This window comes from Scyliorhinus canicula, chromosome 14 (genome assembly GCF_902713615.1).
Source record: "Scyliorhinus canicula chromosome 14, sScyCan1.1, whole genome shotgun sequence".
Taxonomy (NCBI): domain Eukaryota; kingdom Metazoa; phylum Chordata; class Chondrichthyes; order Carcharhiniformes; family Scyliorhinidae; genus Scyliorhinus; species Scyliorhinus canicula.
Genome location: NC_052159.1, coordinates 65,340,810 through 65,629,167, shown reverse-complemented (window position 1 = coordinate 65,629,167; position 288,358 = coordinate 65,340,810). Strand labels below are relative to the sequence as shown.

General features: G+C 47.8%; 3 protein-coding genes across 11 annotated transcripts; all 3 read right to left on the bottom strand.

Annotated features, from left to right (window-relative positions):
• Window positions 1-20,950: 20,950 nt before the first annotated feature.
• Window positions 20,951-36,538, bottom strand: LOC119977724 (zinc finger protein 729-like). Of its 3 annotated transcripts, none has more exons than XM_038818910.1 (2): window positions 36,132-36,538; window positions 20,951-24,534 (listed from the first exon to the last, which is right to left on the bottom strand). In XM_038818910.1, exon 2 carries the CDS (start codon window positions 24,406-24,408, stop codon window positions 22,213-22,215), a length of 2,196 nt encoding a protein of 731 aa, XP_038674838.1. In that variant the 5' UTR covers window positions 24,409-24,534; window positions 36,132-36,538; the 3' UTR covers window positions 20,951-22,212. The 3 variants fall into 3 exon arrangements, with proteins under 3 accessions (XP_038674838.1, XP_038674837.1, XP_038674839.1); XM_038818909.1 differs by having other exon boundaries at window positions 36,167-36,536; XM_038818911.1 differs by lacking the exon at window positions 36,132-36,538 and adding an exon at window positions 35,758-35,779.
• A 48,375-nt stretch (window positions 36,539-84,913) lies between these two features.
• Window positions 84,914-238,315, bottom strand: upf3a (UPF3A regulator of nonsense mediated mRNA decay). Of its 7 annotated transcripts, none has more exons than XM_038818912.1 (12): window positions 238,104-238,315; window positions 190,211-190,317; window positions 183,533-183,639; window positions 179,208-179,306; window positions 146,489-146,599; window positions 130,459-130,557; window positions 130,005-130,060; window positions 129,741-129,911; window positions 123,076-123,227; window positions 121,492-121,795; window positions 101,127-101,234; window positions 84,914-86,799 (listed from the first exon to the last, which is right to left on the bottom strand). In XM_038818912.1, exons 1-12 carry the CDS (start codon window positions 238,218-238,220, stop codon window positions 86,629-86,631), a joined length of 1,602 nt encoding a protein of 533 aa, XP_038674840.1. In that variant the 5' UTR covers window positions 238,221-238,315; the 3' UTR covers window positions 84,914-86,628. The 7 variants fall into 7 exon arrangements, with proteins under 7 accessions (XP_038674840.1, XP_038674841.1, XP_038674844.1 ...); XM_038818913.1 differs by having other exon boundaries at window positions 101,127-101,225; XM_038818916.1 differs by lacking the exon at window positions 238,104-238,315 and adding an exon at window positions 190,406-191,363.
• A 36,429-nt stretch (window positions 238,316-274,744) lies between these two features.
• Window positions 274,745-284,861, bottom strand: LOC119977623 (collagenase 3-like). The gene is made up of 10 exons (XM_038818766.1): window positions 284,640-284,861; window positions 284,285-284,529; window positions 284,051-284,199; window positions 283,833-283,958; window positions 283,226-283,387; window positions 282,753-282,870; window positions 281,687-281,820; window positions 280,274-280,433; window positions 280,078-280,181; window positions 274,745-275,108 (listed from the first exon to the last, which is right to left on the bottom strand). Exons 1-10 carry the CDS (start codon window positions 284,799-284,801, stop codon window positions 275,008-275,010), a joined length of 1,461 nt encoding a protein of 486 aa, XP_038674694.1. The 5' UTR covers window positions 284,802-284,861; the 3' UTR covers window positions 274,745-275,007.
• Between the last annotated feature and the right edge of the window lie 3,497 nt (window positions 284,862-288,358).

Here is a 288,358-nt window from a genome sequence, read left to right as displayed (position 1 = left end):
AGTCGCAGAGCCAGGGATTACATGAGGGGTTGTCGGCGAGCAGATGGTACCTGTAGGTGCATTTGGAGGAGTTCAACCACGTGCAGGAGCAGGAGGTGGTGCCGACCATGCATGCCACCCAGGTCAACACCGCACGGGTGGCATCCGTGGTGGTGGCACATGGTGGAGATGACAGTTTTGGTTATGGTCAGCGTGTCCTAAGCCTGGGGCATTCTGTGCAGGCTCTGGCCGAGGCCCAGGACAGGGTTTCTGCCTCATAGGCACCCATGTGCCAGAGCCACCTGGACATCGCAGTGGCACTCCTGAGCGTGGCCCATTCACAGCAGGCCATGGCTGGGAATGTCGGCGGCATTGCCCAGGCGCTGGCCAACTTGGCGTAGACACAGAGGGAGGTGGCCCAGTTCAAGGGGAAGATGGCGCAGTCACTGGCTGATGCAACATAAACCCAGAAGGTAGTGACACAGTCAATGGGTGATGTGGCGCAGTGCCAGATGGAGATGATCCATTCCCTGTGCTCCTTGGCTGAGGCCAGAGCGTACCTCCAGGACTGGCAGTGATAGGTGGCGGAGGACCCTCAGTGGATAGCTCCGCTCGCACCCCTGTCCCATGGAGGAGTCCAGGATCCATCGGGCACCCTGAGGGAGGAGGAGGTGATGGGGTCCGTGCTGGTGCCTCCCACAGGGGAAGTGCCGGAACACCGCAGCACCTCGGACACCCCCCTCCTGTCTCTGGTGCATCTGAAAGGCAGCGGGCGGAACAGGGAGGCACCATGCCACCTGGGACACGTGAGCAGACGCCAGCCCCATCCAGGCCCAGTCGCCCCAGATGACTCATGCCAACAGGGACCTAGGTCACAGGGTGGGAATCACAGCAGGACGTATCCACTCCTGCCATACCGTCTGGGGACCCACCTGGATGTTAGGGTCCCTAAGGCCAAAAGGCCTTAGTTAAGACACCAGTTAAGTTGGCACATTGCAGGGCACAATTTAGTAATAGAGGCTAGGCCACGTATATGAATATATTTGTGCATATTAAACACCTGTTCCCACTGTTACAACCTGTCTCGGTGTTCTGTCAGATGGGTGTTAGGGGTGAGCTATTCTGGGTTGGCCAGAGAGGGAGTGCGGTGAGGGGAGTGGAGGGCGGAATGATCGGAAGCTGTGAGTGTCCTGTGTTCCCCACCCTCCCCTACCAACCTTCCGCACCACCATCACCGAGGGATCTGATGGGACTGTATGATGGAATGGCCAGCTTGCATGCAGGATCATCCAGGTGAATGGTGGAAAGTGCTACAGTGGGTAGGAGTCAGACATTGGCATATGATATGGAGCACCATCACTCATTGCAGAGCGGGTTGTCATCCTCCTCCATCCGATAGACCAGACCCAGTGTTACTGCCAACCTAGGGCCCCCACCCCGTAGTGCGGCATGTATGTATCTCGGAGGGAGTTGCAGGTGGGGGGGGGGGGGTGGGACGCGGTGGTCATGCCCCTGCTAACCCCCCCCCCCCCCCATCCCTTGGAAGGTGATCAGAGTATCTCATGCACGTTGGCACCCTGGCGCACATGTTGTGTGGCCTCCCTTGCCGGCCTGGGCCCCATGTCCTGCCCAACCCGGCTGGTTTAGCACAGGGCTAAATCGCTGGCTTTTAAAGCAGACCAAGGCAGACCAGCAGCACGGTTCAATTCCCGTACCAGCCTCCCCGAACAGGCGCCGGAATGTGGCGACTAGGGGCTTTTCACAGTAACTTCCTTTGAAGCCTACTTGTGACAATAAGCGATTTTCATTTTCATTTCATTGTCCTACCCCGCATCCTCCTCATCGGATGAGTCTTGGTGTCCATCCTCGTCCTCCAGCACCTTGCCCCTCTGCGGTGATGTTGTGGAGGACGCAACAGGGAGCCACGATGGGGGAGACCCTCTCGGCATCAGACTGAAGGGCCCCTCCAGAGCGGTCCAGGCACCTGAACCGCATCTTCAGGATGCCGAAGCACTGCTTGATCACGCTCCTGGTTGCTGCATGGGCATCGTTGTAGCGGTCTCTGTGTCAGGCTGTGACATTCGGATAGGTGTCATCAGCCACAACTGCAGTGGAAAACCCCTGTCACCCAGGAGCCAATGCCTTTCAGTTTGTGTAGAGCAGTCGTTCAACTGCAGGTACTCGTAGGGCGACATGCATCCCATCGATTACGACCTGTACCTGGGGCATCCCATCAATGGTTGCAAACCCCGCTGCCCGGGCATCCTGGTGGGCTTGGTCCTCATTGAAGTGGATGTATTGAGCCACCTAGGTATGTAGGGCCTCCAAGCCGGCGCAGATGCACCTGTGCACCGATGTCTGTGCGACCCCGGACAGGTCTCTACTCAGCGCCTGGAAGGACCCCGTGGCATAAAGGTTCAGGGCGACAGTTGCCTTGACAGCTACGGGGAGCAGGGGTCCTACCCCATTCCTCCCGCGGTGCCAGGTGTGCCATCATGTGACAGATATGAAGCACTGTCTCCCTACTCAGCCAGTGTCCTCGACGGCATGCCCGGCCTTGCAGGTCCCCGATTGACAAGGGCTGCAGGTACACACGAGGCCTCATGCGGTGCCTCATTGGCACCTCCTCTTCCTTGGCTCTCCTGCATGGCTGCTGCCTGTTCCTCCGCTGCTGCGCACTCCACTGCTGAAGCTTCCTCCTCCTCGAGCAGCTCCAGATCATACAGCCGCAGGGCATCCCCCAGGGCTTCAGCGACCAGCAGGAAGGACTCCATTGCTGGTTGAATTCCAATATCGATTGTATGCAGGGTGTGAAAGGCTGACATGTTAGCATGGTACATACCTCTGCACCTAAACAGGTCCGCCGGGCTACACGATGGACCCGCTTGGCACTGCGGACTCTGCCGCCCATATGTTCCTCCTCCCATCCCTGCAACCCTGGTGCCCAGCACCATGGGGGTCTCTGGCCCTGGCACCCATCCCTGATGCAGGGGGAACCGTCAGCTGGCACTGCCCTTGCCAGCACTACTCTCCGTGGACCCCATCCATCACTCTCGTAGCGGTTACTGTGAGTGATGCCCTGGGTTGGGCCTCCGGCAGGTGGCAGCTGGGTGGGGGTGGATATGCCGGGGGCTGGGGTGAGAGCTGGGGCCACCCATTCAGCCAGTGTCACTCTGCAGAACCAGGGGCCAAGGTGGGTGGTCAGTGGGGTGCGCAGGAAGATGGCTGCCTTGCAGGCATGGGGGTCTGTGACTGGACACTACCCCAGTCCTGTGGGGTGTTACCCCGACCACTTGGCCCATTCCTCCATAACCACCCCCTCTCCCCTGGCCCTGGGAAGACCCCCTGACCCCAGCCAGCCCGGCCAGTGTCCAGCATGGCAGCCCACGGGCACACCGTGTCCTGCCTCCTCTCTCTCAGTCATCAGCCACGATGCTGGTTTCACGATTTTTAAAAGCACAAGTGAACCGGGCCATCGGGAACTCGGCTCATCGGAGGAGGAGAATCGCGGAGAACCCAGAGAATACCGGATCGGACCCACTACTGACATGCTAATGGTGTTTACTGTACATGCGTTCCGGAACATATTGATGACGCTGTGATTTTGGCATCAGAACCGATTCTACGCCCAATCAGGTTTCAGTCAACGGAGAATCCCGCCCTATGTATTCAAAAAGACGAAAGCTCGGCGAAAGAGGCCGGTGTCCTGGCCTTTGCGTCCCTAGTAGCCCGTCGAAGGATTCTGTTACAATGGAAGGATGCAAGGCCCCCAAGTGTGGAGACCTGGATCAGTGACATGGCGGGATTTATAAAATTGGAAAAGGTCAAATTTGCCCTGAGAGGATCAATACAAGGGTTCTATAAACGATGGCAGCCTTTTTTGGACTTCCTGGCTCAGAGATAGGTAACTGGGTCAATAGCAGTAGCAACCCGGGGGGGGGGGGGGGGGGGGGGGGGGCATTATTGTAGTGTTTATTCTGTAACTTTATAGTGTGTTAATATGCGTTGTTGTTAAAATGCTGGGTTGTTCATGGGGATGTGGCGAATGTATAGGATTGTTAATATTATTGTTATTTTCGGTATTTTACTAAGGTGCGTCAATGTTGTATAAAATCAAAATTTCTCAATAAAAATGATTTAAAAAAAAAAAAGACGAAAGCTCACTTATTGCTTCAGTAGGATATTACCAGTGGGTTGTGAGCAGCAATCAGGCTTGCAGAGGTAGTTTCCTGATTGTATAGCCTGCCTCACTGGCAACAACACGCAAGTAAAGAAAGGCTTGCTTTTCTAGAATGCATTCAATATCTCTGAACATCTCAAAGTGCTTTCCAGTCAATTAAGTACTTTTGAAATGTCAGCTATGAAATACACCAATTTGAGATATCATGATCTCGCAAGGAGCAATATACGATTCAGATAATCTGATTTATGTGATGCAGTTTAAGGGTATTAGTGTGCAATACTCACCTCGGTGCGCAAACTTAGACAGGTTCCTGGGTCACCATCTTGGGCACCACACTGCTTTTTTTTAAATTTAGGAACCCAATACCTTTTTCCAATGAAAGGGCAATTTAGCGTGGTCAATTCACCTGCCCTGAACGTCTTTTTGGGATGTGGGGGTGAGACACATGCAAACACGGGGAGAATATGCAACCTCCACACGGAAAGTGTCCTGGGGTCGGGATCGAACCTGGTCCTCGGCGGCGTGAGGCAGCAGTACTAAACCACACTATTTCTGATGCATATCAGGTGGAGATAGATATGTTACAGGGATTGGACAGTCGGAGGTCTGCTGGATCCCAGGACTCAGCTGTGCTCCAGCCAGGTGCCGTGCCTCTGGACACGTTCGTCCCTCAGCTGCTGGAAATGTAAAGGCAAAGCCGGGAATACCAGGAGGGGCTGCCAATGGCATTCCAGTGACTGAAAGGCAGAATGGAGGAGTCCCAAAGTCTTCTGTCACAGGAGATGTTGCTGGCAATGCGTGGCACTTAGGTCAAAACGGCAAGGGTGCAAGATGGTGTCCACAGTGGAAAGCCTGTAGGAGGATGTCAGATCCATAATAGGAAAACTCTGAACCATTTCTCAGTCCCTGAGGATGATAGCTGCAGGGTTCAACTGCATGGTATAGACCCAGGAGGGCTGCAGGTGGCAATGCCAGATGATGGTGAGGCTTCTGGAACTCACTCCAGCTGAACTTCCATCCAATGGAGCAGCCCGGGGCCCACGAACACCAGGAGGGAGGAGGATCTGATGGAGCACATCCCAGGACCTTCCATCCAGGAGATATGGAAAAGTCCAGCCACTCTGAATTCCCCCTTCCTGAGGCACAACTCAGGTTCAGCAGGCAGAACAGGGTGACGCAGCAATACCAGTGCCACCTGAAAGTAGGATGGGGCCCTCCAGAGGATGTCCACTGAGGCAACAGGGTGCGGAAGGCAGCAGACCACCTCTATCTCTGATGTGCATCCTGAGAATACACCTAGATGTAATGGGAGGGTTTACAAGGGTAAGGAGTTGTAGGGGCACAGAGTGGGCACGGATGAAGTTAGGCACAAGTAGTTGGAGGTCATTATCACTTGTTGCATCTGTTGTCCCTGGAGATGTCCTCCATGGCCCCCATCTGCAGTAACCACAATTTCCTGCCAGACATGCTTGACGTCACCTTGAAGGAGTGGAGACAGGACGGGGTGGGGGGGGGGCTAGCAGTCAGGGGCTTACATGTGGGACAGGCGCGCAACCTTAGATGAACCAGCGGAAGAACTGGAGCTACCGAAAGGACAGGAGCTCCGAATCAAACACTTTCTCCGCAAGGAGACAACGAGAGCCCTGAGAGACACTTTACCGGAGGAACAACTGGGCACGGACAGTAGGGAGAAGGGGAACTGAGGGGCAATTTCCGGAAAGGGCAAGAACACCATTAGACGGGGCAAGACAGAAATGGGAAGATGAACTCGGGACGGAAGTAGCCTGGAGATTCTGGAGTAGGACAACTCCACCTCCTGCACAACGCTATGCCTCATGCAATTTAAAGTGTTGCACAGAGCTCACCTAACCAGAATCTGAATGAACAGGTTCTTCCTGGAGGTGGAAAACAAATGTGAATGGTGCCAGGGAGGCCCGGCCAACCACACCTACATGTTCTGGGCCTGCCCCAGACTTGTTTGGTTCTGGACAACCCTCTTTGAGGTGATGTCGAAGTTTGTGGGTGTGAGGGTGGTGCCTGAGAGTGACAGTGTTTGGGGTTTCGGTCCAGCTGGAACTACACATGGGGAAGAGGGCCAACATCCTGGCTTTTGCTTCCTAAATCACACGCCGGAGAATCCTGCTTGGCTGGCAATTGGCAGCACCACCCACAGCTGCAGACTGGCTGGCTGACTTGGTGGAATTTCTCCACTTGGAGAAGATCAAGTACACCATCCGAGGGTCGGATGAGGGCTTACACAAAGCGTGAGGGCTATTCACCAGCCTGTTCCAAGAGCTGTTCAAGGCCAATAATAATTAGGGAAAAAGGGGGGACGGGGGGACCAATGAGGGCAGACAACAATGCATAGAGCGGAGAAAAACAGAGGGGGTGGAGGGAGGCAATGGAGGAACCCAGCAAAGTATCAGGGAGAGACATGGAAAAGGAATGAGGAGGGGGAAGGGACAGAGAGCCCAACCCCCCCTCCCCTGCGAACCCACAAGGCTCTGGGTGCTCCAGTTTCCTCCTGCAAGTCCCGAAAGACGTGCTGTTAGGTAGTTTGGATATTCTGAATTCTCCCTCTGTGTACCTGAACAGGTGCCGGAATGTGACGACTAGGGGCTTTTCACAGTGGGCGGCATTGTCCCAGTGGTTAGCACCGTTGCTTCATAGCTCAAGGGTCCTAGGTTAGATTCCTGGCTTGAGACACTGTCTGTGCGGAGTCTACATGTTCTCCCCGTGTTTGCGTGGGTTTCCTCCGGGTGCTCCGGTTTCCTCCTACAAGTCCCAAAAGACATGCTGTTAGGTAATTTGGACATTCTGATTCTCCCTCTGTGTACCCGAACAGGCGCCGGAGTGTGGAGGGGGAGCCCGATTATTAATAGGAGAGGAGGAGGGGGAGCAAGGAAAGAGGGAGGGCTGATAAAAGGGCATATGTAAAATCGTACAAGAAACATCAAACTCTAAAAATATTAAGGGCAGGATTCTCCGTTTCTGAGACTAAGTGTTGACAGCAGGACAGAATCCATGGACTTTTATGACAGAAAATCCAGCGCTGCACTTGGTCCGATTCCGTTACTGTTCAGGGGCTAGCACCGGTGCCACGTGGAACACAAACGATTCCAATGAAAATGGTGCGGGATTCCTTGCTAATAGTTCTAGGGATGTAGAGGAAAGGATGGCGAAGATGATTCTGGAAAAGAGCGAAAGTAACAGGGTAGTTGTTATGGGAGACTTTAACTTTCCAAATATTGACTGGAAAAGATATAGTTCGAGTACATTAGATGGGTCGTTCTTTGTACAATGTGTGCAGGAGGGTTTCCTGACACAATATGTTGACAGGCCAACAAGAGGCGAGGCCACATTGGATTTGGTTTTGGGTAATGAACCAGGCCAGGTGTTAGATCTGGAGGTAGGTGAGCACTTTGGAAACAGTGACCACAATTCGGTGACCTTTACGTTAGTGATGGAAAGGGATAAGTATACCCCGCAGGGCAAGAGTTATAGCTGGGGGAAGGGCAATTATGATGCCATTAGACATGACTTAGGATGTGTTGGTTGGAGAAGTAGGCTGCAAGGGTTGGGCACACTGGATATGTGGAGCTTGTTCAAGGAACAGCTATTGCATGTTCTTGATAAGTACGTACCAGTCAGGCAGGGAGGAAGGGGTCGAGCGAGGGAACCGTGGTTTACCAAAGAAGTGGAATCTCTTGTTAAGAGGAAGAAGGAGGCCTATGTGAAGATGAGGCATGAAGTTTCAGTTGGGGCGCTTGATAGTTACAAGGAAGCGAGGAAGGATCTAAAGAGAGAGCTGAGACGAGCAAGGAGGGGACATGAGAAGTCTTTGGCAGGTAGGATCAAGGAAAACCCAAAAGCTTTCTATACGTATGTCAGGAATAAAAGAATGACTAGGGTAAGAGTAGGGCCAGTCAAGGACAGTGGTGGGAAGTTGTGTGTGGAGGCTGAGGAGATAAGCGAGATACTAAATGAATACTTTTCGTCAGTATTCACTCAAGAAAAAGATAATATTGTGGAGGAGAATGCTGAGACCCAGGCTATTAGAATAGATGGCATTGAGGTGCGTAGGGAAGAAGTGTTGGCAATTCTGGACAAGGTGAAAATAGATAAGTCCCCGGGGCCGGATGGGATTTATCCTATGATTCTCTGGGAAGCCAGGGAAGAGATTGCTGAGCCTTTGGCTTTGATTTTTAGGTCATCATTGGCTACAGGAATAGTGCCAGAGGACTGGAGGATAGCAAATGTGGTCCCTTTGTTCAAGAAGGGGAGTAGAGATAACCCCGGTAACTATAGGCCGGTGAGCCTAACGTCTGTGGTGGGTAAGGTCTTGGAGAGGATTATAAAAGATACGATTTATAATCATCTAGATAGGAATAATATGATTAGGGATAGTCAGCATGGTTTTGTGAAGGGTAGGTCATGCCTCACAAACCTTATCGAGTTCTTTGAGAAGGTGACTGAACAGGTAGACGAGGGTAGAGCAGTTGATGTGGTGTATATGGATTTCAGTAAAGCGTTTGATAAGGTTCCCCACGGTCGGCTATTGCAGAAAATACGGAGGCTGGGGATTGAGGGTGATTTAGAGATGTGGATCAGAAATTGGCTAGTTGAAAGAAGACAGAGAGTGGTAGTTGATGGGAAATGTTCAGAATGGAGTTCAGTTACGAGTGGCGTACCACAAGGATCTGTTCTGGGGCCGTTGCTGTTTGTCATTTTTATAAATGACCTAGAGGAGGGCGCAGAAGGATGGGTGAGTAAATTTGCAGACGACACTAAAGTCGGTGGAGTTGTAGACAGTGCGGAAGGATGTTGCAGGTTACAGAGGGACATAGATAAGCTGCAGAGCTGGGCTGAGAGGTGGCAAATGGAGTTTAATGTGGAGAAGTGTGAGGTGATTCACTTTGGAAAGAGTAACAGGAATGCGGAATATTTGGCTAATGGTAAAATTCTTGGTAGTGTGGATGAGCAGAGGGATCTCGGTGTCCATGTACATAGATCCCTGAAAGTTGCCACCCAGGTTGATAGGGTTGTGAAGAAGGCCTATGGTGTGTTGGCCTTTATTGGTAGAGGGATTGAGTTCCGGAGCCATGAGGTCATGTTGCAGTTGTACAAAACTCTAGTACGGCCGCATTTGGAGTATTGCGTACAGTTCTGGTCGCCTCATTATAGGAAGGACGTGGAAGCTTTGGAACGGGTGCAGAGGAGATTTACCAGGATGTTGCCTGGTATGGAGGGAAAATCTTATGAGGAAAGGCTGATGGACTTGAGGTTGTTTTCATTAGAGAGAAGAAGGTTAAGAGGTGACTTAATAGAGGCATACAAAATGATCAGAGGGTTAGATAGGGTGGACAGCGAGAGCCTTCTCCCGCGGATGGGGGTGGCTAGCACGAGGGGACATAGCCTTAAATTGAGGGGTAATAGATATAGGACAGAGGTCAGAGGTGGGTTTTTTATGCAAAGAGTGGTGAGGCCGTGGAATGCCCTACCTGCAACAGTAGTGAACTCGCCAACACTGAGGGCATTTAAAAGTTTATTGGATAAGCATATGGATGATAAGGGCATAGTGTAGGTTAGATGGCCTTTAGTTTTTTTTTCCATGTCGGTGCAACATCGAGAGCCGAAGGGCCTGTACTGCGCTGTATCGTTCTATGTTCTATGATTCGCCTGGTCCTTGATTGATACTCGGAAGGCTGACAAGCTGCAGTCGCACATACACATTACACTCTCCACCCACACTCATCTCTGCCAAAAAGATGACACTGGAGCACACCCATACAGCTGATGGGTTGCTGGGGCTAGAGGGCACCTAGGGGAGTGCTCTGGGGCTACACCTATCTGAACCGTGCTACTAGGTTCAAAGTGGGCTGTTCGCTGTGTGTGCAGCTGCATGGATACCTTGACGGCTGCAGCAATGGTATTCCGTGCCCGCCCACCCCGAGCCCACAGCTCACCTCATGGCCATCCCCCAGTACTCCCCCAGCCCCGGCAGAAGCTCCCTGGCCAGCGGCACAACTGTCAACAAACTATGCCGATGTTAGATGATGCAGACCCAATGGGCCAAATGGCCTCCTTCTGCACTGTAGGGATTCTACAACCATAGACTGCTTTTCCTCTGAGGGGGAGACCTGACTGGTGAAGATTTAAGCACACCTCAGGCGAGGAGCAAGGTCGAGAGAATAACCTCAACGAGTATGTGAATTGAACCCGTGCTGCTGGTCCTTGCTCTGCATCACAAACCAGCCGGCTAGTCAAGGGAGCTAAACTGCATGCCCCCACCCCCCTCCAGCACAAGGTACAAGCACAAAATGATAGTTAAAGTAATTCTGCCCTCTGGTGGACAGTTCCTGTATGAACGTCCAGGTTGCTTGTAAATTTTCAGTTATCATTTGAGCACATCTTTTTCAGTGCTAAAACTGTCAAATCTTTTATTAAGAACGTATGAACACGAGAAGTAAAAGTCAAAAATGACCCAAAATTATGGATTTTCTAAATACTGTTACTGCGCAACAGAAATTTCTTTAAAGTGAATAAAACAGAAATTATGACTAGGTTTTCCTTCTGGGCTGCTTGCAGCAGTGTTCTGGAGATCAATACAATGGGCGGGATTCTCCATTTCAGAGGCAACGTGCTGATGCTGGGACAGAATTGAAGGTGTCCCACCAACCGATAGCAACGCCAGTCCCAGAGAAATTTAGGACATGCTAATGAGCCAGCAATCTGCACCACGTGGAACTAGTGCGATTCCAACTGACACCAACATTGGATTCGCTGGTGACAATAATGCTGATATCGCTTTGCTAACATTGCAGATTTTAACTACTTCTAAATTCAAATCAATTGTACAATAGCCTTAACCCGACCACAGTGACGCTTTCTCGTAAAACAGAAGTAAACTTAATTTGCATCTCACCTCCCTGAATTATTTTCTGCATTTTTGTTTAAAGGAATGTTTCAGAATATCTTTCCAAATTTCTTCAACGTGTACATTAATGGAAAATATGAGTTTGTAAATGTGCTTCTTTTTTATCAATGGAAGTAACTTTGTAAGAAAACTACTGACTACATTGTCCATAGTTGCTTCACCATTTATTTTGCTCCACCCCAGCCGTCTTCCTCAAAATGGTACTTGTACAATGTGATAGTAACTTGAGATGCTTTTCCTTAGCTCCTGGTGGTGAATCAGTCCTGGTACATAGTCAGACATTTTGAAATACGGAGTTAGATCTGTCATATTTTCAACAGCAATATGAAGTACTAAGTTGGATCATTAATGACAATTGTTGGTTATTTGTGATTATTTAAAATCAATTTCCCAAGGCACCTTTCTACAGCATAGTGTTATTGGAATTCATGTGAACAACATAATTTAACAGTGTTTATTATTTTATTCACTTGGTGTGGATTCCCTTAACAGCCTCTGTGGCCTGGATTCTCTGCAGCCCCATGCTGAAATCATGTTTGGTGCGGGGGCAGAGAATCCACATTTACGCCCGAATCGGGCCCGGCGCCGCTTCCGCAATTCTCCGGTCCCCAGACAATCGCTCATGCGCGATTTACGCGGCACGGCTGTGGGGTCATTGCTAGAGGCCCTCGCAGTGATGCTCCAGGACTCAGTCCGTGGCCGCCCTGGTGGGGGGGGGGTCCAAGTACGTTGGGGGGGATCTTATGAGCCGGGGCTGCGATCGGGCGGGTTAGATGGAGCGTCGAGTGGCAGATCGTTGGGACCTTTGTTGGTCCAGGTTCGCTGGCTGAGTCCGCCATCGCATTCGGTGCAGCCACGGGAGGCTGTCGCCATGCGCATACATGAACTCGGAACCGGAAGTGCGAGGGCCAGTATCCGCAGCTAAACCTGCGAGAAGCACTAGATGAATAGGTCTTAATTTTTTTAAGGAAAGTCTGGTGTGAAACACCAGCGTTTTTCCACCGGCGTAGTGACATAGCCCCATTTTTGGAGAATCCAGCCCCACATATGCACATATTTGACAAGTTGACTTTGATATTTTATCTTCCAATGACAAACAATACTCTGCATCAGCTCTCGCTTTTAATTAGTCTTTAAATCTAGTAAATAAGAACCAATTTAACCAGGTGACATTCCTATTTTTTAATATTCCTGCCACAATTTTTTCACTCTACACAAAAGAACATGCTGTGTTTTGTAGACACTGAATTAAGAATTACTTAAGTAATAATAAATAATAATAATCTTTACTGTCACAAGTTGGCTTACATTAGCACTGCAATGAAGTTACTGTGAAAGTCCCCCAGTCGTCATATTCCGGCGCCTGTTAGGGTACACTGAGGGAGAATTCAGAATATCCAATTCACCTAACAAGCACGTCTTTAGGGACTTGTAGGAGGAAACCGGAGCACCCGGGAGGAAATCCACGCAGGCACGGGGAGAATGTGGAGACTCTGAACAGACAGTGGCCCAAGCCGGGAATTTAACCTGGGACCCTGGCGCTGTGAAACAACAGTGCAAACCACTTTGCTACCGTGCCACCCAATATGCATTGACTCACTCATAAGACAATTCTACTGGTTCACCTTGATATCGACTATTTTCAAGTTATTTAATGAAGAGCATCACAGCTGTGTACACCTTCATGAGCAAATCAGCAATTGTATTTACCTTACCAACAAAATCTTATTTTTAAATCTGGAATTATAAGAAAAGCTGCAATAGATCATTAGTATTTGATTCAAGTGTTGGTTGGCAGCAGTGAAATAGACCTTTCTTTCAAAACTAGGGGGATTGGATATTACCCTCTGAGAGGCATGCTCTACTGCAATACTCCTTTTACAGTGATTCTCACAACTGCACTAGCCCACAATTTTTGGCTCATTCGGGATTAAAAAATGTATGCTGACTGGAACAGAAGCAGTATTCCTTGTAAAACATAGTCATTGCGAGCAATGCCTCAGAAGAATCACAAACAAATTTAATAACTGGCGCTATGCATGGCAAATGCTTTTAAAACAAAGATTTGGTTAGTGTAAACAAGCTGCTCATTGTGAAATGTCTGATGGAATAAGTATCATGTGTCTACCAATTAATTTCAGTTCAGTGTTTTGTGTTAGTATGTGCAATTTATCACTATTTTACTTGAAACTAGCATTGCTTTATGTGTGAAAATGTGACTACCCAAGCTCAGCACAGGCAAGGCTGCAACATTTGCCATCTATCCTTTCATTTTCCTTGTAGACTTGCAGATCTAATAAACATCAGAAACTTTAAGCATTTGTTGAATGGGGAATTGAGATACTTAGGGCGCGGGTCAGTGCACTCACATTAAAGTCCACTGACCTGCGCTTTTAGTGGGCTGTTTCTCCGCACCTGCAGCACAATGCCATTTCTTTTGGCCTCGGCGAAGAACTTTAAAAAGAACATTTTTATTGGTATTTTTAGCAATTTTTACAGAAAAACAATTTAACAAATAGTGTACCTGATATTTCCTCCCCAAACAGGCGCCGGAATGTGGCGACTAGGGGCTTTTCACAGTAACTTCATTGAAGCCTACTTGTGACAATAAGCGATTATTATTACATGTTGTACAGTTTCTTATTCACTATCCCCATCCATCCTTCCTTCCCCCTCCCCACTCTCCCGTTGGTTGCCCCCTCTTCCGCCCTGGGTTCACTACTACGGAGCTCTGCCCCTCTTTTCTGAGTCTTGTAATGCTCTAGGTGTAGCATAAGCGGCTTCCTTGTGGTGCACTTGACAAAGGAAGGATCAGACATGGAGATAACTTCAACACGTTTATTAAACTATACAGTAGTCCCCCTTTATAACGCGGGTGTTGGGGTCCAAGACAGCCACCCGCGTTGCAACCGAGCCGCGGATATCCACGATGGGGGTTTTAAATTTATTTAAAAATCTATGCTAGCGCTTCCCATTGAGAGTCTATGGGGGGCGGGGGGAGAGGTCAGACCCCCGTAGACTCACAATGGGAAGCGCTAGCATAGATTTTAAAATAAATTTAAAACCCCCATCGTGGATCTAATTAAAACAGTGTCAATTTCAGCGGCCGGCTCACTTTGATCCGGAGAGGGAAGCTGCTCTCTCTCTGAAACAATCAGCCGGCCGCTGAAATTGACACTGCCCGCTGCTCTCTCCCTCCAATCCAACTTTTAAGTTTTAATGTTTCTGATTGGAGGGAGAGAGCAGCCGGCAGTGTCAATTTCAGCGGCCGGCTGCTTGCTTCAGTGAGAGAGCAGCTTCCCTCTCCGGATCAAAGTGAGCCGGCCGCTGAAATTGACACTGCCGGCTGATTGGAGGGAGAGAGCAGAGAACACAGGAGGAGGTCATACGGGCCTCTGCAAGACCAGCATGGTCTCACATCGCCCCTCCCCTCTAGCTGGGGTTCAGGCTGTGGCTGCTGGGGTACATGCTGTGGCTCCTGGGGTACAGGCCGTGGCTGCTGGGCTTCAGGCTGTGGCTGCTGGGGTACTGTGGCTGCTGGGCTTCAGGCTGTGGCTGCTGGGGTACTGATTGGAGGGAGAGAGCAGCGGGCAGTGTCAATTTCAGCGGCCGGCTGATTGCTTCAGTGAGAGAGCAGCTTCCCTCTCCGGATCAAAGTGAGCTGGCCGCTGAAATTGACACTGCCCGCTGCTCTCTCCCTCCAATCAGAAACATTAAAACTTAAAAGTTGGATTGGAGGGAGAGAGCAGCGGGCAGTGTCAATTTCAGCGGCCGGCTCACTTTGATCCGGAGAGGGAAGCTGCTCTCTCACTGAAACAATCAGCCGGCCGCTGAAATTGACACTGCCGGCTGCTCTCTCCCTCCAATCCAACTTTTAAGTTTTAATGTTTCTGATTGGAGGGAGAGAGCAGCCGGCAGTGTCAATTTCAGCGGCCGGCTGATTGTTTCAGTGAGAGAGCAGCTTCCCTCTCCGGATCAAAGTGAGCCGGCCGCTGAAATTGACACAACTGACAGTTGGGGTCCATAAGCCCCCCCGCGGTATAACGGGGGACTACTGTATACACTTCTATAGCTTGGGTTCGACCCTACTGTTAATCCTACTATAGCTACTCAGACTGATTAACCAGACTGCTACAATCCACGTGGTGGGAGTGATATCAAATCAACCCTGTGTCTGTACTCACTGACTGTCACCATTGGAAAGAGGCAGATCATGTGTGTGGTGTCCTTTATATACGAGTTGGTGTAATGCCCTCCTGTGGTCGTGTCATCTCTGTGTGTATCGTGAATGCCCATTGGTCGCGTCCTATCTAACTGATCTATTGGTTGAGTTTGTGATGTCTCTGGTGCTCCCTTTAGTGTCTAACTAGTCTACATGTATTTACATCAACCCCCTGTGTATTTACAGTGATGCACATCACCACATTGTTTGTTGTTGCCTCACACCGTCGTCGCCCCCCCCCCCCCCCCCCCCCCACATTTCTCTCTGTGGCTCCCTTGGGTTCGCCCCTCATCTCCAAGAACCCCTCATCTACAAGAACCCCTCATCTCCACCCCATCCCCCTTTGCTGCAGTGTCGATTTCGGGATACTTAGGTTCTTAAACCCCCCCCCAGACAAACGCCATGACCATTTGTCTATATTAGGCACTGTATGTTCTATGTTCTATGAACCTCGGCAGTATGTTCATCTTGATTATCTGCACCCTCCCCGCCAGGGAAAGCGGGAGTGCATCCCATCTCTTTAGGTCCTTTTTAACTTCCTCCGCCAGACTGGTCAGATTCCATTTGTAGATCTGTGTTCATGGATCCACAGGTAGCGGAATTTGTTTTGAGCTAGTTTGAATGGTAGTCCCTCCAGCTCTGCCCCTCCCACACGGGTTCACCGGGAATGCCTTGCTCTTGCCCAGGTTGAGTTTATAGCCAGAGAAGGCTCCAAACTCCTCCAGGTGTTTCATGATTGCCTGCAGGCCATTCTGTGGGTCTAAGGCGTAGAGTGGCAGGTCATCCGCATCCCTGCCTGGTGCCTCTGTGCAGCTGGACATTTTCAGACCTGTTGGTGTTGGCCCGAACACTCACCTTGGTGGCATTGTACAGGGGTTTTACTCACGAGGTGAACTCCACTCCTAACCCAAACCACTCCAGTACCTCAAAAGAGGTACTTCCACTCAACCCTGTTGAAGACCTTTTCTGGTGTCTTTCCCCAGATTAGATCATTATTACATTCAGCAGCTGCCTGATGTTCGCCACTAGAGCTGTCTACCCTTAACAAAGCCCAAGGGGTCTTCTGCGACCACTTCCGGTATGCAGTTCTCCAGTCTCTTGGCCAGGACCTTCGTGTCCACATTGAACAGAGAAATTTGTCTGTATTATGGTGATATGCATGTGTGCAGTAATGTTCGTCTGTATTGTGGTGATAAGCATGTGCACAATAAATGTACATAGTTATCTGTTAATGTATATAGTTATTGATATGACCTCCAACCAGCAGGTGGTGATAGATATCCACCATATGACTCGAGCTATCTGGCAGGTGATAGTAAGTCGTACTGGAAGATAGTCACACTAAAAGTAACTCCAGGAGACTTCACAAAATTCTCCTGGCGTTACTTTCATTTTGTTAATAAACTATCTTTACTAGTCAAAGAACTAGTTCTGTGTGCATCTGTACTACGTTCACAACACAGAACATAACTTGGTACCAGGCATGCAGAACAATTGAAGATAACAATGGAGAAGACAGGACGAAACAGGCCAGCGAAAGAAAAAAGATTCTTCCACCTACCTGGTAAACTACAGCAATGGGAACACAACACATGGAAAGAATGTGAAGTTAGAGATGGAAGGTCTGAAGTCACCTCCCCAGCCTCAGGCCACCGGTAATGGAGACGAGAATTGGCGTATTTTTAAGCAGCAATTTGGACTCTTACGTTGCAGCCCTTGGCTTGCAGGCATAGCCTGCCAAGAGGTGCATTACGTTGCTGCTCACGGTAACAGGTCTTCAATCAATAGAAATTTATAATACCTTCACGTTCGATAGTGAAGAGGAAAGCAAGAGCTTCAATTACGTAATCAAGTACATTGATTGGCATTGCCCTCGGAAGAAAAATGGTAATAGATGTGCAGGTTAGGTGGATTGGCTATGCCAAATTGCCCTTAGAATGGATGGGGTAGCTGAGTTATGGTGATAGGGTAGAGGCATGGACTTAAGTTGGGTGCTGTTTCCAAGAGCCGGTGCAGACTCGATGGGCCGAATGACCCCCTTCTGCAAAGTAAATTCTCTAATTGTATGAAGTCAGTCCTTGAATATGCTTTCCGCACCAGCGAAAAGAACGAGAATTCCCTCTCACCGGATGTAGAAACAGCCATGGGTCCACTGCCACCATCTGCTCCATGAATGCTTCTAGTTCCCCAACCATGCCTGTCTTTTTCCCCATTCTGAGATTTGATCGGTCATCCGAGGGTCCCGTACAGTTGAAGGCGAACCCCATGATCTGTGTCGTCCCAGTTGGGGCATGTACAGATTTACCAGGACTACCAGTGACCCGTCCAGGACACCGTGACCTACAGTCCCCCTTGGTCCATAAACAACTTTTGTCGCTATAAACCTTGTCCTCTTACTTATCAGGATTGCTACTCCCAGAGCCCTTGCCCCACAGCATGAATGGTGCGTCTGTCCTACACAGCCCTCTTACCCACAGTCGGTCCTTCTCCCCAAGGTACATCGCCTGCAGGAAGATTATGGCGGCTTTCAAACTTCTTAGTGGGTGATGACTCTGGATCTTTTCACTGGGCCGTTAAGCTCCCTGACATTCCAGGTGATAAGACTGATGGGGGGTGGGTGGTTCTGTCCTCCCATTCCTGCAGGATCAACCATACTTACCTGGTGGACAGGGCCCTGCACTTCGGGGTTTCCCTTTGTCAGAGGGCCATCCAAAAATGGCCGTAGTCACAGTTCTCACCATGAGGTCAGTCCCTGTGCCTTGGAACCCTTCAAAGTCGCTGTTTGCAGCACCATCGTTTTCTCCACCCAGTACCAACCTGCCGAAGGCAATCTGAAAACCACTCTTTTGTAATGTCCCTTGCGTCTTGCTTTCCCCCTATCCATGCATCACCCTCTCCCTCTTTCCCCCCCCCCCCCCCCCAGCCAGGAGCTCCCTCCCTGTCGGGAGGTTTATCACGGCCTCCCTTGCCGTCGGTCTTCCCCTACTAGTGGTGGCTCCCCTCCTGGGGCTCGTCTAGCCCTAGCTTAGGCCCGCTGACCGTCCACTTCCCGGTCTGTATCCTCACCTGCATTTCCCTGTCCTTGTTCTCTCCTGTGACCCAATCTTTTTGATCAGAACAAAGCAGTACAGTCCTGTGCAAACATGATGAACTGTCCTACGAGCCTGTTTCTTTAACGATTCGCCTTTGATCAGCCTTCATGTCCCTGGTCCAGTTCCGTAGGTCTGCACAAAATTTGTTTGCCCCCGCCAGGGTATTGAAATAGTACTCTTTGTTCTGGTGTGTGACCCAGAGCCTGGCTGGGAACAGCATACCAAATGGCACCCAGTTTTTGTTTTGGACCAACTTTGTCTGGTTAAATTCAGCCCTGCGACGTGGTAAACCCATGTGCTCACTCTAGTCTGTCTTGCCCACTGCAGGAACGTTTCACAATCCCAATATCAATGCAACGCCATGATAATCGCTCTCAGCTGCTCTCCTGCCTTGGGTTTCAGCCTGAGCGTCCCGTCAGTTCTGGGGCTTGGGGAAGCTGTCTCACCCAACTAAGTTGCCTAGTATCTGGGCAATATAGCCCATTGGATCTCCACCTTCGATGCCTTCTTGCAGGCCCATAATCTGAATATTCTGTCATTGGGACCTGTTCACATGGTCTTCGACTTAAGCTCCCTTGGGCTGTCACCAACCTTTTAAATTTCTACTTCCAGGATGACGGTCCTGTTGCTCTGGTCCATCGAGACTTTCTCCAGGTTGTTCCCCAATCCGTTGATTTTTGCATGGTGACCGTCCCCCCCACCTTGATTTTCATCCTGTTTTTACCCCTTTCATGGCAATCAGCTCCTTCATGAGGAAGGTCTTCCATCTGCCTCCAGGTGGTGGGGTGGGAGGTGATGCTCAGGTCACTGGTCTCCATTTCTCCTGGGTAACCAGGGCCCCAATCACCTCATGGGTCCACCGGCCTGAGTCCATGAAGGCCACTCGCGGTTTGGGTGGCATGGTAGCTCAGTGGTTAATACTGTTGCTTCACAGCACCAAGGACATGGGTTCGATTCCTGGAATGGGTCAGTGTGTGGAGTCTGCATGGGTTTCTTCATGGTGCTCCGGTTTCCTCCCACAAGTCCTGAAAGACGTGCTTGTTAGGCGCATTGGACATTCTGAATTCTCCCTCGGTGTACCCGAACAGGCGCCAGAGTGTGGTGACTAGATTTTCACAGGAAATTCATTGCAGTGTTAGCGTAAGCCTTCTTGTGACAATAATTATTATAATCCCTCCACCTCAAGATGAATGGTGACAGCTGTGTGCACGATCTACAAGATAACACTGCACTCACCAAGGTTCCTTAGGCAGCATCTCCAAACCCACGACCACTACCATCTAGAAGGTCAAGAACAGCAGATACTTGGGATCCCTACTACCTGGAGATACCCATCCAAGTCACTCACAACCTGACTTGGAAATCACCATTCCTTCACTGTCGCTGGGTCAAAATCCTGGAACTACCTCTTTTAGCAGCACTGAGGGTGTACCTACACCTCAGGGATTGGAGTGGCTCAGGAAGGCAATTCACCACCACCTTCTGATGGTTAACTAGGGATGGCTAATAAATGCTGGCCTAACCAGTGACGTCCGCATCCAAAAAATGAGTTTCTAAAAACTCGGCCCGTCTCAGATCATTAGCTGCTAAAATCCTCATCCATGCCTTTACACTCAATTCCAACACTCTCCTGCATAGCAATTAACTGACCATATGCAAACCTCAGCTCATTCAAATCACAGCCGCCCATGTGCTAACACACACCAAACTGCATTCACCCATCTACCCGGTATTCACTAATCACTGGTTCCCAGTCAAACCATGTTTTAAAATTCTTATCCTGCTTTTCTAATATTCCCATGGCTTTGTTCCTCTCCTTATTGATAATCTCCTTCAGACCTACAACATTCCAAGATCTCTGCAATCTGCCAATTCAGCACCCCTGATTTTAAAATCACCGAGTCATTGATAACTGTGCCCTTCGCTGCCCAGGCTCCCAAGCGTTGTATTTCCATCCCTACCTACATTAACCAAAGTTTTACTAATTGGGCTCGAGTATTCTTGAATGGCTCCTGTAAAGTGCCTTGGAACATTATTTAAATGCAAGTTGTCATGTCACTAGAAAGTGTCCCTTTCCTGTGCCCACCCAACTTCTTGTCACAGGGACACCAATTTTGTCATATTATTCATTGGAGATGATCTCGGTTGAGTAAATTCAGGATTAATTTATTCCCTCAAGTGTACAGCCAAAATAAAATCCACAATGCTTTAAAAAACAAAAAAAAAAAATCAATAAATTTGCTTTATTTTGCAAAAAGCTATTTACTTTGCATGAACATTTAAAGCATCAAAAACTGTTCTGATCCTACCAGAGTTTCCGCCCGCCCAAGACTTTGGCAAGTCATCAGCTTCTACTCCTGTCCATATGGAAGCACTAGAAAGATGTATCTCACCCTTTCCAGTAGGTACCCTTTTCTGACATTCAATAATATTGGAAATTTGCCACTGAGGAACACAGCTTAGAGTGTGCATTATGCTGGGATATCCAAACAACAAATTTACCATTACAAATTAAACACCATAAATTTAAAGAAAAATAATGGCACAGTATGTTTAATTTTTTATTTGTTTAAGAAAAAAAACATTTATGTTTTTGCTTTTAAAGATTACCTACGTACAGAACTGTATTGCAAAACATATTTATAGTTGAAAGACAAATCACAGCTACAAAATAACATTGAAATCATCTCTGCAAGATGCAGCACCAAATCTTCCTAATAAAGCGGCTAATACTGCTAGTGTACACAAAATAAAATTAAGCTAATTGTTTCAAAAATAGAAAGTAAACCTGGAACGATCAATAAAAAGACGCTGAACTAGCCGAGGGCTTAAAACACAAAATTAACAGTCTGCACAATATGCAAACACACCTGCACTGTTACTGGAAACAAAATCCCTGGCAACCTCAATTAGAAGTCCCATGGTTTACAAATAACTTGTTAAACACATTGTGAATTATTGAGCTTTTCCATTGAATTTCACAAGTGCAATATATATTTCTATATAGCAATACCTGGAATTTGTGTTCACACAGATTGTGCAACAGGTTAGACAATTCAGCATATTTTCCTAGTAACCGTTTCTTAATATGAAAACAGGTAATTAAAAAAAGTTTGCCAAATACAGCTGTTTCTATATAAAAAAAACCCTTGGTTTGGAAGATCAAATATCTAACACAGTAAAGCAGGGTATGCTAATCAACTGCATACAGAACACTAAAATACAGGAAATTCACTAATTTTCTACTAAGCATAAACAGGCACTGAAATGTGTTGCCAATTAATTGAAAAATCCTCCATTTTTAACTGCTTAGGAATTGAGAGGAGGAAAAAAAAGGTGGACAATTAAATAGGTAGGATGCACTGAGCCAAATGCCTCATCATTTCAGTAATGCATGCAGAAATTTAAAAACAACCAACAATGGAGTGCATGTTCCTCCAGCTGCTAATATGCATGACAGTCAATGGTCAGAGTTGAAGAATGCCATTTCATATTTGCGCAGCAAACTACTTGCTCAAATTAGCAATCAAGGGAAAAATCTCCCCATGCTTTCAACTACTTCAGGTCCTGCAAAGGAAACAAAAAGAGCATATTTTTAAACATTTCTAAGTTTATTTGCATTGCGGCGTGGTGATTCTGTAAGACTTGTATTCCAGATTTGGACATTGCTCTCTACACCATTTGTTCCTTGCACAGATTGCAATTTTAAGCAAAAGAATTTTAGCAGAGACTGTTTATGCATTTGAAGAGGGATTTAATGCTGGGAACTGGAACACATTTCCATTTTAAAATCGTTATTCTACTCATCACCTTGATTAGATATGACTTTGCCACCTTGACTCTGTTGACATGTATGTTTTTTTAACTCAGCTGGAAGCTGAAATCCATCTCCACAAAATGAGCAATGAATAGGAAAGTTTTTTGTGTGAGCTATTCGGACATGGCCTATGTAATTTACAAACAGGTATGTGCTGTAAGAGCAGTAATTACATTTGTAAAGCATTCTATTATCAGTCATATTAGATTGATTAGTCTTTGAAATATTTTGTTTGTGAACTTTCAGGTGATCACGCAGATCAATTTGTCTCTCAAACTTTTTGCTGCAGATTTCACAATTAAACATTTTGCCTTCAATATTTGGTTTATGAATATTCAGATGATGCTGTAAATCCTCTTTGCTCTGATACTTTACATTACAGCTATCACAGTCAAAGGTTTTTTGTTCTGCATGATTTTTTTCTATGTCATCACTCAGGTTTGCTACATTTTCATGGGTAGGCTCACAGGTTAGTGGCTTTTGTACAGAATGGAGAAGTCTGTGCTTCTGGTACAGGTCTTGCTCTTCAAACGTCTTTCCACATTCATGACAAGATAAAATGTTATCCTTTGAAGATGTAGAATCTTGTTGATGAGCCTCCACACACTCTGTCGGTTCCAGAAGCTGAAATTTTGTAACCTGAATCTTACCAACATTTAGCTTCAAGTATTTTTTCCCTGCTTCTGCCGATGCAATTTTTGGGAAAGAATTCTCGTGCAGCTGTTCCTTTTCCTTATGTGAACTGTGGGGCTGGACTGAAGGCAATTCTGAATCAACTAACTTTCTCTCTTGATCAGCATTCTGCTGCTTATCAGCAATGATATTTTCAGAACAATTATCTTCTCTCTGTTGTGCAGTACACTGCTTGTCATGATTCTTAAAAGCCCTGGCATAATCAGATTCAAAGTCACATTTGGAACATTTGTAATAAGCCTCTCCAGTATGAACAGACATGTGCCTTTGAAGCTCCTTGTCCATAACAAAACATCTTCCGCATTCACTACACTGGTAAGGATAAGGTTTGTCATGTACCCTTACAATGTGATACAGAGCACTACTTTTACTTTTACAATGGAATCTACAGAAACTACAGTAAAAGGTTCCTCTGACATATTTAACATTTTCTTGTAAACTTTTTGCATAATCCTTTTCCTGAGAAGACTCTTCAGGATCATTTGAAACCGTCTCCTTTTTGTGATTATTATCTGCAGGATTATTTGGAGCAGTCAGTTTTTCAAGACTAATTGATGCTGCTGCTTCTTTGGGATTACTTGAAGCTGTTGATTTACGAGTAGATTCATGTTGAACTGGGTAATGGTCACTATAATTAAAAGGTGCAGTATTGGCATCCTTCTGCTTTTTCTTCGGACAATTGTGGATATTTAGCTCATCAACGGTATTGAACCGAGTACCACATTTTTGACATTTGAAATCAACACTTTTGGTTTCTTCTACTTTACGCTTTGGTCTTCCAGGTCGCCTTTTAACAGGTTGTACATCAGTTGCGCTTGAATTTGTTTCTGCAGGTTTTACAGGCTGTATTTCAATTGTACCTGAAGCTATTTCTGTACGTTTTTTACGCCCCCTTCGCTTTTTAATAGGTTTTTCTTCCTTAATTACTTTGGGTTCTTTTAATTTTCTCTTTGTAGCTCGTGGCGGTTTACTAGTTTTATTGGTGACTACTGCAAGGGGCTCCTTTATTTGGAAAGGATCTTCATTCTTGTCCAACTTTGGATGCTGCGCTGTAACATGATTGTAAACATTACTGTATACCTTGTTTGTGAAGAAACACAATTGACAGTGAAATAATTTGGCACTTTTCTGATAAATCACAATACTTGTTAAATCAGAGAATTCGGGATGAATGGAACCAAGATGTGTTTCCAAAGTTTCATGGTCAGTATACTTGAAGTCACAATGAACACAAATTAAACATCCAGAAGTGTTATTTAGTTGGCTGTTTGTTTCCAATTTTTCCTTGGTATTAAAACCTGCAACACATTCTTCATTCTGTTCTGTAAATTCCTTTTGATGTATCACTGTTATTTGTAGAGCCATGGTGTTTTTATTTCTGAAATGGTTTAACCACAACTGATAGGACTTGGAATTCTTCCGTGAGAGCACTTGAGTGTTCTTCCTGTTCCTTAAATTTTTTAAAATTCTTCCTACGTAGTTCATAGGCCTAGGTCCTCTTTTCAAATGGTTCTCAGTTTTCACCAAGTTCTTTCAACTCCCCAGATCACGAGCTACACACGAGAAGCAATATTATGGAAGATGGCCTATTTTCAGTGGAGCTGTACTCGCCTATAAGAAAAGAGCAAAAAAATAATTATAGCAAGACACCATATTGAACCATTACCATCTTTCTATGTTCAATAGCTGTACATTTTTTAAATCCAAAAATCATGGGGGAAATGAATCATGTTTTCAAAACTTTGTATTGTAAATTAAAACTGTTAATTTATTTGTAAAAACATGCTGCATGATCCACTACTTAACTGTTAATTATACATGCATTAACTGCATCATAACTGCTATCAAAAGGATGTTATGAATACTAAAAATTGAAAGATGGGGAAGAGGCATGGAAACATTTTCATCATCTGCAAAAAAGAACTGAAGTCAATCTTCCTTTCTTAAACTTTAATGGACCTTTTCCAACATTTTTTTAACAAGTTTTATTATTCAGGGCAGTAGCAAAGTTCAGGGTCTAGGCTATTTAAAAAAACATTTTTTTTTTTTATTGAGTACCCAATTATTTCCCCCCCCCAATTTTAGGGGCAATTTAGCATGGCCAATCCACCTAACCTGCACATCTTTGGGTTGTGGGGGTGAATCCTACGTAGACATGGGGAGAATGTGCAAATTCCACACGGTCAGTGACCTAGAACCCGGGTCCTCAGCGCCGCAGTCCCAGTGCTAACCACTGTGTCACGTACTGCCCCTAGGTCTAGGCTATTTTTGAAATCATAATTCTGACCATTTCCCAAGTCTTCTGGGACCTATCACTAATGTCATCAGAGTTGCCCAGTGGGAAAGAAAATGGAGGCTATCCACATCCGGAAAACAAATATGTTTCATGTACTGTATCTAAATACAGGACTACTTTAAAGGAAGTGCAACTTTAGAAATAACCTAAAAATTGTTGGACGTGTCATTTTATATGCACACAATGATTCATCAGTCAAAATTCATAGCTTTAATTTGGCAAAACTGCCCAAAATGTAACCAATATTTTAATCCGAGGGCTGTGATGAAAATTCTGGCAAGAAACACAGAGATACAAAGAAACAAGTACTTGCAACAATTTTCTATATTCAACAATCTGCAATTTTTTGGCAGCATGCAATGCACCACTAGGACATTTCATATATTAGTCCAACATATGCCCCATCAACTTTGTGCTGCTCATGCCAAATTTCAGGATTACTAAGCTTCCCAAATGTTCAGTTGTGATTTGTTGCTCATTTAATATCTGAATGAATACCTATGGCTGTTTCAGTCATGATCAACACTAAATGAAAGCTGAATTTTATTCATTGGCAAATCTGCTGTGATGGTGCTTACAAATAGAACATTGTAATACTTTGTTTTAAATACTTGTAAAGGTTGGGATGGGCATTGCGGGCAAGATTGCACTTATTGCCTATTCCAGTTACCAAGAAGGTGGCTGTGGACTGTCTCCTTGAACCGCTGCTGTCTTTGTGATAATGAGAAAAACAGATTGCTTAGATTTGAAATAAATTAACTTTTTAATCTGACACGTCTGAAATGGGTCTGTTCGCTGTTACTCTGCCTCTCACTCACACACACATTAAAACTTTTTCAAAAGAAAAATGTGTCCTCCAGCTTTGAAATTACTCTGAAGAACAATCAAATAAAACTACTGCGAGTTGAAGATAAATAGTCGAGCAGTTGTCGGAATGTTACATATGCATCTAGAGAAACTTTAAACACTGCACATGTTCTGACTAACAGGATCTACTTTAAGTTCAACACAATAAAGGCTCTATGAAAAAGAAATGCCAGAAACAGTTCTTTGCTATGTATATTTGTCTAGCAAAGCAGAAGAAAAGGGGTTGCCCTGGTGCACCACACATTTAGCACCTCAAGAGTATTTTCAGAGCTGATATCTGAAAGCAAATTAAATTATGCTAGAATAACAGAACACACAGCTCTCTCACCTTTTTTTTCGTTACACTCAAGACTGTTTTGGTGCCATTACTTCCTCTCTATCCGAACTGGAACATGTAATTAACTTGTTTCCAATTTCTAACCCCCTCTCCCCGGACTGATGGTCTATCTGATTCTTCCTTACATTGACTTTGCTCCCTTATTTCTAGGTTGTTGGCAATATCTACAGTAAGCCCACTAGTTCCACTTACTCCCACCCAGTTTCCTGAAAGGACTGTATTCTACTTGCAGGTCCTCCATTTCATCTGTTCTGACAATGCCACTTCCATAATTGTGCTTCTCTTACATCCTTCTTTTCATCAACCAAGGATTTTTCTCCACTGAGATTGGCAGGGTGCTTAACTTCGTTCATTCCTTTCCTAACGCTTCTGCACTCACCCTCTTCCCACATCTTAATCAAGACAGATTTTCATTGTCCACACCATCTACCCGATCAAACTCTACATTCAACAGATCTGCTATTTCCACACTTTCCACTCCTCAATCACTCCCTTCCCATAGCATCTCCCAATGCAAGCAAAGGAGATGCAATAACGGCTCTTTTACCTCTTCCCTTCCCATTATCCAATGTGCAAAATATTCCTTTCAGGTGAAACAGTGATTTGCACACATTTCTTTGAATTTAGTGTACTGCAAACAATCTACATTAATGACTTCAGGTGAGGGGATCGAGTGTAATATATTCAAGTTTGCTGACAATATAAAAGTTAGGTGGAATGTAAGCAGTGAGAAGGATGCAAAAGCAAAAGGCTAGGATATGGGCAAATTAGGTGAGTGAACAACAGCATGGCAGATTGACACAATTTAGTGGCCTCATCGCACCCATTTGGTGCCAGGACAATGCCGCCAAATCTTGAAAGAGGCCTCTTGTGAGATTTGCAACACTCGCAAGATTCAACTGAACCTGGTGTCCTGGATTTCACCAACAGCATATTTAAGCGAGTGATAAGGTTAACTTAAGTACTTAAGCACAGAATTCTCCCAGCGCCTGGGACCCAGAAAGGGGGGGGGGGGGGGGGGGGGGGGGAAAGAGACGAGGAGTTGGATCTGAAGGGGACCCTCAGTTACCCCATAGCGGGAGGCGGTGGCAGAGTGGTAATTGTCACTGGACTAGTAATCGAGAGACCCAAGATAACGATCTAGGCTGGAATCCCACCACAGCAGATGTTGAAATTTAAACTCAATAAAATATCTGGAATTAAAAGTCTAATGATAACCACGGACCATTATTGATTATTGTAAAAACCCATCTGGTTGACTAATGTCCTTCAGGGAAGGAAATTTGACATCCTTACCTGGTCTGGCCGACAGCAATGTGGTTGACTCTTAAAATTCCCTCCGAAATGGCCTAGCAAGCCACTCAGTTGTATTCAATTGCCACAAAAACACAAAAAAGGAATGAAACTGGACGGATTACCCGGCATCGAACCAGGCATCGGAAACGACAACGGCAAACCCAGCCCTGCCGACCCAGCAAAGTCCTCCTTACTGATATCTGGGGGCTTGTGCCAAAGTTGAGAGTTGACTCACAGACTAGTTAAGCAACAGCCCGACATAGTCATACTCACAGAATACCTTACAGACAATGGATAAATCCCAGCAGAGATGGCAGCACAGTGGTATCTGGTCGAGAGGGGGCACAGTGGTATATGGTCGGGATGGAGTTGCCCTGGGAGTCCTCAACATTGACTCTGGGCCCCCATGAAGTCTCATGGCTTCAGGTTAAACATGGACAAGGAAACCTCCTGCTGATTACCATGTACCGGCCACCATCAGCTGATGAATCAGTACTCCCCCATGTTGAACACCACTTGGAGGAAGCACGGAGGGTGGCAAGGGTGCTGATTATGCTCTGCGTGGGATATTTCAATGTCCATCTCAAAGAGTGGCTCGGTAGTACCACCACAGAGCGAGCTGGCCGAGTCCTAAAGGACATAGTTGCTAGACTGGGACCACCACAGAGCGAGCTGGCCGGGTCCTAAAGGACATAGTTGCTAGACTGGGACCACCACAGAGCGAGCTGGCCGAGTCCTAAAGGACATAGTTGCTAGACTGGGACCACCACAGAGCGAGCTGGCCGAGTCCTAAAGGACATAGTTGCTAGACTGGGACCACCACAGAGCGAGCTGGCCGGGTCCTAAAGGACATAGTTGCTAGACTGGGAATGCAGTAGGTGGTGAGGGAACCAAGGGGGAAAAACATACTTGATCTCATCCCCACCAATCTGCCAGCTGCAGATGCATCTGTGAGGGACAATATCAGTAGAAGTGACCACTGCACAATCCTTGTGGACGCAAAGTCCCATCTTCACATTGAGGATACCCTCCATCATGTTGTGTGGCACTGCCTCCGTGCTAAATGGGATAGACTTTGAATAGACCTAGCAACTCAAGACTGGGCATCCACGAATGGGCGTTGTGGGCCTCCAGCAGCAGAATTATATTGCCAAACAGCAAGTAATAGGCACAGCTAAGCAATTCCACAACCAACACATCAGACCTAAACTCTGTAGTGTTGCCACAGCCAGCTGTAAATGGTGGTGCACAATTAAACAATCACTGGAGACTCCACAAATATCTCCATCCTCAATGTTGGTAGAGCCCAGCACACAAGGCATTCGCAACAATCTTCAGTCAGAAGAGCCGAGTGGATGATCCATCTCAGTCTCCTCTGGAGGTCTCCTGCATCACAGATGTCAGTCTTCAGTCAATACTATTTACTCCACGTGATAGCAGGAAACAGCTGGACGTAATGGATACTGCAAAAGCTAGGGGCCCAAACGATATCCCGCAATACACGCCCAAAATGACAAATATTTTGGTTGATTTTCATCCAATGCAGCAAAGTGCAAAGTTATCCACTTTGGTTAGAGAAATTTAAAAATGGGATATTTTTTGTACGGCGAGGGACTTGGAAATGCTTGCATTCAGAGGGTGTCTTACATTCCACCGTTGTATGGTCAATAAACTTGAAGGTACACTTGGTCCCCATATTAGGTCTAGGGAATTTTCTCACCTCAAATTCTCCAGTGACAACGTTTGTTTGAAGTTCCTTTCTTCCGTTTACCCCCAAGAATGTTCCACTATTCATGGGATCTGTTTTGTGTTTCTGCTATTTGTTTATTTCAGAGACGATCACAGAATCACTACTGTGCAGAAGGGGTCATTGGGTCCATTGAGTCTGCACCAGCCCTTAGAAAGAGCACCCTACTTAAGCCCACGCCTCCAACACCCCATAACCTCACCTAGTCTTTTGGACACTATGGGGCAATTTAGCATGGTCAATCCAACTAACCTGCACATCTTTGGACTGCAGGAGGAAACTGGAGAGCCCAGAGGACACCCACGCATACACAGGGAGAAAGTGCAAACTCCACACTGTACACCAGAGGCCGGAATTGAACCTGGGTCCTTGGAGCTGTGAAGCAGCAATGCTAACCACTGTGCCACCTATTTTGTATGATTAATTCCACAGTCACAACCACCAAGGGACTAACATTTACTTTAGCTACTCTTTCCCGTTTTATATTCTTGTAGAAACTGTGTTTTAATATTTTTTACTAGTTTACTTTTATATTCTAATGTCTTCTTCTATTATTTTTTAGTCACCCTCTCCTGCTTTATGAAATTTTCCCACTTTTCTGGACTAGTACTATTATTCTCAGCACTGTACACCTTTTCTACCATCCTTAAATTCTTTATTTAGCCAGATACTACATCCTTCTTGTAGAGTCTTTCTAATTTGTATACAACTTTGTTGAAAGTTATGAAATACTTCCTTAATGTCTACCACTATTTATCTACCACATAACTGTTTTAACCTATTTTCCCAGTCCACGGTTGCCAACTCTTGTCTTCATACCCTTGTAATTGCCTTTATAAAGTTTAAGACACAATTTTGGGGCAAAGTTTCTCAATCTCAAACGGAATGTGAAATACCATGTTGTGATCACTCTTGCCTGGAGGATCCTTTACTACAGGTCACTAATTCATCCCATCTCATTTTGTAAATCTAAAATAGCCTGTTACCTGATTGGCTGCAGAATGTATTGTTCCAAGAAACTGTCTGGAAACACTGAGGATTCACCCAGTCTGCATGAAGATTAAAATTCCCCAAGATTATTATGGAGGCAAAAATAGGAAGAATAGAGTACAATGGCATGTAGGAGTGGAGGTGGTTACTGTTAGGGTGAGGAAGCCAAGAAAATTCGTAAACAAAGACAATGATTTTAAACTCACGGTGTTGTGGGATAAGGGGTCAATAGGTTATTCAGCTCAGGGCTTTACAAGCTAGGGTGAAGTTCAGGCAGTTTTTCTTCAAGCTATAGTTTGAAAGATGAAAATTTGAAGATAAGCAAGAGAATGTGCATCTGAAGGTGACAATATGTGATATGGTTTCTAATATTGGTGGGATTCAGGGCAGACTAGGTGACTTGCAAAAGTTAAAATTGGTGAACAAAGTGTTACTTGACTCAAAATGCTAACACTCTCCTTCCACCAATAGTCAGACTTGCTGAGTTTTTCCAAAACTTGTTTTTCTATGAAATTGGTGATCTTGGTTGTGGGAATTGAAGTTCAGCTCGGGTTCAATAATATTAGGCTCCGCCTGAAAGTACAGCCAGGGAAGAGATGAGCGAGCCGAACTGGATGACAATCCTAACAATCGTAGATAGATTGATCACCTGAGCAAACTGCAGTCATAGTCACAAGTGGTGAAGAGTTAAGGATACAATTAGCAGACACAAAAGCTAACCCATGCTTATAAATTTCAATGTTGGCGTATATTCTCCACACAAGTAAATAAACTAGATAAATTACCCACCATTCCGAAATACATTTCCCCCCCCCAATCAATAAGAATCTTCATTATTGTCACAAGTAGGCTTACATTAACACTGCAATGAAGTTGCTGTGAATCTATTGTTAATTCTCCATAAAGACCCTCAACATTTGGAAACTCGAACAACCAATAAAGTACACAAGATTTTATTTTTTAAAAACAGACCTGACTGCATATATAAAAATATAAAAAACAAAGCAAACACTACTAACTTAACACTATAGCTTAACACTTAACATAATTCAGTTCCCGTTAACATCCCAATTCCACATATATGTATGTTCCTTTATACATTACTTGATGGATAATTTCCTTCTCCTTTGTAATTAAACCAAGGTACGCCACAGCTCTCCAGAATTCATTTAATTTATCCTCAATGTTCCAGCTATTCTCAGAGGTATGTGATTTCATGAGGATCCTACCATTAGTTTTTGGCTAAGCAACTCTCCAATTTTTCTTTATACCCTCACAACTGTCAACTTCTCAGTTCAAGATTAGGTTGGCTTCATTGCATTTGGTGATTTTTAAAAAAGGAACACCCTTGGCTCCTAATGGCCTCGACTTTCCTTGACTTGGTATTGGACAGACAGACTGCTTTACAGCTCCCAGCAAATTTCTGTCTCTTTGCCTGTTTCCAAGAAGAACTGCTAGTTTTCTCTGTGGAAACACAAACAACATAGCGGCACCTCCCCTGTACAGCCTATTTCCATGTGACACTTGGGAATATTCCCAAGCAGAAATGTAAATCAATCATATTTTACCTTCAAAACAGCCCTTTGATGCTGTGATCTACATGAATAATTTATATCTACAATGGAGTTAATGGCCATCCCTCCACACTTGCTGGTTTAAGAAACTCCCTTGTTTACAAAATGTGCTTTTAGCTTCTTTGATCTGGCAACTACATGAACAATCATAATCCTGTATTAAAATAATTGCAGACCTCCTGTCCCTACCAAAAACTTCAAGGTGCATCATCCATTGTTTTTGTAATTTCTAACTCACTTTATTAAATAAACACAAGCTCCCTTTGAACTGCAATCATCTCAGGCCTGCAATCATCCCAGGCCGGTTTACCAGTTAATCAGGAGTTTCAATTCACAATATTTAAATTCAATTCTAAATTAAAAATTATTTTGTAGCACATACAAATGATTAAATCAGGTATCATTACATCCCAAATACACTTGACAAAATATGCAATACATTTTTGATTGCCACATTTCTTAAGATTCTGTCCCACTGGCCTCACCTGTAATCCAAATCGATTCTGCAATCTGGAGTTTACCTTGATTTCCAATATCTAGTCATAACATAGTAAGAAATCTTACAACACCAGGTTAAAGTCCAACAGGTTTGTTTGAAATCACTAGCTTTCAGAGCATAGCTCCTTCATCAGGTGAGTGAAGAGGTAGGTTACACAAACACAAAAATAGACAAAGCCAATGATGCAAGATGATACTTTGAATGCGAGTCATTGCAGGTAATTATGTCTTTACAGGTCCAGATGGTGAGACAGGTTAAAGAGGTGCAAATTAACTTTGGGTTGGGGGCAGGGTAAAGCTGATTCAGGGGAACCACAGATTTGAGCCAGGGAAGTGGGATGGAAATTTTCGAAGATGGGGATTAAGGCACTAAAAGATTTGTTTCTTGGGAGTAGGTTTGCAGGATTGAAGGAGCTGGGAGCGAAATATGGGCTGCAGCAGGGGCAAATGCAATCACGTTCATATGGAGGATTACTGGAAGGAGGGTTTTAGCGTAATCTCTAAAGTGGTGCACATGAACTGGACCAGGCCCTCGGGAGGCCATATTCAGAATGTCGGACCAGTTCAGGGTTGGAAACGGGAGCGGAGGCAGATGTAGCCTTCGCCTCTCAACCTCTCCACCCTGTGTCCTGGCGTGGCGGGGAGACCTGCTGGAATTCTTAACACTTGAGCAGGTTACATTTGAACTGAGGGGAAGGTTGGAGGATTTCTAAAATTCACAGGCATTATTCATTATGCACTTTCAAGAATTGGATAACATCAAACATGGGGGGTGGGGCCCTGTATGTTTTAACGGTAATTATGGGCGATTCCGGATTCCTTTTTGTTATTTATGTTAACATGCAGGCTGCTGTTCGGAGGAGAATGAGATTGTTGTTGATATGGGGATTGAAATTGTATTCGTTACTGCTTAGTGTTTATTGTTGGTGGGTGTAAATTTGGGGGGAAATATGAAAAAAGGAGAACAATTTTTTAAATATACTAAAATAGTGCAAATTGTCTCAAGCCAGGACTATTCACAGCTCTTTAACCTGCGATTACCCCTCTCTCCAGTCGCATCGTCTGAACCTGTAAAGACTTAATTACCTGCAATGACTCGCACTCAAAGTATCATCTTGCATCATTGGCTTTGTCTATTTTTGTGTTGTGCACCTGACCTCTTCACTCACCTGATGAAGGAGCTATGCTCCGAAAGCTAGTGATAAACCAACCTGTTGGATTTTAACCTGACTGTGCCCATCCCAGTCCAACACAGGCATCTCCACATCATAGTCATAACATAGCAACGATCAGGGAATGTAACAAAAAAATACTTAGTGCCTTGAATTTTATTATTTTCTTACACACCGTGCCACATGGTTGCTCCGATCCCCTATATTGCAATCTGTAAACCATTTACAAAAATAAATAAACCAACCAATCAGTGAATAAATCACAGAAACAGTATTAAGCCACTTAGGCAATCAAGTCAGTTTCACAGAGCCTGGTTGTCCACAAACTGGCCACCTTAGTACAGTAATTACACTTCAAAACGCTTAACTGGCTTAAAAGTAATTGATTGAATCATAAGTGATTGAAGCACAGAGGTCCATGTAGCCCATCTGATCGGTGCCAGCTCTCTGCAAGAGTAACTCAGCTATAGCCACTCATTTGCCTTTCCCTTGAAGCCCTGGAGATCTTTCCGATTCAGATAATAATCAAATTATCTTTTGAAAACCACAATTGCACCTGCCTCCACCACACTTTAGATCTTTGTTGCTTTTTAAAAAAAAATTATTTGATTTGCCATTTGTCCTCCGGCTTGCGGGTTTGCCATGTGCTTTAAAATAGTGTTGTTTGGTTCTCGGCCTTTCTGCCAATAGAACAAGTGTCTCTCTCTCTCTTCTTCATACATCTTCTCTACTGAGTAGTACTACACTCCTGTATGTTTCAACCGCTGCATGTTTCTATGTATTTACATTGTGTATTTTATGTTTGCCCTATTATGTATTTCCTTTTCAGTACAGAATGATCTGTTTGAGCTGCACGCAGAACAATCCTTTTCACTGTAACTCGGTACACGCGACAATAAACCAATTCAATCCCTTCTTGCTATGTCCAGAGCCCTCTATCAAATCTCCTCAAACTGAATGATACCAGATGCTTCAATCTATCCATGTAACCAAAATCTTTCCTTCATAGAGCCATTGTCCGAAGTCTCAAAAACTTAAACATCTTAAGTTCATGAATAGCACTATGGCAGTGCAAGTTCTTTCCTCCTCATAATATCCTACTTCCATACCAGATTTCTACAGACTGGAAGCCTGTTTAGTTCAGTTTGCTAGACACCCGGTTCGTGATACAGAGAGGCCAGCAGCGCAGACCAGTACAGACTGAGGTCATTCATGAAGGCACTCCTTCTCAAATCGCATGCTCGTCTGAGGTGTGGTGATCCTCAGGTTAAATCATCACCAGACATACATCTGGGACTAAGGCAACTTTACCTCTATAGACTAATGTGTCCCATTTCAGTTGGGCAAAACTTCAAAAGCTCAAACTCTCTGACCCAACCCAGCTCTCAATCTGAGAATTGGCCAGTTGAAATGCCAAATTGGAGTTATAAACAGTCAACCCCCACCAAGCTTACATAAACAAAATATTTCCGGAGTAGGATTGTGAAAGTTCACCAGAATGTCTATATCTAAAGCTGATGCCACACCTGGAAGCAACATTCTGGGTAGTATTTTCTCCCAATTCGCATTTTCGGAAATGGTATACTGTAGATTTAGATTCGAGCACCAAGATCAAATTAATAGCAACCTTTTAATACAAGTCACCTGTTTTTACTACCAGCTTACTTACACAAAACTTAATATAGGACGAGTTAACACTTTAGGTGCAGATGCACAGGACATTCCCCCAAAAACTGTCCCAATAGGCAAGAATGTTGCTCCCACTTCTTTATCACATATGCCAGTTCTTCCTCGGTTACAAATACACTTCCACCAACTCAATGCTGAATATTGGAATTAAAAAATATTACTCCGTGATCTCCTACACAATCACGTTTCGCCAGGGCCTCAAATACGAGAGAATTAAATTCCTAGTCCTCCATCTTACAATTTACAGACTTCTGAAATTCCAGTTAAGAATTCTGCCCGCACAACAGCCGCTACAGTCAAACTAATTAATGACACCGGATGGACTCAGACACGTGTCCAGACGGGCGTTATACTAGTACAGATCTTACAAAATTGTCTCTGGGGGAATTGCACGCTTTCAGCCGAATCGGTTCCTCGCCTGCAATTGGGACGACCATTTTGTGCGGGCTACAGGTAGAGCTGGGCGGATGGTATTTCTACCCGAACCTGGCAGTACTCCGCCTGGATCCCCCTCATCAACTGAACCTTTACCGTTTGTCCGGGGGGGGGGGGGGGGGGGGGGGGGGGGGTTATTCTCTGTTTAAAACATAAATATAATCGAGCCGACCACAACATTTAAAAATAACGTGTGACGACCATTAGAAAAGCCGCGCTCCCCGCCTTGTAAATCGCGCTGGAAGCGCACAAGGCAAGAGAGATAAGAGGCCGCCATGTTGCTGCCGGAGGGAATCAGCGGGCTCACCTAACACCGCGTCCGGCCCTGCAGACCACACTCACCGTCAACCTCTCGTTCACGTTGTCGCCGGCCCGCGATCACGGGTGGCCGACACAAGAGAAACCGACGGAAAGCCGATCGGCGCAGGCCGGCCTCTGAGCCGCGCACGGCGGTGGTAGTACTGATGAGGCCGGGCCGGGAGCCGTGATGTAGCGGCCCCCTCAGTGCGACCGCCCTCTCCCCCGCCAAGACCACCGACTGAATCCGAAAGCAACGAACACCGAGCGAGCCGTTAGGCGCCAAAACCTCACAGCTTCACCAACGACGTAGAAACGTTTTCCGCCGGCTACGAAAACAAGCAGCAGGGCTGGCCAAATATTAACATCTGATTAGCAATGTAAATCGCAACCATCCAATGAAATGCCCTCCACCGGCCTGCTGGTTGGCTGTCTGAAGAAAGGATTTCGATTCTAAATTGCCCAGTCAGTCGGCTGGCGGAGGCCACATCAATACACGATCTTGGTACGTGGCTGAGAAAGTGTTGGACGGGGTGGATAGGAATGGAACTCTGCAGCTATCGAAGTTTGGGGCACATTTTCTGTCCACTTCTGATTCCTGGAGTGTTTGATTAAAGTTAACGGGTTCTTTGATGGCGCTACTTCGCTTTGGGATAAGTGTGCAAAGGGATAGCTCAGGTTAATTATATGTCACCTGAACAAAGCAGTTCGTGCTCCTTTGCACAAGAGATTGACGGAACTGGCAGAGATACCTGTCTGTGTTTGATTCTCTTGGATAGACAGCTTGAACTACAAAACTTCTATTTGTCAATATGTAGGCAGAACCAGGGAGAAAAACCATGGCCCCTTACCTCCTTAAACTGCCTCGTTCGATCATGCATGATATTTTTCTCCTAGAAAGGTCCTCGTAAAATGATACTATCTAATATCTATGTGTTGCTATCCCAGTTGATGTTATAACTCAGGGGTGGGCAAACTTTTCCGTGCAAGGGCCACATTCAGAAATTCACAATTTTAAAGGGCCGCATAGTATATTAATTAATAGTCCCGATTGTAACCAATTAGCGTGCGGCATATACCTCAGCGCTTCCCCCGGCGGCATCCTGCCTTTAGCCCTCTTTTTCTCTACTTTTCAAAAATGGCGCTTCACCGGATATGATTCTGGGCGCCTCATATAGAACATAGAACAGTACAGCACAGAACAGGCCCTTCAGCCCTCGATGTTGTGCCGAGCAATGATCACCCTACTCAAGTCAACGTATCCACCCTATACCAGTAACCCAACAGCCCCCCCCCCCCCCCCATTAACCTTATTAAAAAAATATAAAAACATTTAAAAAATTTTTTTTTTTTTTTTCATGATTTGATCTTGGTGGGCCGCATAAAGACCTTTGGCGGGCCGCAGTTTGCCCACCCCTGTTTTAACTGGACAGGAAGAACCCAGTATGGAACTCTGGCTAAAAAGACTGGGCGGGATTCTCCGTCCCACCACCCCCATTTTCTGGTGCAGCAGCCCATGCCAGCAGCGGGTTTGTCCGATCCAGCAGCCGGATAATGGGGTTTCCCATTGTGAACACCCCCACGCCATCAGGAAATCCATGGGCTTGAGGCGCTGCCGGAAGAGCGGAGGATCCCACCAACAGAGAATCCAGCAGTGTGACTTTTATAAAACGTAAAGGAACAGAGTCACAGCACCGCAAATTAGTTTTAACAACAACTAACCACCAAATATTTTCTAATTCTACTTAGAAAGGGTAGCACTGTGGCTTCACAGCGCCAGGGTCCCAGGTTCAATTCCCCGCTGGGTTACTGTCTGTGCGGAGTCTGCAGAGACTGTACATTCTCCCTGTGTCTGCGTGGGTTTCCTCCGGGTGCTCTGGTTTCCTCCCACAGTCCAAAGACATGCAGGTTAGATGGATTGGCCATGATAAATTGCCCTTAGTGACCCAAAAAAGGTTAGGAGAGGTTATTGGGTTACGGGGATAGGGTGGAAGTGAGAGCTTAAGTGGGTCGGTGCAGACTCGGTGGGCCGAATGGCTTCCTTCTGCACTGTCTGTTCTATGTTTAACAAGAAAAAACATTTATTGAACATGAAAAATTGGATTATAATACAAATCTCCTTTACTCCCCTATTACCTTAACAAATACATACAGATTTATAGATTAACATGGAATACAAAGTACATCGTAAGGGTCTCATTAACATAAAAGCACACAAGGTGACTGGTCAAATACACAATCCGCTCTGAACCCAAGTTAGTGTCTGTGTTTTTCTCCTCCAAATCCAACCCCCCCCCCCCCCCCCCCCCCCAAAGAGAGTTTCCAAACGCCATTCCCAAAAACACGCTTTAAAATCATCTCTAAAGCCTTGCCTTAGTGGGTTGCATTCCAAAATCCAGTTCAGGTTATAAAAATGACACTTTCAAACAAAGCTTCCACTCAACTTTTAACAGTGAATCCAGTCCAAGATTTCCTGCCAATCTCTTTCGGATGTCTTGGTCTTGACTAATGTGCAAACTGACATCAAGGGCGCGATTCTCCGCACTTACGACGGGGCCGAGAAGAGCGGGCGGCGCAAATTTTTACGGCGACGCTGGTCCGACGCCCTCCCGCTATTCTCCCCCCCACGCCCGCCCCCCGACACAAATCGATGCTCGCCGATTTTTTACGGCGAGCAGCGATTCTCCCCTGGACGATGGGCCGATTTCCAAGGCCTTTACGGCCGTTTTCACGAATTTGAATACACCTGCTATACAAGTTCGTGAAAACGGCGCCAAAGTGCCGTTCTGCACAACCATGCCACCGATTGGCATGGCCGCACCACGGCCGTGCCAAGGGTGGCATGGGTCCGCGATCGGTGCCCACGGGTACTTACCCCGCGCACTCTTTGTTACTCAGCCGCCCCGCTGGATCAGTCGCGGGGCGGCTGAGGGGAATTACGCACCGCGCATGCGCGGGTCTGACGCATATGCGTGGATGACGTCATCCGCGCATGCGTGGGTTGGAGTCGTCCAATCCGCGCATGCGCGGCTGACATCATATGCATCAGCCGTCGCTAACTTTGGCGCGCAGGCTTAGCGAAATTCGTTAAGCCCGCGATGCCATAGTTCACGGGGCCACGATGCTAGCCCCGACCGAGGAGCTGAATCGGGTCCCGGGCGGGGGCGCGGAGGCTGCCGTGAAACACGGCCGTTTTCATGGCAGCCTTCACGACTCTCCGCATTTGCGGAGAATCGTGCCCCAAATGTTTCATCTATTGCTGTGACAATTATTTCAAATGTTTCATCTACCCCTGAAGTCAGCTGTCCCATTTCAAATTAATTAATGTCTGATTAGCTGCGATTATCTCTAACTCAGAGCACATTGTTTACGCTTTCTTGAATTCTTCTGAACAATACCTTGGTCTCTGTTCACTTAACTCCAGACTTTTTTGACAGTCTGTCTCAATTCCCTGGTTATCTGGACTGTAACTTGTACTTTCGGAAGCCTGCCTCTTTGCAGCTCCTTCCCTGTCCAGCAATTCTTCTGGGAGAGTTGAGGGACGTTCACTCCCTGAAATCTTGTCTCCAACTGCTCTGAAATTACTTAAACTAATCTTTAAAAGCTTTTGACTTCACAAGGACCTCCAGTTGCTAAACAATGCCTACATGCTTGTGCCCCTTTTATTTATTTTTCAAAATATAGCCCTCTCTAAGCACAATAGAAACACCGTGGGAATTTAACAAACCCCCAAATATACAAACACCTTTGTAAACCTGGGCACAGAAACGTCAAACACACCTAAAACTATACTTTATTTTTATTGTTTACTAATACAAATATAAATTGCTTAAAACTACTTTTGGTTTCCTAACAATGCAACATGGGTCATTAATATTAAAAGCAGAAAAATACAATGCATTGTGTTCACCTTACAGGTGATCACACAATGATTATTAAACAAGCAGATAGTACACATTTTATTTTAGCAGCATCATGCAATCTTATTAATTTGACAGGAAAATATTCAATTGGGACATTTATAACACTGCCATGATAACACAGATTTTGGTGACTGCCTCAGCTCTCATTCATATGTTCTGCACATTATCATAGATTATCATAGAAATTACAGTGCAGAAGGAGGCCATTCGGCCCAACGAGTCTGCACCGGCTCTTGGAAAGAGCACCCTTCCAAGCCCACACCTCCACCCTATCCCCATAAGCCAGTAACCCCACCCAACACTAAGGGCAATTTAGTATGGTCAATCCACCTAACCTGCACATATTTGGACTGTGTCTAAATCCTGCCCATATAGATGGTAGTGATTGTGGGGTTGAAAGGTGATGTCTCAGGACTCCTGGTGAATTCCTGCAGCGCATCTCATAGATGGTGCACACTGCTGCCATTATGCATTGGTAGTGGAGAAAGCGAATGTTTGTGGATGGGTGCCAATCAAGCTGGATGCTTTGTCCTGGATGGTGTCAAGTTTCTGGAGTGTTGTAGGAACTGCACACATCCAGCCAAGTAGAGAGTATTCCATCTCACTCCTGATTTGTGCCTTGTAGATGGTGAACAGACTCTGGGGAGTCAGGACTTGAATTAATCGCTGCAGGATTCATGGCCTCCGACTGGCTACAAGAGTTCTTGTAGCCACAGTATTTATATAGCTCTGGGTTGTAAAGAGCAAGACTTCAACAAGGAGATAGGGGTATAAAAAGAGGTATAAATAATGAGACTTCAGCTAGAAGAGTGGGGTATAACGAGTGAGATTTAAACGAGGAGCGAGGTGTTTAAAGAGTGAAACTTCAGTAAGGAAAGCAGTGAGTGAAAAACAAGAGCAGTGAAATAAGAGCGAGACTTCAGCGAGGAGAGCGGTGTATAAATAGTTAGACTTCAGCCTTTGGCACCCTCCCTGGCACTCAGCCCCTCTCAGAATAGGAGCTTTATTAATGACACTATTAGCAAGCCCACTCCTCAGTATTACGAGCTAGCTGCAAGCCCTGCCTGCCTGTCCACCGAGCCATTCTGACCCCGGCCAGGAAACCTGACCAGCTCACTGTTACAGCTTGTGTCTTACACTGCAGCTAAGGTCCCAGAAAATGCACACTTCCCTTGCTAAACCCCCATTGTCGGACTTACCTGCACACAAGCCTCTAAACATGGAGGTGACTGGCTGCACAGATTCACCATCGCTATCCACCTGGTCGCTGCTGCTAACACACGGAGGTTAGAGCGCCAGAGCCAGTGAAGGGAAGAACCTGCTCAAGTGGACTCGGCCCCAGAAGAGCAGCCGGTGAGTCTCAGGTGTTGGCCATTCAACAGGCCGAAGAAGTCGCGCGAAGGAGACGCCGCATCATGGTACATGTATACCATCATCGCTTCTCCTTCAAGGAGTTGCCGGACCGCCTGTACCAACGCCAGTCACCAGGGAGCCCATGCGCCACCTGTGCCAGATAGTAGCGCACCTGGCACCATGAGGGTTTGGAGACCCACTCCCAGTGGCTGTCAAAGTGACGGTTGCCCTGAACTTTTATGCCTGTGGCGCATTCCAGGACTCGTGCAGGAACCTGTGTGTGATCTCGTAAATGTCTGCACACAGGTGCATCCGTGCTGTGACAAATTCCCTATGCACCAGGGCATCAGACTACATCACCTTCAATCTGCACCAGGATACCCGGCCTTGGGAGATTATTCATCTTCTTCCAGCTTTGTGGTATTCCTAGCAATGCTGGCAGCACTGACTGCTTCCACCACCTCCTCCCAGGCGTTGTTCAGGAGTCTGTGGCCCTCCCTGAGGAAGAGGGTGTCCCTCATCTCAATGCCAATGAGCCGTCGGTCGGGGGGGGAGGGAGGGCGTTGGGTGGGTGTTCTCTGAGTCATCTTCTTGGCTGGAATGAGTGTATGTCGTGAGTGGTGAATCTGACAAGCTTTCCAGCTTCCAGTAGGGCTGGGAATTGCTTGCAATTCACGTCGGCTGAGTGCTGGTTCTTCTGCACGTCCTGAATTTTGATCAAACAGCACTCCCAGCGAGAATATGACTTGCACGCGATTTAATTCCAGTGGGAACACTTAGGGCTGGATTCTCTGTCAGCGGGATCCTCTGTTTCGACAGCAACGCCCACGGATTTTCACGACGGCGTGGGGGTGCCCACAATGGGAAACCCTATTGGCCGGCTGCCGGGACGGAGGATCCAGCTGCCAGTGAGGGTGCACCATGCTAGAAAACAGGTGTGGGGAAACCAGAAAAAAATGAAACTAGCTTTGTCACATAGGTGGATTTGTACTAGAAAAGCACTCTAAATGGAACTTGAGACTTATTGCTGAGGGTCTTGAAAAGCAACTGGGTGATACAGATATTAAAGTAGATTTCCCCACAGCTTTTTCAACATATAAAATAGGAGTAGGCCATACAATATGGTCACGGCTGATCCTCTATCTCAACACCATACTCTCGGACTCTCCCCATATCCTATGACACCTTTAGAGTCTAGAAATCTATCTATTTCCTTCTTAAATATATTCGGTACTGTGGCATAGCACCAGGGACCTGGTATCAATTCCAGCCTTGGTTAGATTGTCTGTGTGGAGTTTGCACGTTTCCCCGTTTCTGCGTGGGTTTCCTCTGGATGCTCCAATTTCCTCCCAGTCCAAAGATGTGCAGGTTAGGTGGATTGGCTATGCTAGAATTGACAAAGAGTGTCCAAAGAGATGCAAGTTAGGTGGGGTTATAGGGATAGGGTGGAGAGTGGGCTTACGTAGGGTGTTCTTTTGGAGGGTCAGTGCATACTTGATGGTCCAAATGGCTTCCTTCTGCACTGTAGGGATTCTAATGTTCTAGCTTGGCCTCACAGCCTTCTGTTTTAGAGAATTCCACAGGCTCATCATCCTCTGAGTAAAGAGGTTTCTCATCATCTCGGTGTTAAATGGCCTACCTCCAATTTTGAGACTGTGACCCCCTTGTTCCAGACCCTCCAGCCTGAGGGAGCAACATCCCTAAATCCAGTCAGTCCAGGTCTGTCAGATTTTATACAATTAATTAGATCCTCTTCCTTTCCCCCAAATTTCAATGAATACAGGCTCAGTTGGTACAACCTCTCCTCATACGACAATTGTGGTAGGATGGCCCCTTTAAGAGGTAATTCTTCATGGGCCATATAACCCGTGGAGGCAATGGGAACGCTACCCACGAGCATGAGCTTATCCGGTGCAAGGGCGTGGACCTGGGTAGCTGGGTATCATCTGTAAATGTAAGCCTGTAAATCGAGGGAACTAGACCTATGCTGGAATTGTGTTAATCTATACCATAATGTTCTTCTTTTGTTAATAAAAGATTGTGATTTAACACTACCTCGTCACAGGAAACTCCGGTGGAGGAGCTTAAGGGCAAGTGGGAGGACGGGCTAGGTGGAGAGATAGAGGCAGGGCTATGGGCGGATGCCCTAACCAGGGTTAATACCTCCTCATCATGTGCCAGGCTCAGTCTGATACAATTTAAGGTAGTCCACCGGGCACACATGACAGCAGCTCGGATGAGCAGGTTTTTTGAGGTAGAAGATAGGTGTGCAAGGTGCGCGGGAAGCCCAGCAAATCATATCCACATGTTTTGGGCATGCCCGAAGCTTGGAGGGTTTTGGCAGGGTTTTGCTCAGGCAATGTCCATGGTGCTAAAAACACGGGTGGTGCCGAGTCCGGAAGTAGCGACCTTTGGCGTGTTGGAAGAGCCGGGAGTTCAGGGGGCGAAAGAGGCTGACGTTTTGGCCTTTGCCTCCCTGGTAGTTCGGAGATGGAACTTGTTAATGTGGAGGGACTCGAAGCCCCCGAGTGTAGAGACCTGGGTTAGTGACATGGCTGGGTTTCTCAGTCTCGAGAAAATAAAGTTTGCCTTAAGAGGGTCAATGGTCGGGTTCACCCGGAGGTGGCATCCATTCGTCGACTTTCTCGGGGAAAATTAAAATGTCAGCAGATGCAGTATTCCAACGGGGGGGGGGGGGGGGGGGGGGGGAAGGAGGGCCGGATTTTTGTTGTATGGTTGAGGTGTGTGAAGATTGAGATGGGGGAAAATGTTTATTATACCATGTTGATGTCATTGTCTTTGTTATTTTTATAAAAATTTTCAAATACCTTAATACAAATATTTTTTAAAAACACTGCCTCGTCACTTTACCTTGCACGATAACAATAGCAACGAGAATAAATCAATCTAGTCGAAGGAAAGAGGTTGACTTTTGTAAGTGGAGAAAGAGTGGCCTCACGGTGTTCTGAAAAAAAGTTAAAGAACCATCAGCAGTCGAGTAGCTAGGCCATTGTTCTGGAAAATTGACCAATTTGTTCCGAAAGTTGAAATTTGGGGCCGATATGTCAAAAGGCTTCGATACCTTTTCACTGCAACAAAATCACGACAGAAGACAAGCAAAAAGTTATATTCCTTACAATTTGTGGCCCATAAACATATAACGTCATGCAAAGCCTAATGTCTCTGGAGGCACCAGACTCCAAGTCCTTTGATCAGTTGGTGCATTAGTATGCTTCCATTAGTATGCAGCAATATAAATTCCATACAGTGCATTAGAGGTCTTGGGGAAACGCTTTTGTAGCCAGACTTCGACAAATGTCAGAACATTGTAAATTTGGTCCATCTCTTAGATGATATGTTACTTGACTGGTTGGTCTGCGGGATCAATAACTTCAATATTCAGAAGAAGTTGCTGGCAGAAACCAAGATATCCTTCGTCAAAGTGGATAATTTTGCTCAAGTGATTGAAAGTGCTGAACAAAGCACTTTTGAGCTACAAGGCGTGAAAAGGAAGCTAAATCAGTTAAGGCGGGATGTGGCAGCCACTCGAAGTACCTGGAGTGAGGATGCAGCGGAGTTTGAAAAGAGTGACTGGCAATCACAAAGTTTAGAGGCTTGTTATCATTGTGAAGGAGACCATTCCCAAGACATGCATGTCTAGGAAATTCAGCTGTGTACAGGACATATAATAATAATAATCTTTATTGTCAAGTAGGCTTACATTAACACTGCAATGAAGTTACTGTGAAAATCCCCATACAAGCCAACGGCAGAGACAGTCAGACTACTCTGAGGACCCCCCAAAAAAACATCAGCGATTCTAGTGAATAAGCTTGAGGAAGGCCCTGAAGAGATGCCCAAAGTCTATAAACTGAACATAGTTAAGCAAAGCAACCCCATTGCAATTGTCCTTATGGTTAATGGCCGTCCACTAAAGATGGAGATTGATACAGCTGCGGCTGTTACTGTAGTAGGAGAGAAAATGTTTAGGTATCTACAGGGAGGCTGTAGCCTGTGAATCTCAAGCAGTACATCGGCCACTTTAGCCATCTATACTGGGGAGGCACTGTAAATATTGGAAACGACATCCGTACTAATAACGTATCAACAGCAGTCTGCCCAACTACCCTCAGTCATAATCAAAGGACAAAGGCCAAGCCTCATGGGGCAAGACTGGCTTAAAAAAATCAAGTTAAATTGGCTCGAGATATTCAGTATCATGGCCGGGGTTTTCCAGGAACTTTTCCATAGAATTCCTACAGTGCAGAAGGAGACCATTTGGTCTATCGTGTCTGCACCCACCCTCTGAAAGAGCACCCTACCTAGGCCGACTCCCCGGCCCTAACCCCAGTATTCCCATTACCCTATCTAACCTGTACTTTTTTGGACACTAAGGGCAATTATTTTGTGTAAATATCACAAGGTTTTCCAGAGAGAGTTGGGGTGTATAAAAGATTTACATAGAACCAGAAACAACGGCAAAATCTTTTAGTGCCAGGCTTTATGCTCTGCACCAAAATGTTGAAGCAGCACTATCTGGAAGACCAGGGGTGATTACTCCAGTATAATTTTCAGAATGGGCAGCACCAATAGTTCCAGTGTTAAAGCTGGACTCCACGGTAAGGATTTGTGGCAATTACAAGATAACTGTGAACAGGGCTGCTAAAATAGATGGATATCTTATTCCTCGGATAGAGGACTCATACACCAAATTGTCAGGAGGCCTCAAGTACACTATATGGGATCAATGCCATGTGGACCAGCAGCTCGAGTTGAGGAAGAATCAAGAAGGTTTGCCACCATAAATACCCACAGCTTCACAGCTCCAGGGTCCCAGGTTCAATTCCCGGCTGGGTCACTGTCTGCGGAGTCTGCACGTCCTCCCCGTGTGTGCATGGGTTTCCTCCGGGAGCTCCGGTTTCCTCCCACAGTCCAAAGATGTGCGGGTTAGGTGGATTGGCCATGCTAAATTGCCCTTAGTGTCCAAAAAGGCTAAGTGGGGGTTGTTGGATTGCGGGGATAGGGTAGATACGTGGGCTTGAGTGGGTTGCTCTTTGTAAGGGCCGGTGCAGACTCGATGGGCCGAATGGCCTCCTTCTGCACTGTAAATTCTATGAAAGACTTATTCCAATATATGAGGTTACCCTTCGATATTTCATTTGCCTGTGTTATATTTTAGCACACAATGGAAAGCCTTTTAAAGGCGATCCCGAAGGTCATTGTGTATCTGGATGATGTCCGAGTGAAGGGGCAACACCAGCGGAGCACAGAGCCAATTTAGAAGAAGTCCTCAGGAGGTTTAAAGATGGGGTACATCCATTCGAGGACAAAATAAAGGCAATTAAAGGGGTACCAGAGTCAAGGAATGCAACTGAATTGAAGTCCTTTTTAGGGATGGTCAGTTAGCAGCACGGTAGCGCAGTGGTTAGCACAGTTGCTTCACAGCTCCAGGGTCCCAGGTTTGATTCCCAGCTTGGGTCACTGTCTGCGTGCAGTCTGCACATTCTCCCTGTTTCTGCGTGGGTTTCCTCCGGGTGCACCGGTTTCCTCCCACAGTCCAAAAATGTGCAAGTTAGGTGGATTGGCCATGCTAAATTGCCCTTAGCTAAGGTGGGGTTACTGGTTTACGGGGATAGGGAGGTGTGGGCTTAGGTAGGGTGCTCTTTCCAAGAGCCAATGCAGACTCGATGGGCCGAATGGCCTCCTTCTGCACTGTAAATTCTATGATCTATTATGGCCGCCTTTTACCCAACCTGGCTACATGTTTTGGTGTCCCTACACCAGCTGCTGAAGAATCACCAACGTTGGAAGTGAGAAGATTCCCAGAGGAAATCTTTCGACCGGGTCAAGCAGACCCTACAATTGTCAGCCTTACTTGTCCACTTTAACCCAGACATGCCGATAATAGTCACGTGCGATGCTTCACCTTATGGCATAGGTGCGATACTATCGCACAAGGTGGAAGATGGCATGCAGAGACATTGTCGGATGCTGACAGGAAATATTCCCAGATAGATAAGTTTGGAAGTCATTTACGCCGTAAGAAATTCCATCATGGCTGACACACGTTACTTGCCATTTTTTGTGAAGATAAACTAGTCAGCAAATCATAACAATAATAATCTTTAGTAGTGTCAAAAGTAGGCTTACATTAAGACTGCAATGAAGTGACTGTGAAAATCCCCTAGTCGCCACACTCTGGCGCCTATTCGGGTCCACTGAGGGAGAATTCAGAATGTCCAATTCACCTAACAAGCGCGTCTTTCAGGACTTGTGGGAGGAAACCGGAGCACCCGGAGGAAACCCACACAGACATGGGGAGAACGTGCAGACTCCACACAGACAGTGGCCCAAGCCGGGAATCGAACCGGGACCCTGGCGCTATGAAACAACAGTGCTAACCACTGTGCTACCGTGCGCATCAGCCAGAGAGTAAAGTTGGCCATTACTGTTGGCCATGTATTCTTATACCTTTCGACACAGACTGGGTACATAGATCTCAAATGCCAATGTTTTGAGCCGGCTTCCAATTCCACAAATGATGGGGGCGATTCTCCGAGCCCCACGCTGGGCCAGAGAATCGCCATAACTGCGCCATGACGCCCCAACGCCAGCGCGCGATTCTCTGAGGTACGGAGAATCGGTGCCATTTGCACCAGCGCGTTTGATAGTTTGGTTGAAGCTGAGGATTTAGTTTACATGTAAAACTTTGGAGGGGGACCAGCTTGGAAACGCATGAGGGTTATCGCAAGGCTTGGCCCAGTATCCTATGTTGTCGACCTACTGGGCTGCTGATGTACCATCAATGACCACGAGACAAAAATGGTGAACCTATTGAAGCTTTATTGCACAAGATGTTGAGCCTCCTGCAGCTGGAACCAGAATGGAAGCAGCACAGGAGAGCATACACTTTTATACAGTGCCTGCTGGGAGGAGCCAGCAGGCTGGGATTTACTGTGTTACCTGTAGTACAGTGGCAGTACCGTAATACACGTATTATCAGTGGTGTTTATCACATTCACCCCCAGTTTAAAAAAATGTCCAGCGGGTAGAAAAACGTTACAGATTGAGTCTGTTAGGGGCTTTGACCCTCCGCCGTGATCGCCTCAGTCCTGGTGGTGGTGTGGCCGCCGATGTGGTCACCTGCGACTCTGGGAGCATGCTGTCCTCTCAGTCACCCAATAGTGTATCTGGTGAGGGGACGGATGCTGCTGGGGTGGGGGCTGCGTGAGGTTCACTATTGGGAGGGCGGGCGGTGCAGGGGCGATGGAGGCAAGTGGAGGGGGAGAGGACGATACCAGGTTGGGGGTGGTGACAGTTGTGGGTGGGGACCCAGCGGGTGCCAGGCCCTGGAGGGAGACTGTGTCTTGTCGCCTGTCGGGGTGTGTCACGTAGGTGTACTGTGGGTTCACATGGAGCAGGTGGACTTTCCCAACAAGGGGGTCCGATTTATGACTCCTCGCATACTTCCGGAGGACGGGTCCAGGAACTGTAAGCCAGGTTGGGAGCGAGACCCCGGAGGTCGACTTCCTGGGGAAGGCAAACACACGTTCATGAGGGGTCTCATTAGTAGCAGTGCACAGGAGCCACCGGATGGAATGGGGCGCATCGGGGAGGACCATCTGTCAGCTGGAGACCGGGAGATTCCTAGACCGAAGGGCCAGCAAGACAACCTTCCAGACCGTCCTATTCTCCCTCTCCATCTGTCCGTTTCCCCGGGGGTTGTAGCTGGTCTTCCGGCCCGAGGCGATGCCCTTGCCGAGCAGGAACTGATGCAGCTCATCGCTCATGAAGGAGGATCCCTGATCGCTATAGATGTCGTCGTTGGGGAAACCGAACAGGGTGAAGATGCTGTGCAGGGCCTTGATGACTGTGGCAGAAGTCATGTTGGGGCATGGGATGGCGAATGGAAAACGGGAGTACTCGTCAATGTCATTGAGGAAGTACACGTTACGGTCGATGGAGGGAAGGGGCCCTTTGAAGTCCATGTTGAGGCGCTCAAAAGGATGGGAGGCCTTCACCAGGTGCGCTCTATCTAGCCGGTAGAAGTGCGGCTTGCACTCTGCCCAGACTGGGAAGTCCCTGGTCACGGTCCTGACCTCCTCAATGGAGTAGGGCAGGTTGCAGATCTTGATAAAATGGAAGAACTGGGTGACCCCCCCAGGTGACAGAGGTCAAAACAGGTTTACGCAGCTGGACGCGTATCCTCTCCCCCGTATCTCCGACCTGGTTAACAGGATCGCGCAGTACAAAGTCTTTTCCATGCTGGACCTTAAGTCTGCCTATCACCAGCTACCCATCGGCACGAGTGACCGAAAGTACACTGCGTTTGAAGCGGATGGGCGCCTCTACCACTTTCTAAGGGTTCCATTCGGCGTCACAAATGGGGTCTCAGTCTTCCAAAGGAAGATGGACCGAATGGTTGACCAATACAGTTTACGGGCAACCTTCCCATATCTTGACAATGTCACCATCTGCAGCCATGACCAGCAGGACCACGACATCAACCTCCGCAAATTCCTCCGTACCGCAAAACTCCTTAACCTCACTTATAATAAGGATAACTGCATGTTCAGCACCGACCATCTGGCCATCCTCGGCTACGTAGTGCATAACGGAGTGATAGGCCCCGACCCCGAATGCATGCGCCCCCTAATGGAACTTCCCCTCCCCAACTCTTTCAAACGCTGTCTGGGCTTCTTTTCCTTTTATGCCCAGTGGGTCCCTAACTACGCTGACAAAGCCCGCCCCCTCATCCAGTCCAACACGTTCCCCCTGTCGATGGAGGCCCGCGATGCCTTTAGCCGCATCAAAGCGGATATCGCAAAGGCCACGATGCGCGCTATCGACGAGTCCCTCCAGGACATTCCAGGTCGAGAGCGACGCGTCTGATGTAGCTCTGGGGGCCACCCTCAACCAAGCAGGCAGACCCGTGGCCTTCTTCTCCCGGACCCTCCACGCTTCCGAAATCCGCCATTCCTCGGTGGAAAAGGAGGCACAGGCCATAGTAGAAGCTGTGCGACATTGGAGGCACTATCTGGCCGGCAGGAGGTTCACCCTCCTCACAGACCAACGGTCAGTGGCCTTTATGTTTGACAATGCACAGAGGGGCAAGATCAAGAACAACAAGATCTTGCGGTGGCGGATCGAGTTGTCCACGTACAACTACGATATCTTGTATTGTCCTGGGAAGCTCAACAAGCCTCCTGATGCCCTGCCCGCGGTACCTGCGCCAACGCACAGGTGGACCGCCTCCGAACCCTCCACGCGGAACCCTCCACAGGACTGTGACCAGGGACTGCCACATTTGCGCAGAGTGCAAGCAGCACTTTTACCGCCCCGAGCAGTCGCATCTGATAAAGGCTTCCCGCCCCTTTGAACATCTCAGCATGGACTTCAAAGGTCCCCTCCCCTCCAACAACCGCAACTCGTATTTCTTAAATGTGATTGACGAGTGATCCCGCTTCCCGTTCGCCATCCCATGCCCCGACATGACGACGACAACCATCATCAAAGCCCTCCACTCCATTTTCTCCCTGTTCGGTTACCCCGCGTACATCCACAGCGGCCGGGGGTCCTCCTTTATGAGTGATGAGCTGCGTCAATTCCTGCTCAGCAGGGGCATCGCCTCTAGCAGGATGACCAGTTACAACCTCCGGGGTAACGGTCAGGTCGAGAGGGAGAACAGTATGGTCTGGAAGACCGTCCTGCTGGCCCTGCGGTCCAGGTGTCTCCCACTGGCAAGAGGTCCTCCCAGACGCCCTCCACTCTATTCGGTCTCTCCTCTGTACTACCACAAATCAAATACCTTACGAATGTCTTCTTGTTTTCCCCAGGAAGTCAGGATCCCCGCTCCCAACCTGGCTGGCTACCCCCGGGCCCATCCTGCTCCGGAAGCACATGCGGGTGCACAAGTCCGACCCGTTGGTTGAACGAGTCCAGTTACTCCACGCGAACCCGCAGTATGCGTACGTGGAGTATCCCGACGGGCGACAGGACACTGTCTCCCTTTGGCACCTGGCACCCACCGGAGTGCAGCCGCAACCCCCAGCACCAGCACCCCCCCTCCAGTCCCAACCGCCCCAGCGCCCCCGAGACCCAGCGCACAGAAACCCCCTCCCCTGGTCCGGCCACCACTAGCACCGACCAGGGGTACGGACACAGGACCACGACCGCTGCTCCCGGAGTAACGGACGACCACCGCTCCAACGTCACCGGCACCGCTGCGCAGTTCCAGCAGGACATCGAAGGCACCCACCTGGCTGATCGAGTCAATTTGATGTTCTGATGGACTTTATGGACTCTTTGTGTTCGTGCACATGTTTGTTTTTGCATATTTCTTTTTTTCATTGTTTTAGATTGTTGTTCAATTATACACTGTGTGCGGTGATATTGTTTTTGTACGTTAGTCGCAGGCCAGTGGGCAGCCATAAGATACCTTGGTACAACTTGAATTATCTCTAGTCATACTACCAGTCTTACGGGGCACACGCACCCCCCTTCTCTTCCGCCTCTCTCCCCCTCCCCCCGCTTCTTTTTCCACAAGGGGTGAATGTGGTAGTATGACTAGGGATATTACGGTACCTTAGAACCACGCTGCCATTGGTGCAGAAGACTCACTGCCCACTGGCTCAGGCAAGTCATGTGCCTCTCTGCCAATTGGCTGAGGTTAGCCATGTGACTACCCGCCGATTGGCTGAGAGGTTGGTAGCTCCGCCTACGAGGTGGGGTATAAGAACCCGTACCGGCTGGCAGTTGGCCTTTCTCTGTACGTCTACTGCCGGGCACACATCTAGTGTATTAAAGCCTGTTGTTTGGAACTACTTCACGACTCGAGTCCAATTGATGGTGCATCATACACCCTTCTCCAGACTCAACATCCACCAATTCCTTCTCTTTGGTGAATACTGATGCAAAGTAATCATTTCGTACCTCGCCCATTTCCTCTGGCTCCACACATAGATGCCCTTGCCTATCCTTTAGTGGCCAACCCTTTCCCTGGCTACCCTCTTGCTATTTATCTACGTGTAAAAAGCCTTGGGATTTTCCTTAACCCTATTTGCCAATGACTTTTCATGACCCCTTCTAGCCCTCCTGACTCCTTGCTTAAGTTCCATCCTTCTTTCCTTATATTCCACACAGGCTTCGTCTGTTCCCAGCCTTCTAGCCCTGACAAATGCCTCCTTTTTCTTTTTGACAAGGCCTACAATATCTCTTGCTATCCAAGATGCCTGAAATTTGCCGTATTTATCCTTCTTCCTCACAGGAACATGCTGGTCCTGAATTCCTTTCAACTGACACTTGAAAGCCTCCCACATGTCAGATGTTGATTTACCCTCAAACATCCGCCCCCAATCTAGGTTCTTCAGTTACCGCCTAATATTGTTATAATTAGCCTTCCCCCAATTTAGCATATGCACCCTAGGACCACTCTTATCCTTGTCCACCAGCACTTTAAAACTTACTGAATTTTGGTCACTGTTCCCGAAATGCTCCCCTACTGAAACTTCTACCACCTGGCCGGGCTCATTCCCCAATACCAGGTCCAGTGCAGCCCCTTCCCTCGCTGGACTGTCTACATATTGTTTTAAGAAGCCCTCCTGGATGCTCCTTACAAACTCTGCCCTGTCCAGGCCCCTAGCACTAGGTGAGTCCCAGTCAATATTGGGGAAGTTGAAGTCTCCCAGCACAATGTGGTGAATGTAACGTAGTAATTCACCGTGTATTTACCAATACAATTGTAAGCGCAGTAGCGTTAACCGACCACTAGGGGGAGTAGCTCTGGGAATGCTCAGGAGTTTGTACAGGGCTCCACCCTTGGCTCCGCCCACGACTCCTCCCCCTTGACTGCTGTATAAATAACCGTATCCAGGGCCAGCCTGCAGTTCATCGAGAGTTCAACGGGTAACAGGCTGGCTCTGAAGTAAGTAGATTAAAACCACTGTTCATATCTAAAGCACGCGTCTCGTGAATTGATGGTTCCATGAATTTAATCTACTTAAGAACAGTCAGGATTGATCATGGAATCAGCCCTCAAGCCTGGACGCCTAGAACTCGACCCACAGGATGCAGAGGCAAAAGAAATCTTCTCCCACTGGCTGCGGTGCTTTAAGGCCTACCTGGCAGAAGCGAGCACAGCCGAAACAACAGAGGAACAGAAGTTAAGTCTACTGCACGTGAGGGTGAGCCACAGAATCTCTACGCAACTAAACTCGGCCGGTTCATATACTGCAGCGCTAGCGATACTCAATAAGATGTATGTAAGGCCCATTAACGAAGTTTACGCACGCCATGTGTTCACGACTCGTCGCCAGCGGCCTACAGAATCACTCGCCGAATTTTTAAGAGAACTCAATAATTTATCAAATGACTGTAACTATCAAGCGGTTACCGCGACTGAACATAGAGAACTTGCTGTACGCGATGTTTTTGTAGCGGGCCTCAGGTCTAATTATGTGCGCCAACGACTGCTGGAAAAAGGGGCCCAAGACTTAGAAACAACTGCGGAAATTGCTACCACGATGGAGGTCTCCTTCCGCAGCCTCACCTCGTTCCCCGCGGATCCCGCGACCCAATCATGGGCCCCCGACCAGCGACTCCCTCAGGCCTGTGCCACGCGGCCGCCCAGCCACCATGCTGCCCCAGCCAGCCACTATGCTGCTCCAGCCAGCCACTATGCTGCTCCAGCATGCCATTTCTGCGGCCACAATCAGCACCCGCGGCAGCACTGCCCGGCCCGCAACACGACCTGCAGCAGCTGAAGGCGGAAAGGCCACTACGCGAGAGTGTGCCTCGCAAAAAGGGCACCAGCTTCCAACTCCCCAGCAGCGCAAAGTAATCGCTCCCCACACCCGCAGGCCCACGGGGCCCGAAATGCTGCGGCCTATGTCCCGACCCCGCCCCCTCCCGCCATGTGTGATCCATGGGGGCCGCCATCTTGGCAAACCTCCACCACGCGGCCGGCCACGTGCGACTCATGGGGGGCGCCATCTTGGACGCCATCTTCCTCGCCGCCCGCCATGTGTGATCCACGGGCCCGACCTGCATCTCCATGCTCGGACAACTCATCGGAAGAGTACGACCTTCCCGGGCGCTCGTCACGCGGCCCGCAACTCGGCGCAGTCACCCTGGATCAATCACGCCTGAAGCATCTGCGAAATTCGATGGCATTGGTCCAAATCAACGGGTACAACACGCCATGCTTTTTTGACTCCGGGAGCACTGAGAGCTTCATACACCCAGACCTGATAAGATGCTGTTCGCTCCCCATTTTTCCCGTGCGGCAAACTATCTCGCTCGCTTCAGGCTCCCATTCTGTCCAGATCCAGGGGCGCACCACCGCGACACTCACAATCCGAGGCGCTAGCTACTCAAAATTTCAACTCCACGTTTTGCCCGACCTCTGCGCGCCACTCTTATTAGGCCTAGATTTTCAGTGCAACCTTAAGAGCCTCACCCTCAGCTTCGGCGGGCCTCTGCCCCCACTCACTATCTGCAGCCTCGCTACGCTGCGAATCTCCCCCCCTCCTCTCTTCGCCAATCTCACAAAGGACTGTAAACCCGTAGCCACTCGTAGCAGGCGATACAGCCTGCAGGATAGGGTATTTATCAGATCAGAGGTCCGAAGGCTTCTCAGTGAGGGGATTATCGAGACCAGCAATAGTCCCTGGAGAGCTCAGGTGGTGATCGTTAAGACTGGGGAAAAATTCCGCATGGTTGTCGACTATAGTCAGACCATAAATAGATTTATGCTCCTCGACGCGTATCCCCACCCCAGGATTGCAGACATCGTAAATCAGATTGCCCAGTATCGGCTCTTTTCCACGGTGGATCTGAAGTCTGCATACCACCAGTTCCCAATCCACCCGGAGGACCGCCACTACACGGCATTCGAGGCCGATGGCCGCCTCTTCCATTTCCTCCGGGTCCCCTTCGGCGTCACTAATGGGGTCTCGGTGTTCCAACGAGCAATGGACCGAATGGTGGACCAGTACGGGCTGCGGGCCACGTTTCCGTACTTGGACAATGTCATCATCTGCGGCTATGACCAGCAGGACCACGACGCCAACCTCCACCGTTTTCTCCAGATGGCACAGAAATTAAACACCACCTACAACAAAGAGAAATGCATTTTCCGCACAAACAGACTGGCCATCCTCGGCTACGTCATGGAAAACGGAGTCCTGGGCCCAGACCCGGACCGTATGCGCCCCCTCTTAGAACTCCCCCTCCCCCATTGCCCCAAGGCCCTCAAATGATGCTTGGGTTTCTTCTCCTACTACGCCCAGTGGGTCCCTCAATATGCGGACAAAGCCCGCCCACTCTTTAAGGCCACACGATTTCCTCTGTCAGCTGAGGCACGCCAGGCCTTCAACTGCATCAAGGAGGACATCGCCAAAGCGGTCATGCGGGCGATGGATGAATCCACTCCATTCCAGGTTGAGAGCGACGCCTCAGAGGTAGCTCTAGCAGCCACACTAAATCAGGCAGGGAGACCAGTCGCATTTTTCTCCCGTACCCTCTCCGCTTCAGAACTCCGACACTCCTTAGTCGAGAAAGAAGCACAAGCCATTGTGGAGGCTATTCGTTACTGGAGGCACTACCTCGCAGGTAGGAGGTTCACCCTCATCACCGACCAAAGATCGGTTGCCTTTATGTTTGATAACTCGCAAAGGGGCAAAATAAAAAATGATAAAATTCTTCGGTGGAGGATCGAACTCTCCACCTATAATTATGATATTAAGTATCGACCCGGGAAGCTCAACGAGCCTCCGGATGCCCTATCCCGCGGGACATGCGCCAGCGCGCAGATTGACCGACTGAAAGTCATCCACAATGACCTCTGCCACCCGGGGGTCACCCGGCTCGCCCACTACAACAGAGCCCGAAATCTGCCTTTCTCCAACGAGGAGGTAAAAGCGGTCACCAGGGACTGCCCGATCTGTGCGGAGTGCAAACCGCACTTCTATAGACCAGACAGGGCCCACCTGGTTAAGGCTTCTAGGCCCTTTGAACGCCTCGCGATTGATTTCAAAGGGCCACTCCCCTCAACTAACAAGAACGTTTACTTTCTAAACGTCGTAGATGAGTTCTCCCGTTTCCCATTTGCTATCCCGTGCCCCGACATGACCTCCCACACAATCATTAGGGCCCTGCATAGCATCTTCATCCTGTTTGGTTTCCCCAGCTACGTGCACAGCGACCGGGGTTCGTCCTTCATGAGCGACGAGCTGCGTCAGTACCTGCTCGACAAGGGCATTGCCTCGAGCAGGACTACCAGCTACAACCCCAGGGGGAACGGGCAGGTGGAGAGGGAGAACGCGATGGTCTGGAAGACCATCCTACTGACCCTCCGGTCTAGAAAGCTCCAAGTCTCCCAGTGGCAGGAAGTCCTCCCAGACGCGCTCCACGCTATTAGGTCCCTCTTATGCACAGCGACCAATCAGTCCGCCACGAGAGGCTCTTCATTTTTTCCAGGGGCACTACCACGGGGGTCTCACTTCCGGCATGGCTGAGGACACCGAGCCTGGTACTCCTGAGGAAACACGTCAGGGCACACAAAACCGACCCCCTTGTTGAGAAGGTGCGCCTGCTCCACTCCAACCCCCAGTCAGGACACAGTATCCCTCTGGGACCTGGCACCCGCCGGATCCAGCGCCCCCTCTACCCCCACAGAAGGACCCCTTACCCTACACCCCATGCTGCCGACCCCTCGTGCTCCCGAGCCCACGAGCTCGCTCCACCAGTTCCGTGCACCCGCGCCGGCCAGCCCCCAGCGCCCCCAGTCGAACCAGAAGAGTATGAAGCTCAGACACAACCCTCCCTGGAGTCCGCCATTGTATCCCAGCACACAACACCCATCCAGCCACTGCAAGAGGCTGCAACCCCGGTTCTCCGCAGATCACAGAGGACAGTTCGACCACCGGACAGACTTACTTTGTAGACCACCACCCCCCGCCGGACTTGATTTTTTTGCAGGGGGTGAATGTAACGTAGTAATTCACACTGTATTTACCAATACTATTGTAAGCGCAGTAGCGTTATCCGACCACTAGGGGGAGTAGCTCTGGGAATGCTCAGGAGTTTGTACAGGGCTCCACCCTTGGCTCCACCCATGACTCCTCCCCCTTGACTGCTGTATAAATAACCGTGTACTGGGCCAGACTGCAGTTCATCGAGAGTTCATAGAATATATAGAATTTTGGACAATTTTTCATGGCCAGTAACAGCCTCTGGAGAGCTCAAGTGGTGGTAGTTAAGACTGGGGAGAAACACAGGATGGTGATGTTCAGCGGGATGGTGATGGTCACAGGATGTTCAACGGGTAACAGGCTGGCTCTGAAGTAAGTAGATTAAAACCACTGATCATATCTAAAGCACGTGTCTCGTGAATTGATGGTTCCATCACACAACAATCCTGTTGTTTTTACTCTTTTCCAAAATCTGTCTATCTGCTCCTCTATCTCCCGCTGGCTGTTGGGAGGCCTGTAGTAAACCCCCAACATTGTGACTGCACCCTTCTTATTCCTGATCTCTACCCATATAGCCTCGCTGCCCTCTGAGGTATCCGCCCGTAGTACAGCTGTGATATTCTCCCTAACCAGTGGCGCAACTCCGCCACCCCTTTTACATCCCCCTCTATCCCGCCTGAAATATCTAAATCCTGGAACGTTTAGCTGCCAATCCTGTCCTCCCCTCAACCAGGTCTCTGTAATGGCAACAACATCATAGTTCCAAGTACTAATCCAAGCTCTAAGTTCATCTGCCTTACCCGTAATACTTCTTGCATTAAAACATATGCACTTCAGGCCACCAGACCCGCTGTGTTCAGCAACATCTCCCTGTTGCTCTGCCTCAGAGCCATACTGGCCCTATTCCCTAGTTCTCCCTCAATGCTTTCACCTTCTGACCTATTGCTCTGGTGCCCACCCCCCTGCCATACTAGTTTAAACCCTCCCAGGAGGGGGTATGCGTCGAGCTGTGTGTACCGGTTGATGGTCTGACTGTAGTCGATCACCATCCTGTGTTTCTCCCCAGTCTTAACTACCACCACTTGAGCTCTCCAGAGGCTGTTACTGGCCTCAATGACCCCCTCCCGCAGGAGCCGTTGGACTTCCGACCTGATAAAGGTCCTGTCCTGTGCACTGTACCATCTGCTCCTCATGGCGACGGGCTTACAGTCCATGGTGAGGTTTGCAAAAAGTGAAGGCGGAGAGGGGGGCAGGGGTCCGCCGAATTTCAAAGTAAGGCTTTGGAGGTGGCACTAAAAATTGAGACCTAGTAACAGAGATGGGGGAGGACGTAGAGTCTGAGGTTGCCGTACTCTACACCCTAAACAGAGAGGGTCGCGACGCAGTACCCCCGGATTTGCACGGAATGGGATCCGGAGGCCAGGGAGATTTTCTGGGTGACGGGGAGGACTGGGAGGGAGCAGCGCCTTATCATAGCAGGGTGGATGAAACTCTCTGTGCTCCTGGAGTCAAAGAGGAAGGTCGTCTCGTGCCCGTTGATCTTTACAGTCGTCGTAGCGGTCGCGAGGTTGCGGGGCCGAGACTGATCGAGAGTGATGGAGGGGAGCTGCGGAAGATGTTGGGAGTTGCTGGGCTGATCAGCGGTGGTGGAGGTATCGGCGGGCCGTGAATGGCCGGGTGAGCAGGGGTCCTGAGGCGCAGTCCAAGGTGGCGCCGAAGATGGCGGCGCCCACATGGCGGGCGACATCCATGATGGCGGCACCCATGGGCCGCACGTGGCGGGTTGCGGAGAAGATGGCGGCGCCCCTGGATCACAAGTGGGAGGTGTAGCGATGCTCGGCCTGGAAACGGCAGCGACCGATCGAACCTGGCAAACGGAGACGAAGTGGCCCTTCTTTCCACACAAGTTGCAGGTCACGCTCCGCGCCAGGCAGCGCTGCCTGGTATGTTTGCTCTGGCCACAAAAATAACATTTGGGCCCTCCGGAGTGGGCTGGCTGCCGCACGGCGCAGGCTTGCGATGTACCCGAGTCAGCAGATGGTAGGGCCCACGATGCCCACGAGAGTGCCGCGCAGTCGGAGGAGTAGGCCTCCAGATTGCGGGAGGCCACTTCTAGGGAGTTAGCAAGCTGCACAGTCTCTGTAAGGTCGAGCGTACCCTCTTCCAATAACGGCTGGCGAATGTAATTAGACTTAATGTCCATGACATAAGCATCTCTGATTAGTAGTTCGGTGTGTTGGACTGCCGACATTGCCTGGCAATTACAGTTGCTACTGAGTATCCATAGAGCCCGCAAAAAATCACCTGGGAGTTGCCATCTCGTGGCTAGGAGGTGCCTGGCAAACACCTGATTCAGTCTTGATGTACTGTCCTTTTAGTAGCGCCATTGCTTCTGTGTAGGTGGGCACGTCACGGATGAGGGGAAAAACTTGTGAGCTCACCAGTGAGCAGAGGAAATGGAGCTTCTGTGCGTCTGAGAGTGCTTCAGTGGCTGCTCCGAGGTATCCTTCAAAGCAGGCTAGCCAGTGCTTGAAGGTGGCTGTGGCGACGGCTGCATAAGGGTTCAGCTCCAGGCGATCAGGCTTGATTAAGATGTTCATCTCTAAAATTTTGTGCAATAAATTGATGTACCATCAATGACCACGAGACAAAATGGTGAAACTATTGAGGCTTTATTGCACAAGATGTTGAGCCTCCTGCAGCTGAAACCAGAATGGAAGCAGCACAGGAGAGCATACACTTTTATACAGCGCCTGCTGGGAGGAGCCAGCAGGCTGGGATTTACTGTGTTACCTGTAGTACAGTGGCAGTACCGTAATACGCTGGGGCTGTTTAGCACACAGCTAAATCGCTGGCTTTGAAAGCAGACCAAGCAGGCCAGCAGCACGGTTCAATTCCTGTAACAGCCTCCCCGAACAGGCGCCGGAATGTGGCGACTAGGGGCTTTTCACAGTAACTTCATTTGAAGCCTACTCGTGACAATAAGTGATTTTCATTTCATTTCATTTCATAGTGTGTTACCAGTGGTGTTTACCACAGCTGCGAAGTGAGAAAACCTGTAGCCCATTTGAGAAGGCAAGAAACTGCGGTCCCCACAACTAGGTATGCAAACTCAGTCCTGGTCACCAGTGTTCCAACAACAGAGTTGGTAGTGTCAGAACTAAGTTCTTCCTGAAGGGGAATCACATGTGTCAATGAAGGAGCTGGGGAAGTTGTCAGTACTGCCCTTCTTCGAGATCTACAAATCTGCCTGCTTCTGATGTGGACTCAGATGCTTCAATCATGGGGAAGCTGTTTGCAGAGTTGGCAATAATCCGAAAATCCCGATAGACTGACCTTTTGAATTTTGCTGTGGGATCCAATACTGTTAATTCTCTTTGACAGTATGTAGTTGTAAATAAGAGTTTTCCTGTTTTCTATTTAGGAGAATTGTAAGTGAACTTAAGGGAGGGGGGGGAGGAATGCGGTAGAATGGCCCTTTTAAGGGGCGGTCTTTCATGAGCCACATGACCCACCCGGAGCCAATGGGAGCAGAGCACGTGAACCTGAGTCTATCGAGCGCCAGGCTGTGAACCTAGGTAGCTGGGTACCATCAGAGTAAGCCTGGGAGACAAGGAACTTAGCTAGACCTGTGTTGATCTATGGTATTAAGTTCTTCTTTTGTCAATAAATCAGTATTGTGATTTAACACTGCCTTGTCGCTTTAACAATGTAAAAATCCACAGGAGGCAGGAGTCCCTTCACCACATCAATATTTATTTCCAATCACTAGATACAAGAGCAGCTCCAAACAGTGCTGCTAGCATTCCAGTCAACTTAAGACTGGGGCACAAAGCCTGCACAGGTGCTTATATGGGACCCCCCAATGAGCTATCATTGAGGGAGCTCATACTCCATTTGGACAACCAATAATGCTAATTGGAGGTCATTACACCCCCCCCCCCCCCCCCAAGGTCCGAGGAATTCCTGCCAGCTGGCATTCCTCTGAGCTTCTTCCTGCTCCTCATGTCCGGGTCTGTCACCTCTGTGTCGTCTGCCGGGTCGTTCTCCGACGTGGGCGGGGTGTACCTTATAGGTGCCCGTCTTTTTCTTGACGACCTCCTTGGAAGTTGTTCTTTCTCCTCCTTGGGGAGAGGTGTCGCAGCGGCCTCGTCGAACGTGTCCATCTCCGACTCTGACGACTGGATGACGGGGTCTGGAGAAATTGCTCGGGGCTGGGGTGTGGGTATCTTTTCCGTCTGGGCTATCCCAGCTTGAGGCGGTCCTGCTTCGCCTGCTTTCAGGTGTGGTTCCGCTGCCCTTATTTGGTCTAGGTGTTTCTTCAGCACCTTACCTCCTACCGAAACTTCATAGGAAGTGGGCCCTGTTTGGGACTCTACCGTGCCTTTGGCCCACGTTGGTCCATTCCCATAATTCTTGACCCAAACCGGTGCCCCCACCTGGAAATGTCTCTGCTGCCGACTATTATCATGCCCCCTGCGTTGGGCCTCCTGTTGTTTTTCCACTTTCCCCGTTAAATTTGGGAAAAAGAGACTCAGCCTCGTTTGCAGTCGCCTTCCCATTAAGAGTTCAGCTGGCGGTATGTCCGTTGTGGAATGCGGTGTGGTCCTGTAATCAAACATCCAGCGGGAGATCTTTGTGTCCATTGACGCTGCCAGCTGCTTCTTGAGTCCCGCTTTTAGTGTCTGGACCGCTCTCTCTGCCAGACCGTTGGACGCTGGATGGTAAGGGGCCGTCCTGATGTGGCGGACTCTGTTTTATTTTAGGAATTTTCCAAATTCCCCACTTGTGAATGCCGTTCCATTGTCCGACACCAATACCTCCAGAAGTCCATGTGTTGCAAACGAGGCCCTGAGCGTTTCGATTGTCGATGCTGTGCTTGCAGTGTTTACCCGTTGGACGTCCAACCATTTGGAGTGGACGTCCACTATCACCAAAAACATTGAGCCCATGAAAGGGCTGGCATGGTCAATATGCAGGCGGGTCCACGGTCTGCCTGGCCATTCCCACGGGTGCAATGGTGCAGCTGGTTGCACTCTTTGCCCCTGTTGGCACTCCTGGCACCGACGTACCAAGGCTGCTATGTCTGTGTCCAATCCTGGCCACCAAACGTAGCTTCGAGCTAGAATCTTCATTTTAGACACCCCTGGGTGTCCGTGATGTAACTCGGTTAAGATTGCCCGACGGCCCTGAGCTGGGACTATTACCCGGGCTCCCCATAATAGGATACCGTCTTCTACGGTTATTTAGTCCCTTCTGCTCCAGTATGGGTGCATCTGGGGCTCCACTGGTCTTTCCAGTTCCCCTGTTAGCAGTAAATGCTTCATCTTGGCTAAAACTGGGTCTTTTTGCGTCCACAACCGAATATGTTGTGCGTCCACTGGTAGGGTGTCCAAAAAATTTAGAGTCATTACTGTCTCCTCTACTTTTGGTATTAGCGGCAGGGTGTCCGGGAGGGGAAGTCTGCTCAAAGCATCTGCATTTGCTACTCGCGTTCCCGGTCTGTGCTCCAGAACGTATCTATATGCCGCCAGTAGCAACGCCCAGCGTTGGATTCTAGCTGATGCGATCGGGGGTATTGACTTGTCTTCTTTTAATAACCCTAATAATGGCTTATGGTCCGTCACTATGGTGAATTTCTGCCCGTACAGATACTGGTGAAATTTTTTTAACTGCATATATCACCGCCAGTCCTTCCTTCTCGATTTGGGCGTACTTCCTCTCAGCCATCGCCAAGGTCCTCGAAGCATAGGCTATTGGCCGTTCTTCCCCATTCCTTCCTCTATGGGCTAAGACGGCTCCTACCCCGTAAGGGGATGCGTCATAAGTGACCACCAACTCCTTCCTTGGGTCATAATGCTCTAGGACATTTTCGGATGACAGCTGTTCCTTAATATCCCTAAATGCTCGGTTTTGGCGGGCGGACCATTTCCATTCTTGCCCCTTTTTTAGTAGCTGGTGGAGGGGTTCTAGGATGGACGCCCTATTTTCAATAAATTTGCCATAATAGGTTACCAACCCTAGAAATGATCGTAGCTCCTGGACCGTGGTGGGAGCTGGGGCTTCTTTTATTGCCCTTACTCTGTCTTCCAATGGGTGTAAGCCCGACTCGTCTATTTTATATCCGAGGTACGTCACTTGTGGGGCCAGAAAAACACATTTTTCTCTTTTAAGCCGTACGCCTGCCTTTGCGAAACGCCGGAGCACTTCCTCCAGGTTCCTGAAGTGTTCCCTGTTTGTCCTACCCGTGATTAAAACATCGTCCAAATAAATCGCCACCTGCGGAGGTCCCTGCAGAATATTTTCCATCGTACGCTGGAATATAGCACAAGCTGATGGCACTCCTAAAGGTAGCCTAGTATAACGAAAAAGGCCCTTCAGGGTGTTGATCGTAGCCAACATCTGGGAGTCCTTGTCCAGTTTTAACTGCAGGTAAGCGTGGCTCATGTCCAGTTTCGTGAACAAAAGCCCACCCGCCAATTTGGCATATAGGTCGTCTATTTTCGGGATCGGGTATTTGTCCAGCAGTGCGTATTTGTTTACAGTCTGTTTGAAATTTCCACAGAGACGTATCGAGCCGTCTGGCTTCAAAATTGGTACCACTGGCGCTGCCCATTCCGAGAACTGTACTGGTCTGATAATGCCGTTGCGCTGTAACCTTTCTATTTCGTCATCTACTTTCATCCTTAATGCAAAAGGTACCGGTCTGGCCGTACAAAATTTCGGAAGGGCTTCTGGGTCCACGTGCAAAGTTGCTTTGGCGCCTATGATTTCCCCCAAACCTTCTTGGAAGACTTCTGGGTATTTTTGGAGTACTCCACTCAACTGCCCGCTTCCACTCTGGAAAATTTTCATCCAATCTAATTTTAGGTCTTTCAGCCAGTACCGTCCAATTAAGCTCGGTCCGGAGCCCTCTACTATCGTCAACGGTAATCTGAGCAATTGTTTCTCATATTCCACGGGTACATGAGTCGTGCCTAGAACTTCCAGGGGTTCCCCCGTGTAGGTTTTAAGTTTCGTCGATGTTTTTGTTAGGGTTAGTGGCTGGGGTCCATCTTTGATTTTTAAAAATGCTGCCACTCCCATTACTGATACGGCCGCCCCCGTGTCTATTTCTATTATTGTCGGCCGACCGTTCACCCGTGGGGTAATCTTAATAGGTTCTGCTTTCTTCATCGCAATATTATATAATTGTTCCCCTTCGGAGGAGGATGGGGCGTCTAGGTTGTATACTTCCCTGCATCCCCACCTGCTATTCCTCTTTTGCCACCTCCTTCTAGGGTTTCTGTCGCTGTTAGCCCACTCTGTCTGGTGCCAAAAACGGTTCTTCTCTGTTGGGGGAGCCTCAGCCGGTACATCCCTCTGTCTCCAGTTAGTCCCAGCAGACTTGGGGCCAGTGCGAGCTGCAACGCCTGCCTGCAGTCTAGCTGCGTTTCCGCCAACAGGCACTTCTGTTTTGTGAGATCGTTTATGCCGAAGCATTTCATTTAGCGTCGGGCCAAACTCACATTTTTCCGCCAGCCTTCTCAGGCGGGTCAAGAAATTCGTGACTGACTCCCTGTCTTCCCGCTTTGCTGTGTAGAATCTGTACCTACGCAAAATGAGGGGTGGTTTTGGGTCATAGTGCTCTTTCACCAATTCCGTTAATTCTTGGAAAGAATTCGTGTCCGGCGCATCGGGATAAGTTAGACTACGTATAATGGCGAAAGCTGAGGGTCCGCACGCCGCCAGCAGGATAACCCGTCTCCTTTCGTCCGTAATTATATCATTGGCCCGGAAGAAGTAACACATTCTCTCCACATACTGGGACCAGTCCTCAATAGTCGGGTCGAATGCATCCAACCTCCCAAATAACGGCATTTTTGAAATAGCAAGGCTTACCCTCCGAGTGCGGCAGCTGGTCTCCGCAAAGTTCTTTGTTTACCTCGTCGCCACTGTAATAATCCACAGGAGGCAGGAGTCCCGTCACCACACCAATATTTATTTCCAATCACTAGATACAAGAGCAGCTCCAAACAGTGCTGCTAGCATTCCAGTCAACTTAAGACTGGGGCACAAAGCCTACACAGGTGCTTATATGGGCCCCCTCAATGAGCTATCATTGAGGGAGCTCATACTCCAATTGGCCAACCAATAATGCTAATTGGAGGTCATTACAAACAAGTTCGACAACAACAATCCTGCTACCTCAGGAATCAGTCTGGTGAACCTTCATTGTACTCCCTCTCTGCCAAATATATCATTTTACTCGGCAAGGGGACCAACATTGAACACAATACTTTAGGTGTGGTCTCACCAAAGCCCTGTACATTGCAGTAAGACATCCTTGCTGCTGTACTCAAGTCCTCTTGCAATGAAGGCCAACATACCATTTGCCTTCCTATCACCTTACTAGCTCCTTACTGTAACTGTAAGCTCGCTTTCATTGACTGGTCCCAGGTTGCTTTGTATATCAACATTTCCTAATCTATCATCATATAAATAATACTCTGCCATTCTGTATCTCCATCTGAAGTGGATAATTTCATATTTATCCACATTATATTGCATCTAGTGTATTTACCCACTCAACCAACTGGTCTAAATCACCTTGAAAGCTCTTAACATCCTCCTCATCACTCACATTCCCACTACGTTTCATGTCATCAGCAAAACTTGTAAATATGACATTCCTGAGAGTGTAGATCACAAAAGTTGTATTTTTGCTAGCTGCTAATTATCAGAGGCCTTTCAGACATTACCAAAGTGGCAGCAGATGAAGAAGGAAACAATAGAAACTAAAGAGATAGGTGTGATCCAATGGAAACCCTGCGCCTAAAAACCAGCTCGCCGTGGCACAGCATGGCCAATAGATGCTGGGAGACCCTGCTCTCAGGATCTACCCAGCTCGCAACGTCTCGCGAGATCCAACTCAATCTCATGAGACGTTGCAATGTAAATCCCTCCCATTCTGAGCGGGATTACTTTTCAGCAAATCTGCATATTTGAGCGAGACAGCTAATCTTACTTTAATGTGCAGATTCCTGAGCTCCCTGAGGCATGGGATGTGTCAGAGACCTCGGGCGGAATTCTCCGCCAGGCCCGACGGAGTCGTGAAACCCGGAGAGGTTCACGACGGCGTCGGAGGCCGCTCCTGGCCCCCTATTCTCCCCCCGCCGGGGGGCTAGGAGGGCCCTGCCGTGAATCTTGGCCGCCGGGCCTTGTCGCTGGCGTTAAGGCCCGGCGCGCCGAGAATGACGCGGCCGATGCGCCTAATGACGTCAGCCGCGCATGCGCGGGTTGGCCGGCTCCAAGCCGCGCATGCGCGGTTGCCGTCTTCCCCTCCGCTGCCCCGCAAGACGTGGTCGACAGAGGGGAAAGAGTGCATCCCATTGAGACGCCGGCCCGACGATCGGTGGGCACCGATCGCGGGCCAGTTCCCTCCCGAGCAGGGTCATGGTGCTCACTCGCCTCTCCGCCCTGCAGAAGCCCGAAATGAGCATCTGGCGCCATGTTCATGACGGCAGCGACCAAGGTATTTGTGGGGAAGGAGGTAGGTTGGCAGCAAGGGCAGGGGAGTGGATCTCAGTGGGATCCCCCTTCCTGATGCACTAAGTGCTGTTGAACGAGGGACCCCCGCCTCCCAGAAGACCACATGCAACCCCGGCAGAGCTCATCTTTCTGGCTTCTTGCAGTCCCCTGCCTGTCACTGGGTGAATACCGGCCGCCAGAATGAGGCCCTCAAGTGGGCATCAATTGGCAGTGGGGCAGGAAAACTGTGCACAGGGCTTCCTGCCATGGACGCAATCAGGGAAGAAGCAACAGGATCCGCACCCACAACACGAACTCTCTCACCCAAGTAACCCCACCCCCACAGTCAAACTTATCATGGGGAATGAAATAAAATTCTGCCAAAAGAGTATACATTTTTAATCAAAGTGCCAATTAAACAACTTTGACGAGCCTAATACTAAGTTACTAAAATTCACTTTGAAAAAATACAGAAAACTATTTCCTATTATAATATTGGGGTATCTTAGTTGTGAGCAAACTGAAATGATTTCATATGAATACATTCATTAATGGCTTTAGATTAGAACCATTAGATTAGATTAACAGCTATACAATAGATGTAGAGAGCTTTTTCTGTTTTAAAATTTTTTTTTAGATTACCCAATAATTTTTTCAAATTAAGGGGCAATTTAGTGTGGCCAATCCACCTACTCTGCACATTTTTGGGTTGTGGGGGCGAAATCCGCGCAGACACGCGGAGAATGTGCAAACTCCACACGGACAGTGACCCAGAGCCGGGATCGAACCTGGGACCTCAGCGCCGTGAGGCAGCTGTGCTAACCACTTGAGTTGGACTGAACAAAAATAATGCTTAAATTTCATAATATTTTGCACTGCTTATGCGGATTTTGACCAGATTGCGGACAATGGAGAAGTCCAGTGACCTCGTGCGGTATTCCCCGGTCGTCGTGCAGGTGTGGCCGGAGAATCCCGCCCTAAGCATTGACGCCAGGGCAGGACTCGTGGACTTGCGTGACAGCATAACTGCCGCTGCACCTGGACCGATTCAGCGATTGTTGAAGGGCCAGCACCGGCGCCAAGAGAAATGCAATCGATTCCAATGAGAAAAGGTGCCGGATTCACGACTGACACTCATGAGGCTGACAAGCTGCAGCCGCATATACACGCTGCACTCCCCACACACACCATCCCAACCAACAAGATAGCAGCGAGGAAAGCGACACCCTGTTTCATGGACACTGTGCTGGAGACCCTCCTGAATGCTGTGGCACCCTGTTCTCCTACCTGGGAAGGACGCTGCCAGTTGGGGCTGTTCACCGTACCTGGGCACAGATGGCAGAGGCCACACACCACACACGCAACAGCCAACATCCAAACACCTAGGGGATGGGACTCAGCTCCGGGGACACATCTACGGCCAGAGGGTGGGAGAGTGTCACGGGGAGACCAACGCACGGTACAGGTGACATTATGAACAGGTGTCCAGGGTACAGAGTCTGGGGCCCCGAGGGAGGCCCACTGCTGGCCAGACTGGGGTGGACAGGGCATTCCGGGTGGGGTGGAGGAGGGAATCAATGGGGGAATGGAGGGTCCCAGGGTGGGAGCCACCGCTGTTTGTTAGTCTGACATCCTCTCCCAATTCCTTACAGATATTGAACGCTATGACAGGGATATTGGATGCAAAAGTTTCCCAAGTGATATTGCTGCTAGACGATGTGGCCAGACGCTGGAAATGGCTGCAGCAGCGTCTGAAGATGCTAAAGGCGGCGGACCATGTGCTGACCCCGTCCCACACCTTGAGGACCCGGCCACTCATCAGGCTAGGGAGCAATGCAGAGGGTGAGTCCTGGGACAGCCCTGGGTGTGCAGACGTCGCTGGTCGTTCAATCAGATGATGGACAGAGTATGCTGCAGGAGGCTCTGCCTCAACAAGGAGATGGTACGACACCTGAGCCACGTCCTCGTGGACTTGTTACCACATGGAAGAGGATGACATCCACTCCCTGTAGCCATCAAAGTCACCGCAGCTCTGAACGTTTACACCTCGGGATCCTTCCAGGACATTGAGTGGGGACCTGTGTGGCATCTCACAGGCCACAGCCCACACGTGCATCCGACAGGTCACGAATTCCCTGTATGCCTGAGCGGAAAACGACATTGTCTTTGAGATGGATCAAGCTCAGCAAGATACCCGGGCAAAATGTTTCTCCGCCATCGCCAGGATGCCCCAGGTCCAGGGGATCATAGATGCCACGCATGTTGTCCTGCGCTCACCGGGCCATTTGGGGTTGGTCTGTGTTAACCGAAAGGGGTTCCACTCCCTCAACATCCAGCTCTTGTGCGACCACCAGATGAAAATAATGCACGTGTGTGCCTGCTTCCCGAGAAGTGTGCGCGCCAGCTACATCCTGGGGCAGTCGGTCATCCCCGTCCTCTTCGAGGAGCACCCCAGGATGGGCGGCTGGCTCTTGGGGATAAGGGGTATCCGTTGATGACCTGGCTAATGACGCTAGTGCAGAGGCCAGTGACCGAAGCGGAGACCCAATACAACGAGGCCCATGAGGCTACCTGGGCTTTGATCAAGCCGTGCTTCGGACTCCTCAAGATGCGGTTCCGAGGCTTTGACCGCTCCGTTGGTGCACTCCAGTACACCGCCTGGTGGGCCGCCCGCTTTGCGGTGGTCTGCTGTTCCCTCCACAACCTTGCAGAGCAGCGGAGTAAAGTGCTGGAGATTGATGATGAGGATCATGTAGCCACCTCCAAGGAGGAGGACGAAGATGATGAGGAGGTGCCGGACCAGTGAGCCAGAGAAGACACAGCCAGAGTGAGGCACAGCGAAGAGTGAATTTGGGAATTCGAAGCTGGGTGGGGAGGAGGTGCTTTGTATCCCTGGTAAGTGACAGGTAAATAGTTTCTCTTTTCATTTGTCTATTTATTAATTTTTCTTTCATTTTTTGGAATTGTAGTTGTTTAAGTTAACCTAAGGTTTAAGAAATGGCAGGAGATCCCAGACCCACGTCATGCTCGTCGTGTGCGATGTGGGAGCTCAGGGACACGTCCACTGACCCTGGCTCCTTCACGTGCAAGAAGTGTGTCCAGCTGCAGCTCCTGTTAGACCGCTTGACAGCTCTGGAGATGCAGATGGACTCACTTTAGAGCATCCGTGATGCTGAGGACGACGTGGATAGCAGGTTTAGCGAGTTGGTCACACTGCAGGTGACAATTACTGAGGGAGATAGAAAATGGGTGACCAAAAGGCAGAGCAAGAGTAGGAAGGCAGTGCATGTGGCCCCTGCGGTCATCTCCTTACATAACAGATATACTGCTTTGGATACTGTTGAGGAAGATGGCTCACCAGGGGAAAGCAGCAGCAGCCAGGTTCATGGCGCTGTGGCTGGCTCTGCTGCACAGGAGGGCAGGAAGAAAAATGGCAGGTCTATAGTGATAGGGGGCTCAATCATAAGGGGAATAGACAGGCGGTTCTGCGGACGCAATTGAGACTCCAGGATGGTATGTTGCCTCCCTGGTGCAAGGGTCAAGGATGTCTCGGAGCAGCTGCAGGACATTCTGGGGGGGGGGGGGGGGGGGGCAGGGTGAACAGGCAACTGTCGTGGTGCACATAGGCACCAGCGATACAGGTAAAAAACGGGATGAGGTCCTACAAGCTGAATTCAGGGAGTTAGGAGTTAAACTAAACAGTAGGAACTAAACAGGTAGTAATTTCAGGATTGCTACCAGTGCCACAAGCTAGTCAGAGTAGGAATGTCAGGATAGATAGGATGAATGTGTGGCTCGAGAGATGGTGCAAGAAGGAGGGATTCAAATTCCTGGGGCATTGGAACCGGTTCTGGGGGAGGTGGGACCAGTACAAACCAGACAGTCTGAACCTGGGCAGGACTGGAATTGATGTCCTAGGGGGGTGTTTGCTAGTGCTGTTGGGGAGGGTTTAAACTGATATGGCAGGGGGATGGGATCCAATGTAGGAAGTCAGAGGGAAGTAAAACAGGGCCAGAAACAAAAAGCAGTCAGAGGGAAAGTGTAAGGCAGAAAAGCCATAGTCAAAAATCAAAAAGGGCCACAGTACAGGGTACAGTGACTGAGGAGAAGTGAAAAGGGAGGTGGTCAATGCAGAATTGAGGGTGTTGTACCTAAATGCGCGCAGTATACGGAACAAGGTAAATGAGCTTGTTGTGCATGTTGAAATTGGCTGGTACGGTGCTGTGTGCGTCACAGAGATGTGGCTGCAAGGGGATCAGGGCTGGGGTATAAATATCCAAGGATATATGTCCTATTGAAAGGACAGGCAGATGGACAAAGGGGGCATTGTTGGTAAGGAATGAAGTTAAATCGATAGCAAGGAGTGATATAGGATCAGAAGGCATAGTATCTCTGTGGGTATAGTTGAGGAATCACAAAGGTAAAAAGACCCTGATGGGAGTTCTGTACAGGCCCCCTAGCAGTAGTCAGGCTGTGGGACAGAAAATAAATCAGGAGATAGAAAAGTCACGTAAAAAATGCAATATTACAATAATCATGGGGGACTTCAATATGCAGGTGGACTGGGAAAATCAGGTTGGTAGTAGATCCCAAGAAATGGAATGTCTAAGAGATGGTTTTTTGGATCAGCTTGTGGCAGAGCCTACTAGGGAACAGGCAATTCTGGATTTGGTGATGTGTAATGAGGCAGACCTGATTAGGAACTTAAGGTGAAGGAACCCTTAGGGAGCAGTGACCAAAATATGATAGAATTTAGGCACAACAGAAATTCGTCCCAAGGAGGAGGAAACATGTTAAGGGGAGGACAAAGCATCCATGGCTGACAAGGGATGTCAAGGACAACATAAAGGCTAAAGAAAAAACTTACAAAGTGGCGAGAATTAGTGGAAAACAGAGGATTGGGAAGCCTTTAAAAGCGAGCAGAGGACAACCAAAAAAGCAATAAGGGGGAGAAGATGAAGTGTGAGTGCAAGCTAGCTAGTAATATAAAGGAAGATAGGAAGAGATTTTTTCAATATAAAAAATGTAAGAGACAGGCAAAATTAGACATTGGACCACGAGAAAATGTGGCTGGAGAAGTAATAATAGGAAACAAAGAAATAGCAGAAGAACTGAATAGTTACTTTGCATCCGTCTTCACGGTGGAAGACACCAGTGGGATGCCAGAGCTCCAGGAGAACTAGGGGTCAGAGGTGAGTGCAGTGACCATTACTAAGGAGAAGGTTCTGGGGAAACTGAGAGGTCTGAAGGTGGATAAGTCACCTGGACCAGATGGACTACACCCCAGGGTCCTAAAAGAGACAGCTGAGGAAATTGTGGAGGCATTAGTGATGATCTTTCAGGAATCACTAGAAGGGTCCCAGACGACTGGAAGGTGGCTATTGTAACACCACTGTTCAAGAAGGGAGGGAGACAGAAGACGGAAATTATAGGCCGGTTAGCCTGACTTCGGTCATTGGTAAGATTTTAGAATCTGTTATTAAAGATGAGATCGCGAAGCACTTGGAACTGCATGGCAAAATAGGACTGAGTCAGCATGACTTTGTCAAAGGGAGGTTGTGTCTGACAAATCTGTTAGAGTTCTTTGAGGAGTTAACAAGGAAGTTAGACAAAGGAGAACCAGTGGACGTGATTTATTTAGATTTCCAGAAGACCTTTGACAAGGTGCCGCATAGGAGACTGCTAAATAAATTAAGAGCTCATGGTGTTCAGGGTAAGATCCTGGCATGGATAGAGGATTGGCTGACGGGCAGAAGGCAGAGAGTAGGGATAAAGGGCTGTTTTTCAGGATGGCAGCCGGTGACTAGTGGTGTGCCTCAGGGGTCTGTGCTGGGACCACAACTTTTTACAATATACATTAATCATCTGGAAGAAGGTACTGAAGGCACTGTTGCTCAGTTTGCAGATGATACAAAGATCTGTAGAGGGACAGGTAGTATTGAGGAAGCAAGGGGGCTGCAGAAGGACTTGGACAAGCTAGGAGAGTGGGCAATGAAGTGGCAAATTAAATACGATGTGGAAAAGTATGAGGTTATGCACTTTGGAAGGAGGAATTTAAGCATAGATTATTTTCTAAATGGGGAAATGCTTTGGAAAGCAGAAGCACAAAGGTACTTGGGAGTCCTTGTTCACAATTCTCTTAAGGTTAATGTACAGGTTTAGTCGGCAATTAAGAAGACAAATGCAATGTTAGCATTCATGTCAAGAGGGCTAGAATACCATACCTGGGATGTACTTCTGAGGCTGCATAAGGCTCTGGTCAGACCCCATTTGGAGTATTGTGAGCAGTTTCGAGCCCCGTATCTCAGGAAGTGCTGGCCTTGGAGAGGGTCCAGAGGAGGTTCACAAGAATGATCCCTGGAATGAAGAACTTGCCGTATGAGGAAAGTTTGAGGACTCTGGGTCTATACTCATTGTAGTTTAGAAGGATGAGAGAGGATCTTATTGAAACCTACAAGATACTGCGAGGCCTGGATAGAGTGGACGTAGAGAGGATATTTCCACTTGTCGGAAAAACTAGAACCAGAGGACACCATCTCAGACTAAAGGGACGATTCTTTAGAAGAGAGATGAGGAGGAATTTTTTCAGCCAGAGGGTGGTGAATCTGTCGAACTCTTTGCTGCAGAAGGTTGTGAAGGCCAAATCACTGAGTGTCTTTAAGACAGAGATAGATAGGTTTTTGATTAATAAGGGGGTCAGGGGTTATGGGGAGAAGGCAGGAGAATGGGGATGAGAAAATATCAGCCATGATTGAATGGCAGAGCAGACTCGATGGGCCTATGTCTTATGGACCAGCAGGGGCTGGAGGATGAGGCCGGGGAGGAACCTGAAGTCCAGCCAGAGGCTGCAGGACAGGCAGCAGCGGTGAGGGACCAGCAAGCATAGAGGGCTAGGGAGGCCTCATTCTCACCCGGTACACAGAGGACTTGTCCTGGTCCGGCATCCCCCCACTCCCATTTTCCACCCTACACGTGTCACATCACTCCAGTGTGTTCGGACTATGTCGGCACCGTCAGCAGTTCACTGTCGAAGGCAGGGGGCTGATGATAACCCGCAGAGGGCTGAGCGCTAGCACTCCTCAAAGAATGCGATAGTCTGACCCCTACCTGTCTGCTGAGTGCTCGCTCACACCCATCACCTGAACATGGAGTGCCCAGGGGTGGGAGATGCCTGGAGAGATGGGCCAGGGTTTCGGAGAGCAGCCCGCATTGCGGTAGAAAGTGACAGAGGCATCATACTGGTTGTGCACAAGGGTGTTTAATGTGTTATAACAGTCTCCACTCTCCCAATGGTGTCACCCACCACCCTCCCAACCCCCACCTTTCCCCACCTACCACGCTCACCCACCTATCCCCACCCTGTCTGCCCTCTGCCGGTGCTCTCAGTGATCCTCGATGTTCTTTGCCTTCCTAGCTCTATCACTACATCTTGGTGTTTCCCCAGGATGCACATTTGAGGTCGAGGCAGCCAGCCACTTACCTCGTCCCATGGCCTTCGATGCCCCTGGCGGGCCTCCTGTGGAGGCGGAGCTCCCCAGCTCACTTGTCGGCGGCACATGTCAGAGGGGTGGAATTTGGGGGAGCTGGTGGCCACCGTCGCGACTCCATGGGATGGGTCCGGGTTGGCACCCAGCATCCCCATCCTGGTCGGTGCCCTTTGGGCCCTGGGGCTTATCTTGTGATGGAGGGGCAGCTGGTTTGAGCCCCGGCTTCCCCTGCATCACCTGACTCTGCCAGCCCTCGCGGTTCCCGATAGACTGCACCATCATGTCGACGTCCTCGGTGATGCTCCTCAGTGATTGGGACATGACCTGCAGCAGCTTGGCAATGTCCACCTGTGACTGGGACAAGCTCTGCAGCGTCTTCGCCATGCCCATCTGAGACTAGTCATGGGACGGATCAACGCCAGCTTCCCAGAAGGTCCCAGATCCATTGCAGTTCGCCTATCGCTGCAACCGGTCGACAGCAGATGCTATCTCCCTGGCTCAACACTCAAACACCTCAACAACAAGGACATGAGACTGCTGTTCATAGACTACAGCTCCGCCTTCAGCACCATTATCCTGACAAGACTTATAACCAAACTCTGCAATCTTGGACTTAACCCCTCACTGTGCAGCTGGATCCTTGACTTCCTCATCAATAGACTGCAATCTGTCAGGATAGGCAACAGCACCTCCTTCACAATAGTCCTCAACACCAGGGCCTCGCATGGATGTGTGCTCAGTCCTTTACTGTACTCCCTATGCACACACGATTGTGTGGCAAGATTTAACACCAACTCAAATCGATAAATTTGCGGATGACACGACTGTGGTGGGTCGTATCTCAAACAACATGTGGTATTGTGTGAAGCAAATAATGGCATGATGGGAAAACTAGTCAAGTCTTCTTGGTACAATTGAATTTAACCTAAGGCACAGATTCAAAATACACAGATATACACAGCCGAGGTCGACTTGACCTAAGAACCGAGTGACTCTAAAATTCTAAGATAAGGTGTTTTCATCATGAGCCTAAATGTAGTCTCAATACATAACAAGCTGAACAACTATTTCTTCCTGTTCCTAAACAACTTCTTCCCTTTCTTAAAACAAAGACAAGATAATGATATGAGACTCCAGTCCCCTAAAGGTCAGCAAGGTGACGCCATTGTAACGATTATTACTTATGTTTTACTTTCAATCAAATTCCTGACCAAGCTGTATTCATGTTATCTTGATCCTATAATGTATAAGAATCGCCTTCTTTTCTGTACTATCGCAGACTTGGGACGGACTCAGCAGTTTGTAATTGACTGCTTTCCGACTCCAAGTATCAGCCATTTACTGCTAGCAGTCAGTTCAAATTCGGAAATAAAGTTCAGTTTTGCTTACCTAATGAATGCTGTTTGAATTTCTCTATCACAGTCAAGACGCGGGGAAAATATAAAATACAACAAACAAGGACTACAGAAGGGAGATAAATCACTTGGCTGCATGGTGTACCGAAGACAACCCCTCTCTAAATGTTGGAAAGACCAAGGAACTGATCATCGACTTCACGAAGCGTAGCATGACACCCCCCCCCCCTCCCCCCACCTCACCCCCCGTCTGCATCAATGGCTCCGAAGTGGAGATTGTCGATAGGTTTAAGTTCCTGGGGTCACCATCAGCAACAGTCTGTCCTGATGCACTCACGTTGATCAACAGTCAAGAAAGCCCAACAACGTCTCTATTTCCTACGCAAGCTAAAGAAATACGGCATGTCTGCATCGACTCTCACAAACATCTACAGATATGCCATAAGAGAGCATCCTCTCTGCCTGCATCACAGCTTGGTAGGACAATTGATCAGTCCAAGATCGCAAGAAACTGCAGAGCGTGGTGAACTCAGCCCAACGCATCACACAAGCTTGCCATCCGCACATTGATCTGTATACACCTCCCGCTGCCTAAGGAAGGCAGACAGCATGATCAGAGACTCCTCCCACCCAGGCTTTGCCTTCTTCCAGACCCTTGCATCAGGCAGAAGATATAGAAGTCTGAAGACCCGCACATCCAGACATAGGAATAGCTTCTTCCCCACAGCTACTAGACCCCTCAATGATTCTCCCTCGGACCGATCTGTTCCCTCTAAGAACACTATACACGACATCCTATGCTGCCACTGCTCGTGTATTTGCTTTGTTTGGCCCCTTGTTCCGCACTGTAACCAATCACTGTTTGTCGATGTACCATTTGTCAATGTACTCTATTGATTATTCTTTTTTTGTCCACTATGTATGTACTGTATACATTTCCTTGGCTGCAGAAAAATACTTTTCAATGTACTTCGGTACATGTTACAGTAAATCAAATCAAATGAAAATGAAATCAGAGGGGACATGTCCCACAGAACCTCATCAAGGTCAGTCTGGTACTGGGTCACATCCCCCAGCGAGTCAGACCATCTGCCGATACCTTCAGCCAAGGCCAACACTGACTGCGCAATGCCTTAGATACCTTCACTAATTGTGGCAAGGTCGTGCACCAGGCTCTCCACTGCTGTCGCCACCCTAGCAGCGTTGGCCTTGGCGCCCCACATTGCCAGCGACGTCTCCTGCGCCCGTAACCTCTAGGACTCCTCCCAGTGGCCGTGGATCTGCTGGAGTGATGCTGACATCTCCCTCTGAATGTCCCGGCTGCTCCCTATCGTCTCCATCAGCAAAGGGGACCTCTGTACCAAAGGCTCAGCTGGGTCCCGGGATCCAGCAGACCTCTGACTGCTGTCTCACCTGGGGGTTCCTGCCTCCATCTGATGTGCATCATCAGCAGTGTGGTGCTCACCAGATTGTGTCCCTGAAGCCTGTCCACTAACATGTCCCACCGGGATGTGTTTATCTGCGCTGGTGGAGAGTGGGGATGATAGTTGTGAGTTGCATCCTCGGAGCTCTTCTCTGAGGTGGTCTCGTGGGAGGCAGGAGAGAGTGTCACCTGGGATGGGCTGGCGCCGTCGGCTGGAGGATCTGCGGTAGAATGAACATGTGATCAGTGGGTCAGTTAGTAGGACAATAACAACTCATGTTTGACAGGTCCCCCGGGTGGAGCCTGGTGGTTCCTCACGTCTGCGGGGTCTGCCAGCCTTCGCGTGGGTTACCGCCCTGTCTTCAGCCACCCCAGTCACCTCCAGGACAAGCTCCTCAAAGGAGGTGAGGATTCTTACGTACAGCACCCATCCACCAGTCTGGGCCCTCTCCCTACTATTATGGGAGAGCTTTTCCCGAGGAGGTACAGAGTGGGCATTGTTAGCCACACATGTGGTTCGCAGTGGTGGGAGGGGTTGTGGAGGAAGGGTTGGAGTGGGGGGTTGAAGGGAGGATTGGGGGGTTGAAAGGTTAAGGGTGGAGGGTGATGTGTTATCTGTGTTGGTCAAACATCGACTGCAACTGGATGCAGTAAAATGAGACACAGGAGATGGTCCAACACTGTTTCATTGAACCTGTTGATTGCTGTACATAATCTGCTGTGGGTTGACACTCTATTAACCTAACTGATAACCTCCTACTGGCTTGACCAGACTAGCTCCGTATCACATGGTGATGATGTTCATTGGCCTGTGCACTGCGGCTATCTCCCTAGCCATGTCCTTTGTGAGAGAGGGAGAGCCTTAATGCCCTGTGGTCTTAATAGTGGTGGTCTCCTGTCTGGTGATTGGTTGTTCTGTGTCGTCTGTGTTCATTGGTTATCCTGTGTGTCAATCACTGCCTGTCTGCACCTCATGATATACATGAGTGGATATTATGATACAGGGATGGCTGAAGGGGGAGTGGGGTGGAGGGATGTTTGGGGATCGCATGCGGAGTTGGATGCTCCCTTGGGGGGGGGGGGGGGGGGGGGGATTGGTGCCTACTCACCCATGCTGCCTGGTTTACATCATTCGCCTTTTTTCAGGCACTGGAGGTCAGTCCTCCTGGTCACACTCCCCGAGCTCACAGCTGCCGCCACCTCATCTCAGACAGCACTGGTTGCTCTGTGGCTCACATCCGGGACCTTCGGGGGAACAGGACATCCCTCCGAGCCTCCATCTCATAGCCTCCTCAGGTCAGCATTCCCGAATACTGGAGCCGGTCTCCTCGGCGCCATTTTTGCGAGCTGGCTGGGGTTGGCTGAGCAAGTGCAGCTTAAGAGATGCTCGACCTTATTAACGGGGGACTGGCGAGCGCAGTCCCAAAGAATCAGCTGGTGAGTCTTCATTTGCGATGAGAAGCCCGTGAGGCCTCCTTTAGTGGAATTAATTTTGCATTGCATTGCCGGCCTCGCTGGGCCAAGCGCCGGGAAACCCGCGTCAATGCCCGCTCGTTACCACACTTAGAATTTTTTCCGGCGAATGATGCCCTATGTTTCCTCTGTTAGATCTTGATACTGCTCTCTTTTCCAGTTTATTTACATAGTAATGGTCAGAGTGAAGAGACCGATATGTATGATTAAAATATCCTTGCTATCAGTAATCTTTGGGTCTGTTTTTGTATTATTCTTCTGGTTCTGTGGTCACAATTCAAATGTAAAGAGAACTATTTATACTTCATGAGAATACTGACTGGTTGACAAGTGGATTCTGATTGGTAGAGGCATTGCCATGGACAATGCATCAGTTAACTGATGACTGACAGTTAACTGCCAAGCTTTGTTTAAATTTAAACCACACAGGTTGAAACTGATTGGTGAAGGCATTGCCGTGAGGGATGAACCAGAGCATGGCTGTCACCAATTTTGTTCATTTGAAACAGGCATAACGTGTGTACATGTTCCTTCTCTCTGTAAAGAACAGGGCTCTGTGTATTAATATATGAAACTTCTAGCATACCTAAGTGCCACACTGCGAGCTCGCCTGATAATCTTAAATTGATTGTCAGTGTAATTCTTTGAACAATCAGGATTGTTTAGCAAATGTTGTCCCATTGCCAAATCACATCTGAAGTTGGGTACTGCCTTGAGGTTTGCAAGAACAGGCTGCTAGGGTACAGACAGTACTTTGCCTGTTGCAAACAACTATAGGAACGTGGGGTGGGATTCACCGGTTGCCAAAATCGTGTTCGACAATCGGCCGGAGAATACCCGTTTCTGACCTAATCTGGGGTGGCGCCGCTTTTGCGCTGCCCCGTCCCCTCTAAAGTGGCATAAAGATGTTGCCTGAGACCCACCCCTGATGCTCCACACCCGACAAGACGAGTTCCCAACGGCGTGGGTCTCACCCGTTGGGAACTCAGAATGGCGGTTGTGGACTCAGTCCAGCGCCGCCACTGTCGGGGGAGGACCGTTTCGCGAGCAGGAGGGGGACTCTGTCAGGGGCTGAGGACACTGTTGGCGGCTGGTCCGGAGCTCGCGAGTGGCCAAAAGGGGGCACTATTTCGCAGGTCGGGTCCACGCGTGACCGATGCCATATTGCACGACGCAGCCGTTGGAGGCCGCTGCCATGTGCATGCGCGGCCACGGACCCGGCAATTTTCCGGGACATATTGGCAGCTAGAGCAGGGTGCTTGGAGTCTAGCCCCCAGCTAAACGGAGGATTGGTGCCAGTTTTGCCCCTAATTTTCGGTCGTAAAACGCCACTGTTCCCACGCTGGTGTGAGGACATAGCCTCACAATCGGAGAATCCAGTCCATGCTGTTTGATATGACTTGGCAGTCTTTGGAATGTACAGCCTACATATCTAGCATCACACCAGCAATGAAATTCAAACATCAGTTACTCATTTGTGTGACAGTCAGAATGTCTTTCTGGTTTGACGACAGTATCCTGTTATTGGTGACCATCACTTATTTTGCTACTGAAGTATCAGCATGAAAAGGCTAGCTTCACCTGTTGCTCAAATTGTTCACTTTTTTATCGTTCCAGGGTTAGTCGGAGGTAGACATAACTTTTCAAGATTGGAAGTGGCAGTTTTAAGCCGATTTAGGAGTTTGCACAATATACAGTGAGCAATTGTAAGATGAGAATTCATAGAATTTACAGTGCAGAAGGAGGCCATTCGGCCCATCGAGTCTGCGCCGGCTCTTGGAAAGAGCACCCTATCCAAGGTCAACACCTCCACCCTATCCCCATAACCCAGTAACCCCACCCAACACTAAGGGCAATTTTGGACACTAAGGGCAATTTATCATGGCCAATCCACCTAACCTGCACATCTTTGGACTGTGGGAGGAAACCGGAGCACCCGGAGGAAACCCACGCACACACAGGGAGGATGTGCAGACTCCGCACAGACAATGGCCAAGCCGGAATCGAACCTGGGACCCTGGAGCTCTGAAGCAATTGTGCTATCCACAATGCTACCATGCTGCCCTAAGTTTCATTCTGTCTCTTTTTTCAGCAATTCTTCAGTGGGATTTGGCAATTGTAACTCTGGAGCAGAGCAAATTAGGGGAAATTCATAATGACCTTATTGTATAAAACTAATTACATCCATTCTTTCACCAGAGTTGCATCAGGATCTTCCAGGAAGTTCTGCACGATCATTTTTTTGTGCTGCTGGAGCCAGTGAGCTGTGGAATGCAACAGTAAAATGATTAATAATTTCATCTGAGATGTCAGACTGGATTCTGAATGAAATGATGGAATATCACCTTTTCGGATGTTTTGCTTGTGGCTAGTTATCTCCCTCAGAAGATTAAATAAGTGTAAAGTGTAAAGAGTCCAACATGGAGCAAATTATCCATACCAATGGAAGGAACAAACTTAATGCAATCAAAGGACTATTCTCATTTTGTACTTTAATAATTTCAGAATGGTGAAACAAAATCCTTAATTTTGTCAACATTAAAGTATTACAAATAGGAATTTGAAATCTTACCAATGTACTTTAATCAGGTTATTTAAATAATTTATATTTAGTTTTGATTTGTGGCATGCATTTCCTAGTTTTTCCTCCAAATCACTGACCACCCTGACTTGGAAATATATCGCCATTCCTTCACTGTCACTGGGGCAACATCCTAGAATTCCCTCCCGAACAGCACAGTGGGTGTACCTCCACCTCAAGGACTGCAGCGGTTCAAGAAGGCAACTCACCACTACCTTCTGAAGGGCAACTAGGGATGGGCAATAAATGCTGGCTTAACCAGGACGTCCACATCCTGTAAATTAAAAAAAAAGTTTGATTTCAAGAATTTATTTGCAGTTCTACTTTTCTTTACATCATTTCATCCATCTAGCTCCTAGTGGGCTTGAACCCTTAATCAAAACATTCCTCACAGATGATAATGGAAATATTTACACTCTTAGAATGAGGGTGCTTATTTGTGATATTGGAATTAAGACAAATTAATTGGGCATATGCTTAAAAATTATCTGCACTTTTTGTTAATCACAAGTAAATCCATATTTTGTATCGATACATCTATTCATTTTTTTCTCCATGTGACATCCACCAATGCTGCTAATTTGTGAATTTCAGGAAAAGTGACAAAACATAATTCATAAATCAGAATTCAAAGTAATCAAAACAGCATTGCATTGATTCAATCATTATGAAATGGTAAGCTTAATTGTAAATGGACACAAATGAAATGATGAATGAAATGAAAATCACTTATTGTCACAAGTAGGCTCAATGAAGCTACTGTGAAAAGCCCCTAGTCGCCACATTCCGGCGCCTGTTCGGGGAGACTGATACGGGAATTGAACCGTGCTGCTGGCCTGCAGCCTTCTTGAACCGCTGCAGTCCTTGAGGTGGAGGTACACCCACTGTGCTGTTCGGGAGGGAATTCCAGGATGTTGCCCCAGTGACAGTGAAGGAACGGCGATATATTTCCAAGTCAGGGTGGTCAGTGATTTGGAGGAAAAACTAGGAAATGCATGCCACAAATCAAAACTAAATATAAATTATTTAAATAACCTGATTAAAGTACATTGGTAAGATTTCAAATTCCTATTTGTAATACTTTAATGTTGACAAAATTAAGGATTTTGTTTCACCATTCTGAAATTATTAAAGTACAAAATGAGAATAGTCCTTTGATTGCTTTAAAAGCCAGCGATTTAGCCCAGTGAGCTAAACCAGGCAATGCAATAAAGAAAACACCAGCATAAAGTTCAGAATCCCATTCAGTAGAAACAGAATTCTACATAGTCACTGTCGCATTAACACTGTCCTACCCAATACCCACCTTTCAGAAGGAAACACATAAAATTAAATGGAATTTGCTAGCAGCAGAACTCCCCTTTCACAACTGTAACCTTTCAAAATTAGTTATTTTTATAAACCTTTTAAAATGTTATTTTCCTCAAATATAAACAGGCAAACACATTGGCAAGAACAGGTTTATAAAGGAGGCATTACCACACAAAAATGGAAGACCCAGAAGAGCAGCAAGTGTAGTTCTAGGGCAGAATTGCCTCTGATTTGTGCTCGCAATGGGAGCAAGAATCTAGAGGTGATTCATTATTCCTTGCCTTGAAAATGTATGCATGGCGGGGACTGAGAGGATTCCATCGGTAATCCTGCCATCGGCCGGCATTTTGAATGGGCGACCCAACAGCGAGGTCCGGTGGCTGGACCACATACCCCCTCCCCAATCATCCCACAACGTTCCTCCTCCCCAACTAAGGGATTTGCTGGGTCACTTCTCTTCCCCCCCACAGTGCGATGGTGACCCGATCCCCACCAGGGACCCACCATTACAGAGACCCCCATAAGAGAGACCCCCAACAGAGGATCCCATTACAGAGATCCCTGCCTGGAAGCTGGATGGCAGTCTAGAGAGAGCAGTGAAAATTGACTGCTTTAAAACTCACCTGTACAATATACCTGCTGGCTCAGGCAGAGAAAGAAGCACCTGTAAATTCCGAGAAAGTGAAAACCACATCAGCTGCGTTTAAACTCCATCAGGGACTGGATTCTCCGACCTCCGACACAAAAATCGTGTTCGGCGACAGGGCTGAAAATCCTTTTTGGCGCATAAAATCGAGACCGGCAGCAGTTTTGCAATTCTCTGCCCCCCTGAAAATGGGCATACTCCCCATCGAGTATCCACCACCTCAGGCCATTGCCTGAGGCCCGCCCCGCGATGCTCCGTCTGACCAGCCTAATTCCCGACGGCGAGGTTCTAACATGGTCCCACCATCTGTGATCCTCGCGTGGTGGCTGCGGGCTCAGTCCGGGCCCGCCACAATCGGGGGAGGGCTAATCGGTGGACAGGGGGGCTTCATTCGGGGCTTGAGGCAATATGTGCAGGTGGTCCGGGGTGCATGAGCGGCCAATGCAGGGCACTATTTTGGCAGTCCAGGTACGCGGGCTGAGTCTGCCATGGAGCACGGCGCGGCTGTTGGAGTCCGCCGCCTTGCGCATGCTTGGCCTCTGACCTGGAATTGCGGGGGGGTGGGGGGGGGTGGGGGGGGGGGGCGTATTGGCAGCTAGAGCTGCGAGCTCTACGACAGCTGCCTGCTAGCTCCCAGCAAAACGGGGAATCTGTGGCCTTCTGATGCCAGTTTTCCTGCCGTAAAAGACCACAGTTTCCCCGACGGCGTGGGGACCTAGTCCTAAAAACGGAGAATCCAGCTCCACATTTTTGATCTGCAAGGCTTTCCTTCACAACATTGGGAATGGGTTTTACTAGGCTGTGATTGTCAGTGTACACACAGCCAGCTGTCTGGATTATTTAATTTCACTTTCCTTCACACCTTGAAAAACTCTCAAGTCCCCAGCTGTGAAACTAACCCCAATGTTCATAAACATCTAGCTATAATTGATAGTTCTTGGACCACATCAAAGGCTGTGCTTTCACTCCTTTTTTCTCTGCCCAAAGCACTTAACTGTCTCTGTCTGGACTGCTCTTTCGCTTCCGGGCAGGGGTCTCTGTAATGGGAGGGGAGGGGGGGGGGGGGGGAGTTTCTAGGGGGGGTCTCTCTTATGGGGAGTCTCTGGTGGAGGTGTTTGTAATTGGGGTCTCTGTTAGGGGTTTTTCTTATGGGAGGACTCTGGTGGGAGTCTCTCCGGTGCAGATCTCTGAAATGGGTGTCTGTTGGAGTGGGGTGGGCAGGATTTGCATTGTGAGGAGGAGGGGATCTCTCCAAGGAACTTTGGAGTCAACTCCTTTAAAGAGTTACCCCCTTGGTCCACTGCGAGATCCACCATGCCAGGGCCACACTGGGAAATATCTGCACTAATTCGCACCCATGTGAATCCCGGCCCAGAGAATTACGCAGTCTTGGAGAATCCAGTGCCTAGCCCGTTAATAGGATGCAAATGAGACAATTTGACTTTGCATCCTCGATGCCGCCGCCAGCAGGAGATGGGAGCATTGAAACGGGATCAGCACCCCGTTTTTTGGTCAACGCTGGATTCTCCGTTGCATTGAGAACACTGCTACTGGCGGTGGAGAATCCGGCCCTTAATCTTTAAAATGAAGTCTATTTTACTATGTAAAGTTAATAATAATTTCCACTAAAAATCTCCCCAGCTTACAAAATATATATTTTTAATGCATTTTCAGAGCATAATACGCCCACAGTTACTCTAAACTGTAAATGGATGAGCAGTAGCAATTGAAATTCCTAAAATCATGCCTAAAAGTGAGATTTTCCACAACAGTTTTTATTGAATTTATTTCTCCATAAACAAATATTTCATGGGAACAGATTCATCATCATACCATTTAATTATTTCACAGACACACCTATTCTCATGTATCGAACAATTATAAATTAAGTGTCCATTATGGATCAAATATTTCTCATATCACATATTTACACCTTAAAACAGCTATGCAACATAGCTGTTTAATTACAAATTTACTGAAACAGTACCACTTATGGACTGTATTGCCAATATGAGTAGGAGATGGTCGATATTAAAAAAACACCAACAAACCTTCAAGCAGAATACCTTACTATTTCTAATTTGATAATACAAACCACATACTGGCAAATGAAATCTAAGTATTACATAGCATAAAAGCAGCAACCAAGATGCACTATGATGGCACAAGTATTTCCGTAATGCTAAAGGTAATTGTGGAGCAATACAGTACAAGATTATCCAACTGAAATTTAAAAAATACCTTTTTTGATGTTTCATGGTGAAGAAGATATTTCAAAATATTGGCATGCTTTTCCTAAAGATGGAGTCTGTGCTTGTTATGTGTGTTTCCAAATTTGCACAAGAGAATCATGAAAATGGAACAATCGGCCACCTCAAATGCTTTTCCACCTCCTTACCTAATCTTTTTCAAAGACTTAAAAGTTGATTATGAATCTTAAGCTGAATTTATGTTGCAGCTATTGGTCTCAGATTGATTGTGAAGTGAATGTGCAGGCGGTAGGGTAGTTATATTGCCAATTTCTCACCCCTTTGGGCAATAATGAAGTTAGTCACAAAGAAGCACAAGGTATTTGTGCATTGGGAATGTCCATGCATTTTTAAGATGCTACTTTACACTAGGCTGAAGTCATAATGCAGCAAATGTAATTAAACCAATACAAATCGGTGGTGCTTCACTATGTTTCAGAGCCAGATCAGGATCTGACTCCTGAGCTGTACTGCCACTTCTGCATCAATAAGTTTTCACATCAACAAAAACCAAGAACATACCTGTACCTGTTATGTTCTCATGGACCAAACATATTGAGAAACTGTCATAGATTTGCTTAAGTGAACTTATCATTCCATACTTAATTGAGAACAAGGGGCACTCCAATCACATGCATTTAACTTGAGTCAAATCCCACTGTTACCAGTATATTCTAAAAATCACTTATATTCTATTAGTATCCAAATGAAATGAAAATCGCTTATTGTCACAAGTAGGCTTCAAATGAAGTTACTGTGAAAAGCCCCTAGTCGCCACATTCTGGCGCCTGTTCGGGGAGACTGATACTGGAATTGAACCGTGCTGCTGGCCTGCCTTGGTCTGCTTTCAAAGCCAGCGATTTAGCCCTGTGCTAAACCAGCCCCGAATCTTAACATACATCCTCTACTCAGCCGAATGAAGCTCTCCAAAATAATTGGTGCTACTATTAGCCACTTCTACTATCAGCATATCAGAACGCTACTTCATACAAGTGGTGCAAAAATAAATTTAATTTACTTTACTGTATTTCACTTTAAATAAAGCTTACCTTTTATCGACTTTACTAAACTGGGTGAACTGTAGTCGACAAATTGCTAACATTAAATTATAGTATTTTTATTATTAATACCAGATAACTCAGCAAATTAGCCTTATACATCATGTTGCTTTGTGCATGTATCTGTCTTGATGCTCTTCCACGTGATCAACATAATTGGTGCTCTTTCATTCTTCACAACTCTTCTCAGAACCAGCTCCAACAGAACTATCATCTTCATATTTTCTCTCTATGCTGTCTTCAGAAGATTTACTGCAACAATCATATGCTTTTCCACCAGATCCTAGACGAGTTCGGCAGCGTGCTCCAGGTTGGTACAACTGCATAGCTGGACGGTCCTGTACAACCAAAACCAGAAAAAGTGGTACAGTGCAAAACCCAAATGGCTGTATTGAGATGCATGTTTATAAGCACTGCATATTGCAATTCTTTACAGTGTAACAATGTAATCTCAAGGATAGGAACATGAGACACTCCATAAGATATTTTTTTCCTGCACATTATTATTTTGTAAATAAACTGAACTACTAACATGGCCATCAAGATTATAATTTGTTGAAGTCATCTGTTGAGCTGAAGACTAAATTACCAGTTAATCTATGAAAAAAACAGAAAAGCGATTTATTTTTCGATTTAAATTTTCAACGATATTGCAGCTGTGAAGCTCGATATGCACTACCTCTCCATTCCATGGTTTCAACTACTGTGTGGGGTCACTAATTATGGTAAAATTTCACTTTATAAAAAAATAGGGCAAATGAGGGGATGAATGACTAATTAAATGTTCATTAATATTGCCAACAGCAAGTACACTTGGGATTTTTCTTCGCCAAAAGCGTTGTCATAAAATTCCTAACCGGACTCACTCATTTTAAATTTAATTTTACAGTGAAGTCTCTTGCTACAGGACATAATTTTATAAAATGAGGATTAATTCGCCAATGGAGGGTGGTTGCTTGGGGTGGGGAACTTCCTATAGATACAGGGCTGATGGAATGCTCTGCAGCTCTAGGGTCTGCCCGCCTATCTCCATCATCTTTTCGGGTCATGGACCCCTTTCCACTTTGACATGTAGCCACCTGGGGTGACCACTGCCCAACACAAAATGGAAGATTGCAAGGAATGCAGGGAAATTGGACATGTTGTAAAGCAAGCAGCTTGCAAAGCGCTTGTATATTCAGACTACTGCAGAAACCAGTTTTGACTGCTGCAGAAACCAGACAGCACTATGAAAAGAAAACAGTTAGCATACTAATGAGGCGATACCGAGCGATCCCCAGATACAATGGAAACAAGTTAAACACAGATCAATACATTCAATGGAAGGCCAGACTTTTCGGCGCAAAAGAAGCCCAAAACAATAAGTCACAAGAATCGCCTCAGTGGTCGAGGAATTGCTCCGCTATTGGGAAATTCAAATCAATCGATTTGGAGAGTATAGAGGGTCCGCCCAGGTTGGCGCAAGACCCTGAGAGGAGTATAAGACAGAGACCGTAACCCCAACTCTCTCTCTCTGCCAGCCTCTCCTTGACCAGCCAGCCCTCCCAGCAGAACACCGTTGCAGCAGAAGAACCTTGAGGAGGAGAGGTCTGGACAGAAGCCGCCAACAAGTAAGTCACAACGCACGCTACGAGAGTAGACACTCCTGACCCCCTGTAGTCCATAACTACTGGAAGCCTGCGGACCCAGGACAAAGCTAGAAGCCGTTGTTCCCTGATCCAGCAGTCCCTTTATCCAGATAAGTATTTGGCCTATTAGCGGTAGGATTAGCCTAGTCTTATAGTTTTATATGCATGATTAGTAGATTACTGTAATATAATAAACGTGTCTTGTTTGAACTTACTAATTGGTGTATGGTTTTATTGCTTTGAACTTGACCTTGAAACTTGTGGCGGTATCTTAACGATACCTGGCGATTCCAAAGCTAAGTAACGAAACAGAGCCAAATTGAGTGTTAAGCACACTCACCCAGAACAAGCAACATTTAGTGGCGACATCCGACGGGACTCGATTAGAAGTGGCCCCCACACTCCGAGAGAACCCAGAAATTTGAATCTGAAATCCAATTGGAAAAAGGAAAAACCACAAGTGTTCAAGTAGTTCAAACCAATAATCATAATTCGGAAGTGTGTTTTGCATGCATAACTAACAGGGTTGTAAGGTAAAACCGAGAGATTTTTGTTGCGACAAACTGTCGGGAGTTTTATAATTCGGAACATAGCGAAAGCCGTACCCGTATTGTATAAGCATTGCCTTATCATCCCTCGTTCCAAATTTAAGAGAGCATAGGAGAAAAAGAAATGGCCATGCAGGCAATGGAACGCCTCATGAACTCAGAGCAGTTCGTGGTCGCAGCGACCAACAGCAGCAGAGTAGGTCAGTGTCCCATTTGGGAGCTGGAACTCAGGAAGTACCTCAAAGGGAAAGGATGGCCCCTTTGGAGTGAGTTTTGTGTGAATGAGGAGACAGGTCCCGGGAGTATAGGACATACTTGGTGGGAGAACCTATCTGAAATTCACAAGAAGAGTCTAAGTAAAGCACGTAAGCCGATGGCAATTGTGTCCTGCTTGGCACAATTGCAAGGCACAGAGGAGGTCATCAGGACGCACCGAGCAGAGTTAGAGGAGAAGAACAGAATGAGCAAAGTGGATGTCAGGGACATCGAAAAGGAGAATATAGGATTGAGACAACAACTGGCAGATAAGGATAGAGAGGTGGATGATGCCAAGAGGGCACATCAGTCTTGTCTAGCCCATCTGAGCAGCTCTCAAGTTCAATATGAAAAGGCCTATCAAGGTGTGCAGCGTGCAGTCTTGATAAGAGAAGAGTCAGAAAAGCAGGTAGAGACACTGAAGAAGCAGTGTAGCGACCTAAAAGCAGCTTTAAGGGCACTCCATGCTGCGACGACTGAGCAAAGGCAAAGCACAGTGGACCACGCGAAATGTAGGAAGCAGATTGCGCATCTACAATCTCTGCTTTCTGTGCAGAATGGCTTCCAAGAGACATTTGGGACACAATTAGAAGAAGAAAATGCCCCAGATTGGCAGGAGTTGAGTGAAACAGCGCAGCGATATGTTCAGGGAACATGTGCGCTAGCAGCGCAGCAGAAAAGGTAAGCGCCCCAATCCCCCACAGATCAGATAGCACCCGCACCTATGAACCCAGTCACCACCCAACGAAAAGCAGGTTAAGCTCACAGTTTTGAGTTTAGACTCATCGGTAGTAGCAGCCCTCCCCGACCCACAGAACGTTGGAGGAGGCACCCTCGAAGAGATGCATACAGCTATTTTAGATGCGATAGGGTACAACAGAGGAGACCCAGTCGAAGGCCTAAATAAGTGTAGGCAGAAAAGGACCGAGCACCCCACAGCATTCGCAGGAAGGCTGTGGATTCACTTCACTGCTGTTTTCGGTGATTTTGACCACGCACATTTAACCCGAGATAATATGGTTAAATGGACCTGCACCATCATCTCCCACGCCACAGAGGCAGGACAGAATGTCTGCTCCAATTATGACCCCTCAGAAGAGGCCCATAATGAAAAATGGGTATTGAAAAGATTGTCTCGCGCTTGGGAGCAATCAGTACAAGGCAAAATCGAATTTATAAAACCCGAGGAAGGACAGGCAGATGCAGACATGCATCCAGTTAAAACACATCAAAACCCCGCATGTGTAAATGAGGGAAGGAACAGCCCACAGCAGACCAAGTCACAGGAATGTTTTAACTGCGGACAGTTAGGACATTATGCTCGAGAATGTCAAGCCCCCCGAAACAGCAACAGAATCAGCCCACCAATGCCCCCCGAAGCAGCAATGAAATCAACAGCCCCGAACCCCCACTCAGGGAACAATACCCAAGGGAACAATGCACCAGTGTGCCTGCTCCGCCTTATGTGCCTCAGGGGTCATGTTACAACTGTAGGCAGCCAGGACACTTGGCTCGAGATTGCAAGAAACCCCCACCACCAGCTAGATCCGCCCCCAGATATGAAAGAGAACACCACCCTCAGCAGCTACAAGGTCCCAGCTGCCCCATGCAAACTATGAGCGCTTACTCACTTCTCATGGCAGGGATACCTCAGCAATGCCAATTCATTTTTGTTTCTCTCCTTCCTCTCTTCTTCAGTCACACTGCACTGACTCCATATGCTAGTTACACCCCAAGCCAAATGTAATTTACGGTATCCTTCTTTCTGATGGAACCTGTACGATATTCGTTGCATGTTTGTTTGTATGTGTTTGTTAAATGTTCAGTATTTAAATTTAAACAGCTTTTCACAGCCCCACGCCACCACTGATGGAACCTGCATGCATGTTGGTGATGTTTGTATGTTTGTTTGTTAAATGTTTGTTTTTGGAGATTGGCCACTCGCTTTTCAGCCGAAAAACTTGTGACCACGTCACATTCACGTTAAGTTTGTCCGCAGATAACTCTGAGAACTTGACTCAGCTGCAATGTCTGAAGCCCAACTTAAGGCTTCACCCTTCACCCACTAGGAGCATCTTGGCTCCCTCTTTTTTAGTTGCCCCTCTATTCTGGGAATAGAGGCTGCAAATCCACAATGAACACATTCATGCCCATTCGTACCAGGTCGCTCAGGCAGTGGAGAAACGGCATTGAGGACCCGCCCTGTCTGAGGACCCCCCCTCTGGTCAGCTAAGCTCGGGTACAGCACAGCACGCCCTACCCAGGGATCCCATTCAAATCTTACCCGTCGCGGCCCATACGCACCTGATTCGGATATCTCATTTCTAAAGTTTGGTTTCATTTGATTGTTTGAGGTACCCCTTCGGCTGCCATTCCTTATGCTATTTACATCCAGGAACATGGGGATGATAAATCGCAAAACCTGCGAGACGGCTCGCAGTAACACAGTTGTTATGTGTACGTCTGGTCCTAAATTCGCTTTTGAAAAAAAAATGAGGGGAGTCACAGGGTGTGACGTGGCCATTCATTTAAGGGACAATTGGAATGAGAGGACAGATACACTAACATTACAGGTATTAAACAAATTATTGACAGATACTATGCTTGATCCCATAGCTTTCGAACGTTCGAAGGAAGTATCAGAGCAAGATCAGCAATACACAAGGACTGAAGGAAGAGAAGAAAGAAGACCGAGATGATGACCTATATGTGTTTAGTTATTGTTTTTGTATTTTTGCGCGCGGATGCAAACCCTTTTTCCCCCTATGACCCCCGCCGTTAATGTTTCCCACACACCGACTTCTCAAAGCCCAGTACTCAACAGCGATGACCAGACCTGGTGCACAATATTTATGAACTGGTACTCCCTTTCGTATGTCATTGAATCACTTTTGGTGATAGCAGTTCTCTGCATCATAGTGCAGACACTTCGGTTAAGAAAATGGAGGAGAGCCTCCCGCTCTTGCGCCTCAACCATTTACAGAGTACAATCCCCTATTTTCGGCTTCCACCAATCCCCCCAACCCCTTGATGTGTAATGATTGATTTAATTTGATTTGATGTTGTAAATAAAGATCTTATCTGATGTTTTGTAATATTCTGAGCTCGACTGCCGAGCCAGAAATGGAATGTAATGATAATGTTTTAAGGCTAGGAAGATAGAATGTTTAAATGTGTAAGGGAGTGTAGTTTACAAAGGATAGTTAGAGGTTCCCTTCTAATGCATGTCCCCTTTGACATAGCGCCAACCAGAGACTGTTAGATAAAACATTTTGTGCCATAATTGAGGAAAGTGTAGAGGCCATGGGACTCGCTGAGATCAGGGAACACAAAGACACCGAACTTGGGTGATCCTTCATGATTTCTCATGAGGATCACAAGGAGGGAGTGTAGCCACCTGGGGTGACCACTGCCCAACACAAAATGGAAGATTGCAAGGAATGCAGGGAAATTGGACATGTTGTAAAGCAAGCAGCTTGCAAAGCGCTTGTATATTCAGACTACTGCAGAAACCAGTTTTGACGGCTGCAGAAACCAGACAGCACTATGAAAAGAAAACAGTTAGCATACTAATGAGGCGATACCGGGCGATCCCCAGATACATTGGAAACAAGTTAAACACAGATCGATACATTGAATGGAAGGCCAGACTTTTCGGCGCCAAAGAAGCCCAAAACAATAAGTCCCAAGAACCGCCCCAGTGATCGAGGAATTGCCCCGCTATTGGGGAATTCAAATTAATCGATTGGGAAGAGACCCAATCGATTGCGAGAGTATAGAGGGTCCACCCAGGTGGGCGCAAGACCCTGAGAGGAGTATAAGACAGAGACCGTAACCCCAACTCTCTCTCTCTGCCAGCCTCTCCTTGACCAGCCAGCCCTCCCAGAAGAACACCGTTGCAGCAGAAGAACCTTGAGGAGGAGAGGTCTGGACAGAAGCCGCCAACAAGTAAGTCATAACGCACACTACGAAAGTAGACACTCCTGACCCCCTGTAGTCCATAACTACTGGAAGCCTGTGGACCCAGGACAAAGCTAGAAGCCGTTGTTCCCTGATCCGGCAGTCCCCTTATCCAGAGAAGTATTTGGCCTATTAGCGGTAGGATTAGCCAAGTCTTATAGTTTTATATGCATGATTAGTAGATTACTGTAATATAATAAATGTGTCTTGTTTGAACTTACTAAATGGTGTATGGTTTTATTGCTTTGAACTTGACCTTGAAACTTGTGGCGGTATCTTAACGATACCTGGCGACTCCAAAGCTAAGTAACAAAACAGAGCCAAATTGAGTGTTAAGCACACTCACCCAGAACGAGCAACAGACAGATTTTTCACGTTTCTCTCCTCCACTTGCTAATCTGGTATAACTATTGACTCTTTCACTTTACCCACGTTTTGTGTCTTTTCTTGTCCCATTAACATGCTCTTTAGCCTTGTGCCACCTACCCTTCGGTAATGTTATCAACTCCTGCTCTCCAGACTATCAAATACATTTCCTTTACCTCGGCCAAAATTCTCTGGTTGTTGCAATTCAATTTTCCCGCTGGCAGCATTGCCACGCCAGCAGGTTTTGCCGTGGTGCAGGGTGGATACAATGGAAATCCTATTGACAATTGATGGGGAGATAGAATCCCGCTGCCAACGAACGGCGGGTGGCCGAGAAACATGCAGCTGGCGGACGAGAAAATCCTGCTCCCCCCTTCTATTTCTCTAACTTTGCACTTAGTTCAAAACTATTCATCTCCAAAATCTTGCAGTTCTGATCAAAAGTCACTGACCTAAAAAGTTAACTATTTTTCTCTCCAGATGCTGCTTGATCTGCTTTGTGTTTTTATCTTTAATCCAGTCTTCAGTAATCCATTCTAATTTTCTCCTTCGTAGATCAATGTTAATCTTAATTTCTCCTGTTTGTGAAGTGTCTTACGACATTTTATATGCTAAAAGTGTTATCTAAATGTATTCTTTATTGAAAAAGGAGGAAAGAACTTCCGGTGGCAACCGTGGAGTGAGAAGTCGCCCATTTGGCATCGCCCACTCATGGTGGTCTTTGTGTGGCTTTTAAGCCGGATTGTTGCAGAAAATATGTAGAGAAAGGGTGTAGAAGCAGAAACAGAAGAAAGGGACCCCCAGTTTATAGAGTTGCGGCCCAGAAGTCATCGGAAAAGAACGAACCAGGTGGTGGTGGCGAGTGAGGAGCGGACAGCGTGTGTGGAGATGGCGGGTCGGACCCTGCCAGCTCAGTGGTCGATGGACCAGTTGGTGAGCTTCTTAAATGAGACGTTCACCCAACAACGGAAGGAGAGTGTGCAGGACTTGGCCTGGGCGGTGGACTCGATCAAGGCAGTGGTGGACCGCGTGGAGACGAAACTGGCAGCCCAGGGTCAGGCGATCCAGAGGTTCGAGGAGCTGGTGGGAGAGCATGAGGACCAGTCCACCTCGATGGCAGCAGAGATTGGGATGCTGCGTGACCAGCAGAAGAGGCTGCTGGTGAAAGCGGAGGACCTGGACAATTGTTCTCAGAGACAGAACATTCAGATTGTGGGTCTGCCGGAGGGAATCGAAGGATCAGACGCTGGTGCATATGTGGGGGAGCTGTTAGAGAAGCTGCTTGGGGAAGGTGCATTTGATCGACTGCTGGAAATGGATAGGGCCACAGGGCACTAATGCACAAGCCCCAGGTGGGTGAGCCACCGAGGGTGATGGTGGTGGGTTTACATCGGTTCCTGGACAAGGAACGTATTATGAGGTGGGCCAGACAGACGAGGCGATGTACGTGGGAGGATGTTGAAATACGGGTGTATCAGGACCTGGGAGCAGAGCTCGCAAAGAGGAGGGCAAGCTTTAATAAGGTCAAGTCGGCCCTGTACAAAAAAGACATAAAGTTCGGACTACTGTACCCGGCCCGCCTATGGATGACCTATGGGGGCCGGGAGTGGTACTTTGGCTCGTCGGAGGAGACAGCGGACTTCATGAAGGAGAATAGACTGACAGGAAAAGGAGGATCTTGAACTTTGACTGAGGAAAACTAAACTATATTTTGTAAAACTTTGGGTCTGCACTGTTTGGACTTGTTTTGGGGGTTTTGCTTGTTTCTTGCCAGTTTTATTTCGGTTCGGTTTGGGGTTAGGCTGGTATATAGTAATTTGTAAAGGAAGGAGGGGTGGGCCTTTGTGCTCGGACCTTGGGAGGGATTGTTTGTTTTCTTTTGCTTCTTGCCTTTGTTTCGGCTGTTTGCACTAAGAGCGGAGGTGGGGTGGTGGGGCGGGGAACCAGTTAGATGCAAGGCGCCATGAGCGGACGCTGTCAGGCTAGCTGGGAGCAAGTTCACGGAAGCAAAGTGGGGGGTGAGCCGAAGACCGTGGGGGGCGGGAGGGGATAACACCAGACTGCTGATGGGTAGGGGACTTTCAAAGTGGGGGAGGCGGAGGGTTGATGACATTGGTTGCCCGAGGGCGGGACGGGGGAGGTGCGTGAGATATGGGCCGAAGACTGACCGAGGACAGGTTATGGTTTTTTTTTTAATATAATTTTTATTGGAATTTTTTACAGAAAATATAAAACATAATGACAAACAATGAAATGCAACAAAATAACCCATAATAACTGTGACACCCCCAGACCGTATCGGCGCATGTATCACATCCCCCCACCCCCCCAACCCTAATGAACAACAAAAGAACTTAAAAAATATTAAAATTAAATAAACAAACATAGTCATTGTCGGCCCCCCCCCTTTTCCCTCCCCTTTTCCCTCCCCGGGTTGCTGTTGCTGCTGTCCCCGTACCCTATCGTTGAGCCAGAAAGTCGAGAAAAGGCTGCCACCGCCTAAAGAACCCTTGTACCGACCCTCTCAGGGCGAATTTGACCTTCTCTAGCTTAATGAAACCCGCCATGTCATTGATCCAGGTCTCCACGCTTGGGGGCCTCGCATCCTTCCATTGTAGCAAGATCCTTCGCCGGGCTACTAGGGATGCAAAGGCCAGCACACCGGCCTCTTTCGCCTCCTGCACTCCCGGCTCCACCCCAACCCCAAAAATCGCGAGTCCCCATCCTGGCTTGACCCTGGATCCCACCACCCTCGACACCGTCCTCGCCACCCCCTTCCAGAACTCCTCCAGTGCCGGGCATGCCCAGAACATATGGGCATGGTTCGCTGGACTCCCTGAGCACCTGACACACCTGTCCTCACCCCCAAAGAACCTAGACAGGTTATGGTTGACCGACCGGGGGGGGGCAAGGATGCACCCGACCAGGCTGGTCACGCGGAACGTTCGGGGACAGAATGGGCCAGTCAAAAAGAGCCCGTGTGTTCGCTCACTTGAGGCAACTGAAGGCAGACGTGGCCATGTTGTAGGAAACATTGGAAGGTGGGAATCATATTAGGTTGAGGAAGGGATGGGTTGGGCAGGTGTTTCATTCGGGATTAGACTTCAAGACAAGGGGATGGCAATCCTGGTCAATAAACGGGTGGCGTTCAAGGTGGGAAAGATAGAGGTGAACCTGGGGGTAGATATGTTATGGTTAGTGGGAAGTTGGAAGGAATGGCCGTGGTATTGGTAAATATATATGCCCCAAAGTGGGATGATGTTGAGGTTGTCAGGCAAGTGCGAGGGAAGATCCTAGACCTGGACTCATGTCGGCTGATTATGGGGGGGGGGGGGGGGGGACAAAGTCTCCGGATGACAGGCTTCTGAAGGAGCGGCAGAAATTGCAGTTGGAATTTGGGCTCCTGTCCACAGGTAAGGCGAAGGGACAGCTGAGGAGGATAAAGGGGGCGGTGTATGAATATGCGGAAAAAGCCAGCAGGATGTTGGCGCACCAGCTGAGGAAACATGAGATGGTGAGAGAGATTGGGAAAGTAAAAGATACAGGGGGAAGTTGGTTTTGGATCCGGGGTGAATGATGTGTTCCGGGAGTTTAACAGTAGATTGTATAAATCGGAACCCAGGGAGGAGGGTAAAAAGCGATTGCTGGGGGGGGGGGGGGGATTGGGTCTGGTTGCTATAGCAGGCACCGGTGGCGAATGTAAGAACCAACCAGGTCTGGGCTGTGCAGGGGGACAAGGCAGGAATACCCACTCTCCCCACTATTTGCCCTAGCCATAGAGCCTTTGGCAATGGCGCTGACGGCATCAAACATTTGGCGGGGGACAGTGAGGGGGGGGGGGGGGGGGGGGGGGTGGAGTATGGGGTCTCGCTCATGGGTCTCGCTCGATGCGGACGATTTGCTCCTGTATATAACAGACCCGTTGGGGAGGATTACAGGAATTATGGGAATACTGGACGAATTTGGCCGGTTCTCAGGCTACAAACTAAACATGAGCAAGAGTGAGTTCTTCGCTATCTAGGCAAGGAGGCAGGAGAGGGGATGGAAGCAGATGCCATTCAAAGTGGTGGGAAGGAGTTTTAGGTATCTGGGGATTCAGGTGGCAAGGGACTGGGGTCAGCTTCATAAACTAAATTTGGGCAGGGTGATTGAGCAAATGAAAGGGGACTACCGCAGGTGGGACGTGCTCCCGCTGTCATTGGTGGGGAGGGTACAGGCTGTGAAAATGATAGTCCTCCCGAGATTGCTGTTTTAGATTCAGTGTCTCCCAATCTCGGCGGCTCAGTACCCTACAAGCCGAGTGATAGTGGCAAGCCTGAGTGTGTGGGGGCAATGGAGGCAGCATATGAGACTGGAGGGGGCATTGAGTGTGGTCACCGATCTGTGACAATCACCGGCTAGCTCCGGGGAGGCTGGATGAAGGCTTTAGGTGGCAGCGGCAGGGATTGAGAGATTTGGGGGATCTCTTTATTGAGGAGGGGTTCCCGAGCCTGGAGGAGCTAGAGGAGGAGTTTGAGTTGTCGGGTGGGAACGGATTTCGGTACCTGCAGGTACGAGACTTTGTCTGGAGGCAGGTTCCAAGCTTCCCTCGCCTCCATCGAAGGGGACTACAGGATAAGGTGATGTTAAAAATAGGGGTTGGGGAGGGGAGGGTCTCAGAAATATATAAGGAATTGATGGAGTGGCAAGGGGTCCCAATCGGAGAGGTGAAGGGGAAGTGGGAGGACGAGTTTGTGTGTGTGTCGGGGGGGGGGGGGGGGGGGGGGGGGGGGGGGGGGGGGCTGGAAGTCGGGCTATGGAAGAAGGCCCTGAAAAGAGTCAATGCATCCTCGTCGTGTTCCAGGCTCAGCCTGATTCAGTTCAAGGTGGTCCACAGGGCTCATATGTCTGTGGCCTGGATGAGTAGGTATTTTGAGGAGGTGGAGGACAGGTGCGAGGTGCGGGGAAGTCTGGTGAATCATGTACATATGTTCTGGGCGGTGTCCGAAGCTGAGGGGATTTTGGCAGGGATTCTCAGATGTCATGTCAAAGGTCCTGGAAGGGAGGGTAACTCCGAGTCCAGAGGTGGCAATATTTGGAGTGTCAGAAGATCCGGGAGCCCAGGGGGCGAGAAAGGCCGACGTTTTGGCCTTTGCCTCCCTGGTGGGCTGGAGACGGATTTTCCTGGGATGGAGGGACTCGGTGCTTCCAAAGTCGGGGGTGTGGGTCAGTAACATGGCAGAGTTTCTCAGGCTAGAGAAGATTAAATTCGCCTTAAGGGGTTCATTACAGAGGTTCACTCGGAGTTGGCAGCCATTCATCGACTTCTTTAAGGAAAACTGACTGTCAGCAGAATGGGGGGGAAGGGGAGGCATGAAAGTGGAGAATAAGGGCGGGGAATCTAATATATGGGTAGCTAGGAGTTAGGGCAGGGGGTAGTTGGGTATGTTACTGTGGGGTTTTTGCGTGTGTCGGACCGCTCTGCTATTTAGAATGTTGATATGTTAAAATTATAAGTGCCTCAATAAAATGTTTCTAAAAAAAAAAAGAAAAAGGAGGAAAGTAACTAGAATAAGTAACAGGTTTTATTCTTGACCTCTGCTGAGTATTCTGCTCATAGAAGATATCGGAGAGGGAGTTTCGGATCATATTATAACACTTTTTGATCATACAAAGTTGTGTAGTCAAGTGACTTGCTAAAGAATGACCTTGTCCAATTAATTGTTGAAAGGTGAAGTAAGCTAAGTCAAATTGACTTGAATGTGGATAAATGTGAGGTAATGTACAATGACACAGGAAACACTGGTGCGCAATGTATAGATGCCCCTTAACAAAGAAAATGATTTGGGTGTAACTATTAACCATTTACAGGAAATTTAAAAAATGCAAAATTGTTATTAGCACTTTAATCCTTTATTAGAGTGTATTTTTAATACCACTAATGCTATTTTAAATACTTGAATAATACTTATTTTTAGCCACCTTTTTTCAAAATTGACTAGCTTTACAGTTTTTCATCAGAACTCATTCTTCTGACATCAGGGGTATTAGCCTGGTGACTATTTTCTGCACTGCCTCAGGGCTAGAATATCAACTATGAACAAATCTGATCACAGCACTCAAAGTGCAACTTTCCCATAACATTGTACAGTTTTAGCATGCACCCTCTGAATCTCTTTGTTATGCTAATTGCTTCTCTAGTTATTCAACAAATTATGAGCCAAGTCTATTACATCTTGATCTCTATTAACTTCACCATTAGTTAACACTAAATAATATGTCAATTGTCCACATGTACTATATTTCACACTTCAATCCATACTGAATTTCACCTGTTACTGATGTGTTTTTAAATATTTTATTTTATACAATTTTATATTGTAGGTCTTTGCTTGCTTCCTCATGCTGATGCAAACACCACAATGAATGGACTGGAAATTATGAACCAGAATTCATCAGATGGATAAAAATGAACTGGAATAATTGGGGCACCATTATAGTTCTTGCCTTGTAACACTGACAGCAGCTGCGTGCATATTGTAGAGGTGAGAAAGCCAGTATCAGAAAAACTGGCATCCATGATACCTATCTATTTGGAGTGCATGAAATCAGGAGTGGGAAGTTCCCACAAGGGAAAAAAAGAAATATTAAAGGCTTGAAAGGACAGAAAGAAAACACAATTAAAGTATATGGAGAAAAACAAACTGAGTACAATCTGTGGGAACAAGAGAGGAGTGGTCTCGTTGATTGTATGAAAATGAGACTTATGTGGTGATAACTGGTTTCTCCGATGAAATCCCAATTTTGCCTATGGGAATGGCCGGATGCATTGCAAAATGTTTGGCGCCGGCACGGATCTCGTTTCTGATCTCTCCCGCTATTCACCAGCCTCGTTGCCCTTGCGCACGAGTGTAAAGAGTCGGAGGATCGCGCCCAATACCTCAAATTCCCATTACATTAAGCTTACAGAGCAGCAGAATTTTGTCAAAGGTATTTTATAAATAAGTATATAGGTAGGCCATGCTGTTCAGGCTTTAAACCATCTACTTCAGATGTCACTTCCTCAAAAATATTATGGGTTAGTCAGACAGAATCCCATCCTTTATAAACCATGGTGGCTGCTAATTGAAATCTCATGCAGGTAATCTTCAAGTCTCCCAAGACAATCAGTTCCATCATTTTGTTTGGTATTGATGCAAAGCTTATTTGCCTGGCTCCATATTAATACCTCTTTTTCATAAAGTGATATCACAACAGCTTGTTTCAAACCTCACCAATAATCAATTTCCTCATAGTAGCTGTCATGGACCTGATAAGATCTTATCCTTTTCCCATCTTAATCAATAAATGTAATCAACCATAAGGATTTGTTATATTTGAGCCCATTGTGTCCAGGACTTCTGATTGCTGCTAAAATAGTTATTTTCCTGGACTTGTTATTAAATCGGTAGGCATGCTATTGGGGACTGTACCACTAAATGGCAGGAAGTAATTATTGAATATATTTTACCTAACGCAAGCAGTTTGTAAGTGCAACCCCTGCAACTCCTCAATGTGTTTTGAGACAATCTTCACATATGGATCTTCCCATATGGCTGATGTCTACCAGTACCACCACAACCCTCCCATCCACTTTCATAGCCTTTATAGTCTTTTCTGTAAGCATGGTACTCTAGCTCTGAGTAAGCAACTCATCATTTTATACACAACACTTTATTTCCTTGCGTCACAAAATTCCTTTGGCTAAAATCTGTGTGTTGTACATATATTTGCTGTAACTATTTTTTTGTTATTTCTTCTTACATGTCCTAATTTGTTATTACACTATGGCCACAGTATGCATTCATTCATTTAATTTCCTGAGTAACTGGTGGCCCCCTTTCCTCAGTAATAAGTATTCCTTTATCCTCAATTTCTTTCAGCATTTACCTGCTTAAATTGGTGATTCTTTATTTGCGTGTATTGATCCTCACCCCTCAATTCCGGTGAATTATCAAGGTCTGGTACTAGCACATCCACTTCATTGACCTGTGGTGTCTCGCAAAAAAAGCCACAGATTACCTACTAGCCTTGCATAATGCCTTCCAAAACTGTAATCCTTTTTCAAATGGTTTGATCATCAGTCTTAATAACTCTTTCCCATCTATTATATCTAGTATTCCTATGTGAAAACAATACACTTAGCCACCTGCTTCCCACAGAATTTTTCCAATATTAACCTAAAAGCTTTGAATTGTAGTAGAAAAAACATTTCCATTCAGATTTCACCAAGAAATACAATAAGTAAATCAGAAGGAACTGGAACTCAATACCACAGGGAGTTGTTGAAGCAAGCAGCATAGAGACATTAAAGGAGAAACCAGACAAACATATGAAGGAGAAGGGAACAGATGATTGATATTAGGTTGAGATGAGAAAATCTGGGAGGAGGTTGAAGTGAAGCATGAACAGAAGCATGGTCTGCTGAGGCCAATGGTCTGTTTCTGTCTTATGTATTTATCAAGGGAAAAAGATTTCTCTGGTACTTTTTGAGGTGAAGGGCATGGGAGGGAGTCATTCCCACTATCACCTTGCCAAAACTTAATTAGGCTTGTCTTGGAGCCACAACCATTGAGCTGCCTTCAGCTTTAACCATACTTCCAAAGGAGGACAGCATTCAGCTATTGGAATTTGGTGATGTGGCTGTGAGAAGGGAATAAATAGAAGAACAAAAATAATATTAGAAACACGTACAGAACACCTAACCACTCTCCTATCTCAAATTTGCATGACACCAGAAATGCATAGGGTTCCAATGGAACCAGTTTCTGACCAAAATTTTTCCCATGCCTAGATAATGCAGTGCTAGTACAAAAATAAGAATTTCTAGCCAAATCTTTTGCTTTGTACTTAAGTATCATTTGTTTTTTTAATGTGCTGATGATTTCATAATCATCATCAGATGAAAACTCTGCCTTCACTAATATTTGCAAAGTAATTTTTGGTATAAAATGGCAATTACTTTACATTCAATTCTCCATCCAGCGACGCCAGAATTGTGAAGCACAATCGGGCGGCGAATCGCGTGTCCGCTGAAAATTGAGGGCGGCGCCGGACGCCAAGCCCAACGAGTACAATGCTCTGGTGCCTAGACAACGGCATGAATGCATTTTACATTGCACATATAGTAAACGAGATAAGACATGTTCCCAATACTAGCAGTGCTGGCTGGGGAGTGACCGTGACCAGGAGATGGGCCGTGGGGTTGGGGTATCCAGGCACGGACTACCATTTGCGCGGCCTGCAAGGCTGCCATCTTGCTGCGCACCGCACTGACTGCCCACCGTGGCCTATGTTCACGACACCAGCCATGTGTCCTCCCCCCCACATCCCCCCCCAATCCCCCACCCCATCCCCATCCCCCCCCCCCCCCCCCATCTACAACCAGGCGCCACTCTGCCAGAAGGGCATCATGCGGCACAGTCAAGGGGGGCACCCACAGTAGCTCCTAAGGAGGGATCCGGACGGGGGTTGCAGGGCGTACCGCTGGCATGGATTGCAACTGTTACCCCTGCTGGCAGGGACAGGTGCCAGGGCTAGAGGCCCCCGTGGTGCTGGGCACCGACAGGAATAGGGATGCGGTGCAGAGGGCAAAGTACCAGGGGAAATGGCCAGGGATGTGGGTAGGCCGGGGGGTGGGATATGCTACATTGCAGGCTGGGGCCACCATGTACCGTGTAGCCCATTGCCCTGGTTGGGCATGGGGTATGCACCATGCTAATATGCCTTTCACTCCCTGCAGACAATGGATTTCAGAATCCAACTAGGAATGGTTGTCACCTGCCTTCCGCTGCAGCCCTGGGGGATTCACTGAGGCTGTACAGGCAGGAGCTACTCGGGGAGGGCTGTGCCGCAACAGTGCTTGCCTCAAAGGAACAGGAGCCAGCAGGTGAGGATGAAGAGCCAACTGTACAACAAGCCAAGGAGGAGGTGGGAAGGCAGCGCCTGTCCTCCGAGGACCTGCTGGACTGGGCATGTCATCGAAGACTCCGGCTGAACAGCAGGACCGTACTGTATATCTGCCAGATCATGGCACACCTGGGGTCCGTGGGGTTATGGGAGAGGACACCCACATCCGGTGGCAGTCAAGGTGATGGTCACCCTGAACATTTTCATAACAGGCTCCTTCCAGGTGCCAAGTGGAGACCTGACTGGGATCTCACAGAGCTTAGTGAACAGGTGCATCCATTCCGTCACGGAGGCATTATATGCCCGGTCAGCACAATATATCGGCTTCAATGTGGACTGAGCCCACGACAATGCCAGAGTAGCAGGGTTCGCCGCCATCGCTGGGATGTCCCATGTCCAGGGAGTGATTGACAGGACGCATGCCAACCTATGAGCACCGGCGCATGAGGGGGTGGTTTTTGCAACCCGAAAGACATTCCACTCCATGAATGTGCAGCTGGTGTATGATCACAAGATGTAAATCACAAGAGGCAGCATGCACAAAACCTCATCCTGGCATATTCTGACACCTTTAGGCGCAACCCCAGGTGAGGGGTTGGCTCTTGGACGACAGAGGTTATCCGTTGCAGTCATGGCTGATGACGCCTTTCTGGAAGCCACGGACCAAAGCGAAGGCCCGCTACAAATACGCCCATGCTGCGATGTGAGGTGACTGACCTGGAGGCCCTGGCCTGTGCCCACCTCCAATTTGCCCCCTCCCCATCTGTAGCCAGCCCAGCCCAACCCAGCCCACCCCTCACACCCTTCTGACAGAGCACCGACGCAGGTTGGAACGTTTGTGAACAGGTAAACATTTTTCGACAGATTTGTGCCCTAGCTCCTAATGCTAACCTGTGTGCTGCTCCTGTGCCAACTTAATTTGTGTCTCACGTTCTGGCATCACAGACCCTAACGCTTCGTTCTATGTGTTTCCCCAGGCGGTACATCAGGGCTGGAGGTGGCCTGCTGCGATTCCTGTCCTAGGACCTGGGTTTCCTTTGGTGGCTGCCCTCTGGGCGCGACCGGTCCTGGACAGGCCCGGCAATCTCTCAGTTGTCCCAGCTGGCATGGTGCCACCTTGTTCTTCCCTGCCCATTGGATGTGCCAGGGACAGGAGGGGGGGGGGGGGGGGGGGGGGGTCGGTGTCACTGTGGTGTTCTGGCACCTCCCCTGCGGAAATCACCAGCATGGACCCCATCACCACCCCCTCCCTCGGTGCACGATGGCCCCTGGGCTAATCCTTGGGACAGGTGTGTGGCCAGATTGAGCTCTAGGGGCTCCCCTGCCACTTGGCGCTACCAGGCCTGGAGGCTCACCCTTGTCTCGACAAGGGTCTCAATGCTCACGGCTATGGAGCACAGGGACCATGCCAGGCCCCTTTGTGACTGGCACAACACAGCCACCACCCGGACAATGCCATCGACGCCCGCAGCCATGACCCATTGTGACTGGGCCAAGCTCTAGAGCATCTTTGCAATGTCCAGGTGGCCCTGGTACATACTTGCCTATGGCAGGGCCGCACTGGCATGTACCTCATCCACCGCCCACACGGTGACCCAGGCCTTGGACATCTTCATCCATGACCAATACCTTCATCCTCAAGGCCTCCTCAGTGTTTGCCTGGGTAGCACACATAGCTGGCACCACCTCCTGTCCCATCAGGCAGTTGGAGGCGCCGGATGGTTGCTGACACCCCCTCTGTAGTTCCTGGTTCTGTGTCTACATCTCCAGCATCGATGGGACAACCCTTTCCAGATGCTCAAGATCAGTCTGGATGGCAATTAGTCTCTGGAGACAGGCCGCCTTCCGACCGTCTGCCCCCTCGGAGGTTCTTACCTCCATCTGATGTACCACTGCATGTATGTGGTGCACACCAGATAGTGCCCCAGGAGCCTTTTCACTCTAGGTGGAGGGTATTGGAGACAGCTGTGATGTAAAGTCGATGTCGTCCCCGGACCAGTGCTCTGGGGTGTTGCGGGTTGATGTTTGGGGGCCCTACTGTCCAGTCCTGCCTCGTCGCTCAATGTGTCCTGGGGTTGTGAGTGGGCGGCACCTGAAGGGCCGCCTCATCACCAAGACATGACGCATGATTGTATTGTGGGTGGGGTCGGTGGAGGGGTGGTATGGAAGTGGTGTCACGCATGCCATAGGAACACAACTCAGTGGGGGCTCACTTGATCCCGATGCCAACATCTACCTCGGCAACTACCCTCTCTCTGGGCCCACTGACCTGGTCCAATGCCCGTCACTCTGCGACAGTGAAGGTCCGCAGGTCTGGCAGGCCCCCTCCAGCCTGCTATTTTCCCCTACGGATGTACGTCACCTTCTCCTGATCATAATCATAGAATTTACAGTGCAGAAGGAGGCCATTCGGCCCATTGGGTCTGCACCAGACCTTGGAAAACGCACCGCACCTCAGCCCACAGCGCCACCCTATCCCCACAACCCAGTCACCCCAACTAACCTTTTTGGACACTAAGAGCAATTTAGCATGGCCAATTCACCTAACCTGCACATCTTTGGATTGGGATGAAACCGGAGCACCCAGAAGAAACCCACGCAGACAGAGAGAAGGTGCAAACTTCACACAGACAGTGACCCAAGCTGGGAATCGAACCTGGAGCCCTGGAGCTGTGAAACAACAGTGCTAACCACTGTGCTCTCGTGCCGCCCACAGTTCTTTCAAATTCACTCTGGAATAGGACTTGGATTATCACCTTCTGACTACGAGCACTACCAACTGAGTCAAGTTTGCATATCTGTTCCAACAACTGCCATTCTATAACCAGACTCATTCAATGTGGTTTACAGGATTCCAAAGAAATGTTCTCATCTCCATGCTGACAGTGCAAACTTTTAGAGGTTCGAGGAGCTCTGAGACCTCACACATGTTTTCACTCTTCATGTAAAGACTTCAATGCTCGATGATGGCAGGCTATTTCACTGGCATCACAACCAAGCATAGCCATCCTTCTTCTACTGTACTAGCTTATAGTGGGAAATTTTTGTTAATTTTGCTTCAAACGCTCACGTAATACACCATCGTGATCTATTTCTGACCATTTTCTAGATTGGCTCTTATATCTTTGAACCTGGCTGTGGTAGTCACCACTGTTTGTATAATACGTATATGAGAGGTAATACGGTAAGGATCCTGTACTACAGATACGGGGGTAGATCCCTGCCTGCTGACCCCGCCCAGTAGGCGGAGTATAAATGTGTGTGCTCACCGAGCTGCAGCCATTTTGGCAGCAGCTGCAAGAGCCAACACATCTCTGCTTAATAAAGCCTTGATTACTCTCTACTCTCGTCTCGTCGTAATTGATAGTGCATCAATTTATTAAGCAGAGATTTTACAGCGATGGAACTACGCATCAAGCTAGATCGCCTGCAGCAGCACCCTCAAGCAGACAACACCACATCGGCCTTTGACCATTGGCTGGCTTGTTTTGAAGCTGATATCGGATCAGCTACAGAACAGCCCACAGAAGCACAGAAACTCCAGATCCTGTACTCAAGGGTAAGCTCCGATATTTTTCCCCTTATTCGGGAATCCCAACTACACTGAGGCCATGGCACTTCTGAAAGGGAACTACATCCGGCCAATTAACAAACTCTACGCCAGACACCTCCTGTCCACGCGGCAACAACTCCCCGGTGAGTCATTAGGCGATTTCTGGCGTGCCCTGCAAATCCTGGCAAGGAACTGCGATTGCCAGGCAGTTTCGGCCGTGGAACACACAGAACTCTTAATCAGGGACGCTTTTGTTACGGGCATGCAGTCGGCGTACATCCGTCAGCGCCTAATAGAAGGGAGTACGCTTGACCTCGCGGCGATCAGGCAACTAGCGAATTCACTAACAGTGGCCTCCCGCAACGTACAGTGGTACGCCCCCGACCGCACGGCATACACCCCCGACCGCACAGCGCCATCATGGACATCGTGGACCCCACCAGCGGCCACCCCCAGCCAACCCCAAGCCTGCACCGCGCGGCTGCCAGCCAACCCCGGGGGCCCAAGTGCTATTTCTGTGGGCAGACAAAGCACCCCCGACAATGCTGCCCGGCGCGGAGCACAACTTGCAAGGCCTGCGGAAAGAAGGGACATTTCGCTTTTGTGTGCCAGGCCCGGCCGATTGCCGCTGTACCCAGTCCCATTGTTCCTGCACCCCCCACGTGCGACCCGTGGGCGCCGCCGCTTTCGTCCCCGCAGACCACATGTGGCCCGTGTGCGTGACCATCTTCCTCCCAGCAGACAACGTGCGGCCCGTGGGCGCTGCCATCTGTAATGATGCCCGCCATGTGTGCCCCGTGGGCGCCGCCATCTTTGGCGCCATCTTGGACGGCGCCTCAGGACCCCTGCTCGTCGGGTAATTCATCGGATCGTTCATCACCTGCCACCGCCGCCGACCAGCCCAGGGCCTACCAACACCAACCGCAAATCGTCTCCATCACACTCAACCAGTCCCGGCCCCACAACCTCGCAACCACGTCGACGATGGTAAAGGTCGATGGGCACAAGACATCCTGCCTTCTTGACTACGGGAGCACGGAAAGGTTAATCTACCCCTCCACGGTAAGACGCTGCTCCCTCGCGGTACACCCCATTAACCAGAGAATCTCCCTGGCCTCCGGATCCCATTCCGTGGATATCCGGGGGTACTGCATCGTCACCCTCACCGTCCAGGGTGTAGAGTTCAGCAACTTCCGACTCTACGTCCTCCCCAACCTCTGCGCTGCCTTGCTACTCGGCCTGGACTTCCAGTGCAAACTCCAAAGCCTAACTCTAAAATTCAGCGGGCCCCTACCACCCCTCATCGTCTGTGGCCTCACGATCGTTAAGGTCGACCCACCTTCCCTGTTTGCAAACCTCACCCCGGATTGCAAACCCGTCGCCACCAGGAGCAGACGGTACAGTGCCCAGGACAGGACCTTCATCAGGTCGGCGGACCAGCGGCTTCTGCGGAAAGGCATCATTGAGGCCAGCAACAGCCCCTGGAGAGCCCAAGTGGTAGTAGTAAAGACTGGGGAGAAACAGAGGATAGTCATTGACTACAGTCAGACCATCAATCGGTACACGCAGCTTGACGCGTACCCCCTCCCACGCATATTTGATATGGTCAATCAGATTGCACAGTACCGGGTCTTTTCGACAGTGGACCTGAAATCTGCCTACCACCAGCTCCCCATCCGCAAGGCGGACCGCCAGTACACTGCGTTCGAAGCAGATGGCCACCTTTATCATTTCCATAGGGTTCCCTTCGGCGTCACTAACGGGGTCTCGGTCTTTCAACGTGAGATGGACCAAATGGTTGACCGGTATGGGCTGCGGGCCACCTTCCCGTACCTAGATAACGTCACCATCTGCGACCACGACCAGCAGGACCATGATGCTAACCTTTTCAAATTTCTCCAAACCGCCAAACTCCTGAACCTCACGTATAACAAGGAGAAGTGCGTGTTCAGCAACAACCGCTTAGCCATCCTTGGCTATGTGGTGCAAAATGGAGTTCCCGGGCCCGACCCCGACTGCATGAGCCCCCTCATGGAACTCCCCCTCCCCCACTGCCCCAACACCCTGAAATGATGCCTGGGGCTTTTCTCCTATTATGCCCAGTGGGTCCCTAACTATGCTGACCACGCCCGCCCACTCATTTAGTCCACAGTCTTTCCCCTGACAGCTGAGGCCCGCCAGGCCTTCAACCGCATCAAGGCCGACATCGTCAAGGCCACCATGCACGTGGTCGACGAGACCCTCCCTTTTCAGGTCGAGAGCGATGCATTGGATGTCACTCTGGCCGCCACCCTCAACCAGGCAGGCAGACCCGTGGCATTCTTTTCCCGCACCCTCCATGCCTCCGAAATTCAGCACTCCTCTGTCGAAAAGGAGGCCCAAGCCATCATAGAAGCTGTGCGGCATTGCAGGCATTACCTGGCTGGCAGGAGATTCACTCTCCTCACTGACCAATGGGCAGTTGCCTTCATGTTCAATAATACACAGCAGGGCAAGATCAAAAATGATAAAATCTTGAGGTGGAAGATCGAGCTCTCCACCTACAATTACGAGATTTTGTATTGCCCCGGTAAGCTCAACGAGCCCCCCCCCCCCAATGCCCTATCCCGAGGTACATGTGCCAGCGCACAAGGGGACCGACTCCGGGCCCTACACGATGGTCTCTGTCACCCAGGGGTCACCTGGTTCTTTCACTTCATAAAGGCCAGCAACCTGCCCTACTCCATTGAGGAAGTCAGAACTATCACCAGAGACTGCCAGATCTGCACGGCGTGCAAACCGCACTTCTATCTGCTGAGCGCACCTGATGAAGGCCTCCCGTCCCTTTGAACGCCTCAGCATGGATTTGAAAGGGCCCCTCCCCTCCTCCGATCATAACACGTATTTCCTGACTGTGGTCGATAAATACTCCAGATTCCCCTTCGCCATTCCATGCCCTGATATGACGTCTGCCCAGTCATCAAAGCCCTCAATAGCGTCTTCACCCTGTTCAGTTTCCCTGCTTACATCCACAGTGACCGGGGATCCTCCTTTATGTGTGACGAGCTGCGTCAGTTCCTGCTCAGCAAGGGCATGCCTCGAGCAGAACGACCAGCTACAACCCCCGGGGAAACGGGCAGGTGGAGAGGGAGAACGGGACAGTCTGGAAGGCCGTCCAGCTGGCCCTACGGTCTAAAAATCTCCCGGTCTCCCGCTGGCAGGAGGTCCTCCCTGATACGCTCCACTCCATCCGATCGCGACTTTGCAATGCGACTAACGAAACCCCTCATGAACGTCTCCTTGCCTTCCCTAGAACGTCCACCTCTGGGGTTTCACTCCCAACGCAGCTGGCAGCTCCAAGACCTATCCTCCTCCGCAGACATGTGCGACTCTACAAGGCGGACCCGTTGGTTGAGAGGGTACAGCTGCTGCATGCGAACCCGCAGTACGCCTACGTGGCGCACCCCGATGGCTGCCAAGATACAGTCTCCCTCAGGGACCTGGCACCAACTAGTTCCCCAACCCCCCACCCCCTCCAATTGTCCCGGCGCCACCCATCCTCCCCCCAGCGCAACTCACCACAGCCCCCGCTCCAGGACGATTCGTCCTCCCATTGGTTCTACCTGGGGATGAAGATGAGGACTACACGCTCCCGGAGTCACAGGTGACCAAGTCGGCACCTGCATCACCACCGGGACTGCGGCGCTCACAACGGAGGATCAAGGCACCCAACCGGCTAAATTTGTGAACTTTCAAAAAACTGTACAGTTTAAAAATGCTCACACACCATGTAAATAGTTTTTCCACTGCCCCCCGCTGGACTCTTTTTTAACAGGGGGTGAATGTGGTAGTCACCACTGTTTGTATAATACGTATATGAGAGGTAATACGGTAAGACTCCTGTACTACTGGTACGGGGGTCGATCCCTGCCTGCCGGCTCCGCCCAGTAGGCAGAGTATAAATGTGTGTGCTCAACGAGCTGCAGCCATTTCGACAGCAGCTGCAGGAGGCAACACATCTCTGCTTAATAAAGCCTCGATTACTCTATACTCTCGTCTCGTCGTAATTGATAGTGCATCACCGGCCCTACTTGTTTTGCTCACAGGACAGGAATTTCAGCTGCTCATCCTTTCCTGATTAGCAATGCACTTCTGATCAACTTAATGCAGACTCCCTTTCTTTATCATTGCTACCTTACTAAGTATTCTATTCAGTATTATTCAGTCAGTTAAAATTTCTAAATTTGATTGCGCTGTTCTTTGTCATATTTCGGTGGCATCTGTAAAGCTGGAGATTTTGATCACAATCAATCACCGTGCAAGTTGGAATGGATGTTGGGCGGAATTCTCTGCTCCCGGGAAAAATTGGGAGGGCCGTCGTGAACTCGGCCGTGTTTCACAACGGCCTCCGAGGCCGCTCCTCGCCCCCTATTCTTCCCTCCCAGTGGGGCTAGGAGCGGCGCTCCGTAAATCTCGGCTGTGGGGGCGTCACGCCGAGAATGACGCGGCCGGCACGCCTAATGACGTCAGCCGTGCATGCGCAGGTTTGCCATCTCCAACCCACGCATGCGCGGCTGACGTCATAACGCTGACAGCACGAACCCGCACATGCGCGGTGGCCGTCTTTCCCCTCAGCCGCCCCGCAAGACGTGGCGGCTTGATCTTGCGGGGCGGTGGAGGGGAAATAGTGCGTCCGATTTGGACGCCGGTCCGACGATCGGTGGGCACCGATCGCGGGCCTGTCCCCTCCCGAGCACAGTCGCGGTGCTCTTTCCTTTCTAGGCCACCTATAAGCCCCAAACGGGCTTCTCACTCCCGCGACCAGGTGTGTTTGCTGCCGTTGTGAAACGGCCGCGAACGGCAGGCCGCGAACGGCAGGCCGCTCGGCCCATCCGGGTCGGAGAATCGCCGTTCGCCGTGAAAAACGGCGAGCGGCGATTCTTCCGAGCCGGGTGGGGGGAGAATCGCGGGGGGCGCAAAGGGGGCGTGAATTTTGTCGGGGGGCCCTCCCGTGATTCTCCCACGCCATGTGGGGAGCGGAGAATCGCGCCCGTTGTGTTTCAGTCAAATGTCTGATAACTCAAACCCATACATCTTAATATATTTGCAGAAGAGTCTGACAATCACCTTAAATGTTGTGTGCTACTGCCTGCTTGATCAAATCACAATAGCGTGTAGCTCTGTTAGCAAACTGCACACCTGAGCAGGGGATGAAAATTTATGAGAAGCTAGCAGGAGAGTTGTCATCTTTCCAACAGGGACCCAAAGGCCCTCCAAACAAACTTTGTGATGGTACTGGGACTGATTAGCCACAGTAGTCAATACTAGCAGTCCAGCCAGGAGAATCTGCTCTGCTACAAAAAGGCCAATTACCTCAACATGAGTAGTCAGTGTTTGGGGGGCGATTGGAAATAAGAATGGCTGCATCCCCATATCCCACAGAGCAGACGGTGCTCGCCATTATTGAAATGGTTATGATGAGGCTGCGGGCAGTAGTGGGGCTCAAACAAATCTAAAGTGATGGTTTGCTCTGACCTAATCCTCCTTCTCACATCCTAGTTACACTTCATCTCTCAATGTTTTTCTGATTTATAAACAACAGATGGGGTAAGCATGCACCTTTTGTTTTCCTCCATCCTCCGCTCACCACAATTTTACCCATATGCTTTTCTCCTTTCAGGTGCCCAAGAACTACAACCTAGCCAGGTCGTGATGGAAGAGAAATCAGGCGGAAGAGCAGGAAAAAATGTAATGAAGAATTAACACTGAAAATCACACTCATCCTCAGTCACCAGCCCAGATACTGATATTTATTTTACATTGAGAAAGATGGGCTGTAGTCAGAGCAGAGCCTAAGTGTAACAAAGGTTCTAGCTTACCAAGGGTAAGGATGGACTTGAGTTCTGCTGAATTTCGATGAGGTGGCCTAAAGAAGAAGATTAATTGGTACAGTGAAATAGTTGAGTTAATTGGTAGACCTGCTAGAAAGCCTGTGAGCAATATTAGAGAGCATGAAGGAGTCCAGTACCAACTCAGCATAGGGCTTTGATCAGAGCTTAGAGTCCATCCTCTGTAACTTGGAAATGATGGTCAAATTTATGAAAACACTTTCAGGCTCTTCTACAATATTGAGTCTTATGGATGATGTTTCAGCTTCTGTTGCAGCATAAGCAGAAGCTACCCAACACCTGAGTGTTGCAGTGGAAGCTCAGACTGAAGTTGTGGAAGCTAGGATGCTAAAATGCCATCACCAGGGAGTGGCAGCAGTTCTACAGAGACCAAAGCTGCTGATATCTCAGGATGACAGCACGTGCTCCCATCATATATTCCCTCCAGTGCCCTCACAGTTGCCTGTCAGCCTGTTATTCCAAGCCAAGCTGGCGTGGTCCAACGTCAGGCTTTCTCGGGCCGGAGCTGCTCCAAGGTCCAATCCCACCTCCCGCAAACACCTACCAAGTGAGCGATTGATGATGCAGCTCTATGATTGGGCTCAGCAGCCACACAAGTACCCACAGAATGCGTAACATAGAGTTTATTAGGTGGACAATCATACTCATTACTGAGTGATTGCCAAAGAATATAGAACAAAAAGTAAAGGTTGAGGGGCTGGATTCTCCATTATTGGGACTATGTCCCCACGGAGGTAGACCCACAAAGGAGACCCCCCCGATCGGCTGCATGCCCGACCCTCAACCCTCGCATGAACATTTCCCGGCCGCCTATAGGCCCCCCCGGCCTCCGATCCAACCCCCCCGCGGACCAAGGAGTCCGCAGCCGCCTCGCAAGTATCCTGACCGGTTGGACCAGGTTAGATCCACGCTGTCGGGACTTCGGCCGGTCAGGGGTGGAGAATGTCGGAGCAGGCCTCTGGCAATGGCCCCAGGTGGCTCGCTGCACTCCCCGGAGTACGCTTTTCAGTGCCCGGAGAATTGACGAAGCGGCGCCGGTCTCAATTTCTGCATCAAACTGGATACTCCGCCTCGGTGCTGCCCGCGATTCTGCCGTCAGGGTGCGGAGAATCCAGTCCTAGCTCTTTTAAACCAGGGTTCCATTCTGGGATCTTCCCGTCCTGCTATAACACCAATTGGGATCATAATAGAGCCTACTGTCAACAGGGCAAACATCCAAAACGATTTTCAACTCCATCTACACTGCACCAGTGCAGCCTTCAGTCGACTGCGAAAGAATGTGTTTGAATACTAGGACCTCAAACTCGCCACCAAGCTCATTTTCTACAAAGCAAACATGATAGCCATCATTCAAATATCACATTGGCACCCCAATATTAGTCATAGAATCATAGAATCCCTACAGTGCAGAAGGAGGCCAGTCAGCCCATTGAGTTTGCACCAACTTTCGAAACAGCACTCTAGCTAGGTCCACTCCCCCGCCCTATCCCTGTAACCCCACCTAGCCTTTGGACACTAAGAGGCAACTTAGCTTGGCCAATCCTCCTCACCTGCATATCATTGAACTGTGGGAGGAAACCGCAGACCTGAAGAAAACCCACACAGACACAGGGAGAATGTGTAAACTCCACACAGATAGTCACCAAGGTCGGAATCAAACCCAGATCCATGGTGCTGTGAGGCAACAGTGCTAACCATTATGCCACCGTGCCACGATTATTCTTGCTCAGGCCAACAACCCCAGCATTTAAGCACTGACCGCACTTGATCAGATCAGTAAGGCAGACCACATCATCCTGATACCTTGCAAGTGGTTCCTGAAACAAGTGCTTTACTTGGAGCATCGACTCAGCAAGTAAGCCCAAGAGGACAGGGGAAACACTTCAAGGACATCCTCAAATTTTCCTTGAAAAAGTACAACATCCTCACTGACACCTGGGAATCCCTGGCCCAAGACCAGCTGAAGTGAAGGAAAAGCATCCAGGAAGGAGCTGAACACCTCGGGTTTCATTGCTGAGAGCAAGCTGAAGCGAAGCTTTAACAGCAAAAGGAAGTGTGGTAACCTGTGCACTCCACGCACCCCTCTTCCAAGCACTGTCTGCCCCACCTGTGACAGAGACTACATTGGACTCCTCAAGTCAGCTGAGAGCTAATTTTTAGTATGGAAGCAAGTTATCCTCGACTCCAAGGTACTGCCTAAGATGAGAAGAAGATTAATTACATTGCTGGCATCAAATCATCATGACATGTTGACTGATGTCACAATCCATCTCACTCTGCATAGTTCTAGTGGAAATACCCTGCCCAGAGCTATATCCTCCCCAAAATAACGTTTGATATGGTCAGCGACCGACCTATGCATGCATGCGTCAGATGCCATTTTGAAGGCAAACTACACTTACAGCACCAAAGATTCAGGTGAAATGGAGTTTTTAAACATAAATGATGGCTTTTGAGTGAACAAGAATACAGTGATAAAAGTTACCCACTTATCTCCGAAGTCGTGCAATTACCTGGAAGCTAATTGTGCTGTTGAAGTCAAAGAAAATATGGAATATAAAAAGCTAGAAATGTAACACCGCTGAACTGTAACTTTTATCAGCATGCAAAAAAGATGAATAAATAGTTCTACATTACATCAGTTTTTGGATTTTTATATGAGATATTTTTTCTGTTTAAACATCACTGGACGTTCCTGTAAGTGGACTTAGTATCGCCTACAATCAAGCCATATTATTACTGTCCAGTATCTAGATAAATTGCATCATTATCTCAACAGAAAACCCTTATTCTTTATACTCAATACTGGAAGATATCACATTTTTCTTTTGAATTCTCCTCCATAGTTCATGAACTGGATAAATAATCTTGCCAATTTAAGATGCAGACTTAAGCTTATAAATAGTGAGCTATATTGTTCAAATACACTCCTAGGGCGGCATGGTGGCACAGTGGTTAGCACTTCTGCCTCAGCTCCAGGGTTCCGGGTTCTATTCCGGCCTTGGATGACTGTCTGTCTTGCACATTCTCCCGTGTCTGTGTGGTTTCCTCTGGGTGCTCTCGTTTTCTGCCACAGTCCAAAGATGTGCACGTTAGGTGGATTAGCCATTCTAAATTGCCCATTAGTGCCCAAACGGTTAGGTGGGGGGTCACTGGGTTACGGCAATGGGTAGAGACATGAGCTTAAGTGGGTTGCACTTTCCAAGGCCCGTGTACTCGATGAGCCTCAAGGCTTCCTTCCGCACTGTAAATTCTTTGATTCTATGATAAAAACTGAATTTTCTTCCTCTCTAAATAAGGGTCCTATAACAGAAGGCCACTTAATTGCTCAACTTTTCATGGTTAAAGACACAGACAGGTTATTCCTGGCGACAAAGTTCACAGAAATTCTGACAAAGTGTCCTTTAATAAGAATTGCCACCAGAAGTGTATAAGCTCAAATTCCTGTCCACCAAGCTATTCATCAACGAGGGCTTCAGTTAATCAAGAGGCCTACCTTATTTTCAAAGGATTCAGAAATGGCTGTCAAAATCAGTTAATAATCCGAGATTGAGATACTATCCTTTAATCCATATAACCAGGAAACCTCCAACACTCTGCCTCTTTTCAATGCTTATTGTGAGCATTGAAAAGAACAACAACATAAAGTTAAGTTATTGCAAAGAGAATAATTTCTGGCAAATGCATTAAATATCTGACATTTGGTGAATCTACAAGAAAATTGTGAGACTGGCCTTGTTATAAAGTGTAGAAACTTGAGCAATATCAAGAAGAGAGGTTCAATGATTGGACACAAATGAAATACGGCTGCTGAGATGGACATGTGGAGTCCCAAGAAAATACAAGATTAGATCGGGGATCAGTGAAAATTATGGAAACATCGAAGTAGCCAAGAAGAGATTCAAATTGTATGGTCATCTGTTGCAGAGAGAGAAAAGTAAGAAATGTGGTAAGGTGTGATGAACATAGGACTACCAGGAAGAAGGAGAACAGGATGGCATAAGACCAAATGGAAAGATGTGTTGGCAGGAGACTTGAAAGCTGCAGGTTTGAAAGAGAAATGGAGGGCACCATTCTCCCACCGCATTGCGCCCGGCACCGATCTGGTAGCGCCTGGTGTAAAGGGGGAGCGTCCAAAAACGTGTTTTGTGCTGGGCGCCGAGCCAAGTACCCGACCCACCATTAGACTCATTTAAATATGTGCAGCCAGTTGTAAGCTGCAGTCTCCCAGCAGTCACCAGCCAGGCCTCACGCTGGCACAAATTAGTGCTGGTCTCCAAAACCGGAGACTAGATGTGATGACCAGGTTGAGGGACCAGGAGGGCATCTGAGCCTCTGGGTGGTCAGGGTCAGGCAATGTCCCTGGCACCCTAACAATGCCAACCTGGTACTGCAGGGCTGCAAGTTTGGCACTGCCAGGGTGCTGGGGCAGTACCCGAGTGCCAGGTTGGCACTGCCAAGTGAGGGGAACCTGAGGGAGGCCATGCCTATGAAAGTGGGGAGGTGAAGGGGGTATGAAGAATGGGGGATGAAGGGGAGGATGCTGAAAGGGGGCGGATTGAAAGGGGGCCCTCAGTGACCCCATAGCTGGGTACGCTCACTTGAGGGGGAGGGGGAGCAGGGACGATACCCCAATGCCTACGAGTATGGATAGATGTGGGGCCGAGTCACCCTCATGCCTGAGTGGTGTATGTGAGAGGGTGGGTGTCACATGGACTTTTAGTGATGGGGTGTGGGATGAGGGGGCAGGGAGGTTGCCCATGTCTATGGGGAATCAAAGATTTGGGGTGTTGCCCATGTCTGCGGGGTTCACAATGTCCATGAGTGAGGGTGTGGGCCATCCTCAAGTCAATTTAAGATATGGCGCCCTTTAAAAATGGCACCCCGATCTCTGAGGAGCCGGCCTTGCCCGCGTCTTAAGTTCTCCACTGTGGAAAAAAATTAAAAGCATGGAATTTTCCAGTGAGAAACCCCCGAAGCTCCAAAAATTACTAAGTGTGGGAAAGTACTAGTCTGGATCTGGCCCAGAATAGATGGAGGAGGGTGATCAACCAGCCCCAAGTTAAAAAAGAGAAGCCAAAAGAAGAAGGAGGATACAGCTGAATGTGCTGTCTACTGTACCCCTTCCCTAAACCTATAATGCTATCCATTCTAATTGTTTTGTTTGTAAACATTGAAATCTGGGTTGCTACAACACCAGACAATTGTCTGTCCAAAAATAACAATTACCCTGTGTTACCTAAGTCTAAGCCAATATTCTACCCAGGAACATCATTTGTCCTTTGTTTCATTGCTCTGTTATAGCCATTAATCAAAATGTTCCTGCATAAACAAATATGTAATACTAAGGGCTGGATTCTCCATCCCGTGATGCCCAAAGCACATTTCCGGATGGGATGGATAATTGGGCATCGGGGGAAAATCAGGATTGGTGGCGGGTGCTGATCCAAACGCGATGCTCCGACCCCCCCTGCTGGCGCTGTGACTGAGGTTCACGACCGCATGCCAGTGGGAGGATGTAAGTTTTAAAAAAATAAATTTAGAGTACCCAATTCATTTTTTTCAACTAAGGGGCAATTTAGTGTGGCCAATCCACCTACCCTGCACACCTTTTGGGTTGTGGGGGTGAAACCCACGCAAACACAGGGAGAATGTGCAAATTCCACACGGACAGTGACCCAGAGCCGGGATCGAACCTGGGACCTCGGCGTCATCAGACAGCAGTGCTAACCACTGCATCACCGCGTTGCCCCGTGAGGCTGTAAGTTACCCATTTGCATCTATTTAGCGAGCCCGGCACCCTATTCTCCAGCCCTCCGTGATTCTCCAGTCCCCTAGGCGGGAAATCATGTGAGCGCCCATCACATCTGGTATTTACCAGGGTGGCCCTGACGTGGTAGGCCTCACCGTGGGACCAGGAATTATGTGGGTATGGATCACTTCTGGTATTTACCAGCATGGTTCTGATGTGAGAACCTTGCGCTGGTCCAAGGGGGTCACTCCTTATGGGTGTTGTCTGAAAAGCCCATCCGAGGACCATCCTCCACCCCCCACCCCCCCAAACAATGCACTACCTGCCCACCCTTGCCCTACCAGCTCCCCTTGGGGCCCTATTATTTGGGAGACCCCACCAGGGACCCCTTAATAGGGAGACCCCCCCACAGACTGCCGTAACTGAAGGACCCCTCCCCCAGAGACTCTCTTATGGAAGGAACCAGCACACAGAGACCCCCTGACTAAAGGGACCCTTCCACATACACCCCTAAGCAAAGGGACCCCCAGACGAAAGGGCCACCACAGACATACCCCTGCCCCCAGCTTCCTCTTCTCCCTCCTCACGCTTGTGATTGGAATGCACTTGAAGATTGGAATGCACTTAATTCTCTTTGATGTGGTTGATGTTTGTAAACATTGGGGTTTCAGCACTTAAGAGTCACTCATCTGTGAAGGGAGATGAATGAATCAAGGCTGCAGCTGGTTTGTGGGAGCTGTCTATCACAGCCGCCCATCATAAGAAAGGAATGAATGGCTTACAGCTAATGGATCTGAGGACTTGAAGCACATGTCAACACGGTAGCATGGTGGTTAGCATAAATGCTTCAGAGCTCCAGGGTCCCAGGTTCGATTCCCGGCTGGGTCACTGTCTGTGCGGAGTCTGCACGTCCTCCCCGTGTGTGCGTGGGTTTCCTCCGGGTGCTCCGGTTTCCTCCCACAGTCCAAAGATGTGCGGGTTAGGTGGATTGGCTATGCTAAATTGCCCGTAGTGTCCTAAAAAGTAAAGGTTGTTGGGGGGGGGGGGGGGTTGTTGGGTTACGGGTATAGGGTGGATACGTGGGTTTGAGTAGGGTGATCATTGTTCGGCACAACATTGAGGGCCGAAGGGCCTGTTCTGTGCTGTACTGTTCTATGTTCTATGTCACAGCTGTTTTACTTTCAGGAATAGACACTTGGACCTTCCAGGTAAGTGTTACTGCTGTAATTGTTTTCACTGCCCCGGATTATAAATTAGTTTCAATTCTCCGCGAGCGGGAGAACATAGTCTGCCAAACAGGGAATCCAGCCCAAAGTGTTTTTGTTTCATGCAATATATTAGTAGCATCTTCGGAAGCGATAAGCTCCCTTTCATGAATCCATGCTGACTGTGCTAAACAAGTTATGGGTTTTCAAACATTTTCAATCAAACTAATTTGTAATTGTTACATATTATGGCAAACTAATTAAGTATAAGAGAGGCTCCCAAAACGTTACAGAAGGGTCTGGTATCTCTTTTGACCACTCCATTCCTCATATCTAAGGGCTTGCACGCAAATGTTTTTCTTCCTGATTATTGTGGAACAGCCATTATGATGAAAACAATGTAACACTCTGGAAATACAGGAGTGACTGGGGGGTGGCAGCCAATTTCTCTACTCTGAAAATCATACTGTCTAAAACTGCAAGGTTTCTGGGAGCCATCAGAAAAAAAAATTGAATTTAAATTATGCCAAATTTAGTTGAGAAATTAAACCATTTATAAATTAAGGCACTCACAAAACCTAAACAAATTAATTGTTATTTTATAAAGTGCATTCACAGGAACCTATTGAAATGAACATGGTTACCTCTATAAAAGCAGAGGAGTATGAACAACTGCATGCTATGGCCCCACAAATATTTTCTTACTGCTGTATTAACTAGTTTTTTCAAGGCTGTATATTTTAACTATTTTCTGATTGATTCTTTGTTTTAACTTCTCATAATATACCAGCTTCTTCATTTTCCTCAAATTCTAATTTAGTTTGGTTTATAGTTCTTTTGAGTTTTAAAAATATATTAAATGGCACAGTCTATTGAAAGCTTTGTTTGTATTTCTTCTGGAATAATTCTTCAAAAAGTACCTCTTGGAAGTGGAAGTGCCATGGATATAAATATGGAACTATCTTTCTAAACTACCTCTAATATCAAGTACACGGTTGAGAGATGATTGAAGAGACCTTTGTGCAGTTACGAAAACCTTCAATATGACACCTCCTTAATCAGTTCTCTAAATCCATGTACCAAAAACAATCAGAGGCATTCTTGCTTATAGCAAAAACTTAAAGCCTAGTTAAAATTCAATTGTTTCATTTTTTAAAAATGTTATATTTTGAGCACAGTAAGAAGTCTTACAACACCAGGTTAAAGTCCAACATGTTTGTTTCAAACACTAACTTTCGGAGCACTGCTCCTTCCTCAGGTGAATCACCTGAGGAAGGAGCAGTGCTCCGAAAGCTAGTGTTTGAAACAAACATGTTGGACTTTAACCTGGTGTTGTAAGACCTCTTACTGTGCTTACCCCAGTCCAACGCTGGCATCTCCACATCATGGTTATATTTTGAATACTTGCTTTTACCCATTATTTTCAGAAGCAGGTTATTTTCATAAATATTGAACTGAAAGTGCGAACATCATAAAGCTGATATCAGGAATTTTAGTGACATTGGGACAATAGGTCTGCACTTTGCTCTTTTTTGTTAAATTCTCTAAGTAAGTTAAATCTTAAATGTGGCATGAACCTTCAGAAACCACTACTTATAAAATTATTTCATTTTTTAAAGTAACTTTTGAAATGCCAACTCCATTTCTGTAAGACTGTCAATTTTTTATAATAAACTGAACATAGTAAAACAAAAATAAACATTTGAATAACTTTTTTTATCCTCTCTTAAATAATAGTTTTAATGTAGTACTTTGAAAAAAATACAGTGTATTGAAAAAGCACAACACAATACATGTCATTGCTAGATTTTGACCATGCTTCAAAAAAAAATGATGTCTAATTTTATGTGCGTAGTTAATTTTCTGTATTTTAGAACATGGGGCTTGAATATCCACTCCAATTAATGTTGCCAACACCATAGTAGCTAGAAAAAATGGTGACAGGTACCTTATTCCTTATCCGCTCTCTTTTAGATCCCATGTCATCATTTTTGTCTTCTTTACCCAGTTTGTCTATTTTCTCAGTACTGAACATGTAGCTCAGGCTGTCTCCCTTCTTTTCTCTTTCCTGTCCATGTTCTTTCCCTCTTTTTGTTTCTTCTTCTTTTGTTCTCATAGCCCTCTCTACTTCATAACGCTCTTTTTGCTTTCTGCGCTCATCCTCACGTCGCCTCTGTCGCTCTCGTTCTCTTTCCCTTAATCTTCTTTCCCGTTCCCTTTCCTTACGTTCTCTATCACTATCGTTTGGTTGTCTATGTAAAAAAAATTACAAAGTTACTTTGGTTTCTTTTTCAATGGCTGCGTACAATGGCATGTATTTTTAATAATTCTATTAAAGTAGTTAGCAAATCTATATGGAGCTCAATTTTGACAAAGGTAGCTATCAGATCATATTAAAATCCTGAAGATTATTTTATGCCTGCACTTGGTTCGAAAGCAATGTGAAGCTTCAACGTTGAGCAATTTGCAGCCATGAATAAACTAAAGAATGGCTCTATAAATTTTAATGTAACAGTATATTGTAACCAGAACAACAATAGACTGAATCACTGATTAATTAATTAACTTTAACAGCAATAAAAATCAAGTGGATTGTATAATAGTTGGCTGCTCCATTTTACACCAGCTCTTAAAATTATTCCCTCAGATTCAACAAAAAGAGCTATGAATTTATTTTAATTCATTTCAGGTCAATAACTTTCAATCTTAATTTGAGAGAAGATAGATTTTGACTAATTGTTGATGGCTAACTGTTAACTGTTTCACACACTCTGAAACTTTTTTAATATGTTTTATTTTGTTGTCTACAGATCGCTCTGTTGATATTAACAGAGGAGAGTCATTTCCAGATTAGTTGCAAGTAAACAGAAAGCTTCAGTTATTTAAGTGTAGCAATTTTTGATATTCATAAAACATGTTATCCATCATCCGTTTGTCTCCTTTCGTGAGCTAAATTATTTGTTAAATAATCTTGTACCTCTTGCATCTACTTGTCTTTTGTGAGTAAAAACATCTGCAGCTTTTGTCCTAACCATATCATGGTATTGAGTAAAATGTTTCAATCATATGTAAATAAACATGTATAACATTTCTATTGCTACCCTGAAAAACAAGCAATGAGGAATAAATATGCTTTTGAGAAAGTGGTAGAGGAAATACAATGATCAAAAGAAGTTCTGACCAAATAAAAGTTGTAGTTATTGGTGTTAAAGAAAACTTCGAGTCCTTCAGCAATTTAAAAAAATTTTCGAGCTTGCTTTAAAAATGAAATTTAAATCATTGTGTTAAATATGTAATCATGCTTGTAATGTTAAATTGATTATTATGCTGACAGCACAACTGTAAAAGAGTTACTGATGAAAATAACTAAAGCAATTTTCAAGATATTTCTCTGGGTAAAATTTTTAAAATACATTTAGCATGTCTAATTGATATGAGAAGATAAATGTCATTGTGGGGAAATATCAGAGCAGCAGGCAATGAAAAATTTAACAAGTATAGTCACATGATAAAAACTGCTGTTATAACTCACTTATCTTTGACATCCTTCTGCGCAATCTCTGGCCGTTTTCCTTGCATGTTTCCTGGACAACATAATTTTTCCCATTTTCCGTCACCATCTTCTGCTTTCTCCTTCCATTTGTCCGAGTCCTTTTCCTCCTCTTTATCAGCCTTTTTCAACAACTAAAGATTACAATACAACTTAATGATATAAAAGGTAGATTCTAAAACTGTTACCTTTTGGGGCCATTTTAAATCCTTCATATCCTCAATTATTTTGGCTCTCATACCTTAGACCAAGTTCATAGGTGACTGTCAACTCCACAAACCTTCAATGGAGTGTCTATCCTTACCTTGTGCTCTAGATAACATTTTAGTGAATACATACCCGAGCAACAAACATCAAATCTTGTCTGGCAATTGTTCTTAGGTACCGGACAATTTTAAGCTTCCATAAGATTTGACTTCAGCAGAGCATGGCAGACGATCTCATATTTAAAGTTTGAAATGTAAAGTAAATTTATACAAAAATGAACAAGTGAATAATCTAACAGCCTCATCAATACTCTCCAATTTTCCAACGGTCTTTCTATTGAAATCCTTTTTTCCAAATGTTTTTTTAATTAAAGGGGCAGTACATTGTACCTATTTCTGCTGGAAGTTATCACCTAGGATTGTATAAAAAGTGGCTATAAGAGCTACAAATTGCTTATTCTTTATTTTAGGTCAATTCATATTTTTTAATTGACAGAAGCAAACTTAACTGTTCAGCACTAATAACTTCACAATGAATCATATTGGTTCCTCACATGGTTTTAATATAGTATGAGGAAATCAATGGATAATATAAAGGAAATTTCTGAAAGATGTGAAAGGGTTCACTGGTTTTGATCTGAGCCGCTACTTTCTGACCTGAGCCTCTATCTTCAGCTTTCTTCTTCCATTTGTCCGAGTCCTTTTCCTCCTCTTCAGAGACTCAGGTAAAAACCAATCTTATCGTAAAGGGACATATCAAACAGGTTTGATAGTAGCTTTCAATAATTTTGATCAACTCACTCTGCTCTTCATCTAGTGAATCAGTAATTTCTACTGCTACATTTTTTCCAAAATCATTTGACAGAAGATCAAAAAAGTAGATATAGTACACTTGTCAATGCCTCTTGGTTACCTCTTGTTGCTACATTTCTGCTTCAAAACTGCTGGTTAGAGGCAGCTTGGAATGAGATAAATAATATGGAACCGCTGTGACAGTGTGAAGTTTCACTCATTGGTATAAATGGTACAATCCACCCAAACCCGGTGGTGCCCACTCCACAAAGTTTTTTCCAACCTTCAGTTATAAAGCATAAAAAGGAAGAAGAGAAAAGACACCAATAAGTGTACAGGTATCACTCTTTCCCCCAAAGACAATTGGAATCAATTCAGCAGAATATGAAAGGAAAGTCGGCATAGTTTCTCTCCCCTTTTTTTGAGAAAGAGATGATTGGTGGTGATTTAATCTGAGGGTCACCACACCTCATGTGAGAGTCAAGGTTGGGAAGGTGGCCTTCATGGATAAACTCAGCCAATACGGGAATAGAATCCACAATGTTAGCCTCATTCCACATCACCAGCTTGTCCAGCCAACTGAGCTAATCAACCGCTGAATACACTTTTCTTTTGAATCACAGACTTTGGGGATCTGGGTAGTCTAATGCGTTAGCATACCTCTTTTCATCTCTAGAATTGGAGCTTTATTCCAAAAGGGATGAGATGGGGTAGCACAGTGGTTAGCACTGCTGCCTCACAGCTCCAGGGTCCCGGGTTCAATTCCAGGCTCAGGTCACTGTTTGTGTGGCATTTGCACTTTCTCCCAGTGCCTGTGGGTTTCTTCTGGGTGCTCCGGTTTCCTCCCACAGTCCAAAGATGTGCAGGTTCGGTGGATTGGCCATGCTAAATTGTCCCTTAGTGTCCAAACGGTTAGATGGGGTCACTGGCTACGGGGATAGGGTGGAGATATGGGCGTAAGCTTTTTAAAGACATATAAAATTAATGTGTAAGTTAAATGCAGGTAATATTTCCTCCACTAGACTATTACAACAATGTGTCTTAGCCATAACCTGCAACCTAACTGGAGAACATTTCCTGTGTTACATTTGTTCCACAGATTGTTGTGTAACTATTGTGGGATAAATGTAACACACAGGAATTTCCTAGTCTCCTGCAGGCATTTTTATTTCCCTTATTAAACAAGCAGTTCAACTTGGGAAACAGACAGAGGCAGTTAGTGCTTTCTTTTGGTGTGGACGGTAGCTCATTGGATTAAGAGAACAGGTGATGATAGTCAATTAGGCCTGCCTTTCAACCTGAGAAAATATTGGGCTGGACTATCCATTTCAGCAGCTAAATGCTGGCGCCAGTGGAGCATATGTAGTCCTTTATGAGCAAAAAAATCTAAGTGAAACCCTCACCGGTCCTGGAATCGGTGAGGGGCTAGCACAGGCACCGGGAGAAACTCCCGGCTCCTGTGCCGAAAATGGCCGGAAAATGGCTGGGTCCTTGGCCACGAATACGCACGTCTGACGATCTGCAGCCATACAACATGGCACCAGCCGTGCGTGGACCCAACTTGCCACCCACGACTCCACAGCCCACCCCTGGCCACCCCCCCCCCCCAAGAACTCGTGGAAGCACCCCCTGGCCAGTAGCATGGATCCCAGCAGAGTGTGGTGGTGCTGGATACAGTCCGCAGCCACCATGCCAGGTTCCGGCATGACTGAGACCACACGTGTCCCGCGCTGACGGAACCCAGCCCATCGGGGGCGGAACATCGCAGGAGGGCGACATGATGACACCATTTCGGAGGGGGCAGAGCCTGGCTGACTGGTGTCAAACCGGCGCTGGCATCGATTTTACCGTCGGAGTCGATTCTCCGCCCGATCTCCGATTACGCCCATTAACTCCATAATTTGCCATGTGGAATGTGGTGGGGCCAATCTCAGTTTGGATTTTGCGAGGGAAAAGCAGTTGGAAGATTTGCTCTAGCTTGCAGCTAATGGAAGTAATCTACCGTGGTCCTCACAGAGCCTTGTGGTAGAAAGCAGTCAGCAGAGTTAACATGAAAAGCTGTTGAAAGACAGTTGGGTACCTGCTGGTCGTGAGGGCTGTGAAGAAAAGGTGGAGCATCATGTAGCCAAAAGGCTAATGGAAGGAACCTCACAGAGTCTAACCTCGGATGATAATTGCAACATTGAAGAAAATTAAAGTGAATTCCAGAGGGCTGCAGCACATATTCGAGATTCTGTAAGATAAGGGATCTCTTCGGGTAGGGGATGGGGAGGGAGTGCAAGGGGAGCAAAAACTAGATAGAGTTTATAACATAAGTCTTTATAAGCTATAGTGTTAAGTTAGTGGTACTTGCATTGTCTAAATTCTCTTTATATACAATAAAGTTTAATTTTGTTTAAAACATCCTGTGGCATTTCTGTTGTGTAATTGCTGGGTGTTTAGATTTCTTGTTTTAAAATTTTACCAGTCCCAACGCTATTTTGATATTTCTCCTTTAAATCTTTCACTGCCATATTCTCTTTTGAGTGATAACCTTGCTCACCTAGTGTTCCTCTGACCCCATAACCCAAGTACAACGAAACAATCCGCTTCCATATGTTCTAAATTTTTACATGAAACAAGTTTGTGCACGAAATATAGTTAAATCTGTGAAGAATTTCTTTTAAAGAAATGATTCCCAAATCAATCTTGGTCACTGCAGGACTTTCTAAACACGGTTGCTCTTATTTTAAATATGGCTTCTGTTTTTTCAGGTTAGATCCTGAAACAGGAAAATGAGAAGTGGAGGATTAAATCGAATATCCTAATTTTTAAAAGGCTTCTTGGAATTCTCAGTGAGTGATCCAGCGAATGAGGCCAAGAAGGGCCAAGGTTTAAGTTCCTAGAGGAAAGCAGGGTTAATAAATAACTAACAGTCTAAATAGCTATATGTACATATAAGTTAGGGATAGGCTCAGCTGTAATGTCTTTGCAGTCAAATAGCTTGCTGCCACTCTCATAGAATCCCTACAGCACATCAAGTCTGCACCGACCTTCCGAAAGGGCACTCTACCTAGGCCCACTCCCCCACGCTATTCCTGTAATCCTGCACATTGATCATGACCAAGCTACCTAACCTGCACATTTTTGGACCGTGGCAGGACACCGGAGCACCTGCAGGAAACCCACGGTGAGAAGGTGCAAACTCCACACAGACAATCACCCAAGGCTGGAATCGAACCTGGGTCCTTGACGCTCTGAGGCAGCAGTGCTAACCACTGCCTTAAACCTAAATAGCCATGGAGCGAAGAATCAAAGGAAGGTCAACAGTGAACTATACACAAGGGGAGAATTTCTGCCTTCATATGGAAAGTTACCAAACTAAAAGTAACCCAAGAACTTTGTGACAGTGCAATGATCTGTTTCAATTCAATATTTAACATTGCAGTTAAAACATATTGCACAAGTTTGTATTGCATTAAAATTATGTTTTCAAATAAATTATATAATTGTCAGGCCAGCCAATCTGCAGCTTTGGGTGGTGCTGCTGACCGCCAGCCGAACAGGATTCTACGGCGGACGATCAGGGAGGCAAAGGCAAGGGCGTCCGCGCTCCTCCCCAGGAATAGATCTGGCTGTTCCGAAACCCCGAAGACCGCCACTTTCGGGCATGGCTCCACCCTCATCCCCACCACTTTGGACATTGCCTCGAAGAACGCTGTCGCGTACCCTGCAAGTCTGGGGCAAGACCAGAACATGTGGGCGTGGTTGGCCGGGCCTCCTTGGCACCGTTCACATCTATTCTCCACCTCCGGGAAGAACCTACTCATAAGGGTTCCTGTTAAGTGGCCTCTCGGAATCTCTCCAAATGGAGAAAATCAAATTCGCCATCCGAGGGTCAGACGAAGGCTTCCACAGAACATCGGAGCCATTCACGCAATTGTTCCGGGACCTGTTTGTGGCCAACAAACAAGCGGAAAAATAGCCAGGTAGCCAAGAATCAGGGGAAAGTCGCCAAAGCATGAAAGGGAGAGATAGACCGGGGGGGGGGGGGGGGGGGGGGGGGGGGGGGGGACAGCTAAACCTAAGAGGAAAGAAAGGTGAATCTCAGGAGTGGGGGTGGGGGGAGAGGGAAGAGACAGGGAACAAGAGAGGAGAACCAGAGAGCTGGGGGGAGGCTGGGAAATGAGAGCCGGAAGGAAGGCACGGGATACAATAATGAACATGGCATCTCCAGAAGCAGGGAATGAGAAGAATAAAGACGAAAGACGGGAGGAACAGCAGAAGCGGAGGTGAGCGCGCGACGGCAGTGAGATCTGTCCAGGAGAAGCAAGCGACAACAACAACACCAAACACATTCAAATATTGCCCACTGTAATTGTTTCTCTGGCACCCAAATGTATTTTCACCTCCCCAGTCTCTACCCCCCCCCCCCCCCCCCCCCCCCCACCAACAGTCACCCACTTATGTGTTGTAAATAATTTTGCCGGTGTACAGAGTGGCTGCTGTTGAGCTGGTGCACAATACCCTACCAGTTATTCTATTTTATTTTTTATTGCATTTTTTTTTATTATTTACTATTTTCTTTTTTTTGGTATGTTTGGATGTGCCCTTCTCTTCTATATATATATCTCTTATCCTGTGTACATAATGGTAAATATACTTTGTTCAAAAACCCAATAAAAACATTTATAAAAAATAAATAATTGTCAGGCCAATATACTTATATTAGCATTACAATATAAAAGTGAGGGAATACCAGTGAGTAGCACAGTTTAACCACCTCAAGAGATGATTTCCCTGTGCTACTGGGCATTAATAGCACAAATGACTGGCCACGAAACATAATGGGCGGAATTCTGCGCTCCCGGGAAAAATCGGGAATGCCGTCGTGAACTCGGCCGAGTTTCACAACGGCCTCGGAGGCCGCTCCTCTCACCTTATTCACCCCCACCCGGGGGGCTAGGTGTGGCCCTCCGTAACTCTCGGCCGCTGGGCCTTGACGCTTGAGTGAGGATGACGCGGCCGGCGCGCCTAAGTGACGTCAGCCGCGCATGCGCAGGTTGGCCGGCTCCAACCCGCGCATGTGCGGCTGACGTCACGATGGCTGACGGTTCAAACCTGCGCATGCGCTGTTGCCGTCTTCCCCTCCACTGTCCCGCAAGACGTGGCGGCTTGATCTTGCGGGGCGGCGGAGGGGAAAGAGTGCGCCCCTTTGAGACGCCGGCCCGACGATTGGTGGGAACCGATCGCGGGTCAGTCCCCTCCCAAGCACGGCCGTGGTGCTCACTCCCCTCTCCGCCCCCCACAAGCTTTAAACCAGATTTTGGCGCATGTTCACGACGGCAGCGACCTGGTGTGGGTGCCGCCGTCGTGAACCGGTCGCGAACGGCAGGCCACTTGGCCCATCCGGGTCGGAGAATCACCGCTCGCCGTGAAAAACGACGAGCGCCGATTCCTCCGAGCCGGGGTGGGAGAATTGCGGGGGGCGCCAGGGGGACGTGTCGTGGGTCGCCCGGCCCTCCCGCAATTCTCCCACCCGGCGTGGGGAGCGGAGAATCGCGCCCAATAAATTTTGGTTACTCCACAATCCTACACACCAAAAACAGGAGAAAATATATTTTTAAAGATGTTGGTACATGAATAATCTATTATTGCAAAGATATGAACCTTAATTTTTATTTCTTCTTTTCTTTCCTTCTCTGCTAATTTTTTCTGTTTTTCTGCTTCTTTCCTTTTACGCCTTTCTTCCTCTCTACGTTTTCTTTTTTCTTCCTCTCTCAGGCGCTTTTTTTCCAGCTCCCTCCTTCTCCTTTCTTCTCTTTTCTCCTCTCTGATTCGCTGTAATGTAACAAGTTCAACTGAATAAAATACCAATTTTAGGACCAAGTGCTAAAGTTTATAATAAAGAGTGTTTAAAAAGTAATGGTCCACCTGTTTTTCAAGCTTCTTGTTCTTAATATACTCCAGAAGTGGTGTGGTTCTCCTGGCTAGGAATAAGGCAGGAATCAAATTTAGTTTTCCAAACCAATCCATTTTTCATCACTCCTCTAAAATGAAATATGTTGGTACAGCTTAAAATCATTCAAAACTATTCATGCAAAATGGTACTGATATTACATGTCTTAAAGGAGTCTCACCATTAGTACTTCTTTCAAAAAACATAAATTCTGGTTAACTTCAACATCAGTAGGTTTTTCTCATTTCTGTTCATTTTTTTAAGAGTAAGTACATCATTAAGGAAGCCGTTCTGTTAATTATTGACCACTGATGCTTTGAATTCAGCCAGTTAACATTGTGGAACAGATCTCAAACTGACAATACTGAAGCAAGTGCGATTATGCAGTGGTTCAGTAGTCACAGTCGTGACTTTAAAGCAACCGCGCACCTGTGTTCTTGTAGACACGCAGCTGCTTCCAAGTTCTGCTTACACCTTTAAGTTCCTGGCTATAGACATTCTCCAGTGTTAGGAATTGATCTGTACCCACTAGCAATGCAAAAAAAAAAATTTCAGGCTGTACATAAAAACCAAGATGTGGAGTAGTTACTGAGCCCAACACTGCAAGGAATCACAGAATTCACAGAATGGAAGGATGCCATCCAACGAACTATGCCTCTGCCAAGTCTACTGCCTTAACTAGAACTATCTACTGTCATTCCATTTCTTTGCCCTTTTTTCTGTATTATTTAAAAATAAGAATCATAGATTAACACACATAATTCAAACCATCCAACTGTTAAAGACACTAACAAAGGACGATAAACAAAACTGTTCACAGGTTAATGCAAAATTTTTAATGATTAGTTTACAACAGACAAATTTATGTATTCAATTAGCAGAATGATACGGCCAAAGGTCACAGTGGATATCCAAACTGCCAAACCATTCACAAAAAGGCAGTTATTCTTTTCAGCATACACAGAGTTGGTTATCTGGTTTAATGATGATGAGTACATCTTAATCAGGTCTGAGTGAGACATTTGGGTCACAGCTCAATTCATAAGTTCAGAGCATGGCTCGTTAATCCAATATGAGAGGCAGATGTAACTATATTTATTAATCGTTATTGTCACAAGTAAGCTTACATTAACACTGCAATCAAGTTACTGTGAAAATCCCCAGGTCGCCACATTCCGGCGCCTGTTTGGGTACACGGAGGGAGAATACAGAATGTCCAATTCACCTAACAAACACGTCCTTCGGGACTTGTGCGAGAAAACCGGAGCACCCAGAGGAAAATCACGCAGATACAGGGAGAACGTGTAGACTCCGCACATACAGTGACCCAAGCCGGGAATTGAACCTGGGACCCTGGAGCTGTGAAGCAACATTGCTAACCACTGTGCTACCGTGCAGCCCATATACTAGCATGTATATAGCACTTTACATGGCCTTGCATTATCCCCTAGCACAGGCAATGATGCGTAGTTTTGGTTGTACAATTTATGAATTGACCAGAAAACCTGGTTTAGTGATGTTGGTTGTGAGCTAACTGTGACTGAGGATACTGGTTAACTTCCTCTTATCCAAATAGTACCAAAGGATCTTACACATCCACCCACGGGTAGATGGAGCCTTGTTTTAATGTCTCATCTCAAAGATGCACCTCTGATTGTGGGGGCATTCTTTCAGTACTTCACTAAAGTGTCAGGCAAAATTAATTGCTCCAGCCGCTGGAGTGAAACCTGAACTTGTGATTTTCCAGCTGAGATGCGCCACAGAGCTGACACCGATAGTATTAAGTTGTTTTTAATTCCAATCTGTTTGCCAGCTTATTTTACTTTTTGTTTCCGCCCTTCTGTCCCATTCAATGTAAATACACTGCATCTGAAAGCATCATCTGGTTTGCTGGATGGCATTCAGCCACCTACATTTGTACAAGCTGCTCCCAAGTTGATCCACATTGATCTTTAAATTTTTTATATTTCCTTTCACTATGTCCTTGTGTTGCTTGAACTCTCTCCCAAAGGAACATGTGATCTCTTTCTGATATTTAGGTATTCCTGGTCAGCCTGTCATTAAAGATATTCTCCAGATGAGTGCAAAGCAACTGAACTGAGTTTTGATATGCATGGTTTCAATCTTGACAAGCCAGACTGTGCAAAGACCTGCGTGTTTGAAAACTTGTCTTGCCGTCCAATGTCGCCAATGGTGCAAATACAGAGGAATTGGAAATACTCAAGGTCTATGATTGTCTCTTAAGCTCAGTTACAAACTACCTTGTAACATAAGCCTGTTTGTGAATTTTCAGTTTATGTTCATCCTGCTTGGGTATTCTGAGAAAAGCAATATTTGAGTAAATCTTCCTCAGTCTTTCCTGAGGTAGTCTAATTCCTGGACTGAACCCAACTGTGTTTCCTCAATTAACTCTGATGCAAATACTGTGAAAGTAATGCTTGCTGGAAAATATCTTGGGCAGGATTCTCCCCTACCCGGCGGGGCAGGGGGTCCTGGCGCCGAGGAGTGGCGTGAACCACCCTGGCGTCAGGCCGCCCCAAAGGTGCGGAATCTTCCGCACCTTCAGGGGCTAGGCCAGCATTGGAGTGGTTTGCGCCGCGCCGGCCGGCGGGAAAGGGGCTTGGCGCCTTGCCTCCACAGCCGGCGCGAGTTGGCACATGCGCGGGAGCGCCAGCATGTGCTGGCGTCATCCCAGGGCATGCGCAGGGGGGGGCTCATCTCCGCGTCGGCCATCACGGAGGACCACAGCGGCCGACACGGAAGAATAGAATGCCCCCACGGCACAGGCCCACCCGCGGATCGGTGGGCCCCGATCGCGGGCCAGGTCACTGTGGGGGCACCTCTCGGGGCCAGATCCCCCCACGTGCCCCCGAGGACCCCAGCCCCAAGGTTCACAGATGCCGAGCCAGAGAACCTCCTGGACGTAGGGAGGAAAGGAGGATGACTCTGCACCCAGGCCTGAGAATGGGACTGCCAGCCACCGCCGTACGCCGTGCCTAGGCACAGCCAGGTCCCGCCGGCAAATACCTGGTGTAATAAACGCCGGCGGGACTGGCCGAAAACGGGTGGCCACTCGGCCCATCACGGGCTGGAGGGGCCGCTGCTAGCAGCCGCCGACCGGCGCAATTCCCACACCCGCCAAATCCCTCCGGTGCCGGAGAATTCGGCAGCCGGCGGGGGCGGGATTCACGCCACCCCCTGGCGATTCTCCAACCCGGCGGGGGGTCAGAGAATCCCGCCCCTTAAAACCGATGGATAGATTATAGATCATAACTGTAGAAATTTTTTTTATGAGGGTCTTGTCTAATGGGTGAGCCAATGGCAACAACACATTTTTTCTAATCTTTTCAAATTCCAATTCTGTTATGAATGATATGTGCCCTATGTCAGAGGTCTAATCTAGTGGCTGATAGAGAAAACATCAAATCCTGTTCCATTAGTTATTATTTATTTGGCCCCCATTATTTAGCTACAAACTAACATTTGTAAATGCCTGGATTGGCAAATTTAGTCAGGAGTTTCCGCAGGATGTAACAACTGAGATAATAATAATAATAATCGCTTAATTTCACAAGTAAGCTTCAATGAAGTTACTGTGAAAAGCCCCTAGTCGCCACATTCCGGCACCTGTTCGGGAGGCCGGTACGGGAATCGAATCCGCGCTGCTGGCCTTGTTCTGCATTACAAGCCAGCTGTTTAGCCCACTGTGCTAAACCAGCCCATAATGAGGAACAACTGAGATGTTTCCACAGTCAGGATGCTCCGTTTTGCCGGCAGCCCGGGGATTTCCTGATGGCATGGGGCTGCCCCACAATAGGAAACCCCACTGACTGGCCAGTGTAACGGAGCATCCCGTCGGCGGGGTGAAATAGAAATGTGGCGTGGTGGGGCGGAAAATCCAGCCCATCATCCCAGCCCACAAGATGGCAGCAAAGCGAGCAGCCCCAAGGTTCACAGATACCGAGCCAGAGAACCTCCCGGATGTGGGGGAGGAAAGGAGGATGACTCTGCACCCCGGCCTGAGAAGGGGACTGCCAGCCTCTTTGTACGCCGTGCCTGGGCACAGGTAGCAGAGGCGTCCAGCGCCATGGGCAACATCGTCCAGACCGGTCAGCAGTGCTGCAAAAAGCTGCACCACCTCCTCAGGGCTGCCAGGGTGAGTAGCCCCTGGCATCAACCCCCCCCCCCCCCCCCCCCACCCACCCAGACGGTGGACGAACCCCCACCCTGCACCACATACTGGCACCCATACCGGCTGCCATGGCCAGGTGCCACTCTGCAGAACCAGGGGCCAAGGTGGGTGGTCAGTGGGTGCGCAGCAAGACGGTTGCCTTGCAGGCCGCGGTAGTGGCGGTCAGTGCCTGGGCAGCACCCCAGTCCTGTGGCGCAGGATACCCCAGCCACTCAGCCTGTTCCCCCGTCACCCAAGTCCCCTCCCCTGGCCCTGGCCCTCCACCCCACCACAGCTAACCCGGCCAGTGTCCAGCCTGGCAGCCCACAGTCGCTCCTCTCTGTGTTCTACCTCCTCTCTCTCTCCCTCATCAGCCACGACACCGGTTTCACACTTTATAAAAGCACAAGAGAACCGCGCTGTCGGGAAATCAGCCGGTTAGAGGAGGAGAATCGCGGAGGCCCCAGAGAATAATGGGTCTGGCCCGCTAATGATATTCAAATGATATTTACTGTACACGCATTGATGCTGCTGTCGAAGTGACGGAGAATTGGGATTTGCCGTCAAATCAGTGGCCGCCGTGATTTTGGGGTCACAACCTATTCTCCGCCCAATTGCGTTTCCCGATTCTGCCAACGGCCAATGGGGAATCCCGCTCCTTAAAGTCGTACAATCTGACAACATGGATGTCATAGTGAAACCTAGGGTAGCCAGATTTCCTATAATTGAGTCACAATAGAGATTCCAGTGGCGACCGTGGTGGACCTTTTGGGCCTTTTCCCCAGATAACAGTGGAGCTGAGTGTTAGTAAAAGGTGCAGGAGGGTTGGACGAAGAGAGTATCCCACCGTTGTATGGATTCGTTGACCAGAAGTGGTCGAAAAAGGAGAAAATAAATGTCGAAAGTTGGTGTGGAGTCTGCGACACAGTCGAAGATGGCGGAGGGTCAGGATCCGAGCTTGCCAGCCCAGTGGTTGATGGATCAGTTAATGACCTTCTTCCATGAGACTTTTGCCCAGCAGAGGAGAGCTTGGAGGACCTGGCAGAACCTGAGGATCGTGGGTCTGCCGGAGGGCAGCGAGGGAGCGGACGTCGGTGGATATGTGGCACGAATGTTCGAGAAGCTGCTGGGTGAAGGAGCGTTTGCTCGGACCTTGGAGGTGGACCGGGCGCACAGGGTGCTTATGAGGAAACCACAAAGAAATGAGCCGCCGAGGGCAATGGTGGTGCGGCTGCACCGATTCCTGGATAAGGGACAGGCAGACGAGGCACTGAACTTGGGAAGGCAGAGAGCTGCGTGTCTATCAGGACCTATGTGCAGAGCTGGCCAAAAGGAGGGCAAGCTTCAATAAGGTGAAGACGTCCCTCTTTAACAAGGGGGTGAAGTTCGTCTGTGGGTAACGTACGAAGGCCGGGAACCCTACTTTGGGTCACCAGAGGAGGTGATGGAATTTATTAGAGACAATAGACTGGCAGGAAAAGGAGGACATTGAACTCTGGAGGAGATGTTTCTATTTTGTATTTTGGTTTATCTTCTGGTTTGTAAGAACCATTTTTGCACCATATTTGGGGCCGTTGCTCTGTTTGGGTTTGTTTGTGTTTGATGGAGGCTGGTGGGTTGCTCTTTTCTATAATCTGGGTGGGGATTTTAAAGTTTGCATTGGGAGGTTGGTTGGGGGAGGGGGGAGAAATCAACGGGGAGTACGAAGCTAGGTGCCATGGGCAGGGGCTACCAGGCTAGCTGGGTGGGCTAGCTCACAGACGCAAAGTGGAGGGGTAGTAAGTGTGTGGACGGGGGTTGGGACTGCAGGGGAGGGACTGTTGAAGGGGGGCATGGTGGGTCGATGATGGTGGATGCCCGAGGGCGGGCCTGAGGGAGTGCGGACACGGGCTGGAGGCTGGCCCAGGAAGGGTTATGACTGATCGGCAGGAGGGGAGAGGGCGGGGTTCCCCCCGACCAGGCTGATGACATGGAATATGAGAGGATTGAATGGGCCAGTCAAGAGGGCACATCTGAAAAACTTAAAGGCGGATGTGGCAATGATACAGGAGACACACCTGAGGGTGGTGGATCTGACCAGGATGAGGAAGGGGTGGCTAGTGAAGGTATTCCATTTGGGGCGGACTCGGGGGGCAAGTACATTATGGTGAGCGCGTAGCTGGAGGGGTGCTGGTGGTGAACATTTCTGCACCGAACTGGGATGTTGTAGAGTTCATGAGGCAAGTGTTGGGGAAAATCCCTGATCTGGACTCGCATCGGTTGATTATGGGGAGGGGAAGGGGCTTTCATACGGTTATGGATCCAAGATTGTATCAGTCGAGTTTGAGGACAGGGAGGGTGTCGGCTGCTGGGAAGGAACTAAAAGGGTTTATGGAACACATGTGGAGTGGGGGTGTAGATCCATGGAGGTTTTGGTAGTCGAGAGCTAAGGAGTACTCATTCTTTTCCTATGCACACAAAGTGTACTCCTGAATTGACTTTTTTGTTTTGCATAGGAAGCTGTTGGCCGGGATGGTGGGCGTTGAGTACTCGGCGATAGTAGTGTCGGATCATGCCCCGCACTAGGTGGACTTACGGGTGAGTAAGAAGGGGGCCAGCGCCCGCACTGGAGCGGGATTATTAGTGGAGGAGGAGGTGTGTGTGTGGGTGAGGGAAGCCATTCGGAGATTCATGGAGATAAACTATACGGGGCAGCTACGGTATGGAAGGCGCTGAAGTCAGTGATGAGAGAGGAATTTATCTTTATTCGGGCACACAGGGGAAAGGTGGAGCGGGTGGAGATGGATAGATTAGTGAGGGAGATTTTCCAGGTGCTCAGGAAGTACTCGGAGGCTCCAGAGGCTGGGTTTTTGAAGGAGTGGCAGAAGCATCAGACGGAGTTTGGGTTGCTATCCACAGGGAAGGTGGTGGGGCAGTTGAGAAAGGAGAGAGGTGTGGTTATGAATATGGGAAGAAGGCTAACAGGATGCTGGCACACTAGTTAAGGAAATGGGAGGCGGCGAGGGAGATTGGGAAAGTGAAGGACAGAGGGTGGAATACGATTCTGGACCTGTGGGGGTGAAATGGGTGTTTGGAGACTTCTAAGGAGGTTATTAGAGCCAGAGTGCCCAGCGGAGTGGAGGGGATGAAGCGGCTTTTGGAGAGATTGGAATTTCCAAGGGTGGAGGAAGAGCTGGTGGAGGGCCTAAGCGCCTCAATTGGGCTGCTTGAAGTGGTGGGGGGCTGGAGGCGATGTTAGCGGGCAAAGCCCCAGAGCCGGATGAGTACCTGGTGGAATTTTATAAAATGTTGTGGGGCCCTAGCTGGTAAGGGCGTTTAATGATGCGAGGGAGCGAGGGGTACTCCCTTTGTCGATGTCACAGGCCTCTATCTCTCTCATCCTGAAGTGGGATAAGGACCCGGAACAATACGGGTCGTGTAGGCCAATCTCCCTTCTAAATGTAGATGCCAAGCTGCTGGCCAAGATCTTGGCCTCAAGAATAGAGGATTGTGTGCCAGGGGTGATAGGGAAGGACCTAACAGGGTTTGTGAAGGGGAGGCATTTAACGGTGAACATTAGAAGGCTGCTAAATGTGATCATGATGCCCTCCGAGGGAAGGGAGGTGGAGGTTGTGGTCGCCATGGATGCGGAGGAGGTCTGGTTGAGGTGGGAAATAATTGGTGGGAAAGGGGAGGGCAGGGGAGCTGTGTGTGTAGGCCAGGTTGGCTGGGTTTGGTTGGTGGTTGGGTGGGCATTATCTGTTCTGTTGTTTTTTCCCTCTTGAAAATTGTTGTTAAAAATTATATATTTTAATAAAATATATTTTTAAAATATAACTGAGTCATAATTTGAGACAGGTGCTTTGCCAAACTTAGTTTGGTTGATCATTTGCTATTTTTTCCAAAGAATTATTTAATAACAGTTAGCATTAGGTTTCGAGTATTTATGGAATGGACAAGAAATAAAGACAAAAGTACTCAACAGGAAGAGGGAAATTTCAGTAATTTGAAAGGGGATCTGGACCAAATAGGATGGAAGCAAAGGGATGGTGCAGGCGGGAGGGATTCAGATTTCTGGATAACTGGGGCTCTTTCTGGGGAAGGTGGGACCTCTATAGACAGGATGGTCTACATCTGAACCTGAGGGGCACCAATATCCTGGGGGGGAGATTTGTTAGTGCTCTTTGGGGGGGTTTAAACTAATTCAGCAGGGGCATGGGAACCTGGATTGTAGTTTAGGGGTACGGGAGATTGAGAGTATAGAGGTCAGGAGCACAGATTTGACTTCGCAGGAGGGTGCCAGTGTTCAGGTAGGTGGTTTGAAGTGTGTCTACTTCAATGCCAGGAGTATACGAAATAAGGTAGGGGAACTGGCAGCATGGGTTGGTACCTGGGACTTCGATGTTGTGGCCATTTCAGAGACATGGATAGAGCAGGGACAGGAATGGTTGTTGCAGGTTCCGGGGTTTAGGTGCTTTAGTAAAGTCAGAGAAGGGGGCAAAATAGGGGGAGGTGTGGCGCTGCTAGTCAAGGACAGTATTACGGTGGCGGAAAGGATGCTAGATGGGGACTCTTCTTCCGAGGTAGTATGGACTGAGGTTAGAAACAGGAAAGGAGAGGTCACCCTGTTGGGAGTTTTCTAATAAAACTCTAATAAAGAGTTCTAATAAAGGAATAAAAGAATGACTAGGGTAAGAGTAGGGCCAGTCAAGGACAGTGGTGAGAAGTTGTGTGTGGAGGCTGAGGAGATAAGCGAGATACTAAATGAATACTTTTCGTCAGTATTCACTCAAGAAAAAGATAATATTGTGGAGGAGAATGCTGAGACCCAGGCTATTAGAATAGATGGCATTGAGGTGCGTAGGGAAGAAGTGTTGGCAATTCTGGACAAGGTGAAAATAGATAAGTCCCTGGGGCCTGATGGGATTTATCCTAGGATTCTCTGGGAAGCCAGGGAAGAGATTGCTGAGCCATTGGCTTTGATTTTTAGGTCATCATTGGCTACAGGAATAGTGCCAGAGGACTGGAGGATAGCAAATGTGGTCCCTTTGTTTAAGAAGGGGAGTAGAGATAACCCCGGTAACTATAGGCCGGTGAGCCTAACATCTGTGGTGGGTAAAGTCTTGGAGAGGATTATAAAAGATACGATTTATAATCATCTAGATAGGAATAATATGATTAGGGATAGTCAGCATGGTTTTGTGAAGGGTAGGTCATGCCTCACAAACCTTATCGAGTTCTTTGAGAAGGTGACTGAACAGGTAGACGAGGGTAGAGCAGTTGATGTGGTGTATATGGATTTCAGTAAAGCGTTTGATAAGGTTCCCCACGGTCGGCTATTGCAGAAAATACGGAGGCTGGGGATTGAGGGTGATTTAGAGATGTGGATCAGAAATTGGCTAGTTGAAAGAAGACAGAGAGTGGTAGTTGATGGGAAATGTTCAGAATGGAGTTCAGTTACGAGTGGCGTACCACAAGGATCTGTTCTGGGGCCGTTGCTGTTTGTCATTTTTATAAATGACCTAGAGGAGGGCGCAGAAGGATGGGTGAGTAAATTTGCAGACGACACTAAAGTCGGTGGAGTTGTAGACAGTGCGGAAGGATGTTGCAGGTTACAGAGGGACATAGATAAGCTGCAGAGCTGGGCTGAGAGGTGGCAAATGGAGTTTAATGTGGAGAAGTGTGAGGTGATTCACTTTGGAAAGAATAACAGGAATGCGGAATATTTGGCTAATGGTAAAATTCTTGGTAGTGTGGATGAGCAGAGGGATCTCGGGGTCCATGTACATGGATCCCTGAAAGTTGCCACCCAGGTTGATAGGGTTATGAAGAAGGCCTATGGTGTGTTGGCCTTTATTGGTAGAGGGATTGAGTTCCGGAGCCATGAGGTCATGTTGCAGTTGTACAAAACTCTAGTACGGCCGCATTTGGAGTATTGCGTACAGTTCTGGTCGCCTCATTATAGGAAGGACGTGGAAGCTTTGGAACGGGTGCAGAGGAGATTTACCAGGATGTTGCCTGGTATGGAGGGAAAATCTTATGAGGAAAGGCTGATGGACTTGAGGTTGTTTTCATTAGAGAGAAGAAGGTTAAGAGGTGACTTAATAGAGGCATACAAAATGATCAGAGGGTTAGATAGGGTGGACAGCGAGAGCCTTCTCCCGCGGATGGAGGTGGCTAGCACGAGGGGACATAGCCTTAAATTGAGGGGTAATAGATATAGGACAGAGGTCAGAGGTGGGTTTTTTACGCAAAGAGTGGTGAGGCCGTGGAATTCCCTACCTGCAAGAGTAGTGAACTCGCCAACATTGAGGGCATTTAAAAGTTTATTGGATAAGCATATGGATGATAAGGGCATAGTGTAGGTTAGATGGCCTTTAGTTTTTTTCCATGTCGGTGCAACATCGAGGGCCGAAGGGCCTGTACTGTGCTGTATCGTTCTATGTTCTAAAGGAGGATAAAAGAATTTGAGTACTGAAAGGCATTCAAGGCGGCAATTGCTTGCGTATAGACTAAACACATTCTTGGATGGGGTAAGTCAGGGTATCCAAAGTTACATTCCCTGGATGTTTACAAATTTGAGATTAAAATGAAAAGGAAAAAGTAGCTTTGTGATAAATGCTAGCTGAATACAAGTACAGAGTAGAATTGAAAAAGGAAGAGGAATAAAGTCAATGAGAAAAGATTAACATTTACCATAAAAGGAAAACTGAAGTATTTAATAAACATATAAAGAGTAAAAGGATAAAGAGTAAAAAAAAGTCAAATAAAGTGTGATGATTAGAGATGATAAAGAAAATAAATGTTGATGGCAACAGGCATGGCCAACCTGCGAAACGTGCATTTTGCATCTACTCAAAAAAGTGCTTCCAATGTCACAATAAAAGACGAGCGACAGGGTAGAGAAATTGGATAGGATATGAACAGGCAAGAGGTAATTGGAGATTGACAGTGCTCCAAATTGAGAAAACCTTCATACTGGATGGAATGCATCCTAGGTTGCTGAGAGAAAACAGGGTGGAAATAACAGAGACTCTGTCCAGAATCCACCTTGGTTATGAGAGTTCATCCATAGGACTGGAGTGTTGTAAGTATTAGACACCTGTTAAAAAAAACACATCAGTCAGCCTAATGCTGATTATAAAAACTAGGAGCAGGAGTAGGCCATATGGCCCCTCAATCCTGCTCCGTCATTCAATGAGATCACGGCTGATCTTTTGTGGACTCAGCTCCACTTTCCGGCCCGAACACCATAAACCTTAATCCCTTTATTCTTCAAAAAACTATCTATCCTTATCTTAAAAACATTTAATGAAGGAGCCTCAACTGCTTCACAGGGCAAGGAATTCCACAGATTCACAACCCTTTGGGTGAAGATGTTCCTCCTGAACTCAGTCCTAAATCTACTTCCCCTTATTTTGAGGCTATGCTCCCTTGTTCTGCTTTCACCCGCCAGTGGAAACAACGTGCCCGCATCTATCCTATCTATTCCCTTCATAATTTTAAATGTTTCTATAAGATCCCCCCTCATCCTTCTAAATTCCAACGAGTACAATCCCAGTCTACTCAACCTCTCCTCATAATCCAACCCCCTCAGCTCTGGGATTAACCTAGTAAATCTCCTCTGCACACTCTCCAGCGCCAGTACGTCCTTTCTCAGGTAAGGAGACCAAAACTGAACACAATACTCCAGGTGTTGCCTCACTAACACCTTATACAATTGCAGCATAACCTCCCTAGTCTTAAACTCCATCCCTCTAGCAATGAAGGACAAAATTCCATTCGCTTTCTTAATCACCTGTTGTACCTGTAAACTAACTTTTTGCGACTCATGCACGAGCACACGCAGGTCTCTCTGCACAGCAACATGTTTTAATATTTTATCATTTAAATAATAATCCCTTTTGCTGTTATTCCTACCAAAATGGATAACCTCACATTTGTCAACATTGTATTCCATCTGCCAGACCCTAGCCCATTCACTTAACCTATCCAAATCCTTCTGCAGACTTACGGTATCCTCTGCACTTTTTGCTTTACCACTCATCTTAGTGTCGTCTGCAAACCTGGACACATTGCACTTGGTCCCCAACTCCAAATCATCTATGAAAATTGTGAACAATTGTGGGCCCAACACTGATCCCTGAGGGACACCACGAGCTACTGATTGCCAACCAGAGAAACATCCATTAATCCCCACTCTTTGCTTTCTATTAATTAACCAATCCTCTATCCATGCTACTACTTTACCCTTAATGCCATGCATCTTTATCTTATGCAGCAACCTTTTGTGTGGCACCTTGTCAAAGGCTTTCTGGAAATCCAGATATACCACATCCATTGGCTCCCCATTATCTACCGTTCTGGTAATGTCCTCAAAAAATTCCGCTAAATTAGTTAGGCATGACCTGCCCTTTATGAACCCATGCTGCGTCTGCCCAATGGGACAATTTCCATCCAGATGCCTCACTATTTCTTCTTTGATGATAGATTCCAGCATCTTCCCTACTACCGAAGTTAAGCTCACGGGACTATAATTACCCGCTTTCTGCCTACCTCCTTTTTAAAACAGTGGTGTCATGTTTTCTAATTTCCAAGCCACCGGGACCACCCCAGAGTCTAGTGAATTTTGGTAAATTATCACTAGTGCATTTGCAATTTCCCTAGCCATCTCTTTGAGCACTCTGGGATGCATTCCATCAGGGCCAGGAGACTTGTCTACCTTTCGCCCCATTAGCCTGCCCATCACTACCTCCTTAGTGATAACAATCATCTCAAGGTCCTCACCTGGCATAGCCTCATTTCTATCAGTCACTGGCATGTTATTTGTGTCTTCCACTGTGAAGACCAACCCAAAAAGCCTGTTCAGTTCCTCAGCCATTTCCTCATCTCCCATTATTAAATCTCCCTTCTCATCCTCTAAAGGACCAATATTTACCTTAGCCACTCTTTTTTGTTTTATATATTTGGAGAAACTTTTACTATCTGTTTTTATATTCTGAGCAAGTTTACTTTCATAATATATTTTACTCTTCTTTATAGCTTTTTAAATAGCTTTCTGTTGCCCCCAAAAGATTTCCCAGTCCTCTAGTCTCCCACTAATCTTTGCCACTTTGTATGCTTTATCCTTCAATTTGATACTCTCCCTTATTTCCTTAGAAATCCACGGTCGATTTTCCTTCTTTCTATCGTCCTTCCTTTTCGTTGGTATATACCTTTGCTGAGCAGTGAAAAATCGCTTGGAAGGTTCTCCACTGTTCCTCAACTGTTTCACCATAAAGTCTTTTCTCCCAGTCTACCTTAGCTAGCTCTTCTCTCATCCCATTGTAATCGCCTTTGTTTAAGCACAAAACACTAGTGTTTGATTTTACCTTCTCACCCTCCATCTGTATTTTAAATTCCACCATATTGTGATCGCTCCTTCCGAGAGGATCCCTAACTATGAGATCATTAATCAATCCTGTCTCATTACACAGGACCAGATCTAGGACAGCTTGTTCCCTCGTAGGTTCCATTAGATACTGTTCTGGGAAACTATCGCGGATACATTCTATAAACTCCTCCTCAAGGCTGCCTTGACCGACCTGGTTAAACCAATCGACATGTAGATTAAAATCCCCCATGATAACTGCTGTACCATTTCTACATGCATCAGTTATTTCTTTGTTTATTGCCTGCCCCACCATAATGTTACTATTTGGTGGTCTATAGACTACTCCGATCAGTGACTTTTTTGCCTTACTATTCTTGATTTCCACCCAAATGGATTCAAACTTATCCTCCATAGCACCGATGTCATCTCTTACTATTGCCCGGATGTCATCCTTAAATAACAGAGTTACACCACCTCCCTTACCATCCACTCTGTCCTTCCAAATAGTTTGATACCCGTGGATATTTAACTCCCAGTCATGACCATCCTTTAACCATGTTTCAGTAATGGCCACTAAATCATTCACGATGATTTGTGCCATCAACTCGTTTACCTTATTCAGAATACTACGAGCATTCAGGTAAAGTACACTTATGTTGGCTTTTATGCCTCTGTTTTGAATCTTAACACCTTGATCAGTAACCTCTCCTAAGTTATATTTCATCTTAACTTTCTCCTAATTTTCCTTGTCGTTGAACCCATATCTTCATGGAACAACCTGCCGCATCGCTTACCATTTATGTTTTTACTTCCCGTTTTATTCCTTTTAGTATTACTTATTCCTTTTAGTATTACTCATTTTAGTATTACTTATTCCTTTTAGTATTACTATTCCTTTTAGTATTATGGGGAAACTTTGAAACCATAATCTGGGAAAAAATTGATTGTTACTTGGAAATACATAGCCTAATGAATAGCTTAATTACTTAAATTAATTTAAATAAATTGGGCATAAAATACTTTGGCATGATTTGTGGTCATGAAGGACATTATATAATTGCAAGTTTTCTTTCTAAACCACTTGTTAGTTCACAAGCTACAGTATTGTGTCCAAATCTAGAACCACACTTGTAGGAAGGATGTTAAGATCACAGAGGATGCAAAGGAGTTTAACTAGAATGGCACAGGAATGAGGGATTTGATTATGTTGAAAGATTAGGGACTCTGGGATTGTTTTCCTTAAAGCAGAGAAGGTTATGGGAAATTTAATGGTGGTGTTCAAAGTTACAAAAGATAGAGTAAATAGGAAAAACTATCTCCACTGGGGCAGAATTCTCCCGTCTCCGACACCAAAACCGCATTCGGCGATCGGCCGGAGAATCCCCGTTGGCGCCGAAATCGGGGAGGGAGGGAGGCTCTGCCCCCTCCAAAATGGCGTACTCGCCGCATGCCGTTGAGACGGCCTCAGGATGTCACGTCAGGCCGATAGCATGGGGCACGTGTGCTTTTTCATCGGGAACCCGGTGTGGCGGCTGCGGACTGAGTCCAGCGCCGCCACAGTCATGGGGGAGCCGATCCACAGGCAGGTGGGGCTTTGGCAAGGCTGGGAGCACTAGTGGGGGATTGTCTGGGGTAGCGAGCCTCGCCAAAGGGGTGCACCATTTGGCAGGCCAGGTCCGTGTTTGGCCAACACCATGTTGTATGGCTCAGGTCACCGCCGTGCGCATGCGCGGCCATGGGCCCAGCAATTCTCCGGGCATTTCCGCAGCTAGAGCCGGGGGCTCTACGCTGCGTGTCTGCTAGCCCTCCACTGGACGGGGGATCAATGGAGGTTTTGCGCCATTTTTTTGGGTGTGAAACGCCACTGTTCCCATGCCGGCCTCAGCACATAGTCTCCCAAACGAAGAATCCAGGCCAGAGATTTACAGGCAGAGGCAAAACAGAGGGGAGATTAGAACACATATTTTTCACCACAAGTTGCTATGATCTGGAACTGCCAGAAAGGCTGAAGATGCAGACTCAATAGAAACTTTCAAAAGAGAATTAGAAATAGACTTAAAAATGAAAATAATGTAGGCATAGGGGAAAGAGTAATGGTGTAAGACTAATTGGATAGCTTTTTAAAAAATCCAGCTCAGGCACAATGGGCCACACGTAACATATGATTTTGAGAATAAACAAAAAATTAATACATTTGTAGAGTATAGTAGCTCAGTATGTTGGGGCCCAAATGTACTGGGATGCAGAGTTGTAATGTATGATTGCCCCGTTGGTAAATTACACGCATTACTTATGTCACTTGAGGTAGATGGGGCAATGTTGTTTATAGTATTAAAAATTTGCTAAATATTATAAGATCACCATTCATTATGCTTATCAGTGGATTAGTAAAAATGCTGTAAAGGAATATTAATGAATGCCAATAATGCTTCTTAAAAGATTTAAAGTAACCTGGGTCCACCGGCTTTACAGAAATCACCAAAACTGTGGCTCTCAGCCATCAGGTACTGGATTTCCAGCAGGCATAAACATCAAGATGCTATGTGAATAGAGAAACAATTTAAAGAGAAAAATCTGAATATCTGTCAAAAGAACAATAAATTGAAATATGTCAGCAAAGAAAAAGCTGAGATATCTGGCTTAACTTAGACAGCGATTACTTAACAGAGCAGAAGAACCAAGGGGCCTTTGCATTCCTTTGGGTTAGAAATTTGATTTAAAATCTCTCATTTTCAAAACCTTTTTTTAAATAAAATAAATACGATGCACGTAAGGGCCAACTCAACTAAATTTGTTTCAACTCAAGTCTGACAAGCTATTGCTACTGAGCTAATTATATACTGCAGTAAAAATATATGAAATAATTTTGCTAGTGACACAAAAATAAGTTTTTAAAAATGCTAGAAATATAACCTGAAAATCACCATCAGACTAACCGATCAGTTCCCTGGTCTTTGCCTCTATCTCTCCCAGGAGTGTCTCTGGGTTGGCTGCAATTTTCTCTTCATCTGCACAGTAACTTTCCAGGAACTTTCTGTACTCAGGATCTGTAGTTGCATAAAAAAAAGATATTCAATTACTTATCGAGCTTAAAGCAGATTTTTAAAAAATGCCCATTTTCATCATGAACTGAAGGCCTGCCTTTAATTCATTTATTTGCAGAGTTTTTAAATGGAACCATCTTTATAGGGTCCCCCACTGCATCCAGCACTCCAGATAATGCTCCACACTCGCATACCCTGGCAATTCTCACACTCCTTCAGACACTTTCCACATTTCCCCCTTATAGCACACCCATTTTTCATGACAAATTTCCGATACAGCTCAACCCTCAAGCCCGACAATGCTCACTGCACAACCCCCAACAAAGTTCACCCCTTCTGGCAAAGCTCACTACCTCCCCCAACACAGCTCACTCCTCTCCTGGCTATGCTTGTCCTCTCACCCACAAGTTCAGAGAGAGTTCACCCCCTCTCCTGACACAGCTCAAACTCCCATCCTGAGACATATCAACCACAACTGTCCCTTCCCCATCCACTGACAAAGTTCTCAACCTGCAATTCTGCAACCCCCCCCCAACCCCTACATTATGATACTGCTTACCCAACTCTGTTCCAACATCAGTTGGATTAAGGAACCAGAGATTCCAAAAGGTGCGTGAACATTGTTGGGGTGGGAAGGAGTTCATCTGTGACGAGGGAAATTGAGCTGTATCAGGAAGGGGTGGAGTAGTGTCGTGGGGTGAGGTGAGTATGGTGCACATAGGGGTGAGTGTGGAAGGGTTGCCATGGTGCTGGAGTGCTTTGACAGTCCACCTGATTACTTATAGTTGATCTTCCAAGCATGTTTTACACCTGCTAGGAATAGCTCTAAATAAATCAATGTAAATGCCAGGATTTGCTTTGGGCAAGCTACCTAAGCTTATGTGGTGACAGGTCCAGTGGAGACAAGAGCTCCGACTGAACCAGGGTCACAGCCTGAGGATTCCGGGTAAACCATTTCGGACAGACATAAGGAGATACTTCTTCACACAAAGAGTGGTGATCCTGTGGAATTCATTACCACAGCAAGTAGTTGATGTTAAAACTTTGAATATATTCAAGAGGCGGCTGGATAGAGCACTTGGGGAAAATGGGATCAAAGTCTATGGGGAGAAAGCAGGATTAGGTTACTGAGTTGGATGATCAGCCATGATCGTGATAAATGGCGCAGCAGGATCAAAGGGCCAAAAGGCCTCCTCCTGCTCCTATCTTTGATGCTAAAACTTTGAATATATTCAAGCGGCGGCTGGATAGAGCACTTGGGGAAAATGGGATAAAAGTCTATGGGGAGAAAGCAGGATTAGGCTACTGAGTTGGATGATCAGCCATGATCGTGATAAATGGCGCAGCAGGCTCAAAGGGCCAAAAGGCCTCCTCCTGCTCCTATCTTTGATGCTAAAACTTTGAATATATTCAAGAGGCGGCTGGATAGAGCACTTGGGGAAAATGGGATAAAAGTCTATGGGGAGAAAGCAGGATTAGGCTACTGAGTTGGATGATCAGCCATGATCGTGATAAATGGCACAGCAGGCTCAAAGGGCCAAAAGGCCTCCTCCTGCTCCTATCTTCTATGCATCTATGTATTTCTGAGGTATCAGTTCCTTGATCCAGCGTAAATCGACTTCCTGGAACTTGTAATGCTATGGCAATCCTTAATAGCAGCAAGCGTTTCAGTGTTCGCTGCTTTTGGGATTAGAAGATCCCAATATCTCCTTATGTGGCTTAGTGTCATAATTTGTTTTATGATTATGCTGTGAAGTGACTTGGGACCTTTTATTTCTTTCTAGACACTAAATTGTGTTGTTTGTGATATGCATCTGAATTTTGGAAGCTGACAAACAAAAGGCTATTCTGCCCATCAGCATCTTTGATTAGTGGCTGAATTATTTACCAGGTAACTCAAGTAATTCATACTGGCTGAGATCATGAATCCTATTCAATTCCAAACCTCCAACCTGATTACCATTTTGAATGACATGGTCTAGAATGAATACATGGATCAGGATTCTGAGAAGGGGCAACAATAATGACTGGTTGCACTTCTTTGATTTAAAGCCATTTTCTACGTGCAAATTTATTTGGGGCTGCCTGAGCCCAGCTAAGAGATTCAGCTATTCCAACTCCAAGGTAATACTTAATGTAAGAAGCTTCAACTTTGCACTGACATATAGGTCAAAACACCTTGGTTTTGCTAGAAGTGGGGTGGTGGGGGGGGGGGGGGGCACGCACGGTGAGACAGTAGTTAGCACTGCCGCCTCACAGAGCAAGGAATCCGGGTTAAATTCCAGTCTTGGGTGACTGCGGAGTTCGCACATTCTGCGTGCATTTCCACCGGCTGCTCCCGCTCGTCCCACAGTCCAAAGATGCGCAGGTAAGGTGGATTGGCCATATCTTTTTATTAAAACAGTAAAAGATACATACAAGGCCAAACGGTACAAACACTAATTTTGTGTTGGAGAAACAGTACCAACATACAGGGAGGGGAGGTAGGATACTCTGATTATTAAAACGGTTCACAACACAGTTGTACTAAAAAACAAACGGTATACGCACTAAACTTTGCGCTGGAGATCAGATACCCTCGCCTTTGTACCAACAGAAGGGAAAGGAAGGAGTGGTGGGGAGGGAGCGAGTCGGGGCGTTGGTGGAGGGGGGGGGGGGGGCTGCTAAATTGCCCCTTAGTGTCCATAGATGTGAAGGTTAACTGGGGTTACGGGCTTATGGGGATAGGTCAGGGGAGTGGGTCTTGGTAGGTTGTTCTTTCGGAGAGTCGGTGCATACCCAAGGGGCTGAATGGCCTCCTTCTGCACTGTAGAAGTTCTGCGGTTCCAGTTCTGTAGATCAAGCATAGCAAGCTTTTCAATTACAGTAAAATATCCTGTTCGTGCCAACTCCCATCTATTCACCTGTTCAGCATCAAATTCATTTCTTTGTTGGTTTATGGCCAGAGGTTTGGTCTGATAATGTGAAAATTCAATTGTGTAAGCCGCACATGGCACATTCAAGGAAGTCATAGCAGTGGTAATGGTTCTCTGTGCTACTCCCAGTTCTTGCTGTTCCTTACCTCAGCACATGAAGGCATATTCTGGCTTCTAGGGGATAGGAGATCCACTTGGGGAAGTAGTGCGTGACTGAATACAAGTAATATATCTGGGAAAAACCCCACATCATCATAATCATCTTTATTAGAGTCACAAGTAGGCTTACATTAACATTGCAATCAAGTTGCTGTGAAAAGCTCTGAGTCGCCACATTCCGGCGCCTGTTTGGGTACACAGAAGGAGAATACAGCATGGTTGAAGGCACCGGGCCCGGTACTCCTCCAGAAGCACGTCAGGGCACACAAAACTGACCCACTCGTAGAGAAAGTGCTTCTACTACACTCAAACCCCCAATACGCCTTCATAGAGTACCCTGACGGCCGTCAGGACACTGTATCCCTCCGGGACCTAGCGCCGGCAGGATCGAATCCCACCACTACCACCGCTGAGGTATCCCTCACACTACACCCCACCCAACTCGTCGCGCCCCACGCCCCCGCACCTACCGGATCGCTACACATGTTCCGCGCACCCACGCCCACAAGCTTCCAGCGCCCCCAGTCGAACCAGATGGGTACGAAGCTCGGACAGAATCACCCCCGGAGTCCGCCATCGTACCCCAACCAACCGTGATCGTTCAGCCACCAGAAGAGGCTGCAACCCCGGTGCTCCGCCGATCACAACGGACAACTCGACCATTGGACAGACTCAATTTGTAAGCCATCACCCCTGCCGGACTTGATTTTTTCACAGGGGGTGAATGTGGTGAATTATAAACACTAATAATCCACACTGTATTGAGTGTGTTGAGCCTGTACCTTGTACTAGTACCATGTACTAGATCATGTGTAGCTCTACCCATAGAGGGAGATGAGGAGCTTGTACAGGGCTCCACCCTTGGCTCCGCCCATGGCTCCTCCCCCTAACAGGAAGTATAAAGGTTGCTGTTGTGAGCCTGCCTGCCAGTTCATCTAGAGTTTATCTCGTCACAGGCAGGCTCTGTTGTAAGACGATTAAAACCACTGTTTGTTTCTAACCACGTGTCGTGTGAATTGATGGTCTCATCAGGAATCGAACTTGGGATCCTGAAGCTAACCACTGTGCTACCATGCTGCCCATTTAACAGTGACCTTGGGTAAAATGTTTAACCTGCCCTTTATAATACTGGAAACACGTGGTCTGAAGAAACCAGTGACATCAAAATATTGGAGATACAGGACTTGCAAGTTAAATCATCCTCCTAAAACAAAAGCATAATCAATCTTTCAAGGTAATCTTTGAGAAAGTCATTAGGGAAATAATCCACAATGGTTGGTATTGAAAGGAAGGTGGATATTAATAAATACCATCACTCTTTGGAGCAAAAGTGACTGAGGGGAGTTTAATCAAAGTGTAGATTGACAGGAACAGCTAAAGTAGGCAAAGAAAAACTCTACCCCATAGCCATAAACAAAGGAACATAGATTTATGGTTTTGAGCAGGAGATACAGGAGGGGATGAGAGGAAGGAACGTCTTACACAGTGAGTGGTAAGAATTGGAACTCGCTGCATCCAACAGTGGTGGAGGCACAGATGATTTCAAAAGGAAATTGGATGGATAGTGAAATAAATTAGCAGGGGTATGGGGATAAAGCAGCTGAATGGGATAGACTAAAGTGCTCTGCAGTGAGGAGACATGGACTCAATGAGGAATGATCTCCTGTGCCACAATGACTATTTGTGGGTAGCACGGTAGCACAGTTGCTTCACAGCTCCAGGGTCCCAGTTTCGATTCTCGGCTTGGGTCACTGTTCGTACGCTGTCTGCACGTTCTCCCCGTGTCTGCGTGGGTTTTCTCCAGCTGCTCTGGTTTCCTCCCACAGTCCAAAGATGTGCAGGTTAGGTGGATTAGCCATGATAAATTTCCCTTAGTGTCGGGTTGGGTGGGGTTACTGGGTTATGGGGTTACAGGGATAGGGTGGAGGCGTGGGCTTAAAATGGGGTGCTATTTCCAAGGGCCGGTGCAGACTTGATGGGCCGAATGGCCTTCTTCTGCACTGTAAATTCTATGATTCTATGAAAGGAAAACATTTCAGCAATTAGTTTTGCAAGTTTGGTCATTTGCAGTTTCTTTTCCCCTTTGCTACTCAACAATTCAAAGCAAACACTTTAATCTAATCAGACCTATGGAGGTTAGTAACAGAACAGAAACTGGTTTGTCATTGATACTGGTTTTGCCATCTCATGTAAACTCAGCCACAATATTAGCATAATCTTTTGGGGTTTCCACATCAAATGGCAGGACTGGGGGAATAACATGTCACTAAAAAATGGATTACAAATTAAAAAGATCCGAGTAGGGTTCAGAATAGTTTTAATTCCTGTGGTTTCACCAACTACGGAATGGAAAGGAGAGCTGGAGGTACTGCTATAGGATTTGAGGGATTGAAATGCTGATATTGGTGAGATTAGCCAAGGACAGAAGAGAGAAGACTGCTTCTCAAACCTCTCCCAGTGCCTCTGAAAGAGCTGACAACCTCCCCTCCCCCACTATGAGACAGCACAACCCTCTCCACATTGACAAAGCTCTCAACCTGCATCGCAACTCTGACACTGCTTACCCAACTTTGTTCCAACATCAATTGGATTAAGGAGCCAGGGATTCCGAAAGTTAAAACAGGAGAGGGATGGGAGTGGATTGGTGAACATTTCTGGGGATAGACGAATGTGGCCAAGACGTGAGCAGGTGTATTCCCTCATGCCTGAAGTCAGTGCCCAAGAGGTTCAAAGAGAACCCGTTGGCACGGTGGTTAGCATTTTTGCCTCACAGCATCAGGGACCCAGGTTCAATTCCAGCCTTGAGTGGTTGTCTGTGTGGAGTTTGCACATTCTCCCTGTGTCTGTGCGTTTCCTCCAGGTGCTCCCGTTTCCTCCCGCAGTCCTAAGATGTGAAGGTTAGGTGGATTGGCCATGCTAAATTGTTCCTTAGTGTCCGAAGATGTGCAGGTTAGGTGGGGTAACAGGGATAGGGTGGGGGTGGGCCTAGGTGGAGTGCTCTTACAGAGGGTTGGTGCAAACTCAATAGGCTCAATGGCCTCCTTCTGCACTATAGGGATTCAAGGATGCTACCTCAGGTGGGCAGGGAATGTAAGTGGCATAACACTAGGCTTCCCAGCATTCTCATGCACCACACTTCTCAGAACAATGCAAGCAGCTCCACCTTTCCTCTCTCTAGGCACCACCTCACATCCTCATCTGAACATCCAACATTCACAATCACCCTCAATCTTTATACCAACTAGGCCTCAAAGACACTCCATAAGACAGCCGGGACATTGAAAACAGCGGGAGAGGAGAGACAGCCGGGACATTGAAAAGAGCGCGAGAGGTAAGACAGCCGGGACATTGAAAACAGCGCGAGAGGAGAGACAGCCAGGACATTGAAAAGAGCGCGAGAGGAGAGACAGCTGGGACATTGAAAAGAGCGCGAGAGGTAAGACAGCCGGGACATTGAAAACAGCGCGAGAGGAGAGACAGCCAGGACATTGAAAAGAGCGCGAGAGGAGAGACAGCTGGGACATTGAAAAGAGCGCGAGAGGTAAGACAGCCGGGACATTGAAAAGAGCGCGAGAGGAGAGACAGCTGGGACATTGAAAAGAGCGCGAGAGGTAAGACAGCCGGGACATTGAAAACAGCGCGAGAGGAGAGACAGCCAGGACATTGAAAAGAGCGCGAGAGGTAAGACAGCCGGGACATTGAAAACAGCGCGAGAGGAGAGACAGCCAGGACATTGAAAAGAGCGCGAGAGGTAAGACAGCCGGGACATTGAAAAGAGCGGGAGGGGACACATTGAGAGCGGCGGGGTGCCAGTGGGAGCAAAGATAATATAAGGCGGGAACTGGAAGTACGACCCGCGGACTTCTGGGAAGGATTTTCTCCTAGCCAATAAATTGTGGTGGAGAGGATACCCGAGACACTACACGTGTAGTGTCTCCCACCCGCCCTCCTCCTCTAACCTAATAATAAGACCCATTGAGGTGAGCAGGTAAGTGCTATATTATATTATTATTTTTTTATTTGTTTTATATTTGTTTACCAGAACTTGGTTGAAATTAAGTGGGATGGCAGGGAAGGTAGTGCAATGTTCCTCCTGCAGGATATTTGAAGTGAGGGATGCCGTTAGTGTCCCTGCTGATTTTACCTGCAGGAAGTGCAGCCAGCTCCAGCTCCTACAAGACCGAGTTATGGTACTGGAGCTGGAGTTGGATGAACTTCGGATCATTCGGGAGGCAGAGGTGGTCATAGATAGGAGCTTCAGGGAAGTAGTTACACCAAAGACTGGAGATAGATGGGTAACTGTAAGAGGGACTGGGAAGAAGCAGACAGTGCAGGGACCCCCTGCGGTCGTTCCCCTGAGTAACAAGTATACCGTTTTGGATACTTGTGGGGGGGACGACTTACCAGGGGTAAGCCATGGGGTGCGGGACTCTAGCACGGAGTCTGTCCCTGTTGCTCAGAAGGGATGTGGGGAGAGGAGCAGAGCATTAGTAATTGGGGACTCAATAGTCAGGGGCACAGATAGGAGATTTTGTGGGAGCGAGAGAGACTCACGTTTGGTATGTTGCCTCCCAGGTGCAAGGGTAAGTGATGTCTCGGATCGTGTTTTTCGGGTCCTTAAGGGGGAGGGGGAGCAGCCCCAAGTCGTAGTCCACATTGGCACTAACGACATAGGTAGGAAAGGGGACAAGGATGTCAGGCAGGCCTTTAGGGAGCTAGGATGGAAGCTCAGAGCGAGAACAAACAGAGTTGTTATCTCTGGGTTGTTGCCCGTGCCACGTGATAGTGAGACGAGGAATAGGGAGAGAGAGCAATTAAACACGTGGCTACAGGGATGGTGCAGGCGGGAGGGATTCAGATTTCTGGATAACTGGGGCTCTTTCTGGGGAAGGTGGGACCTCTATAGACAGGATGGTCTACATCTGAACCTAAGGGGCACCAATATCCTGGGGGGGAGATTTGTTAGTACTCTTTGGGGGGGTTTAAACTAATTCAGCAGGGGCATGGGAACCTGGATTGTAGTTTTGGGGTGCGAGAGATTGAGAGTAGAGAGGTCAGGAGCACAGATTTGACTTCGCAGGAGGGCGGCAGTGTTCAGGTAGGTGGTTTGAAGTGTGTCTATTTCAATGCCAGGAGTATACGAAATAAGATAGGGGAACTGGCAGCATGGGTTGGTACCTGGGACTTCGATATTGTGGCCATTTCAGAGACATGGATAGAGCAGGGACAGGAATGGTTGTTGCAGGTTCCGGGGTTTAGGTGCTTTAGTAAAGTCAGAGAAGGGGGCAAAAGAGGGGGAGGTGTGGCGCTGCTAGTCAAGGACAGTATTACGGTGGCAGAAAGGGTGCAAGATGGGGACTCTTCTTCCGAGGTAGTATGGGCTGAGGTTAGAAACAGGAAAGGAGAGGTCACCCTGCTGGGAGTTTTCTATAGGCCACCTAATAGTTCTAGGGGTGTAGAGGAAAGGATGGCGAAGATGATTCTGGAAAAGAGCGAAAGTAACAGGGTAGTTGTTATGGGAGACTTTAACTTTCCTAATATTGACTGGAAAAGATATAGTTCGAGTACATTGGATGGGTCGTTCTTTGTGCAATGTGTGCAGGAGGGTTTTCTGACACAATATGTTGACAGGCCAACAAGAGGTGAGGCCACTTTGGATTTGGTTTTGGGTAATGAACCAGGCCAGGTGTTAGATCTGGAGGTAAGTGAACACTTTGGAGACAGTGACCACAATTCGGTGACCTTTACATTAGTGATGGAAAGGGATAAGTATACCCCGCAGGGCAAGAGTTATAGCTGGGGGAAGGGCAATTATGATGCCATTAGACATGACTTAGGATGTGTAGGTTGGAGAAGTAGGCTGCAAGGGTTGGGCACACTGGATATGTGGAGCTTGTTCAAGGAACAGCTATTGCGTGTTCTTGATCAATACGTACCAGTCAGACAGGGAGGAAAGGGTAGAGCGAGGGAACCGTGGTTTACCAAAGAAGTGGAATCTCTTGTTAAGAGGAAAAAGGAGGCCTATGTGAAGATGAGGCGTGAAGTTTCAGTTGGGGCGCTTGATAGTTACAGGGAAGCGAGGAAGGATCTAATGAGAGAGCTAAGACGAGCAAGGAGGGGACATGAGAAGTCTTTGGCAGGTAGGATCAAGGAAAACCCAAAAGCTTTCTATAGGTATGTCAGGAATAAAAGAATGACTAGGGTAAGAGTAGGGCCAGTCAAGGACAGTGGTGGGAAGTTGTGTGTGGAGGCTGAGGAGATAAGCGAGATACTAAATGAATACTTTTTGTCAGTATTCACTCAGGAAAAAGATAATATTGTGGAGGAGAATGCTGAGACCCAGGCTATTAGAATAGATGGCATTGAGGTGAGTAGGGAAGAAGTGTTGGCAATTCTGGACAAGGTGAAAATAGATAAGTCCCCGGGGCCTGATGGGATTTATCCTAGGATTCTCTGGGAAGCCAGGGAAGAGATTGCTGAGCCTTTGGCTTTGATTTTTAGGTCATCATTGGCTACAGGAATAGTGCCAGAGGACTGGAGGATAGCAAATGTGGTCCCTTTGTTCAAGAAGGGGAGTAGAGATAACCCCGGTAACTATAGGCCAGTGAGCCTAACATCTGTGGTGGGTAAAGTCTTGGAGAGGATTATAAAAGATACGATTTATAATCATCTAGATAAGAATAATATGATTAGGGATAGTCAGCATGGTTTTGTGAAGGGTAGGTCATGCCTCACAAACCTTATCGAGTTCTTTGAGAAGGTGACTGAACAGGTGGACGAGGGTAAAGCAGTTGATGTGGTGTATATGGATTCAGTAAAGCGTTTGATAAGGTTCCCCACGGTCGGCTATTGCAGAAAATACGGAGGCTGGGGATTGAGGGTGATTTAGAGATGTGGATCAGAAATTGGCTAGTTGAAAGAAGACAGAGAGTGGTGGTTGATGGGAAATGTTCAGAAAGGAGTTCAGTTACGAGTGGCGTACCACAAGGATCTGTTCTGGGGCCGTTGCTGTTTGTCATTTTTATAAATGACCTAGAGGAGGGAGCAGAAGGATGGGTAAGTAAATTGCAGACGACACTAAAGTCGGTGGAGTTGTAGACAGTGCGGAAGGATGTTGCAGGTTACAGAGGGACATAGATAAGCTGCAGAGCTGGGCTGAGAGGTGGCAAATGGAGTTTAATGTGGAGAAGTGTGAGGTGATTCACTTTGGAAAGAATAACAGGAATGCGGAATATTTGGCTAATTCTTGGTAGTGTGGATGAGCAGAGGGATCTCGGTGTCCATGTACATAGATCCCTGAAAGTTGCCACCCAGGTTGATAGGGTTGTGAAGAAGGCCTATGGTGTGATGGCCTTTATTGGTAGAGGGATTGAGTTCCGGAGCCATGAGGTCATTTTGCAGTTGTACAAAACTCTAGTACGGCCGCATTTGGAGTATTGCGTACAGTTCTGGTCGCCTCATTATAGGAAGGACGTGGAAGCTTTGGAACGGGTGCAGAGGAGATTTACCAGGATGTTGCCTGGTATGGAGGGAAAATCTTATGAGGAAAGGCTGATGGACTTGAGGTTGTTTTCGTTAGAGAGAAGAAGGTTAAGAGGTGACCTAATAGAGGCATACAAAATGATCAGAGGGTTAGATAGGGTGGACAGCGAGAGCCTTCTCCCGCGGATGGAGGTGGCTATCACGAGTGGACATAGCCTTAAATTGAGGGGTAATAGATATAGGACAGAGGTCAGAGGTGGGTTTTTTACGCAAAGAGTGGTGAGGCCGTGGAATGCCCTACCTGCAACAGTAGTGAACTCGCCAACATTGAGGGCATTTAAAAGTTTATTGGATAAGCATATGGATGATAAGGGCATAGTGTAGGTTAGATGGCCTTTAGTTTTTTTTTCCATGTCGGTGCAACATTGAGGGCCGAAGGGCCTGTACTGCGCTGTATCGTTCTATGTTCTAAATGCTGTCCTTCTCTCCTCCCCACACAATCCATTTCTCTCACTCATCTCTCTTGTTTTATCTCCTTCCAGATGACAATACAGAACTCGATGCCAAGAAATGGAAGGGAGAGGGGTGCACTGGTTGGTGCTTCAGTAAGTGTCACCTTTATGATCACTGGAAAATGGATATTCACCTGCTCTATTGGGATGGTGGTCTTGGTCCAGAAGACTGCAAATGTTAGCAACAAGCTACTGTGAAAGCCCAAGCCTCCTGAGGCACTGGTGTTCATATACCTTGAGAGAGAGCTGACCCTCTTCTTGTAGACCATGTCAGGAGTATCACTCAGTCAAAGAACAAAGAACAATACAGCACAAGAACAGGCCCTTCACCCCCCCCCCCCCCCCTCCCCCCCCCCCACAAAGCCTGTACCGGTCATTATATCCTCTTAGCCTCAGTTCTTCCTAGTGTTGTACTCATCTATACCCATCCTACAGGCACTCATCACCCTCTGTGTAAAAAACCTGCCTCGCACATCTCCCCTAAACTATGCCCCCTAGTGACTGACCCTCCACCCTGGGAAAGAGTGCCTGCCCATCCACTCTATCCATGCTCCTCATAATCTTGTAGACCTCTATCAGGTCGCCCCTCAACCTCCATCGTTCTAATGAAAACAGTCCGAGTCTATTCAGCCACTCTGCATAGCTAACACCCTCCAGACCAGACAATATCCTGGTAAACCTCCTCTGCACCCTCCCCAAAGCCTCTACATCCATCTGATAGTGTGGCGACCAGAATTGTGCACAATATTCCAAGTGCGGCCGTACCAAAGTTCTATACAATGTTATGGGCCAGGGTTTAGAGAACCCCAAAGTGTATCATGGAGTTTACCTGACCCACAACTTTTAATAGATTGTGGTATGGGGAGCACACGGCCCTCTCGACAGGTGTGCTACAGCAGAAATGGAAAAGTATTTTTTTAAAGCAAAACAATGTTTATTCAATAAACTCAAGTTAACCTTTTTAAAATATACCATTAATTCAAATACAACCCACAAGACTACAACACTAAGTAATCCTTTAAGCTTTCATTTTAACATCCATAAGACTTAAAAAAGAACTTTTAGCAGAAGCACATCAGGTTAAAGTAACGACTGAGAGCAGTTATTAGTTTAAATCACCAAAGGATTGATTTACAGTTTTTAGATTACAGAGAGAGAGACTAATACCCCTTCTGGCTGTGACTGCAGCTATCCAGCTCTGAAAACTACCTAAAACGAAATTAAAAAGCTGACAGACAGCTCAGCTCTACCCATTCTCTCACATCACTGCAGTAATAAACACGCATTTCTTAAAGGTACTCTCATTACAGATAATTATCGACATACCCATTTATAAACACCCATTTCTTAAAGGTACTCTCACATGACACCTTCCCCAAAGAAAGAAAAATGAACCATCAACTTCACAATGGTTTCATTTTTCACCTTTTCACTATCCTTTAAGAAATGCACACAGTAAATATACTTTTTCATTTCAAAAAAACAACATAAGTAAACAGGTATAATAATAGAGTCCATTTTTTTTTTTGTTCTTCCTCCAACTGAAACTGCTTCCGTTCATCACATTCGTGACAAAGCATCGTCTATCACGTTTTCTCGTCCTGCCACATGTACTATTTTTAAATGAAATGGCTGAAACAATAAACTCCAGCGAAACAGCCTTGCATTGTTATTCTGGAATCGCTCCAAAAACGTCAACGGATTATGATTAGTATATATAATGGTGTCAGACGGCTTGCTGGTCACATAAGTGTGAAAATGTTGCAGAGCCAGCACCAAACTCAAAGTCTCCTTCTCAATCGTTGAATACTTTTTCTGGTGAGAATTCAATTTCTTTCAAAAATAACCAATAGCCCTTGGCTAACTCTAGCCCTTCGTTGTCGTCTTGCAGAAGCACCGCACCTACACCCACATCACTCGCATCAACCGCCACTTTGAATGGTTTCGTATAATTTGGGATGGCTAACACAGAAGCAGTGGTTAACATAGCCTTCAGGCCATCAAACGCCTGTTGACACTCCGCTGTCCACTGGAATTTGTTACACTTCTTGAGCAAGTCTATCAGTGGAGTGACCACACTGCTGAAATTCGGTACAATTTCTGGTAAAATCCACTCATACCAAGAAATCACATTATTTCCCATTGTGGGGAGGGCATTGGAAACTCCCCAATAACTTTTGGTTTCACATCCCGTGGGACCATTTGACCCCGTCCAATTGTATGGCCAAGGAAAGTGACTTGGGCTTTTCCAAATTCGCTTTTGGCTAGGTTTATCACCAAACCCACCTCTTGAAGTCGATCGAATAACTCCATCAGATGTTTCAAATGTTCTTTCCATGTCTGGCTGAAAATTACCAGATCGTCGATGTATACCGCACAATTGGGTAATCCTGAAACAATTTTGTTAGTTAACCGTTGAAATGTGGCTGGGGTGTTTTTTATAACTTTGAATTGGTATATACCATCTGGAGTCCCAAAAGCTGAAATCTCCTTCTCCCTTTCAGGTAAAGATACCTGCCTGTAACCTTTAAGTAAATTCAGTTTGGAAATAAAAGCTGATTATCCCACTTTCTCAATGCAATCCTCCAAACGTGGGATAGGGTAAGAGTCCATTCTTGTAACTGCATTAATCTTTCTATAGTCCACACACAACTGTTGGGTACCGTCTGGTTGGGTACCGTCAGCTCCATTGGCTGCAACCAACTTCAATTATGCCATTTTTAAGCATACTCTCAATCTCTTTGTTAACCTGTGCCAATTTTAAAGGGTTAAGTCTGTATGGATGTTGTTTGACTGGAACAGCATTTCTCACATCTACATCATGTGTAGTACTTCCCAATTTCTCACGACAAACTTGCCCATGTGATGTCCATATCTCTTTCAGGTCAGTTTGTTTTTCCTCTGGAAGGTAACTCAACAATTTATCCCAATTTTTAAGAACATCCTCGTTTTCCAATTTAATTTGAGGTATGTCAAATTCACAGTCATCTGGAGTTGGTTCATCACTTTGAGTTAGAATCATTAAAACCGTCTCCTTTTTCTCTCCTTCCCTTTCAAAGTACCTTTTAAGCACATTCACATGACACACTCTGTAAGTCTTCCTTCTATCTGGTGTTTTTACCACATAATTCACCTCACTTAATTTCCTTTGAATCTGATAACGTCCACAAAACCTAGCTTTTAAAGGTTCACCTACCACTGGTAACAATACTAAAACTTTATCTCCACTGGCAAAACTACAAACTTTGGATTTCTTGTCCGCTACCCGTTTCATCGCATTTTTTGCAACTTTTAAATGTTGTCTAGCCAATTCACCTGCTCTATTTCATCATTCCCTAAAATTTGACACGTAATCCAAAAATGTAATTTCCGATTTCTAACTCACCAATTTTTCCTTAATCAATTTAAGTGGTCCTCTTACCTCATGACCAAAAATTAGTTCAAAAGATCTGAATTTGGTTGACTCAGGTGCATCCCTAATTGTAAACAGTCCAAATGGAATTCCATTATCCCAATCGTCTGGATAATCTTGACAATAAGCCCTCAACATTGTCTTTAATGTCTGATGCCACCTTTCTAACGCTCCCTGCGATTCTGGATGATACGCAGTTGATTTAAATTGTTTTATTCCTCAGCTATCCATAACTTCTTTGAATAACCTTGAGGTAAAATTTGATCCTTGATCCGATTGTATTTCTGTGGGTAGTCCATGTCTAGTAAAGAATTTAAGTAACTCCTCTACAATCTTTTTAGCTGTAATATTACGTACTGGAATGGCCTCTGGAAACCTAGTAGACACATCCATTATAGTCAAAAGATATTGATTCCCACTTTTTGTTTTACGAAGCGGTCCTACGCAATCAATTAGGACCCTTGTAGAAGGTTCCTCAAATACTGGAATGGGAATTAAGGGTGCTGGTTTTATCACCGCTTGAGGTTTCCCTATCACTTGACATGTGTGACATGATTGACAAAATTTAACTACATCTTTATGTCGTCCAGGCCAAAAAAAATGTTTTTGGATTTCAGCTTGAGTTTTTCTTATTCCCAAATGACCTCCCACTGGTACCTCATGTGCAACTTGCAACATCTCCTTTCTCTACCCTACTGGTAATACTACTTGATGAACTTCTGCCCACTTTTCATCCGCCTGCATATGTAAAGGTCTCCATTTTCTCATCAGACATCACTTTTACGGTAATAACACTTTGATATACTCGCAGATTCCTCTTCCATGTATGCTTTCTGATACATCTGGTTTATTTCCACATCTTTCCATTGTAACTCCGCCAATTTTCCTGAACTAAAAATATTCGCCTCACCCTCCATCTGTTCTTGTTCTTTTTCAACCATCTGATCAAAAATCGTTTATGTTAATTGCACTTCAACTTCATCTTCATTCTTTGATTTCTCCTCTTGTCTTAACATGTGACTCTGTGACCTTGTTACTACACAATCAGGAAAACTCCCAGGATATTCGTCCTTCAACACTTCAGTTGTCTGATTTTCCACTGGCTTATCAATCACAGTAGGCATCACTCCCACCTGTGATCCAGCTATATCATTACCCAAGATAAACTGTATTCTTGGACAAGATACTTTCTCTATTACTCCTACTACCACTTCACCACTCTTCACTGGACTTTCCAACCTTGCCTTATATAATGGAACACCACTCCTCTCACCCTGAATTCCACATATTACCACCTTTTCTGGCAACATTCTTCCCAAACTACAAAACTCTTCATTTCTTACCATTAAAGATAGACTAGCTCACATATCTCTTAAAATGGTGACTTCTTTACCTGCTCCTTCTGATACACATGAGTAAACTTGACCCACACAAGTAAATTATTTAAAGGGATCTGGCACCTTCTTATCAATCACCCCTTGATCAGGATTCTGCACCTCCTTTGCTTCAACTGGGCTTTCCTTCATCACTTTAACAAACCCCACTGTCTTATCCTGTTTTACCACATCAGCCTTCCCAGTGCTTTTCTTCAACCACCAACACTGTGACTTTACATAGCCTAGTTTATTACAGTGAAAACATTTGAAACTTTTCATTTCTTTTCCACCGTCCTGAATTTATTTTTTAGTCTGAAGTACACTCTCCTTATTATCTCCCATCAGATCCCCTTTACCTTTACCACTTGAGTATTTCTCATGTCCCCAGTTTCTCTCCCTCACAGGCTGAAACTGATGTCGGAAACCAAGCTATGATTTATGAACTAATTCATAATCACCTGCCATTTCTGATGCTAATCTCACAGTTTTAACCCTCTGTTCTTCCACATGAGTTCTCATTACATCAGGAATTGAATTTTTAAACTCCTCCAAAAGTATAATTTCTCTAAGAGCTTCATACGTTTGGCTTTACGCCTGCCAATTTTAACTGACTGTCATGTTCAATGGCCATTTTCTGAAGTTCAAACTCTCTCTATCTTTTTCCCTGATCTGTATCTCCCTTTCTCTTTCTTTTTCCTCTATCTCTTTCGTATTCAAGCTGCTTTAAATCTTTCTCATGTTCCATTTGTTTAATTTGTAACTGAATTTTTGCCATTTCCTATGAGTCAAACTGTATCTCAGGAAACTTTAAATGCTTAGCTACCACCATAATTACCTCATCTTTTTGCCTTTTGTTAGGTAATGTTAACTGCAATATTTTTGCCAACTCTAACAGTCTGCTTTTAGTCTTTGTTCGTAGGGTACTGCTTGTGACCGTCTCCACCCCCAAAAACTTCTGAGCCTCTGAAGGGCCATTGTCCGCAACAGACTCCCTACTTAAACTAGAATACCACACCTGAAAAGCAACCACAATATGCTCAACCCTCACTGTCTTTACGTTCACTGAGCCAATCCAATAGATAGACTGTTGTCCCCCTCAAGCCCCCAATTTGTTATGGGCCAGAGTTTATAGAACCCCAGAGTGTATCATGGAGTTCACCTGACCCACAACCTTTAATAGATTGTGGTATGGGGAGCACACGGCCCTTTCTACAGGTGTGGTACAGCAGAAATGGAAAGGTATTTTTTAAAGCAAAACAATGTTTATTCTATGAACTCAAGTTAACTTTTTTAAAACATACAGTGAACATCTTAGCAACCATTAATTCAAATACAACCCCCAAAGACTACAACACTATCTCCCGTACCAGCCTCCCCGAACAGGCGCCGGAATGTGGCGACTAGGGGCTTTTCACAGTAACTTCATTTGAAGCCTACTCGTGACAATAAGCGATTTTCATTTCATTCACTAAGTAATCCTTTAAGCTTTCCTTTTAACATCCATAAGACTTAAAAAATAACTTTTAACAGAGGCACATCAGGTTAAAGTCACTACTGAGAGCGGTTATTAGTTTTAAATCACCAAAGGATCGATTTACAATGTTTAGATTACAGAGAGAGAGACTAATACCCCTTCTGGCTGTGGCTGCAGCTATCTAGCTCTGAAAACGAAACTAAAACACACCCTGCAGCAAACAGCCTAAATCAAACTTATAAAGCTGACAGACAGCCCAGCTCCACCCACTCTCTGACATCACTGCAGTAATAAACACCCATTTCTTAAAGATCCTCTCACTACAGACATTGAGAAAAACAACTCCTTATATGGAATGGAGATTGACGGGTATCTTTTGAATGTATAAAGACTGTAGCTTTCTGCGCTCGGCGCGCTTTCCTCTCTCTCCTGTAGAGAGAGGAAGGTGTCCTCTGCAGAGTTAAGAAATAAACTAACTTGCTCTTATTCATGACTGATTGTTTCTGAGTTTTCCTTTTTCCCACCACAGTTCTTGGCGACGAAGGATGGGATCCCGTGCTTGAGATAGACACTGGGAGATTCCGGGGAGGCGTTAGCGCTGACACCTTGAGGGCTTTTCACCTCATCTCAAACGCTTCAATTGGCCATCAGCGTGAGAGGACCAGGAATTACTGTGTCACCTCAACACCGGGATCTGGACTGAAATCTGTAGTAAGGAATTGCTCTATTATTAATTATAGACAGTGGTGAACAGTCTCACAGTGATGGGTGGATTTAGACTTGGATCTATCAAACAGGTTGGACCTGTAAAAATACCTAAACGAAAGGTATTGGTTTGCTGGTTTAGGAAAGCCAAGCCACCTAAGCGGACGCGCTTACGTGCGGGAGGCTCCAGAGGAAAATCAAGTCACAAAGGATAAGGTCGCTGTGAGTCTGGGTCACAAGTAAGAGACCGGTCATGGGTAATAGCAATGGGAAAAAACAAACAAATGCTGCAAGTTTAAATAGCCCTAATATACGATACATGGTTACTAATTATGGACAAGACTCGGTGAGTCAAGTAAAAATGTGGGTGAAGGTGTGTGGTTTTCCTGAAGGAGGAAGTTTTAGTTTAAGACAATTGGAATTTTTAAAAACTCAGTTAGAACAGAGGGCAAAAGAAAATGGAAAGAAAAGCAAAAGGAAAAGAGAAACAATAAATTGGGCGGCTTACGGTGTGTGGAAAACAGAGGCAGAAATAAGAAATAGACGATCACAGGCGAAACCCAAAGAAACTGCAAATAAAACCAACTCTCTTCAGTGTGTTAAGTCTATTTCAGGTCACCCCATTCCGGATGATCCCGACCTGGATGGCTGCCTCCCACGCCCAACGGCTCCTCCACAAGTGGCCCCCACGAACCCAGGCCAACAGTCGCGACCGAGCCCTCCATCATATAGTGAACCCCCTCGGGGAACGCCTGAGACGTCCATGGGAACTCTACCGTCAGGAGCTGACCGTCACCCCCTTTACCCAGATATCAGTACCATGACTACATCTGACTCCCCAGTAGCTCACCATACCTGGAGTAAGGCGTCGTGCAGACCTAAATCTGCCCTTCCAGATGCACCAGAACCGTTTAATTATCACAAAGGCGACGAAGAAAGGGAAGGAGACAGTAAATTTCTCAGCAGTGTCCTCAATGCTCCAATGATAGAGGTGGCGGGCCCGGAAGGACAACCGATACTTGTCCACAGACCGTGGCCAATGAAAGACATTGAATTTGCCTATGAACAACTCCCGGATCCCAGAGAAGCTGGAAGCCAGACGTTTGCAGGCGAGGTATGCAAGTTCTGCCTCGAGTTTCACCCCACGTCTGATGAGATGCGGCAATTATTGGGGAGGAAATTGGGCGCAGACATCTCCAAGATCCAGATGATAATGTACGAGCTCGCCAAGTTCAACCAGACCATGCAGATAATGTGCCTTATAACGCCTTTGTTACAGGTCTGGCGGACGCCTGTCAAACTGCCTTTCCGGTAAGAATGGACATGACAAAAATTGCCATGTGTAAGCAGCGTGACGGTGAAACTGTGTCCCAGTACCTGACCCGGCTCACAGAAGTCCATAACGCTCATAGTGGACTTACACCACCAGCTGACATGAATATAGCTGAAGTGACTCCGTATGAGGCACATCTGCGGAACAGTTTTATGAATGGATTAAGTGAGGACATCGCTAAGAAGGTGAAAAATACATGTATTACATGGGACACAGGGAAACTCAACTTAATCGAACAACACGCCATACATGCTGAAAAGCTACTGACACAAGAAAAGGCGAAGCGAAACAAAAGGAGGAAGGATCAGAGTCACCAAGCACAGCTAACTATTATGCAGATGGTGACAAAGGTTGCAGAAGGTCAGCAACGAGGAAGAGGAAGAGGACGGACAAGAGGAAGAGGCAGGGGAGGTCGAGGGCGAGGACGCGGTAAGACGGATGGGTGTTTCACGTGCGGAAGCAAGGACCACTGGGCAAGAGACTGCCCAACAAAGAGACAAGAAGGGCCAAGAGACGATGATGACAATGGTAATTGACAAAGGGGAGAGGACAAAGGAGGTATGCCTGAAGGAGAGGGTGAGTCCAAAACCTTGATGCTTTGCAATGAAGAACTGCTTAAGCTAACCTTTTGTACTAACGTTCTTCAAAACTTTACACAGACTATAGAGAGTGTGATGCACGAATCCAAGGAGTTAAATTTGACGCCAGACCTCTGATGTATATTTATGAATGGAGATTGACTCCAGCGGCAGTGAGTTCAGTAAACCGAGCACTCATGGGAGAAGCACGCGAACGCGTTAACCCTATTAACACTGACTTTATGTCCAAAGAGAATCTGCACTGCACCGCACACATTCACTTGGGAGGACCAGATAATCGATATGAGAATGAATGGCTCGGGAAGTTGCAAAAGTCTGAGGTGCTGCTGATACGGGAGTTATATTGGGATGAGCATAGGTGCGCTGCAAGTATAGACCTGTCTAGAATACGTCTGAGATCAGGAGTACCACACCCCTTTACAATAGAAGGGTCACACCACCATGTATCGTTAGCGAAAGGGCGAAATAGACAATGGAAAGATTTGGGACCGTGGGTCCTTAAAAATCTCAAATCTGACACTGCTCTCAGACACAACTGTGTTCAGTACTCAGTACGAGTATGCGAGCTTATAAAAAGAATCTTAACTGGCTATCTCAGGCAGAGAGAGTGGTGGAAATAGTCCCCGCCTCGGACCAGAGCCATAGGGGAACAACCTGGAGTTTTGTACAAATTACTGCCGATGACCCGCGACTGCAGATAGTTCCGGGGAAACTTTGGGCAAAGGGAAAACATGATGTGGGTCTAATACACGATTGTGAGCCCGTAAAGATTACACCAAAGTCTGACCATAGACCATGCAGAGCACTGTATCCGCTAAAACCCGAAGCAGTAGAAGGGATCACCCCCGTATTCAATTCACTATTGAAGGCGGGAGTCATAGTACCCTGCGAAAACTCACCAGTGCGTACACCGATTTTCCCTGTAAAAAAGGCGACTCTCCCGGGAGAACCCGAGGGATGGAGGTTTGTACAGGCCTTGCAGGCAGTCAATGATGCTGTTATGGCCAGAGCCCTGAATGTTCCGAATCCATATACCATTTTGGCACAGATCCCACCCGGGAGCAGGTGGTTCTCCGTAGTAGACCTCGCTAATGCATTCTTTAGCATTCCTGTTCACCCAGACAGTCAGTACTGGTTTGCTTTTTCATTGAAGGGAAGTTCTTATACATTTACAAGGTTATGTCAGGGATATTGTGAATCGCCCACCATCTACAACGAAACATTAAAAAAGAGTTTGGACAATGTTTAGAGCGACAAAGACGGTCACAGACCCAGGGGGGCGGTATGTCATGGTCAGCGGGGCCCTGGATGGGGCACCGGTAGTTCTAGTCAACATGTACGCGCCCAACTGGGACGACACGAGTTTCATCAAAAAGACCATGGCAGAAATCCCGGACATAGCGACGCATCGACTAATCGTGGGGGTGGACTTCAACTGTGTACAGGATCCAAAGATGGACAGATCAATCCCCAAAACGAGGAAAACCTCAAGCATGGCAAGGGAACTCAGTCACTTTATGGAGCAGATGGGAGCAGTGGACCCCTGGAGGTTCGCCCACCCGGGGGAGAAAGAATTCTCCTTCTTCTCCCCAGTACACAACGTGTTCACCAGAATTGACTTCTTTGTGGTGGGGAAAACGGTGCTTCCAGGGATAGACAAAGTGGAATACTCCGCAATTGTGATATCAGACCACGCTCCATACTACATGGACGTGCGGCTAGAGACGGGAAGGGCCCAGCGCCCCACATGGAGGTTGGACGGTGCCTGACTAGCTGACAAGGCCTTCAGCGAAAGGATAGCGCGGGCCATAGCAGAGTACACGGAGAACAACCAAAACGGGAGGTCTCACCCTCCACGTTCTGGGAAGCGCTTAAGGCCGTACTAAGAGGGGGAATCATTGCCTTCAAAGCGCGAAGAGATAGGGAGGAAAGGGTGGCTAGGCAGAAGCTGGTCGACTCCATACTGGAGGTAGACCGTAAATACTCCGAGGCCCCGACCGTAGAGCTCCTGGTGGAGAGGAAAGAACTACAAAGGAACTTTGACCTGCTCTCCACCAGGAAAGCAGTGCACCAACTCCGCCAGATGCGCGGGACCCTGTACGAACACGGAGACAAAGCCAGCCGCCTGTTGGCACACCAGCTGAGAAAGCAGGCAGCCACCAGAGAAATTGCGCAAATCAGGGGTACCGGAGGCACGCTGGAAACAGAACCAGAGAGGATTAACAAAACCTTCAAGGCCTTCTACCAAGAGCTGTGCACCTCAGAGCCCCCAACGGGGAAGGCTGGGATGAACCGGTTCCTTGATGGACTGGACATACCAGTCGTGGGAGAGGGCAGAAAATGGGACCTGGAAGCACCACTAGCACTGGGAGAGATCATGGACAGCATTAGCTCCATGCAGACGGGGAAGGCGCCGGGACCGGACGTATTCCCGGCGGACTTCTACAAAAAATTCGCGACAGCGCTGGCCCCGCACCTGCGGGAGATGTTCACAGACTCGCTAGCTAGGTGCACACTGCCAGCCACGTTAGCACAGGCCTCAATCTCGCTGATACCTAAGAAAGACAAAGACCCAATGGAATGTGGGTCATACAGACCCATATCTCTGCTGAACGCAGACGCCAAAATACTGGCCAAAATCCTAGGCAAAAGGCTAGAAGACTGTGTACCTGAGGTGGTCACAGAGGACCAGACGGGCTTCGTCAAAGGTAGACAGCTTGCCTCGAACATCAGGAGCCTGCTGAACGTGATAATGACCCCCTCCGGGGAGAGAACACAAAAGGTGATCATCTCCCTGGACGCAGAAAAGGCCTTCGACAGAGTCGAATGGAAATACCTCATAGAGGTACTGGAGCGGTTCGGGCTTGGAACAGGGTTCACCGCTTGGGTAAAGCTCCTATACAACGCTCCCATGGCGAGCGTACGGACCAACAATACCAACTCCCAATACTTCCAGCTGCACAGGGGCACCAGACAAGGATGCCCACTGTCCCCGCTGCTGTTCGCACTAGCAATCGAACCGCTAGCAATCGCGCTCAGGGCAGCAAAAAATTGGAGGGGGATCCGAAAGGGAGGCAGAGAGCACAGAGTCTCACTCTATGCAGATGATCTGCTCCTCTACATCTCGGACCCACAAAGCAGCAGGGACGGAATCATCGCGCTCCTGAAAGAGTTTGGAGCCTTCTCGGGCTACAAACTCAACATGAGCAAAAGCGAGATCTTCCCAGTACACCCGCAAGGGGGGGGGGGGGGGGGGGGGGGGGGGGGGGGGCGAGGGAGGCAGCACTAAAGGGGCTGCCGTTCAAACAAGCCTGACACAAATTCCGCTACCTGGGGATCCAAATAGCCCATTACTGGAAAGGGATCCACAAATGGAACCTCACCAGCCTGACGGAGGAAGTAAAAAAGGACCTGAAAAGATGGAACACACTCCCACTCTCCCTCGCGGGGAGAGTCCAGACGATCAAAATGAACGTACTGCCCAGGTTCCTCTTCCTGTTTAGATCCATTCCGATCTACATCCCCAAGGCCTTTTTCAAAGCGCTGGACAAACTTATCATGGCGTTCATATGGGGGGGGTAAAAATGCTAGGATCCCAAAGAAGGTCCTACAAAAAACAAAATCCAGGGGGGGGCTAGGCCTCCCGAACCTACAATTCTACCACTGGGCGGCAACAGCCGAGCGAGTAAGGGGATGGATCCAGGAGCCAGAAGCCGAGTGGGTGCGTGTGGAGGAGGCCTCCTGCATGGAGACCTCCCTCCGGGCCCTCGCCACGGTAGCACTCCCATCCCCACCCAAAAAACACTCCAGCAGCCCAGTGGTGACAGCCACCCTCCAATCCTGGAACCAACTGCGGCAGCAATTTGGCCTGACCAAAATGTCGGACAAGGCTCCCATCTGCAACAACCATAGGTTCACACCAGCACTGACTGACGCCACCTTCAAAAGGTGGAGGCAGGACGGGGGGACACTGACAGTCAGGGACCTATACACGGACGACAGGATCGCTACACTGGACGAACTGACAGAGAAATTTCGACTAGCCGGGGGGAACGAGCTACGGTACCTGCAGCTCAAAACCTTCTTATGAAAGGAGACAAGGACGTACCCACAACCGCCACGACAGACACTACTGGAAGACCTACTGGACGCAAGTATCCTAGAGAAAGGGAACTGTAGCGACATGTATGACCAACTGGTAGAAAGGGACGACACCGTACTGGACGCAACAAGAATGAAATGGGAGGATGACCTGGGGATTGAGATAGGGTGGGGACTCTGGAGCGAAGCACTGCATAGGGTCAACTCCACCTCCACGTGCGCAAGGCTCAGCCTGACGCAACTAAAAGTGGTACATAGAGCCCACTTAACAAGAAACCGTATGAGTAGGTTCTTCCCGGAGGTGGAGGACAGATGTGAATGGTGCCAAAGAGGCCCGGCCAACCACGCCAACATGTTCTGGTCTTGCCCCAGACTTGTGGAGTACTGGACAGCCTTCTTCGAGGCTATGTCCAAAGTGGTGGGGGTGAGGGTGGAGCCACGCCCGATAGTGGCGGTCTTCGGGGTTTCAGACCAGTCAGATCTATTCCTGGGGAGGAGGGCGGACGCCCTTGCCTTTGCCTCCCTGATCGCCCGCCGTAGAATCCTGTTTGGCTGGCGGTCAGCAGCACCGCCCAGAGCTGCAGACTGGCTGTCCGACCTCTCGGAATCTCTCCAAACGGAGAAAATCAAATTCGCCATCCGAGGGTCAGACGGCGGCTTCCACAGACCGTGGGAGCCATTCATGCAATTGTTCCGGGGCCTGTTTGTGGCCAACGAACAAGAGGAAGAATAGTTGGGTGGTCAAGAATCAGGGGAAAATGGACGGGAATCGTGGGAAGGTAGCCGGGGGAGGGGGGGGGGGGCTACGGGTTCGTTATGGGGGTTTGTTCGCATGGTTTTACGCTTATTTTTTTTCTTGTTAATATATTGTTTTTGTATTGGAGGGGAGGGGTTACTGTTTTTCTCTGTTGCGATAAAAATTTGTTGTTGAAAACTTGAATAAAAATTATTAAAAAAAAGAGTTTGGAGCCACTAATCCTGCCCCGGGATAAGCCCTCCTACAGTATGTAGACGATTGTCTAATCGCAGCTCCAACCAAGGAGCAGTGTGAGCAAGACACATTGGCACTATTATGCCACCTAGCTGAGGAAGGACACAAGGCAAGCCTTTCAAAATTGCAGTTTGTGCAAGAACAAGTAAAGTTTCTGGGACATTTAATATCTGCCCAGGGTAAGACCTTAGGACAAAGCAGAGTGAAAGCAATCCAAGAAATCCCTAAACCCAGGACTAAAAAACAGTTGATGTCCTTCTTGGGGGTGTGCTCATACTGTACGATATTTATTCCCAACTATGCCGTCCTCGAAGCCCCTCTGAGTGACATAGCCCAAGGGAAGGGCTTGTTAGCCCACAGTACACTCAGCTGGACCCCAGAAGCAGAAAAGGCGTTCAGCAACTTGAAAGTGGCTTTACTGTCTACACCGACCCTAGGAATTCCCAACCCAGATAAACCTTTTACCCAAACGGTAGATGAAAAACGAGACTGCATGACGTCCGTGCTGTTACAAGAGCACGGAGGGAAACTTCGGCCAGTGGCATATTTCTCTGCTAAATTGGACCCAGTAGCAGCGGGACTGCCTACTTGCCTGAGAGCAGTCGCAGCTGCCGAAAAAGCAATAGCAGTCTCTAGAGATATCGTGGGATACAGTGAATTAACTTTGTTGGTACCACATGCAGTCTCACTACTTCTCCTAGAGCAAAAAATAGCTCATATGTCTGCGGCAAGGTGGTTAAGATATAACACGGTCCTGCTGGAAATGCCAAACATTACAGCGAACAGGTGTACCATACTTAACCCCGCCACTCTTCTTCCCACCGCAGGTGATGGGGAACCACATGATTGTGTTGCTAGTTTGTAAACTAATGAAGTTTGTAGTCCGCGACCTGACTTGCAGGATACCCCCCTACAAAATCCCGACATGGAACTGTTTGTGGATGGGTCTGCGTTCAGAGATCGAGAAGCGGGCCAGAACTGTGTGGGGTATGCCATAGTCACATCACACAACATACTAAAAGCAGAGCCACTTCCTAGACACCTCTCCGCACAAGCTGCGGAACTGATAGCCCTTACAGAAGCATGTAAACTTGTAGAAGGCAAGTCTGTTACTATCTACACAGACAGTAGATATGCCTTTGGGGTGACTCATGATTTCGGAACCTTGTGGAAACAGGGGATTCTTAACATCAACAGGCAAACCAATCACGCACCATGGGCTGATTTCTGATCTCTTGGACGCAGTCCTCTTACCTAAGTGTATTGCAGTCTGTAAGTGTGACGCACATACAGGGAAAACCGATCCAGTCTCACAGGGAAATGCAAGGGAGGATGCAGCAGCGAAAGCAGCAGCGCGAAAACCTATCAGTGATAACGTAAACATGCCAATACTAACAGTTCCTATCCCAGTAAGAAGTCTTACAACACCAGGTTAAAGTCCAACAGGTTTGTTTCAAACACGAGCTTTCGGAGCACGGCTCCTTCTTCAGTTCCTATCCCAACAGCGGACATACAAGACCTGCAAACATAAGCCTCACGGGAAGAAAATAAAGAATGGTCAAAGGCAGGGGGTAAGGTAAAAGAAGGGGTATGGTACGGCCCCAATGATAAGCCATGTCTACCGAGAGCGCTATTTCCTCATTATGCTAAGTTGACACACGGCAAGGACCATGTGTCAAAAGGAGGGATGTTCAATAGTATCGCTGTACATTGGTACACCAGAGGCTTTACTAGTTACTCCCAGAAATTTTGTGAACAATGTGTTATTTGTGCTACCAATAATGTGGGGAGAGGAATTAAGATAAGCCCAGGGGCGCACCCAGAACCACTGAGACCCTTCGAGCATATTCAAATGGACTTTATTGAGCTAACCCCAAGTGAAGGGAAGAAATACTGCCTAGCGATGGTTGACATGTTCTCTAAGTGGGTAAAGGTGTTCCCTACAGCCAAACAAGATGCTAGTGCAGTAACCAAGGCCATGTTAACTGAAATTATTCCACGATGGGGCATCCCAGAGAAAATCAGCAGTGATAATGGCACTCCATTTGTAAACCAGGCTCTTAAGCAGGTAGGAGAATACCTAGGCATTGATCTAAGGCAACACTGTGCATACCATCCAGCGAGTGGAGGAGCGGTAGAAAGGGAAAATGCCACTCTGAAAAATAAGCTAGCAAAGTGTTGCGATGAAATGGGAATACCATGGACGAAAGCCCTGCCCGTAGTACTAATGTACATGAGGACTAGGGTCAGAGGTAGAGCCAATTTAAGTCCATTTGAAATATTATTCGGCAGACCACCCAACACTGAAATTGGGCCAAAACCCGTCGTGAGGACCCTGACTAGCCATTGTGAGGATGAAATGTTACGTTACTGTACAAAACTCTCTGCGATTTTATCTCAGGTGCAAGCTCAAGTGAAGGAAGCCCTGCCACGACCGGCTGAGGGGAAGTTGCATGACCTGCAGCCAGGCGACTGGGTAGTGGTGAAAGACTTCAGGAGGAAGAGCTGGAGAGCTAGACGGTGGCTGGGACCATTCCAGGTGCTCCTTGTGACGCAGACAGCAATAAAGGTAGCAGAAAGAGCAACGTGGATTCACGCTAGTCATTGTAAGCAGGTGCCGGAGCCCCAGCTCACACCGGACAAGTCAACATGAAAGGGGTAATGTCGCTTATCATGATGCTTATGCTGGAACTGGTAATGGGAAAAGCGTATTGGGCTGGAGAGGTTACAGTGACATTAACCAGAGGAGAGACAGGCACATTTACGTGTGACCCGTGGCCCTATGACTCTAAATACTTGCGAGATGATAAGTACTTATGCCGAGACCCCTGTGGCCCATACAACTGGAACCTGGTGGTGGCGACCACGGCGAAAGGACTCCCCAAAACTGGACCAAGCATCTGCCAATGCCTACAGAAAGCAGCTATAGCAAACCTGTCCCGCAGTTACCGGATGTTGAAACTATCTGACCCAACAGCAGCAAGGGAACAAGTTGACTTAGAGGAGGCAAACCAGTGGATACCTCCATTCGAGAATGAACTGTCAATAGACTAATCTTCTGTATCATATAGCTATAATGACAACCTGTTTCCCATTTTATGTATCAAAGATTAATGATGGTATTATTGAAAAATCTACAGGAGTACGATAATACCTGATATATGTTCTTTGAGCAAACATTTGTTTACCAATAAGGGAATGTAGATACTGCTTAGGTGACTGGCTGCGATTAAAATTTTGATAGATGTTGTCATTAGGATGACAAAAAAGAGGGAATTGTAATGGACAATTTTAATACTTAATATTGAATAACTGCTTAATAGTGTGATTAAGTAAAGCTGCAGGCGTTTGTGTGTGTGTGTGTGCAAGGTTAGAGAGAGAGAGAGAGAAACTGATATTCCAGCTGTCTGAAGGTCGAGATAGTAAAGCTAGAAGAAAAACAACTCCTTATATGGAATGGAGATTGACTGGTATCTTTTGAATGTATAAAGACTGAAGCTTGCTGCGCTCGGCGCGCTTTCCTCTCTCTCCTGTATAGAGAGGAGGGTGTCCTCTGCAGAGTTAAGAAATAAACTAACTTGCTCTTATTCACGACTGATTGTTTCTGAGTTTTCCTTTTTCCCACCACACCTGCCAGGGGCCTTCCAACACTAGCTACAGCTCGCCTCCATCACGATCGACCAGTCCCGGCCGCACAACCTCGCAACCGCGTCGATGACGCTGAAAGTCGAGGGGCACAAGACATCATGCCTTCTTGACTCCGGGAGCACAGAGAGCTTGATCCATGCCAATACGCTGTTCCCTCGCGGCACACCCCATCACACAACGAATATCCCTGGCCTCCGGAACCCACTGCGTGGAGATCTGCGGGTACTGCACCACCACACTCACCATCCAGGGCGTAGAGTTCAGCAACTTCCGGCTCTACGTCCTCCCCAACCTCTGTGCTGCCTTGCTACTTAGTCTGGACTTCCAGTGCAAACTCCAAAGTCTCACTCTGAAATTCAGCGGGCCCCCACCACCCCTTACTGTATGTGGTCTCACGACCCTTAAGATCGACCCGCCTTCTCTGTTTGCAAACCTCACCGCGGATTTCAAACCCGTCGCCACCAGGAGCAGACGGTACAGTGCCGAGGACAGGACCTTCATCAGGACTGAGGTCCAGCAGCTGCTGCGGGAAGGCGTCATCGAGGCCAGCAACAGCCCCTGGAGAGCCCAAGTGGTAGTTGTGAAAACTGGGGAGAAAAACAGGATGGTCATTAACTACAGTCAGACCATCAATCGGTACGCGCAACTCGACCCATATCCCCTCCCACGCATATCTGATGTGGTCAATCGGATTGCACAGTACCGGGTCTTCTCGACAGTGGACCTGAAATCTGCCTACCATCAGCTCCCCATTCGCAAGGCGGACCGCCTGTACACTGCGTTTGAAGTGGACTGCCGCCTTTATCACTTCCTTAGGGTTCCCTTCGGCGTCACTAATGGGGTCTCGGTCTTCCAACGGGAGATGGACGGAATGGTTGACCGGTATGGGCTGCGGACCACCTTCCCTTACCTGGTTAACGTAACCATCTGCGGCCATGACCAGCAGGACCATGACACTAACCTTTCCAAATTTCTCCACACCACAAAACTCCTCAACCTTACGTACAACAAGGAGAAGTGCGTGTTCAGCACCAACCGCTTAGCCATCCTCGGCTATGTGGTGCAAAATGGAGTTCTCGGGCCCGACCCCGATCGCATGCGCCCCGTCATGGAACTCCCCCTCCCCCATTGCCACATGCCCCTCAAACGATACCTGGGGTTCTTCTCATACTACGCCCAGTGGGTCCCTAACTACGCGGACAAGGTTCGCCCACTCATTCACTCCACCGCTTTCCCACTGACGGCCGAGGCTCACCAGGCCTTCAACCATATCAGGGCCGACATCGCCAAGGCCACGATGTACGCGGTCGATGAGACGCTCCCCTTCCAAGTCGAGAGCGATGCATCAGACGTCGCTCTGGCCGCCACCCTCAGCCAGGCTGGCAGGCCCGTGGCATTCTTTTCACGCACCTTCCATGCCTCCGAAATTCGGCACTCCTCCGTCGAGAAGGAGGCCCAAGCCATCGTAGAAGCTGTGCAGCACTGGAGGCATTATGTGGCCGGCAGGAGATTCACTCTCCTCACTGACCAACAGTCAGTAGACTTCATGTTCAAGAACACACAGCGGGGCAAGATCAAAAATGATAAAATCTTGAGGTGGAGGATCGAGCTCTCCACCTACAATTACGAGATTTTGTTTTGCCCCGGGTAAGCTCAACGAGCCCCCCGACGCCCTATCCAGGGGTATTGTGCCAGCGCACAAGTGGACCGCCTCCGGACCCTACACAACGCTCTCTGTCACCCAGGGGTCACCCGGTTCTTTCACTTCATAAAGGCCCGCAATCTGCCCTGCTCTATTGAGGAGGTCAGGGCTGTCATCAGAGACTGCCAGGTCTGCGCGGAGTGCAAACCGCACTTCTACCGGCCAGACCTCACGCATCTAGTGAAGGCCTCCCGCCCCTTTGAACGCCTCAGCGTGGATTTCAAAGGGCCCCTCCCCTCCACTAACCGAAACACGTACTTCCTTAACGTGGTCGATGAATACTCCAGATTCCCCTTCGCCGTCCCATGCCCCGATATGACATCTGCCACAGTCATCAAAGCACTCAACACCATCTTCGCCCTGTTCGATCTCCCCGCCTACACCCACAGCGACCGGGGATTCTCCTTTATGAGTGAAGAGCTGCGTCAGTCCCTGCTCAGCAAGGGCATCGCCTCGAGCAGGACGACCAGCTACAACCCCTGGGGAAACGGGCAGGTGGAGCGGGAGAAATGGGACGGTCTGGAAATCCATCCAGCTGGCCCTACGGTCCGAAAATCTCCCGGTCTCCCGTTGGCAGGAGGTCTTCCCCGACGCCCTTCACTCCATCCGATCGCTACTTTGCACTGCGACTAATGCTACCCCCTTGAATATCTCCTTGCCTTTCCCATGAAGTCCACCTCCAGAGTTTCGCTCCCAACATGGCTGGCAGCTCCAGGACCCGTTCTCCTGATCGGCTAAATTTGTGAACTTTCCCCAAAATGTTAACCTTAAAATGCATGTAAATAGTTTTTCCACCACCCCCGCTGGACTCTTTTTTAACAGGGGGTGAATGTGGTAGTCACCACTGTTGTATATATCACATACACAATGTAATACGGTAAGGCTCCTGTACTACAGGTACGGGGGTAGATCCCTACCTGCTGGCGCTGCCCAGTAGGCGGAGTATAAATGTGTGTGCTCACCGAGCTGCAGCCATTTCGGCAGCAGCTACAGGAGGTTACACATCTCTTCTTAATAAAGCCTCGATTACACTCCACTCTCGTCTCGTCGTAATTGATAGTGCATCAATGATGACATCTGATACATTCCAAGATCTGGTGTAGAGAGTAAACGTTCTCTGTTTATGATCCCTCCATCTTGCTATTGCTTACCTAGGCATTGGGCAGATAAAGTTACACTCTGGATCGTAGGGGACATGAAGGCCACTTACAGAATGGCCGGAGATGCTGAACCCAAGGAAATATCTAGCGTAAAAACCCAAAAACATGACAAGTATTTTAAAATTTATATGCAAAATGTTTTCGACAAATTACTTTTTAAATAAGTCTGACAAAAGTCAGAAGCAAGTTATACCATTTTACGTCTTATTAAATACAGTAATTCACAAGATAGGTACAGATGAGGAACATTATACAATCCCCCATCATGGCATGATTTGAGAGGTTTTGCCTCCATTACTCCACCTGCAAGTCTATTTAATTTGTTGATCATAATTTGCGGAAAAAAAACTTTCTGACATTAGTCGTTACTATTACTAATTTGAACTTATGGCTCCTTTGTCTTATTCTCAAGGTTCAGCACTGATGTAAAGTTTAAGATTTTTCTTTACTACACCATGTGTTATGTATCTCAGAATATTACCACCGTTTCTGGCTGGAAAGACCAAATTTCCCTTTAGACTTCTGATATTAGGTTATGGTTCTTGTTTGATCTACAACCAGGACTTGAATATTTACCTTACCTGTGTTACAACTGCACGCAGTCGTCAAAATGTGATCTGCCAGAGCATAAAACAGTTTTAACAATTTGCATTCTACACTAATATCACTAATTTCCTTCAGGGAAGGAAATCTGCCATCCTTACCCGGTCTGGCCTACATGTGACTCCAGACCTTCACAGTGATGTGGTAACTCTTAACTGCCCACCTCTGAAATGGCCTAGCAAGCCACCCAGTTCAAGGGCAATTAGGGATGGGCAACAAATGCTGCCCCAGCCAGCGACACCCACGTCACAAGAACAAATAAAAAAACAATTTTGGCTCAGTAGTCAGCAATCTGTACACTACAATTTTGGCTATGTGGTCAGCATTCGATTAGTTTTGTCACGATTGCTGTGCTGCAGTGATTAATTGAAAAAGTCTTAAATACAGTCTTGACTGTACTCTGCTACTGTTTCAGCTTATGAAGGTCCTAAATAGTTACCTTCTTCGATGCTCCCAGATTTTGCATCTTTCTTTTTGAGTTTCCTTTTAGAAATTTTCTGAAATGGAGCAAATTCAACCACAGCAGGGTATTCCTGGCCTGGAGGTGTTACAATCACAAGAACAATATAGTTCATTGTTTATATAAAGGTACAGCTAAACCAGAATTATTCTTTAATAATGTCAGCATTTCATTTTTGTGCAATAGTAAATTGAAATAATCAAAATATGACTTACAGATGACGACTAAATTGTAATTTGTTATACAATTACACCACACTTCGATTTGGTCTCTATGGTCCAAACAGTGTATGATATATTTTAACTGTCAGACATTTCAAACTTTTGGACTGAAATCCACATGTGATGCACCTTGATGTAAAACTCAGAATTAATCTTTCTTTGTAACGTCTATGACATCAATAAATGCAACAAGTCTCGCTGAACTGCTCAAGCATGTTTCTTTTTTTTGATGAATTTCATGAATTTCTTTTTTTTTTGAAGAATTTTTATTCCAAATTTTCAACTTTTAAAATGTTACTACATTTGCCAATGCAAACAGAAGGGGGGACATGAGTATCCCCTGCTTCATACCCCGGTGCAATGAAAAATACCCTGAATTCAAATAATTCATGCGGACGCTCGCCATCAGCTCTTCATTCAGCAACTTCACCCATGCCACAACCTTCAGCCCAATCCCAAACTTTTCCAACATTGCAATCAGACAACTCCACTCCATCCGATCAAACGTCTTCTCCACATCTAATGCCACCACCACCTCCAACTCCCTGCCCTCTGTGGGGGTTAGACGCATCGCTCCTTACAAATAAGGGGTTTCATTAAAGGGTAGCTTCAGCCATCGGAAACTACGTAGGTGGTGGTCAGAGGGTAGGTAATCTCATACAGGGCCCACAGGAATATGGTTGGCAGCACAAAAAGGCAGAGGTTAGTTGACTCAATTTTGGAGGTGGATCGGCAGTACGCCACAGCCCTTACGGTGGAGTTGTTAATAGAGGGAAAGAAGCTACAATTGGAGTTTGAGCTTGAATCAACGAGGAAGATGGTAAGCCAACTTCACCGCCCACAAGGGTCATTTTATGAGCACGGGAATAAGGCCAACCATCTATTGGCTCATCAGCTTAGATGGCATGCAGCCACACGGGCGATAGCCCAGGTTAAGAATTAGGGGAGAGGGCTAGTTACTGCTCCGGACAAGATTGGTGGTGGAGTTAATGAAAGGCATGAGTTGGAAGCACTGTTGGGGTTGGAAGAGGTTATGGATTGTATCAGTTCCATGCAATTGGGAACGGCACCGGGACCGTCTAGTGGAATTCTATAAGCAGTTTGCAGCCTTGTTTGCGCCACATTTAGTGGAGATGTTCCATGATTCTCTGTCAAGGGAGCTGCTGTTAGCCACTTTGGCGCAGGCGTCAATCTCCCTGATCCCGAAAAAAGACATGGATCCCGTACAATGTGGATCTTACAGGCCTATTTCACTGTTGAATATTGATGCTAAAGTTATTAGCTAAGGTTCTGGCGAAGCATCTGGTGGAGGTGTTTGTCAGAGGTGATCTCTGAGAACCAAACAGGCGTTGTCAAGGGCAAACAGTTGTCGACCAACATTAAGAGACTTTTGAACATGGTCCTGTTGCCCTCTATGGGGCAGGTGCTTGAGGTAATCATCTCCATGGATACGGAGAAGACTTTTGATCGGGTGGAGTGGAGGCACCTCTTCGAGGTCTTGGTACGATTTGGGTTTGGACCAACATTTATCACTAGGGTGAGATTGTTGTATAGTGGCCCTACGGCTACACATCACAGTCACAGATATTGGTTGAGAGGCTGTAGATATAAAACTGTTTGAGAAGAAACTACTTCTCGCAGAGGGTGGTGAATTGATGGAACGCGCTGCCCCGTAGTGCGGTGAAGTCTGAATCATTAAATGGTTTCAAGAAAGAGACAGATATGTTTCTGATTTTAAAAATGGGTTAAAGGGATATGAGGAACAGACAGGTCCATGGATTTGAGACCAGGAAGAGATCAGCCATGATCTGATTAAATGGTGGAGCAGGCTCAAAGGGCTGAATTGCCGACTTCTGCTCCCAATTCCCACGTTCCTATGTACGGCTAGTGTCCGGACCAATGCAGTGAGCTCAAGGTATTTCCAGTAATATAGGGGCACAAGGCAGGGATGCTCACTGTCCATGTTGTTGTTTGCAGCAACAATTAAGCCTTTGGCCATCGTGCTTAAATTGTCAGGGGTGTGGAGAGGCATTGAAGGGTGGGTGGGAAGAACAAAGGGTTACCCTTTATGCAGACAATTTGTTGTTGTACGTTTCTGATCCTCTCACTAGTTTAGGAGAGATAATGGAGCTACTGAAGAAGTTTGGATCCTTCTCAAGGTTCAAACTGAATGTAAGCCAGATCAAAATCTTCCTGGTGAATCTCCTGGAGAGCAGGGCAGACTTCGGGAGACTGCCGTTTAAGCTGGCTAAGGCGAAGTTGAGATATTTAGGGATTCAGGTGGTGCATGACTGGACTCTGTTACACAATGAAACTTGGCTAATCTGGCACAGGGGGTGAAGGAGAACCGGAAGAAATGGGATGCCCTTGCGTTTTTCTTGGCGGGTAGTGTGTAGACGGTCAAAATGAACGTTTTGTCGAGGTTCTTATTTGTGTTCCAGTGTCTCCTGATTTTCTTCCCTAAATCTTTTTTCGTTAGTGTTGATAAGGTAATCTCAGCCTTTGTCTGGGCAGGTAAGATTCCCAGAATTTGAAGAGTCTTCTGCAGAGAGGGCAACAGTCGGGCGGCCTGGCGCTACCAAATTTAATGTTCTATTACTGGGCGGCGGCCATTGGGAAATTGCGAGGGTGGTTTGAGGAGTCATGACCAAGATAGGGGTGGATGGAGGAGGCCTCTCGTGTAGGGTCGTGTCTAACGGTGTTGATTATGGCCCCTCTTCTGTTTTCTCTGCCCAGGTTCTCAACAATCCCGATGGTGGCGACATACCCAAGAGTCTGGGACCAATTCAGGCAGCATTTTAGATTAGGTGCCGTGTCATTACTGTCATCAATTTGTGGGAATCATAAGTTTGCACCATCAGGGATGGATGTAATGTACAAGATTTGGAGGAGGGAGGGGGTTGAGAGGTTCAGGAATTTGTTTGTGAAGGTAGGTTTGCGGGACTGGAGGAGATGGTGGAGAGATTTCAACTCCCACGGGTGAGTGCATTTAGGCATCTGCGGGTGAGGAACTTTGCTCGTAAAGAACTGTCTTCGCTCCCCCAGCTGCCGAGGCCTACACTGATGGACAGGATGCTATCTCGAGATGAGGTACGGGAAGGGAGACGGGAAAAGCATTCTTAGAGGAGGTAAAGAGGAAGTGAGAGGAGGAACTGGGTCTGGGGCTGGAGGGAGAGGTGTAGTGTGAGATTTTGTATGGGGTGAATTCCACCTCTTCTTGTGCCAGGCTGAGCCTGATTCAGTTTAAAGTGGTCCATAGGGCATGCTTGACTAGAATGCGCATGAGTGGGTTCACCCCCAGATTAGAAGACAGGTGTGAGCATTGTTTAAGGGTGCTGGCAAACCACTCAAATCCTGGTGTTACCCCAACCCAAACTGGTTGTGGTCTGGGTCTCGGTTTTTGAGACCGTGTCGGAGATTGTGGAGGTTCGGCTGGAGCCGTGTTCATTGGTGGTGATCTTTGGGGTGTCGGACTCGGTGGAGCTTCTCGCGGGGAGGAAGACTGGTATATCTTGGCCTTCGTCTTTCTGATAGCCCGGAGACGAGTCCTGTTTGGATGAAGGTCAGCAGTGCCACCGAAGGCCTCAGCATGGTTGGGGTACTTGGCAGAGTTCCTGAGATTTGAAAGATTACATACACCTTGAGAGGTCGGAAGAAGGGTTCTATTCCAGGTGAAAGCCATTCATCACCTTCTTTCAGCACCTGTTTGTGGCCAGCAGCTGCCGGGCGAGAGAAGAAACGAAGAGCGGGGGGAGTCGGGCCGAGGCGGGGTAGGGGATTTCGGGTTTGCTACTTTTACTTTGCTGAGATAAAAATGACTAATTGTTTGTATTATATTGAAACGCCTTTGTATGTGAGAATTTGGCAAAGTTTGGGAAAAATAATTTGTTTTTTAAATCCTGGATTCCAATAGGTAAATATTTTGTGCAGATAATAATCCAACCTAATGTTGTTTGGCACAAATACTATTGTGCAAGTTGCTGTCGGCTGAACTTTGTAGAAGATGTAAGTCATGAGGGGTTCCTGTGAAAAATAGGAAATATGGATTGTTTGATCAGTAATTAAAATTTGTTGCATCTTTACCTTTATTATCAATGAAGATATATCCATCAAATCGGTCTCTGAAGAGAATTATGTCATCAGGGTTTTTAAAATTGATGTAAGCTCTAGAGAACAGGTGGGGGTAAAGGCTATATGCAAAATAAAAATATACAGTTGATAATATCATACTGATAATACAAATGTATGCAGTAAACAGTTTGAATAAAAGTGATAGACAAGTAAAAGAACCCAAACATTTATGAACCTCTGCAAAGATCATTAGTAATAAACAAGAAAAATCCATTCAATTGCTTCTAACTCATCTGCCCTTTTACTTAAATTTACTGAGGGGAATTGATGAAAACAGAAAGCAGGCGCGATCTATCGGCCTCACCGCGCCCGACTCAGGATGTGACGAGGCTGGTAAATCTGGCGAGAGGCCTTTCTAAAACTTTTAGTACAGAGATTTAATTTTTTTCAATGGAGGATAAGTGAAAACCCCTGGTGGGAGGCTGGTGGCATAGTTGTATTGTCACTGGACTAGTAATCCAAAGACCCAGAGTAATGCTCTGGGGACCCAGTTTCGAATCTCACCATGGCAGATGGTGAAATTTGAATTCAAGAAAAGTCTGGAATTTAAAGTCTAATGATGACCATGAAACCATTGTCAATTGTTATAAAAATCCATCTGGATTACTAATGTCCTTTAGGGAAGGAAATCTGCCAGCCCTACCTGGTCTGGCCTACACGTGACTCCAGATCCAATGCAATGTGTGGTTGACTCTTAAATGCCCTCTGAAATACCACTCAGTCCAAGGGCAATTAGGGATGGGCAATAAATGTTGGCCCAGCCAGCGATGCCCACATCCCGTTAATTAATAAAAAATGTTTTAAATACCTAAAGTGACTGCAATTCAATCAGTGGTCTGTGTTTATTAATAAGGTAAGAGGTGGAAGTGAGAAAACACTCGATAGTGGGTTAGCCATTTGAGTTACTTGGAGGAGATGAGATGTCTACAGTTGTCTTCATAAGGGATAAAATTATTCAAATTGCTTCCCAGATCAAAGAAAATATTTGGGAATGGGAGATGACAAGCTTTAATCTCTAGCTGGGATATATCAAGGTGCCATGTTGCCAGTGTGACAGATTGCAGGTTTTGGGTTTAATCTGTGAATTTTCTCATAGAAGCAGTTAATTGGATCTTGGAAGGAGCTTCGAAAAACAATGAAAGAAATCTGCCAGGAGCTGGAACCAGAAGCAAAAGGGCTATCAGAAACAAAGGGTGATGTTTGATCTTGTAGTCATTGAGGAGGAAAGTTGTGAAACCCATGTGAGAGTGGGGGTGTTCACAATTGTGAGGTGTTTATGGAGAGTTGGGTGCCAGTGGAAGGACCTGAAAAATCTCATAGCTTAGAGAAGAGCAGGAATACTCAGGGGAATCAAAGAGAATTTCTGAGAGCTATGACACAATTTAGATTGGTCCCAAGAGAAATGAAGGAATCCTCAAGATCTTGTCAAGTATAGTGGAACACTTGGGTGGAAATAAAAATAGAACGAGAAGCAATCTGTTTAGATATTCAGGCTTGAAGAGTAAGAGTAAATACTGGGCGAGTTTCTTTGGCTTCCCCATGGCATCTTTCTCAGAGGTGGGAGGCAGTCTGCTGTTGGCCAGCATCACGATCTTCTCGTCTCACTGCTACCAATGGGATTTCCAATTAATCCACCCCAGGCTACCAGGAAACCCACAGCAGGGATATGCCATCAGTGGAAACAGCATGAACAGCTGGAAGATCTTGCCCATAGTGTTAAGATGGTAGTACTTGTTTTGTTTAATACTTGTATAGTACAAGCTTTTGTTTGAAGCATGAAACTTTATTACATAATTAAGTTGAGTTCAAATTTACTTTTAAAGTTACTGGTCTCCCTTGAGATCATAACAATATTTAGTCTTTGAAAACAATGTGTTCAGAGCAAGCAAAACAAGCAATAAATTTGTACAAAGCAATAGTTAGGTCATAGCTGCAGTCCTGTGTGCCAATCGGACACCCTATTCTAGGAAGGCACTAAAGTCAGAGAGAGCTTGCATAAAAGTAGTACCTTTCACAACCTATGAATGTTATAAAGCACTTTACAGCTAATTACGTAATTTTAACATGTAATCGCCAATGTAATGTAGTTCAGTTTGGGAACAGGCAGAGACAGGTGAAGATTTGGTCCTGCATTGGCTGTAACTAGGGGTGAGAGTGACCAAGTAAAAGGGGCGGGATTCGGGTTCCGTTGCCAAAATCATGACAGGCGCCGATTAGACGCTAAATCGCAATTCTCCATCACCTTGACAGTGGCGTAAATGTGGTCCAGAATGCACGTACAGTAGACACCATTTACATGTCATTTGCAGGTCCGATCCAGTATTCACAGGGGCCACCGTGATTCTCCGCCTCCGATGGGCCAGGTTACCGAAGGGGCAGTTCGCTTGTGCTTTTAAAAACCGTGGAATCGGCGTCGTGGCTGATGAGGGAGAGAGAGGAGGTAGGACACAAGGTGCGACTGTGGGCTGCTGGGCCAGACACTGGCGAGGCTGATAGGATGGGGAGGGTCCTGCCAGGGCTGGGAGAGGGGGGGGGCGGGTGACAGGGTACAGGCCGAATGGCCTGGGTGACCTCCCACAGTACTGGGATGTCCAGGCGCGGATCGGCATTACAGTGGCCTGCAAGACAGCCACCCTGTTGAGCACCCAACTGACCACCCACCTTAGCCCCTGCAGAGTGACACTGGCCATATGGGTGCCTCTACCCACCCCCCCCCCCCCCCCATCCCGGCTTCCAGCTGGCACTCACCGACAGGGCATCAGGTGGCCCACCCAAAGGCAGCGGCCACTGTAGCCACTACAGGGCGTCAGTCGGGGACTGCGGAACACAAAGCTGGCAAGGGCAGCCGACGATACCGGCCTTGGATGGGTCCGGGAGGGGGGGATACATGCGGTGGGGAGAGACTGCTGTGCCACCATGCAGCCCATTGTACCTAGTTGGGCATAGGTGCGCACCATGCTAACATGTCAGCGCTGCTCGAGGAGGAGAGAGCTGCAGCAGTGGAGCGTGCAGCAGCGGATCATACAGCAGCAGTGCCTGCCTCAGAAAAACAGGAGGCAACCACCCTGGATGGAGAGCCGGCCACAAACAGACCGAGGAGGAGGAGGTGCTAAGGAGTCACTGCAAGAGGCCTTGCGTGTTACCGGCAGCGCCTGTCATTCAAAGACCGCTGGGAGAGGCATGCCATCGAAGACTCTGGCTGAGCAGGGAGGCAGTGAGATATATCTGCCAGATCATGGCGCACCTGGCACCGCAGGGGTATGGGGGAGGGCACACGCTCCCTATGGCCGTCAAGGTGACGGTCGCCCTCAACCTTTACACTACGGGTCCTTCCAGGCACCAAGTGGGGACCTGTCTGGGATCTACAGACCTCGGTGCACAGGTGCATCCGCATCGTAATGGAGACCCTGTATGCCCAGGCGGCTAGCTCAATACATCCATTTCAATGTGAACCGAGCCAACCAGGATGTTCGAGCAGCGGGGTTCGCCACCATCGATGGGATGCCCAGGGTTAGGGTGTGATTGACAGGATGCATGTCGTCCTACAAACACCTGCAGGTGACAGGGCGCTCTATACCAACCAAAAGAGATTCCACTTGATGAACTTGTAGCTGATATGTGACCATCAGCTTTGCAACATATATGTCTGCGCCCAATTCGCGGGCAGTGTGCACGCCTTCATCCTGGCATACTCGGTGATTCCTGACATGTTTGAGATGCCCCCCCAGTGGGGGGGTTGGCTCCTGGACGACAGCAGTTATCCACTGCAGCCGTGGCTAATGACACCACAGTTTCAGGCTTCTGGCCACAGACCGACGCAGAGACCTGCTACGACACCCATACAGCGACCAGGTCCATGATCAAGCGGTGCTTTGGTCTCCTGAAGATGCAGTTTAGATGCCTGGACCACTCTAGTGGGGCCCTCCAGTATGGTGCTGAGAGGGTTGCTTGCATCGTAGCTGCCTGCTGCATCCTCTACAACATCGCGCAACAGAGGGGCGACATGCTGGAGGAGGAGGAGGAAGGCCAGTCCTCATCCAATGTGGGGGATGCGGGAGAGGGGAAGGATGGGCAGGACATGGAGCCCAGGCAGGCATGGGAGGCCGCACAACATGTGCGCCAGGGCCAACCCACACGGCATACTCTGATCACCTCCAGGTTCACCAACTGCCCAACTGCTCCAGGTTCACCAACTGGGGGGGGGGGGGGGGGGGGGGGGCATGAAAAGTATTTTTCTGCGAGCAGCTCAACAGATCATTACGTACATGAAAAGAAAAGGAAATAAAAGAAAATACATAATAGGGCATCACAAGGTACACAATGTAACTACATAACACTGGCATTGGGTGAAGCATACAGGGGTGTCGTGTTAATGAGGTCAGTCTATAAGAGGCTTGTTTAGGAGTCTGGTAACAGCGGGGAAGAAGCTGCTTTTGAGTCTGTTCGTGTGTGTTCTCAGACTTTTGTATCTCCTGCCCAATGGAAGAAGTTGGAAGAGTGAGTAAGCCAGGTGGGAGGGGTCTTTGATTATGCTGCCCGCTTTTCCCAGGCAGTGGGAGGTGTAGATGCAGTCAATGGATGGGAGGCAGGTTAGTGTGATGGACTGGGCTGTGTTCACGACTCTCTGAAGTTTCTTGCGGTCTTGGGCCGAGCAGTTGCCATACCAGGTTGTGATGCAGCCATATAGGATGCTTTCTATGGTGCATCTGTGAAAGTTGGTAAGAGTTAATGTGGACATGCCGAATTTCCTTAGTTTTCTGAGGAAGTATAGGCGCTGTTGTGCTTTCTTGTTGGTAGTGTCAACATAGGTGGACCAGGACAGATTTTTGGAGACGTGTAACCCTAGGAATTGAAAATGCTAACCATCTCCACCTCGGCCCCGTTGATGTTGACAGGGGTGTGTAAAGTACTTTGCTTTCTGAAGTCAATGACCAGCTCTTTAGTTTTGCTGGCATTGAGGGAGAGATTGTTGTCGCTGCACCACTCCACTAGGTTCTCAATCTCCCTCCTGTATTCTGACTTGTCGTTATTAGAGATCTGGCCCACTATGGTCGTATCGTCAGCTAACTTGTAGATAGAGTCGGGTCTCGGCTGGTCGGGTGCGGAGGATCGCTGGGTGAGCCTCTGGCAATGGCCCACCAGCCGCGTGGAGTACTCCGCGATCACGCCAATTCTCGGGTCCCGGAGAATCGTCGGTCCGGTGCCGGGTCCGATTTCGGCGTGAAATTGGATTCTCAGCCCCCGCGCCAAACCCAATTTCAGCGCGGGGCTGCGGAGAATCCAGCTGCCCATTTCCATTGCTTTTTAAAAATATGGTGATCTTGCACAAAACATTATTTTTTAATGAAGTGACAATTCAAAAAATGAATGTAGAACGAAGAACAAAGAAAGGTACAGCATAGGAACAGGCCATTCGGCCCTCCAAGCCTGCGCCGACCATGCTGCCCGTCTAAACTAAAATCTTCTACACTTCCGGGGTCCGTATCCCTCTATTCCCATCCTATTCATGTATTTTCCAAAATGCCCCTTAAACGTCACTATCGTCCCTGCTTCCACCACCTCCTCTGGCAGAGAGTTCCAGGCACCCATTACCCTCTGTGTAAAAAAGCTTGCCTCGTACATCTCCTCTAAAGCTTGCCACTCGCACCTTAAACCTATGCCCCCCAGTAATTGACCCCTCTACTCTGGAAAAAAGACTGTTACTATCCACTCTGTCCAGGCCCCTCATAATTTCATAGACCTCTATCAGGTCGCCCCTCAACCTCCTTCGTTCCAGTGAGAACAAACCAAGTTTATTCAACCTCTCCTCATAGCTAATGCCCTCCATACCAGGCAACATCCTGGTAAATCTCTTCTGCACCCTCTCTAAAGCCTCCACATCCTTCTGGTAGTGTGGCGACCAGAATTGAACACTACATTCCAAGTGTGGCCTAACTAAGGTTCTATACAGCTGCAACATGAATTGCCAATTCTTATACTCAATGCCCAGGCCAATGAATGGAAAGCATGCCATATGCCTTCTTGACTACCTTCTTCACCTGTGTTGCCCCTTTCAGTGACCTGTGGACCTGTACACCAAGATCTCTCTGACTGTCAATACTCTTGAGGGTGTACAAAATGATACTTGTGATTTTCAAAAATTGAAACACATTCTAGAACATAAACTACATAGTGGAGAATAATGAACTCCACTTAGATTAGAATTATAAAGAATGATTATCAAGTCCTGAATCAATTCTATTCAAAACTTATATTCCTACACCATTTAGTGTGCATTATTGGATCCCCCTTTATAAATGCATCTAATAATAATAATTCTAATCTTTATTAGTGTCACAAGTAGGCTTACATTAGCGCTGCAATGAAGTTACTATGAAAATCCCCTAGTCGCCACACTACGGCACCTGTTCGGGTAAACAGGGAAAATTCTGAATGTCTAATTCATCTAACAAGCACATCTTTCGGGACTTGTGGGAGGAAACCAGAGCACCCTGAAGAAACCCACAGACACGGGGAGAACGTACAAACTCCGCACAGTGACCCAAGCGGGAATCGAATCCGTGTCCCTGGTGCTGTGAAGCACGTGTTGTATTATATTATATTCCTTTTAAAAACAATTCTTATTCATACCTTATATCTGCAGCACAAAATTCAAAATAATCATGTGTTGGTAGTGGGTGCAGTTGTTCCTCTAGCAGTGCTCTGGTTAGGTTAGGAGGTAAACGCCGAATCACTACCTGCAAACATATGAATAAAAGGATTAGGGAGATTTTCAGGAAGTACAACATTAATAAGATAATGATGTATGAGGAAAACTACTCCCACCTTCATTCCTCCGGAGATATCCTAAAGGTCCCCCTCTAAATCACATCCAGCTGTTTTTTAAATGATTCTCACATTTCTGCCTCCACCAATGCTGTCTGGTGCGTCCAGGAAGTCAAATTGCTGCATCCATAATGTGGGTGAAGAGTTAATATGCTTCTCGCTTTTTGAGCAAATGTCTGCTTCTAATTTTCAGCCCACATAACTGGCTACAGCGATGCAGAAAGGAGAGACAAATGTGTCAAGTCTCCCCCTGTCAGTACACAGCCTCTACATCAACAAGTCTTCTGTATGCCTCCTTATGGTGACACACAGAAACTAGACCCCTCATGGCCCTAAGCTCAAGCTTCTGAGGTGGTTGGGCCCCCAGACATACAGCACACAGGCCCACTGGCACATAGGACACATTGTTGCTGATGTACCAAACTCCCAGAAATGGGCAAATAGCTCCACTGCTATTAGATATCTCAGGAGAGATTAAAGCTAAGGAGTTCCACTCCATTCCTCAAGGAAGATCCTTGACTCATTGTCTGCTGATGCTTCATCCTGAGTCATTTTCCTTGGCAGTCTTTGCCAGTGGTGATTTGCCATTGCGTTCCATTCTCATGGGTAGAGTGAGGAGCAAGTTCCCATGTCAATAGTCAAAATGGGAATTGATCCTGCGCTGTTGGCATTATTCTGAACTACATGCTAGCCCTCTAGCCAACTGAGCTAACCAGCCTCAACCAAGGGAGTAAAACCTGACATAAAATCTGGAGTGGATCCCAAAACAGAGACTAACTCTGTCATCTTTCCGCCATCTCTTGCAGCCAAGCCAGTGCTCTGAATACCTTTGAACCCAGCTGGGGAGCTTCAGGAAAGTCTAGAGTCTCCATAAATTAATGGATAACAACTCTCATGTGACCCTAACATGATAATGGTGGTGCGACAAAATATAAGCACAACAAAGAGAATGTGGCAGAGGTGGGAAGCTGATTAAAGGATAGAAAATGTGTTTTTCAGATTGAAAAGATGTAAAGTTTACATTGTAAACAATGATACCCATTATTGATCAGCGATAGGACCATTGACATTCTTGATAAACCATTGAAAGTTGAAATCAGGACTTCTGGTGAAGGTGATATGCTGACCAGATGCACGTCAGGTGGCTCTCCTCCAAACCAGAACCAGAAAGGACACTTTTAGTTGAATTCTGCCCAAAGTTTGAAGACCAAACTACCTCAATAACGAGAAAAAAACAACCACGGCAAACGGGAGCTCGAGGGGCTGAAAAGACGGCAGAAGTGGCGGAAAAAGCCACAAGCAGCAAGCGCGCGAGGCGCCGGACCCATGAGGTGAACGATCCCCGGCCGCCCAGGAGAGAGGGAGACCAACGACCCGAGCATCAGCTTCACCCCCCCCACCCACCCCCGCAGCCCCAACTGGGAGACGGATGGAAGAACTTCTTCATGAAGGAGTTGACCGCCACGAAAGAGACGATCAGGACAGAAATCCAGGTGGCTGTCAAGGTGGCGATGGCCACCATGTAAAAGGCTATTGATGGGCTGGGGAAGAAAGTGGAGACACAGGATAAGACAATCCTTGACCTGGAGAAGGCCTCGATGGACCAGAGCAACAGAATCATTGCCCTGGAAGCTGAAAAGGTTGGTAAAAAGGCCCAGGAGAATTTAAGGGGAAAGTCGAGGACCAAGAGAACAGATCCCGATGACAGAATTTTCAGATCGTGGGCAGGGGTCCAACGAGCTACGTCGCCCAAATGCTGGGAGACTTAGTCAGGAGAACCAACCTCCCCAAACGCTAGAGCTCGACAGAGCGTACAGGTCACTTAGGCCGAAATCCAAAGCCCGGGAGCGGCCGTGGGCAATCATTGCAAAGCACCACCCATACCAGGAACCTGAGAGGATCCTGTAGCCACCTGGGGTGACCACTGCCCAACACAAAATGGAAGATTGCAAGGAATGCAGGGAAATTGGACATGTTGTAAAAGCAAGCAGCTTGCAAAGCGCTTGTACATTCAGACTACTGCAGAAACCAGTTTTGACTGCTGCAGAAACCAGACAGCACTATGAAAAGAAAACAGTTTGCATACTAATGAGGCGATACCGGGCGATCTCCAGATACAATGGAAACAAGTTAAACACAGATCGATACATTGAATGGAAGGCCAGACTTTTCGGCGCCAAAGAAGCCCAAAACAATAAGTCCCAAGAACCACCCCAGTGATCGAGGGATTGCCCCGCTATTGGGGAATTCAAATCAATCGACTGGGAAGAGACCCAATCGATTGCGAGAGTATAGAGGGTCCGCCCAGGTGGACGCAAGACCCTGAGAGAAGTATAAGACAGAGACCGCAACCCCAGCTCTCTCTCTCTGCCAGCCTCTCCTTGACCAGCCAACTCTCCCAGCAGAACACCGTTGCAGCAGAAGAACCTTGAGGAGGAGAGGTCTGGACAGCAGCCGCCAACAAGTCACAATGCACGCTACGAGAGTAGACACTCCTGACCCCCTGTAGTCCATAACTACTGGAAGCCTGTGGACCCAGGACAAAGCTAGAGGCCTTTGTTCTCTGATCCGGCAGTCCCCTTATCCAGATAAGTATTTGGCCTATTAGTAGTAGGATTAGCCTAGTCTTATAGTTTAATATGCATGATTAGTAGATTACTGTAATATAATAAACGTGTCTTGTTTGAACTTACTAATTGGTGTATGGATTTATTGCTTTGAACTTGACCTTGAAACTTGTGGCGGTATCTTAACGATACCTGCCGATTCTAAAGCTAAGGAACGAAACAGAGCCAAATTGAGTGTTAAGCACATTCACCCAGAACGAGCAACAATTAGTGGCGACCCAGATGGGACTCGATTAGAAGTGCCCCCCCCCCCCCCCCCCACTCCGAGAGAACCCAGAAATTTGAATCTGAAATTCAATTGGGAAAAGGAAAAACCACAAGTGTTCAAGTAGTTCAAACCAATACTCCTTATTCGGAAGTGTGTTTTTGCATGCGTAACTAACAGGGTTGTAAGGTAAAACCGAGAGATTTTTGTTGCGACAAACTGTCGGGAGTTTTATAATTCGGAACATAGCAAAAGCCGTACCCGTATTTTATAAGCATTGCCTTATTATCTCTTGTTCCAAATTTAAGAGAGCATAGGAGAAAAAGAAATGGCCATGCAGGCAATGGAAAGCCTCATGAACCCAGAGCAGTTCGTGGTCGCAGCGACCAACAGCAGCAGAGTAGGTCAGTGTCCCGTTTGGGAGCTGGAACTCAGGAAGTACCTCAAAGGGAAAGGATGGCCCCTTTGGAGGGAGTTTTGTTTGAATGAGGAGACAGGTCCCGGGAGTATAGGACATACTTGGTGGGAGAACCTATCTGGAATTCACAAGAAGAATTTAGGTAAAGCACGTAAGCCGACGGCAATTGTGTCCTGCTTGGCACAATTGTGAGGCACAGAGGAGGTCGTCAGGACGCTCCGAGCAGAGTTAGAGGAGAAAAATAGAATGAGCAAAGTGGATGTCAGGGACATCGAAAAGGAGAATTTAGGATTAAGACAACGACAGGCAGATAAGGATAGAGAGGGGGATGATGCCAAGAGGACACATCAGTCTTGTCTAGCCCAACTGAGCAGCTCTCAAGTTCAGTATGAAAAAGCCTATCAAGATGTGCAGCGTGCAGTCTTAATAAGAGAAGAGTCAGAAAAGCAGGTAGAGACACTGAAGAAGCAGTGTAGCGACCTAAAGGCAGCTTTAAAGGCACTCCATGCTGCCACCACTGAGCAAAGGCAAAGCACAGTGGACCACGCTAAATGTAGGAAGCAGATTGCGCAGCTGCAATCTCTGCTTTCTGTGCAGAATGGCTTCCAAGAGACCTTTGGAACACAGTTAGAAGAAGAAAATGACCCAGATTGGCAGGAATTAAGTGAAACAATGCAGCGCTATGTTCAGGAAACATGTGCGCTAGCAGCGCAGCAGAAAAGGAAAGCGCCCCAACCCCCCACAGATCAGATAGCAGCCGCACCAATGGACCCAGTCACCACCCAAAGAAAAGCAACCTCAGAAGGCGCACCCGAGATCACGTACACCACCCCCTTAACCGTAACACAACTAAGGGACGCGTGTGAGAAAATCACCCCGTTCCTCCCCACTGCAGACCCCCACCAATTCTTCGCACGAGTGAAACAGCAGGCGACCACGTACGGCCTGGATGAGCAAGAGCAGGTTAAGCTCACAGTTTTGATTTTAGACTCATCAGTTGTAGCAGCCCTCCCCGACCCACAGAACGTTGGAGGAGGCACCCTCGAATAGATGCATACAGCTATTTTAGATGCAATAGGGTACAATAGAGGAGACCCAGTCGAAGGCTTAAATAAGTGTAGGCAGAAAAGGACCGAGCGCCCCACAGCATTCGCAGGAAGGCTGTGGATTCATTTCACTGCCGTTTTTGGTGATTTAGACCGCGCACATTTAACCCGAGATAATATGGTTAAATGGACCCGCACAATCATCTCCCACGCCACAGATGCAGGATAGAATGTGTGCTCCAATTATGACCCCTCAGAAGAGGCCCATAATGAAAAATGGGTATTGAAAAGATTGTCCCGCGCTTGGGAGCAATCTGTCCACGGCAAGGTAACAGTAAAGAACCCCGAAGAAGCTCAGGCTGCAGCAGATATTCAGGCAGTGAGAGCACACCAAAACCCCGCTTGGGTAAATGAGGGAAAGAACAGCCCCCCACAGAAGTCACAGGAATGTTATAACTGCGGACAGTTAGGGCATTTTGCGAAGGAATGCAACGCCCCGCAGAAATCTCAGAGAGGCCAGCAGACAGGCACTCTGAACAGGAACAAAGCTAAGCCTATCCATAGTATAGGGACGCAGTCAGGACAGACCAATGTGGACGGAACGGACTGACGGTGTTCGGGCTCCCCCACTTGGGTCTGTGACACCCTCTGGGACCGATCCGGACGACCGGTAGTCACGGCGAAAATTCGGGGAAAGCCCATAGAATTACTCTGGGACACAGGAGGGTCCCGCACAACCATTAATTCCTCCACTACACCACAGGCAGACACGTGGCCCACTACAGCCACAATTACACTCACCGGATTTACAGGTCACTCACAGCAGGGACACATTACAGCCCCTGTACCCATCCAACTAGGGAATATCTCCACCAGACACCCCGTTGTTTTAGTTAATCTGCCCCGCACAGCAGAACACATACTGGGCATTGACTTTATGAATACCCACAGCCTGTCGTTCGGCCCAGTAAATCAGTGTGTCTGGCGAATGGCAAAATCAGACAGAGCACCCGCAACGCTCACAGTAGGAGAGTACGCAAACAGGATTAGCGCAGTAGGCGACTATTGTTTTGACCCGACCACACTAAAACTGAAAAAAAGGTTAGGACAGTATTGAACAAACACAGGACAACATTTGCCAGTCACCGGCACGACTGCGGCAGAATGACTGGACAAGTTCAAATTACAGGGCCTGCCCCGAAACCACAGAGACAGTACAGATTTCCCCTGGAAGCAGAGGGAGAAATTGGAAAAGTTATAGAGAATTTATTAGAGCAGGGTGTACTTAGGACAGTAGTCTCAACTAATAATGCCCCTATTTGGCCAGTGAGGAAGCCCGACGGTTCATGGCGTCTGACCATTGATTATCGGGAACTCAACAAAGTTACCCCAGCAGTAGCCCCCACGGTAGCAACAAGTCCCGAGACCATGCTCAAGCAGGGACTCCACTCCAAATATTTCACGGTATTGGACATTAGCAACGGCTTTTGGTCAATCCCATTGGCAAAGGCGTGCCAGTACAAATTTGCCTTCACATTTAAAGGACAGCAGTACACGTGGACATGCCTCCCAAAAGGATTCCACAATTCCCCCTCCATTTTCCACCAACAGCGGGCAAGTGGACTAGCCAAATTTTCCCAACCCGAATGTCTGGTACAGTATGTGAACGACCTATTACTGCAGACAGACACCAAGGCAGAGCACATCACGCTTCTGTCCGAACTCCTGGAACTTCTGAACTCAATCGGATATAAGGTTAACCCCAGAAAGGCCCAAATATTGGAGAATCAAGTGATGTATTTGGGTACAGTCATCAGACACGGCAAATGCGAGATCAAGTTCAAAAGAATTGACTCGATCGTCAAATTGCCCCTTCCCCAAAATGTTTCAGCCCTCCGGTCGATTTTAGGACTGGTTGGGTATTGTCGGAACCATATCGATGGTTTTGCGACCAAGGCAGCCCCACTATCAGACCTCCTTAAGAAAGGAGCCCCTTGGGAATGGCTACCGCAGCATACAGAGGCTGTGGAAGATTTAAAGAAAGCCCTTAGCGCAGCACCCGCGCTACAAGTTCCAGATGCACTCTCCCCCTATGCAATTGAGGTAGCTAGCACCAATCTGACCCTCTCGGCTGTGCTCCTTCAGGAACGGCACGAGCAGCTACGACCAGTGGCTTATGCCTCACGACTATTAGACCCAGTAGAGCAAGGATTTTCAGCCTGCGAGAGGCACCTACTCGCGGTATTCTGGGCTGTACAATACTTCTCTTACATTACCGGACTCAACCCCATCACCATCTTGACCAAACAGACCCCCACACAGTTACTTTTAGAAGGACGACTGAAGGACGGTTCAGTGAGCCAGATAAGAGCAGCTAGATGGACACTTCTGTTACAGGGACGGGACATAACAGTTAAATGGACCAGGACACACACATTTTTAGTGGACAACCTACAGTATCCAGGACACCCCCATGAATGCAAAATAGTAGCACCCCTACACAACACAGGACCCTTCATTGCTAAGACACCCCCCAGGAAGATAGGGAATTTAAGCCAGAGCCCCAGCCCACAGACACGTGTGCACCTCTACGGATCTATGTGGACGGTTCATCCAGTTTTAGATGGCAAACGCATTACTGCGGTATTTATGTAGAAGATGCGCAGGGACACGCACTAGAGGAGATAGCATTAAAGTTACCCAGACACTTAGGCGCGCAGGCAGCAGAGCTCGCGGCCGTAGCATACATAGTGGACCACCCAGATTCGTTCCACAGCCCAGCAGACATATATTCGGACAGTCTGTATGTCTGTAACAGCCTCACAGATTTTCTACCCCTGTGGAGGACAAGAGGTTTTGTCTCCGCGGACGGGAAGCCCATTCCATCAGCCCCATTGCTCCACCATATCCTAGAGAAGGCAAAGGATAGGACGTATGGCATTATTAAGGTTAGAAGCCACCATCGATCATCCCCCCCTGGAAATGTGAAAGCCGACGCACTGGCTAAAGCAGGTTCCAGGCGAGGTCATTTTTGGACACCCCCAGCTAGCGCACCAGCTAGCGCCACTATGAATTCAGTTCAGGTCTCACAGACAGACATAGAGGATTTAGTGCAGGCACAGAAGCAGGACGAAAATCTCCGGGAGATTTTAAAAGGAAACTTTGTGGCCCAGTACGACAAATTCAAACACGCTTTGACCACACATGAGGGTGTGATTATCAAAGACAAATTGTATGTGGTTCCTGAGAAAGACAGGAATCAAATGATTGCCTTATTCCATGATGGTCATGGACACCAAGGGATCGACCCTACCACAGCCCACCTTAGACAGCTCTGTTGGTGGCCCAATTTAAGAGACGATGTAACGCACTACATCGAGAACTGTTTGATTTGTGCACAGAATAACCCAGAGAGGTATTCAAAGAAGGCACAACTCAGCCACACTCGCCCCGTTAATGGCCCCTGGACTAACCTCCAGATAAATTTTATAGGTCCATTGCCCCCTTGCAGGAATGGCTATAAGTATGTTCTGGTGGTCATAGACACGTTTACGAAATGGGTAGAGGCGTTCCCATCTCGTACAAACACAACAAAGACAGCCGCAAAGATCCTGACCCACCACATTTTTACTAGATGGGGACTCCCCAGAAGTATTGATTCAGACCAGGGATCTCATTTTACAGGACGAGTCATGAAGAACGTCCTGACCATATTCGGCGTTAAACAAAACTTCCACATTGCTTATCACCCCCAGTCAAGCGGAATAGTGGAACGCATGAATCGGACTCTAAAATCGACCCTTAGAAAGATGGTACAGGAGAACAATTCAACTTGGGATTCAGTGCTCCCATTCGCACTTATGTTTATACGAAACACTGTTTCAGCATCAACAGGTTTCACCCCACACACACCCCATGACCGGACGCCCTATGAAAGGTTCAGAATTCCTTTTAGGACTCGACATGACCAGCCCAGAAGTGACGGCCCTCACACACAAGACAGCAGTAAAACAATTAGTTGAGACTGTAAGGTCGGCTCAGCTAGCAGCCGCAGTTAAATTGGGTAAAAGGCGGAAACAGAGCAAGGCTTGTTTCAACAAAAATGTCCACACCACGGAATTTCAGGTGGGCCAACAGGTGATGTTATCTGTGTATAACCCCAGCACGTTTTTGGCCCCAAAATTTTCCAGCCCATACTCAATTTCGGACAAAATCAGCCCGTCAGTTTTTAGGATCAAATACCCCAACGGGAAGACTGCGTGGTTCCACATTAACCAGTTAAAGGCTTATGGAACACAGTCCAACCACTCACACCATGTCCTGCTAGTCGCAGCAGAACACCTCGCCCCGCCCACAAGAGACATATTTCCACCCTCCCCCTCACAGACCAGTTCCTCATCGGACTCGACCTCGACTCCGCCCATTGACTTCAGGCCACGCCCCGAAATGCCCGCAAGCTGCCACAGCAGAGACAGCGAGTGTGACTTGGACGACAGCCACAGCACGCCTCTCACTGCCCTGATTCCACAGACACCACACACATCAACTACGACACCGACTACAGTGATTTAGAGATCACTTATATTAAAACTCCAGACCCACACCCAAACCCACCGCCCGACTATGACGACCCTGAAAACGTTCATTCAAATTTAGACCCCCCGATTTGGCACAGGGACAATTCATGGAGACTTGTCCGCAATGACGAGAGTGACCCCCGGTCACACAATGCTAAAACTGCATGCCTGATCCATACAAGGGTATGGGGTCCGGGAGAAGAGGATGACTCTGAGTCTGACTCCCGACACGGCAATCCCTTTGTGACCCTGTTCGCAGAGAATGAAGAGAATTGAGGTGTCCAGATGATGTAAAAAGAGGAACCGCTTGAGAGATAAACGGTGTCCTTTCTGATGGAACCTGCACGCATGTTGGTGATGTTTGTTTGTATGTTAAGTGTTTGATATGGAGATTGGCCACTCGCTTTTCAGCCGAAAATCTTGTGACCACCTCACATGCACGTTAAGTTTGTCCGCAGATAACTCTGAGAACTTGACTCAGCTGCAATGTCTGGAGCCCAACTTAAGGCTTCACCCTCACCCCACTAGGAGCTTCTTGGCTCCCCCCTTTTTTTAGGTGCCCCTCTATTCTGGGAATAGAGGCTGCAAATTCACAATGAACACATTCATGCCCGTTCATTCCAGGTAGCTCAGGCAGTGGAGAAACGGCATTGAGGACCCGCCCTGTCTGAGGACCCCCCCTCTCTGGTCAGCTCGGGTACCCAAGCTCAGGTACAGCACAGCACGCCCTACCCGGGGATCCCATTCAAATCTTACCCGTCGCGGCCCATACGCAACTCATTCGGATATCTCATTTCTAAAGTTTGGTTTCATTTTTGTTTGAGGTAGCCCTTCGGTTACCATTCTTTATGCTATTTACATCCAGGAACATTGGGATGGCAAATCGAAAAACCTGCGAGACGGCTCGCAGTGGCAAGGTTGTTAAGTGTATGACTGGTCCTAAATTCGCTTTTGAAAAAAAAAATAAGGGGAGTCACAGGGTGTGACTTGACCATTCATTGAAGGGACAATTGGAATGAGAGGACAGATACACTAACATTAAAGGTATTAAACGAATTGACAGATACTATGCTTGATCCTATAGCTTTCGACCGTTCGAAGGAGGGACCATAGCAAGATCAGCAATACAAAAGGACTGAAGGAAGAGAAGAAAAAAGACAGAGATGAAGAACTACATGTTTTTAGTTATTGTTTTTGTATTTTTGTGCGCGGACGCAAACCCTTTTTCCCCTATGACCCCCGCCGTTAATGTTTCCCACAGACCGACTTCTCAAAGCCCAGTACTGAACAGTGATGACCAGACATGGTGCACAAAATTCATGAACTGGTACTCCCTTTCATCTGTCAGTGAATCACTTTTGGTGATAGCAGCTCTCTGCATCGTAGTGCAGGCACTCAGGTTAAGAAAATGGAGGAGAGCCTCCCGCTCTTGCGCCTCGACCATATACAGAGTACAATCCCCTATTTTCGGCTTCGACCAATCCCCCCAACCCCTTGATGTGTAATGAATGATTTAATTTTGATTTGATGTTGTAAAATAAAGACCTTTTCTGATGTTTTGTAATATTCTGAGCTCGACTGCCGAGCCAGAAATGAAATGTAATGATAATGTTATGGATAGGAAGATAGAATGATTAAATGTGCTAGGGAGTGTAGTTTACAAAGGATAGTTAGAGGTTCCCTAGTAATGCATGTCCCTTTTGACATAGCGCCAACCAGAGACTGTTAAATAAAGATTTTGTGCCATAATTGAGGAAAGTGTAGAGGCCATGGGACTCGCTGAGATCAGGGAACACAAAGACACCGACCTTGGGTGATCCTTCATGATTTCTCATGAGGATCACAAGGAGGGAGTGTAGCCACCTGGGGTGACCACTGCCCAACACAAAATGGAAGATTGCAAGGAATGCAGGGAAATTAGACATGTTGTAAAAGCAAGCAGCTTGCAAAGTGCTTGTATATTCAGACTACTGCAGAAACCAGTTCTGGCTACTGCAGAAACCAGACAGCACTATGAAAAGAAACAGTTAGCATACTAATGATACCGGGCGATCCCCAGATACAATGGAAACAAGTTAAACACAGATCGATACATTGAATGGAAGGCCAGACTTTTCGGCGCCAAAGAAGCCCAAAACAATAAGTCCCAAGAACCGCCCCAGTGATCGAGGGATTGCCCCGCTATTGGGGAATTCAAATCAATCGACTGGGAAGAGACCCAATCGATTGCGAGAGTATAGAGGGTCCGCCCAGGTGGGCGCAAGACCCTGAGTGGAGTATAAGACAGAGACCGCGACCCCAGCTCTCTCTCTCTGCCAGCCTCTCCTTGACCAGCCAACCCTCCCAGCAGAACACCGTTGCAGCAGTAGAACCTTGAGGAGGAGAGGTCTGGACAGCAGCCGCTAACAAGTCACAACGCACGCTACGAGAGTAGACACTCCTGACCCCCTGTAGTCCATAACTACTGGAAGCCTGCGGACCCAGGACAAAGCTAGAGGCCGTTGTTCCCTGATCCAGCAGTCCCCTTATCCAAATAAGTATTTGGCCTATTAGTGGTAGGACTAGCCTAGTCTTATAGCTTTATATGCATGATTAGTAGATTACTGTAATATAATAAACGTGTCTTGTTTGAACTCATTAATTGGTGTATGGATTTATTGCTTTGAACTTGACCTTGAAACTTGTGGCAGTATCTTAACGATACCTGGCGACTCCAAAGCTAAGGAACGAAACAGAGCCAAATTGAGTGTTAAGCACACTCACCCAGAACGAGCAACAATCGTGCAGTGGGTGCGTCAGATGAAAGCAAGCACCTGGGAATGACATAAAATCCATATCTATCAAGACATTGGGGCAGACCTAGCAAAACGATGGGCCAAGTTCAACCAGGCGAAGTTGGCCCTGTACAAGAATGGGGTATGTTTCGGTTTGCTGGTCCCGGCCAGGCTCTGGGTCACATATCAGAAGAAAGAACATTATTTTAACACCCGGACGGAGGAAGTCAATGAATTTGTAAAAAACAACGGAATGGACACACTCCAGACTACATGGATGTCAGGTTGGAGACAAGCCTTGCCCAACGCCCCAAGTTGAGGTTAGACATGGACCTACTGGCCGATAAGGGCTTCTGCTAGAAAACAGCACAAACCATGGGCGAGTACATCACAAATAACCAGAGTGAGGAGGTCTCACCTTCCATGCTCTGGGAGGCACTGAAGGCGGTGATTGGGGGAGAGATTATATCCTACAAGGTATGTAGAGACAGGTGGCCAAGCAACAACTGCGCGCCTCCATTCTGGAGGGCGACAGAAAGCACTCCGAGGCCCCAAGCATACAGCGTCTGGCGGAGAGGAAAAAGCTACAGATGGACTTTAACCTGCTATCCACCAGGAAGGCAGTGCACCAACTCCGCCAGACATAGGGAACCTTCTACGAACACGGAGAAAAAGGGTGGCCGCCTACTGGCTCACCAGCTGAGAAAGCAGGCAGCCATGAGAGATAGCTCAGGTGACCAACACCATAGGCAGACTGGTAACTGAGCAAAAAGGTCAACCGAGTGTTCGAGACCTTTCACCGAGCACTGTACACCTTCGAATCAGAAGTGACTGTCTCCCTGGACGTAAAAAAGGCCTTCGACAGAGTCGAATGGAAGTACCTCATCGAGGAACTGGAGCGGTTTGGGCTGAGGACAGGGTTCACCGCGTGGGTGAAACTCCTGTACAATGCCCCCAAGGCAAGCGCTCAGACCAACATCACCAACTCTGAATATTTCCAGCTTCATAGGGGCACAGAGCAGGGATGCCCACTATCCCCACCTGTTCACCCAGGCAATTGAACCCCCTGGCAATCGCCCTGTGAGATGCAAAAAGCTGGAAGGGCATCCTAAGAGAGGAAGAGAGCATAGATTATTGCTCTATGTGGAAGGCCTGCTCCTCTACATCTAGGACCTACAGAACGGTGTGAAAGCAATCATGCAACTGCTGGAAGAGTTTGGAGCCTTTTCGGGCTACAAACCCAACCTTGCAAGAGAGCGAGGCATTCCTGATGAACCCTAATAGGGGAGGGACAGAGCTGGAGAGACTCAGGGCAGCACGGTAGCACAGTGGTTAGCACTGTTGCTTCACAGCACCAGGGTCCCAGGTTCAATTCCTGCTTGGGTCACTGTACAGAATCTGTACGTTCTCCCCATGTCTTCCTGGATTTCCTCTGAGTGTCCGGTTTCCTCCCACAAATCCCGAAAGACGTGCTTGTCAGGTGAATTGGACATTCGGTACCCAAACAGGCGCCGGAGTGTGGCGACAAGGGGGTTTTCACAATAACTTCATTGCAGTGTTAATGTCAGCCGACTTGTGACAATAATAAAGATTACTATTACTAACAAAGATTATTACCATTCAAACAATCCTAAAACTAATTCCGCTACAAACTTCAATAGTCCTCTGTAGTATGTTTTTACAATTAAAGTAAGTTTTAAAAATATATATATTTTATTCTAAATAGACGCAACACAAACCATCAACAAAATACACAGTCCATAAAAGCATACTCAACAGTTTGAACAGTTTTTCCCCTTTCTGTTTTTTAAAATAATTTTTATTCAAAATTTTCATAAAATATCAACAACAAAAAGTAAAATAAATTTTTACAAAGAACAGAAAAAAGAAAAAAAAACAGTACCCCCCCCCCCACCCCATGCATACACAAAGGAAGAGGTAGATTAACACCCGCCATTCGCACAAAACACGCGCCCGCCCCTCCGACAAACCCACCCCCCCACCCGTGTGTACATAGAGAAAGAAGTAAATCAACGCCCGCCATTAGCATAGAACTATGCCCGTTCCTTTGGTCCAAAACAACGAAACAACCTGATACACCTGTCCTCACTCCCGAAGAACCGACTCATCCTTGTCCCAGTCATGTGAGCCCTATGCAGCACCTTAAACTGTATGAGACCAAGCCTCGCACAAGAAGAGTTCACCCTCCCCAGGGTGCCGCCCATGTCCCCTCCTCTATCTCCTCGCCCAGTTCCTCCTCCCATTTACCCTTCAGCTCCTCGACCGAGGCCTCCATCCATCTCCTGCATCACCTTGTACGCTCAGTTTTTCCCCTTTCAAACACTCCCTTCCTCCGCTCCTCAAATAAAGTCATGAACGGCCTCCACCGCACTTTGAAACCCTCCTCTGACCCCTTCAACTGAAACTCAATCTTCTCCGGCCAGAGAAAGTCTTACAAGTCCCCAGCCAGGCTACCAACCCTGGCAGCGTATCCGACTTCCAATTCAACAGGATCCTTCGCCGGGCAATCAGACAGGCGAAGGCCACTACATAAGCCCCCTTCCTCTACACCAGCTCCGGTTCCTCCAAAACCCCAAAGATCGGCACCATAGGGTCTGGCCTGACATCAGCCCCCATTACTTGAATAATGTCCCAAACACCACCTCCCAAAAGCTCTCTAGCGTGGCCATCTAAAATGGCCACCGCAAAGGATTATGGGAATTGTGGTCAAATTGGGGCACAGACAATACACAGCCCCTGTGTATTGTGCAAAGGAAAACCAGACCGAACTTGCCCCTGTTAAAGGTCAATCACCGATTTTCCCAGGACAATAGACTCAAATTAAGGAATAGCAAAGTAGCAGACTCACTGGCGCTGCTTACCCCTATTTGGAATGACATACATACCTGGGACAATGGTAACAGGGACCCGCCCAGCCATCGAGGTACCAGCCCCTAATTGCCAGAATTGATCGAGACCCTATCGATCCATTGGATCCTGAGTTATCACCGCCCAAAAGGGAGTGAAAAAGGAGAAGGATAAGAGGCCCTGCGCTACTAGGGATCGGTCTCTTTTGGGACCGGCCTGTGCCCACACCAACTGCAGCATAACGACCAGCCAAGCTCAAGGCCTGCGATCGATACCTGAGAGAGATGAGCCGCAGCCGAGACGAACCTGACGACTTCCAGCCGACACACGTCAGGATCCAGATAAAGGCCTTATCTACCTGCACAGAGCTGGTTATCCAGAAGTTAAGGAAATGTCACCTTAACTGACAGGTGTAGTTTAATGCGTAGCCGCGTGTATCATTGCACATAGAGATAAGTCTTGTGTTTAATAATAAACTGTCTTTTGAAATAACATACTGGTTGTGTGGTAATTTGGTCAATACAAGAAACATACTCACGGCTTGTGATTTGTTAATAGAAGTAGCAACACTAGCTTCTTGCAACCAAGAACATGTGAACATGATTCGCTGGTCCGTGCCCACACTTCTCATACCCATCGGTCACCCCTGGAAGAAGCCACTTATTCTCGCCCGAGTCATGTGTACCCTGCTCACCACCTAGAACTCTGAATCAAGCTCATCCTCGTGCAGCAGTCCCCATCCTATTTCCCTCTCCAACTCCTCTTCCCACTTACACTTTATCCTCACCATCTATACCTTGCCCTGCTCCCCCAACCACCCATATATGTTCCCAATCTTACCCTCTCCCAAATCATCAGGGTGCAGCAGTTGCTCCAAAGTGTCCTCCAGTAACTGGGGGAACGCCTGTCACACCTTTTGCGCAAAGTCTTGCACCTGCATGTTCCTAAACTCACAACCCCTCAGCAACTCAAACCTTTCCCGCAGCTAACCCACATACCTCCCCTCCGATAACATATCCCTAATTCGCTCTTGCCCTGCTTTCCTCCACTTCCCTTACATCCCATCCTCCCCCCCCCCCCCCCCGCCCCGACTGAAACCTGTGGTTTCCAGTGATGTCAGAACCAACACTTTATCCAACTTAAAATGCCTCAACTGGTTCCATATCCTGGTAGTCGACTGCATCTCTAGACTCTCTGTATGCTTCCCAGGGCTAATGGCAACGGGTCAGTCACCAGGGTCCTCAAACTAGAACCCCTGCAGAACTCCACCCCACCTATGCCTTACCTTCTCATTTGCAGCCCAGTAATAATACATCTGTCTTATATTTCTGTCTCTGCTTCTGTAGCACAGCCCTCTTCACCCTTGGTACTTTCCCCACCCAGATAAACTCCAAAATCAGTGCCTCCACCTCTGGAAGAAGGCCTTAGAGAGAAAGATTGGGAGGGTCTGAAAGACAAACACGAACCTTGGCAGCACATTCATCTTTGCCACCTGCACCCTCCTTGCCAATGCCAAGTGCAAAGCATCCCACCTCTTGAGATCCCCCTGTAGTCACCTAGGGTGGCCACGTCCCGATTCCAAAATGGATACTCGCAAAGAGTGCAGGGAAAAATGGACAGCACTAGAAAAACAAGCAGGTACAAGGTTTCCTGTGGATTGGAACTTGCAGAGCCCAGACAGAACTGAAACTACAAGCCATTAGCATAGTAATGAGCTATCTCCGGGGACAAAAAGAAACATTTAAACAATCGGTACCAGGGCAGACTCCCCACACCAGTGGAGACTAAAACAAAGGCAGGCCAACGATTACCTAGCCCAGCGATTGGGGAACGACCCCGTTATTGGAGAGTATCGATACAAACGATTGGGACATGGTCCAATTAATTGGGACCAAGTCCAAGGTCCGCCCAGAAGGGCGCAAAACCCCTTGGGGTATAAAGCAGAGTCCCCAAGGTCAGTTCGCTCTCTTACTCTTCTTCGTCACCTTCACCTTGGCCTTTGGCTCTCAGCGACAAGAGGCCCGCCAACCACCAGCCAAGTAAGTCTAAGGTCAACGCACGTTACAAGATAGGCGCTCCTAGCTACTATTCTATAACAGTTCGAAGCCAGCAGTATCAGAACCGGACAACGGCCATTGTTCCTCTGACTGAGTGGGCCCCCGAAGCTAGGTATAGGCTTTTAGTAGTAGTTGTAGTTTAGTGAGTAGAGTTTGTGCATGAGTAATAATTGACTGTATGTGTAAATAAATGTGCATTGACTTCAAACTTACTAACTGGTGTATCGAGTCATTGATCAGTATTCGGTTTGAACCTTGTGGTGGTATCAAAAAGATACCTGGCGACTCTTGAGCATTGAGCAAAGGTAATTAAAACAGAGCAAATTAAAGGAAAGCATAACGAGCAACACCCCTTAACCTACTCCACTAATGCTGTCAGGTTCCACCTGTGCATCGTAGCCCACTCATGCACCACCTGAATCCCCAAATACCGAAACTGCTCTCTTGCCATCTTAAACGGTTGTACCCCTAAATTGGGCCCCCGCCCCGCCACATTCAGCGGGAACACCTCCCTCTTCTATAAATTCAGTTTATACCCGGAGAAGACCCCAAACCTCTCCAACAGACCCATAATTCTGCTCATACTCTCCAACAGAAACAACAGCAGGTCATCTGTGTACAATGACACCCAATGCTTCCTACACCCCTGCTCACAATCCCACGCCACTCGGCCGATCCCCAAGTGCCATCACCAAGAGCTCAATTGCCAGCGCAAATAACAACGGCAACAGCGGGCATCCCTGCCTAGTTCCCCAATGCATCCCAAAATACCCCAAACACATCTCGATCGTATGCACACTTTCACTGGGGACGCACACAAAAGACGCACCCACGTCACAAACTTCGGCCCAAACATAAACCCTAGGGCGGCAGTGGCACAGTAGTTAGTACTGCTGCCTCACAGCACCAGGAACCCAGGTTCCATTCCGACCTCGGGTGACTGTGGAGTTTGCACTTTCTCCCCGTGTGTGCATGGGTTTCCTCTAGGTTCTCCGGAGTTTCCTCCCAGTGCAAAGATGTGCAGGTTAGATGGATTGGCCATGTTAAATTGCCCCTTAGTTTACAAAGGTTAGGTGGGGTTACTGGGTTATGGGAATAGGGTGGGGGGGTGGGCCTAAGTGGGTGTTCTTTCCAAGGGCCGGTGCAGACCCAATGGGCTGAATGGCCTTCTTCTGCACTGTAAATTCTATGATTCTACCCAAGGTTTTGGACAAGTACCTCACCTCTACCCAATCAAAGGCCTTCTCCGCATCTATAGATACAATAACAAGAACAAGAACAAAGAACAATACAGCACAAGAACAGGCCTTTCGGCCCTCCAAGCCTGTTCCAGTCATGATACCAACCTTTGCCAAAACCCTAAGCACTTCCTTATGCCGTATCCCTCGATATCCATCCTATCCATGTTTTGTCAAAATTCCGTTTGAACGTATCTGATTCCATAACCTTCCCTGGCAACGCGTCCCAGGCACTCACAACCCTCTGCGTAAAAAACCTGTCTCGCACATCTCCTCTAAACCTTGCCCCACGGATACAGGGATACATAGAAGATAGGAGCAGGAGAAGCACTTCGAGCCTGTTCCGCCATTCATCACGGTCATGGCTGACCATCCAACTCAATAGCCTAATCCTGCTTTCTCCCCATAACCTTTGATCATATTCACCCCAAGTGCTATATCCAGCCACCTCTTGAATATATTCAAAGTTTCAACATCAACTATTTCCTGTGGTAATGAATTCCACAGGCTCACCACTCTGTGAAGAAATGTCTCCTTATCTCTGTCTGAAATTGTTTACCCCGAATCCCCAGACTGTGACCCCTGGTTCTGGACACACCCAGTTTTGGTAACATCTTCCCTGCATCTACCCTGGCTAGTCCTGTTAGAATTTTATAAGTCTCTATGAGATCCCCCCTCGTTCTTCTGAGCTCCAGCGAGAACAATCCCACCCTAGTCAATCTCTCCTTATATGACAGTCCTGCCATCCCTGGAATCAGTCTGGTAAACCTTCGCTGCACTCCCTCGAGAGCAAGAACATCCTTCCTCAGAGAAGGAGACCAAAACTGCACACAATACTCCAAGTGTGGCCTCACCAAGGCCCTGTACAATTGCAGCAACACAACCCTGCTTCTGTCCTCAAAACCACTCGCAACGAAGACCAACATACCATTAGCCTTCTTTACCGCCTGCTCCACCTGCATGCTTACCTTCAGTGAATGGTGCACAAGGACACCCAGGTCCCGCTGCACACTCCCCTCTCCCAATTTACAACCATTCAAGTACAACCCTTCCTGTTTTTGCTTCCAAAGTGAATAACCTCATATTTATCCAAATTATACTGCATCTGCCATTGATTATCCCACTCGCCCAACCTGTCCAGATCATGCTGTAGGATCCCTCGTCACAATTCACCCTCTCACCTAATTTGGCATCATCTGCAAACTTTGAGATGTTACATTTTGTTGCCTCATCCAAATCATTAATATATATTGTGAATAGCTGGGGTCCCTGCACTAATCCATGTGGCACCCCACTAGTTACTGCCTGCCAATTTGAAAAGGACCCATTAATCCCTACTCTACCAACCAGTTTTCTATCCACAATACATTTCCCCCAATCCCACGCGCTTTAATTTTGCACAATAATCTCTTATGCGGGACTTTGTCAAATGCCTTCTGAAAGTCCAAATATACCACATCGACTGGCTCCCCCTTGTCAGCTGTACTGGTTATCTCTTCAAAGAATTCCCACAGATTTGTCAAGCATGATTTTGCCTTCATAAATCCATGCTGATTCTGACTGATCCTGCCACTGCTTTCTAAATGTTCCGCTGTAAAGTCCTTGATAATGGATTCAAGCATTTTCCCCACAACTGATGTTAGGCTTACTGGTCTATAATTCCCTGCTTTCTCTCTACCTCCCTTTTTGAATATTGGAGTGATGTGAGCTACCCTCCAAACTGCAGGGACAATTCCGGAGTCTATAGAATCCCGGAAGATGACCACCAATGCATCCACTATTTCCAGAGCCACCTCCTTAAGCACTTTGGGATGCAGATTCTCAGGCCCTAGGGATTTATCCGCCTTCAATCCCATCATTTTTTCCAGCAACATTTCTCTACTAATGTTGATCTCCCTCAGTTCTTCCCGCTCACTAAACCTTTCATTCTCCAACATTTCTGGGATCTGATTTGTGTCCTCATTTATGAAGACAGAACCAAAGTATGTATTCAATTGCCCTGCCATTTCTTTGTCCCTTCTTATGCATTCCCTGTTTCTGTCCGTAGGGGGCCTACATTTCTCCTTACTAATCTCTTAAATAATTCTTAAACCAATGTCCCCTGGTGACTGATCACTCCACCCTGGGAAAGATTGCCTGCCCATTACTCTATCCATGCCTCTCACAATCTTGTAGATTTCTATCAGGTCACCCCTCAACCTCTGTCTTTCTAATGAAAACAGTCCCAGACTATTCAGCCTCTCCACATAGCTAACATCCTCCAGACCAGGCAACATCCTGGTAAACCTCCTCTGCACCCTCTCCAAAGCCTCCACAGCCTTCTGGTAGTGTGGCAACCAGAATTGTGTGCAATATTCCAAGTGCAGCCTTACCAAGGTTCTATACAACTGTAGCATGACTTGCCAGTTTTTATACTCGATGCCCCGCCCAATGAAGGCAAGCATTCTGTATGCTTTCTTGACTACCTTGTCTCCTTGTGTTGCCACCTTCAAAGATCTGTGGACATGCACGACAGATCTCTCTGAATTTCTATATTCCTAAGAGTTTAGACATTTACGGTATATTTCCCCTCTATGTTAGACCTACCAAAATGGATTACCTCACATTTGTCCGGATTAAACTCCATTTGTCATTTCTCTGCCCAAAAATCCAACCTATGTTCTGCTGTATCTTCTGACAATTCTCAACACTATCTGCCATTCCACCAACCTCAGTGTCATCCGCAAACTTACTAATCAGACTAGCTACATTTTCCTCTAAATCGTTTATGTACACTACAAACAACAGAGGCCCCAGCACAACCTTCCATTCAGAAAAACACCCTTCTACTGCTACGCTTTTCCTTATGTGACCAAGCCAGTTCTGTATCCATCTTACCAACTTACCTCTGATCCCGTGAGACTTCACCTTTTGTACCACTCTGCCATGAGGCACCTTGTCAAAGGCTTTACTGAAGTCCATGTAAACAACATCCACCTTCCTCCCCTCATCAATCATCTTTTTCACCTCCTCAAAAAACTCAAATCAAGTTAGTGAGGCACGACTTCCCCTTCACAAAACCATGCAGTCTATCACTTATGAGTACATTTGTTTCTAAATGGGTATAAATGCTGTCCCTGGGGATTCTCACCAATAATTTACCTACTACTGATGTGAGGCTAACCGGCCTATAGTCTCCAGGATTACCGGCCTATTGTTTCCAGGAGTATCCCTGCTACATTGCTTAAACAGCGGTACCACATTAGCTATTCTCCAGTCCTCTGGAATCTCATCTGTAGCCAATGAAGATACAAAGATGTCAGTCAAGGCCCCAGCAATTTCCTTCCTTGCTTCCCTCAGTATTCTGGGGTAAATCCTATCCGGCCCAGGAGACTTATCTACCTTAATCTCTTTTTAAAGATCCAAAAGCTCCTCCTTTCCGATGTTAACATGTTCCAGAGTGTCCATACACCCTACCCAAGAATCATCTTCCACAAAGTCCCTTTCTTTGGTTAACACTGATTCAAAGGACTCATTTAGTACCTCGCCCATTTCCTCTGGCTCAACACATAGATTCCCCCCACTGTCCTTAAGTGGTCCAATCCTTTCCCTGGCCATCCTCTTGCTTTTTACATATGAATAAAAAGCTTTGGGATTCACTTTAATCCTATATGCCAAGGACGTTTCATAACCCCTCCTAGCCCTCCTAATTTCCCGCATCAGTACCTTCCTACTTTCTTTACACTCCTCAAGGGTTTGGACTATCCACACCCTTCCAGACCGTACAGTAGTTTCCTTTTTCTTTTTGGCAAGGTTCACAATATCCCTCACTATCCAAGGCTCCCTAAACTTTCCATACTTATCCTTCATCCTCTCAGAAATGTGACTTTCCTGAATCCCAATCAACTGTCGCTTGAAAGACTCCCACATGTCCGATATTGATTTACTATCCAACAGCCGCACCCAATCCAAATTCTTCAATTCCCGTCTAATGTTATTGTAATTTGCCTTTCCCCAGTTTAGCATCTTAATGCAAAGTTTACCCTCATCCCTGTCCAAAAGTATCCTAAAACTTACGGAATTGTGGTCACTACTCCCAAAATGTTCCTCTACTGAAACCTCAACCACCTGTCCAGGCTCATTCCCCAATACTAGATCCAGTACTGCCCCTTCCCTAGATGGACTATCTACATATTGCATCAAGAAGGCTTCCTGGATGCACCTTACAAACTCTGCCCCATCCAAACCCCTAGCACTGTGAGTCCCAGTCAATATAGGGGAAATTAAAATCTCCTACCACAACAACCTACCCTTCACAAAACCCATTTGGTCCTCGGAGACCACTTCCGGCACACACCCCTCCGACCCACATGCCAACGCGTTAGAACTTTCACATCCATGTTCAACAAAGAGATGGGCTTGTAGGATGCACACTCCAGTGGTTCCTTCCCCTTCTTCGGGATCAGCTAAATCAATGCCTAAGACAATGTTGCTGGCAACTCACCCCTTTCTACCACCTCACTACACATCAGCAACAGGTGGGGGGCCAACTCTGACGCAAACTGCTTATAAAACTCTGCCAGAAATATGTCAGGCCCTGGGGCTTTCCCTGACTGCATTCCCCTGACACTATCCATCACCTCCCTCAGCCTGAACAGCTCCTCCAATGCCTGCCTCTTCCTCTCCTCCAGCTCTGGAAACTCCAACTCATCCAGAAACCGCCCATATCCCCACCTCTCCTACCGGCTCGGCCTTATACAACTCCTCTAAGTACCCCCTGAACACCTCATTTATCTTTTCCGGCTTTGACGTCAACTCCACCTTCTCCGCCCTTACCTGAAAAATATCCCTAGATGCTGTCTGATGCCACAATTCGTGGGCCAACATACGACTCACCTTCTCTCCATACACATACTGCGCCCCCTCGTCCTCTGCAGCAGCCTCATCGCCTTGCCCATTGTCAACCTACCCCTGCAACCACTTCCTCTCCACTAGCAACTCCTTTGTGGAGGCCACTGAATATTTCCTATCCACCTCGACTATCTCATTTAACAGCCACCGCTGCTCTTCCCTCCTTCTCCTATCCATGCCCACCTTAGGGATCTCGCACATCCCTGGCACCCACAAATCCCGTTTTCTTGCTCAACAAGTTTGAATCAAACCCCGAGTGAAATACATGTCCCACCCATTCCTTCCTCATCCTAACCTGATCCTTCACCGAGAGATGCGTCTCCTGCAAGAAAATCACCCTTCCACTCTCAAACTCTTGAGGTGTGTAAAAACCCGGGACCTTTTGACTGGTCTGTTTAACCCGTGGACATTCCATGTCACAATTCTTCCCGAAGGCTTGTGCCTCCTCCCACATCTATTGTCCGCCATCATCTCCCTTCGGTTTTGCCTAGCCTAATCCCACTCTGAACCAGCCCCATCCAAGATGGTCCCCCACCCCGCCCATAACCACGCCCATCCTCATGCCACGTCGCAGACCCCCGTCCCCCCGTCCCCCCCGTCCCCGTCCCACAACCTGGCCAACCCATCGCGGCCTCCTCCCCCACCACGCTCCCATTCACTCGCATTGCTTGCTAGCATGGTGACTCCACCTGAAGGCCACCATACAAACTCCCCCTTCCCCCCCACCAACCCCTTCTTAGCCTGCGCTAAGCACTCTGAATAATGACAAAACCATCAACACAACCCAAAAGGCCCCATCTAACACTTTCTACACATAAAAACACCAGAATTTACAAATTACCTCCTCCGAAAATCTAAAGGTAGGAGAGGGGGAGCAATCATTCCCCCTTACAAACTTACAGCTTCTGAAAATCCAGAACTGTGGTGATTATGCATGTGCACATCAATGTATATAGTTATTTATCAATGGATATGGTCATCGGTATGACCTCTGACCAGCAGGTGGCGATAGAGATCTACCATGTGTCTTGAGACACCCGCCAGTTGGTAATAAGTCGTACAAGAATATAGTCGCACTGAGAGGAGTTCCAGGAGAATTCAATGAATTTGTTTCGTAGCCATTGTCTGTATTATAGTTCATTAGTTATTTTTCCACGTGTTTGTGACTAAAACATCTTTCCAGTTGAATAACTAGATGTTCTGTGTGCCTCATTATCACAGTCATAAGACAGAACACAACAAGAATAACAGTAATTCCCAACTTTCACGGACTTAACTCCTCCATTCCGTACCTCCCCTCAGTTCTCCCCCAGCCTATGGTCCCTTATAAAGTCATTGGACACCTCCTGCACCTCAGGATAATACTCCCAACCGTCATGAGTTACTCAGATTCTGGTCGGTATAGCACCCTGAACTGAATCTGTCGTCTGTACAACACTGCCTTTGCCTTGTTGAAGCCTGCACGCTTCTTCGCCAGCTCCGTGCCAATGTCCTAGTCAATATGGACTCGATTACCCTCCCATTCACAGACTCGCTTTGCCTAAGCCCACCTCAGGATCTTCTCCCTGTCCAGAAACTTGTGCATCCGCAGTCATCCTCTGTTCTCGGCTTCTGCCTCAAGGACCTATGGGTCTGGTCCACCTCTGAGGCCTTGTCCAACAACTTCTCCTCCACCAACCTGGTCAACATCCTAGTAACATACTTCATGGTGCTTGTTCCCTCCACACCTTCTGGCAGCCCTACAATCCACAAATTCTGTTGTCTGGAAACCTGTTCTCCTGCTCCTCCACTTTCGAACACAAAGACTTTCATAGATCCCCAGGATTCCCATCTCCAAGGACACAATACGATCACTCTGGTCGGACACCACCTTTTCCACCTCCCCTTGTGCTTCAAGGCACTTTTCCACCCGAACTAGAGACACAGGAAGAGGTAGCACTGCTCCCTCAATCGCCTTTGACCAGTCACTGTGCATCTCCTTTCTCTGTTGTCGAAATTCCTTCTTGGTGAAGCTCATCAATTGCTCCATCAGAGGCTTTCTCACCACCGCTGACCCTTCCCCCTTCGCCATTTTCACAATTGGTGCTGCACCACAAGTCTCCTTAGCCAGTTCTTTCACTGTCTTCAGCCGGGTCTGATAGCCAGTAAACATGCCAATCCGGGGAGAACTTCTTCTCTTACACTCTCCGCTCCACTTTTCTGCCGAATCTACCCAATACACAGGTGAAAAAATCCAAAACCAACGCCTTTGAGCTGAAGCTGCCCTGTATGTGACCACTCACTCCATGGCAGCCACTGGAAGTCCCCAATTAAAGTAAGTTATCTGACAAATTCAGTATTAAATTTTAAATTCTATTTACTGCAGTGCAGTGCCCAACATCGTGAGCTGAAGCTTATTTCTTATAGGGTGTTAAAAGTCCATTCCTTGCTATATGGTTATTTTTCGACCCTTTGTTGAAACCAGAGGTAGTGGTGAGAATGAAGGCAGGGGAGGGGGGAAAGGGGAACATAAGCCCAAGAACAGTTTGTAACAAGATTACAAACAAAGTAACCCAACTGTTCTGAGAACTGTTAACATAAAAATAATGAATGTTAATACTATATCAAATGTCCATCATTCTTTGTAGTCACACCTACATTAAGCTTACTCTTTCAGAAGCCATTGCTCCAGTTCAATTTTCTCCAACGCTTCTTTCTGATGAGACCTGCTGGATATATCTCTAATAAGAAGCAGGTAGAAACCCCAAGGTAAACTTGGATTTGACATGTTTGGCTGCCAAGAAGACACATTTTTAAACTGGGTTCACTTCGCGCTGACTTAGTAAACCAGGCCAGTATTAGGTTTGCTACAAATTACACTGCATGTATACTTTACAATTCTACAGTGGCATGAAAATAATCTATTCAGCTACCACTAAAATGCTTAGATAATTTTTGCAGACAGATTACCAATACTTTCTAAACAGATAAATATGCATGTACATAATATACATGGATAGTATTATGAGGAAAATTAAAAACACAACAGCAATTACTGGAAATGTGAAAAATAAATATAAAATACAAACATGGTATCAAAAGAGGATGTAGCCATGATATTGATAGGATAGAAAATGACAAAGACGAGCACTTAAAAGATTAGCAGCACTAAAAGTAGAAAAGTTAATGGTCCAGACAGGCTCCATCCTAGATTGCTGAGGGAAGTAAGAGCTCTGACCACAATTTTCCACTTCCCCTTAGGTATAAGGATGGCACCAGAGAACTGAAAATGTTTAAAGAAAAAGGGAGGGGAAAACCCAGCCACTACAGGTCAGGCAGCCCTCAAGTTAATGGTATGGAAACTTTGAGACACATTCATATGGGACAAAGTTCATTTGCACTTGTGAAAATAGAGATTAATAAATGAAAGCCAGCTCGGATTTATTAAAGGCAGAGCACATTTAAGTAGATTGATTGAGTTTTTTAAATGAAGTAATATAAAGTATGGCTGAGAGAAGTGCAGTTGACATTGTGTTTGTGGACATTCAAAAGGTTTTTAACCAAGTACCACATAATAGACCTGTGGTAGTGTGGGTACAAAATTGTTTAAGGGACAAAAAGCAGAGAATAAAAGTGAACAAAAGGAACAAAAAGCAGAGAATAAAAGTAAATGGTTCATTTCGGACTGTATTAGGGCCACTGTTCCTCTTGATGTATCTTTATGATCTGAGTTGTAAGGAACATAATTTCAAAGTTTTCAAATGACACAAAACTCAATGTAGCAATAAGGAGAAGAGGACATAGAAATAACGCTGAAATGTGCAGGCATGTCACATGAAAATTAACGCAGAGTAACGTGTACCGATACATTTTAGTAGGAACATGAGAGGCAATATAAACTAAATGACAAAATTCTAAAAAGGGTGCAGGAACAGAGACACCTGCAGGTGTATGTGCACAAATCTTTTGAAACTGGTAGGACAATATAAGAAGGCTGGTATTAAAAAAGACACATGGGATTTTGGGTTTTATTAAAAGAGGTACAGAGTACAAAAGCAAGGCAGTTATGCTGGACTTGTATGTAACCATTTAGGTCTCAGTTAGAGTATTATATTCAATTATGGGCACCAGACCTTTAGGAAGGATGTGAAGGACTTTAGAAAGGCTGCTGAAGGTTCCATTAGAATGGTAATGGGGTGGTGGATTTCAATGATGTGAAGAAACTGAAGAAGCTGGGATTATTTTCCCTAGAACCAAGAAGGTTAAGAACAGATTTGATAGAAATGTTTAAAATTCTGAACTGTTTTACGAAGAGTAAATAAGGAGAACTTGCTTCCAGTGGCAACCAGAGGTCATAGATTTAAGAGGATTAGCAGAAGAACCAGAATCGATATAGGGAATGATTTTAATGTAATGAGTAGCTGTGACCTGCAATGCATTCTCCAAAAGGTTGTGGAAACAGATTAAATAGTAACTTTAAAAAAAGAGAATTAGCTAAAGACTTGAATGGAAAAAAAAATCTGGGCTCTTGGGAGGCAGCCAGGGAGTGGGACTAACTGGATAGCTCTACCAAAGAACAGGCCAGGCAGGACGGGATGAATGGCCTCTTATGCTGCATGCTGTATCTGTGGACAGAGAAATCTAGGGTTAATGTTGGAATTGACAATATCATGCACATATTTTATCCAGCTATGGTGCAATGACAATAATTACAGTCAAACTAAGGTGCAAAAAGGCAATAGCTGGAAGAACACAACTCAAGTTTTAAACAGATTAAGAAATTAATGGAAAGGTGTTGACATTTCGCTGATAATGAAACAGCAAAGTAGATATCAAACAGAAAGAAAATACTGCACACACTGAAAAATTGAAAAATCAGGAAACACTGCAATGCTTGTAGGTCGGATACCATCCACTGAAAAAAACACAATTCAGTATTTTGGACATTGAAACCACCCTCAGGACTGGCCGGTGTAAGAGATGAAGAACATTTAAAAAGGAAAAGGAGCAGAACAAAATGTGAGAAAAGAGGGAGCACAGAATGACCATACAGAGGAAAAGAAACATCATGACCTAAATCATGCTTAAGGTTGACACTTAGAGAAAAGAGATCTCGATGGGAGGTGCAGATCACCCCCTAAAACAACCCCATACTTCCCCATCCCAAAATGCCAGCCCATTCATTGCCGGAGATAAAATAAAAGCTAGTTAAAATCTGAATTGTTAACATTAAGGCCAGGGGTTGCAAGATGCCAAGATGAAAGAGGTGAAACATATATTGTCCTTATGCCATCTGGTCTACATTTTAGTTGACACACAACCTTGGAACTAGAATTGGGAGAAGTATGATATGTATTCTTGAAGATACTGCTGACATTCTCAAGAAGATTATGAAAATGTTATCTTTGCAGTGATTCACCAAGCTATGTGAAAGAAACTGATTACCTGGAAAAGACAAGCCTCACTTCAATGTTTCTTCCATCACAGGTCCATGCTGTTAACAATATTTGCGAAGATACAAACAATGATGAACAGGAAAAGACCCTCTGTTCCATCCAGCCTGTTCCACACAATTATATGTGGTTATGCTCTCCCCACCGGAGCTAGATTTGCAATGAAATGCATGAATCAGACTCTGGTTGGTCGAGTCCCATTAGAGGTGGAAAACAGACTGGTCCGAACGTTCGCACGTGCATGCAGGGAATGTGAGGCGATTAAGCAAGGAGGAAGAGAGTCAGAGGCAGAAAGTTCTGAGTTTTACTTTTGTGAGAAAAGGCATAGCCAGCAGTTTTCTCAACCCACAGCTGATGCAGGCCAGCCAGCAACAGTGAGGTGCCGGGCGAAGGCCATAAGTCAATGTGAACTAGTCGATCAGCAGCCATTGAGCAACGGGGGTAACAGGTGAGGAGCGACTTGATCCAGCCAGGGCTAAGGAGGGCAGGCCAACCAGCAACAACAAGGCGAGGTGAGGCACCGGGGCCAAGTGAAAGCCACGAGATGGTGAGCCAACTGGTCAGGGTCAGTGGCCGTTGAGCAATGAATCAAACCTTACAAGCACAAGGAGACAATCTGAGTGAGGCAGGACGTTTCCTTGATGACCCCAGGGAAGTGGGGTTAGTGAGACTGTGAAAATGTGATAATGAGAGTGGTGGGGAAGACTGCGAGGGGATTTGGGCGTATGAGTGTGAGGGTGTGGGGTGAGGAGTGTATGTGAGGTGAAGGGGTTGCCAGGGTAGCAAACCTGCAGGGAAGGAGAGTGTGAGAAGGACGGGTTGCATTTTGGAGGGAGAGTTTATGAGGGGGAAATGGGTAAAAGAGTAGTTAGTGAATGTTGTTTGAAACCCAGAGTCACAGCTTCATAGTTAAAAGATGAATCCAATTTTTGCAGAGCTTGAATTAACATGGGATTGAATGTGCAAAAGCCTACTCTTTCAGAAAATTTAGTAAAATCAAGATTACTTTCCTTAGCAGTATGAAGCAACACTATCAATCTGGCTGTCAAAAACACAGAAAACTGAAGGCGAGTCAAGAGGACAATGCTAGGCAAACAAATTGTCATTTTACTTTAAAAAGTATGAAACAAACTGCACATTGATCCTCATCCGCCACAAGTATGGGTGAACTATCCGATGATGTACAAGTTAAAAAGCAATAAAATATTGATCAATGTGTATAATTGTCATTTACGCCTTTGTGTTCTGTGGGGCATGGATGGGGGGGGGGAGGGGGGGGGGGGGGGAGGTCAGGAGAGGTGTGATGTCAGGGGGGGTGCCCCAGAAATGAAGGCGAGTGTGGGGCCTCACAGAGTGTAAATCTCCCTCAGCTCCCGACTGCCACTAGCCCAAGACATGGGACGGGATTATCCTGTTTCCCACCCGTGTGTTTGATATGTATGGAAAATCCAATTTAGATAGAAGACTTTGGAAATAGATAAAAACATATTTATTCAAATATTCTTTGTATCTTCACTGTTAAAATGCCCCAATCACAATAAATTAACTTTTCTACATATCTATATGAGCCAATTCCTGAAAGCAATAACCTGGCAATTAAGAACATAATAATGGCATGGGCTATTCAGCCCCTCAAGCTTACACCATCATTTAATTAGATCATGGTTGATCTGAATCACATCTCCAATATCCAGCCTTTGCTCCATATCCCTTGATGTGTTTAACTAACAAAACATCTATGAATCTTAGTCTTGAAAGCTTTGGCTATCCTAGCTCCACAGCCTTTTTAGGGAAAAGAATCCCAAAGTTCTTCTAATTTAGTGTGAAAAAGAGGTTGCTGATTTTGTTCATGGTTCTAATTATAAAATGATCCCCTCATTCCACCACCAGAGGAAATAATTTCCTCATATTTGTATCAAACAGTTCAAATCATTAACTTAATATAGTGCAGCACATGAGTTTCCATAATGTAAGAATTGAGCGGCACGGTAGCACAGTGGTTAGCACTTTTGCTTCACAGCTCCAAGGTCCCACGGTTGATTCCCAGCTTGGGTTACTGTCTGTGTGAAGTCTGCATGTTCTCCTTGTGTCTGCGTGAGTTTCCTCTGGAAGTTCTGGTTTCCTCCTACAGTCCAATGACGTGCGGGTTGGGTCGATTGGCCATGGTAAATTGCCCTTAGTGTTCAAAGGGGTTGGGTGGGGTTGCTGGGCTACGGGTATGGGGGCAGAGGTGTGGGCTTAAGTGGGGTGCTCTTTCCAAGGGCCGGTGCAGACTTGATGGGCCGAATGGGCCCCTTCTGTATGAGGAGCACAATAGCACAGTGGTTAGCACAATTGCTAGGTCCAGGTTCGATTCCTGGCTTGGCTCACTGTCTGTCGGAATTGTACTTTCTCCCCATGTTTGCGTGGGTTTCCTCCGGGTGCTCCGGTTTCCTCCCACCGTCCAAAGATGTGCAGGTTAGGTGGATTAGCATGCTATATTGCCCTAAAATGCCCAAAAAGGTTAGCTGGGGTTACTGGGTTACGGGGATAGGGTGGAGATGTGGGTTTAGGTAGGGTGCTCTTTCCAAGGGCCGGCGCAGACTCAATGGTCCGAATGGCCTCCTTCTGCACTGTAAATTCTATGATTCTATGAACCTTATACGATCTATGTAATTGCCATTTGTTTTGTATCGGGTGAAGGGGATGTGCTGAGCGGATGCAGGGAAGGTGGCTCTCCTCAGAAAATCGGCATTTTTGCACAAAAATAGTCCACCAAACCTGTTGAACACCCCCACCCTCCCACAATACAGCTCCAAATGCCGAGAAATGCCCGGCAATAACTCCAGGACCCAAAAGGATGGCAGAGCCAGCAAAAGCCTGGAGAGGAGGAACGGGACGGCCACACCCGCTGGGATCCATAGGGGACTAGCCACCAATAAGAGTAGATGGATCTCCTGACACAGGAGTTCCAGAAACACAGAATGCTGCCAAGCTGCAAATGATGACAACAATCGCGGAAACCCTGGCCGCCTTCAAGGTGGCATTGGAAAAAATATAGCGCCGACTGGATGCACAAAAGGTAACAATCAGGGACCTAGAGAAAGCAGCAACCAATCAGAGTGACCGAATCACCTCCCTGGAAACAGAAGTGGCAAGGTTGGTGGCGGCGCAAGGGCACTGAAAGGTAAGGTGGAGGACCAGGACAATCGGTTGCGCTGCCAGAACCTCTGTATTGTGGGCCTGCCAGAGGGCATTGAGAGCAGAAACCCCACAGAATATGTGGCCCAGATGCTGGGTAACCTGGTTGGAAGTGTTGCTCGGTATGCTTTTACTTAATTGTTCTGTTTTAATAATCTTTGCTCCAGAGTAGCCAGGTATCTTTCTGATACCACCACGAGATTCAAAGCCAAGTGCTGATCAATAACTCAATACACCAATTGATAAGTTTCAAATCAAAAAACATTTATTATACACACAGTCAATCACTACTCATGCATAAAACTCTACTTACTAGACTATCACTAACACTAAAGGTCTATACATAGCTTTTGGAATGGCCCACCAGGTCAGAGGAACAATGGCCTTTGTTCGGTTCTGAGGCTGCAGGTTTCAAGCTGGTATGGAATAGTAGCTAGGAGCACCTATCTCATAGCGTGCGTTGACTGGAGACTTAGTTGGTTGGTGCAGCTGCTAGGCAGGTCTCTCCTTGTTGAGAGTCATGGTCAAGAGTTCTTTAGAACTGCTAAGAGAACCTGGCCAGAAGGACGAACTGAACTTGGGGACTCTATTTTATAGTCCCCAGGGTTTTCGCGCCCTTTTGGGCGGACCCCGGACCTGGTCCCAATTAATTGGACCAAGTCCCAATCGTTTCAATCGATTGCTCCAATACTGGAGCTGTTCCTTGATCGCTGGGCGGTTCCTGTGTGTCCGTTGGCCTTCCTTTGTCGTGGCTCCCGCTGGCGCCGGGGAGTAGATGGTTACTGGTTTCGGTTCTGTTTGGGTTCTGCAAGTCTTGATACACAGGAAACCTTGCACCTGGTTGTTTTCTTGTGCCTGGCCAATTTTCCCTGTATTCTTTGCGGGTCTCCATTTTGGAATCGGGAAGTGGCCACCCCAGGTGGCTACACTCCCTCCATGTGATCGTCAACGCGAAGCGTGAAGGATCACATTGTTGCGGTGTCTTCATTCCCTGACCCAGTGAGCACTCTTGCTTGGCCTCTTCACTGACCACAACTATGCAATAAAAATTTTAACTAACAATTCTAAGGGGCGCTATGTCATAAAAGGACATGCATTACAACACAAAAAAAAACTGGAACCTCTAACTATCCTCAATAAACTACTCTCACTTAACTCATTCAAACATACTAACTTCCTAACTGTACAAATAGCAGCATTCACATTTTCCTCTGGTTTGGCAGTCCAACACAGAGGGCGCAATTCTCCGTACTTACGACGTAAATTTTTACGGCCACGCTAGTCCGACGCCCTCCCGCTATTCTCCCCCCCCCCCCCCCCACGCCCGACTCCCGACACGAATCGCTGCCGCCGTTTTTTTACGGCGAGCAGCGATTCACAGCTGGCCGATGGGCCGAATTCCAAGCCCTTTACGGCCGTTTTTACGAACGGCAAACACACCTGGTCTGGCCGTTCGTAAAAACGGCCGTAAAGTCCCGATCTTGGCAACCATGGCGCCGATTGGCACGGCAGTACCACGGCCGTGCCAAGGGTGCCATGGGCCCGCGATCGATGGGCACCGATCGCGGGCAGCGGGTCCGATTCCCGCGCACTCTTTGTCCTTCCGCCGCCCCGCTGTATCACTTCGCGGGGCGGCTGAGGGGCATCCCGGCCCGCACATGCGCGGGTTTCGCGCAAATGCGTGATGACGTCATCCGCGCATGCGCGGGTTGGAGTCTTCCAATCCGCGCATGCGCGGCTGACGTCATGTGACGCATCAGCCGTCGCAAACTCTGGCAAGCGGGCTTAACGAAATTCGTTAAGCCCGCGATGCCGGAGTTCACGGCCGCGGCATACTAGCCCCGACCGGGGACCAGAATCGGTTCCTGGTCGGGGAGGGGGAGGCTGGCATCAAACCCGCCCGGTTTTGACACCAGCCTTACGATTTCTCCCTGTCTGGGAGAATCGCGCCCAGAGTTTTACAATCTTTTGGTCACAAATGAAGATCTCCCTTTATTTACAACGAAGACGCACAAACAAAACGAATGTCCTTTATTCTAGATCAAGGGGCTCGGGGGGCTGGTGGAAACCGAAAATAGGGGATCTTATCCTGTATACCGGGATGCGAGAGCGGTAGGCTCTCCTTCACCATTTCCTCATGCGGATAGTCTGCAAGATGCTGCAGAGTATTTCTAATGCTAGAAGCGATTCGACAACATACGAAAGGGAGTACCATGTGATAAACTTATCACACCATGTTGGGGTACTGTTACTTGTCACTGGACTCTGTGTACTATGGGGGAGTGAATGATTGATGACCTGGGGGGGTGGGGGTGAGGGGGTTCGCGTTCGCACGCAACCAAATGCATCTTATGACTGCAGCAACAAAGATGGAGGTCGTCTTCATCTTGTCTTCTCTCTTCTTTCTTCTCTTCTTTCTTCTCTTCTTGTCCTGGAGCTTCTGGAATTCTGTGAATACAAGCATAATTTCTGTTATTATCTTGTTTAAGATCTCGTGCGTTAGTATGTTTGTTCTTTTAGTGCCAATTACCCTTTATAATTGGTCACCATCTGTGACTCCCTCATTTTTTTTTCAACCGAATTTCAGGACAAGACACACTTAAAATTACTGAAACAGTGCGAGCCGTCTCGCAGCCTGTGTGATTTACCATCCAAATGTTTGAGGATGTAAATAGCTGGAGGGGTAGCAACCGAAGGGTCACCTTAAAACAAAACAAAAACTTTTGAACCAAAAGAGCCAAAATGAGTTGCGTATGGACCGTGACGGTTAAGAGTTGGATGGAATCCCCGGGTAGGGTGGGCTGTGCTCTACCCGAGCTTTGCTGACCAGAGGGGGGTCCTCAGACAGGATGGGGGTTAGTGCCGTGTCTCCACTGCCTGAGTAACCAGCAAGAAGGGGCAAGAATGTAGTCATCGTGGGGGGTTGCAGTAATGCTTCTACCGTCGAATCGGAAGAGCAGTTATGAACAGGGTGCAGGCAAGTTCTCAGCGGTTTCGGCTGATAAGCATGCCGTCGAGTTCTCATAGGTATCTGCGGACAAATTTGGCGTGGGGCTGTGGAAGGTTGTTTAAATGGAAACAAAGAACATTTGACAAACACAAACAAACATGCAACGAATATCGTGAAGGTTCCATCAGAAAGGACACCGTTTCTCTCTTAAGCGGTTCCTTTGTAAACATCATCTGGACACCTCAGTTTTCTGTTGCAAACAGGGTCGCAAAGGGATTCTCGTTTTGGGAGTCAGACTCAATGTCATCATCTTCTCCCGGATGCCATACTCTTGTGTGGATAAGGGTTGCCAAAGCTGCGTGATGTGACTTGGGGTTCATCTCATCGTTCCGGACGAGCCTGAACGAATTGTCGCGGTGCCAAATACTTGTGTCCAGTTCTGTGGTAATGGAGTCGGGGTTGTCTTCGTAGGGCGGAGATGTTGGGTGTGGGGTATTAAGGAATGTGATCAGGAAAGGATCACTCGAGTCGTGGTCAGAGTCGCTGGGAGTGGGGCCTGTTGCACGGGGACGGTAGCGAGGTGTGCTGTGGCTATCGTCTGAGTCACTGTCGCTGCTGCTGCTTGTGGGCGTGCCGGGGCGGAGTCTAGAGTTAGGGGGCGGAGTCAAGGTCGAATCCGTGGATGGGCTGGTCGGGCTGGAGGAGGGTAGGAATACGTTTCCTGTGGGCGGGGCGTGGTCATCTGCTGCGGCGAGCATGACGTGGTGTGCGTGGTTGGACTGCAAGCCATATGCCTTGAGCTGGTTAATATGAAACCACGCAGTCTTTCCGTTGGGGAACCTTATTTTATACACGGAGGGGCTTACTTTGTCCAAAATGGAGTACGGACCCGAATACTTAGGTGACAGGAATGTGCTGGGGTTGTAAAGGGGTAGCATAACCTGCTGCCCTACTTCAAACTCAGTCGCATGCACTGTCTTGTCGAAACAGGCCTTGCTCTGTTTCTTTCTGGTGCCTAGTTTTACTGCGGCTGCTAGCTGAGCCGTTTTAACATTCTCTACACGCTGTCGCACAGCGTTCTCGCAGGTGAGGGCCGTCACTTCGGGGCTGGTCAAGTCAAGTCCTAATAAATATTCTGTGCCTTTCATGGGGAGTCCGGTCATGAGAGTGTGGGGGGTGTAACCTGTGGATGTGGAAACAGTGTTCCGTAAAAACATGAGAGCAAATGGGAGGACTGAGTCCCAAGTGCTGTTGTTCTGTTGAACCATCTTTCTGAGGGTGGCTTTTAGGGTCCGATTCATTCTTTCCACAATACCACTTGACTGGGGGTGGTATGCGATATGGAATTTTTGGGTAATGCCAAATATAGTTAGGACGTTTTTCATAACACGTCCCGTAAAATGGGAGTCTTGGTCGGATTCAATGCTGCAGGGGAGTCCCCATCTCGTAAAGATGTGGTGGGTCAGAATTTTGGCTGTGGTCTTCGCCATATTTGTCCTTGATGGGAAGCCTCTACCCATTTTGTAAATGTGTCGATAACCGCCAACACATATTTGTAACCATTTCTGCAAGGGGGTAAGGGTCCTATAAAATCAATCTGGAGGTTAGTCCAGGGGCCATTAACGCGGCGAGTGTGGCTAAGTTGAGCTTTTTTCACATACCTGTCCGGATTGTTTTGGGCACAGATGAGGCAATTCTCAACATAGTGGGTGATATCTCCTTTTAAATTCGGCCACCAACAGAGCTGCCTGAGGTGGGCTGCAGTGGGCTCAATTCCCTGGTCCATGACTATCATGGAACAAACAAATGAGTTGATTCCTGTCCTGCTTAGGAACCACATAAAGAGTGTCTTTCAGGATCACACCATCGTGTGTGGTCAGAGAATTCCTAAACTTATCGTACGGGGCTGGGAAGTTTCCCGTTAAAATCTCCCTGAGCTTTTCGTCTTGTTTCTGGGCCTGCACTAAATCTTGGATATTGGTCTGTGAGACCTGCACTGCGTGTACTGGGGCGCTTTCGGGGGGGTTCCAAAAATAACCATGCCTGGAACCTGCTTTAGCTAGTGCATCAGCTTTTACATTTTCAGGTGGGGAAGAACAGTGGTGACTGCGAACTTTTATGATTCCATATGTCCTGTCCTTTGCTTGTTCTAAGATGTGGCGGAGTAATGGGGCTGATGGTAGGGGTATTCCGTCTGCGGAAACAAATCCTCTTGCTTCCCACAGGGGTAGGAATTCTGTTAGGCTGTTGCAGACATAGAGGCTGTCCGAGTATATGTCTGCTGGGCTGGGGAAGGAATCGGGGTGATCTACGATATAAGCAATGGCTGCCAGTTCTGCTGCCCGCGAGCCTAAATGTCCTGGCAGTTTTAATGAGATTTCTTCTAGGGCGCGTCCCTGCGCGTCCTCTACATAAATTCCTCATCCTGTTATGCGTTTCCCATCTAATACAGTGGAAGAACCATCCACATATATTCTCAGGGGTGCGCACGTGTCTGTGTGCTGGGGTCTCTGGGGTGAACTTCCTATCTTCTTGGGAGGTGTTTTAGCGATGAAGGGGCCTGTGTTGTGGTGTGGTGAGATAATCTCACATTCATGGGGGGTGCCTGGGTACTGTAGGTTGTCGGCTAGGAAAGTGTGGGTCTTAGTCCTTTTAACAGTGATGTCCCATCCCTGCAAAAGGGTCCATCTGGCTGCTCGGATCTGGCTTACTGTGCGTCCTTAAATCGTCCATCTAATAAAAGTTGTGTGGGGGTGTTTTCCATGAGGATTGTGATGGGGTTTAGTCCGGTTATATATGAAAACTATTGAACTGCCCAGAAAACTGCGAGCAGGTGCCTTTCACAGGCCGGAAATCCCTGCTCCACAGGATCTAAAACTCTTGATGTGTATGCCACGGGTCTTAACTGTTCGTGCGGTTCCTGGAGGAGCACGGCCGAAAGGGTGCGATCTGTGCTAGCTACCTCTAGAGCATAGGGGGAAAGTGGGTCTGGAACGTGTAGCGCGGGGGCTGCGAGGAGTGCGTGTTTTAAAGCATCCACGGCCTCCGTATGCTGCGGAAGCCATTCCCAAGGAGCTTTCTTCTTTAGGAGGTCGGAGAGGGGCGCTGCTTTGGTGGCGAAAGCGTCTATGTGGTTTCGGCAGTAGCCAACCAGACCTAAAAACGACCGGAAGGCTGACACGTTCTGGGGAAGGGGCAATTTGACAATCGAGTCAATCCTTTTATGCTCGATCTCGCGTTTACCGCGCATGATAATTGTTCCCAAATATACCACTTTGTCTTCCATAATTTGGGCCTTTTTGGGGTTAACTTTACATCCAATCTGCTGCAGTAGCCCTAGGAGTTCTGACAGAAGTGAGATGTTCTCTCACTTTGTGTCTGTCTGCAGTAATAGGTTGTCTACGTACTGGACCAGACATTCGGGGCGCGAAAATTTAGATAAACCATTTGCCAGCTGTCGGTGGAAAATGGAGGAGTTGTGGAATCCTTGTGGGAGGCATGTCCACGTATATTGCTGACCTTTGAAAGTGAACGCAAATTTATACTGGCACGCTTTAGCCAATGGAATGGACCAGAATCCGTTACTGATGTCCAAAACCGTAAAATATCGTGAATGGAGTCCCTGTTTGAGCATGGTCTCGGGACTTGTGGCTACAGTGGGGGCTGCTGCTGGGGTGACTTTGTTGAGTTTCCGGTAATCGATGGTCAGTCGCCATGATCCATCGGGTTTTTTTACTGGCCAAATCGGGGCATTATTAGTGGAGGCTACTGATCTTAGTACGCCCTGTTCTAATAAGCTATCAATCACTTTTGAGATTTCTCCCTCTGCTTTTTGGGGAAATCCGTATTGCTTCTGGGGTCTAGGATCAGGTCCTGTAATCTGAACCGAGCCAGCCATCCTGCCACAGTCGTGTTTATGATGTGCAAATGCTGCTTTGATTTTCTGCAGAACTGCCCTAACCTGCTTGTCTGTGCTAATTGTGCTCAGGTCAAACCAGTATTCGCCGACTGCGCTGATCCTATTAGCATAATCTCCTACTGTGAGCGTGGCGGGGGCTCTTGCTGTCTTTGTCATTTTCCAGACACATTTGTTTACTGCATCGAATGAGAGGTTGTGGGAGCTCATGAAATCAATTCCCAAAATGTGTTCTGCTGTGTGGGGCAGATCAACTAAAACTACGGGGTGTTTGGTTGTAATATTGCCAATCTGAATGGATACAGGGGCTGTGATGTGTCCCTGCTGTGAGTGGCCTGTAAAGCCGCTGAGGGTGATGGTGTCTAGTGGGCCACGTGTCTTTTTGGAACATGGTGGAGGAATTAAGTGTTGTGCGGGACCCTCCTGTGTCCCAAAGAAATTCAACGGGCTGACCCCGTACTTTTGCTGCAACGACTGGTCGGCCGGACCTATCCCAAAGGGTGTCGCAGACCCAAGTTGGGGAGCCCGAACACCGTCAGTCAGTGCCGTTCATGTCTGTCTGGTCTGAATGGGCGCTTACACTGTGAATAGGCTTTGTCCTATTCCTATTTAGAGTGCCTGTCTGCTGGGCTCTCTGTGGCTTTTGTGGGGCATTGCACTCTCGTGCAAAGTGTCCTAATTGACCACAGTTATAACATTCCTGAGATTTCTGTGGTGGGCTGTTTCTACCTTCATTTACCCATGCGGGGTTTTGGTGCGTCTTTACTACGTGAATATCTGCCTCTGCCTGCTCTTCTTCGGGTTTCCTAAACGCAGGTTTATTGTGTACGGATTGCTCCCAAGCGTGGGACAACCTTTTTAAAACCCATATTTCGTTGTGGGCCTCATCTGAGGGGTCATAATTCGCACAAGCTCTCTGTCCTGCCTGTGTGACATGAGAGATCAGGATTCGGGTCCATTTGGCCATGTTTTCTGGGTTCAAATGGGCGCGGGCTAAGTCTCCGAAAACTGCCGTGAAATGGATCCACAGGCGTCCAGCAAACGCTGTGGGGTGTTCGGTTTTCTTCTGCCTGCATCTGTTCAGGCCTTCAACGGGGTCACCTCTATTGTAACTGATCGCACCTAGGATCACCGTCTGTATCTCTGCTAGGGTGCCTCCTCCTCCATACTGTGGGTCGGGAAGGGCTGCTAGAACGGAAGGGTCTAGGCTCAAAACTGTGAGCTTCACTTGCTCTCGCTCATCCAGGCCGTACATGGTCACCTGCTGCTTAACTTTAGCAAAGAATTGGTGGGGGTCTGAGGTGGGGAGGAACGGTGTGATCTTTTTGCACGCGTCCCGTAATTGGGTCACGGTTAAGGGGGTTGTATAAAGGAAATCTGTGTCTCCTTGTGATGCTGCACTGCGGTGGGTAGTTACTGGATTCATGGGGGTGTGATCTATCTGCTCTGTGGGGGGTTGGGGTGCTCTTCTCTTCTGGGGCTTTTCTTGCGCAAATGTTCCGTGCACATACCTATGCGCTGTCTCATTTAACTCTTGCCAATCGGGGCCTTTTTCCTCATTTAATTGGGATCCAAATGTGCTTTGGAATCCATTCTGGACTGAAAGCAGAGACTGCAGTTCTGCAATCTGCTTCCGGCACTTCGCGTGATCTACTGAGCTTTGTCTGCTCCGTGGTGGAAGCATGGAGTGCTCGTAATGCTGCTTTTAAATCGCTGCACTGCTTTTGCAATGCCTCTACCTGTTGTTCTGTTTCTTCTCTTACCAGGACCGCACATTGTGTGTCCTGGTAGGCCTTGTCATATTGGGTCTGGAAGCTGCACAAGTGCGCCAGACAAGACTGGTGTGCCCTCTTGGCATCATCCACCTCTCTGTCTTTCGCCTCCAACTTCCCTTTTAATTCTATATTCTCCTTCTCTGTCTCACTAACATCGACTTTACTCATTCTATTCCTCTCATCTATCTCTTTACGGAGCGTCCGAACGACCTCCTCTGTGCCTCGCAATTGTGCCAGACAGGACACGATTGTCATCGGCTTGCGAGCTTTCCCTCAGCTCTTCTTATGGATTTCGGTCAGGTTCTCCCACCAAGTATGTCCTATACTCCCGGGACCTGTTTCCTCATTTGCACAAAATTCACTCCAAAGGGGCCATCCCTTCCCTTTGAGGTACTTTCGAATCTCTTCTTCCCAAACGGGACAGTGTCCTATCCTACTGGTTGCTGCGACCACGAATTCCTGCGGGTTCATAAGGCGTCCCATTGCCTTCATTGCCATTTTTCCTATCTGAATTCTCTTTAAATTTGGAACAAGGGGTAATAAAGCGGTGCTGCAAACACGGGTACGGCTTTCGCTAATTTCCGGAATACAAACTCCCGACAGTTTTTCACAACAAAATCTATCAGGTTTACCTTATATCCCTGTTAGTACGCATGCATTATCACTTCTGAATTCTGGAGGATTGATCAGAACTGCTTGAACACTTGTGGTTATTTCTGTTCCCAATTGGATTCTAATTCAAATTTTCGGATTATCTCGGAGTGGGGGGGCCACTTCTAAGTCGAGTCCCGTCAGAGGTCGCCAATAAATGTTGCTCGGTGTGCTTTTACTTAATTGCTCTGTTTTAATTACCTTTGCTCTAGAGTCGCCAGGTATCTTTCTGATACCACCACGAGGTTCAAAGCCAAGTGCTGATCAATAACTCAGTACACCAGTTAGTAAGTTTCAAATCAAAAAACATTTATTATACACACAATCACTACTCATGCACAAAACTCTACTTACTAGACTATCACTAACACTAAAGGCCTATACTTAGCTTTTGGAATGGCCCACTAGGTCAGAGGTACAATGGCCTTTGTTCGGTTCTGAGGCTGCAGGTTTCAAGCTGGTATGGAATAGTAGCTAGGAGCGCCTATCTCGTAGCGTGCGTTGACTGGAGACTTATTTGGTTGGTGCAGCTGCTAGGCAGGTCTCTCCTTGTTGAGAGTCACAGTCAAGAGTTCTTTAGAGCTGCAAAGAAAACCTGCCGAGAAGGACGAACTGAACTTGGGGACTCTATTTTATCATCCCCAGGGGTTTTGCGCCCTTTTGGGCGGACCCCCGGACCTGGTCCCAATTAATTGGACCATGTCCCAATCGTTTCAATCGATTTCTCCAATACTGGAACTGTTCCCTGATCGCTGGGCGGTTCCTGTGTGTCCGTTGGCCTTCCTTTGTCGTGGCTCCCGCTGGCGCCGGGGAGTCTGGTTTGGTCCCGATTGCTTCAATGTTTCTAATTGTTTCTGGGGATTGCTCATTCATATTGAGATGGCTACTGGTTTTGGTTCTGTCTGGGTTCTGCAAGTCTTAATACACAGGAAAACTTGCACCTGCTTGTTTTCTTGTGCCTGGCCAATTTTCCCTGTATTCTTTGCGGGTCTCCGTTTTGGAATCGGGAAGTGGGCGCCCCAGGTGGCTACAGAAAGGACAGCCTTCCCAAACCCCCGAAGACAGACAGAGCCCAGAGGTCACTCCAGCCAAAACCAAAAGTACGGGAGCAGCCAATGGCCGTAATAGTGAAGCTGCGCCGCTACCAGGATAGAGAGAATATCCTGAACTGGCAAGGCACACTTGGTCCTGCCACTGGGAAGGCCATTCAATCAGAGTCTACCAGGACATTGGGGCAGACCTGGCCAAGAGCTCCGCTGAATTTAATACAGCCAAGGCGGCCCTGTAGAAGAGTGGGGTGCGGTTTTATAAGCTGCACCTGGCCAAATTGTGAATAACCTTCCAGGAAAAAGAATTCTACTTCACCACACTGGCCAAGGCAGGCGGATTAGTGCGCGGACATAGTCCTGGGAAAGCAGCAGCAACAGAGCCAACAGTGAAGGCAAACCTATTTTAAAGAAAAATACATTTGAGTGGGACAGAATTGCCTTGCTTTCGACCTAGCTTTGAGTCCCAGAAAGGAGGATTGAGAGTAGAGAGGTGTAGAAACTGGTGAAGGGGGAGGGGTAAGAACATAACGGGTGGGAGAAGACAGGGATCGTTCCAGGGGGTTGGGGGGGGGGGGGGGGTGTGCAGGGAGGCACAGGTGAAAGGGGGGCTGCGGCACAGCTCCAGACAGGGAGGGATGGAGTACGTGGCAGAAGGGGGGGAAGGAAATACTGCTAGAAAGTGGGGGTTGGGGGAAGAAGGGGGCAGACAGGAGGGGGGCCATAGGAGCACAGAGAGGGGGGGGGGGAAGAGGGGAGGACAGACCCAAGAAAGGGGGGGGAATGGGTAGAATGCTGCTTACGACAGGCTGCACATTGTGACAGCAGAAACAGCAGCACCAAGAGCGACCATCTTGTTGGAGCCAGAAGCAAAGAGGCCCCAGAGTGCAGGGGCTCAGCCACATGGAGTGAATGGTAAGGACAGCCATCTTGGATGGCCCCTGGACAAAGGGAATCTTGAAGCGGAAGGGTGTTGACACATGGAATGTAGTTGAATGCGGCCACCCTGGATGGCCCCCAAACAAAGGGAAACTCCGGTAGATAGGGGCGTATCCACGAGGTGGTTGACCGTGCAGGAAGATGGGGGGCAGAATCCCCCCATCAGGATAGTCACTTGGGTCATCAGGGGATTCAACGTCCCAGTGAGAAGTACAGAGTTTTCGCCCATTGGAAAATTCTGAGGGCCGATGTTATCTTCCTCCAGGAGACACACCTGAGGGAGAAGGACTGACTGTGGGTATGGAAGAGTTAGGTGGGTCAGACTCACCAATCGTGTTACAGGATGAGGCTGGGGGCGTGGCCATACTACTAAACAAGAAGTCAGCCTTTATGCTGACAAAGACAGTTACAGACTCGGGGGAACAGGATGTCATGGTTAGTGGTCCTGGTAAACATGTACGCCCCCAACTAGGACAACACTGATTTCATAAAGAAAACCATGGCAGAAATCCACAACATAGGCACACACTAGCTGATCATGGTAGGGAGGAACTTTAACTGCATACAGGACTCACGGACACAGATCCAGCCCCAAGTCATGGAAACTGACGAATATGGCAAAGAACCTGAACACCTTCAAGGAGCAGATGGGGGCAGTGGACCATTGGAGCTTCACGCATCCAGGGGAAAGAAAGTTCTCCTTCTCCCAGGTCCACAGGGTCTACTCGAGGATCGATTCTTTGTAGTGGAGAAATCGGTGCTTCCATGGGTAGTGGGAGCGGTATACTTCACAATTGTAATCTCCAACCATGCAGCCAGGCAACAGCTAGGCGTCTCCATACTGGAGGTGGATTGGCAATACTCCAGGGCCCCAACGGTGGAACTGCTGGCGGAGAGTAAAAACTTGCTTATGAACTTCAACCTGCTCTCCAGCAGAGTGCACCAGCTCCGGCAGTCACGGGGGACCTTTACGAAAATGGTGACAAGGCCAGCTGCCTGCTGGCTCACTAGCTGATAAAGCAGTCAGCCACAGGGAAAAAGCTCAGGTCAAAGACAGAAGCGGCAGACGAGTCGCTGAGCCAGAAAAGAACCATGAAGCTTTCGCAACTTTCTACTGGGGGATGAGGGGACTTGAAGTTGAAGCAGTTCCTCCATGGACTGGACATGCCGGTCATGGGGGAAGATAGGGACTATAAGCACATAAGCACCACTAGAATGGGAGCAGTCATGGAGAGTATGAACTCCATACAGGCAAGGAAGGCATCGGTACCAGATGGATTTTTTGGTGGATTTGTACAAAAAATACAAGGCAGCACTGTGACGCATTTAGAACATACAGTGCAGAAGGAGGCCATTCGGCCCATCGAGTCTGCACCAACCCACTTAAGCCCTCACTTCCACCCTATCCCCGTAACCCAATAACCCCTCCTAACCTTTTTGGACACTCAGGGAAATTTAGCATGGCCAACCCACCTAACCTGCCTATCTTTGGACTGTGGGAAGAAACCAGAGCACCCAGAGGAAACCCACGCAGACACGGGGAGAACGTGCAGACTCCGCACAGTGTTCCAGCGGGGAATCGAACCTGGTACCCTGGTGCTGGAAGCCACAGTGCTAGCCACTTGTGCTATTTGCAGGAGATATTTGCAGGCTTGCTAGTAAGGGGCTTGCTACCAGCACTGGCCCAAGCCTCAATATCACTGATACCCAAAAAAGACAAAGACTCGGTGGAGTATGGGTTCTACTAGCCCATCTCACCACTTAGTACGGATACAAAGATCCTAGCACAGGCCATGGCTATGGTTGATCTCTCCACGCATCTTCTCTATTGAGTAGTACTACACTCCGTATCCTTCACCCGATGTCTGTGTCTATAATAATAATCTTTATTGCACAAGTAGGCTTACATTGCAATGGTTACTGTGAAAAGTCTCTAGTCGACACTTTCCAGCGCCTGTTCGGGTACATAGAGGGAGAATTCAGATTGGCCAAATGACCTAACAGCATGTCTTTCGGGACTAGTGGGAGGAAACCGGAGCACCTGGAGGAACGCCATGCAGACACAGGGAAACATGCAGACTCCACAGAGACAGTGACCCAGCTGGGAATCGAACCTGGGACCCTGGCGCTGTGAAGCCACAGTGCTATCCATTTGTGCTACCGTTCTGCCCAAATTTAGAGAATGTTTTGGGCATGCCCGAAGTTTAGAGGTTTTTGGCAGGGTTTCGCTAAGGCAATGTCCACGGTACTCAAAACACGGGTGGTGCCGAGTCCGGAGATGGCGATCTTTGGAGTATCGGAAGAGCCGGGTGTTCAGGGGCGAAAGAGGCCCGACATCTTGGCCTTTGCCTCAAAAAGAGTATGGGGATGCGTCAAGGAACCGGGACAGGGACATCCATCCAAGCCCTAGTCACAATCGCTCTCCCGTCCCCACTGGCCAAATATTCGAGGAGCCCAGTAGTAGTAGCCACGCTCTGGATGTGGTATCTAATGAGGAAACACTTTAGCCTAACCAAAATGACCACCATGGCCCCCATATGCAACAACCATAGGTTTACTTCCGCAATAATGGACGCCATCTTCAAAAGTTTGCGACAGGACGAGGGACTCTGACAGTTGGGGACATGTACAAGGACGACAGAGTAGCGCCCCTGCGGGAACTCACAGAGAGGTTCCAGCTACCAATAGGGAATGGCCTGAGATACATTCAGGTCAAAAATATAATCCGCAAATAAACAACAATGTAGCCCCAGATACCAGGATATGTACGGGCAGCAGCTGGAGGAGGTGAGCTCCCCCCGGACGAGAGAAGGAAAAGGTGGGAGGAGGAACTAGGCATACAGGGGCAGGACTCTGGATCGAAGCACTGAACAGGGCGAACTTCGCCTCCAAATGCGCAGGGTTGAGCCTAACGCAGCTAAAGGTGGTGCACTGAGAGCACCTAACCAGAACTCAAATGAGTGGGTTCTTCCCGAATGCGAACAATGCCAGGGAGGCCCAGCCAACCACACCCACAAGTTTTGGGCTTGTCCCAGACTTGTTGGGTACTGGATTACTGGATGACTTTCTTTGAGGTTATGTCCAGGGTTGTGGAAGTGAGGGTGGAGCCATGCCCAGAAGTGGCGGTCTTTGAGGTATCAGATCAGCCAGAGCTTTTCATGGGGAAGGGGGCCAATGCACTGGCCTTTGCCTACCTGATCGCCTGCCAGGAAATCTTGCTCGGCTGGCGATCAACCGTACCACCCAAGGATGCAGACTGGCTGTCCAACCTGGCGGAATTTCTCAGGCTGGAGAAAATAAAATTTGACATGGAAGCCATTCACCAACTAGTTTCAAGACCTGTTCGCAGCCAGCAACCAGTAGAGTGGGGGGGGGGGTGGGGATGGAGACATGGGCAAGCCACGGGGCAGGGAGGAAGAAGGAAAGGGGGGGGAGGAAGTGGGGGCGAAGGCACTCAAAACAAACACAAGGGATAAAGCCTCAAGGGACTGGTCTGACGGCAAGCTAAGGCCCAAACCAAATTGTATATAAATGCCTGTAAATATGTGTGTTGGCCATATTGGGGAATGTAAAATATGTTTGCTGACTAGAGTGGGTCACGGCCACAATTATTGTGAAGGTGCTCAGTTGTCAATATATGTGTTGATTTTTGCACGATTTTGTGATTTATAAATTGTTGGATATAAAATATGAAAACGCAATAAAAATATTTTCCAAAAAAATCTATGTTTTAAGTTTAACATTCTCTGTATGTTGCTTTCAAACTTAATATGGAATTCAACTGTATTGTGATCACGTTTTCTGAGCAGGTTTGTTGCTGCCAGATTACTAATTAACTCCACCTCACTGCACAATACTAGATCTAAGGCAGCTTTGACTTATTTAGCTTCACAATGTATTAATAGCTCAGGAAACTATCACAAAAGTATTCCACAAACTCATCTTCCAGACCAAAAGCAGAAAATGCTGGACAATCTCAGCAGGTCTGACAGCATCTGTGGCGAGAGAAGGGAGCTAACATTTCGAGTCTGGATGATTCTGACAAAGACTCTTCTCTCTCCACAGATGCTGTCAGACCTGCTAAGATTGTCCATCATTTTCTATTTCTGATTCCAGCATCTGCAGTAATTTGCTTCTATCTTCCAGACATCTTTGCCAATTTGTTTGGTCCAGTCTATATGCAGATGCAAATTCATGGTAATCATTTTGTTGCCTTTGTTACACTTTCCCCTTATTTATTGTTTAATGCTCACTTGTCCACCTGTAACTACTGCATCTACAATTAGCCTGTCAATCTGCAAATTTACAAATTACGCAATATTAATGAGCAACATAAATTTGTCTACAAATAATTAATAAAGTTTAACGTTATGCACAAAACGGTGACATCTTCTACCTTTACAAACATTTTAATATTTATGGATTAGGGGGCAATCCACTCCGTTTAAAAGATCGGTGAAACCGGGAAATAATTGCAATGAAGAAATGCGATGTCCTTATCTCCACAATGAATGAACTGCTAACAAAATGACAGCGACATGCGATGTGAGACAGCGATGCAGAAAAAGCTCCTCTCCTGCTTTTCTCTATAAAGGGGCGGGGGGAGGGTGGATTTCACCACATCGAAGTAATTCAATTTAAAAATAGCAATAACCTGTGCCATGGCACGATTTATGATCAGAGATAGAAGCCCAAAATGCACATTAGATGTTCATTAAGATGAGAATGGTTGTGGAAGAAACCAGTTTAGAATAGACACATGAAAAGGACAATGCCCGTTTCTCCATATGCTTGGTTGAAACATTTCTACCCATCAATGTGGAATAAATGGGTGTGAATCACGCGCGGTGATAATAGTGATGATGAATAATGGGGTTATCATTGAGCAGGTAGCAAACCAAAGGACTGGGTAGCAGCGGTGAGGAAAGACAAGTGCAGCCGCGCGTGCGGACCTTGCGCTCGAGGCTGCCCCCGCGAGCCAGCTGTCAATCACCGTCACCGCTCACGTCACCATGGAAACCCCGCAACGCTCTCACCCCCCCCCCCCCCTCCGCAAAAAAAAAAACGGTTTCGTGCTTGAAGATGGAAAGCGAGCAGCGCGGCCCACACCTTAGTGAGCACCTCCTTTTTCTCATCTTTATCTTTCCGTTTCTCCCCTTCCTCTCTGTCTCTGAACTGGATCTCCACTCGCCGCTCTCGCCCCTTGTTCTCTTTCTCCTCTTTCATCCCGCACACTCTCCTCTCTCTCCGCTCCCTCCTCGCTCAACCTTTCTCTCTCTCTCTTTCTCTGCTCAACGTTCACAAGTGGCACGCCTCGCGAGAACGCCGGCCCGCGACAGCGCGCACGCACGCGCGCCTCGCGAGAACGCCGGCCCGCGACAGCGCGCACGCACGCGCCCCCTCCACTCCCCGATTGGCTGCCCCTCAGCACCGCAGTGCCTCTCGCGGGCGGGTGCCTAATTGGTAGGTCAGCGTGGAGCTCGCCAACCCATCGAGGTTCACGCCCAGCCCAACCTTGTTAATATATTCACCGGGAAAATACATATCTGTCTATCCTTTGCCGCTCCGCCTCTTGACGTTTGTGTTTACTGTTGAAAGGCTAATTATAATGTGGCATTAAAAATAATGGAAGACGCAAACATCGTACTGAGAATGTTACAAATTTGATAGGTATCTGAAGATGTGCAGGCTAGGTGGATTGGCCACTCTCTTGAGGTCAACCAAATATAAGACTTCGGGATCAAGCAAAAAAAGGGTCACTGCCCGAGCACAAGAAAGATCAACGGAAACTATTTTAAAATTTAAATGAGAGTGCAATTAAAGGGTCAAATAAGCACTCTATTCAGAGCTTCCCGGAGAAACCGCCCTCCACATTGGAATATCATAGAATTTACAGTGCAGCAGGAGGCCATTCGGCCCATCAAGTCTGCACCGGCTCTTGGAAAGAGCACCTACCCAAGGTCCACACCTCCACCCTATCCCCAGCGCCGGCCCCAGGGTTGCTGGCGCCCCGGGCAAGCTGAACTTCGGCGCCCTTCGGGGGGGCGGGGCTGGGGGGGGCGGGGCCGGGGGGTTGGGGGCGGGGGGGCTGGGCTGGGGGGGCGGGGCTGAGGGGGCGGACAGGGGGGGTCCGAGGGGGCGGACGGGGGGGGTCCGAGGGGGCGGATGGGGGGGGGCCGAGGGGGCGGACGGGGGGGGGCCGAGGGGACGGACGGAGGGGGGGGGCGGCGGAAGGAGGGGGGGGGCGGACGCCCTTGGGGAGGGCGGCCACTGCGCATGCGCTGGTTGGCACGGGCCCAACTGCGCATGCGCGGGACCCGAGTCTCTGGCGCCCCCTTGCACATGGCGCCCCGGGCGACTGCCCGAGTTGCCGGTACCTTGGGCCGGCCCTGCCTATCCCCATAACCCAGTAACCCCACCCAACACTAAGGGAAATTTTGGACACTAAGGGCAATTTAGCATGACCAATCCACCTAACCTGCACATCTTTGGATTGTGGGAGGAAACCGGAGCACCCGGAGGAAACCCATGCACACACTGAGAGGATGTGTAAATTCCGCACATACAGTGACCCAGCCAGGAATCGAATCTGGGACCCTGGATCTGTGAAGCAATGGTGCTATCCACAATGCTACCGTGCTGCCCATTATTGCTGGAGGAGGTGCTGACGACAAGGGGACTGAAGAAGGAGGTCATGTCAGCGGTGTATGGAGCTATTTTGGAAGAGGATAAGGCACCACTGGAAAGGATCAAAGCAAAGTGGGAGGAAGAGTTGGGAGAGGTTATAGAGGAAGGAGTCTGATGTGAGGTGCTCCGGAGACCCGTTTCCAACCCTGGCTGATCTGACACCCCGAATATGGCCTCCCGGGACCCAGGTCCAGTTTCACATGCACCACCTTGGAAATTACCCTAAAAACCACCTTCCAGTACTCCTTTAGCTTTGGACAGGACCAAAACATGTGAATGTGATTAGCATTCTTCATGTGCGAGGTTGGGGCTGTTACAGCTGAAGGTGGTATACAGAGCACACCTCACGAGGGCGAGGATGAGCCAATTCTTTAAAGGAGTTGCAGATGTGTGTGAGCGTTGCGTGGGGGGGGGGGGGGGGGTGGCTTGAGTACTGACAGATGAAGTCCGATTGCTCGCAAAGCGTGGTGATGGAGCGAGAGAGTGCGTCGGCCACAATGAGCTCCTTGCCCGGGTTGTAGTCCAGGTCGAATTCATAGCGTCGGAGTTTGAGGAGGATACGTTGTAGGCGTGGCATCATATCATTGAGGTCTTTCTGGATGATGTGAACCAATGGCCTGTGGTCCGTCTCAACCGTGAATTTGAGGAGTCCGTACATGTGGAATTTGTCAATCCCTGTGAGGAGGCCCAGGCATTCTTTTTCGATTTGAGCATATCGCTGCTCAGTAGGTGTCATCATGGCTCTAGATGCATATGCGACTGGGGCCCAGGAGGAGGATTCGTCCCGCTGGAGGAGTACTGCCCCAATGCCAGCCTGGCTCGCATCGGTGGAGATCTTTGCCTTCTTGGCAGGGTCAAAAAACGCAAGTACCGGGGCCTTGGTGAGTTTCGCCGTGTTCTCACGCCACACTCGCTCATGAGCGGGGAGCCACTGGAAGTCGGTGGTTTTTTTGACAAGATTGCGGAGAGCTGTGGTGTGAGATGCAAGGTTGGGGATAAATGTCCCAAGGAAGTTGACCATCCCTAGGAAGCGGAGGACCGCCTTCTTGTCCTCCGGTGTCTTCATAGTGTTGATCGCCAACACCTTGTCTGCATCTGGCTGCACACTGAACTGCGAAATATAGTCGCCAAGGAACTTTATTTCTGCTTGACCGAACGAGCATTTGGCTCTGATGAGTCGGAGGCCATGCTTGTGGATCCTATGGAATACTTGTTTGAGGCGATCGATGTGCTCCTGAAGAGTTGTGGACCAGACAATGATGTCATCGACATACACTTGCACCCACTTGATGCCCTCCGTCATTTGCTCCATTATTTGGTGGAACACCTCCGAGGCGGAGATGATGCCAAAGGGCATTGGGTGTAACAGTAATGACCAAACGGGGTGTTAAACGTGCAGAGCTTTCGACTGGACGCATCCAGCTGTATTTGCCAAAACCCCTTGGAGGCATCGAGCTTTGTGAAAAACTTGGCGTGAGCCATTTCGCTGGTGAGCTCTTCGTGCTTAGGGATAGGGTAGTGTTCCCTCATGATGTTACGGTTCAAATCTTTGGGGTCGATACAAATGCGAAGTTCCCTTGACGGTCTTTTGACACAAACCATGGAGCTAACCCAGTCCGTGGGTTCTGTGACCTTAGAAATGACACCCTGTTCTTGGAGGTCTTGCAGCTGCTGCTTGAGGCGGTCTTTAAGGGGTGCCGGCACCCAACGTGGTGCATGAACCACAGGTGTGACATACGGTTTCAGAAGTATCTTGTATCTGTAGGGGAGTGTGCCCATACCTTCGAAGACGCTGTGGTATTGTGCTATGATGTCATCTAATTGGGTTTGGAAGTTGGCATCTGACGAGGCCGTTGCCTCAGCGGGCGACATGGTGTGAACCCGCTGCACAAGATTCAAGATTTTTCAGGCCTGAGCACCGAGCAAGGAAGCTTTGTTGGACCCTACAATTTCAAAATGCAGGGTGGCTTTTGAAGAAGGATGGGATACCGCAAGTGGCATGAACCACTGGCAGCAATGGCATTGCCATTGTAGTCGAGAAGCTGGCAGGCCAGTGGAAGAATGCTCGGCTTGATGTGGATGGTATCCAGGTCAGACTTCGAAATGAGGTTCGCTGAAGCGTCGGTGTCTAGCCTGAAGCGTATGCAAGCCTTGTTGACTGTAAAGGTGGCATAGCACTCGTCGTCCGGATTAATGCCCATCACTGGAAGTTGTTTAACCTTTTTTGTGGAAAGCATCGTATTCTTGGTGATGATGCCCACCCGGAATGGGGATGTGAGGTCCTCGGTGTCGGGATCTGGAACCATGTCGGAGTCTGCAATAGGTTGCTGTACTGACCGGACGTTCCTGCGCTGTGGCTGGGATCGCTGTGTGTTGGGCAGTTGAGCAGATCTGCACAGAGCTGCGTAGTGTCAAAGCTTGCCACACTGGAGACAGCGTCGAGATTTCGCGGGACATTGCCGCTTTAAGTGGGCGGAGCCACAGTTGTTGCACATCATGGCGCCGACGTCAGGATGCTCTGTGCGCCACCGTGTATGCGCGGTGCGGTCGAACGATGTGCAGTTTGGTTGTCGGCCTAGCCGTCCCCTCGGTCGTTGCGCACATGCGCAGGAGCCCGGGAAAAGCGCGCGAAATGGCCACCCTCATCCAGACTCAGGCCCTGGAGCTGTTTTACGGCCTGCACCCTCTCCGCATCGTGGGGGAGGGGCCCTTTGAAGTCAATGCTGAGGCGCTCAAAGGGGCGGGAGGCCTTTACCAGATGTGCTCTGCCGCCTTGATATGGGAGTACTGGTTATTAGCATGCTCATGTAGGACACAGGTCTCGATGGTGATGGTAAGGATGACCTGCTTAACTTTAAGGAGCTGCTGGCGAAGGGGATTGGAGTGGACCCCGAAAACAATCTGGTCGCAGATCATGGATTCGGAAGTGGAGCCGTAGTTGCAGGACTGCGCGAGGATGCGGAGATTGGTTAAGAAGGACTGAAAAGGTTCATCCTTACCCTGAAGCATCTGCTGGAACACATAGCGTTCAAAGCTCTCGTTGACTTTGATGTCACAGTGGCTGTCGAGCTTCAGCAGGACTGTTTTGAACTTTGTCTTGTCCTCACCTTCAGCAAAGGTGAGGGAGTTAAAAATATGGATAGCGTGGTCCCCGGCTGTAGAGGGGAAGAGGGCTCTGGGCTCTGACTGTCTCAGAGGCTGCATCCCAAGAGAGCGGGAAAACTTGTGCCCTCTGGCTTTATAGTGGCCGTGTCCTGTCTGGTGATTGGCTGCTGTGTTCTGTGTGTTCATTGGTCATCCTATGTGTCAATTAATGCCTGTCTGTGCACCATCATATACTTGTGTGTATGTTATGACAGGGATGGCGAAGGGGAATCTTGAGTACTCGTCAACGATGTTGAGGAAGTACACGTTATGGTCAGTGGAGGGGAGGGGCCCTTTGAAGTCAATGCTGAGGCGCTCAAAGGGGCGGGAGGCCTTTACCAGATGTGCTCTGTCTGGCCGATGGAAGTGCGGTTTGCACTCTGCACAGACCTGGCAGTCCCTGGTCACGGATGGCCTCCTCGATGGAGTAAGGCAGGTTGCAAGCTTTGATGAAGTGGAATAAACGGGTGACCCCCAGGTGACAGAGGTCGTTGTGGAGGGCCCGGAGTTGTTCTACCTGTGCGCTGGCACATGTACCACGGGAGAGGGCATCTGGGGGCTCATTGAGCTTCCCAGGTCGGGACAAGATATCATAGCTGTAGGTGGAGAGCTCGATCCTCCACCTCAGAATCTTGTCATTCTTGATCTTGCCCCGCTGTGTGTTATTGAACGTGAAGGCAACCAACCGTTGGTCAGTGAGGAGAGTGAATTGCCTGCCGGCCAGGTAATGCCTCCAATGTCTCACAGCTTCTCCGATGGCTTGGGCTTCCTTTTCGACGGAGGAGTGTCCAATGTTGGAGGCATGGATGGTACGAGAGAAGAAAGCCACGCCCCTGCCCGCCTGGTTGAGTGTAGCGGCCAGAGCAAAGTCCGACGCATCGCTCTCTACTTGGAATGGGATGGACTCGTCCACAGCGTGCATCGCGGCTTTGGCAATATCTGCCTTGATGCGATTGAAGGCCAGTCGGGCCTTAGCCGTCAGGGAAAAATGGTGGATTTGATCAGTGGACGGGCCATGTCCACATATTTGGGGACCCACTGGGCATAGTGTGAGAAGAACTCCAGGCATCTCTTCAGGGCCTTGGGGCAATGGGGGAGGGGGAGTTCCAGGAAGTGGTGCATGCAGTCGTGGTCGGGCCCTAGGACTCCGTGTTCCACGACGTAGCCGAGGATGGCTAGGCAGGTTGTGAGGAAGAAGTATTTATCTCTATTATAGGTTAGGTTCAGGAGTTTAGCGGTGTAGAGGAAGCGCTGGAGGTTCTCGTCATGGTCCTACTGGTCATGGCCGCAGATGGTGACATTGTCTAGGTACGGGAACGTGGCCCGCAGCCCGTACTGGTCAGCCATTCAGTCCATTTCTCTTTGGAAGACCGAGACCCCGTTGGTAACGCCGAAGGGGACCCTGAGGAAATGGTAAAGGCGTCCATCTGCCTCAAAGGCAGTGTATTGGCAGTCCTCCGGGCAGATAGGGAGCTGGTGGTACGCGGACTACAAGTCGACTGTGGAGAAGACTCGATACTGTACAATCTGATTGACCATGTCAGATATGCAGCGGAAGGGGTACGCATCGAGCTGCATGTACCGGTTAATGGTCTGGCTGTAATCGATGACCATCGGGTGCTTCTCCCCAGTCTTGACGACCTCCACTTGGGCTCTCCAGGGGCTGTTACTAGCCTCAATGATCCCCTCTCGCAGGAGTCGCTGGACCTCCGACCTGATAAAGGCCCTGTCCTGGGCACTGTAGCATCTGCTTCTGGTAGCAACGGGCTTACAGTCCAGTATGAGGTTTGCGAAGAGGGAGAGTGGGGCGAACTTAAGTGTTGCGAGGCTACAGAAGGTGAGGGGGGGGGGGGCAGGGGTCTGCCGAACTTTAAGGTAAGGCTCTGGACATGGCACTGGAAGTTGAGCCCCAGTAACAGGGCAGCGCAGAGATGGGGGAGGACGCAGAGCTTAACGTTGGTGTACTCTATGCCTTGTACAGTAAGGGTCGCGACCTGGTACCCCTGAATTTCTACTGAGTGGGATCCGGAAGCCAGGGAGATTTTCTGGGTCTCGGGTAGGATGGGGAGGGAGCAGCGCCTTACCGTATCTGGGTGTATGAAGCTGTCTGTGCTCCTAGAGTCGAAAAGGCAGGCCGTCACGTGCCCGTTGATCTGGACAGTCATCGTGGACTTCGCGAGGTGGTGCGGCTGGGACTGGTCGACTGTGACGGAGCCGAGCACAGAAGGTGGTCTGTCGGCCAGTGTACAGTGGGGTGAGCTGGGCTCCCGCGAGGCTGTGGAGTGGTCCCAAGGTGGCGGCCCCCATGAGTCGTGCGTGGCAGGTGGCAGCGGCGATGGCGTCCAAGGTGGTGGCCCCCGTGGGTCACACATGGCGGCCAAAACTAAAGATGGCAGTAAAGATGGCGGCGCCCACGGGTCGCACATGGCGGGTGGCGCGGCAGCTGGGGCGGCCCCGACAGGCAGCAGGCAGCGCTGCTGGGTCGAGAAGATTTGGGGGGGGGGGGGGGGGATCGGGCTTGGCAGGCTTTTGCAAAGTGGCCCTTCTTCTCACAGCCGTTACAAGTTGCGTTCTGTGCCTGGGGTGTTTATCTGGGGTGAGTACCTTGGCCGCAGAAGTAGCACCTCGGGCCTCGAGCATTGGCAGGCCGCTACAAGGCGCAGGCTTGTGTCGCACACGGGTCGGTTTATGCTGCGCCCACGAGGTCCACGAGGGTGCTGCGCGGTCGGAGGTGTAGGCCCCCATGTTCTGGGAAGCCACCTCCAGCGAGTTGGAGAGTTGTACTGTCTCTGGGAGGCTGAGTGTCCCCCCCCACCGCTGGCGGATATGGTTCGAGTTCATGCCCACGACATAAGCGTCCCTGATCAGCAGCTCCGTGTGCTGGGTAGCCGGCAGTCACAGTTCCGACAGAGGATGCGCAAGTCACGAAGGAATTCTGCGAGTGATTTCCCAGGGCGTTGCCATCTCATGGCGAAGAGGTGCCGTGCATATACCTGGTTAACAGATTTCACGTATTGTCCTTTTAGCAGTGTTATTGCCTCCGCGTACGAGGGGGCGTCCCTGATGAGGAGAAAGACGCCTGGGCTCATCCGTGCGTGGAGGAACTGCTTCTTCTGGAGGTTTGTGAAGTCTTCGTTGAAGGATGCGAGGTACGCTTTGAAGCAGCTTAGCCAGTGTTCAATCGTTTTTGTAGCGTCGGCTGCTTGTGGGTGCAGTTCCAATTGATCAGGCTTGAGTGATGAGTTCACCTTTAGAAGTTTAATGTATTAAATTGATACACCATCAATAATACACGACGAGTGATGAATGTAACTGAGGTTTTAAACAGCAAGCCTCCTGCCTCAGGTCCGGAGAACTGGGTCCGGAGGTGGAGACTTGCCACCTTTATACAGAAGCCCGAGGGGAGGAGCCACAGGTGGAGCCAGCCTGGACAAGCCCAAGGCATGCACGATACAAAACAATACATATAATGCAATAACGTAGTTTACCACATCCTGTGCAGGTTATTACAGCGACCTCATGTATGCGCCGCAGGACACAACAAGTTTTAGGTCCCGCAGAGTGCCCTTCTTCTCTCTGTACAGCAGCCACAGGGACGGGTCCTCATCGGGCTGACTAAGACATGACTCCAGGTCAAGCATCTCCTTCTCTAATTTCTTGGCCCTGAATTTCCGCCTCTTTGTTGACCCCTTTGTATACTCCTGACAGAAGGCATGCACGTGAGTCTTGCCTATGTCCCACCATATCCTCAAGGAGAGGAGGCCTCGCCGTTTCATTCTCCAGCCAATTGAGAAGCATCAAAATAAGCCCAGGAACCGCTCATCCTCCAGCAGCAGGTTATTAATGTGCCAGTAGGTGGACCACGACTGAGCATGAGACAGGGTGAGCCCCGCCCACAACAGACATTGATCCAAGCCTGATACCTGCTGCATGGAGGTCGTCAGGACGTGGGGCAGGTATTCAAAAAGGGAGGTAGAGGGAAGGCAGGGAATTCTAGACCAGTAAGCCTAACGTCAGTAGTGGGGAAAATTCTTGAATCCATTATCAAGGACTTTATAGCGGAACATTTAGAAAGCAATGGCAGGATCAGTCAGAGTCGGCATGGATTTATGAAGGGGAAATCATGCTTGACAAATCTTTGGAATTCTTTGAAGACGTAACCAGTACAGTTGACAAGGGGGAGACAGTCGATGTGGTATATTTGGACTTTCAGAAAACGTTTGTCAAAGTCCCGCATAAGAGATTATTGTGGAAAATTTAAGCGCATGGGATTGGGGGAAGTGTATTGAGGTGAATAGAAAACTGGTTGACAGAGAGGAAACAAAAAGTAGGAATTAATGATTCCTTTTTAAATTGGCAGATAGTAACTAATGGATTGCCCCAGCTATTCACAATATATCTTAATGATTTGGATAAGGGAACAAAATGTAACATCTCAAAGTTTGCAGATGATACCAAGTTGGGTGGGAGGGTGAACTGTAACTAGGATGCAGGGATCCTACAACATGATCTGGACAGGTTGGGTGAGTGGGCAAATCAATGGCAGATGCAGTATCATTTGGATAAGTGTGAGGTTATTCACTTTGGAAGCAAAAACAGGAAGACAGATTACTACCTGAATGGTTGTAAATTGGGAGAAGGTAATGTGCAGCGGGACCTAGGTGTCCTTGTGTACCAGTCACTGAAGGTAAGCATGCAGGTGCAGCAAGTGGTAAAGAAGGCTAATGGTATGTTGGCCTTCGTTGCGAATGGTTTCAAGTACAGAAGCAGGGATGTGTTGCTGCAATTATACAGGGCCTTGGTGAGGCCACACCTAGAATATTGTGTTCAGTTTTGGTCTCCTTTTCTGAGGAAGAATGTTCTTGCTCTCAAGGGAGTGCAGAGTAGTTTTGTTTTTATGAATTTAGAGTACCCAATTCATTTTTTCCAATTAAGGGTAATTTAGCGTGGCCAATTCACCTACCCTGCACATCTTTTGGGTTGTGGGGGCAAAACCCACGCAATCGGGGAGAATGTGAAAACTCCATACGGACAGTGACACAGAGCCGGGATCGAACCTGGGATCTCGGCGCCGTGAGACTCCAGGGCTAACCCACTGCGCCACCGTGCAGCCCACTAGTGCAGCGAAGGTTTACCAGACTGATTCCAGTCATATGAGGAGAGATCGACTAGGTTAGGATTGCTCTCGCTGGAGTTCAGAAGAATGAGGGGGGATCTCATAGAGACTTATGTTATGGGCCAGGGTTTAGAGAACCCAGTGTATCATGGAGTTCACCTGACCACAAGTTTTACTAGATTGTGGCATGGGGAGCACATGGCCCACTCTACAGGTGTGGTACAGAAGAAATCGAAAAGTATTTTTTAAAGCAAAACAATGTTTATTCTATGAACTCAAGTTAACCTTTTTAAAACATACAGTGAACATCTTAGCAACCATTAATTCAAATACAACCCCCAAAGAATACAACACTAAGTAATCCTAAGCTTTCCTTTTAACATCCATAAGGCATTTAAAAAACCTTATAACAGAAGCACATCAGGTTTATTTTCAGTTATCACTCTGAATTCACCAAATGATCAAGAGATAGTCTTTACAACTGTGATGAACGGTATTAATAACTGCCGTAAATGGTACCTGACCTTTAATACCTTGCCCCTTTAAGAGGCTTGGAACCCTGGGGGACTCCACCTCTGGCTACACCCCCAGGAAATGGTATAGGATAAGGCTCCATGTGGTGAGCACACTTCTCTCGGATGATGTTCAGTTCTCTGTAGATTAAAGCCTTTTGATTACCGACCTTGCTCTCGCGTAGTAATTGAGGGTGCCTCAATTTAATCTACAGACACATCAAGATGGACAGCGCTCTAAAACCGGAGAAACTCAACCTGGACGCCAGGTCGCCGGAAGCCCCGGTAATTTTTTAATATTGGCTCCGGTGTTTCGAGGACTATCTGGACTCCTCAACGACTGATGTCGACAGCACTCGCAAGCTGCGTTTACTACATGGCCGGGTGGGCCACCGACTCTCCTCCGTGATCGAGAACGCTACGACCTATGATGCGGCGGTCGAAATACTGAAGAAACGCTTCATAAAACCTACAAACGAGGTACACGCCAGACATTTGCTCTCAACCTGCAGCCAGCATTCCGGGGAAAGGCTGGACGAGTTCGTGGAAAGACTCACTGCCCTCACGAGGAACTGCGACCACAAAGCAGTGACGGCAGAAGACCACAGGAACTTGCATACTCGCGACGCCCTTGTGTCCGGTATCAGGTCCTCGTACATCCGGCAGCGGCTCCTAGAAGACGGGCAAAGGATCTCCAGGGCACGATAACGCTCGCCTCCTCTCTCGAAACGGCCCACCGTAACCTCCGTACGTACTCCGGACCTTGCGAACCCCTCTCGATCCCCTCCAGACTCGGCCACGCCAAAGGCCTGTGCCGCGCGGCGATCCGCTCACTCCAGGGGTTCCCCATGCTATTTCTGTGGGCAAGGCCAGCACCCACGTCAGCATTGCCCGGCCCGCAACGACTGCGGGAAGAAAGGGCACTTCGCTAAAGTCTGCCTGGCTGGACCCAAAGGCCACAAACGAAACCGTCACCAGGCCCAGAAATCAAGCTCCCGGTCTCACAGACCCCGCAACGCGGCCGCGCTGCGGCCGGGCACGGCCACTTCCGACGTGTCATCGACCTCGTGTGAGTCATGGGAGCGGCCATCTTGGCGATGGCCATCTTCGAAACCCGACATGTTCGACCGGCGGCGGCGGCCATCTTGTGTCGCTGACCTCACAATTCAAGGCGCTGAATACACCCGATTTAAACTCTTCATCCTCCCTCTGTTCTGCACCCCCCTGCTGCTCGGTCTGGACTTTCAGTGCAGCCACCGGAGCCTGACACTGAAGTTCGGCGGGCCCCTGCCCCAACTCACGGTCTGCAGCCTGGCGACACTCAAAGTTGCGCCACCCTCCCTCTTCGCGAACCTCACTCCCGACTGTAAGCCCGTCGCCACCAAGAGTCGCCGGTACAGTACCCAAGACATGACTTTCGTCAAGTCAAAGTTTCAGCGGCTACTAAAAGAGGGGGTCATAGAGGCCAGCAACAGCCCTTGGATGGCTCAAGTATTGGTAGTCCGCTCCGGGGAAAAGCAGCGAATGTTCGTGGATTATAGCCAGACCATAAACCGCTTTACGCAACTTGATGCGTATCCACTTCCCCGCATAGCAGAAATGGTGACCCAAATCGCCCAGTATCGGGTATTCTCCACGGACGACCTTTAATCAGCCTATCATCAACTCCCTATCCGCCCACAGGACCGCTCCTACACGGCTTTCGAAGCAGCCAGTCGGCTGTTTCACTTCCTCAGAGTCCCTTTTGGTGTCACAAACGGAGTCTCTGTTTTCCAGAGGGCAATGGATCATTTGGTGGACCAATACGGCTTACGGGCCACTTCCCGTACTTGGACAACGTCACTATCTGCGGCCATGATCAGCAGGACCACGACGCAAACCTGAGGAGGTTCCTCCAGACTGCCCGGGCCCTCAACCTCACATACAACAAAGAGAAATGCGTGTTTCACACAACCCGGCTAGCCATCCTCGGCTATGTCGTGGACAATGGGGTCCTAGGCCCAGACCCAGACCGCATGCGTCCCCTTAACGAACTTCCCCTTCCCCGTAGCCTCAAGGCACTCAAACGGTGCTTGGGGCTTTTCTCCTATTACGCCCAGTGGGTCTCCAGATATGCGGACAAAGCCCGACCACTCATTAAGACCACGTTTTTTCCCCTGACGGCTGAGGCCCAGTCGGCTTTCAGCCATATCAAGGCCGACATCATCAAGGCCGCCATGCACGCGGTGGATGAAGCCATCCCCTTCCAAGTAGAAAGCGACGCATCAGACGTCGCCCTGGCTGCTACCCTCAACCAGGCAGGCAGACCAGTAGCGTTCTTCTCCCGAACCCTCAACGCCTCGGAAATCCGGCACTCTGCAGTCGAGAAGGAGGCACAAGCCATAGTGGAGGCCGTACGACTCTGGAGGCACTACCTAGCCAGTAGGAGGTTCACCCTCGTTACCGACCAATGGTCGGTCGCCTTTATGTTCGATAACGCACAACGGGGCAAAATAAAGAATGATAAAATTCTGAGATGGAGAATAGAGCTCTCCACCTATACGTACGATATTAAGTATCGCCCGGGGAATCTCAACGAGTCCCCAGATGCCCTGTCCCGCGGCACGTGCGCCAACGCGCAATTGGACCACCTGAGATCCATCCACGATGACCTCTGCCACCCGGGGGTCACCCGGCTTGCCCACTTCATCAAGTCCCGCAACCTACCCTACTCCACAGGGGAGGTCAAGACCATGACTAAGGCATGCCAGATCTGTGCGGAATGCAAACCGCAATTCTATCGACCAGACAAGGCCCGCCTGATAAAGGCCTCTGGGCCCTTTGAGCGACTAAGTGTGGACTTCAAAGGGCCCCTCCCGTCCACCAACCGCAACATCTATTTCCTCACCGTCATCGATGAGTTCTCCCGCTTCCCTTTTGCTGTCCCCTGCCCCGATATGACCTCGGCCTCCGTGATCAAGGCACTGCGCAGCATCTTCACACTGTTTGGTTTCCCTGCTTAGATCCACAGCGACCGGGGTACATCGTTCATTGGCGATGAGCTGCGTCGGTACCTGCTCAGCAAGGGCATCGCCGCGAGCAGAACGACGAGCTATAACCCGCAGGGAAATGGGCAAGTGGAGAGGGAGAACGCGACAGTTTGGAAGGCTGTCCTCCTAGCCCTACGGTCAAGGAGTCTCCCTATCGCCCGCTGGCAGGAGGTCCTACCTGATGCCCTGCACTCCATTAGGTCGCTCCTCTGTACGGCCACGAACGAGACCCCTCACAATCGTTTGTTTGTCTTCCCCAGGAAGTCCACCTCTGGGGTCTCGCTTCCACCCTGGCTGATGACTCCGGGTCCAGTCCTACTCCGGAGACACGTGAGGAGCCATAAAACGGATTCAATAGTCGAGAGGGTCCACCTGCTGCACGCAAACCCTCAATACGCCTACGTCGAGCACCCCGACGGCAGGCAGGATACCGTCTCCCTGCGAGACCTGGCACCCGCTGGCTCTCCCACCGACCCCACCGACTCTTCCACCGACCCCGACGTTTTCCCCACCGACCCCCCCTTCTACCGACGCTCCCCGCACCGACCGCCGACTCTGACAGCGCCCCCCCCCATAGCGCCCCCTGCCCCACAGCCGGCGCTGGCACCGATCACCCTAAACACCCCTGATACCCCCCCACCTCCAAGGCGGACAAAGGCTCAGTCAACCGTGCTCCAGGATATACCACCATCGGAACCGACCGCATCCATGGCGCCACCACCGGAGCAGCGAAAGTCAGCACGGATGATCAGACCACCACAAAGACTGAACTTATAACTCCACTTCACCCCCGATGGACTATGTGTTTTTTTTAAACAGGGGGTGAATGTGATGAACGGTATTAATAACTGTCCTAAACGGTACCTGACCTTTAATACCTTGCCCCTTTAAGAGGCTTGGAACCCTGGGGGACTCCGCCTCTGGCTACACCCCCAGGAAACGGTATATAGGATAAGGCTCCATGTGGTGAGCACACTTCTCTCGGATGCTGTTCAGTTCTCTGTAGATTAAAGCCTTTTGATTACCGACCTCGCTCTCGCGTCGTAATTGAGGGTGCCTCAACAACATTAGAACAATATTACACCTTCTCTGGCTGACTGCAGCTCCAACACAGAAACAAAACCAAAAAAACACAGACACACCCAAGCTTGTCTCAAAGTGAAACTAAAAAGCAGAGCCAGAGCTAAACTCCACCCACATTCTGATATCACTGCAGTAACTTTAGCAGACTACCATTTCTTAAAGTGACATTCTCATGACACTTATAAAATTCTAACAGGACTAGACAGGGTAGATGCAGGGAAGACGTTCCCCAATGATGGGTGTGTCCAGAACCAGGGGGTCACAGTCTGAAAATTCAGGGTAAACCATTTCAGACAGACATAAGGAGACATTTCTCACACAAAGAGTGGTAAGCCTGTGGAGTTCATTATCACAGGAAGTCGTTGATGCTAAAACATTGAATATATTCAAGAGTCGGCTAGAGATAGCACTTGGGGAGAATGGGATCAAAGGCAATGGGGAGAAGGCAGGATTAGGCTATTGAGTTGGATGATCAGCCATGATCCTAATAAATGGTGGAGCAGACTTGAAGGGCCAAACGACCTACTCCTGCACCTATCTTCAATGCATCTATGCCTTTGAAATGTAAACGCAATCAATTCTGGATGCTAAGACCCCAGGCTTCACAAACGTGAAGACACTAGAGTCAGGATGGAAATCCGCCAGACGTGAACCTGTTCGAAGAACCTGACTAGGTTCTGTATGAGAGCATGGGTACCGAGGCGATCTTTTGTTCTGAGGGTACAATTAAAATTTACACCCCCCCCCCCCCCCCCCCCCCAGAGCAGCTACGGTGCCAAGATGATTGGACACTTGCTCAAAGAAAGTCGTCTGCTGCTGGTCAGCCTGGGGAGCGTAGACATTCACAGTGAAGTACCTTGACCCCCTCAAAGACCGTCAGGTGGAACAACCGGCCTGGCACTGGCTCCTTGACCCCCAAGATCTCCGGTTGGAACTGTGGGGCCAACAAGATAGCCACCCCGCCTAAACGTGAGGTCAGGTGGCTCATGTAGATCGCCCTTTTGCACTCCAGGAGCCATATGGCTTTGTCTCCCGGAGCAGTGTGGGTTTCTTACAGGAAGCAACTCCCAACTCGGAGGACTGAGCAGTTCTGGAACCTGCAGAGCGAATCCATGCCGCCGTTGAAACCAGCTCTGGCCATCTTCACGTCAGCAGTAAAGTGTTACCTTCACCGTTCCTTTTTAGTGCTCGGAGGGAACAGAGGAGCGCTTAGCCCTCCGCTCCCTCTGGAGTCCAGCGAGGAAAAATTTAAGTTGTGCTGCTCCGTTGCGCCTGCGTCTTCCACCTCTCTACCTTAGGCGCCAAATCTGACCACCAGTTGAGGGCTAGCTGCACTCAGTCTCGGCAACCACGATTTACATGTAGAAATTCCCGGAGTTCCCCTGGAGGAATGATGGGTGACTTGGTGTCGGGCAGAACGGAGTCCACTGCCTCGCTACAGATAGACTCAAAATCATCCCCTGTGCCCCCCATCGAGCAGACGTTCTCCTCTAGGCAGTCGCTGTCATCTGGGTGTGCCTCAATTGTCAATAGCCAGGTTCCTCACGGGCTCTTCTCAGGGTATCGGGCCAGAGTGAGGCAGCAGCTCAAACCCCCGCCCCTCCTGCAATGCCGGACCAGATAGATCCAGGAACAATTGCAAGAAATGCTCCGGAATGGAGATTGGTGCGCCCAGCGTCAGAGATTGGGGACGGGACCATCCACGCCACCACCACTCAGTGACCCTGGGGTCAGGGAGCCACTGCGGCCCTCCAGTGTCGTGAAAACAAACACCTCCGCGGTACAAAATTGCACCGGGTGGAACAAAAAGAGCCCTTGGGGGTCCCAATCACACCCAGCCCCGAGGCATCCTGCTCGGGGGCTGCGACAGCTCAGGGGTTTATATATGTTTCTACTTTTCCCTTTTCTTGTGGTAGCGAGCATAGCACTTGACCCCCAGCTTCTGAGTTTGCAACCGGAATGTGATGGGGCTGAGGGAGCCAAAGGAGCCACCACCTCCACATATGTGACACTTGACAGCCCTGCCACCGGAGTAGATAGAATGGCCATTAGGGCAAGTGCCACGCCCACCCCATTGTGGGCTTTGTCGTGCCAGCAATCGTAAGTAGATGGGGGGGGGGGGGAGTGTGAGGTGGTATAATGCACTCATCCCCCCAGAAAGATAATCAGATGAGAGCGGATAGTAAGGGGAAAGAGAGCAAGGGATACAGCAGGAGGAGGATGGCAGCACAGGAGGTTGGGGCACCGTGGATGGGCTGGTGCCTGTGATAGGAGACTCCTGTGCAGCTAGTGGGTGGGAAATAGGGGAGCGAAAGTAGGTGTTCAGACCAGAAGGGGCCCAGCAGATACACAGTCCGCACACCCACCCTGGGTCGACCACAACAATGGAAGCAGGCATCCTCCCTGCCGAAAGCTAGTGTGCAAGGTCTTCAGCCGGGAGGGACTCAGCAAAGACACTGCCTACCAGATCCCCACCCTGGGACATGCGCACCTGATGGAATGAGAAAAAAGCCTTCGTCCTGGCTGAAGGGCAGTCGTTGATGGGTGGGAGGACCGGGACAGGCATGGTTCTCAGCCCGGGGCTGGGCCCCAGCAAATAACACAGGGCTCCACTCACACCCTGGTCTCGAAAGTCGCCCTCCTCCTTCTCTCCTCTCTCATTCCTTCCCTCCTCCCTCCTTCCTCCAGTCAAGCAGTCAACTCAGCAGCAAACAAGCACTGGAAACAGGCAGCAAACTGATGAGCAGCAGCAACACAGAGAGAGCAGCAGCAATTGAGAGAGAGCAGCAACCACTCACCAACACAGCAACAACTCAACAATTCTAAAGTTTGCACTGTGAGTGTCTGCTTCGGATTGGCCATGTTAAATTACCCCTTAATATCCAAAAAGATTAGGTGGGGTTATTGGGTTACGGGGATAGGGTAGGGTTGCTGGCCTGTAAGGTGCTATTTCAGAGGGTCGGGGCAGACTTGATGGGCTGAATGGCCTTCTGCACTGTAGGGATTAAATGATTCTATGTGTTACCAGTGTTATGGGCAGGGAGGAAGTGAGCACCAATTTGGGACAGAGGAGTTTATGGTGCAATTGATCAATGATAATGAAACATAATTAAGTAAATAAATAGAAGAATGAAGATAAGTTTCCACATTTTTGCAAAATTTATTTTAACACTTTCAATGTAAGATGTTTTAGATGCATAGGAGGTCAGTCCTTGAAGCTTGTTGAACCATTCAGTAAGTTCATAATTGATTTGTAAGTTCATAGTTCATTTGTATATCTGTGATTTACAACTGTTAATATCCTTGTCAAAAAAATCTCTCAATCTTAATTTTGAAATTTTCAATTGACGCAGTTTCAAAATCTTTTTGAGAGATTGAGTTTCAGATCAACAAGTGAATCAATGTTTTTGAGATCTTATTAGATCAGATTCACTGACAAGGGTTGCTAAGCTATTAAGTCTTTTAAGTCTTGACTGACCCATATTGTACGTGGTACTTCTTCACATATTGATCAACAACTTACATTTATATAATACCTTTAACGTAATGAAATGTTCCAAGGTGCTTCAAAGGAATGTTATAAGGCAAAGTATGACACCGAGCCTTGTAGCGGGCCTTAAAGCATGTTTTGAGGACCGTCTTGAAGGAGGAAAGTGAAGTAGAGAGTTGGAGAGACATAGGGAGGGTACAGAGCTGGAGGCCTAGGCAAATTAAGGCGAATTCACCAATGTTGGAGCAATTAAAATCGGGGATGCACAAGACACCAGAATTAGAGGAGCATGGATATCTCAAAGGGTTGTGGGGATAGAGGATGTTAGAGATAGGGAGGGGCAAGGTCATGGAGGGATTTCAAAACAAGGATCACACTAACCGATCTTTCTGTCCTGAACACAGCTGCTGCCAAACAGCTACATATGCGCACTTCAATAAACAGGTTAGGGAAAAGTTTCTGAAGAGAAACAACATGCAACTCACTTACTAAATGAAGTGGCAATAATATTTTTATCTAATCTTTTCTTCATTCAAGGGACTCTAATCCTTATTGTGTATCACCAGAAACATCAGTGGAACAAAAATTTAAAAAAAAAATGAGAGCAACTTTTTTGTTTTCAAGAAAAGTTCATAGGAACTTAAACCTTTATCAGATACACGAGAGTGAATGAAGTGTCTTTTTGAAACTATTTGTGTGTCTGCTGTAGCTCAATTGGTCACGCACTCACATCTGAATCTTACAGCTTTGGTTTCAAGTTCAGGGGTCAAGTAAAGAAATCAAGGCTGACACTTCAGTGCAGTACTGAGCAAGTGGTATACTGTCAGTGGAGTCTTTAAACATAGGTCCCATCTGCCTGATGGAGTGTATTTAAAATATCTATGTAACTCTTTTGAATAAGAGCAGGGGAGCTATCTTAAGTGTCCTGGCCAATACTTGCACTCAATCAACCTCAGAAAAGACGTTATCTCTTATTCTCCGGCCCGGATGGGCCGAGGAAAAGAGCCGAGTCCCGCTGGCGCCGTTCTAACCTGCTCTGGGCCAGTGGTACTTGGGCGTGTAAGGGTCGGGTGGCGGCTGGGGGGGGGGGGGGGGGGGGGGGGAGGGGGGTCCGACCCCAGGGGAGACCTCCTATGTGGCCGGGCCCATGATTTCTTAAAGGAGACTGGGGACCTCCTTTCCTACGCGCCGGTCCCTGTAGCCGGGCACCATGTTGCATCGGGGCCGGCGGGTTGGAGGCCACTGTACATGCGCGTATTTGAGCCAGCACCACTGCGTTTGTCCTTGTTGCCGACGGTGCAACTGCGCATGCGCAGATGCCGCGGCGCACAGTTTGCACTGGGATCTGCAGCTGGAGCGGCGCGAACCGCTACAGCGCCGTGCTGGCCCCCTTTCAGGGCCAGAATTAGATGTGGGAGCGGTGTTTACGACAGCGTGGACACTCTGCCGCGGGATTGGAGAATCCCACCCCTGGTTCAAGCAACTCACTCAATGTTACTTTGAAGCCTGTTAGAATCTTAGTAAAAGGAGACGCACAATCAATATCAAACACTGAACCTAGTAAAAATTGAACTTTTCCCTACAAATCTTCCACCTTTATGAACTCGAACTGAAACATAGAATAGATAAAAATACCCAAATAACATGATAAAATTAATTGACAACTCTGCCGAATGAATAACAATGAGCTTCAAGGTATGCTTTACACATGGAATAAAAAGTCCTTGTGGATTCTGTCAAAGAATTAAGCTCTACCGGAGCTATGTTGAGCTATGTTGGCTCAATTATCATTAGCTTTCCCATCAAAAAGTTTGAAATCTAATCAACTGTGGTCTTTTGAATAATCTCGGCTAATTTCTTTTGAGTCTTCTTGGTAAAATCCCTGAAGCATAAAACATCCCCAAATCACAAAGTATCCTACCATTACTTGATTAATGTATCTGGACCAGTAATTCTACCTGTTCCTTGCATGAGCTACCTCGTGTTATATTGCAAATTATTGAAGGGTACTTTGCCCCTTTAATCTCATCCAGGATTGTTTTCATCAAGTTCTTAGTGCATAATTAAATAAATCTAATTTGTATCTCAGATGATAAGTAATGTACTTGAAACATTTCTTTTTGTGTGTATTTTATTTCCTCATCAATGTGGTTACCCAAAATATGATTTGACTTTACTTACAATTCCATAAAATGAAACAAATTGTCATTGGACTTATCAGCCAGTTTGGAGCAGGTGCCACAGAAAGTTAATCCTTGTTCTCTTCGCAAATTTACATCTAAAATATGTTTTAAGAATTTCTTTCCACTTCTATTTCTCATTTGTAATGTCCATATCAAGTAATTACCTTGATTTATGAATCTCCATCTGTTGAAGAGTCATATTCAACTCAAAACATTAACTCTGTTTTTCTCTTTCCTCAGATGCTGCCATACATGCAGAGTATTCCAGCACTTTCTGTTTTATCCATTTAAGATTCCCAGCATTCACAGTATCTTGCTTTTATCCATCTCACGTCTATCCATTTTCTGTAGCATTTCTTCTGTGCCGTAGCTTTTAGTGGTCAGGAACTTGCTTAGAAAGCTTGGGCCAGCTGCAATGTACAGTCCATCTAGAAAATTTGTTCTGTAATGCAGTCATTTTCAAACTCAGGATTGCAACCCATGGGTGGGTTGTGGGCGGGTGTCAAGAGGTTCACAAAGCGATCGGTCACGGCGTCCCCGATCGCAGGAAGAAGTGCCCAACCGCTGCGAGCCGCTTTAAAAAATGCTAGCCGTGACTGGCTTTCATGAATGCCGGCTGTCTTGCACATGCGTGTCCCCTCAGCCGGACCTAGCAGTGCGCAGGCCCGGAGCCCAGCGGGGCAGACTGCCTCCTCCTGACGTCAGAGCACTGACCAGACTTTTTAAAAAATCGATGGAGTCTTCCCGCCGGAAGCGGCAGCAGAGAGCAAGTCACGCACCCCATACTCTGAAATATTGAGGTCTGGCATTGTTAATTTTGCCAATGCAAATCATGATGCAAAGCCCATGTGTATTATATGCAGGGATGGACTGGCAAATGAAAGTTTATAACCCTAAAAACTTCAAAAGCATTTAGAACTCTGGTTCAGTCAGACAGATTAATCACGCTTGGTTAGCAGAGAGTTGAACTCACAGAGGATTGAGCTAACTGTGTGACAGGTTCAATAAATCATATTGAATTAACTTCAAGGTGTGGAGTATCTCTCAGATAAAGCTGCATCCAGTTGGAGCCCGTGTTATCTTACTGTGCTTAACACGACATGATATTAGGAGACTGGATTCCCTACAGCAAATGTATCCCGGCACCATGAAGAAGATCCAGGCTCCTCAACAGTTGCGGACCTCCGGCAATCTCAGTGCCAAATTGCAGCGCGTGTTATCTTACTGTGCTTAACACGACAGCAGTGAGGCTGGCAACATATGCTGTTTAGCGCAGGGCAAAATCGCTGGCTTTGAAAGCAGACCAGCAGCACGGTTCGATTCCCGTAACAGCCTCCCCGAACAGGCACCAGAATGTGGCAACTAGGGGCTTTTCACAGTAACTTCATTTGAAGCCTACTCGTGACAATAAGCGATTTTCATTAGGGGCTGATTTAGCTCACTTGGCTAAATCGCTGGCTTTTGAAGCAGACCAAGCAGGCCAGCTTGATTCGATTCGATTCGGTTCGATTCCTGTACCAGCCTCCCCGGACAGGCGCCGGAATGTGGCGACTAGGGGCTTTTTAAAAAAAATTTTGAGTATCCAATTATTTTTTCCAATTAAGGGGCAATTTAGCGTGGCCAATTCACCTAACCTGCACATCTTTGGGTTGTGGGGGCGAAACCCACGCAGACACGGGGAGAATGTGCAAACTCCACACGGACAGTGATCCAGGGCCGGGATTCGAACCCGGGTCCTCAGCGCCGTATCTGCGTGGGTTTCCTCCGGCTGCTCCAGTTTCCTCCCACAAGTCCCGAAAAAAGTTCTGTTAGGTAATTTGGGCATTCTGTGTACCCAAACATGCACTGGAATGTGGAGACTAGGGGCTTTTCACAGTAACTTCATTGCAGTGTTCATGTAAGCCTACTCAGGACAATAAAGAATATTTAAAAAAGTTAGGCATCATCAAATCCATACAATGTGCCGAGTGGGCAGCACCTATTGTACCTGGATACTGCAAAGTCTATGGCCCTGACAATATTCCAGCAATAGTACTGAAGATTTGTGCTCCAGAAATTGCCGCACCCCTAGCCAAGCTGTTCCAGTACAGCTATAACACTGGCATCTACCTGGCAATGTGGCAGATTGCCCAGTTGTGTCCTGAACACAAGAAACAGGACAAATCCAACCCAGCTATTTACCACCCTATCAATCTGTAGAATCCAACAAAAAGGAGGCAGGAACGCACTGCAGGATAAAATGAACTACTGGTTTATTTAGGTTTATACAATACACACTGCTAAAAACTGCCCCCCCCCCCCCCCCCAAATGGCCACCCTCCACGACCTGCACCCAGATCGGAGTCTTTATACAGTGAGGTTACTCCATGTTAAGGGAAACCCCACCCTTAATTACCGGGGGAATTCATGCTCAGAGGTAATTACAGGGAACCAGATGGAGCAAAAGTCATGGCTCCAGAGGGGGGTCATAAAACAATCTATTCTCCATCATCAACAAAGTGATGGAAAGCGGCACTTATCAGCAATAACCTGCACATGGTTGCTCAGTTTGGGTCCTGCCAGGGTCACTCAGCTCCTGGCCTCATTACAGCCTTGGTTCAAACAAGGACAAAAGAGCTGAATGCCAGAGGTGAGGTGAGAGTCAATGCCCTTGATATAAATTTTGATTTTTGATTTGATTTGATTTATTATATGATATGATTTATTATTTGATTTGATTTATTATTGTCACATGTATTAGTATACAGTGAAAAGTATTGTTTTTTACATGCTATACAGACAACGGATACCGTTCATAGGAAAGGAAGGAGTGCAGAATGTAATGTTACAGTCATAGCTCGGGTGCAGGGAAAAGATCAACTTAATACGAGGTAGGTCCATTCAAAAGTCTGAAGGGAAGAAGCTGTTCTTGAGTCAGTCAGTATGTGACCTCCAAATTTGGTATCTTTTTCCTGACGGAAGAAGGTGGAAGACAGTATGTCCGGGATGCGTGGCGTCCTTAATTATGCTGGTTGCCATTCCGAGGCAGTGGGAATTATAGACAGAGTCAATGGATGGGAGGCTGGTTTGCGTGATGGACTGGGCTACATTCATGACCTTTTGTAGTTTCCTGCAGTTTTGGGCAGAGTAGGAACCATACCAAGCTGTGATACAACCAGAAAGCACCACTGTGCTTTCAATGGTGCATCTGTAAAAGTTGGTGAGAATCGTAGCTGACATGCCAAATTTCCTTAGTCTTCTGAGGAAGGTAGCATTCGATCGAGTATGGGATCAAGGAGCCCTAGCTAAACTGGGCTCAATGGGAATCAGGGTAAAATTCTCCGCTGGTTGGAGTCATACCTGGCACAAAGGAAGATGGTTGTGGTGGTTGGAGGTCAATCATCTCAACTCTAGAATATCACTGCAGGAGTTCCTCAGGGTAGTGTCCGAGGCCAAACTATCTTCAGCTGCTTCATCAATGACCTCCCTTCCATCATAAGGTTAGAAGTGGTGATGTTCGCAGATGACTGTACAATGTTCAGCACCATTTGTGACTCCTTAGATAATGAAGCAGTTGGGGCAGCATGGTGGCACAATGGTTAGCACTGCTGCCCCACAGCTCCGAGGACCCAGGTCACTGGCCCCTGGTCACTGTCTGTGTGGAGTTTTGCACATTTTCCCGTGTCTGCATCGGTCTCACCCCCACAACCCAAGATATGCAGGGTAGGTGGATTGGCCACACTAAATTGCCCCTGAATTGGAAAATAAATGTCCAGCAAGGAAAAATGGTGGGTGTAGTGATATGCCTATGTGTTATATCATAGATGGATGGCGTGCCACCTCCAACCATGCGATTTCTAAACCAAGGACATGTGGTCAATGATTCCCATATAAGGGGAGGCACATCCGGCCATCCTGAGAAGAAGATTCAGAGAGTAATAAATGTACAATAAATGTGCAGATTCCAGAGGAATAATAAGCAAATTCCAAGATAACATGCTCTGTAACAGATTGCTTTCTTACCACACAAAACTCAGTAAAAGATTCTGGTTTGGACAAGTCAAGGTGTTTGGTGGATTCCTTCTTAAGGTATGAAATACCAAACACAACATGGTACCAAGGGTGCTGAAGATTTAAAGATAGCAACGGCAGTGATAACATTAGGCATTCAGCTTGAAGACCAGTCTGGTGAACTGCAGCCTGAGACGATTTGATTTGATTTATTGTCACATGTACCGAAGTACAGTGAAAGGTATTTTTATGTGGCTGAGAACGTACACAGTACGTACATAGTAGACAAAAAGAATAATCAACAGAGAACATTAACAAATGGTACATCAACAAACAGTGATTGGTTACAGTGCGGAACAAGGGACCAAACAAAGCAAATACATGAGCAACAGCAGAATAGGGCGTCATGAATAGTGTTCTTACAGATCAGTCCGAGGGGGAGTCGTTGAGGAGTTTTGTAGCTGTGAGGAAGAGCTGTTCCTATGACTGAATGTGCGTGTCTTCAAACTTCTGCACCTTCTGCCTGATGGAAGGGTCTGGAAGAAGGCAATGCCTGGGTGGGAGGGGTCTCTGATAATGCTGTCTGCCTTCCTGAGGCAGCGGGAGGTGTATACAGAATCAATGTGGGGGTGGCAAGCTTGTGTGATGCGTTGGGCTGAGTTCACCACGGTCTGCAGTTTCTTGCGATCTTGGACCGAGCAGTTGCCATACCAGGCTGTGATGCACTCTATCTCACATCTATAGAAGTTTGTGAGAGTCAATGCAGACATGTCAAATTTCTTTAGCTTCCGTTGGAAGTAGAGACGTTGTTGGGCTGAAGGTAAGCATGCAGGTGCAGCAAGTGGTAAAGAAGGCTGATGGTATGTTGGCCTTCGTTGCGAATGGTTTCAAGTACAGAAGCAGGGATGTGTTGCTGCAATTATGCAGGGCCTTGGTGAGGCAACACCTAGAATATTGTGTGCAGTTTTGGTCTCCTTTTCTGAGGAAGAATGTTCTTGCTCTCAAGGGAGTGCAGAGTAGTTTGGTTTTTATGAATTTAGAGTACCCAATTCATTTTTTCCAATTAAGGGTAATTTAGCGTGGCCAATCCACCTACCCTGCACATCTTTGGGTTGTGGGGGCGAAACCCACGCAATGGGGGGGAATGTGAAAACTCTATACGGACAGTGACCCAGAGCCGGGATCGAACCTGGGATCTCGGCGCCGTGAGACTACAGGGCTAACCCACTGCGCCACCATTGTTGGGCTTTCTTGACTGTTGCATCAACGAAAGTGGACCAGGACAGATTGTTGCTGATGGTGACCCCCAGGAACTTAAAGCTATCGACCATCTTCACCTCGAGCCATTCAGAGTGTGGTCATGCTATGAAGTTGATGATCAGTTCCTTGGTCATTCCAACATTTAGAGATGCGCAACGTGGAAGAAAATGCTGAAGCTCGAGATGGAACCCACCAGGTTCAGATGTCTGGTAACATAGGTGAGAACTGGCGGCTGTTCAAACAGCAGTTCCAACATTATGTTTTGGCCCAGGGCCGACAGGCTCAGCCTGATGAAAGGCAAATTGCGTTGCTGCTAACAGTGGCAGGTCCACAAGCGCTCAAATTGTACAACTCGTTTGTGTTTGATAATGAGGAGGATCATAAGAATCTTTTTTTAATAAATATTTTTATTAGGGTATTTGCAAATTTTTATAATAACAATAACAGCGACATAAACATTGTACAATAAACATTTTCACCCCCGTCACAATCTTCACACACCCCAACGATAAAACAACAATCCGGCCCTCTCCCCCCCCCCCCCCCCACCCCCCCCCCCCCCCCCCCCCCCCCACCCCACTTTGAAATTCTGCTTCTGCTGACATTTTAATTTTCCCCGAGGAAGTCGACGAACGGCTGCCACCTCCTGGTGAACCCAACCATTGACCCTCTTAAGGAGAACTTTATTTTCTTCAGACTGAAAAACCCAGCCATGTCACTAACCCATGTCTCTACACTCGGGGGCTTCGAGTCGCTCCACATTAATAAGATCCATCTCCGGGCTATCAGGGAGGCAAAGGCCAAGATGTCGGGCCTCTTTCGCCCCCTGAACCCCCGGCTCTTCCGATACTCCAAAGATTGCCACCTCCGGATTCGGCACCACCCGTGTTTGGAGTACCGTGGACATTGCCTTAGCGAAACCCTGCCAACACCCTCTAAGCTACGGGCATGCCCAAAACATGCTCTAAATTCAGGCAGAATGGTAGCACAAGTGGATAGCACTGTGGCTTCACAGTGCCAGGGTCCCAGGTTTGATTCCCTGCTGGGTCACTGTCTGTGCAGAGTCTGCACGTTCTCCCGTGTCTGCGGTGTCTTTCCTCAGGGTGCTCCGGTTTCCTCCCACAGTCCAAAGATGTGCAGGTTAGGTGGATTGGCCATGATAAATTACTCTTAGTGACCAAAAAGGTGAGGAGGGGTTATTGGGTTACGGGGATAGGGTGGAAGTGAGGGCTTAAGTGGGTCGGTGCGGACTCGATGGGCTGAATGGCATCCTTCTGCATTGTATGTTCTATGTGGGCATGATTTGCTGGACTTCCCGCCACCTCGCACACCTGTGTTCTATCCCAAAAACCTTGCTCATCTGGGCCACCGTCATGTGTACCAGGTGGACTACCTTGAATTGTATCAGGCTAAGCCTGGCACCTGATGAGGATGTATTAACCCTGCTTAGGGCATTTGCCCACATGCGCCTCTATCTCTCCTCCTAGCTCGTCTTCCCACTTGGCCTTAAGCTCCTCCACCGGAGTTTCCTCCGATTCCAACAGTTCCTGGTAAATATCTGATACCTTCCCCTCTCCCACCCAGGTATTGGAGACAACTCTGTCCTGTATCCCCCGTGGTGGCAACAGCGGGTAGGCCAGAACCTTCCTTCTCAAAAAGTCTTGCACCTGCAGATACCTGGCAATTCAAATTTATCCTCCAAGGCTTTCAAGCTGGGGAAGCTCCCGTCTATAAATAGATCCCCCATCCTCCTAATTCCTGCACTTTGCTATCTCTGGAACCCACCATCCAGCCTACCCGGTGCAAAGCAATGATTATTATCAATCAAGGTCTAAACCTTTGTGGTGGTATGATTTGCATAGCTGTCTGCCATTGGTGCAGAACACCGGCTTACCATTGGCCCTGGTCGGTCATGTGCCTCTCGACCGATTGGTTGAGACCAGTCATGTGACGGCTCTCCGATTGATCGAGAAGCTGAGTTAACCACACCTCCATACCGAGGTATAAATAGTCAGAACGCCCGGCGGTCGTCCATTTATTGTAGTCGACCGCAGGGCTAAGTTCTAGCTTATTAAAGCCTAACTTTTGTACAGCAACCCGTCTCGCGTTCAATTGATGGCTCATCAATTTAATAAGCTAGATTTTTGAAGATTGAGTTCCGGATCAAGCCCGAATGCTTCCGCATCAGCCCACAAACTCAGAACGCTGCAGAAATCTTTCAACATTGGGTGGCATGTCTCGAAGGATACCTGGAGTCTGCAACCAGCCCCCCCCCCCCCCCCCCCCCCACCATGGCACAGAAGCTTCACATCCTCCACTCCAGCGTGGGCACAGCAGCCTACGCGATGATCAAGGAAGAGAAAGGTTACGATGTCGCCATGCTTAAGCTGAATGGACAATTTCTTAAACCAGTCAACAGAGTATTTGCCCGACAACTGCTGGCCACCAGACAACAGCTCCCTGGTGAGTCAATAGACCAATTTTACCAGGCCCTCGCTATCCTGGGGAGGAATTGCTCCTGCCTCGCAGTTTCAGCTACGGAGCACATGGAACTGCTGATCAGAGATGCTTACGTGGCTGGGATGCAGTCCCCCGCTATCCGCCAGCGGATGCTGGAGAAAGACGACCTCAGCTTAACTGAGGCACGGACTCTCTCCACCTCCCTGGAGGTCGCCGATTTAAACACCCGCGCCTATGTCCCCAGCCGCACTGCACCACCCTGGGCCTCCTGGCACGCTTCCCCACCGCCATCCTCCGCTCCCGACCACCCTCAGGCCTGCGCCGCGGGACACCCCGTCAAGTCCACGGGGCCACGCTGCTATTTTTGTGGGTTCACAAAACACCTTCGCCCGCGATGCCCAGCCCGTGTAAGAGCTGCGGGAAGAAGGGCTACTTCTCCTCCGTCTGCCAGGCCAAAACAGTCGCTGCTGTTCCGCGCAGCGACCAGGGATCCCCCCCTCCGGGCCCTTGCTGGCCCCTCCAGTACGCCGCACCGATCTCTCCCCCCCCCCGCCCCCAGGCCCCTGCGCCCGGCCTGCGCGCCTCTCTCTCTCCTCCGGGCCCTTCCGGGCCCCTCCAGTAGGCCGCGCCAATCTCTCCCCCCCGCCCCCGGGCCCCTGCGCCCGGCCTGCGCGCCACTCTCTCTCCTCCGGGCCCTCCCGGGCCCCTCCAGGACGCCGCGCAACTCTCTCCCCCCGCCCCCGGGCCCCTGCGCCCGGACTGCGCGCCTCTCTCTCTCCTCCGGGCCCTCCCGGACCCCTCCAGGACGCCGCGCCGATCTCTCCCCCCCCCCCCGCCCCCGGGCCCCTGCGCCCGGCCTGCGCGCTTCTCTCTCTCCTCCGGGCCCTTTCAGGCCCCTCCAGCGCACCGCGCAACTCTATCCTCGCCGCCCCCGGGCCCCTGCGCCTGGCCTGCGCGCCTCTCTGCCCCTGCTCCCAGCCGCTCCGGTCGGCTCGCCGGTACCGCTAACTCCGCCCCCCTCAACCACGAGGGCCCCACGGGCGCCGCCATCTTGGGGCGCCGACTCCACGTGCAGGTCCTGGGCGCCCGCCATCTTGGGGCGCCGACCCCACGTGCGGTTCATGGGCGCTGCCATCTTGGGGCCCCGACTCCACGTGCGGGTCCTGGGCGCCGCCATCTTGGGATCCCGACTCCACGGGAGGATCCTGGGCACCACCTTCCGGGACTGGCACGCAAGGTTCTTCCAGCGTCTACTCGGACGACGACAACGAATATGGATTTTCTCCACGGCTCGCGGCCATTCAGCTCGACCAGTCACGTCCACGCACGCTCGCCAAAACGACAACGCTGATCTACCTCAATGGCCACGAGACGGGCTGCCTGCTGGACTCTGGGAGCACGGAAAGCTTCGTTCACCCTGCCACGGTAAGACGCTGCGCGCTCCCTGTCCATCCTGTAAAACACAAAATTGGGTTAGCCTCAGGTTCGCGCTCCGTCCGCATCACCGGGTGCTGCATCGCGGACCTCACGGTCCAAGGGAAGGTTTTTAAAAATTATAAACTCCTTGTCCTCCCTGACCTTTGCGCACCGGCACTCCTAGGACTGGACTTCCAGTGCAACCTGCAGAGCTTGACCTTCCAATTCGGCGGCCCTATACCCCCCCTCACTGTCTGCAGCCTCGCGTCCCTCAAAGTGGACCCCCCCTCCTTGTTTGCTAATCTCACCCCCGATTGCAAACCCGTCGCGACACGGAGCAGACGGTACAGCGCCCAGGACCGGTCCTTCATCAAGTCTGAGGTCCAGAGGTTGCTGAAGGAAGGGGTCATCGAGGGCAGCAACAGTCCCTGGCGAGCCCAAGTGCTGGTGGTCCGGACTGGGGAGAAAAACCGGATGGTCATCGACTATAGCCAGACCATCAACTGGTTTACGCAACTGGACACGTATCCTCTCCCCCGTATTTCTGCCATGGTAAACGATATCGTGAAATACAAAGTCTTCTCCACTGTGGACCTTAAGTCCGCTTATCACCAGTTCCCCCTCTGCGCGAGTGACCACAAATACATCGCGTTTGAGGCAGATGGGCGTCTCTACCACTTCCTTAGGGTTCCATTTGGTGTCACAAATGGGGTCTCGGTCTTCCAACGGGAGATGGACCGAATGGTCGACAAGTACGGATTACGGGCTACCTTCCCGTATCTTGATCATGTCACCATCTGCGGCCATGATCAGCAGGACCATGACGCCAACCTCCAGAAATTCCTCCAAACCGCAAAACTCCTTAACCTCACATACAATAAGGATAAGTGCGTGTTTAGTACCAACCGTCTAGCCATCCTCGGCTACGTAGTGCGTAAAGGAGTGATAGGCCCCGACCCCGAACGCATGCGCCCTCTGATGGAACTCCCTCTCCCCAATACCCTCAAATCCCTCAAACGCTGCCTGGGTTTCTTCGTTTACTACGCCCAATGGGTTCCCAACTACGCTGACAAGGCCCGGCCCCTCATTCAAACCATGACCTTCCCGCCATCGACAGAGGCCTGCCAGGCCTTTAGCCGCATCAAAGCGGACATCGCAAAGGCCACGATGCGCGCCATCGACGAGTCCCTCCCCTTCCAGGTAGAGAGCGACGCATCAGAAGTAGCTCTGGCGGCCACCCTGAACCAAGCGGGCAGACCCGTGGCCTTCGTTTCCAGAACTCTCCAGGCTTCTGAACTCCGCCACCCCTCTGTGGAAAGGGAAGCCCAGGCCATAGTCGAAGCGGTGCGACATTGGAGGCACTATTTGGCCGGCAGGAGGTTTACCCTCCTCACAGACCAACGGTCAGTAGCCTTCATGTTTGATAATGCACAAAGGGGCAAGATTAAGAACGACAAGATCTTACGGTGGCGGATCGAGTTGTCCACGTACAACTATGATATCTTGTATCGTCCTGGGAAGCTCAATGAGCCTCTGATGCCCTGTCCCGCGGTACCTGCGCCAGCGCACAGATAGACCGCCTCCGCTCCCTCCACGCGGACCTCTGCCATCCAGGGGTGACCCGTCTCTACCATTTCATTAAGGCCCGCAACCTGCCTTTCTCCATCGCGGAAGTCAGGACAGTAACCCGTGACTGCCACATCTGCGCAGAGTGCAAACCGCACTTCTACCGCCCCGAGCGCGCACACCTGATCAAAGCATCCCGCCCCTTCGAACGTCTCAGCATTGACTTCAAGGGGCCCCTTCCCTCTAACAACCGCAACATTTACTTCCTGGCGGGAATCGACGATTTCTCCCGCTCCCCCTTCGCCATCCCCTGCCCCGACATGACCACATCAACCGTTATTAAGGCCCTCCTCTCCATCTTCTCCCTGTTTGGCTACCCCGCGTACATACATAGCGATCGGGTGTCCTCCTTTATGAGCGACGAGCTGCGTCAATTCCTGCTCAACAGGGGCATTGCCTCTAGCAGGACGACCAGCTATAACCCCCAGGGTAACGGACAGGTCGAGCGGGAGAATGGTACCATCTGGAAGACCATACTACTGGCCCTCCGGTCCAGAGATCTCCCTATTTCCCGATGGCAAGAGGTTATCCCCGATGCCCTACATTCTATCCGCTTACTCCTCTGTACCGCAACAAATCAGACACCTCATGAATGTCTTCTTGTCTTCCCCAGGAAGTCGTCCTCCGGATCCCCTCTCCCGACGTGGCTGGCCGCCCCCGGACCCATCTTGCTCCGGAAGCATGTGCGGGTGCACAAGTCCGACCCGTTGGTGGAACAAGTCCAGTTACTCCACGCTAACCCGCAGCATGCGTATGTGGAGTACCCCGACGGTCAGCAGGACACGGTCTCCCTCCGGGACCTGGCACCTGCGGGTGTGTGGCCTTCCTCCCCCTTCACCACAGACCCACCCCCTGTTTTTTTCCCCCCCAGCGCCCCACCCAGGCCACCCCTTCCCCATCCATGGCGTCTCCACAGCAAGCTCGGGTGACGGAGACTGTTCAAGGACCATCGCTCCCGGACTCCAGGACGTCAGCGGAACCATCACCATCGGCTGAACCGACGTCACCTACTCCACTGCGGCGGTCTGCCAGAACTTCACGGGCCACGAAAAGACTGATCGAATCGATTTAAATTACAACAGCTCCATGGTCTTTGTTGGGACTTTGTGTACTATTGCTAATTGTCTGGGCCAGTGGGAAGCCAAAAATGTAATAAAAGAAAAGAAGAGAAAATTTTTGTTCTCCCGGCTGCTACTCATACCACGAGCTCCCCCCCCCCCCCCCCCCCCCCCCCGCCCCCGGCTCTCGTTGATACCCCCCCCCCCCCGGCTTCTTTCTCCGCAAGGGGTGAATGTGGTGGTATGATTTGCATAGCTGTCTGCCATTGGTGCAGAACACCGGCTTACCATTAGCCCTGGTCGGTCATGTGCCTCTCGACCGATTGGTTGAGACCAGTCATGTGACGGGTCTCCGATTGGTCGAGAGGCTGAGTTAACCACGCCTCCATACTGAGGTATAAATAGTCAGAACGCCCGGCAGTCGTCCATTTATTGTAGTCGACCGTAGGGCTAAGTTCTAGCTTATTAAAGCCTAACTTTTGTACAGCAACTCGTCTCGCGTTCAATTGATGGCTCATCAACCGTATCTCCCTTCATTCTCTTCTATCTCCTCCACTGGACGATATTATTGCGGGAGGAAGATGTAGTATTGGAAAAGGTAGAGAAGATTTGCCAGGTGAGCGAGATTGCTGCACAAAGAAGAGGCACACTCTGCTCAAAGAATTTGGGCGTCAAAATGGAAGAAGAAACCAGCACCATTAGTGCTGTGAGGCACGTCATGAAGAAACATGGTCTCAGTGCAGGTGGCCATTTTAAGTGGCCTCCAGGAGCTGCCGCTGTCATCTTGTGCCAAATGTGTAGCACTCGAAATGCCCACGGCAATGTCCGGTCTTTGGAAAAGTTTGTTCAAGGTGCAGCCGTGTTGGGCACTTTGCAAAACAATGTTTTGCGCGTTCTACCATGGACCATGCATGAGCGGTGCATGCAGTTGATGAGACAAATACCAAAGAACAGTTTTCCATCAATCTCATCGCAGCGAGGAACCAGAAGAATCCGAAAAACAAAGATGAAAACAAAATCTGAAGAAAGAATGAACATAATAAGAACTCTCTGATTTTGAACTTGGCACTCTATTTCATAATCAAATAATTCCATATATGATGTTATATTTTTCAGGTGAAATCATTGCAGATGATACTGAATCTGAGGACAATTACTATGAATATCTGCTTGAAGTTGTTGACGATAATGCAGAAGGTGATGGCACGTCGGGTGAGACGGATGATGAACACTGAGCTGATTGCACATCTCTTTTCCAGCAGCACAGATGAGGCTCCAGAGGTACGGCTCCGGTGATCTGCCAGCAATGACGAGGTGGTCACAGGGGATGCCCAGACCCCGCTGGACTCAGGAGAGAGCGGTGTCACAATATGTGGATATCGTAAAGCACATAAAGGGTTAATGTAATGTTACTACTCTAGTCACTAGATGGTGCTATATAGCAACCATATAAATATCACATGCCTTCTTGACTGCTGGGAGATAGAGGGAGGTGGTTGGAGATAGATGGAGATAGTGAAAGAGAGCAAGACAGAGTAGTTGTGAGATAGTTGAACTAATAGTATAGTTAATAGTGTAGATGTGTAGTTTACCTTTACTTAATTAATTCCTCAGTAATATGTTTGAATCTAATTCAGTGTAGTATAATAAATTAGCTTTGTTTATTAAACACAGCTTGCTGTTCTTTGTTAGCACACCAACCATTACCATCCTGAAAGAACTGAAACAAAGAACACAACATGGTACTAGGAGTGATTGCTAATGGTTTTTAGTTAGGTTTAGTTCGATTAGCAAGAAGATTATCAAATAAAAACTTTGTCAAGAGAAAAAAATCTTCGTGAAAAAAACCCCATTGCACTCCACAAGCCATTCGCATCTAGAAGCACAGAATGAAACAAGAAGAGGTGGAAGGTCTGCAGACTCCCAAACACTTAAAAACCTCTGGTAAACTAGATGTAAATTGGAGAAGTTTTAGCAACAGTATCTCTCTGCTTCAGCTCTGGGATCAACCAGTGACCAGTGAAAAATGGTGCTGTTTCTCACTGTGGCTGGACCACAAGCCATTTAATTCATTTCGCTTTGAAGATAGTGACAACAAAAAAAAACTTTAATGCAGTAATGGAAAGGTTTGATCTGCATTGTAAGGCTTAAATTAATGAAACATATGAAAGATATATGTTTTGAAAAACGGGTGCAAAAAGAAGGAAAATCGGTAGATTCGTTCATCACAAATCTCCGTTTAAGAGCACAGACTTGCAAGTTTTCTATGCTGACAGATTCCCTCCTCTGTGATCAAATCATGTTCGGTATTAAAAATGAAAACTGTGTGATCATTTGCTTAGGCAGCACAATTTATCATTAGAAGATGCAATAAGTTTATGTCGAGCGAGTGAGCTTGCCGCGAGTCAGTATGCAGAAATGCCATCCGGGGTAAAAGGCCCGAAAGAAGACAACATGGCTGACACCATTAATGCTGTGGCGCAGGATTTTGGCAGCTACAACTTGATAAGTCCATCAGAAAGGTCTGTACTTTTAATCCGCCGTATAGAGCAATGGAAACCATTGCAGAAGGTATTGATGGGATACCGGTGAACATCACTGATATTATCATTTGGTCTGCAACACCAGAAGAGCAGAATTCCAGGCTACTACAAGTGCTAAACACATTGATTCATATGGATTGAAGCTTAGCAAATCCAAGCGTCAATTTGGGATTTCCAAACTGAAGTTTTTGGTAGATCTCATATCTAAGGATGGTGTATAACCAGATAGTGGTAAAGTTAAAGCTATACACAAAATGCCTGTTCCAAAAGACATTAAAAAAACAGTATTGAGAATGTTTGGAGTTGTCAACTTTCTTTGCAAATGTATTCCGAATCTTTCGTCTAGGACAACAGCTCTTCGACAATTGATCAAGAAAAATGTTTCTTTTTCTTAGAATTCACATGGTAATGATTGGTCTGACCTCAAATCCACACTGACCACAGCCCCAGTTCTCACATTTTTCGATCCGACATAGGAGACAACGATCTCAACAGATGCGAGTCAAGATGGGATAGGTACCGTTCTTCTACAGAAGACTTCAAATGATCTGTGGAGATCGGTACCTTCTCAAGTCATGATGCCCACAAAACAACGCTATGCACAGATTGAGAAAGAATGTCTTGGTCTGTTGACAGGTGTTTAAAGATTTCACTGTTATGTTTATGGTCTACCTACATTTGTGATTGAGACTGATCATTGGCCGCTTCTGCACATAAATGACACAAGATTGCAAAGAATGCTAATGAGACTAAGAAAATATGATTTTTGTTCAGTATATACTCCAGGAAAAGATCTGATCATTGCATATATCTTATCATGAGCTACTGAACATGAAGATAAGATTCCAGGTCTTGTGCAGGTGATAGAAGCTCAAGCTAACATGCTAGCTGACGCACTACCCATTTCTGATGTCAAATTAAGACTAATTAAAGAAGAAACTGCAAAGGATGCAGGTTTGCAGCGAGTGATTCACCACATGACTGATGGATGGTCAAATGCAAGCTATTCCAGCTTCAGAAGTGTTAAAGGTGACCTCTCTGTGGTAAATGGATTTTTACTCAAACCGGGTAGAGTAATCATTCCTACAAAGTTGAGAAGACAGATTCTTACCAAATCCATGAAGGACAGCAGGGTATTGAGAAATGTAAGTGATGTGCAAGGCAAACCATGTATTGGCCTGGTATCAATTCAGACATACACCCCCACTTACTCCACCACCCAGATGCCAAGGAGAAGGAATGGAAATTCAATAAGTAATCAGGTCTGTGCTACCAGTAACAGCACCATTATTGCTTTTGTCAGCTACACATGCCGAGATGTGGAGAAGACTGTGGTGGATAGCTTTTAGCTGGATGGTAGTGGAGACTGCAGAATTCCCTGACTGGAAAAAGGCCAACTGACTCAGCATATTCTTTATAGAATTATGCACAATTGCTTCAACTCATCCACTACTCCACCAATCTTGGTGTCATCAGCAAATTTACTGACCCACCCTTCAGCCCCCTCCTCCAAGTCATTTATTAAAGTCACAAATAGCAGAGGACCCAGCACTGATCCCTGTGGTACACTGCTGGTAACTGGTCTCCAGTCTGAAAATTTTCCATCCACCACCACCACCCTCTGTCTTCTATGTGATAGCCAGTTACTTATCCAATTGGCCAAATTTCCCTCTATCCCACAGCTCCTTACTTTCCTCATGAGCCGACCATGGGGAACCTTATCAAACGCCTTACTGAAATCCATGTATATGATATCAATAACTCTTTCAGGTCAGTCCGTTTTTCCTCTCGAAGGTAACTCAACAATTTATCCCAATTTTTAAGAACATCCTCATTTTCCAATTTAATTTGAGGTATGTCAAATTCACAATCATCTGGATTTGGTTCATCACATTGTGTTAGAATCATTAAAACCTCCTCCTTTTTCTCTCCTTCCCTTTCAAAGTACCTTTTAAGCATATTCACATGACACACTCGGTGAGATCTCCTATCCGGCGATTTTACCACATAATTCACCTCACTTAATTTCCTTTCAATCTGATAAGGTTCTCTCTGAGGTTTGTGTGGATTGGCTAAAGAGGTGAGGCTAACTGGGAAAGTTTTCAGATCAATTATGTTACAATTTCCGTAAGGCAAGAATAACTATGATTAAATGAATTGAAAGCATAAGAGTTTTAATTTTCTTAAATTCTTACAGCAATCAGTGGATACAAGCAAATAAAAGTAGAACCACAAAAGTAGTCCTTGAAATTACTTCGCAATTCGAATGAATAAAGATAGTTACAGATGAAAATCAAATGACAAAGCAAGGCCAGAAACTAGAACAGTATTATAGCAAAATTCAAAGACAAGAGTAGTAATTCTTGAATCTTCGGCATAATTCTAAATTGTTCAAGAAATGGCAGAAATGGATTAATTATTTGCAAATTGCTGAATTTGCATACACAATGTTAATGACTCGCTTGTTCCGGTTGTCATAGACAGACATTGCGAATCCACGGAAGAAATAAACGTTATCTGAAAAAGTAAAGTTTATAATTTTAAAAGTCAACTTAAAAATGTAAGCAAAAGTTTACTGTAAAAATCATTGCGGGTCAACTTGCATTTCGAAAAACTGGCCAATTTTCCTTTCCAATAGAAATTAAATTGTGTGGTTTCTACAACGACCTGCTGATCTGTAACATCAGTACCGTGACAGGTGTCAAATTAAATATCTATCTCATAGAATCCTATATTATTTGAAGGATTATATTAGCTGAGGCTAATAATGCTAATATGTGGCAAGATTGGTCTTTATAGCTTTCAAAGTAGTAAAAATAGTTTCCTGACTATTTATCTTTTACTACACTGTACATTCACGTGTCTTCATAATTAAACTTGGCAGAAAGAAAGAATAAAGGGCTGGATTCTCCCTGGCGGGATACTCCGTTTTGCTGGAGTGGAGTGGGGCTGCCCCACAATGGGAAACCCCATTGAGCAGCCGGCGTAACTGAGCATCCCGCCGGCGGGGTGAAACAAATGTGGCGGGACGGTGAATCCAGCCCAAAATATTTTTTTTACACAAAAAAACTGAATATGCTGACTTGAAACGTTAACTCTATTTTCTCTCTCCACAGCTGTTGCCAGACCTGCAGAGTTTTTCCAACATTTTCTGTTTTTGTTTCAGATTCCAGCATCCGCAACAATTTTTAACATTCTTTTATTCGGCTTGATCATATTTCGTTGCAAACGCTACATGGCCAGACACGGCCAAAACATGTCAGTAGTTTGCTTACATTGGTTCAGGCAGTACTTTGCCAGCAACTTGTCTTGTGGTTTTGTTCTCATCTGCCTGTTCCGGGTTCATCATTGGGTACTATTGTGCCCCCCCCCCCCCCCCCCCCACCCTCCCCAATGCCCACTGTGCCCTCCCCTCCTTCCTTTCTCTTCCTTATTCTGTGACTTCCTGTGTCCCCCTTGTCTACTTTATTGGTTGCAGGCTACAAACAAGTCTTGAAGCCAGTTGGTGAACAGCTTCCATGTCCTGTGAAAACCTTCTTCCAACCCACAGATGGTGAAATTGATCTTCTCCAGCCTGAGAAATTCCGCAGGTCAGACTGCCAGTCTGCTCTGCAACCTAGGGTGGTGCTGATAATCGCCAGCCAAGCTAGAGTCTCCGCCGGGCAACCAGGGAGGCAAAGACTCGGGCATCAGCCCCTCTGCCCATGAAGAGCTCTGGCTTCTCTGCTACTCTGCTACCCCGAAGACCACCACTAATGGGCACGGCTCCACCTTCACTCCCACAACCCTGGACACGGTCTCAAAGAAGGACGTCCAATACCTGACAAGTCTGGGGCAAGACCAGAACATGTGGGTGTGGTTGGCTGGGCCTCCCTGGCATTGTTCGCATTTGTCCTCCACCTCCAGGAAGAATCTGCTCATGCGTGTTCTGATTAGATGCACCCTGTGCACCACCTTTAGTTGTGTTAGGCTCAGCCCTGCACACGTAGAGGTGGAATTTGCCCTGTGCAGTCCTTCAATCCAGAGCCCTCCCCCTATCTCCCTGCCTAGTCCTTCCACCAACTTTTTCTTTGTTTTGTCCAGGAGTGAGCAAACTTCTTCTAACAGTCTCCTGTACATGTCCGCAAAGTTCCCCTCCCCGGTCATGCTTGCATTTCATAGTCTTTCTAGCAGAGACTGCTCTGGCATCTGGTGATACATCATTGTTTCCTTGTGGAGGAAGTCTTTGACCTGTATGTATCTTAGGTCGTTCCCTCTCGGGAACTGGAACTTCTCCTTTAGTTCCTCCACAGTCGCTACTCTACCGTCCATGTACAGTGACCCCTTGTCCTGTTTCCACCTTTTGAAGGAGGCGTCCATTATTGTGGGGCCAAGGTGGACATTTTGGTTAACCCGAAGTGCTCTCTCATTTGATTACATGTTCGGAGCATGTCTACTACCACTGGGCTTTTCAAGTATCTGGCCGGGAGGGGTGTCAGTGCAATTGTGGCTAGCGCTCGGAGGTGTGTCCCTGCACAGGAATTCTCCTCCATCCTCATCCACTCCACTCCCAGTTCCTTGACCCACCCCGTACACTTTCTGCGGTGGCTACCTAGTGGTAGAACTGGAAGTTCAGGCCTCCCACATTTCCCCTCCTCTGCAGGACATTCTTCCTAATCCTCGGGCTCCCTCCAAAAACAACAAATGTCATGATTAGCTTTTCTACTGTGTTAAAAAAAGCTTTGTGGATGTAAATCGGGAGGGATCTGAACAGGAAGAGGAACCTGGGCAGTACGTTTACCTTGATCATCTGCATCCTCCCTGCAAGGGAGAGCGGGAGTGAGTCTCCCTTTTACTCAGGTTAAGCTTGTAAGCTGGGACCGCTCAGAACTCCTTCAGGAGTTTCATTATTCCTTCCATGCTGGCCAGGGGGCTGGAGATGCACTGGAGCAGGTCATCTGCAGAGCGTGAGACTCAATGCTCTCTGTCTCCCCTTTGGGTACCACTCCAGCCCTTCGCCGCTCTGGGGGCGATTTCCAATGGTTCAATTGCCAGAGCAAACAGCCATGGGGACAAAGGGCCTTGTGCCTCTGTGCAGCCGGATGTATTCAAAGCTGGTGGTGTTCGTCCGTACGCTCACCATGGGATTGCTGTACAGTAGTTTCTTGCAGGCGGTGAACCCTGGCTCAAACCCAAACTGTTCCTGCATCTCTATGAGGTACCTCCATTCGACCCTGTCGAAGGCCTTTTCTGCATCCAGGGAGGTGATCACTTCTGGTGTTCTCTACCCGGACGGGATCTTCCCTTCACGCCCTCTGTAGCATTCCGCAGAGACCGTTCCCTCCCGAGACAATCTAGTCCACTCCTCCACCATACCCAGTACCTCTCCCATCACCCATGGCACCTTCCCATGCAATCGCTTCCTCTTCCATGCTTAACATCCCAGGCCCAAAATACTCATTACAGGTTAAGCAGCGTTTCACTTGCATCTCTTCCAATTTGGTCTACTGCATTCGCTGCTCCCAATGTGGTCTCCTCTATATCGGAGAAACCAAACGCAGACTGGGTGATCGCTTTACTGAGCATCTTCGGTCTGTGCGCATTCAGGACCCTGACATTCCTGTTGCTTGCCATTTTAACCAAAGAACTTGCTCCCATGCCCACATGTCTGTTCTTGGCCTGGTGCAATGTTCCAGTGAAGTTCAACGCAAACTGGAGGAACAGCATCTCATCTTCCGGTTAGGCACGCTACAGCCTTCCGGCCTGAACATCGAATTCAACAACTTCAGATGATCAGCTCTACCCCACCTCGACCCATTTGTTTTCATCCAATTTCATTTTAACTGTCTTTTACCACTTCTTTCTTTCTTAATATATATTTAATTCCCCCCCGATCTTATCCACCTTTCCTTCACCTTTCTCCTCTTTGCTTCCCCCTTCGCCTCCCCCCACATCTACAGTTCATTCTCTGATGTTAGTTTCCCTGCTGTTTGACCTTTCACATCCTTTGTTCTCTTTGGGGATTGCCATTAGCACTCTTTCCCCTTGGTTTTTGTGGCTATTAGCACCCGGTTTCCCTGGGTTTCTGTGGCTATGACTCATCTTTCATTCTCATTCCACGGTATAAATATTTCCCACTTTCTCTGTCTGTTAGCTTTGACAAAGAGTCATCAGACTTGAAACGTTAGCTCTTTTCTCTCCCTACAGATGCTGCCAGACATTTTCCAGCATCTTCTCTTTTGTTTCAGATTTCAGCATCTGCAGTAATTTGCTTTTATCCAGTAGTTCCAAGGTCAGGGCTGTAGAGTACTGTGGTCTATTTCCAGTATGGAGTCAAACAATTGTTGCTTAGCCGCCCTCTCCTTCCTATCCTTGCTCACCTTGTATGCAATAATTTCCCCCCTTATCGCCCTCTTTCTCCCTTGGGTGCGAGAACCTCCAGGGGTCCACTGCCCCCCATCTGTTCCATGAAGGTGTTAACCTGCTCACGATGTTTGATAGTCTGTACGCAGTCAAAGCCTCCCCTTCATAATGAGTCAGTGGGAGTCTATGTCGGGGAATTCTGCCATGGTTTTCTTTATGAATTCCATGTAGTCCCAATTGGGAGCATACACATTTACCAGGACCACTGGAGCCCCTTCCAGAACACCACTAACCACAACATATCATCCCACTGGGTCTGTAACTGTCTTTGTCGACGTGAAAGCTGTCCTCTTGTTGAGCAGTATGGCCATCCCACTAGTTCTCGCTCCATAGCATGATTGGTAAGTCTGTCCCACCCAGCTCTTTATTACCCTCAATAGGTCCTTCTCCCTCATTTGTGTCTCTTGGAGGAAGATAACATTGCCCTCAGACTTTTCAGATAGGCAAAGACTCTGGATCTTTTTACTGGGTCATTAAGTCCCCTGATGATCCTGATGGGTGGTCTCTGTCTGTCTGTCTCACCGCCCCCCCCCCCCTCCCGCCATTGCAGGGTCAATCATACTAACCATGTGGCAGTGCCCCTGCACTCTGGGGTTTCCCTTTGCTTAATGGCCATCCAAAATGGCTATTCTTGGTGCTCGTTTCTACTGACGCCATATCTGTCCTCATACCCGGCTTTCTACACTCGCACCACCCCCAAACCCAATTTCCTCCCTGGCCTGTCTACCCCTTTGTCCCCTCCTCACCATGCCCTTGTGACCTCCCCCCATCCTCCGCCACAACCTCCACCTGTATTTTCCCCTATCTAGAGTTTCCCCCCCCCCCCCTTTCTGCCAGACACTCTCCCCATCAGGAGCTGTGCTGCGGCCCCTCCTTTGGCCATACTTCCCTGTGATAGCTTGCTCGCTAGTGTGGTGGCCCCCCAGGGAACGATACATCCATACGATTTTGAAGTATCTTTATGCCTAAGTGAACTATTTTTGTGTTCTGGTATAAACTTAACATTGAATCTATTGCAATTGTACATTGAGACATCCTGGAGATGCTAATGAAAGAGACCGCTGTGCCTTGTATGAAAACATACCATTGTGCTGAACAGCAGCATCCACATTGTCACCAATTCCAGGCCAGTCATCTTCTATCCATTTTGGGTATCCTTTATCCATTTCTTTTGCACGTTCATCATAACTAATAGACAAAAGGACATTGCGCAATTATTTTTAGAAAGTGTGCTTATTTAAAATTTCAGTGGAAGATTTACATGAAGTTCAATCTCATACCTCCAGCACTTGTTCCCCACAAAGAAGATTGTCTTTCCAGTCTCCTTAATTTGTACTGCTGCATCGATTTTCTTCACAGTTTTGGGGAAACCCAAAGCATAGATACTCCTCGGGTATCCTGGTAAAATGTCATATCCGTTGACAGCCCAATATTTGTTCTCTATATTGTTAAAATAATTGAAACAGCTTATTTGAATATATCATTAAAATGAATTGCAAATCTCATTCAAAATTTAGCACAGTTTAAGCATGATATTTAAACCAATATGATTCAAGCAAATTATGTGGCCCAAAACTTCCATGGAGTGGCAATCACCATTGGATTGCTACTTCACTCCTTGTTACTTACCCAGACCTGGGACTTCACATTTCTCACCTAATCTTCTGACCCGGGCCTGGTGAGAAATGTGCAGCTCCCTGGATTTGGAGTCCTTCCAGTGCAGGGCAGCAGCATCGCGGGAAGTGAAGCCATGCCCCTTTTTATGGTACGAGCTGCCATAAAATGGTAACTCCTACCCACTGACAGGAGAAAAGGGAAGTATGCAAGGTAAGTGGATAAAGGAGTAGGGCAGTCGAGTGATGGGTGGATGGAGGTGATCAGAGAGGTGGGGGAGGTCAGGGGTGGGAGTGTAGTCGGGGGGGTGGCCATTGTGGTCTGGGAGGTTGGTTGGGTGGTCATGGGGTTGGGAGGGTATTTGGGGGCTCGGGGGGTAGTTTGAAGGGTGGGGGTTAGCCAGTGGGTCTAGGGGTGGCGAGGTAATCAGGGTTGTGTGTGGGGGCTAGTTGGAAGGTCTAGGGCGAGGTTTGGGAAGTGTCAGGACCTTAGATACTTAGGAGTTACCAGTGGTTTTGAAAGTTCTAACTTTTCCTAGTGTCTATTCTGCCAAATAGTCTGAATGATATGAAGTCTCCAATTTTAATTGGAGTATCAGATGGTTCCAATTACAAGGTAACTGACAGTTAACTGCCAAATCATCATCAACTGATGCATTTTCCACCTCTACCAATTAATGTCCTCTCTTCTCATACAGTATAAACTGTTATTTTCCCAATATTTTGGTATTATTGTGAAGTGACCTGATGCATGCAAGATGAAAAGCTTTGATAAGTCTCATTTTCAGCAACAATCAAATTTTGTACTACCAAATGACTATAACATCTACTCTGTTGGTGTTCCATAGATTTGTTTCCAGCTTGTGGAGTGACTTTGTTAATTGTTGAGGAACAGCAGTGGAAATTGAATCTACATCTGGCCTTACACACCCAATCTTGTAGTGCTTTATAGTTTGTGTTTCAATCCCTGGTATCAACATCCATTACACTCAGTAGGAAAATTTACAATGACATGAATACATATTTCTCAATATTACAAAAGCACAACATTGATGATGAAATTCAGGAAACATCTCTAACTTCTGAAAAATAGAGTAATGTCTTGAAAGGCATTTTCATACGAAGCATCAATTTTTGAGGGAAGATCTGGCCATTGGGCTTGGATTGTCATTAATATTGGATCCGGCACTTGTGGGTGAATACGCCAAAGGAACCTAAATAGAAATTCTAAAGGTTAGTGCCATACAATTTTTTAAAAATTATTGATATTTAGTTATTACCTTCATGTTGGTATTGAACACTGAACAGCTCACTCAACTAGAAGTAGAGCTGCACCCTACAGTATTAGGGTAATTGGCTGCAGTGTTTGAATTGTCATGCATTGACAATTGATCTCTTCACTCTATAGCCAATACCATGGGCGGACCAACCCGCCGCATGTTTTTCGGCTGCAGAGGCAGCCCGCCTGCGGGACTTTCTGGTCCCACCAGTTGTCAATGGGATTTCCTGTTGACTGCACCCCTAGTCAGAGGGTTACCCGTGTGCTGTCGGTGAGACCATAATATCCCGCCGGAGTGAACAGCCAGTAAATTCCGCCCTATATTTCCTGAACACCATTTTAGCAACAGTACATTTTCATTATTCATGTAAATGTAAAGATTATCTACTGCAATGCTTGTGAACATATTAAAATAAAAACAGAAAATGCTAGAAATACACAACAGCATCTAATAAGTAAGAGGTAATATGCTGAGAGTAGAGATTATTGCTATTCCTGGGAAACATGAAATCAAAGGAGAAAACCTATTTCATGTTTCTGTATTTGGTGCTGGTCTAGAAAAAGCTGAGAACACCCGACTAGATGTGTTCCTCGCAAAGCTAGCAACAGAACTATTGCAGATTGTAAGATAAATGAACAAAAATAAGACCATATGAAATTAGAGTCAACATGGGTAGGGAATTGGTTAGGAGGTAGAAGATAGAATATAGGTAAAGGGAATTTACTCAAATTAATATAAGATGTGAATAGTGGTGTCTCCTAGGGATCTGCACTGGGATCTTAGCATTTCACAATACTTGTAAATGACTTACATGAAGAAATAGAGAGAAGTATTTTCATTAATTTGCAGAGAAAATTGTTGCATACCTGTCTTTAAAGAACATAATTTCTCCACGCAATTTACTGACTGCATCAAAGGACAGAGAAGGATCACATTTCTCTGGAGTCTTTGGGTGAGGTTTTGGGTCAGGTTTATTTGATGAACCTAGGTTATCATATTTAAAACATATCCAATATGAATAATCAGTTAAAAATAAATAATGTAGATTTGTTCTGAGTACTGGATATTTATAATTAACTTGAATAGGATACTGGTAGTGTATCCATTTGAAAATATTTGTCTATTTTTATTGGGTGAAATTGATTTTTATTTTTTATTTTAAAACAATGAGGTTAATTTATTGCTAACATATCAGATTGACTGTTTGCCAAATCTTAAATAACAGATTCTTACCTTGAAATATCAAGGAACATTTTTGATATATGGCAACATGAACTGGAACACTTTATGGTCAGTAAAGTTATGTAAGCGCTTATTTGTAAAAATGATTTGAACTTACCATAGAGTGCCTGAATTCCCTGAACGTCATCATATGGTAGACTGAAGTCTTGGATACTAAAATATGAATATTGGGGGAACATCAAAGCTCCCACATCTTGAGAATGAGCCATTCCCAGAGCATGGCCGATTTCATGAGCAGCCACCATGAATATGTTGTATCCTGCAAATCCATACATAATATTCCATCATAACAGCACATTTCCAAAATTCTATTATAACAAAGAGAATGTTAAAGCCTCAGTTTAGAATAAGAAATTGTGGAGAATTGATTAATATAAAGTCACAACATTATATATAATAAATAAATATAGAACTAAAATCAGAAATAATGTAACAATCTGCCTGTACAGTATGCTTTATTATGCAAGTTACGATCAAACATGTGATATGATCATGCAGCTGTTATCACATCTTCAACACAATTCTTCTGGTAAAATGTTGTTTAGGGTGAGGAATGATATTACACCAAAAGAGTTTTAACGAGCACATTTCTGCACTTATAATGATCCACATGGCTAGTATGAAAAATAGGTATAACAGTAATTTCAATTTTGACATTTCAATATTTTGATGACACTGGAATATATTCTGCGATGATTCAATACCTTTTGAGTCTATCGACCAAGTTTCTTCTTCATCAAAATGAACGTCACCACCAAGTCTCTGTCCTGGTGGAAAAGCGTGGGCCAGAAATCCACCAGGTCCATCAAACGGATACCCGTCACCATGTACTAGTAACAGAAAAAAGTTGAAAAGATAAATCATTACAATACTTAATTATGATTTCCTAATTTCTCTCAATATCAGAATGCTTATAAATTACCTCTAGGTGTAAAGGACATCATAATATCTGCTTCACCATCCATAACCCTGGTGAAAGTTAACGGTGTGACATCACTCCACACTTTGAAAGCTGCCCAAATAGCTCTATTCACTTGTCCCTTGTCAATATCTGGCGTGTACTTGGTGATTCTTTTGGAAAATAATGGAAAAATAAGTTAGAATTAGCTATTAGCAAAAATACCATAAACAAATACCAGGGACCCACAACATCTACCTGTAAGTCAGGTTTGTGTGCTGCCATTTGATATTGCCTGGAAAATGATTGTATTGAAGAGCATCATGAACTCCGCATCGAGGTCTCTTCATTACTACCAACGTTGCAGAATCCAGTTCACCAGTTATGGGGAGGCCAAAGAACTTTTGCATTTTCATAATATTTGCTCTTATACTGTCACCACTGCTTGTTTTCAGACCATTGAAAGCATCACCTTCAAAGTCATACAATCGTTTAAGGTATTGCTGGAAAAGCAGAAACGCACGTTATACATTAACATCTTTCAAACATTGGACATTTCAAATTATTTAAAATAAAGGAATAGTTATTAGTTCACTTTTGAATCCTTGAATACCTTAGCAAAACTGTGATCATTTTGACTTATCTCAGATGCCAAGGGAAATGCAAACGTAAACATAGAATTCAGCAGTATCAGGAGAATTGGAACCTGAAAGCATTTCATTTTCGTCTTCCTTGGAGATATAGGTGGGATGTATGCTGTTTCTTTCAGCCCCATTTATACACTTAACTGATCTGGCGGTATTGCGTAATTCATTTCACACTGTCATTAACAGATGCAGACTAAAAGATTACAACTAGGGCCAGGATATGATTTAAATTTTTTTTTAAATGATTTGGACATCATCGATAGGAAACCATTGTCACTCTGCGTGCGTTGCATCACCATTAGTTCTCGGTCAATAAATTGATCATGTGTTCTGCTCCTTAGCACGGTTGCATAGTGGTTAGCACAGTTACTTCACAGCCCCAGGGACCCAGATTTGATTCCCGGCTTGGGTCACTGTCTGTGTGGAGTCTGCACGTTTCTTCCCATGTCTGCTTGGGTTTCCTCCAGGTCCTCCGGTTTCCTCCCACAGTCCAAAGATGTGCAGGTTAGGTGGATTGGCCATGCTACATTGCCGTTAGTGTCCAAAAAGGTGAGGTGGGGTTACTGGGTTACGGGATAGGGTGGAGGTGTGCTCTTTCCAAGGGCCGGTGCAGACTAGATGGGCCGAATGGCCTCCTTCTGCACTGTAAATTCTATGATTTAGTATTTTACTTGCCTTCACAATGAACTGTTTCTTTAATGAAAAATGAAATGAAATGAAAATCGCTTATTGCCACAAATAGACTTCAATGAAGTTACTGTGAAAAGCCCTCTTCCCAGACCTTCCCACTCTCACCTTCAATAAGAAACTCATGGACTTTATTGTCACCAAAATTGAGACCATCCATTCACAAACAGCGACCTAATGCCAGCTTCCCCTCACTCACCAAATAAAGCCACCCTAAAGTTATCATGTCATAGTCTTGAACCTGGATTGTTAAGTAATTTGGTAATTTGGACATTCTGAATTCTCCCCCGCGTACCCGAACTGGCGCTGGAATGTGGCGACCAGGGGCTTTTCACGATAACTTAATTGCAATGTTAATGTAAGCATATCTGTGACAATAAAGATTCTAATTATTCATTCCTTTTCAAACTCTTTTCAAGCTCGGTATGGGATCCACTTCTGCGAACTTGTAACCATTCCTGCTAAATTGCTGACTACCCAACTTCCCTTCTTGGCCTTCCCTCTCTCAAAAGGTCATCCTTGACCAAAATCCTTCTAAGATGATTTTTAAAATGTGGCACACAGAAGTCCAGAACTTAATAAGCAGTGGAAAAACAGGTCACACTCAAGAAAGGGTCCCTTTAAGTTGTGTACCTGTGTGGCTTCAGGGTAATCCTGAAGGACCAGAGTGCAACAAAGCAACTGGGTACAATGAAGGGAAATTAAAAAGAACATTACGCTTGATCCTTCTGTCCTTGAAACTATCATTCATCTCCAATCTCCCTTTCTACTCCAAAGTACTTGAGTGCATTACTTCCCAAATATGTGCCCATCTTTCACACAGTGGGCACATATATCCCCAGACTTCTCTGTTCCTGTACGACACCCGTTCAAATTATACACTTTATGTTGCTTTCCTTCATTTCTCCTATCAAAATGCATCACTTCACACCATTAAATTTCATCTGCCATGTGCCCATACCAGTCTGTTTATTTCCACTTGAAGTATATTACCATCCTTGTCATAATTCACTCGAATTCCAAGTCTTGCATTATCTGCAAATTTTGAAATTGTGTCACACACACCCCAGTCTTAATCATTCATATGTACAAGAAAAAAAGTGATCCTAGAATATATCTTGATCCAATCTGAAAAACAACTATTCACCACTATTCTTTGTTTCCTCCCTTGTATATCAAAAATTGTTGACTCTCTTGTATATCAAAAACCTATCCAACTCAATCTTTAATGAATTCAATGACCCAACTTCCACTGTTTTCTGGGGAAGAGAATTCCACAAACAACAGTCGCCTGAAAAGAAAAGGAGGAGCAAAAGCATGATGAAGAGAAGGAGGAGGATGTTTTGTTGTCCATCACCACGCATGACTGGATGTGGCAGGACTGCAGAGCATTCATCTGATCTCCTGATTGTACGATCGCTACAGATGTTGTCCTCTGTGATAACTTCACTAGGTTCATGCATGGTACGTGCTATTCCTGACATGCTCTTCTACACTCTTATTGAATCAAAGTTGATTCCCTAGCTGATGGTAATGTTATTTTGAGGGATACACTGAACCATGAGGTTATAGATTGTGGTGGATCACAATTATGTTGCTATTGATGGTCCATGGTACCGCATGGATGTTCAGCTTTGAGCTGTTGTTCAGCATCTATTCCAGTTAACATGGTGGCAGTGCCACACAAGACAATGGAGAGTTTTATCTTTGTGAAGATAGGACTTGGGTCCATATGGACAAAGCAGCAGGCACTGCTATCATCAGCTGAAAGAGGATGGTAAGTGAAGATCAGCTAGTAGTTTTCTTGTCTATGTCTGACCTGATGCCTTAAGTCGTCATTAGATCCACAGTCAATGTCGAGGACTCCACTCTGTGATGTTCTCTATACTCTTGGTAAGGATGGCTTTGATGTGCACTGTTCAACAAAGAACATCAAGCTATGTTAATTAACAAAGCTAATTTATTAACACTACTTATAATTGGATTTGAACATCTTACTAGGTACAACGGTTGCTAAATAAACCAAGCTATAACTTTTACCTACAGGATCTCCAGAACATATGACTACTCTCAAACCTAAATACCTTCTCCGAGAATCAAGGGTGCATGTGATTCACGTGACTGCTCATGATCACCATCTGATAGTAGATGCATTTACATGAAATTGTTAACCCTTCATTGACTATACAATATCCATATTGTCACATCCTCCTTCCTTTGAATTTGCTTGAGACTTGTACAAACATATTGACATGGTATGAGCATTGTATGTTCTATGCATAATAATAGTAATAATCTTTTTATTGTCACAAGTAGGCTTACATTAACACTGCAATGAAGTTACTGTGAAAAGCCCCTAGTCACCACATTCCGCCTGTTCGGGTGCACGGAGGGAAAATTCAGAATTCTCAGCTGGTACGGGAATTGAAACTATGCTGCTGGCCTTGTTCTGCATCAAAAACCAGCTGTCTAGCTCACTGAGCTAAACCAGCCCCAATGGTTGAATGGTTACTGTCCATTTGTTAACAATTTTACAGTTCACAAATTCAGTCTGTCCGGCTTCTTTGTGATGGTTGTGGACCTTCTCAGTTGTGGTTGTTGAACAGGTAACGTTGTCTTCACTGGTATAACAACATTTCACTGTTGTGCTGTAGGAGTTGTCTTGAGTAGCTCTGTGTCAAGCTATGTGTGTGTGTGAAAATACAGGTTGAACTGTCTTCACTTTGAGAAGCACTCTACGATTCCTTCGTAGGGTTGAACCTTCGTCTGTCAGAACAACGTATGAGTGTGGAGCTGTTTGGCGAATCACACGTGCCATGCAAGACCATCCTCCTGTTAGAATCGGTACCTGCACATTATCTCCTGGCTCCAGTGTTGCTAGATCCTTTGCTGTCCTGTCATAATAACACTGCTGAAATTGTGGGTTTTGCTTTATTTTCTTCACGGCCTCGTCATTTACAGGATCTGCTGTAGGTAAAAATGCTATTGTAGTACGTAG

Bases quoted from the DNA above. Each gene is read 5' to 3' on its own strand.
- LOC119977623 (XM_038818766.1), bottom strand. From the start codon at position 284,801: ATGGGGCTGAAAGAAACAGCATACATCCCACCTATATCTCCAAGGAAG. The intron at 283,959-284,050 runs GTAATTTATAAG...TTCTGTTACTAG, and splicing joins GATGTCCTTTACACCTAGAG to TACATGGTGACGGGTATCCG. The intron at 280,434-281,686 runs GTTAGAGATGTT...TTAACAATATAG, and splicing joins CATTACTCTATTTTTCAGAA to AGAACAAATATTGGGCTGTC.
- upf3a (XM_038818912.1), bottom strand. From the start codon at position 238,220: ATGAAAGAGGAGAAAGAGAACAAGGGGCGAGAGCGGCGAGTGGAGATC. The intron at 130,558-146,488 runs GTTAGTCTGATG...TTGCATTGCTAG, and splicing joins AAAGACCAGGGAACTGATCG to TGGGTACAGATCAATTCCTA. The intron at 129,912-130,004 runs GTGGACCATTAC...GTTACATTACAG, and splicing joins ACAAGAAGCTTGAAAAACAG to CGAATCAGAGAGGAGAAAAG.
- LOC119977724 (XM_038818910.1), bottom strand. From the start codon at position 24,408: ATGAACTACGTAGGAAGAATTTTAAAAAATTTAAGGAACAGGAAGAAC.